General features: G+C 40.2%; 3 protein-coding genes across 3 annotated transcripts in view; 2 read left to right on the forward strand and 1 right to left on the reverse strand.

The window, feature by feature from the left end:
• Positions 1-70,368: 70,368 nt before the first annotated feature.
• Positions 70,369-211,576, reverse strand: LOC109419875 (protein vestigial). Its single transcript, XM_029852997.2, has 8 exons — positions 210,702-211,576; positions 199,363-200,287; positions 149,669-149,924; positions 141,704-141,994; positions 97,182-97,273; positions 96,932-97,110; positions 96,780-96,853; positions 70,369-71,323 (listed from the first exon to the last, which is right to left on the reverse strand). Exons 2-8 carry the CDS (start codon positions 199,456-199,458, stop codon positions 71,274-71,276), a joined length of 1,038 nt encoding a protein of 345 aa, XP_029708857.1. The 5' UTR covers positions 199,459-200,287; positions 210,702-211,576; the 3' UTR covers positions 70,369-71,273.
• A 45,674-nt stretch (positions 211,577-257,250) lies between these two features.
• On the forward strand, positions 257,251-264,793 carry LOC134287705 (uncharacterized). The gene is made up of 2 exons (XM_062850266.1): positions 257,251-258,100; positions 262,720-264,793. Exon 2 carries the CDS (start codon positions 262,727-262,729, stop codon positions 264,332-264,334), a length of 1,608 nt encoding a protein of 535 aa, XP_062706250.1. The 5' UTR covers positions 257,251-258,100; positions 262,720-262,726; the 3' UTR covers positions 264,335-264,793.
• A 19,434-nt stretch (positions 264,794-284,227) lies between these two features.
• The window catches only part of LOC134289033 (uncharacterized), a 5,049-nt gene continuing 918 nt past the window's right edge, over positions 284,228-288,358 (forward strand). Inside the window, exon 1 of the mRNA XM_062855024.1 lies at positions 284,228-284,445. The gene's annotated coding sequence lies outside the window, so the exon portion shown is untranslated. The remainder of the gene's footprint in view (positions 284,446-288,358) is intronic.

Here is a 288,358-nt window from a genome sequence, read left to right on the forward strand (position 1 = left end):
AAATCAGACGGAACATTGATTCCTTCCTTAGATTACTAAAACAAATGAGTTTGGAAATCATCGTGGCGCTCTTGCACAATTTTCAAAAATGTACTATTTTTACGGATGTTTCGGACAACTCGAAGGTCCATCCAGTGGCCACTTTGATTTCCAAAATTCTCAAATTTTTCTTGAATTGACCACTTCTTCGAATGTTTCAGATACCCCACGGGTCCATCAAATGCGTCCTCTGATTTACAAAGTAATCATCCTTAGGGCTTTCATACAGAAAAAGCGTTACGGAGGGGGTAGGACGTCTTCAAAACCAGCAAAAACCGTGCCACTCTAGCATATTTTTAATGAATTGACCACTTTTACGAATTTCCTGGATAAACCGAAGGTTCATCCAATGGTCTTTCCGATTTATAAATCAGTCGCAACATTGATTTCAATCTTAAATTGCTGAAATAAATGAGTTCGATAAAAAAAAAATCGCGCAATCTAGCACAATTTTCAAGAATCGTCTACTTTTACGGATGTTTCGGATACCCAAAAGGCCCATCCAGTGGTCACTCTGAGTTACAAATTAATCGCAATAGTGGTTTCATTCTTAGATTGCTGGAACAAATGAGTTTGGAAAAAACTGAACGACCTAGCACATTTTTTATGAGTTGACCCTTTTACGGATGTTCCAGATAACCCGAAGGTCCATCCAGCGGCCACTCCGTATTTTGAATCAGTCATAATATAGATTTTAACTTTTGATTGCTAAAACAAACAAGCTTGGAAAAAAACTGCGACACTGTAGCACAATTTTAATGGTTTGGCCATTTTTACGGATGTTCCGGGTATCCCGAAGGCCAATTCAGTGTCTACACAGGCTTACAAACCAGTCGCAAACATGATTTCATCCTTAGGCTATTGAAATAAATCAGTTTAGAAAAAAATCGCGACGCTCTAGTACATTTTTTATGAATTGACCGCTTTTACGGATGTTCCGGATCTTCCAGCGGGTATCATATTGGCCATGTTACTGACCATGCTGGTCCATGGTGTATTCTTGCACTGTGCTAGCTAATTAGCAACGAAAGTAAATTGTTTTGGCTTTTTTACACTTAACAATTGAGTATAATCACTGCTGTTTGACCGAAAACACGTTAGGTACTATTTGGGGGCTCCTGGAATCGGTTCCAGGTACCAGAACCATTGCGGCAGTGGCCATTTATGATTTTTTCTATACATCCCACATTCAATATGCATCGCTTCCTGCAGTTAATATTTTGAATCAGTTTAAGTATTTTGCTCAGTCAATTTAATTAACGAAAACTTTCCAAAACTGATAAAATCGGATTATTGAGAACATACTGCAAAAAAACTTTCAACTACACCAGATAAAATTGAAGCACATCTGATGCCAATATAAATTACGTTTAGTTTGAATCATAATGTTATTTCGTCTTTCTGTTATGACAGGTTATAGAAAATTGCCTTATTCTGCTTGTAGTCGATTCCCGGTGGTCACTCCAGATTGACCTGGACCACTTCCGCCAAAAATCAAAATAGACTAGAATAGCTTTCATTTAAAACCAGTTGCAAAAGATTTGATCAAGGATTCGATTTTTAACAATCAAAACAAAACAGGTGTCACCTAGAGGTGACACTGCGCGTTGGAGAGTTAATTCTTAGCTCATAGTTCTTAGTTCTTAGTTCTTAGTTCTTAGTTCTTAGTTCTTAGTTCTTAGTTCTTAGTTCTTAGTTCTTAGTTCTTAGTTCTTAGTTCTTAGTTCTTAGTTCTTAGTTCTTAGTTCTTAGTTCTTAGTTCTTAGTTCTTAGTTCTTAGTTCTTAGTTCTTAGTTCTTAGTTCTTAGTTCTTAGTTCTTAGTTCTTAGTTCTTAGTTCTTAGTTCTTAGTTCTTAGTTCTTAGTTCTTAGTTCTTAGTTCTTAGTTCTTAGTTCTTAATTCTTACGGTCTGTTGCAATTGGGGAATTGAAATTAATTTTAAGTGACAGCTCGATAATTATTTCCTTAAAAGAATTGTCAAGTTTAAGTGTCAAACTGTCAAATTTAAAAAAATATTAGGGGTACTCACTAAAGAGATTAAATTGCAGCGTAAGCCATGGTTTTCTGCTTATTTGAAATGTTTCATGAATTTGCGAATGAAATAATCAAAGTTTGCCTTGGTGATCGCGACGTTTAATCAGTTTAATCAGTTTACGCTGTTAAGTGAATCCCCTTATTAATTTTAATTCGCCAATTGGAACAGACCCTTAGTTGTTAATTCTTATATAAAGGAATCCCCAGAGGAATTTCTTAAAGAATCATTGAAAGATGTTATGAAGAAATCTCTGTAGAAATGACAGTCTAAAGGAATTAATTAAGCAAACTTGAAAATAAATTCATTGTATGGTTTGCTTAAAAAAGGGTCAAATTTCTGAAAAAAGTTTGAAGATTGTTTTTTGAAGGAATATTTGATAGATCCTTGAAAGATATCCTTAGGGACTGTTAGTAGATTTTTTGAAGGAAACTTTGGAGAAATTACTGGCAAAAAAAGTTTGTATTTCTGATTTTTAGGAGAAATTGCTAGCGATTTTACAAATATTATCGGAGCAATTTTGGGAGGAAAATCCTGGGGACACTTCGGTGGAAGTTTTTGAAATGTTTTCTAGATGACAGTTCTGGAGGAATCCATGCAAGATTTCCATAAAGAATTCCTGGAAATCTTTGAAGGAATTTGTGGAAGATTTTAAGAAAGGTATTCATAAGCAATTCATGCGGCAGTTTCGGAAGAAGGAACATTTTCCAAAGGAATTCTTGGAGAAATAACTGTGTGAGTCTTTGGAGTAATTTGTGGAGGAAAGAAGCAGCTTATTTCTGAAGCAATGTTTGCAAGATTCCCTAATAGAATTTTCATAAAATTTCTTGAGAATTTCTAGTGAAATTCATGAAGAAATTCGTTGAAAAATTTCAGAATCATACTCTGAAGAACAGTTCCGAATAAATTCTTCAAAGTTTATTTGATAGAATCCGTGATAAAAGTTCTCGTTATATTGTTGAAGGAATCCAATATGTACTTAATACATTTTCGAAGAATACTCTGGAGGAAAATCGAAACGACATTTTGGAAGATTTCTAATAAAAACTGGAAGCTCGAGAGCAATCGAAGTAATGACGAAAATTTCAGCATAAACTCTTTGGAATAAAGTTTTGAAAAACCATGGGAGAAATTTCCGAAACGAACCCCAAAAATTTCCGTTACCAAACGAAGTGGTTACTCAGTTAGTAACTTGGAGTAACTTTAATAGTATCACTGCAGAAAGCTCCGTTGAAGCTGAGATAAAATTTTCTCAATACGTCTATTCATTTGAATGATTGAATTGATCAACAATTCCTACAACATATACCGTTATGATGATCTCCACTGCCTCGTCAGTAAATGGCAAATACCAAACGGATGAAGCTCATCTGCTCGATGGAAAATTTATTTTCCCTTTGATCGAAGAAACTATTCATTTGATGTTCGGCTGAAGATTCATCGGCTAGCGAAGGTTTTCCTTCGGACAGGCTACATCTTAGCCTATGGGAGCGCATTATATTCCACAAAGATTCCACATCATCAGATATGTTGAACTCTTGTTTGAGTCAATAAATTAAAATATTCTCTCCATACATCCTTGTGTCGATGAACGACTGACTGTTTGCCCTCCACTGCACTGTGATGCACAATCTCCAGAAAGCGGTAAGCATGAAAGCTAGATTTCGTTGCCACCGGTATACTACTGAGAAGCCAGGAGCGAAGAATGGATGTACCCACTTCTTTGAATTTGCGAACGTAATCGTACTCAAGAAAGCAGCACACACCACAACTACTGTCTTGTTCGGGGAGCGAAGAAATAATTTACACACAATTTCAATAAAGATTTCTTCGACGCGTTTTCCTTGGCGAGGTCGTTCGGCTTCGGACTTGGTTCTTATGGATGGTTGGTGCGGGTTGAGGGGGCACTACTGGTAACCATATTAAATGTAAAGGCATTCTCTTTGTCAATATCGAATATCTTCTGGGTTGGGTTCGTTTGGAACGAGGGTTCCCAGAATCGTTACTGACTTGCGTTTTGAGTTTCATTTGCACTTCAGAAATCTGGATGCACTTTCTCGAATCATCAAGGAAAGCCAACACTCAAATTGTTCTCTGTTGTTTTTCAGGCAGCAGCCTTCAATTAGAAGTTATTAGAGTCAAAGACATTCTAACTTTCAATTGAAAAAAGTTGTCTTTACCTGTACTGACAAGGTTTCTAGCACCATATATAGTTTTAGCTGAAGTGGCAAACGCGCGGGTATTTAGCTGAGAGTATTTGGGTACGATTCCCGACCAGTCCTCAGATCTTATCATGATAGAAATAGTCATGACTTGCTTGAACATATAGAGTATATTCATGCCTTCTACATGATAAGCAAACATATTTTTCATAGGTTTGTAAGTTATTGAAAAATAGGTATCTAGACCTACCTTGAAAGCTGGCTGAAACTAGTGCCCAGCTCCTGTCCTATTAAATGTTCATCGATACATCGTACAAGTACAATGCAAGGGTATCGGGATCTCCTTCAGCTTTTACATTGTAGAATGTAGGTAGTAGATATACTACCGCAGCCGCCATTTCTGTGTGCTGCACTCACCATCCGATAATAACTTTATAATCTTTTGTTTTGTCTTCTGTTCCTTGAGTCGAGTTATGGCTCGTACTGGGGCTAGGAAAGCAAAGATTTTCAACTGAATTACATCGGGCGTACACATGAAACCCACACGTAAGCTACATACGGAGAAGATAGAGACCCCAACCGAACCGCACATCTGCCCTTCTTCAAGAAAAGGCTCCCAGCCCATGCGAAGAAGTAAGATGGTCCAGTCCAATAGGTATAGGGCGCTGTTGGTTAGCCTTTGCTTGCAACTGGAAGGAAAATAGTTGGAGATAATTACAGTGCAATATCCGTGCAGTTGGGACTGCTGGCTGCCGCCGCCTCTGCGCACTGATGGGAGAATAAGGGTCGGAAAATAACTGTGTGCTTATTAAAATATTTTTCGAATCGGTCGCCTTTTCGCTTTCTCTGTGCTGGGCAGCGCGCACTGATGACGATGGGTTGTTGGCTGTTCGGTCGTCGGTCCCGCCGGTTGCCTTTGTACCGAGAGATCTTGAAGCGCATATCGAGGTGAACCGGTGTAATTATCTTGTTTTTGGTGTCTTGCGGTGTGCAAAATCCGGAATCTTGCTCCGGATTGGATGGCAAGTGCGAGCGAGATAGAGAGAGAGAGAATGGGATGAAACAATGAGGATACCTTCTTGTTGGCCATATGAGGAGACCGAGACTGCGGTGGCGAGCCGAACCCATCGAACAATTCACGGTCGCGCAGATTACGAGACACCGATAGGAGCGATTTGTATTTTTCTGCAACAGGCGAGATGCGTTCGGGAGAAATTCGAGGTGAAGGGCAATATTTCAGATCTAACACGATCGGTGCTCTTATCTGATGCTATTGTTCTCGGGATGAGGATGACAATGAACGGTGTTAATCTGGATGGAAAATGGTATTAAGTTGTTTCACGCGTTTATATATTTAATTAGAAACATTTTGAATTCTTTCAACAATATTGACGTAAGGCCGAGCCCTTCTAGCTTTGCAAATTTTAACGACAATAAGAAGTGGATTCGGAAGAACGAAGGCGCAAATAGGGTTTCATAGGTTCTAATGAAGTATCAAGGGTTTTCATAGGGGTTTCAAAGGCCTTCTTTGGGACTCGGCGGAATTTCAGTGAGCTTGAAGTGATTTTTAAGAGGTTTCAGAAACATCCATGTGAATTTTTATATAACGTCCTAATTACAGATGATTTTTGAAGCACTTCTAGGGATTTCAGGAGATTTTCAGGAAATTTCAAAGGAGTTCCAGGGACATTCGAGAGGGTTTCAAGAGATTTCAAAGAAGCTTCAGAGGGGTTCCGTGGTGATTTCAAAGAGATCTCCGGGAGTTACAGGGGCGTTTCAAGTGGTTTCATTAAGCTTCAAGAGAACAAGAGAATTTCAGAGTTTTTGGAAGATTCAGCGACCTTAAGGTAGTTTCTTGGAGTTTCGAGTGGTTTCAGGGCCATGTCAGGGAGATTCGGAAGGTTTTAAATGTCTTTTCATGAGCGTTTCCAGGCGGTTTTAAGGGGTGGGCGGTCTTCATTGAACTTTCATTCAACCCCCAAAAACTCATAAAGCACCCTTCAAATGCTCCTCCTGAAGCTGCTCTAAAACGGTGTTTGGTCATTTGGCCGTACGCCATGTATCCGAATGCCTTCTGGCCGAATGGGCCATTTGGCCGAACGCCGTTTGGCCGAATTATGATCAAAATAATTTAGAGGTATGGACAAACACTATATAACATTCTAGATGCCAATTTGATCATCAGAAATATTTTATTTCTTTTAATCATAGGCTATTCTTCCTATTATGGGGTTAGTTTGCGTTGAAATAGCGAATATTTTTGTCAGATTTTTCCTTTTTTGAATCATGTTCTTTCGAGCTATACTGATATATATAGGAAACAGTGACATGATCACTGAAGTTCCTTTTTCGGCCAAATGGCCATTGGCTATTGCCAACCATTGCCGACATATGACCAACTTTTCTGGGCCTATCTCGGTGAGCTCAACTACGATATCATTTATATCAGCAAGTCTTCCCAACCGAACATTGAACTCGCTAAGTACTCCTGTATTTTAACTCCGTCTTGGTGTATACACCGCAACATACAAATCTATACCCAAACGTGTCCTTAAGTACGAACATATCGACATTGATTATTCATTAGAGCTTAACTGACATTAACAATTTCTGTTTATAAATGCTCTCTTTGTGCTATTACAGAATGAATATTGAATTTTCAGAACATGCTTTAGCTCCACAAGGCACGGCTATATCTTGCTGTAGGAACAAAAAGAATGATGATTTAGTTTATTTTGATCAAGTTATGAGCATGAGCATGAGAAGTTGATCAAGTTATTAGCGAAAAATAGAATCCATGAAAAAAAATCGATCAAGTCAAGTAGGCCATAATGATCCTAGTAGATCAATCGACGCTGTTTCTTGAGAGGGATAATGGGTTGGGGTGCCCGAGATGCCCAGACGTCTCACAGAGAGGGTTCGAGAATGATGTTTACGGCTTGGGTCCGAGCACTATGTACACTCTCCGGTTTGGCCGAATCTAACACGTGAATCTCGACGGAGGCTTCGTCTTGGAAGGCTGAATCTAGAGATTTTTTTTTCCGGAAATGATTATTCTCAATAGAGCGAGCCTTCCTTCTGGTCACCCCTTATTTACCAATGCCCACGTCATCTTCCAGCGAAATTCACGTTCAACTTTTTCATACACTTTCCTTAACGGGTTTGTTTGCTTGGCTCCATCATAGTTCTCAGGAGAACAGAACTGACGTCCCAGCCTCTGCAAAGTGGTTCGGAGGGAAAATGTTGAAGAGGAATCTCAAGTAACCAAAAGCTTGGATAAGAGGATAACTTATGAGCTAACACTTCAGCCTTCTAAGTAGCTTTATTTTTAAGTAATTTCGGAACTTGAAAGTTTACATAAGGAAGCTGCCTTCCAGCTTCTGATGGAACTTTCTCAAAATAAATGCACTTTTCAGATTCACCATTGTACTAAGGGCCAGGATCGCAATCTAGCGGAACAAAATTAATTACTCTAAAACGAAGCATTTCAGAAACATGGTGTCTTCGACAAAGTTGTTTGACATCAGCAGGGGCATCTATTGCTAAGAACGTAGTAGTTCGCAGCTCGTCCTACTGTTTTCGAATTATTGTATATAAACTAGATTTTATTGGTAACAATTGACAATAAAACCCATTTTGAAGCAATACTATGAACTATTTTTTATTGTTTCTACTTTTACGTAGGTCCAGAAAATTTCCTTTATACATCTATATCGTTTTCAAAATGATTCTAAGCTTAACCTATGTTGTCAATCATTTTAAATTTTAGAGCGCAAAATATCTTGTCAAGAGCTCGTGGATCTGTTCCTGGATGGGAAGGACGTTGATCAATCTCTACACGGAACCGCCAAACTACCCAAAATTGAGTTCTTTTGACGCAATTCCATAGTTCGGCCCAATAAGCCAAAATTTGAGTAAATCGATTAAACTCACGCTAGGTAGATTGCCTTTACCCCAGCTAAAAATGTACCTCCCTTATTCAACTCAATTTTGAGTAAACCGACATTTACCCAGAATTGGCTTATTGGGGTCAAGGACCCTCTTTGGGTAGATGCACCTCTGTTTGTTTTTGACAACATCGGTGAGCCAGAGAGGGAAAACAACCTAATTTTGGGTAGCGAGTTTATTCGATATACTCAACTTTGAGTAAAATCGACCCAAATATTAGGTAGTTTGGATTTTCCCTGTAGAGATTGTGAAAGTGAAGCTCCACTAAACTGACATTTTCAAGACATACTAGGGTAATTTTCCAATTGTTGCACAGCTAAAAATTCGCCAATTGTTGCACACCTCATAAGAATAACATGGAGTGTGCAACAATAGGCGAGTTTTTAGCTGTGCAACAAGAAAATTACCCTATGTATCGTAAAAATAAAAATGATAAAAAAGTGCATACTATTGCATCGAAATTTGCTTCACAAACACTTTTGGAACCTTTGGATCTTTTAGTAGAACATTTATACTTTTTCACTTTTGCAAAAAAAGAAAAACTAAAAATGACTTTTAAATAAAAACTAGAAAACAACCAGCAAATTTTGCAAGCTTTTGAATACGTTTTAAAGCTAAACGAGGAGAATCAGGTATGGCAAAGTTCAGTGAGGAATTGAAAGATTTTTAGAAATCTAAGGTGTCATATTTTTGGTGTTAGGACTTAGGAGTTCCCTGACGTGCTGAGGTCACTCGTAGAGCTCGGTCGACATACCGTAGGGCTCGTGGAGAGTCCTGCCACTGTGAAGCTCCAGAACGAAAGGTTTTGTGGACATAACCTCATTCTGTCCCTACGCCGAGAATAATTCCGAGTTAAGTGCGAATTCGGCCCCCAAGGAGTTCTTCTGGAAACCCTCCTACGCCAGGCAACCGTCGTTGGCGCTGGTCCAACCCCCAGAGCGAGACCAGTACCCTCCAAGCGTTCTCACCAATTCTCCAGGAATTTTCCAGGAGAATAACACGTTTATACACAACACACATACACAAACCTACACAGATCTGTCATTGTTATGACAACAGATTGTATAAATTAAAAATCACCAGTTTTTCTGACATTACACCCACATATCCGAGATCTGATTAGCCAACTGAATTCCACTCCAGCCGACCTTGAGACCAGAGAGGTGCTCCAGATCGCGCTAGCCAGGATTAAGGGACGAATGACCTTCGGGTTAAAGTCCCTCGAACCCAACAAAAGAAGAAAAAAGCAAAGCGCTAGCCAGGAGAAGAGGTTGTTGTAGAACCTGGCCTAACTAGGCGAGCTGTTGCTCTGCCAAGCTTGCCGAGGTCTTTTGCCCTAGTAGCACGTGTGCTACCCAATCTACCAGTAACAAAATTAAAAAAAAAAATGCTTAAGATTTATTATCAAATAAACATCACCAAATCACTGAATTCTTTCAAGAACTTTTTTCATCGCAAAACTCCAACAAAAATAAAACAAAAATCAATCAATCAGTATATTTTTTTGCCTTCTTTTGGAGCATAGCTTTGATATTTCCACCAAAAATTTCTTTTAAAATGGAATGACATCCAAACACTCTTAAAATCAGGAAAAACATTCAGGAGTCCAATAATAAGTAAACCCACAGACCATATTATCTGTGACGCTTATCAGTTTATTTTGATGGTCTTCTCCAGTGCTCCTAGTTCTCCATCCATAGGTTCTTTACGTATTTGCTTCAAAGATTTTTCCGGCTTTCTGTCAGTATTTCTGTTAGTTGTTGAAGGAATTTCTGCTAGAGTTTCTCCCTGAATGTCTGCAGACATTTTTCAAGGGTCTCAGCATCTCTGCTGGGGTACCTTCTAGGATTTCTTTCAGAATTTTTTCCGACATGCTTCCAGAGTTTCTCGCTGAATTTCTTTCGGAGACCCTTTCACAATTTCTCCAAAGTTCCTTCAGAAATTTGTCTTTGTGCTTTTCGGGGATATCTTTCCAACAGTTTCTTTTGGGATTTTCGTAAGATTTTTGCAGAAGCTCTTCCAGGAATTTCTTCCGGAGGGTTTACCCTCATTTCTCTTGGATTATTCAGCGGGCTCCTCTCAAAAGTTTTCAGAGTTATCTCTTAAATTTCCCTAATACTTCTTACCGGGATTTCTCATCGAAATGTTTCCAAGATGTCTCAGGTTTTCTCAGGATTTTCATCAGAAATTCTTCTCAAAATTTTGGAAAATGCTGGTAGGAATCCGGAACAATACCCGGGAAAAATACCAATAAAACAGGTATGAAATAATACGAAAGAAATCTAGGGAGGCATTCCAAGAGGAATTTCTATTCAAGATAAGTTCCAAAGCAGAAACCCTGACAGAATTTCTGGAAGAAATATTGTAGCGGAGTTACTAGATAGATTTTATTTACCAAACTCAGCCACGTTTACATGGAATTTGCAGCATTGTATCTGAATCAGCATTACGTAAAAAATATTTGTTTTTACAGCTCTGACTACAAACATGATGGTAAAAAAAATCATGTTCGAAAGAAGAAACCCCTACATATTCGAACACATTTTTATTCAAATCAACAATGTTGTAAACTCTGAGGACTCTACTACTGAGTGAATCCACAAGTAGTAACGATTTTTTATTCATACAACTCAATTTTTTTCATCGGTGCAAAATTTCCACGAGTATTCACGATATTCCCTGAGAATTCCAGGTTTTTCCCTGTTGAATCGAATTTCCTAAGGATTCCAGGTTTTTCCAGGCAGTAGATATCCTGGCTTATACTGGTGTGACCAAATTCCCAACAATGGAAGCATAACATCGAAGACGGATACGCGTCCGACAACGTGACCAATGGAAATCGATGTGCATTATTTTTGTTTTCACTTTGCCTAGGGTATAACTTTTTTAACAGACGTCCAGAACAACTGATTCAGGAGGTAAGGCTTGGAATTTTTCAAAATATTTGTTTTTCATATAAGTGTGGGCCACCCTAGCCGGCATTCGGAGGTATAGCAGTGGTCCTGCAGTGCCTTCCGGGTCCTTAAAGGTCAGATATTCAGCGCCGGTATATTCATCGTTAATCCAATTCGACGGTCATCCAACTTCTCTTGGATCCCCTGGGTCCCATATGAGGGGTGAGAAGTAGCCCGACAGCGCCATGCTCGTTGAACGAATGCTTACAGAAGATTCAGGTTCAACTACGTTGAAAAAAAACTGTTTGCTAAAATCCGAAAAGTTTCAAAGTAGATCAATTATTTTATCAATCCACCTAGTTTTTAGAAAGCTTGCTTCACTATTTTACCAAGTAGATGCATTGGATGCTATTTTGATAATGATGATACTAATTGATAAACATTGATTTGAAATTATGAGTTGTTTTGGTCACAAATCGCATTTTCAACTTCGATATAAATATTTTTTTGGAAACTACACGGTTGAAACAGGATTGGTTATCGGCTTTTTCCTGAGGTTGCCCTTAGCTCGGTTGATTCCACGTGAAGGTAGGGATAGGATTGTTGGAAAAGAGGCTGAGGACCATAAATGGGTTTATTTCATTCCTTCAGGCATGCGTAGTCTTTAACAAATGAGACCTAAATGGGACGCTGAAGGTAGATGGGAGCAAAGATTCAACTTTTGCCTCGTCCTCATGGGCGAAACTACGATTTTTTTCCAGGGGGTGCACTACAAACAAATATTCATTAGTTCATCCATTCGTCATTCATCGCCCCATATCTCACCAGCAATGCATTCAAATTCTAGGGGGTGCCTGGCAACCCCGGCACCCCCGATAGTTTCGCCTATGCTCGTCCTATTATAAAGAAACAATCATTACTGTACGGGAATCAAACAATTACACTGTCAGGTGACATCCGCCGGATCCGGATGCTACTTGTAGTAATTACGTGCATCCACCGACTGTCTGAGGACGGCACTAACCACTCACACACTTCATCAATCATTTTCATCAACTTTGACAAAAAGTGTACAAACACAAACGCGGCTTCAAATTAATTAGTTAATAAGGGAATGCTAGTTAATGAAAAATAATCCTCGGAAGTCTCGTGATAGGACAGAAGAAGCAAAAAAATCAAAACATCAATTTATCAGTGCGTGTCTGGTAGCCCAACAACCACCGACTTCTATTTACTATAGGTTGAAGCCCTGCCAGCGAAAATGAAGCATACTTCCCACCATACAGGCTCACAGTTGCACACTAGTTGCGAGCAGATGTGACATTCCAAGGGTGTACACGGGTACATAGTTTTCATCATTTTCCATTTGTTCGATTATCCCTCAACCAGCAACAGCAGCCAGCAGCGTTCGTAGATTTTCTTTGGTTGCTCTCTTTGCCTAGTCACTGACTGTGGTGCTGTGGATGGGCTCAGGCAACTTCAAAGAAATCCGTGCCCGCACTTTTTCTGTCCTTTCGCGATCGGCCGGCGCAGAGGATTCGATTGATGATCGCCGCCGGCTGGCCGTGCATTGCCAATTCCAGGAACTTCGGAATGGCTGATACAGCGGTCAATAGGACCGATTATTTTACTCTTATCATACCGATATCGATTTATATACTTTCATGCGAGTTTCGGAATTATCAACGCAGGAATGGAAGCGTATCGAAGACTCGAAGTGGCCTCCGTAGTAAACACCAATAAAGCAATTAGCCGTCAAGCGACATGTTGCAATGTTGCAGAAATGATTGAAATTACAGCTAGATTGAAGCTAACTGTAGTGCGGCATTTAACCGTAACGATTGAAGTATCGGAAATACTACAAAGTATGCTTCGTCACAGAAGCTCGAAAGATCACGTGGAGAAAATCGCCGAAGAATTCGATGACTAATATATCGGTCAAACTTTCCCAAGAAATCAATCGGTCGGTCCTATAAAGTCCCCGCCTCCGAACTCAACAATTGATCCCCACGAAAGACAAAGTGTTTCGCACATAACTTATCTCTTGCAGCACCGATGTCTTGTCTCGTTTAAATCCCTGAGAACCGACCAGGAATCCCAAAAAACAGCCCGGATGGCCTTTCCGTAACAATCGGTCGTGAACCGTTCCATTCTTCTATGTGATGGGATGATCGCACATCTGACGACGCGAACACGACAACTACTGGGAAGTCACCGGCGGCGATGCCAGGGTGTGCAGCATTTGGCTTTCAAGGATATAACACACCAGAGAGAACCGACGACGACAACGACGAACAACGATATCCCCAATTGATTTTGCGGTTCGCGAAAAATTTAAATCTCAAAGAAGTTAAAATTGTGGGAAAGTGCTTCGCAAATATTTCGGATGCCCTCTCGAAATGATCGCGTAGTCGGCGGCGGAAGAGGAGAGGTTCAGTTCGTCGTCGTCGCTCGTAAGGTACGATGCATCCCATCAAGCAGCAACAGCAGCAGCTTGTTCGCATTCCGTGTGATGCCACTCTTTTATTGTTTCGACAGTTTGTTGAATGCTTGGTCGTTGTTTAGGTTTTAATTTATTGATTTGTTGCTGATTGTGGATGCTGCACCGCTTAGCAAAATATTGATTCTAATTACACAAGTTTACAAAATAAAACGAAAGTCGTGAACTTCTGTCAACGACCAAAGTTTTTGAAGCACAATTTAGTGCTGATTTCGAAACCGACCCTTAAAAAATTTTAAGTAGAACAGTTTTTGAGTTTTAGCTCAATATCGAGTTTTGCAACTTTTCAAAATATGTAATTTAATAAAATTCAAATATATTGCGTTTTATTTAACTAATGTTAAATCTTTTTCCATAAATTAAAAGCTGAATACAATACCATTCGAACATCTGAATACAGGTTTTGTATCAGATTGATGAAATTCAAGATATTGGCGTGTTTTAGGGATGATCTTCTTAAATTTTAGCAAAATTTCCAAAAATTTTTAAGAAAATGTATTTTTTTCAAAAAGAAAAAAACAACTTAAAAATTCTTTCTCGACGTTCATTTGACATATCATATGTAGGCGAGTTACAGTAAAAATTTCAGCTCAATCGGAGCATTGATTACGGAGAATGAGATGTTTGAAGTGAGCGACTTTGCTTAAAAATAGAACAAAAATCGATTTCAAATCATCAACCTTGTATGGAAAGTCGAAAAAGTTTCCTCTCTACTGTAATTTTTTTCCTTCGCGTTTTCGAACTCAGGGCATGATTCTACACCAAAAACGATCATCAGCTTACCGAGTTCAAAAATGCTGTAAACTAGTGTTAACGGTTTTTATTGGATATTAAGAACTTATAGATTGAATAACAAATTCATAGATAATTGGTTTACAGTCAATTTCGTTCTCCTTCTTGACTGATTTTCAGCTTAAGAAAGTTAAGAAAATTTCCTATGCGAAAAGCTCCTGGACTAACCGAAAATCGTAACCGAAGCTGCGACAGTGCATTCTTAAAAAAAAAACCAGATTAATCCACCTAGTGGTGATAGTGCCTTTCTCGTCGATCTTATGATCTTTCCTTAGCTAGGATACGACTGGGATGATTTTGCTTCAGAAGGTTGGTTTTGCAGTCTTTTGAGGGAATCGAAAACACTAGTTTATGATTTTTTCTGACGTTTCGGTCCGTATGGGGCCTTTTCAAGGGTTCAATCGGTCAAGATTTCCTAGTCAAGATAGATTTGCTAAACTCATAAATGTCATACGGAAGTTTTGGTATATGTCGAGTCCGTTCGGTTTGAAACCGTCGTGATGCGGACATTCTCCTACCTTTCGGGCGGTCTAGAATTCGGTCCCTGTTTTTGAAATCTTCCACTATTGCTTTGTTTAGCAAGTTTCTGTGCATGGGCCATCATTCCGACGCATGATCTTTCCGTCGACGCAATCCGAACTGTTCCTGAATCCTGAGAATACTTTATTTAGAAAAGCAATAATTTTAATAAAATTGGGAAACTTATGAAAGGAACATATTCCAGCGTTATGTTTAACGTATAGACAGAGCTGAAAAATACACTGGAACCTCTTTTATGCACATAGCTGGGACTGCATAAATTAAAAATGTGTACAAATTAAAAAAATGCATAAAAAGAGGGAAATTTATGCATAAATTAAGTTCGGACTTTAATTAGAGAATCTAGTTCGCAAGAACAGGTCTTGCTCCTGGGCAGTTGAGGTGGGGCTAAGGGGGTTTCCAGGAAGAGAGCCCAAAAACGGGGTTCCAAGGGGCTTCAGGGGCGTTTTAAGGGGTTGTCCTGAAATGCCTCAAATATCCCCCTTAAACCCCCCGGGGACCCCATGTAACGCACCTGAGAGGCTTCGAAAACCCTGAGAACTCCTCCGTAACGCTTCTGTAACGCCTCTGAATCCCACCGAAGAGACTCAGAAACGTCCTGAAATACCTCCAAAATCCTCCTTAGACCCCCTCGAACCCCATGTAACGTACCTGAGAAGCTCCGAACACCTCAAAAACTCCTCCGTAACGCTTCCGTAACGCCTCTGAATAACACTAAAAATGGTCTGAAACATCCTGATATGCCTAAAAAAATCCTCCTAAACCAAAACCCCTAAAAACGCCTCCATAACGTCTTTGAAACCAGCCTAAAATGCTCTGAAACTTTCTGAAATGACTCCGAAACCCCATTAAGACCCACTCGGACCCCATGTAACGCACATGAGACCTTCGCAAACACCCAAAAACGAACCTGTAACCTTCCTTTGCTCTCCTCTGTAAACACCCCTTGGCCGTCGTTGCAATAGCTCCCATCATTATTAAATATTCTTATGCACAATATTGGTTCTGAGTAGCTTTCCCTCTTTTTATGCAGGGCATAAAAAAGGTGGCTAAATTGAATGTGCATAAAAATAACATGCATAAAAAGAGGTTTTAGTGTAACAGAATTTTCAGTTACCTGCTTGAGCACCTTCACTATCACTGAAGGCCGATCAACATCAAGACGATAATTACAAGCTAGGATATAACCAAGGGGGAAGACAGCTTTTGCTCTGAAGCCTACTCTGGAGCTAGATTTTGAGCAGCTCCGAGCAACTCGTGTAACTCGATTTTGGAATGTGCTTAGCAACCTGCTGTTACCCTGAGACGGCAGCTGTCAATAAACAACTTTGAATGAGAAAATAAATCTGCCAGAAGAGAGAATATTGACCTTCCTTTGACATCACGTCGGTGCAAGCTCGCTGGCGTAGTGTAAGGTTTGGGTAAAAAATTACCCCAATGCCAAAGGAAGGTTAATCAAATGTGTTTCACGTCACTGGAACAAGTTGAGCCCGGCCTCGGATTATATAGCAAAATTATTGCGACGTTGTAGGTGTGCTTTTCTTCTTCAGGCTTGTCTGGATCCGGCACGACTTAGTGGGAAGAGTGAGATCTAACGGATTCATGTGCGTACTCTAAAACACGGGGTTACTGGTACTTGTCCCGTGTTGTTTCCGTCAAGATATAGAGCGAAAATTTCATTAAGCTGTTCCTGGTCTTAGAGTAATCGTCTCCAAAAGAATATAGTTGATCTATTCCGTAAAGTAGATTGTAGATTAAGCAATAGCGGTGTCTTCACATCATGAAACGATTTTCTTAGGTGGTGGAAAAGTGGCACAGACCTTGTAAATCCATATTTGAAAATGTAGCCAAATTTTGACTACAAAAATTCAAACGTTGCTTATAAGTAGTTAAAAGTTGAACAAAAACTGCAAATCCATTGTTTACCTATTTATTAAAAATATTCTTAAAATATAATTACAATAAATAATTAATAGAAAATTTTGTCAGTGGCCAGCGCTGTTCATGAATTTTTCGTTTCCTGGATATCGCTATTTGGTATCATCTGAAGGCGTATCAAAGATTCTTCCTACGGTTTCGGTTCCTTCTGACTGGACCCTGGAAATGTTTCAGTCGAATTATATTTGTTGAGTATTCAAAATTGGTAATTAAATGTAAGTCATTTCACTTCCCGCAAATCTCAGCTTGGCTTCAGATTTCACGATGCCACCGCAACACGGAGCTTGCATTCTTGCATTCGTTTCGACTGGGTCGTTGCGGGAATCCTCATACTCGGTAGTACCGATCCTTGTTCCGATCGGTGATGACTGCTGCTATCTAGAGGACTATACTCGTCTCGATCGTTCGCATATTCTGGCCATTTTTCGAGGCAACGGTGTTCTTGCCGAAATAACAGTTATTAATTTAATAACTCCCGGTCAGCGAGAAGCGTTCAATTTTTGCTCTTTTTTTGCTGCTTTGCCTTAGCTTTTACGGCTAGAGACACCGCGGTATAAGGCGGTGGTGGCACAGTTATTGCGATGTTCCGGCGGTGCTGCTATCCGAGTGATGGTTGTCCCTTCTTCACTGTAGTAGAACTGCTCCGCAAAGGCGTTTCCGGAACCACCATTGATTTGCACAAATCATGATTTCAAGCCGACCAAACATGGGGAACCAGACTCATATTTGATCGCATCTTCACCACAACTCAAGTGAAAATGTCATTCTTGTCCCTGTGGTTCAACAAGTTTAGATCGAAGTAGCCATATACATCGAGCTTTTCAGAGCAAAATGTGAGTAACTCAAAGTTGCTCGAGCTACAAAGTGTTGCTCTGTGTCGAGCTGTCTTCCCCCTTGGATATAACTTCTTTCAAAATCACAGATGACTTTACGGTCCTCGACAAAGTTGTTTTCTTCACACTTTACGCTATATTTTATTATCATAGGTTAAAGGATTCATGTAAAATTTGAGAAAAAATGCAAGCAAGTGAAATTGCCCACACTAAATCCAATAAAAAAAATTCCCAGTAGTTTTAGACGCACAAGAGGATTCAAAAAACTTTGTCCTGGGTTGATGCGATAATTATCATCTTCCCATATAACGTTGACTCATGGCTATACTACTGTATATTTTTACACCTCAGGAATCTGAAATGGTGTGATTTGATGAGATTGCTTTAGTATAGACAAACAGACACATCATTTGGAACATATTGCTATTATATTCATCGTCACGAAAAAATGATCGCAAAATGCTAATCAGGTTAGGTTGCGTTTCACAAGCCGCTGCTGGCTTGATGGCGGTAGTGAGTAAACGTCAAACGGGCAAAAACGATTTATATTTAACCCGGGAGCAGTCGCGTCGTGTACTGAGTACACGCACCATGAAAAAAATCACGCATTTGGTACACCGCGTGAGCGCGGCGTCACTGCAGGTAGTCAAAGACGCGACTGCTCGAGGGTTATTCAACCGTTGAAAACAAGCACGATGAGTAGTGCGTAGAGTAAAGTGACCAGACGTCCCGCGTTTCGCGGGACAGTCCCGTATTTTGACCAAATGTCCCGCGACAAATTCTGTCCTGCGAAATGTCCCGCGTTCGTCTCAAATCGTAAAAATGTCCCGCAACAGGCATAAAAAATATGGTTTTGTACAAAGCACAAATCACATCATACATATTAATGCATATTTCCGTACTTTCAACATTTCAGAGTTCAAAACCTGAAAGATTTTTGCTAGAAAGTACATTAAGATTCTGGGTTACAGCAAGATAGGTGGCTAGCCTTGATGCCTACTATAGAACGACTATTGAAATGTTAAGACACGGACTTGTTATATGTTCAATGCTTCCAGTGAGCTGAAGGAAGCACGACACTAGACAACGGACCAGCATGCAACGCCCAGTGGCACAACCGAAAACTATTCCTGACGGCTGTGGCGGGAATCCAACCCGTGCTTCTCAGCACGATGAGCTTGGTGACACTAGCCGCACGACCACGGAGCCGCACAAATGTTTGAACCAGTGAAACCAAATTCATCCATCGCGCAACAATAACGACAATGTCGCAACTTGAATTTGTTGTGATCGAATTTTGAATCACCTTAATTTTAATTTGAAGGCAATTGAGTGTTGAGATATTGGAAACCTTTTTGCTAGTTAGATTTAATTATCAGAAAGACTGTAGAAAAAGATTTATGAATATGTCCCACTTCTGCGGAAAGTTCACAGCGCAGAAAAACATGCTTGGTAGCAAAAACGAGTGTTTCGTATTCTACAAACTTTTTCTTAACCAAAAATAAATGAAATAAAAAAAAAGTGTGCGGGTTCATGATTTCACCTTACTATGCATCATTCCAAATTGATGTCCCGCGTTGGAATTCCGATCATCTGGTCACTTTAGCGTAGAGTGAGACGTCTGTATGTATGGGGCCAAGATTTTGTTCTCTTACACATATTTATCGCTTACATTGACTTTGTTCACTTTTGTAGTTCCTGCGAAGCATTTAAAGCTGGTTTTGCATCACTATCGGTAGCCTCTAATGTGGTCTTAGTCTATTTTCTTGCCAATCGCTCCTCAGGTTATTAAAAAAGCCGCGGTTTGATGTGTCACATGCATGGGTTTGTTTCACTTTTGTATTTGGAGATTTTCGGTAGGATTCCCGAGAAACCGAATCCGGAACAGTAGCGGTAGTTTTATATGCAGTCTGGGTAATTTTTCTTGCTAACCATTTTTCGGTTTATCGAAAAAGTCAAGATTAGATGTTTAACATGCATGGGTTAGCATCACTTTTTCATTTGGCCACTTCCGGCGGGACACCCGGAACCGATTCCGGGACAATACCGATTATCCCTTATATGGTTTGAGCTAAGTTTCTTGCTAACTGTTTTACAGATTTCCTAAAAAGCTACGAATTGATGCGTCTAATGGATGGGTTTGGTTTATTTTTGCATTTGACCCGACGTAACAACCGACGGTTCTGGAACACTACCGATATTGTTTAATGGGGTCTGAGTCTATTTTCTTGCTAAGCGTTCATCACGTTATTTAAAAAGCCGCTGTTTAATGTGCCACAGGTAAGGGTTTGGCTCTCTTCTACATTTGACCACTTCCGGCGGGACACCCGGAACCGGCTCCGGAACACTATCGGTTGTTACAAAAACTGTCTGAAACTATTTTCTTGCTAATCGTGTATCAGATTGCCTGAAGAGCCGTGATTTGATGCGCCGCATGTAAGGGTTTGATTAACTTTTATACTTGGCTACTTCCAGCGGGGCAACTGGAACCGATTCTGTAACACTACCGGTTCCGGTAAGTTCTGAGTATGTTTTCCTGCCTACTGTTCATCAGGTTATCGAAAAAGCCGCTGTTTCATGTGTCGCATGAATGGGTTTGGTTAACTTTCATATACATATAGCTATCTCCGGCGGGACATCCGGAACCAGTTCCGGAACACTACCGATTTAGATATGGTCTGAGAATGTTTTCGTGCCTACTGATCATCAGGTTATCGAAAAAGCCGCTGTTTCATGTTTCGCATGCATGGGTTTGGTTAACTTTCATATTAGGTCACTTCCGGTGGGACACCCGGAACCCTACATATAGAGCCCTTCGGTACACCTTGGTGACAAGGCAAAAAAATAACATTTTCGAATCAAAAGAAAAATCGAATGTAAAAAATCGATTCGATCGATTTCGTGAAGTTTCAACATCGATTCAAAAAATCGATTAATCGGAACAAAAAGATCGATGTTTCGAACATCGAATCAAAATTACCCAACGCTTTGAATGAAGCATCACGGTTCTGGGCCAATCGTTTTCAGTCGCCCTAAACGTTTAGAGTCTGTAGGTCCTCCACAACTGTGTGCGACCTACCATGAAGTCAACGATCTCTTCATGGTTCTCTGCTGAATATGGTTTTAGCTAGTTGTTTCTCCGGCATACGAGTTTCGTGCTCAGCCCAACGTAGCCTGTCGTGTTTCATGCGCTTTACTACATTTATCTCTCCAGTTTACCGCGGACTACTTATTGTTCGCAGCAATTTTCATTCAAAAGCTTTTTTCAACTGCAAGAATCATTTGTTCGCAGCCTACGGGTCTTCAATTGGTGTTGCAGACCGAAAAAGGCCCGACCGAAAAAGTTTCAGCCGCAATCCGTCTTTTCATCTCGCAGGTTGCATCTTTATCGCACGTCACTAGAGTACCAAGATATATAAATTTGTCCACAACATTAAACTTTTCACCACCTAGCTCCACTTGGCCACCACTACCACGGCCGGACCGACGTTGACCACCAGCAATCATGTACCGTGAACTAAGGTGTAGTTGATCAATGGGGTGAACCTGATCACTCAATTACTCGCGGATATCGACTTTCAAGGAAACAACAATTATATTTTAACCATTCGCAACCCAATGACGTAACATTAAAATGGAATGGTAACTTCATTGAAAGTCGATATCCGTGGGTAATTGAGTGGTCAGGTTCACCCCACTGATCAATTACACCCCAGTTTACGGTACTTGGTCTTTGTGTTGTTAATCATTAGTCCCATCCTCGCAGTCTCCCTATTAAAAGGAAGGGACGCCTTTTCCACGGCCCGACGGTCGATCCCGATGATGCCGATATCGTTCGAGAAGCCCAAGAGCATATGCGACCGCGTGAGTATAATTCCGCTGCTTTGCACGCCAGCTCTCCTTATCGCTCCTTCCAGTACTATGTTGAACAGTAAGTTCGAAAGAGCATCGCCCTGCTTCAGTTCACATAAGGTTACGAACAATGACGAAACTTCATCTGCAACACACACACGCACACACTTCATTTCAATCCGTCAAGCGTCGGACGAATCAGTCTAATCAGCTTCGCCGGAAAACCATGTTCTTCTTCTTCTTCTTCTTCTTTATGGCTCGATGTTCGCATTGAAATTTGACCTGCCTCTCTTCAATTTAGTGTTCTTGGAGCACTTCCACAGTTGTTAATTGAAGGGCTCTCTTTGCCTTCCATTGCATGAATTTATATATTGTGAGGCAAGTACAATGATACACTATGCCCAGGGAATCGAGAAAATTTTCCCGACCGGAACGGGAATAGAACCCGCCGTCTCCGGATTGTAATCCATAGCCTTAACCACTAGGCTATCTGAAGACCCTAGGAGGCTATATGTTCGCTCATAATCTGCTATAACTCGTTGAATCGTACGCCGCCTAAAAATCAATATACGGATGATGGGTTTGTAAGTTGTACTCCTGAAATTGATCGAGAATCTGCCACAGGATAAACATCTGATCCATCGTTGTTAGCCCTCACGAAAACTTGTCTGATTTTCGACGACGAAGGACTCCTCAATCAGCCTGCCTGTCAAACAGAGTTCCGGACAAGATCTAGTACGCTGAGATAAAAAGTGGTATTCTTCTGTAATTCGCGAACTTCTTCGCTGTACTTTCTTATATAGAGATCAAATGAGACCATCAAACCAAGTGATTCTTCCTCTTTCCATATCATCAATATTATACAATGCACTGTATTACACAGCGTTGTAAGCGATGATACAGCTGCTTTCTACCATGCTTGAGTTGCTCGACCGGGAGTTCGTCCTTCTCAGCAGTCTCGTTGTTCTTCATCCCTTCTAATGGCTGCCTTGATCTCGTCTAGTGTTGGAAGTTCTACAGCCTGTCCGTCATCGTCGATTTCAATTGTGTCCGCCACTCTTCCATTCCCACCGTTCAACAATTCCTCGAAGTGCTCTCTGCACCTGGCAGCCACGATTGTTTTGTCTGTCAGCAAGTTTCCATTATGGTCGTTGAACATGACAGGAACAGCACGCCATTGATGCCATTTCTCCGCACGCCATTGACAGTAACATGAAATCTCCGCATATCATTTTGTTTCATACTCTCTTGCGCCTCTTTGCGGCGGATTCGTTCTTCGGCTACCCTTGCTTACCTATACATCGCTCCCTGCACAATCTCTGTACAAGAAATAACGCGTTTTAAATGGGTCTATAAGTGTTTTGAGCGACTTTGGTAGGAAAATGAAATTGAATACCGTAATCCGGGGTAACATTCAGGCCCGGATTAAGGATTGTGGGGGCCCGGGGCCAGAGCGGATGTGGAGGCCCCTCGGAAGTACAAATGCCATGAGCAAATTAGTTTTTCTTTGTTTTTGTTAATGTTTAGCAAGCAAAATGATTTTTGTGGGGGGCCCTAAAATGTGGGGACCCGGGGCCCTGGCCCCCCGGCCCCCCCTTAGATCCGGCCCTGGTAACATTGATCAGAATTTTCGATCTTTCTTGAATAATTATCTTGTTTAAGCAAACGTTACATGTTTTATATTTTTAAAACAAGTATTGGCCCCCTGAGTATGTGTTAAGCTACTTGAAAAAGTATTGCAAAACTTTAAAACATGTTTAAATAGGCTTTTTAATCTATTTTTGATTTTGTTGATTTGGGGTAACATTGATCATGTCAGTGATCGATGTTCGTTGGTGTTGAAAATACCCTTTCTTACTAAATTCGGGGTCGCAGATTTCGAATATGTTGGCAAATTCTTACAAGTAATGTACTTTATGAGTTATTTTAGGATTAAAATACACCAAATTGCGAATTACGCCTAGAAGTAGGCAATGGGTTAAGGAATTGAAAGGTTACTTTTAATAAATCGTATATTTACTTGAAAAGTAGCATTTTCATAGAAGTTTCGGTTATTAAATCCAACTCTAGGATATCATATTGAAGTAATACAGTGATTTAGAAGCTCATATTGTATCTAGTATTCATGCAATGCATAAATGTTTGTCAATGTATCTCATTGCGTTACGAAACACAGTTATGGAAAAATCGATTTATTTTAATGTTTATGAAATTCAATTTTTTATAAATTACATGCCATTTAATAGCTAAATAATAGCAGATAGCGATATACCATTCTATAGCGTAAACTGATTCAATATAAAATGCTTGTTTGAACATTTCATGAGGTCGGACAAGCCGATCAATGATACCCCGCTGATCAATGATACCTCGTTTTACGGTACTTACAGCCTGTTCTCTGTTTATTTATTTATTTATAGACACATCACATCAACAGGCAAACAACAGTCCCAATGATGTTTAACCTAATTCTAGACTCATTTCTAATGTCTATTTTTAACAATAACTTTGTCATATTTAAAGGTAGAATTACACGAGTCAAGAGTACATAAAACTCAATACAAAAAATACACAGCAATTAAACACATCTAGCGGGAACAGCTAAAATATCTGGAAAAAGTTCGGTGGAGAATGTGGCGAGGGGTATTAAAGTCAAAATAGGAGGCTACCCGGTTAAAGACCCTTTGGATGCCAACTACGGCTCCATACATGCTATAGTTTGACCGTCTAAGTGGCAAGTGAAGCAGGACGTTGTTGCGTAGTGCTGTAGGAGCAGCGTACAAATTAATTTGTTCCAAAATAGTTGGGCAGTCAATACGACCTTGCAGAGCGTCCGCTATGAATAGGGCTCTGGCTGTATTGCGTCTTACATGTAAGGGTTCTAGGTCAATATGTTGGCAACGCTTTTCATAGCTAGGGAGACGGAAGGGATTTCTCCACGGTAGCCTTCGGAGCGCAAAACGTAAAAACCGTCTTTGCACGGACTCAATCCTCTCGACACCGTTATTGTAGGATGGACTCCAAACTTCGGAGCAGTATTCCAAAATAGAACGCGACAGGGAACAGTATAATGCTTTGAGACAGTATACGTCAGTGAAATTTTTAGCTGTCCTAAAGATGAATCCGAGAATTCGTGAAGCCTTGCTTACAACATATGAGACATGGTGTTCGAATGTTAAGCTTGTATCTAATATCACTCCCAGATCCTTCACGTGATCTACTCGTCCTATTTCGGAACCAGAAAGATAATAGTTGAATCGTATCGGTCTTTTCTTCCTCGAGAAAGTTATTATCGAGCACTTTGCAGGGTTAACAATCATTCGGTTGACAGAGCACCAATCCGTAAAACATTGAACCTGTTGCTGGAGAAGATTGCAATCATCGAAAGATCGAATTTCTAGGAAGAGCTTGAGGTCATCTGCATACGACAAACGAGGAACCTTGATTGCCTGATGCACATCGTTGAAATAAAGCAGAAAAATTAGAGGTCCCAAATGACTGCCTTGTGGAATCCCTGACGTAGACAAAAACGAAGGTGATACACAATCTCCGATGACTACTTTCAATTTTCGATTTGTCAAATAAGACTGAAACCATTGCAATAAATTTCCGCTGATTCCTAATCTGTCCAGTTTTGCGATTGCTATTCGGTGGTTTATCAAATCAAAAGCGGCTGTTAAATCGGTGTAAATCACATCAGTTTGAGTGTGGCGAACCATACTGTCCGTAATGTAGGTTGTAAGACACAGCAGATTAGACGTAGTCGACCGTCCCGGTGTGAAACCATGTTGATCTCCGCTGAGTAGCTGCTTGCAGTGGGCCCTAAGGGGTTCCATGATCACCAGCTCAAACAATTTTGAGACCGCACTTAAAGATGTGATGCCGCGATAATTGTCGATATCTCTTCTGTCGCCCTTCTTGTACACCGGGAACATATGCGCACACTTCCAGCAGGATGGGAAAACGCCATTGCGCAGTGAGGATCGAAAAATTAAAAGAAGTGGAGTAACCAACAAGTCTATATGCCTCTTCAAAAGCACTGATGGAAATCCGTCAGGTCCAGGGTTATAAGATGTCTTCAGCTGAGATGAGGCCCTGATAATCATAGCTACATCGATATCAATTACTCCTAATGATTGACTCGACTGAGAGACGTTGCTAGCTGCGAGTTCGATTTGATCCGCCGTTAACTCTTCGTTTGCAAATACGTTTGCAAATTTTTCGGAAAACAGTGAGCAGATTTCACGAGGCGTCGTACCGGCGATTCCATTGAACGTCATAGAAGATGGCAGTCCGGATTCTTTGCGCTGCTCATTTACATACTTCCAGAAACGTTTAGGATTAGACTTTAAATCACGCTGGACATTCTGCTGGTATATAGTAAAGCATTGCTGGTTGACTCGTTTATACTCATGATTGAGTCTGTAATAAAAGTTTCTAAGCGGAAGTGTGCGATACTTAACGAACCGTCGCAGGGCAGCTCTTTTAATTGTCTTCAGTCGACGCAGTGAAGCCGTGTGCCAAGATGGTCCAGGTTGTCGATCAATAGTTTTCTTCGGGATGTGTCTGTCGATCACGTACGACAAGACGTTAGAAAACGTTTGAGCTGCGGTATCGGCATCGTTGAGATCCAGAATATTATCCCATTCGAGCGAGGATAACAAGTTGGCAATACTGCGGTGGTCAGCTCTACGGAAATCGTACGATAAGGTTCGTTCCGAACTGGTGAAGTCGTGATCGGTAACGCGCATAATCGAAAGAAGTAACGGAGGATGATGGGCTATCATTTTTACGAGCGGTGAAGGAGCTAACATTACAGGAGCAGTTGAATTCAAATCGCTGACAAAACATAGGTCAAGGTGGCGGTTGTTCTCGTTAGCAACAGCATTGATTTGCAATAACGTTGCTGAGTTGTAGCTGTCGAGAAGCTTGACTGCTCCGGCGTGGAAAGTAGAGAGACTGGTATCGGGGTAGAGGAAGCCTTTGTTGGATGATATCCACGAGACATTTGGCAGGTTAAAATCACCAAACACGATAATTTCATCCACCGCACTGGTAGTTTCAAGAACATCTTGTACTGATTTACAGTGAGCCTCAATATAGTCTAATTCACGTGTGCGATCCGGTGGAATATACAATGCACACAAAAACAACTTGCAATCTTCGAGTTGAATTATCGTCCAAACCTGCTCAAGACATTCCCAAGCACTATTTTCTAAGGCTTTAGATTTCAACTCACTATTAACGGCAACCAGAACACCACCCCCAGTGAACTTACTGAAAACCGGTTTTTCTTTGAACACCCTTAGCTAATTCAGAAAATTGAAGTATTTTTCGCGTTCACAGTCACAACGACCCATTAACAACGTTCTGCAAACACACATTCATTGCCACGAAGAGGTTTCTAGCCGAACACAAGGACATCTATGTACTGGAATCGGACAAGGGAAGACGGATGGTTATAATGTATCAACAGGACTACGAACGCAAAATGCTATCCTTGCTGGAGGATGATACATACAAGGTGGTAGCCAGGGACCCGACAACAGGAATACAGAAAAGCACGAATGCTCTGGTCGAACGGCTCTACAATCTCCAGCTGATCGACACACGAACAAAATATCGCCTACAGTCTACGACAGCCGTCTGTCCGAGAATATACGGCCAACCGAAGGCTCATAAACCTGACCTTCCCCTTCGACCGGTGGTGCCAAATGTTACAGCACCCACCTACCAGCTGTCGAAGTTCTTGGCCGATGTCCTCCAAAGATCCACCCACAGTGAGTACAATATCAAAGACAGTTTCGAGTTCGCGGAATACATACGCAACATAACGCTACCAACCGGGTACGTGCTCGTCTCCTTCGACGTCATCTCCCTGTTTACCAACATAACCCAACAGTTGGTGACACACGACCTGATCATGGGTTGGGACAAGGTCAGAGATTCGACGAATATCAGTCTGTGTATATTCATAGAAATGATCGAATTCTGTCTCAAAAACAGCTACTTTCGCTACAGAGACAAGTTCTACGTCCAGCTGTTCGGTACAGCGATGGGCAGCCCTCTGTCGCCCATCCTGGCGGATATAGTGATGAATACTCTCCTCGACAACATGAGAAGGCAGATTCCGTTTGAAATGCCTGTCCTCAAAAAAATTGTTGATGATCTGATCTTAGCGCTTCCTGCAGACCAGATCGACATTGTTCTAGATATGTTTAACGCCTACAACCCACATATCCAGTTTACAAAAGAGGAAGAAATTGATGGCAAGCTCCCATTCATGGATATGGTCGTTACTCGAAACCCTGACCAAACACTGTCCACTCAATGGTATGCAAAGCCAATTGCATCTGGCCGTTTGCTCAACTATTGGTCGTTCCATCCCATGAGCATGAAAATCAACGTCGCGGAAAACCTAATATTGAGAGTCAACCGCCTCACCAACAACCAAACACTTCAACAACAGAAGCAGATAATCTTCAAAATACTCCGAATGAACGATTATCCGGCAAAGCTCATCAACAGGCTGACCAATAAGCTGACAAACTCCCAACCGCATCAAAACGAAATCGCCACGGCCGAAAATCCGCCAGAAAACAGCCAAACCGTGAACACAAACAACAACAATGATCATGGGGCGCCCACCGAAAACGTCCTATACCGCTCGCTACCGTATGTTCCTGTCCTCTCATCCCAAATCAGCAGAATCCTGAAAAATGAAATTCCGAATGTTAAAATTGCACCCAAAGCAATAAACACCACGGCGAAGATTATCGGCAACAACAAAGATCCAGTGGAACCGCCGCTTCAGTCAAACGTCGTATATCGAATACCATGCAACGACTGTCCAATGGTATACATCGGTATGACTAGGAACTACCTACGCCAACGAATGTACGGGCATCAAACGGATATCAACAAATACAACACCATGATAGCAAACGGCATCAACGATACACAGCAGCAGATGGATACAGTAGGTGGACACACAGCTCTAATAGAACACATAATCAAACACAAACACATGTTTGACACAAATAGGGTTAAAATCATTGACAAAACACACAAAACTAGCAATCTCCCCATACTAGAAATGTGCCATATAAGCAATACGGCCAATACAGTGAACCGGAGAACCGATGTAGAAGGTCTCAGTATCATCTATGTAGGGATACTTCACACATACAAAACACGTCTAGAACTCGGCTAGAAATGACAACACAAACACTAATGTAACACAACAAGTTGACCTGTAATGGTCTAAAAAAGCGCCATAGCGAAAGCTCACCATTTTGAACGGGCAGTTAAACAGTGTCCGTGATCAGTGGTGAAAACGTAGAAAATTAGTAGCAAACTAAAACCACCCACAACTGTAAGCCAACATAATTCTACACCCAACAGACGTTCCCAACACACCACTCTATCTCCCACAGATTCACGCTAAAAATGTACGACAAGCCAACACACGATATATGTTCACAAACGTAAACGATAGATCTAAGTATGTACAATTTTGATCAGATGTCGAGCATAAAATTGAATAAAAGACCCCTTTTCAGTTTCCCCTAGAAGAAGGCTGCCAAGAACAGCCGAAACGTCGGGCAGTTAACAAACTACCGTTTGAAATCATAAGACTGAATAGCCGAAAACTCCGAGTAACAGAATCTACCAGTCGAAAACCACTGTAAAATTTCGGTAATATGGCCACTTACTGCTAACCACAAACATTTTCCTTAGAAAATTACCAACTAATTTGAATGTGATTCTAATAGGTAATTGTGTTAATTTTATGGTCCCCTGGGGTCATACGTTTCCGGCTAATGTGTCGCCTGCGGAACCGTCGTCATCATAATTTACCGCACTAAAGTGATCTCTTGCTTGCTTTATTCCATCGCTGGTTCGCCCCATTGAAACGTGCGATCCAAAACCACTAGTCCAAAGTAAACATATTATGTTGCGACAAGGCACACGATGACGGCGGCAGCCCTCCTCAATGTCTAACGGCCCGAACCGTGATTGTCGTCTAGCTTCTGCGCCACACGCACGTTCACAGTGTAATTCAGCCTGGTAGGTATAGGTAGGTACCCAGCAGTAGTCCGATCTTCCTTCCGCCCGACGGACCGGATCGCATATCTCGTAGGTAAAGACGAAGCCTGTGGCTTGAGAGATGCATTCCCAGTAGTGCATTAGACGCGCACGCTGCGGCACTAAGTGATCGCGATCTTGTTGGTTCGTTCAACATAAATCGCATCTCGATGCAATGTGATGTTATTTCGGGCCACGCAAAGACACCACCTATTGTTTGTTTTTCTTTCCTACTTCTGTTACCTACTGGCTTTCTGTTTTGGGCAAACGCTATTTTTGAATGGAATTTCGTTCGATTTAATGTATAAATAGAATCGGTAATGAATATTATACCGTAAACTTAAGTATGCCACAACAATGAATGGTCACGCGTGATGCACAAGAGCTTTCTTTTAGAATTTTATGAGTATTATAAATTACGTGGGTTTCGGCTTCTCAGTCATGAATTTTGCGTCGACTACTTGATTATCTTCGCCTACGTTTCGACCCGGGATGGGGCCTTCTTCAGGGCCTATAATTTATTTCAATTAATTACACATTTTTGTTTTTTGGACAATTACAAACTTACTCGATATTAAGACGACAAGTTAAAATAATTTTTACAAAATATAAAAAGTCGGTAGCTAAAGGGTTGATTTCTCTCCACAACGGGCATCGCTAAATGGGAGATACATTAGTCACATCACATTCATTTTTATGCGTTTCATAGCTTTCTGGCGAAGATAATCAAGTAGTCGACGCAAAATTCATGACTGAGAAGCCGAAATCCACGTAATACCAAATTCCAGTCGAACTCCCCTTCGTTATGAGTATTAAAAGTAGTCATTATTTTGGTGATAAGGATCCTCGGCTGTTAGCGGAATGTTGCGAAAATTAATTCAATGCGTCCAGTAAGCTGAGCTTTTGTGGCATCAAATTAAATACTGTTCCTTTTATCTAATCTATCGAACTAAGCGTTTACATCCTATGACAGTTACATATTTCGACTCCAAATGATGCAAACACTTAGTTGGAATAAAAGGTCCATTGTTTAATTTTCTTTTACTAACACTGATTTGAGTTTGAGTAAAACCATTCTAAGTTTTAACGCTCCATGAACCTTTAACAGGTTAATTTTCCGAAAAGTTTTTTGATGTGTTTTAAATTACTGTAGCCTAGATATTAGTGGCAGCCTATTTATTGCACACATAAACAAATAGAAACGCTCCATACAAAATCAAAAAGCGCTCCATAAAGAATGAACATATGTTCCATGAAAATGTGCAATGTTATCCATAAATAATTGAAAACGTTCCACACTTTATAAAAAATGTACCGGTAAAACATAAACTTTTCTCATTAAAAGTGAAATTTTGCACCAATAAATAATACTGAAATGCTCCATAATTAAATACAAATGCTTCATAGAAAAATGCAAATGCTCCATAGAAAAATTAAATTGCACCATAAAAAATTGAAATTGCACCATAGAAAATATGAATTGCTCCATGAAAAATTGAAAATCCTCCATAGATAGTATATTCTCATAATTGAATTTGACAGGGCTGAATTGCTTTACATTGCACTGCTGTAGTGGTGCAAATGTTTAAAGCTATGGAGACTTTTCAATTTTTTATGGATCAAATTGTATTTTATGTGGTTCAGTTTGATAATACTTATGAAGCATTTGTCCATTTTCTATGGTGCAATTTCACTTTTTTTATGGTGCAATTTAATTTTTCTATTGAGCAATATTCAATTTTCAATAGGTACAATTTTATTTTTTTATGGAGCGTTAGCATTTTTCTATGGAGCATTTGTATTTTATTATGGAGCATTTCAGTATTATTTATTGCTGCAAAATTTCACTTTTAATGAGAAAATATTATGTTTTACCGGTACATTTTTCATAAAGTATGGAACGTTTTCAATTATTTGTGGATAACATTGCACATTTTTATGGAACATATGTTCATTCTTTATGGAGTGCTTTTTATTTTCTATGGAGCATTTGCAATTTGTTATGGTTGCAATAACCTTTTGCCGATATTAGCCATGTAGGCTTATAATAATTGGGAGCTAGCGTGCGCAACTTTTTCATTTTGCCTTTCTCGTACACCATAGTGTACTGAAAGGCTATATGTTCACTCAAAAATATAATTTCGATAGAAGACTCAGAGGGTCAAGTCACATCTACCAATCGACTCAGTTCGACGAATTAAGGTTATGTCTGTATGTGTGCTTTGTAATATGTGAGTATGTATGTATGTCTGTGCACAAAAAAAAAGTTCACTCACTTTTGAGGCACTTCCCATTTGGCGGATTATAGCACGAATCGAACCGGAATTTCACCGCGTTGTTTGCTATAGAAAATGCTCCGGATCGGTCAAGGCGTTCCGGAGTTATGACCATTTCAGTGATCCGGACCAACACCGGTAGAACTGGCCGTATATAAAACTGAACCAAGCCCCATCACGCGACATATCAAACTTCGGCGATTTTTGTACCCGTGCAATATAGGAAAAAAATGGTATGGGGAAGATGTCTGGAGTCTTAAAATGGCGATCAGAATATCCAAGGTGGTGGTCTAAATTCCAAGGTGGCGGCTCCAAATTCAATATGGCGTTTATTTACTGGTGTTTTAGGTTCTAAAACCATGCAATATGCTTTTATTTCGTATGAGAAAGATGTCTGAAGTCCAAAAATTACGACCAAAATATCCTAGGTGGTGATTTAAAATCCAAGATGGCGGTACAAACTCCAAGATGGCGGCTTTAAATTCAAGATGGCGGCTGTTTAATGGAGTTTTAGGCCCTAAATCCTTGCAATATGAGTATATTTCGTATGGGGAAGATGTCTAGAGTCCAAAAAATAGCGATCAAAATATATAAGATGGCAGCCAAACATCCAATATGGCGGCTCAAAATTCAAGATGGCGGCTGTTTGATAGTGTTTAGGCTCTAAAACTATGCAATATGGGTATATTTTGTATGGGGAAGATGTCCAGAGTCCAAAAAATGGCAATATCCAAGATGGTCGGCCAAAATTCCAAAACAGTGGCTCAAAATTCAAGATGGCGATTGTTTAATAGGCTGCGGCTTATTTTTCAAAAGTTGTTGAAACCTGGAATTCGTAAGCTCTTCTGGATTGAAATGACATAAAAAGGGAAACCTCTGAATTTGAGCCAAAAATGTTTCTTTGAGAAAATGCTTAAGCAATCTTTAGAGGAACTTCTAAAGAATTAGTTGAAGGAATTCCTAAAAAAAATGTTGAGGATTTTTCTACACAGCTTTAAAAAAAAATCTTACGCTCATTGATGTAACTCCGGGATGTATCCTTGCCGAAATCCCTAGAGAAATTCATAAAGGAATACTTGGAAATATTCCGGGCGAAATGCTTGGTATTTTAATATGGTGCATTTTTATGGTGCTGAGTCAAGGGCCAGACAGAGGGTTGTTTCAATGTAGGGATTTATCATCGTAAAATATGGATATCTGTTATTTTCAGGGGGCCTACAGATTTGGTTCAGCACCGAGCCCTCAAATTTCTAGTTACGCCACTGCTGCCTCTTACTGTCTCCGCTCTCATTAAAGGAGACCTAGCTAACCCACTTCTTGCGAATGGGTTATCCTCACCAAATTAATTATCTTTTTCGGTTGAGCCCTCAACCATTTCTGTTTGTTACTCCATCCCTGAAATATGAGTGATTTTGTCCGTTCTGATTCGAAATGGCCAATGCGCTAATTGTTGACCAATTCTTATGTATATAAGTATATTGAACCCAATAAGCAAAGTTAATTAATTATTCCGTACTTGTTCTCTTCGGCCTTCAAAAGGATAAAGGAACAAATAACAAGAATAATTCATTTCCTCTCAATTCATCAACTCGTCACCAAAATAGGTATACAATTGCCTTAAGTAGCTACGAACCAATATCCCATCTGCGGCTTTCCATCTCGTGACCAGGCCGAATATAAATATCCTCCAAAACATGATGTATTTGGAAGCCACAGATTAAACAAACATCAACACGTCTTAGCACCCGGCTCAAATTTTCCCCAAACAATAAAATAATGATACATCGAATGATGGAAATACACAAGGCGTCGAGTCCGTCGTTTGTCACCCACCGTTAAAGATCGAGAAGTCGCTTTTTGCTTAGCCTGAATGGCTAGGTAATAAACGGTGCAGAACTGGTAGAATTTTTTTTAACAAAAAACTTGTAAGTTTGTCTTATTATTTAATATTTTTTCAATATCTTCATTTGATTTAATGACTTATTAGTATCAAAAATAAAAACAAAATGGGTCATTCACTTAGCAACTGTCATCATTGAAAAAATCATCAGATTTAACGACCGTATAACTTAAACTTTATACATACTTAAATCCCAAGGCGACAAAAGTCAACGAGGTGTGAGAGATTAAATGGTGTCGATAGAGCGCCACACGACAGCCGAAAGCCATAATCGTTGTTGGGGGAACGACGGAACGTGCTCGTGAGAGTTCTCCCAAAGACAAGATACGGAACCGCGGAACATAATACCTACTGCTGTAAACTGTGGTGGGGAGGGAGTGAAACAAAATCCCGTACACTAAAATCACAGTTTGTTGGAAACACGCTGACGAAAGGTAAATACAGAAGCCGAAAAGCCATCAAAGCCGCATGCGGCAGTGTCATTCTTTACATGGCGATTATCAGTTGGGATAAGCTAAGCACACAGCTCGTTTGACTAAGTGGCGTACATCAATTCCGATTAAAATTAACAAGATCGACTGAACTGGATCGCTTGAAAATGAGGCTCATTTGTAGCTGCTGGCAGATGCGTGGAACTCTTAATACTCAAATATAGTCCAACGATGGTGATGTAGGATGACCTCAGTATTCAACATATCAGTTCATCTGCTGCTTAGGATGATATATTAATTGTTGAGTCGTAGAATGGAACTAACTTGGGAACTAACGATAACTATTTGCTTCAGGGATATTCACCTTTCTTTGATAATAAGATTGTTGTCCGCCCCGTTCTAGGTTTTACCATTATTTTTCAAAGATTTCAAGTATTCTCATATATACAAGATATTTTCTTCTACAGAATTCTGAAAAGCTACGAAATTAACATTACGGGGATAAATATTCTTCCGAAACGAATTATTACCTATAAGCGTCCCATCTGAATTCCTAAACCAGCAACAGTTTATTGACTGCAGCATATTGCAACTGTCATAATATAGTGACAGCCCGTACCCCATTTACCGATGACTCCAACATGTGTACCCCAGTTCGACCATAATTTATTTGCATTTTTATTTACACGAATGCGTTCATAAATAATTGATTGTCTACACACGTGCTCCTGTTAGAAGAGAGCCCCCAGTGCCGACAAACGGAACTTGCGTCGTCGTCGTCCCGGAACCCACTTTCTGTTTTTGTGGATCGGGACTTTCCAAACGGATCTTCAAGTGGTAAGTTTTGTATGGCAAAAAAATAAAACACAGAAACAAGACGTATACCGTAAAGATGTTCAATGTTACGATGTTCGATTCTACTGATAGCCGGGTGGTGACATCCGCGTGTAAGTGCAGCTTTCTTACCCATGGTATGGGGCGGCTGTTGATAGCTTGGGCTATTGATGCGCGTGGCCAAATGGTTCCACATTTGTAATTCCAATTGTTTTATTGTGTGCTGGGATGGATTGGACTTTTTGTCGGTTGCAGTTTCTCAGCGCAACAGGTGGAAAAGTGTATTAGGTCGTCTGCTTCTACACAGTTGCAATGACAATGGAATGGGGAAATCCAACACAACACAATGCATTACAAGGTTAACTTGTCTGCCAATATGGGTTGTAAAAATAGAATATTAACGGTTTTCTGTAATGTACTCGTTAAACCCAAGCAACAAACATGTCATGCAATGGCGTAGGGTATCGCGCCACTTGGGCGGTGGCTTCTATATTCGTCTGTTTTCCACCATAACTCAGTCAATTTTTAACCAATTGACATGGAATGTTGTACACAGGTAGATACTATACCTATCTCACCACATTACATAAGTTGTGTCAACTGGTTCAAATTTGACTGAGTTATAGTGGAAAACAGACGAATATAGAAGCCGTTGCCCAAGTGGCGCGATTCCCTAGTTAGAATATTTTCTGAAGAATGCCTTGCATGGACATCATATTTGAAGAAATTATGACCAAGGGTTATTTCGGTAGGTTTGTTCTCTTTGTCATGAGGAATTTTATTGGCTAAATTGCTTGAAACTTGGTCATATAATTCGCAGTTTGTTTGGGAAAGATGTGAGGCCACAATGGAGGCCACTTTAAGTTCAATAGGTTTCATAAAACCTCCCATCACGTAGAGAATAAAGAGCCACACATCAACATCCTCGTGCTCATCATTCTACCATGGACTGGGTAGAAAAGTGACAGCAGCGCAAAAGGCAATTAGTTCGATATAGTAGAATTAAAATAGAATACATTAGGGTGTTGTACAAAGTGTAAGTGCAGCCGCCAATTGGAATCACTCACGCAGTGCCCTAGTGAAGAATGAAAAAAATGGTTCACTAATAAATTTACTATATATATATTTAGCAAAAATACATCTCATATCATTTCTCTTAAAATCTTCTTTAAAGAATTCCATCAGAAAATGTTATTTAGAATTTCATTTCAAATATGTACTTCAATCCTGTATTTTTTTTACGAATACTTCCTAATGACGTGTAAAAAGAAATCAAAGAAATTTTAAAGATACCTAATTACTAGGATTCTATAAAAACTCACACATCCAACAGCTTAGCGGGCAATTTTGTTATGTTTTATATAACAGATTTTTCAAAAATATGCTGCAAATATACTAACAAAATTCCATAGACAGATTAATTTAGGACATTTAGCTAATCTAATCATTTAAGCACTATTAAAAATAATTTCATTAAAATTATTCCTTACTGTATTGAATTATTAAAAAAACTTTTTAGCAGCATTTGTTGCTGCAGATATCGTCCCCTTAGACCAAGCCCACCCGTGGGCTTAATACTACACACGCAACAGCACGTCGTTAACGATTTTTAATTTCGTTATCAACCCATTTTCGCACCGGTCGTTCGTTTCCATGTGAGTAAAATAATGATCGGTCGCCTTTGCGCACCGGTGTGGTCTCTATTCTCTCCGTACCATCGGTTTTTTGCACTTATGTAAATCATCGCAATATTTTGTGTATTTCTATGGGATTATTGCAAATCTTATTCAGTATAATAATTTGTGCTCATATTATGAAAGATGGGGTTTTGGATAAGACTGAAAACTGTTAGTAAAAATGGAATTCAAATAAATAATTCCCTTGGAGATTTGTACCAGTTTAGGTGCGTTTAAAGATATCATTTTCTCAATAATTTATGATTGTATTTAATCCCGGAATTCAAGCAATCTTTTTTTAAATTATATGTTTGTTGCTTACTGTATGACTTGTAGGTTGAATTTTTATCTAAAATAATATCCATCTCTTCAATATTCATGTTGCCTTTCTCGCAAGAAATTTATCTGAATTTGAGATTATGAGCATCTTTTTTAATAATTAGGTTTATTGAATAATTACATCCCTTGCATTTCCAACACATTTATAACGTAGTTGTCTCCTTTACAACTTCGCGTAGGTCAAGATTCTTGAATACTGGTCATAGTAGAAGCTGTCTTCTAACAGTCTGCGATAAGTTTGCGCAACCTTTTTTCATTAACGTGTATTTTAACATCAGCTAATTCTATACTCAGTCACAACCTTTTAGTTACAAAGCATCACTCGCAAATCTTAATATATATTGCGATCTTTTGGATGCTGGTATATGAATATTTTGTTGGAAGCAGATTCTATGCGCTTGAAGTAGACTGCGTATTTGTCAAAGTACATAATGAGCCCACTCTCCTTTTTGGCACTTCATACAACAATTGTTGTATTTTAACATCCAACGCCTTGCTTTTTCTATAACGAGGAACCTACAATATGGTAGTCCTGCACACCGCCTATTTTAATTGGTGAAACTTGGCAGCTCGACTACATTTTTTTAAGATTTTTATCGGTATGATTTAGTTTTTATAAAAAGAAATAACTGTAGTGTTTCTATGATATCTGAGTTGAGTTAGGTACAGTCAATGCATCTTTGAAAAATCGTAACTACTCTTATCTAATCTCATACATACGCGGAATCACCCTGGAAAGCAATCGTGTTACTTTTCTTGTCAATACTGATGCTTGCAGCATATCAAAGATATGGCACATGCATCAAAGCGGCTTGGTCTACTGCGTTGTATTTACGCGTAAAGATAATTCTTCGAAATACTTGGAGTACAGAACATTTTATTTCGGCAAGGTACTTCTCGAATTTACAGGGGAGGAAGGATGCGTGGACGATGAAGTTACCCATTTCGCACACTTTCTTCCTAATGTCTCGTTTATTTAATTTATAATTTTAAATTTATATTTAATAAACCACTTATTGACGGCCACCATTTTCAAAAACAGCAATCAAACCAAAACTCTTTTGCCTTTTTGAAATATACACGACAAAACGAAACGCGAGGCACAGCTCTTTCAAAGCGGAGGATCTCAGCCCGGAAAGTGAAGAAAGAAAACCTTGTGGTCACTTATTACCGTCAAATAGTTTCTTTTCGGGTTAGAAAATACGCACATCTTTTCACCGGAATCTGCGTCGGATGGCGATAACTTTGAAACTTGTCGGAACGAACTTCGCGAGTTATTTATTTGGACATTTTTCTAAATGTGCGAAACTAAGCTATACTTGCTGCGTAGAAAACCCGGCTCAAACATGTACGTATTAAAACAGCAAAACTCACTGAATCACTATACATTTCTTCAAATATTAGTTTCGAAACGATCGGCCGAATCAAAAACTAAAGGTGCGATTATGAGCAATCGTAACTATTTTTAAGAGAAAATCAATACATTTTCGATATGCATGATCCTAAAATTGGCGAAGAAGCGAAAACTTTATTCATAACATACTTAAGGGCGGACGGGACGGTCGGGGAAATATCCGCCATTGCTCTGTTGCTACTAAGATGGTAATCTCAGATTCTACTTCATATTTTGCAACAAAAACCTATCACTGTGTATGCTCACTTGCAGTGCATATGCTGATTGTTTTTCAGCATCTTCAGTGCGATAGAACTCGAGATTACCATCTTCAAAATCGCGAGGCAAATTGTTAGAAAGAGAGGCAAGATAGGAAAAATAACACGGCGTCCCGTTTCACCTTAAGCAAAGCTTGTCAATTTAAACCTATTATTTTTCTGCGTTTGCATTGTCACTCTATCACAATTGTATGTCAGACAATTTGTTGTGTTATTCGTGTAACGATCTATGATATTGATTTGTTGAAAATTTCAAATATTTGATGCAAACTAAAATAAATTCCTACCTATACAAAACAAGAAAATCATTCTCTAGAAACTATGTACCTGGCAACAAATCCATACTCATGTTCTTTCGTCTCCTCTTTACGCTACCCAGAGAGCTAAACGCGAGAGAGCGCACGAGCCTACGGATAGAGACCGTACTTTGCGTGTCTCTATATTCTAAGCCCTGCTAAGAACCGTACGTAAGCTTTTCGCTTTCGAACCCTACTTAGCAGCGACCGGTGCGGTTCGCTTCTTTGTTCGGGGCTCTACTTAACGTTAAAACGCTTGATTGAGCCCATGAGTGGGCTTGGTCTTAGTGCTAGAACTAGGTAACTCGTTTTAGGAAGTACGGGTAAAAATGGCTGGTAAAACATATCCTGCTATAGAACTACCACTTTGTTGGTCATACGGCTCGTTGGAGAAATTCCTCAATGGTTTTGTGAAAGAAATCTGTTAGAATCCTTGGTGCTAAAGGAACCTCTGAAGAAATCCTGGAAAAAATGGAATGATTTTTTGAAGGAATTCCAGAAGATTTTCATGAAGGAATATCTGTGGAAATTTTTGAAAGAATTTCTGTATAATTTTATATGACTTGCTGAAGTATATAATAATACTTGAGGGAATTTTTGGAGGAATCCTTAAAGAAGATTTACTTTTGTGCTCCTGAAGCCCAGCAAGTGTTTTTAGAGAATGGAAAATTTCCACAGAAGAACCGTACTACAGTATTACTGCATAGTATCTAATGTAAGAGCCATTTCAATTTTCGACGTATTTTAGGATAAATCTGGTAAAATAACAACACTGTCATATACCTACTCTATTAGTATGCATGGTGTAGTCATAATCTAGCAAACTTAAAAAATTACCAAGACTTCGATGTATAATAATTTAAAATGTATCAAAATAATCAATATCACTTACGTTACATTGCAGAATCATGGCAGCGTAGAAGCAACTTAATTACGTTTAAATATTTTCCTGCTTGGACTAAAAATAAATTTCCTGTGTGGGTATTGAACAATTTTGTTTACATGTAGTGCCGGGAATAGGGTCAAAAACCCTATAGGACAGTACTTTAAAAAGACAAAATCACAATATTTTAACGTTAAGTGTGTTTCAGTATGAAGATACCATTTAATTTGGATTTGTAATTATTATTAGGGGCTTCATTTGGAAAACATTTTTGTTACTTGTTTGCATTATTAGATGGATTTCTAGCTCGCTGCTGTTTCATCTATAAGCAGTTCATGTTAAAACTACTGGACCTATAAAATCGATTGAGCAGACAATAATTGTCTCGATAATAGATCTCTTGGTGTACCCGACTATGTTGGCGTTGTTTCTCAATATGATCATCGATCCGTAACTCTCTCCTCGTCCCCACCCGTTCAACATTGCAGAGGTCCGAAACCTAACGTAACCGTGTGGAAATATTCGAAAAATGCCATCCTGCTGTGCTTCTCCGCACTCATTGTCGTGTCTCGATTATTGATATTTACAAGCGGAGATTCCTTCTCCGCTTGTCTTCTCAACTTTGCGTCTTTTGTTTTTATCCCACCAGAACAAGCCTTTCGGTTCGGAACGAGGTACCGCAGTACCTACAGAGCAAACAGATCTCATTTCGGGAGACGTGAGCATAATCAATCAATATCTCGCTCGATACGGACCAGGGCACGCTGGCTGGTGCTGCCTGGCCTGCGATTAATCTCCGAACGCGCCGTGCCGCCAGGATGTCATGGACAATCTGAAGGCTCATTTTTCCACCCAGCAAGAAATCGGGCTTCGTTTCTGATGTGCCCCTCGCTCAGCCCTAATCGCCCGTGTTAAAACCAAATCCGATCGATGTTGTTTCAATTATTAACATGGATTGATAAACGGAGTCTCATGCCGGCCGGCGCGACGACGCGGAGACCAAGGGAACGAGCCGATCCGGCTCTTTAAATTGATGCAATCAATATGATACAATTGGTAATTGGTTCAAAAACTCCCATAAAACTAATGGTGAACGATTAGCGCCGGAAACCTGTTTGTCTCATCGCACCTTACTAATTGAATTCTTCGGCACCTGGGTTGGCTTTGGTTGTTCTTGTGTGCCGTTGAGATGCACTGAGGGAAGTAAAAATGGAACTAGCATTTTGATTGAAATATTGAGTAAGTTATTCTTAGTTTTCCTAAATCAGATGAATATTACATATTTCCGTTTGCTGTAACACTTCACACCTTTATGCGCAACTGGGGGCCAGAATTCATCAGGCTGCCACAGATTGCGGGCCTCTGAACTATCTGCTAGTTGGGGTCAGATCCGGTTGTCGCTGCCACTTAGTCCCGTTGTCCACCACGTTAAGTTTGGAAGGAACCCAGCTCCATTCATAGTCTTCCGTAGATTCCAAAACCTCGCTGACTCGTACTGCTACAAATGGGCAATACCTACGATGATCAGACTGCAACCAGCCTAGAACATTTCTCGAGTCCGATCAGAAGAAACGGTTGGATATCGGCAATGACAACTCTGGCACCACAGAGAAACAGACGTAAAACTTACTTACCTTACCGATCAGGCTAAGGCCGAGGTGGCCTCTGCTGTACATAGTAGCCGTCTCCATTCCACTTGGTCCATTGCGGTTTGTCTCCAGTTCCGCACTCTGCGTAGGGTCCGCAGATCGTAATCCACTTGGTCGACCCACCCAGCTCGCTGCGCTCCACGTCTTCTTGTACCGGTCGAATGACTCTCGAGAACCATTTTAGTCGGTTTGCTATCCGACATCCTGATGACGTGACCTGCCCACCGTAGCCTCCAGATTTTCGCGATGTGAACGATGGTTGATTTGCGAGCTATAAAATCTATATCATCAGAGAAACCAAGCAACTCTCCTTACTATACCCTCTAGAGCAATGCTGCACAACAAGCACGAATGACCATATCCTTGCCGTAACCCTCTGCGAGATTTGAAGGGGCTCGAGAGTGTCCCTGATACTCGGACTACGCATATCACTCGATCCATCGCCGCCTTGATCAATCGTATCGGTTTTTCCGGGAATCTGTAATCGTGCATGATCTGCCATAGCTGGTCTCGGTCGATTGTATCGTACGCCAAATTAAAATCAATCAACAAATGATGTGTGGGCACGTTGTATTCGCGGCATTTCTGCAACACCTGGCGGATGGCGAACATCTAGTCCGTTGTAGCGCGTTCACCCATAAATCCAGCTTGATATCGCCCCACGAACTCTCTTGCAATTGGTGATAGACGGCGGCATAAAATTTGAGAGAGTACCTTGTAGGCAGCGCTCAATAGTATGATCGCGTGATAGTTCCCGCAATCCAACTTGTCGCCCTTTTTGTAGATGGGACACACGATACCTTCCATCCACTCCACCGGTAATACTTACTCCTCTCAAATCTTGGTAAAGTCCCAGTGTAGTGCTCTCACCAGTGCTTCTCCACCGTATTTTAGTAGCTCGCTTGGTAGTTGATCTGCTCCAGCGGCTTTCTTGTTATTCAAACGACCAACCTCCTCCTCAAATCTTGGAGGTTAGGGGTTGGAAATCTTTCATCCTGTGCACGTATTCCTAGATCTGTTGCCACGCCACCATCGGTGCTTGCAACGTCGCCATTGAAGTGCTCATCGTACCTAATGCTGCCGCCATCTCTCGACCACCTCACGCTCGCTCGTGAGAATACTCCCGTGATTGTCTCAGCACATGTCGGCTTGTGGCATAAAGCCTCTGCGCGAGCGGTTTAGCTTCTCGTAGAACTTCCGTGTGTCCTTAGCGCGGTACAGCTCTTACATCGCCGCGCGGTCTCGTTCTTCCTGCTGGTGCTTCTTTCTCCGGAAGACTGAGTTCTGCCTGTTCCGCGCCTGTCAATAACGTGCCTCATTCGCTCTCGTACGGTGTTGCAGCATTCTCGCCCATGCTGCATTCTTCTCGTTTTTCAACTGTTCACATTCGCCGTCGTACCAGTCGTATCTGTGATTCGCAGTCGCGAAGCCTAGTGCTGTAGCCGAGGTACTACCTATGGCGGATCGGATGTCCCTCCAGCCATCTTTAACCCTTTATAAGGCAGTGGCAACTATATTGCCACCTACTGTTTGTATTTTTTTCTGTTTTATAACAATTAATTTCGAACTTTTTTTTTGGTTTACGCAAAATTGGGACTACTAACAACGCCTGGTATTTTTTTGGTACTAAACAAAGCTTTAACAATAATTCAGGAGCCATTTGTAGTCTCAAAAATGGCTAATTTTGACCGCGTGAAGAAAATTAGCTCAAACTTAAGGTAAAATTATAGATTTGGTAAATATTTTAAGATATAATCAAATTCTGGGTTGATATGAGCTGAACTACACAGTTTATATTATGGGTTAAGCCCCAATCCAGTCCAAAATCTCTTTTCCGGCTTTTTGTCGAAGTCAAAAGAAGAAAAGTACCCTAAACGGGCAGTGGCAAGAATATTGCCACCAGCGCTGGTGGCCTAAACGGGCAGTGGCAACTATATTGCCACCTCAGAAGCTCGTTTTTGGGGTTAACGGGCAGTGGCAACTATATTGCCACCAGCGTTTTTGGCCTAAACGGGCAGTGGCAACTATATTGCCACCTAAATTTTTGAGAGTTTCTTTTAAACAAAAATTGATTTGTACATGTAATCATGTATATAATCATTTGCATAATAGTATGCGATGATAACTCTTCTAGTTTTCTCGGCCTTATAAAGGGTTAAGTGTAGCTGCGCCAAGCTGCTCTTCCGTTGGTAGGGCCACTGCTAACTGCTGCGCGTAGTCTTGAGCCACTTCTACGTTACGAAGTTGCTCGATGTTGAGCCGCAGCGTTCGACTTCGACGCGTGGTGATAACTGTCGAAAGTTTTGAGCGCATGCATACAGCGACTAAGTAGTGATCCGAATCTATATTCGCACTGCGGTATGTGCGGACGTTGGTTATATCCGAGAAGAATTTACCGTCGATTAGAACGTGGTCGATTTGGTTTTCTGTTCGATGGTCGGGTGTTGAAAACAGGGCCTACGGGACACCGCTCTTTCAGCAAGGCAAGTAAAACACTAAGTTGAACTTTGCTCCATGCTATAAAGCTATGCAAAAAATCATTTTATTAAAATAACATTAATTAGAACATAAAATCACTTATATCTACGGTGCTTTCTCCCGTTCGGTCTCTTGTTTTCACTTGTATTCAGTGACATGTATGACGGAACGGGAATGACAGAAAACACAAAGTATAAAACAATACACATGTATACACGCAAACTATATTCTTACGTAACAGTCGTTTGATCTCCACTATCAAACCACGGGAGGTTGCATAGTTTACGCATCGCTCTAACTGCGCGTAGAACGCTTCTTTCTCGTCATCAGGTCTCCCTTCGTGTGGGCTGTGCACGTTGATGATGCTGTAGTTGAAGAAACGGTCCTTAACTCTCAACATGCACATCCTTGTGTTGATCGGCTGCCATCCGATCACACGTTGTCGCATCTTACTCAACACTATAAATCCTGTTCCCTGTTCATTGGTGGTGCCACAGGTTTGGTAGAAGGTAGCCACTCGATGCCCCCTTTTCCACACTTTCTGACCAACCCAACAAAGTTCCTGCAACGCCACGATGTTGAAGTTGCGGGGATGAAGTTCGTCGTAGATAATCCTGTCACATCCTGCGAAACCAAGTGACTTGAAATTCCATGTTCCAAGTTTCCAATCGTAGTCCTTATTTCGTCGCGTGGGTCTTTGCCGATTGTATCGAGTCGTATTTTCTCCTATGTTATTCGCAATGGGGATTTTTACGGGTGGCTTATTGGGCCTACGCCAACACTCCTGTCTCACCGGAGGGCCTTCGTGCCAGTTTTGTTTAACGTCCTAACCAACACTGGGACGACCACGCTGATGGGGCTACCACCTTGGATCTAGCTGGGCGTGATGCAGTGTTTCTTTCTCAGTCGCTGGATGCCAGAACAGACGCTGTTTGAGCCGCACCTCCTTGGTGAACAGACGCTCGGGTCGTACCTCCTCAATCTAGCTGAAGTCAGAAGGACAACAGTGCCCAGGCTGCACTACCAGCTAAGCACACAACTCTGAGCTGGTGGTTTTTGTCATCGCTTGTCCTGTGGAAACATGAGGTAGGATCTTGTGAGGACCAGCGAATGCTCTCCTTATGAACTCACCGTTTTGGAGCCCTGTTTTGTTTCACGAACTAACTACAAATGATTTGAACATGAGATCAACGATGGGAAATGAAGAGTGAGACTTCTGTTTGTCTGTAATGCAGTGTTTGGCTGGGGAGCAAAAATTGTCCGAATTACTTGCAATGGGTCTGTTCTCATCTAACTCAGTATTGCGAACATTCAAATTTTCCCGTTCGTGATGATTAAACATGATTCATTATTTTTCTCTCACTCGTTGTAGAGCCGGCCAGACTCGCAGTTCTCTCTGATACAGCGGATTTATTCATATCGACTGAGCCTCACCTTCGGTTGTTGGTTGGCCGGCCAGACATCATCGGATCAGCAATGTCACGTTCTCCGGACGCGCATTTCAAGCCTCGGCCGCGGCCAACCGATGCGATGTGGAATGGTCGGCATCTTTTGGTTCCTCCGCCGACCCGCGTGACGGGAACGGTGATCTTTTATCGCGCTCCTCAAAGGCCACAATCCCACTGGCTGGCTGCCTCCAGCCAGCGCAGCAGTGTGGAATGGTATGGGCTTTAATCTTTGCGGTAAACGCGGCGAATAGTTTCTGGGTTATATTTATTTTTAATATCGCTCCAGCCACGTACGGCCCGCCGCCCTGAGGTCTTTTATCGTTGGGATTTTGTCAACGCTCGAAATCCATCGCTTGGGCGCGTTTATTTAATTAGATCCAATTAATGACTGAATTATTGCAGCGATTCTGAAAACTCGTGTTATGCCAAATGTTTATGTATTATAAAAATTTGATGGGGAATTTTTCTCACGGATCCATTTCGCTGCTCTTCGGCAGCGGGGTTCAAGGCGTGGAGGATGTCAGCCGTAGGTGAGTGATTTGCGTGAATATCTATTTGAATAGTGAACAACATTGATGGAATTCTGCAAATTCTATCAACATCTGATCGCGAGAGAGAAGAGTTATGTACAAATTCTGTTTGAGTGTGAATGATCGCTCGTATAACATAAATTTTAGGAAAAGAAATGTGAAATCTTTCGAGCAATAATTTCCGAACCCAAGAAGCAGTAAAAACAGTGTTTCTGTTGGAATACCCTTAGTACTATGTTTAGTTATTTCACCAGAAGCCGTTCATAAATCCTTTTAAATCATAACAAATGAAATTGCTCGGGGCAATGTTTTGAAGATCGTTTAGTTAGATTGTTTAGTTTGGTGATTTAGGTTTGTAAATTTCTGCTGAAGGAGCTTTTTACTCGAAAGCTATCAGCTTCGGTTAAAATTTATCCAGATCAGATTCTGGGGAATACTTTTTTCACAACGATTCCTTCATATGTAGCTGTAAGTCGCAAATTTGCGGCAAATTGGTTGCAGCCCCTTGAAGAACATTATCTCACATTTTCTGGGCCTCTAAAGGCCGATTTTTGACCCTTGGCTTAAGCGTTAAATCAGGTTTAACTATATGGGTAAACCTGGCTTACCGGTTAAGCCGTGGTGAAAAAATCGACCCTAAGTAATAAACCTGGCAGCGACCATTCGTCAGACCCCAAAGAGCCAGCAGGTTGAACTCAGGTCACCGCTTTAGATTTATCTCTCTATCGCGACGGAGATTTATGAATTCCAATTTTTTAAAAACACTGCTACTCACCACCCAACACATAAATATCAATTAATAACCGATCGGGAAGCCAAACGGCAATCCCCGAGGGCATCGATTATTTGTTTTTCCTATTCAATATCGTCTACCTATTCGGTTCGGTGGGCTTCTTTCAGGTTCGATTCGAATCGATTTTGGATTAGATTCGATGGCTACCAGCTATCTAGGACCCCTGAGTCTGATTCAATAAACAGCACGAGGCTACCCCGTCTCACAGAAGGAGCCACCAAAAGAATAGATAATAGAAAGATTTATGACGTTCGCACTGGGCGATTCTTGTCGTCGTTTAAGCTTTACGGCTTTCGAATGAGGCTCTCGTAGCGCTTACAGCCCAGGTCATTGCTTAGAGCACCAGCGGACGGCAGCAGCTCTTCCCTGGCAATTGGATGATTTATGATACCTTGACCGAAACCCGTGTTCTGCTGCTTAACTTTGGCTCTAGATTGCAGGCTCATTTTCTCTCGATAGCGCCTTCCTCGTTTCCACGGTTGTGCCTGATTAGCATTGAGCTTTTGTCAGCAGCCTCTTATGATAATGAAAACGAAACTTATTGGGGACATGCGCCTGTAAATTAAACGGTCATTGGGAACTAATAAATTGGATTCGGGTGCGCGAGTTATAGGGTGGCTAGCTCTGTGGTGCCTTTCGACGTCGTTCGGAGACAAGGCGTGTTGTGAATGATCGTACACCGTAGATTTGGGTAATATTGATCAGAATGGTTCACTCCGAATCACAGAAACAACTGGTACGACGGCGAATGTAAACAGTTGAAAAACGAAAAGAATGCAGCATGGGCGAGAATGTTGCAACACCGCACGGTGTCAAAATTTCGATTATTATCGAACATTCATGTACCTCGGATTTTTCTTCGAAAATGATTAGGATTTGAGCTATATATTCATAATCGGAAAACTAGAAAATATTTCATCGGCGAAAATTTTTCCATACATTTTGTATGGGACGTTTTTTGGGCTAAAATAGTAATTATTGATTTTTAGTATGGAAAATAGCCAAAAACTCAGCTAACTCAAATTTTCCCCGACAGAATATTTTCAAATTTTGAATTTATACATTATAGCCGAAATTCTAACATTCTAAGAAGAAAAATCCGAGGTACATGAAAGTTCGATAATAATCAAAATTTTGACACCGTGCACCGTACGAGGGCGAATGAGGCACGCTATAGACAGGCGCGGAACAAGCAGAACCAAGTATTCCGGAGCAAAAAGCGCCAGCAGGAAGACCGAGATCGCGAAGCGATAGAAGAGCTGTACCACGCTAAGTCGAGAAGCTGAACCGCTCGCACAGAGACTTCGTACCACTAGCCGACATGTGTGAAACAATCACGGGAATCACGGGAGCGAGCGAGCAATGATGGAAGATTAAAAAAAAAACAGGAACCGAATTCTGGACCGCCCCATAGATAGGGGATTGTCTGCATCACGACGGTTCAAAACCAAACGGACTCAATCTATATTAAAACTTCCGCATGACATTTTTGAGCTTAGCAAAACCATCTTGACTAGGAATCCTTGACCGATTGAATCCTTGAAAAAGGTCCAATACGGACCGAAACGTCGGGAAAATCATTAACTACTGTTTTCGATTCCCCCAAAAGACTACTAAGCCAACGTTTCGAAGTAAGGTGGTGGAGAAGTGGCGGCAGCACCTCAATGGCGACGTTGCAAGCACCAAAGGTGACGTGGTAACGGATCTAGGACTATGTGCGCAGGATAGGTATCAGTAGGTCGGCTCTAGAGGCACGTTCTCCTCCATTCGGGAAATTTGTGCGCAGGATAGGTGGTTGGTCGGTTGAATAACAAGAATACTGCTGGAGTAGATCAACTACCAAGCGAGCTTCTAAAATACGTATAGAAGCACTGGCGAGAGCACTACACTACTGGGTCATTACCAAGATTTGGGAGGAGGAAGTATTACCGGAGGAATGGATGGAAGGTATCGTGTGTCCCATCTACAAAAAGGGTGACAAGTAGGATTGCGGGAACTATCGCGCGATCACACTACTGAGTGCTGCCTACAAGATACTCTCTCTAATTTTATGCCGCCGTCTATAACCGATTGCAAGAAAGTTCGTGGGGCAATATCAGGCTGGATTAATGGGTGAATGCGCTACAACGGACCATCGCCATCCGCCAGCTGTTGCAGAAATGCCGCGAATACAACGTGCCCACACATCACTTGTTCATCGACTTTAAATCGGCGTATGATACAATCGATCGAGACCAGCTATGACAGGTCATGCACAAATACGTATTCCCGGAAAAACTGATACGATTGATCAAGGCGACGGGATCGAGTGATGTGCGTAGTTCGAGTATCAGGGTCACTCTCGACTCGAGTCCTTTCAAATCTCGCTCAGGGTGCCGGCATGGTGATGGTCTATCGTGTTTGCTGCTTAACATTGCTTTAGAGGATGTAATAAAGAGAGCGGGGATAAACACGAAAGGAATGATTTTCATGAAGTCCTTTCAGCTGCATGGTTTCGCTGATGATATTGATATTATAGCTCGCAAATTTGACGAGTGAGTGAGACAAATTTGACGATGGCAAAAACGTACATCCGACTGAAGAATGAAGCCAGGCGAATCGGATTAGTCATTGATGTGTCGAAGACAAAGTACATGATGGCAGAGGGCTCCAGAGAAGAATCACCGAGCCCACCACCCAGAATTTCTATCGACGGTGATGAAATGGACAGCAAATGGCAATGACAATGACAGGAAATGAAGCTTACTTTGGATTCCGCAGAACTCTACGATCGAGCAAAGTTCGCCCGTAGCTTCCAGGAATGAAAGCACACCCATAATGGAGACCAGAGCAAGAAGAAACCGAAGAATGCGATAGCCCGAGGAGGAAACTGGAGCTGGTCCTGGAACGGGGGGCAGAGCTAGCGGCCAGCGGATGGAAGAAGATGTGATGCAAGAGCGGCCTTCCAGTCAACGGGCACAGCCAGTACCACGAACGCAGAGCAGTAACGGCAGCAATAGCAGCCTCCAGGTCATGCTGCGACCGCCAATATTGCTGTGGCTGATCGACGTTAGTCACTCACGTTAGCAGGCGACCGACGGCAGCGGATCATGTGGACGAGGGAGATGAATATGTACGTGATTCGCTGCTATTTTATCTGGAGACGGACATGCCCGGCAGATCAGGGATGCTGGAAATGTTTAACGAGAGATTCCTTCGCTTGGCGAACCAGCTTGACTTGAACAAGCTGTACACACGACAGCGAACAATTATGTCTTATAATATGCTCACAGCTGCAGAAGTGGAGTGCATCAAGCTGGAAGCGCAGAGGGAATTGGGAGAGAAGCGGACAAGATCGAACGACACGTTGAGAAGGAGTTCTGTTGGGCTGGATGGATCGAACGCAAGTGAGAGTCGTGGTTCGACTGCACCCAATGAGAGACGAACCAGCCAAGGGCTGAAAGTCTTTCAAATAAAGATAAATCAATCAATCAATCAACTGCACCCAATGCTCCAGGACCAACAGCGGACAACGACAGCAACTACGAGGCGAACTAGCGCTCCTAATGGCCATAGCAGTCACGCAGTTTCGTGGGACAGACCCCATGTCCCCGACCGAATACCAAAATTGCGGAATTCCTATCGGTTAACAAATGCAGTAAGCATCCTAAGCCAGGATATTTTGCCACAGTACTTGGAGGCCGTACAGAACCTCGAGGATATGCTTTTTACTGTGTATTCAGCTGCGGTAGCCAGGGAGGGTGTAGGCACGTCAAACTCGAACAAACTACGCCTACCTAACATGCATCGAGCGGGCCTTCCCAAACAACACAATGCGATTTCGCGGGCCATACCCATCGGCAACACAAACCGGTTTCCAAGCAGGATTCGACTGTGAAGCCCGCAGAACTCCGAGATCTCGCAGAAGTCAACATTAACGGAGATCCTCGACACCCATGAAGAGAGAGAGAATGTTCGAAGCGGAAAGAACAAAACTGGATGTTCAACATCAACGAAAGGGAGTTCTACAACTGCATCCGAAACGACAAGCCTGATTATGGACAAGGCCTTCCTAAGCGCCCTGTACAGCACAGTGACGATAGGATGTGGTTAGCAGAAGAAGAGCGACAGTGTAATGGAGTTGGAGACATGACCGCGGTCGTAGTAACCGCCCAGGATATTCGTGAGGCTACGTGCACAATTTTTGGTATAAAAACTCGCGACAATTCACGGGCGGATGGCGGAATGCTTCAACATGATGCTAGAAGACCCCACGCATCTACTAGAGTTCATTACCAGGGGTATCATTTATCTGCTGCCGAAGGCAGATCCAGGAAAGTTCAGACCAATAAAGTGCCTTTCAAGTCTGTACAGATTGTTGTCGTCGGTAATAGCGAGGAGGATACAAGCCCACTGCGATGCCAATAACGTGATGGTGATGACCGAGGAACAAAAAGGGTGTCGCAAAAACACGCAAGGCTGCAAAGATCAGGTCATCATAGATGCAGTCATTGAGAGTCAAGCCACCGAACAGCAGAGGAACCTGAGCATGGCGTACATCGACTACAAGAAAGCGGACGACTCAGTACCGCACTCGTATCTTTTTAAGGTACTGCAATTGTACAAGGTAGATGGGAACGTCATCAGGCTGATGCAACTTGCTATGGGGATGTGGGTCACGTTTCTACAAATTACCGATGGAACAGCTGTGTTGCGGTCCAGAACGCTCAGCATCAGGAGGGGGATATTTCAAGGCGATACCTTCAGTAGACTATGGTTCTGCCATACGATGAACCCCATCAACAGAGCACTCAACCAATACAAGTATGGCTACCAACTGAAAAATAGGGGAAGGAGTGCAAAAAAAACTCACACCTTCTTTATGGACGACCTGCAGCTGTTTGCGGAATCAGTACAGAGGCTACACCAACTGTTGCAGCTTGTGACGGTGTTCAGCAACGACATCCGGAGTTTGGAATTGACAAATGTCGGTAAGTCTATCTGCGCCGGCTTCCTCGGCCAGATACCTCGGCTTCCTGCAACTGAGAGGTATTTGTCACACAGCTATCAAGAAGGAACTGCAGGACAAATTCTTGCATTGTGTCAACTGTGTTCTGAGGAGCTTTCTGTCAGCCGGCAACAAGTTGAAGGCGATCAACACGTTTGCTGTGCCCCTGTTGACCTATAGCTTTGGGGTGGTTAATTGGACTAAATCTGACCTCGAGGCGTTAGAACGAGCAGTACGAGTGTCGTTCACCAAGCACTGCATGCGCCATCCAAAGTCGTCCATTGAGAAAGTCACCCTTGCCACGCGCAGTAGGAGGAAGAGGCGTCATCAATATCCAGGCACTAAGTGTCTCCCAGATCCAGAGTTGCGAGCATATTTCATAGAAAGCCAGAACCGTCATGAAATGAATCGCACTGTATGTAAAGTTGACCACGGTTACAGCGCCCTGCATCTGGCGCAGAAGGATTACCAACTGAACTGCGACATCAAGACCGCTGACAAATTGATCGTAGCGTGGAAGCAGAAGGAGTTGCATGGGACGCACCCCCATCAACTGGAGCTCGAGCAGCGTTGAACGCGTGGCTGGTGCGGTGTGGCCTCTTTTCGGAAACAGAAGATTTCATGGTAGCCATCGAGGACCGGGTAATTGCGACGAAGAACTATCGGCCGTACATATTGCACGAAGACGTGGAGGACCGCTGCAGGAAGTGCAATTCAGTAGGAGAAACGATCGAGCATGTCGTTGCAGGCTGTTCAGTGTTAGCTGGATCTGCCTACCTCGATCGTCATAACGAAGTTGCCAAGATTGTGCACCAACAGCTTGCTTTAAAGCACAACTTGGCGACAGATATATATAATAACCCTACTACCGGCCGGACACGGTTCTGGAAAATAGTTGCATAAAGCTGTACTATGGTCGCGAGATCATTACGGACGTCCTCATTCGTGCCAACCGGCCCGACATTGTGGTTTACGACAAAAGGATGAAGCGGGTAACCCTCATCGACATCGCTGTACCGTTAGACCAAAATGTCCAATCAACGTTCTCCTGCAAGATAACCAAGTACCACGACCTAGCGGAGGAGTTGAAGCTGATGTGGCACCAGGAGGACGCCCGTCTAGTTCCAGTTGTCCTCTCGGCAACCGGAGTTGTCCCTAAATCCCTCCTATGGTCCCTAGACGAGCTGGAGTTGAAGAAGGGTCTGAACAGCATCCTAAAAACGGTGATTCTTGGAACCTGTAGTATAGTTAGGTGGTTCCTGAATCATCACAACTAACAGTACATCCGAAGCAGACTCATTAGTATATAAGCAAAACCGGCTAATGAGATCCACAGAGCCTAATCCCCTTTGGCATTCCGATTGCCCGGGGTAGGTTAAAGTTTCCAGCAATTTTTGCTGAGAAGTGCCAAAACTCTATAACAATAATAATAAAACGCTGATTAGCCCGGTAGTCCACTATGGGCACGAAGCATGGACTCTGTGTGCAGAGGACTAACGCGCCCTTGGAGTTTTCAAACGGAAGGTGTTGCGTACCATATACGACGGAGTGCAGATGGAAGACAGGAATTGGAGATCGCAATCTGATGCTGAGAGAACCAACCATCTTCCACACCACGAAAATCGGGAGGCTACGGTGGGCACGTCATCAGGATGTCCGACAGCAACCCTACTGAAATTGTTTTCGGAAGTCATCCGACAAGAAGACATGGTGCGCAGCGAGCTAGATGGATCGATCAAGTGGAGAACGATCTGCGGCCCCTTCGCCGAGTACGGAACTGGAGACATGCAGCCATGGACCGAGTAAAATAGCGACGAGCAGAGGACACTGAACCCTTAGTCTGACCGTCAAATTTGTACAATTGATTATTGCATTGGGCTTCACTATACTATCACCTCAAAAATACCGTGTTTTGGAGGAGGTGACCCCAATGATCAGGTGTGCGTGCACGGTATTTTTGTTCGCCCTGCTTCTGCAAAACGTTTCATGAAAATCTGAGGAGTGTGGCTCAAATCCACAACATCCCATCGACTTAGCAATTTCGAAACTTTGACGAAACGAAAGATCCACTAGTCGAACCAGTCGAACACACCCAAATCTACGGTTACTCTACTAGCTAGTTCTCACAGCCTGGCGATCGATTTTCCTGGTAAAGGTGGCGACATCATTTATTACTCTTCCACCATCCGTTCCGGCGAATGTCGTGGTCATCTGGGCTTTGTATCTATTTTCCAGATTAAATAGATCAGATAGTGTTCGCTGCTGGGGTGCCGTGGAATATAGCCGTATCGACGCGCCACAGACAGCCACGCACGGGCACGACGATCAGCCAGGATGGATGGCATTAGGTAGGGAGGTAGGTATGGTACAACCCCGTGGGGATTTCGGCGGAAAATTATACTGCCGAACAACGGAGAAATATTCAAATTATGTAATTAATGATGTTTATAAATTTATTGACAATTTGGTCAGTATTTATTAGGAAATCGATCAGAGCGCGGTACACGCGTTTATCGGTCTGGGTTCGTCGTGGTGGTAAGAGACAGTTAATGTGCAGAGATCTGCGCCGTCTCTGGAAGATTCCCATGGAACTTCAGCGTGGAGCTGTTCCTTGTAGAATGACAAAGCCCATCCAATTGCTCTCCCGTTTCATTTCGTTTGATTTATACCGGCTCTTTTGGACCCGCACACAGCCAAACCATTGTCACGAACTTGGTGGATCCGTTTGATATATAGGCTTGATAATTAAAAAGTATAAACAAAAACATATCTAATGCCCCGGATCCAACAAGGGCAAAACATATGTGAGGAGATTTATCTTGCAGCAGTGTGTTGCGCGGTTTTCTTCCTGTCTCTGGCGGCGATGAATCGAAGCGCTGCTGCTCGCTTTTCCCATCCCATTCCAAAATCTTCAGCGCGATCGCCCTGGCACATGCATATTGTGTGTACACTGAAGTTTTTTTTTACGCGGTTTTTTTTTACGCGGTTTTTTTACGCGGTTTTTTTTACGCGGTCCGTCCTAAAAAAAAACCGCGTTATTTCAAGACCCGTCGTAAAAAAAACCGCGTTATTTCAAAAACCGTCGTAAAAAAAATCCGCGTTTTTTCAAAAACACGCGTAAAATAGTCAGCACCACATCTAACGTGATTTGACTTTTTTTACGACGTTTTTTGAAATAACGCGGTTTTTTTTACGACGGGTCTTGAAATAACGCGGTTTTTTTTACGCGGTTTTTTTTTTACGCGGGACCATTACCGTCGTAAAAAAAAAAACTTCAGTGTACTAACTAACTAATAGGTTACCGAGACCGGAATGGCCGGGACGAAGGACAAAAATAGAAGCCCCCGAAAAACGTGCACCACTGCGCGTCTAATTTCCGTCTGGTCGATTCGGTGCTCTGGATGTTGGAGTTTTTTTTTCTCTTCCCATTTCGTTGATATCTCCTATTCCGAGAGGATAAGGTCTACGATTCGAACCACCTACAGCAATTCGTCATTCTGCTCGGTGGAATTGATTTATAGTTGCAAGCTACATTTACTGGTTTAATTGAAACGGCTCTGTGTCTCTCTGCCTCTGGGGTCGTCGACTTTGGAAAGTTATATGTTAACAGAGATGCCTAATGAAAGCCAAATGTGACACAACAATTTCCTTTTCATCTGCTCTAAACGCAGGAATTAAATAAATTTAAAACAGATTCGATGAAAAAGTAATGAGACACTAAAACTACTTATATTCATCAAGTTGGTGTAAGAAGAGCACTGATCGTTTTAGTATATACATGCTAGTATAACAACATTAGTTTTTGTCAAACATTATCGAGCTATTTGGAAATAGCATGCATATTTTCATTCAATAGTTTCAATTTAGATAATGCCATATAAATGTTATAAATGTTTTGCACATATGGAGGATAATTCTTTCTGAAAATGTTACTAGATATTAGTCTAATACAAAACACTGAAGACGACCTTACAGTTGGCCGGGGTCCTGCTTAACCGAACTAAGCGCCAAAAAGTTTATTCCGAGATAATTAAGTTTGAAGTTCAACCACTCAGAAATAAACAACAGCTAAGATTATTTGAAACTTTTTCGCACACATGTAACTTACAAGCCTTTATTAACCATCAGAGATGAAGAAAACATGGAAATTATTTAAAATCATTGATATAATTACATTTAATTTTTCAGTACTTCGCACTCAGTTCACTCTGGCTGAACAAAAACATTGGAATATGGTTTATAGTTCAGTGTGGCTGACTGTGTTTCTTTGTTTCAGAGAAAACCAGTCGGAATGTGATAAAAAAATCTCGATTTTTCAGTGTCTATGAAGTTGAAATCGATATCACTCACAATCCTTTACATGAATCAGAGAGGACGCGTAGTATGGTAGCACAGAGGTCTCAAAATAGTGTGAAATGTAATCGGCGGAAGCCCTCCCAGCTCAGCCCTTCCCACCCATATTTTTATTTTATAGGCGGTGCATGTGCATTGTGCAGGCACAGAGCAAGAGTGATTAAATATGCCAAATGATGTCCGTGCATGTTCTGAGATCCTGAGATGTGAAGGTGGAGCAATTTGTGTACTTCAAATTTATGCTAGTCGAAGAAAACCATGAAAATGTTCTACCAAAGTGGACTAAGTACAAAAAAAAAAAATTCCAAAATATGAAAGAGATTCGAACTTGGATCATTTAAGTGATTACCAAGCGCGTTACCTCTAGGTCATTTTAACTAGCTGGAGGTCAATCGTTACGTCTGAATCAAGTTTCAAACATTCTTCTCAAGGATGGTTTTCGTGAAAACGCCAATTTTCGATCAGCCAAAGTGTACTAAGTGTTTGGGTTTTTTCAAGCTTTATTTATTCTCATTGGCCTTGTTGTTCAATGACGGCTCCTGGGTTAAATAATCAGTATGAGGTGTATCGACATAACGCATGTATTCAAAACCAGTTCATTTTTGTATAGTTGAGAATAAATTGATTTTTAAGTGCAGTGGATTTGGTAACAGATCTAGGAGTATGTGCACAGGACGAAAGACTTCCGGCCCCTGACCTTCAAGAGATTGAGGAGGAGGTTGGCCGGTTGAAAAACAACAAAGCCGCTGGAGCAGATCAACTACCAAGCGAGCTTCTAAAATACGGTGGAGAAGCACTGGTGAGAGCACTACACTGGGTCATTACCAAGATTTGGGAGGAGGAAGTATTACCGGAGGAATGGATGGAAGGTATCGTGTGTCCCATCTACAAAAAGGGCGACAAGTTGGATTGCGGAAACTACCGCGCGATCACACTACTGAGCGCTGCCTACAAGATACTCTCCCAAATTTTATGCCGCCGTCTATCACCGATTGCAAGAGAGTTCGTGGGGCAATATCAGGCTGGATTCATGGGTGAACGCGCTACAACGGACCAGATGTTCGCCATCCGCCAGGTGTTGCAGAAATGCCGCGAATACAACGTGCCCACACATCACTTGTTCATCGATTTCAAATCGGCATATGATACAATCGATCGAGAACAGCTATGGCAGATTATGCACGAATACGGATTCCCGGATAAACTGATACGGTTGATCAAGGCGACGATGGATCGAGTGATGTGCGTAGTTCGAGTATCAGGGACACTCTCGAGTCCCTTCGAATCTCGCAGAGGGTTACGGCAAGGTGATGGTCTTTCGTGCTTGCTGTTCAACATTGCTTTGGAGGGTGTAATAAGAAGAGCGGGGATAAACACGAGTGGGACGATTTTCACGAAGTCTGTTCAGCTGCTTGGTTTCGCCGATGATATTGATATTGTTGCTCGTAAATTTGAGACGATGGCGGAAACGTACATCCGACTAAAGAGGGAAGCCAGGCGAATCGGATTAGTCATTAATGTGTCGAAGACAAACTACATGATGGCAAAGGGCTCCAGGGAGGAATCACCGCGCCCGCCACCCCGAATTCATATCGACGGTGATGAAATCGAGGCGGTTGAAGAATTCGTGTACTTGGGCTCACTGGTGACCGACGACAACGACACCAGCAGAGAAATTCAGAGGCGCATTGTGGCAGGAAATCGTGCCTACTTTGGACTCCGCAGAACTCTACGATCGAATAAAGTTCGCCGTAACACGAAGTTAACCATCTACAAAACGTTGATTAGACCGGTCGTCCTCTATGGGCACGAAACATGGACCCTACGTGCAGAGGACCAACGCGCCCTTGGAGTTTTCGAACGGAAGGTGTTGCGTACCATCTACGGCGGAGTGCAGATGGAAGACGGGACTTGGAGAAGGCGAATGAACCACGAGCTGCATCAGCTGCTGGGAGAACCAACCATCGTCCATACCGCGAAAATCGGGAGGCTACGGTGGGCGGGTCACGTCATCAGGATGTCGGATAGCAACCCGACTAAAATGGTTCTCGAGAGTCATCCGACCGGTACAAGAAGACGTGGAGCGCAGCGAGCTAGGTGGGTCGACCAAGTGGAGGACGATCTGCGGACCCTACGCAGAGTGCGGAACTGGAGACAAACAGCCATGGACCGAGTGGAATGGAGGCGGCTACTATGTACAGCAGAGGCCACCCCGGCCTTAGCCTGACCGGTAAGGTAAGTAAGGATTTGGTTCGGTCTAGCTGAATGTGATTTGGAAAAATGGCGATCAACGCCATCGAAACATAATTGGATCCTCCAACACCCGTATTTTTCTTTACGTGTTAAATTCTGTCACAGATTGTTACTATGAGTCGGTTAGAAGTTAGAAATCTGACGGCGATGAGGAAAACTTGAAATGTTCATCATTTGGACCAAAACTAAAATATTTCACTGATTCTATGGAATGGTTTACAGTTCACTCTGGTTGGATGCAATTTTATTTTTTGTATGTTCTGCCAAACAGAAATTTTGAATTTACTCCACGAAGAGCTGTCAAAATTGCTGGATTTTTACACGGAAAGAAGATCATCATATTTTTCATCTAATGGGTAGGAAAACTCATTTTTTCAAAAAATGGTCTTTGGTTCGGTTTAGCAGAACCCCGACCAGTTGAGATCGAAATACGTATCTGTCAAATGATGCAAATTCTTAGCGGAATTAAATGAAACAGTGTTTAACCCGATTTTATTTTTATTTACAGGTATTCCACTAACACGCCCAGGTTTATCATCGTCATCAAAAATAATTATTAATTCATGAATTGCTTAAAATGTTACACAAAAAATCCTTTAGGAGTCCATCTAATAATTCCTTCAATAATTCGTCCAGAAATTACTGCAGACATGGATTCCTTCAGATTTTTTAATTCTTCCAGGAATTCGCTAAGGAAGCTCTCCTGAGATTCCCTGAGGAATTGCTTCCGGGATTTCTCATGGGGTTTCTTCAGAAATTCCTCCAAGAATTCCTCCAAAGAATTTCTTCTATGATTCTTTCAGGAACAACTTCAGGGATTATTTTACAAGTTCCTCCAAGAACTCATCTTGGGATTCCCTCAGGAATTCATACTGAACTTTTACAGAAACTCCTCCAGGAATTAATCCAAAAAACTGTTTAGAGATTCCCTTAGGAATTTCACTTGGGGTTTCTTCAGGAACTCCTCCAGGGATTTCTTCAGGAACTGCTAGAGGAATTCCTCCAAGAGTTACTCTACGTACCCTTTTAATGATTCCTTCAGGATTTCCTAAGGAATTTCAGCGATTTCAGCACATTCAGTAAGTCCTTCTGGAATTTCCTCAGGAATTGCTCCTTGGACTCCTTCAGGAATTCTTCCTGGGATTCCTCCAGGAGTTCCTCGAGGGATTTCTTCAGAAATTCTTCCAGGAATTCGTCTAGGATTCCTCTGGGAAGTCCTCTTGGGTTTCTTTAAAAATGCCTACAGGAATTCGTCCAGGAAGTCCCCCAGGAATTCATCTAAAAATTCCTCTAGGAATTTCTCCAGAGATTCCTCCATAGAGATCCTCAAAAAATTGCTCTAGAGGTTCCTCCAGGAATTCCTCCTTTGATTCCTCCTGGAATTTCTCCGGAGATTCCTCCAGGGATTCCTCTGAAAGTCCTCCAGTGATTTTTCAAAGAAATTCTCCAGCAATTCTTGCAGGACTTCCTCCCGGAATTTATACAGCAATTATTCCAGGTATTCCTCCAGGACTTCATCCAGGCATTTATTCAGGGACTTCTCCTGGAATTCCACCAAGAATTCCTCTAGGAATTCCTCCAAGAGCTTCTCCAGGAATTCCTTCGGAAATTCCTACGGCAATTTTTCTAGGTAATCTTCCAGGGATTGCTTCAGAAATTCTTTCATGAATCTCTTCAAGAATTCCTCCAGGAATTTTTCAGGGATTCTTTCGGAATTTTTTTAGGATTCCTCCAGAATTTCTCCTCAAGTGATTCTTCCAGAGGTTCCTCCAGAAATTCTACCAGGAACTTTAGAAATTAATCCAAAAATTCCTCTTGGAATTCCTCCTGATATTCCTCTGGGAATTCTTCTAAGAATTTCTCTAAGATTTTTTTCAGAAATTTCTCCAGGCATTCCTACCAAAATTCCTCTAGTGATTCTTCTAGAAATTCGTTCAGAGTTTCCACCAGTAATTCTTCCAAGGATAGTTCTAAGGAATTATTCCAAGAATTCCTCTGGGAGTTTCTCCAGAAATTCCTCCAGGCATTCGTTCTGAGATTTCTCCAGAAATTGCTTCAGGATATCCTTCCGAAATTTCTCCAGGGATTTTACCAAGAATTTCCCTAAAGATTATTCCTTGAATTTCTCCAGAAATTTGCCTAAGAATTTCTCCACAAATTCCTCAAGTATTTTCTTCAGAAATTTTTCCAGGGATTCCTCCCAGAAATTCTCTAGGGAATCCTCCAGGAACTCATCCAAGAATTCCTTCAGGACTTTGCTCCAGGGATTCATTCAGGAAATTCTCCAGGTAGTAATCTAGGAAATTCTCCTGGAATTCCTCCAGGGATTCCTCCAGGCATACGTATACCTGCAGGAATTTATTTGGAAATTCCTCCACGAATTCATCCAGGAATTCTTCAGGGGAATGATTAGATCTATTGTGGTATATCCCGTGTCCATTGTATAGTGCATGACGTATTGCTTTATAACTATTGAGAAGTTATAAAGTATTCGGTTTTGTTACAGTAGTCATTTTCAACTTAATCACAAGGAAGGATTCTGAATGATAGGTTTCGCTTTAAACACGCTCCTTTCTTATTCAAAATCGTTTATCTCAATGAAATAGTCAAGAAATTATACCGATAGTAACCATGCATCGGAACCCTAGTCCTTACTGTTTCAAGCCAGTGAACACCGAATAAAAAATTAGGAATACTAGGTACTAACCCATTTTTCCTTGTTTCAAGATCCATCTCGGAGAGAATCAAACCGAAACTTTTCACATTTACCAATGTATGAAATGTAATAAGGACCAACATTTTTTTTTAATCACTAAGATATGCTGTTCCATAGTTGGAAGCAAATAGAAATAGTGTTCGGTTTGATAGATCTTTCGCCGAAACGCAACCCAAAAAGGTGATCTACCTACGCTAAGGGCTTAAAGATCGAGCATCTTTTAAACCCTCTCAACCATTCATCCATCAGCACGGGTCACCTGACACCTTGGATTGGCGTTACCTGTTTGGTGGACTTTTACCCCCGGAAGAGGTGGTCCGCAGTCTAGGGGTTGGTTCAGGCATTCGTCTAGGATTTTCTCCAGGGATGCCTCCAGAAAATCCTCGAGTTATTTCTTCAGAAATCCCTACAGGGATTTCTCTAAGACTTCCTCGAGGTGTATGTTCCCCCAGATATCTCTCCAATTCCGCCAGGAATTTGTCCAGAAGTTTCTTCAGAGATTTCTCTAGGAATTGATAAAAGGATTTCTCCAGGAATTCCTCCAGGGATTTCTCTAAGAATTCCTCAAGGGATTATTCCAGGAATTCCTCAAGGGATTATTTCAGAAAATTCTCTAGGAACTCCTTCAGGAATTCCATGGAATGAAGAGATTGCTTCAGAAATTACTCCAGGGATTCCTACAGGGTTTACTCCAGGCATACCTGCAGGAATTCCTGTAGTGATTTTTTTTAAGAAATCCTCCATGGAGTTCTTTTAGGGATTTCTCCAGAAATTCCTGTAGTGATTTTCAAAAACTTATTCAGGGTTTCGGTGACAAATTTCAGAAATCCATCCACCTTCTTTTCCTGGGATTCACCCAAGAATTTGTCCAGGATTACCTGAAGTTTTTTTTTGAATTACTCTAAGGATTGCTAGAGTTTCTCTAGCGATTTGTATTGGAATTGTGGAGCCTCGTAGCCGTGCGGTTAGGGTCACCAAGCTTCTAATCGCACCATGCTATGGGGTGAGGGTTCGATTCCCGCTCCGGGCGATGAAAGTTTTCGTGAGAATAGTTTCTTCTCCGTATCCACTGGTGCATGCTCCGTGTGTCCCTTGCCTAGTGTTTAGTTTCATTCAGTCTGTACAGCCTCTGGCTGAAGACGGTGTCCGCGTCTTTTTTTTTTAATTCCTCAAGATAATTTTAGAGGGATATGGAAGCCAGGAAATTCTCCAAGAAGTCATCCAGGAATTCTTTCACGTTTTTCTTCGAGAAATCTATCTATGAATTCTTTCAAGAATACCCCTTGCAGCTCCTCAGTTTCTTCAGAAACCGTCCTGCGTTTCTTTCAGGTATATATTTTGTGATTCTTTCACAGTCGTTTTGACTGACTTTAAACGATATAAGTACCCACTTGCTAGAAGCACTTTTGAACATTTCTCCAGGAAATCCTTCAGGAATTCATCCAGAGAAGAACTCTTTCGGAATACTCTCAGGGTTTCCTCCCGGAATTTATCTGGAAATACACCACGAAACCCTCTAGAAATTTATTTTCAAAATTCCTCCAGACATTTATTTTTGAATACATTCCAGCTATTCTTCCACGAATACCTTCAGGTGAATTCCAGGATTTTTCCGAGAATTCCATCATTTGAGAGTTCTCCGAAAATACCTCCAAGAAATTCTTTAAGAATTTCTCCAGGGATTCCCTTCAAGAAATTCTTACAGGGACACCTCGAGGGTTTCCTCCAGTGATAGTTTCAAAGCTTTTACGAGAATACGTTCAAAAATCTCCAAGAGTCCTTCCGGGAATACGTCAATTGAAATTTCTGTAAGATTATTTTCTGAGATGAGTATCTGTAGTATAGGAGTATATAAACTGTTTTAAGGGATGACCCCCTACCCGAGCAAAGGCGGATATCAAAATGATGACAAGTTCTGTTACCTGGTTATCATTAATTTGATAATTGAGTTTGTTATCATTTAGGTTGAATTAAGAGCCAACATAACAAAAATGATAACTCAAATTTACTCCACCAATACCAAAATGATAAGAAGTTGAGTTATCATTGAGTTCAAGTTGATAACTAATTGGGTTGGTGGTAGCCATTCGCCTTGACGGAGGCTCTCTGAGAGAATTGCGCTGTGCGTGAAAACAATTTTTTTTAACATGGGAAAGGATAGGAGCTGCATTTTCAAATGCTTCTAGTTCTTTATAGAAATTTTTTTAAGCAAAACGTTCTTAATGTTATCGAATGAGATTTTGATACGCTATATTATAGACATAACATTGTGATTTAAAAACATTTTGTCTAAAACCAGTTATAGTGTAGCTAATTGAAAGTATATTGCAAAACATTAACTCTTTTTTCAATCTGAAGTCCCTAAAATATTTTAGAAGCATTTGAAAATGCAGCTCCTATCCTTTTCCATGTTAAAAAAAATTGTTTTCACGCACAGCGCAATTCTCTCAAAGAGTTCCGTCAAGGCGAATGGCTACCAGCTACCACCAACCCGGCTGGCAAGCGAGCGAAAGTGTACGACGACGACGGCGACGACGAGAGAGCGCGTGTACCGAGAGAGATCTCACGATGAGTGTGAGTGACCCTACCAACGAACCGAGGCAACACGGAGAGAGAGAGAGCGACCGCGGTGTGCGTGGCCCGCACTGTCATCAAACGAAGCAACCGAATACCGTCATCATCATCATCACCACTCGATACGCCTAGAATGTTCCACGTGATTCTAGAGCGCATCGGAGCCAGCTATAAATATGCGCGTGTTGCGCAGTTTCGAGAACAGTATTTTTCGAACCGGCCAACGTTCGACAAGTAGAGAATAAATAGTTAAGTTATTCAGAAATTCTCCGTGGCTTTATTTCTCCCTTTCCCTTCCCTTGGGATTGAGATAGTAGGACTCTGACCAGAGTTCTATCCGCCGTTGGAGTAGAGGTGCTGGCAGTCGAGGCTGCTCCAGTTCATCACCATCCAAGTGGAGTCACGGGGACTTTGCACCCTGCGGGCATCCCTGGGAAGGAGCTCCCTACCGCTCTTGCTCCCAACTGGCTCCGTCTCTGCGGGGACGCGAGCATATCCACTTAAGAAGTTGAGGTGCTGACAGCCGATCGAGGCTGTTCCAGTCCACCAGTTTCGATGTGAAGTCACAGGACCTTCACAGCCTGAGGGCATCTCGGGAAGGAGTACCCAATACTCCTGCTCCCACCTGTCTCCGTCTCTGCGGGGACGTGAGCACATCCGGTGAGGCCTAACCGGCCAATAGCCAGCCACATCCCCAAACACCCAACATACAGTCCACTGCGGTAAGTAATACAACAATATCAACAAATCACTTTTCCATGTTTTACGATAGTGACCCCAAACTTTTGGCCGATACATCATTTTGAGGGGTGACCCCAAACTTTTGGTCGATGACATCAAGGATTAATTTACTTAATAACTTTTTTTTTCTAGATTTTTTACCTAAGTTCTGTAAAAAGCAGTTGAAAGCTAATACAAAATGGGTTATACTACCGCTCTCATCTTAAAATTTGGTCGACCCAATTTCCAGCGACACTGCCGTAAGTTTATATGATTTATTTTTAGAAAATTTGGCAATTTTGGGTTGAGTTTACATACAAATTTTTTTGAAAAAGTTTCTTTTAAATCATGTTCAAAGTTTCTTTAGCTTATTATCTTTTGAATGAGACCTAGGGTTTTGAAATCGGACGCCAATTGGCGAAGATATGGGCCTAAAAAAAATGACATGTTTTTGAGGGGGTGACCCCAAACTTTTGAACGGGAGTGTATATCTCCGCAATGGGCAATATGCGAAGACAATTGATTCTCCGTTGTACATATATGCGGTATGTAATTAATTAGTTAAATTAAATAATTAATCAACGAAATTTGTCAGAGTGCAAGAATCAACAATCATCCAGTCGAATCATGCGGTAGTAACTTAAAATAGTACGCGGACATCCTAAACCGACTCCTGGTTTTCTGGACAGGAAGCAAATTATGTAAAAACAATGATTGGATTATTGTACATTGGAACGAGAGAACTTTCAATGAGTCCGCAAGCGTTAAGCTCTTGGCTCTTAAACTGCAGAATGTCGCTTTTTCAATTGCCTAAAACTAACTTCCTTAATAGAGTCACGATACGAATGTACATGCCCAACTATGCTCGAAGTTCCCACATGAACTAATTGATAAAACCCTGGTGCGCTGTCGGATGTCGCTAGGAGTTGATTTATTACCCAAAACATTTTAATTATTAGATCTCTCTTTCCAACCGTTCTTCCTTTCTTCATCCTGCTGCACTTGCCGGCATCAAGGCAATCAACAGTCACATGTGCCCATCTTACTTAGGTCGATCAGTGCAGCTACCCAATAAGAACCCGGAAAGATGTTGAATCCCACTTTACAAGTGTTGTATGTGGTGTCCAATTGCATAACGTTAATGATTTTGTCATTTGCAAGACATTTTTCTTTTAAAGAATAACATATGCAAATGCAGTCTAGATATTCCTTCTTTTTCTTTCAGTATTCGAACTCCTGCAAAGAACGAAAAAAAAAATCACAAAAGTGGAATCACTCAATTGATGTAAATTTAAGAAACGTCAGTGCACCACAACACATCGTCCCTAATAAACTCATAAGCATAATCGTGATATTGAATGTGTCCCGTAGGTACAACAACCAGCGTCCCAAACGTCCCAAAGGACGACTGATGTTTCCAGCCTTGAGAGCACAGGTTACAAAAGGAAGTTAACTGCACGCTTGAAAAAAATATTAACGCAGCAAAAGGAAAGGAAACGAATGCAAGAATCAACCAAACGAAAAAAAAAAACTGACAGATAAGAATGCATCGCTTTTAGCGGGTCTGTTCTGTTGCGTCGTGGGTCCGTCATCCATCCGCTTACCATCATAATCAGGGACGTTTTGCATACATCATTTGGTGGGCGCGCCGAAGGATTCCACCATTCTCCGCAACACTTGAGATGGCAGGGAACATGTGTTTCGGGGCGTGACTGCTATTAATCAGCTTGCTAATGAAGTTTTAATAAATTAACGATGACACATTGGTGGAATACTCAACCCGATGCGATGCGATGGAGGTGTTTTTGTCACCATTTGCATATACGCAAAGGACGTAGATGGTGAGACCGATTTTCGCAATTTTAGGAATGATGTTTACAATAACAGTTAGTTGTGGTGATGGCTTTCCCACGGTTGACAGATATTTTGGTAATATACACAACACATTTATGAATAAATATGCGTGATCAATGGTAGTGATCTTGAAGTACTATGTATTTTTTTCTCTTGAAAGAGGCGAGTCTGTTGTTTCCGCATCTGCTTGTATCGTTCGACGTTCTACCGAGTTCCATGCTGCAGCAAAACCACCCATATTGCGTTGTTCTATATCAGAATTGCTCTGCATTGCTTGTTAAACCATTCGTTCCGTTGATTGCTTGCCACGGACGCGAAAATGCATCGTTGATGGTTGCTATTACTGTGCTACAACAGTCCTCTAGAACATCGTTTCCCAACCTTCGCTTCGCGACCCCCAACAGCTTTCAGGCGCGCTGCGATTGTTCTACGATCTACGAAAAGCGGGGTGACAACAGACTGGGGGGTTGCGAGAGCCAAGGTTAGGAAGCGATGCTCTAGAGGGGACACATCGGGCTCGCCCTCGTCTGCCAAAGTTACCTCCAGATTCTGAGCATATGCTGAGAATACATCCTGTTGAAAGTCACCACAGATTTACTGTGGCGGGCGCCGGTTCCGTACATTTTTGACGGCGGAGAGATGTGGGTACAGTAACAGTTTGACCGTCACCAGGTAGTGGTCAGAGCCGATTTTAGTGCTGTTCGTCAATCAGAACGTGGCCGATTGTTTGATTCCGTCTGCTGTGATGATCTCCAGGTGTAACAATAAGGGAGGCTGTGTTGAGAAGATTCTGTGTATTTGACCATATTCTAGGGCGATAAAACGATGAGTCTTAAGGACTCTGTTCGAAGAATGCATCCTTATCAAAAGCATTTGTAGGAGCTGTTAATTATTTTATATCCCTTTCGTGACGAACCAGCACAATTGTGCACAATATCAATTTATAAAACAATATCGACGAAAATGTGTCAAAGACTAAGATCGCTAACAAGACTTGTCTAAGGTGCGTTGCATGAGGTCCGAGGAGGTTGTAGGGTGGGATTTTCTGAGATCCCATCACAATATCTTTTGAAACGCCCCTGAAAGGTGTTCATGAAACCCTCTAATACGGCCCTGGCCTGAAATGCCTCGGAACGTCCCTGAACTCTCCGTAATCCTTTTGAAACGCTCTTGAAATAATCATAAATCGGTTTGAAATGCTCCTAAAACCCCTTTGAACGCCTTAATTAGGCTCCAGACACCCCATGAAACGCACCTGAAACCCCATCAAGCGCCCCTGAAATGCTATCTAACGCCCCTAAAATGTTCCTAAACACTCTGACACTCTCTGAAATGACACTGAAACCCCTTGCCCCTTTGAAGGCTCCTGAGATCCCCTGAATTTCCCTTTGAGCCCCTTGAAAAGTCCCTAAAACCCCCTCAATACTATTGGAATGTCCCTGAATTCCCCGTAATCACATTTAAACACCAACAAAACCTGTCAAAATGTCTTTGAAAGGCTCCTAAAATCCCTGAAACAACCCTCTGGAACGACCTTGAAATACCTCGGAACCACCTTTTTGGGCACTCTGGGATCTTTCTGGAAACCCCCTTAGTACTGAAAAAACTTGTAATTAGAAGGCACGAAATGTTGCTTATTGACAAATTGAGATAATCCACGACTCCGTATTAGCTAGACCAGCGCATTGATCAACTAAGCCACAGAGCAGGTAATGATTCTGCGGAATAGAAAGCCAAACTGATTCCGAAGTCACACCGTGAACACAACCCAGCTCTCTTTCGGCTTAGCTGCCAATCCACAATACACTCGCATTTGTGCCCACTAGCTACAAATGAGAGCGAATTGTTTTTATGAAGCCGAGACTTACTCTCGCACTCCACATACCTAGCAATCAAGCAGTTTGTTTTGCTGGTGTCTACTACATAGTTCTTGGTTTAGTTTCATCGTGATTCCTTCAAAGAGAAGAAACAGACAGTGGAAGCATTCAACATGCTTGATCCGGAAGATTCTTTGTTGGAAGATAAGTTAACACTGAAAAGTTAACATTGAGTGTGTTTTTGCCTAGATTCTGCAAATTTCTTGCGGGAGTACGTTACATGCGTAACATCACATTTGAAATAAGAAAGACATAATCAACAATAGTACGCCACAATACTCGATTCGTGGCTAGTGCTAGAACGCGGGCGCTGAAGCCCAATGCTCGCCAGAACTCGTTCCACCTGGTCCGCTCATCGTATTTACTTTCAGTGCTCCACGCCTTCTTGTGCCAACTGGATCGGTAGCGAACATCAGCTTTGCAAGGTTGTTATCCTGCATCTTGCAACATGTCCTGTCCACCATATCCTTTCGGTTTTGGTCACCTTCTGGGTGCTGGGATCCACTGAGTGGATATGGATAACTGACACTGAGGAAGATTACAAGTGGAAGTTGAAATACGCGTATCTGTCAAAGGATAAGCAATATAGGACGGAATTAAAAGGTACAAAACTGATTACACTCATTCGAAGAGGGTATTCTGCTTAGAGGATTCGAAAAGTCGGTATAAGACCGTTTTGCACTTGATGCATTTGGAGCGAAAGTGATTCTTTTTAGACCACAGCTTTTTCTAGAGCCCGTAGTAGGCACGACTTTCCCTGTTAGTAAAGATCTAAGGTAAACGAATTCTTCCACCACCTCGAAGGTATCCCCGTCTATCGTGACAGTACTACCTAGACGGATCCGGTCGTGTTCGGTTTCACCTATCAGCATGTACTTTGTTTCTTGACGTATTCACCACCAGTCCGACCTTTGCTGCTTCGCGTTTAAGGCGGATGTATGGCTTTGCCACCGTTTTGGTGATAAATAATGTCCATCTCGTCCGGGACCGGCTTTTGTGAAAAACGTGCCTCGGCTGTTGAGCCGGGATCGTTGCACAACACCTACCAGAACGATGTTGAAAAGTATGCAGTCATCTTGTCGCAGTCCCCGGCGAGATTCGAAGGAGCACCATTCTTCGTTGTTTTGAGTAGTCTTGTCAGGTTTCCAGGAAAGCCGTTTTCGTCCATGGTTTTCCATAGCTCTGTGCGGTCGATACTGTCGTATATCGCCTTGAGTTCGGTGAACAGGTGTTGCGTTGGGACCTGGTATTCATGGATTTTTTGGAGGATTTGCCTTACGGTGAAGATCTGCTTCGTTGTCGACCGGCCGTCGATCAAGCTGGCTTGATAATTTCCCACGAACTCATTTGTTTCAGGTGACAGGCGACAGTGGATGTTATGAGATAGCACTTTGAGGGAAGAATAGTGATCACATTCCAAATGTTAAAAGTAAAAAGTGCTCGATGTTAAAAGTAAAATATGAGCGGGTTTTTGCTCTTTTGGAAGGTTACACGGAAAGATCGATGTACACAGAGCAAGGAGTAACTTTCACGCAGCGATCGGAAAGACAAAAGATTTCATGCAAACTTGTGTGAAATTTCACGCAAATTTGTGTAAGAACGGATCAGCACATTTTTTGTGCTGATCCAGTCGTACGCAAATATGAGTGAAAAATCCTTTGTCTTTTCGCAAGTTACTCATTCGCTGTGTACTTTCGTTTTAGGGTGTACTTACCAGGAAAACGTTGCTCGAGCCAGTTGAAAAGTATGTTTTTCGGTGTGAAAAGTAAACAGTGCGCGTGTATGCGACTAGATTTTGAAGATTCTTTGCCAGGAGTTTGTAGTTTGGTATGATAACTAAACAGTGAACATGTTCTTGGCAATATTCTAAAGATTCCTTGCCGGAAGTCCGCTATACGGGTCGAGAAGTAAGTATTGAGTGTGTTCTTGGCTAGATTAGGAAGATTCCTTGGCGGGAGTACGTTGTCCGGGGAGAAAAGTTAAAAGATTTCTTACCGAGAGTGTGTGCGCGTCCAGTTGCGAGAACGAATGGGTTCATCCGGAAAGTTGTTGCTACCTTTCTAAGAATAAGCTTTCGGATCGAGTAAAATAGACGTGTTTCAGGAATTTTTGCTTTACAGGATTTTTTTTATTGTACACCACTCAGGAGGTGGCTCAATGTATAAGGGCTTGTTTTGTTGCATATAATGCTCATCCGCAAAAACTCTGGTGTGATCCTCCATTTATATCCATCACACCGGAAGAGATATACATATTATGTGTAGGTTGTAGTAATCATATATTGCAGTAAAATAACTATTCATATAAGAACTGTACGCAGCACAGCGTTACTTGTCGGTTGTCTGTTTTTCTTTTCTAGTATTAAATTGTGTATGATTTTTCGTTTGTTTTGGAAATTATACCTTACTCTCGCGAGTCCTGTGTGTAAGTTATACTCAAAATGTATTCGAAAGATCCTATTGAATATGTGCACAAACTTGTTGCCCTACTCTCTTGAACAGGGAACACACTTATTTAACGTCTCTGGGGTTGCTATTGTGTATGGATGATTTCGTGTATGCGTTGGATTGGGAGGTTGACTATAACGTAATTTTGTGTTCTCTGCAAAGTTCTGATCTATCGATTTCCGTCACACAACTTTCTTACTAGATATATGATACATATTATAGCGTTGTTGAGAGAGATAGGTTCGGAACTAAAAAATTGTTTGGTTCAACAAGTTCACATTCGATAGCCAAAAGCATCTAAATTTAAACCATGATCGTGCTTTCGAATAAAAGATCAGCTGTGAGTGCCTTGCTTAAACTAGATTTGAACAAAGAGTACGATTAGATAAATTAGATTACAATATCACTAAAATCACTTTAGAGTGCTTTTTTCATTTGTTTAGTTTTGTTTGTCTTTTGATTTTTGCAATTTCACTTATTTCAAAATTGCATTGCTCCGTTGATTTGGGGTGCAGTGTGGATCGTCCGTAGTGCTGTTACTGGTTCTTCGAGTTACCGAGAGGGAAGGTATGCACGGTTTCGATCAATTTTCTCCATCAATTTCGTTCGATGTGATTGTGATCCTCGTTCACTCCATTAACGCGTATTCTAAACAAATTTGGCTAACTATCTAAAACCAGTACAGATCCTTGGATGATTCTTGAACTTGGGCTTCGAGACCTGTAGAAAAAGAAAAGGAAAGAAAAAAGTATAGTAAGTTTAGCGAACCGACAAATTAAACTAATCTTATATCAGCTTTTACAACTCAATACAGGACTTCTTGAAAAGGGGCATAACATACGGGGCTATTGATTCTCGAGAATTGTAGTCATTTGATCAGATGTTTATCATTTTTTATCTGTACTAACGAGACTTTTAGCCCGGGGCTTGTTTATCTCAGGACTGACGGATTTGTTTCCCTTCCGAAGGAAGGACACACATTTTGTGCGTTTGTCGGGAGTGGGATTCGATCACAGGTCCCTGGCATGGTAGTCACGTGCTAAAATCATCACACCCGGTCCGCTCCAGTGTTAATAATTTATCTTTGTTAGATTATATTTTGTATAGATTGTTATTTCTTCAGCTATGTCTGACGTTCTGGATAATACAATAAAAAATCCACAAAATACAAGTTTAAATTCAACGCTTTATTCGAGATCTCTATTTTTAATTAAATAAACTTGAATTGCCATCGGAAAGATTATTTTTTTCTAATAAATTTTTGAGTTACTGTTTAATACAGAAAATGTTATCGAAACGCTTTAATTTTTTACTGGAATACTACATTTGTAGTATTAGATGCCTTGTATGGCGTGATGGCTTCTGAAACGGTCTCACTTTAAAGTTAAACGAATTCAGATCCTTCACATCCTTTAGAAAATTAAACGAACAGGGATCAGAGGCCATGTATGCAATTTATTTCCACCCTGTCGTTTAGAGCTGTTGGATTGGGGTGACAATATGTCTCAAAGGCGGTGACACTCTGCAACACACACTCCCATATAATAACAAAAAACGTGGCCAGCAATAATGGCAGCAAGAATTCAAGGACTCAAGTGTAGTCCAGACAGGAGACGATGGCGAATGAAATATATCCTCACTCGGGGTTGAACATTGCTGTTGTCCTGAACTCTGTTGGTGTTTAGAAGCTTGAAGGGTTCCCCAACTCCAACCAATGTCGTCGTCGTCGTCGTCGACATGGAAGACGACTGCGAACGGTGGTGCTTCTTGTGTGATGCTTGCATGAGATTAAAAAGGGTCCAATATGGTTTGTCGCATATTCATACGCCTGGGCTATAGAGTGAAAGAACGGTCGAGCAAGTTGAGTTACGCCCGGACTGGGTGAAAAGTTGCCCCTTTGAGGACGAATACAATAAAGGATCTCCCCTTCTGGGCAGGGTTTTGTCGTATACAGGATAAGGCAAAGTTTTATTTCATATGTCACATGAATTTAGCAAACGCTCTTTCGGTAGCTGCTTTGATATTAGTTTTTGTTGTGAACGTCCTTTTCTCAAAACGGAGACGGACTGGGTTGTGCACTGAGTTGCTAGCGTGAGTTGTCGAGGTAGGTTCGTTTCTCTAGAAGTGGACAAAGTTTCATCAAAGAGAAAATGCAATTATTTATGGCGATCTGCATCGAACGAACTGACAAAAGTGGCTGGTAAGGTCTTTAATCTAAGCATATGCGAGCAAGCTTCTTGTCTGAGTAAGTGTTTTCTATTTCACGAAATATGATTTATAAGTACCATTTTCGCAAATTTTAACCAAGAAGTAGGAAAACCGGTATTATTGAGTTGCCTCAATAGCGTATCTGCTACGTGATTACACAAAAGTGGTGACAAGACTCCCCCTTGGGGGCATCCACAAACACTCAATTTCCTAATCGTTGCTTGACGCAGTGTCAAGAAAAGACGTCGGTTTTTTAGCATTTGGTGAATCCAATTGGGAATCATTGGAGATATACCATGACTCCGCGTGGTTTCCAGTATGGCATCGAAAGGCACGTTGTTAAAAGCACCCTCGATATCTAAAAAACACACAAGCAATATTACTTTTCAGTGAATGCTTTCTTGGATTCTATGACATTTCCCGGAAAATCATTTTCCGGAAAGACATTTCCCGGAAAACATTTCCCGGAAACCCATTTTCCGGAATGGAACAATTCCCGGAAAGCTGTTATTTTATGCAGGGCTTTCAGCGTTATTTCCAAATCTTCGACAAAACATTAAAAAAATATTAGCAGTTATGATGCCAACAGTTTGAATGAACAGCCATTGTGTAATAAAGGAAAATTTTCAATGACAATTCTGGCAGCTGTATATCCAAAAGATAACATTCGAAAGAAAACAAAAGAAAGGAATAATATCAAAAAAAAATGGTAGCGGTTGCATTTTGCGTATAGTTTGTAACCAGTATACTCTTGGTCTAAACCCAGACAACCAGGAGTCGCATAAGAAACCACGTTGTACATCGTATAAAGTACTATTTTAAGTCACTATCGCATATATGTACGGCTGACTGACAAATTTCTTCGCATATGATGTTATTTTTTGAACTTATTACGATGTATCAGGTTAAGTCATATAAGAATACAAATAAACTTTTATAAGGTAGGAGCACATCGTAGTAGATGATATTCTGATGTTTTATTGCGATGAGCCTTACTTCGTAACTTCGTAAAAGCGTGCGAGCGAACTCGCAAAGTATCAAATGAATTCGCATAATTGCGTACTGCGATGATTATACGACTTCGCTCGGTACTTTTCTTGTTGTATCAGTTTACCTCGCATTGGTGTATGGATGAAATCGTATAAAAATACAAATAAACTCGTTGAAGTGTGCATTCAAACTCGCATAAGCTAGAAGCGTTTATGTTGGCATTACGCGATTTGACATGTGATAACAATTAAAGAGTTTTTGTTGCACTGTGGATGCCGTGCCAAAAAGCTACAAGAAAGTGAACGAACAGCCATAATTATGGTTGCAAAGTTATCATTATTTGTTTAGTTGGCTTGATAATCAACAATGGGAGGCGCTAGCCAGAGAGGGGCAGTAAAAACTGTACGGGAAATCGTTTTTAGCCTGCCAAACACGCACAGCGCAAGTGAAACAAGTGCATTCCAACAAACACTGAGGCAAGTTAGAATATCATGATAATTAATCAGCTTGTTTCATAAGTAGCGTTTGGTGTTGAGTGTGAAGTGTGGCTCGACAATCAAGAGATCATTAGTTATCGAGCTGACAGAATTGTTTTTTTTAATATTATCAAATCGCATAAGATGCTAAATTGCGTCGCAATAGTGCACGTGGTGCATCGCACAAGATATCGCTTCAAGTCATATAGCGTTTTTATTGTTCCGTCAATGCACGTATAGCGCCACCACTTTTGTACGCATAAGGCACTTTTTCTGCATCTGTTTCGGTTCTTGACTCGTGCTCAGAAAAGGACCCACTGCGAACTTTTGCCCCGTGCGAACTTTTGCCCCGCATTACTCCATTAACTTCTTTTCCCGATCAGCCTAGATAGCAGAGTAGTGTCGGTAGCGGTTAGTTCAACTGGCTAAACATAGCACTACGGACCGCCTGTTCCAGTGGTAGGAGTCCACTAATCAGGTGACCCCTAAATCAAGGTGGTATGCGGCTTTACGCTAACCGTGCCTACGAATGAATGGTTAGGGGGGGGGGGGTCTTTTTTTTCCTTGTTGGGGACATAATAATAGTGCGGTGGACCTAGTGCAGTGGTTTTCAGACCGTGCACCGCGGTGCACTTGGTGCACCGCGAAGCCATGACAAGTGCACCGCATAGTCTTGCATATTCAAGATTAAATTTAAATTCATTTCCTATTTCATGAAAAATAATTCGACTTAATTAGAACAATTGAACTAAGGTGTTCCAAGGGATTGAGAATAATATTTCCATTATACCAATCGACGAGTAAACCTTGAATCCAGCAAAAACCTTTCAGATATTCGCGAAGAATCATGGAACAAGTCTGCCAAAACTCTCCTAATAAATATCATATTTTTCCAAGAACTCGTAATGGATGTCCACAAGTACCTACCCTACAAGGCATCTGCAATGTATCTTCAATGAATGCGAAAAAAAAAAATCTCAGAAGAAATCTTAATCATATTTCTGTGGCTTTGCTTAATACCAGAGAAGGAATCTATCACTGATCTCGAAATCAGGTGAACACACAACTCCTTCCGAATTGACTAGAGGAATTTATCAAGAATATTGTCAATATATGCCAAAGTTCTGAAAATAAAGCTGCCAAGAGCCTTGCTATAAATTTTTCAGAAATCCAGTAAAAGTTTTGGAAAAACGTATCTAAAAAAAATTCTAGGTAAAAAGTGAGGTTACTAGACGCTACTGATGGAAACAATTCAGTAGTCTTGGAAGGTCACCACCGAGGATCTTAAAAAACAAAACACCATTACTTCGGCTCAAGATTTCATTCAGCATTCATAAAGATCTTGTCTGTTAGTTTCCAGAAACATTCTAAGCAAGAAATATTCCATGTCGAATAATTGTGTTACTTCACTATGCTCCGATAAGTGATGAAAAAACGTAAGACAGTGTCATAAGTCTGATAAAAATTTAATTTTCACTTTTTGTCTCCTCCCCCTTCCAAAATTTTTCCCTGGATTTAGCATTTTTAGGGGGCAGATACAAAATTGTTTATCAAAATATTGGGTCTTGCTGAAAATTCTTTAACAAATCCGATGAGTTTTTAATATTTTTTTTGATTAAATGCTTTATTAGTTTTATCCCACCCCCACCCCTCGACAAGCCATACAGTGGTGGGACAAAAAGTGAAATAAATATTTGTAACGGCCTTAGGCATGGAAATATATTTTTTAAGCAATCAATAGGTAAAACTGTCAATTAACATCTAAATTAACGACTCATGCAAAATATTTCATTTTACCACATCAAATCTGATAGATTTAAGCATTTTATGTTAGTAAGTAAACTTGCATGCAACTTTTGGATGGCGACTTGTATGGGAAATATTGTACCTAACATAAATCACTTAAAACTATGAAATTTGATGTGGTAAAACGAAATATTTTGCATAAGTCGTTAATTTAGATGGTAATTGACCATTTTACCTTTTTTTTTATTCTTAATCACTTAACCTAATTTACAGCTCTATTGTCCACTGGGGCACTACGTGAGCAATTACAATTGACAGCTGCACTTACATTTTGTACAGCGCCTAGATTCTATTCTACTTTATCGAACTGGTTGCCTTTCTGCTGCTTTCACTTTTTCTACTTTATACCTAGTAGAATGATGAGCACAAGGATGATGATGGATGGCCGTTGTTCTTTTCCAGTCCGATTGGGGGTCCATTATGAGTAGCAGTTCGCCGATGTCCAGGTATCCGGGTCCGTTTGAGCCATGGGGCTCAGAAGAGGGTCAGTGTCAGTTGCTCTCGGGGGAAAAGCAACTGACGAAAAATTGCAAGTGCCGGGGCTGGGAATCAAACCCATGACCATCCGCATATGAAGCGAACGTGTGACCAACTACGCCACGGGCCCCGGCATTTTACCTTTTAATTGCCTAAAAAATATATTTCCATGTCTAACGGCATGCAATCAAAACAGCCCAAAATCGCATATTTGCCCTATAAATTGAGGTATAGCTCAAAATTGTGATGTGCTGGAGCAAATCTGAGCCCGGATTCGGATTCAGCGGCCCAAAATCTGTCGAAGACACATATGCTAATGAGACAAAAAAATGTTGCGCTGTGTATTTGAAACGGACTAAGGCTGACACAAATTTCGATTTTCTCTAATGTCACCCCCCCCCCCCCCTCGGTCGGAATTCGAAATTTTAAACTGAAATTAGAGTTGTCGAGAAAATTTCTTAACAAATCCGATGAGTTTTACAAGTTTGCCTTATTGTTTGGGTAATTTTTCAGCAAGTACATTTATTATTTTTTATCCACCCCCTTGACGAGTCAACGAGCAAAGTGACAAAAGAAGGAAATGAGACTTGTTCCGGCCTAATTGGTGGGGAAAAAACTACAGACGAGTGTATGCACCTTGGAATTGTTATAAAAATTCGACAGTTTTTTTACGGATATGGAATTGTTATTTTTTAACAATAAATGAACATGTGCACCGCGGAGCGATTTGTTTCCAAAAAGTGCACCGCGAGCCGAAATGTCTGAAAACCCCTGACCTAGTGTTTCCCCGAGACAATCAGCTGCCCTTCTTCAATCTCATACTTGAGGCTGAATAAGGGCGGGATTATGAAGATGTTATTAATTAGTTTAAATTTTCACCTATATGGTTTCGCATTATGCGTTTTACACAGTGTATTCTGTGCATCCTCGGCTTTGGTGCACTCAAACCGATACCGATCTGGCTTTATTGTTGCTGTTCTTTTTTGTGCTGTGATTGTTAAGCGTTTATTCTTGGCTAGTTTGGGTAGTGGCTACGGTTAGGATAGCTCAGATCAATCTTCAGCACAAAAGAACAGCAACGATCAATTTTTGCAGATTTATGCAAAATGGTACAGCCCAAGTGGCGTTAGTACAAGAAACTTACTTTCGTAAGGGGAATTTCTATCTAGGAAACCTTGTGAAACGGTGTTTGCTACTTTCAGTAAAAATGACATGGCAAACTCGCGTGTCATGTCTCGAGCATGTGTGCTTGTCTACAACGTAATCGTTGCTACACTCATTTCTGAACTAACCACCAGAGATGTATGTGCTATCACAATTGATGTATCTGTTGAAAACCTCAACAGGAAATACGTTTATTGTTCGGTTTATTTACCACATGATGAACCATCCCCTACGGATGCTTTCAAGCAATTCATAGCATACTGCACTTCAAAAGGCCTTCCAAATGCTTACCATATAATCTGGGGCAGTTCATTTTGAGAGGCTCCAGTTTGATGGAATACTAAAGTAGTACAGATCTTGGATTACTTAACATAGGCAACCGCCCAACCTTCATGGTATCTGCTAGAGAGGAAGTGTTAGACATAACGCTTTGCTCTAGTAGAATTAGTCACGAGCTGGCATGTGTCAGATGAAGAATCTTTATCTGACCATCGCTACATCTTTTTTGAACATGTGAATGTTACTTCGCAAACTTTGCGTTTCAGGAATCCAACTTCAGGTCGACTAACTGGGATCCCTTTACCGATTTGGTTGCAGCCAAATTTCACTCCAAGTGATTTAGATGATGCCGTTGATACTACAACGGCCTTCATCATGGAACCTTTTGAAGAAGCTTGCCCTCTGCGGTCTGTGAAGACCACAAGAGGAACCCCTTGGTGGAACTCTGATCTGGCGAAGCTCATCATGGAACAATGTCGAAAGAGTTGGAACAGACGACGTTCGGCTGGATCGGAGGCTTTCAGGTCGGCTCGCAAGGCCTACCAGAAAGCTCTTCGATCTGCTGAACGATCCGACTGGAAAGACCTTTGTACAAATGTTTCCAGTTTGAGTGAAGCCAGTCGGTTGAACAAAATCCTTGCAAAATCTAAAGATTTTCAAGTGAACGAACTTCGTTTGCCAAATGGTGATTTCACTTCCTCTGATGAGGAAGTTTTGGAATGTTTATTCAGTACACACTTCCCCGGATGTGTGGATATTACATCTTCGGATGAATCTGATGTCTTTTCTTGTAGTTATGATTCTTAAGTTTCGGCTCGGAGTATCACAACTTTAGAATCGATTGAATTGGCACTAAATAGCTTTGCTTCTTTTAAATCTCCTGGGGCAGATGGGATTTATCCCATTTTGCTTCAGAGAAATTTGAATGTTTCAAACATGTTTTGAAAAAACTACTTGTTTGCAGTTTGCTACTCCCAAATCCTGGTAAGATATTACTGTAAAGTTTGTTCTGAAAGAAGGTCGTTCGTCGTATGAAGAAGCAAAGGGTTTCAGACCTATCAGTTTGACCTCTTTCCTTCTGAAATACTTAGAACGCAATGCCGATCATCACATCCGCGATGTTCATCTGGCCAATGTGCCTTTTCATGTGAACCAACATGCTTACCAATCTGGAAAGTCCACTGTGACTCTTTTACACAAAGTTGTTTACGACATCGAGAAGGCATTTGCTCGAAAACAATCCTGCTTGGGTGTTTTCTTATATATCGAGGGTGCCTTTGACAACGTGCCTTTCGATGCCATATTGGAAGCCGCACGAGGTCATAGTTTATCTCCAATGATTTCCAACTGGATTCATCAAATGCGGAAAACCGACATCTCTTCTCGACATTGCGTCAAGCGGCGATTACGAAAGTGAGTGTTTGTGGATGCTTCCAAGAGGGAGTCTTATCACCACTTTTGCGGAATCTCGTAGCAGATACGCTATTGCGGAGATTCCACCTGTTTAGACTCCTGCGCGAAAATTAGTTGCGTGGATTTTTCTTGCGTGGGCCCACAGATATAAAACCAGACCGCGTCCTGGTGAATATTTTACGCTGTGTTGTTAGGTACACATTTGGTGATAGTTTTGCATTGTAGACAAATATTTTATAGTGCACATACGCTGAAAATGAGCCTAATCATTTATTTGCGTCGGAATCTATAAATCTTCACAACGGGCAATATTGAGGCAACTCAATAATAGCGGTTTCCTACTTATGGTTGTACATCAGCACTAGACATGTTCACATTTAAGAAAATGTCTCGAATCCCACTGGTCAAGTAATTATCTCATGCCAAAATGAACTTCTGGTCAAATTTTCAGCTAGATTGATAAAGATTTCGATGTGCTTCAAGTCGATTTGGTAATTTCAGGCTTTTCTACACTTTAAAAAATCATAACTATTGAATGGAAAGACATACACCGTGTCCAATAAGTTCTCATACAAAATCAAATTCAATTCATTTCACATCTGTAATTAGGATTTTCAAAGTAAATTTATTTATTGAAAGGCCAACTAACATACATCAAATACAGCATATGTTTCGGAAATAACTGTCCTTTATCCTTCTCTGTTGATCGCTTATGTGTCGTAAGTCCATTTCAGCTGGCACGCACGCCATTTCATTGGTATTTCGTCGTATTTTAACGAGTAATGGGTTTAAGTTGAAACAAATTAGATTCCTGTCCTCCCCATCGCTAGTAGCAACTATGACCAGAAGAGAAAAAAATATAAGATCCTGTATTGGTTAAGTACGGAGCCGTTTTATTTTGTACAAAATAAAACGTAAATTAAAAAAGAATGTCCATTTATCTGTTTCAATGAGATTTGTTGTGTTAAAGAAGCATGAGTGCATCTTATCTGGTAGATTCACACCATTCTCACTTATAAAACAGGCTTGTATTCCTATTGTGGTAAATTTTGTCCAAAATTTACGTTTTATGATGTTTATCTTTGATATAACGGTAATTTTCATGAAAGTCAGCCCAAGTTGAGCTAAGTTGCAAATTTCTTACCATATCATCACTAAAACTGTATTGTTTAAGCCTGAGTATATCCATTAGGTACATAACTTGGGATACAAACTCAAAATTTATTCTTATGGACTCTATTTCGCTACCGTAAAATTAAAAACTTTTCGGATATTTTTCTTGCGTGCCGGAGAAACCGGATTTCAGAAAACGGAAGTGTACTGCTAGGCTCATAAAAACAAATAGAAAATAAAGCTATTCTTAACCGTATGCTTTATTTAATCAGTATTATGTGACCTTTCAATACATGTATTCATTTTGGAAATATGAATCACATATGTGAAATAAAATGGTAGTTTCTAAATTTGTATTTTGTATGAGAACTTATTGGACACGGTGTACAGTTAGGATTATAGCTCGAAATCAAAGCTTATTATGTTCCACAAAAGTCGTCCATACTTACTTGTACAATTCTTGCAAGTTTTGTCAGTAATAAATTGAGTTTTGTTCTAAGTGGTAACGAAAAATCGGTTATCTTGTAGTCAAAATGGCCTGGGAAGAATGGAGTGATGAAATTCTAGGAGTTGAAATACCCAGGAGATAGTCATGTCATATCTCTCAGGACGAACCCCGTTCGAGAGAGTTCAGCAGTTTTTTGGAATAAATTATTAAAAGTGCTGGATGCCGTGCCACACGCCATCATCATCGTGGGGGACAAAAAAGCTTCAAGTGACATCAAAATTAACACAAAATGAGCACATTAGCCTTGATTTTTTCTGCCAAACGATGATTGTTTTGGTCACATTTCATTGATGAATCAGAACGATTTGAAAACAGTCATCGTCATCAGCAATGAAAAACCAATGCTAACGTGCTCATTTTTTCCATTCGATAGGCGCTTTGTGGTGATTTTTTGCCCCCCTCGGTGGGTGATGGCGTTACACAAACAGACAAAAATATCACAAAATTAAATTTCTGTTACATATCGAATGAACAATACACAACGACAGCAGAAGAGTTTGATGAACTATTCAAAAAAGCAAAAACTATATCTGGCAAACAAAAATTTCATTCCTTTGTACCAATCGCTCATAATAAAATCATGGCCGAAACATATTCCAACTCCAATGAAGAACCAAAGATTTTCAAATTGTTCGATTAAATTAATAAAAATATATGAACATTCAACTAGAAATAAGAACAAAGTGTAATGCCACATAAAATTAAAGAAAAAAATAAAAAAATAAAATTTCAAAAAAAAAAAGTTTTTTTAATATGCGTTTATCCGAAATCCCCACACTGAAATTATGCGCTTACCATTGAGCGTCAACAAAAATCAGTTCGATCATTCAAAATTCGTATTCAAAAACAAGTCCTGCTTTTTTGCAATATAAATATAATCTTTATATAGATTAACTGTTTATCGCTTCCGACAATTCTACAACACTCCACAATATATCACATATATATTATAATTTTGAGTTACATTAATATAAACGTTAGAGAAAATATACGTCCTTTTCAAATGTTAGTCCAGATAAATGTTAGATTTATCAAAGTTGATACATTCATAAAGTTTCATTGGTTGACGAGAGGCTTCCGAGGCTATATATGGCTATGTTGGAACGAAACACACTGAAAAATATTCACTCAATGTAGACACAAAAAAAAGTTTTTGTTAGAAAAACTTTTTTTCCTTAAATATGTCACAGCAACATTGTTCGGAGAAAATGTAGGTAATTAAAATACCTTTCTCCAGAAAAAAAATCAATGATTTTAAAACATAGGGTTTTTTGCAATATTGATTTTAATTTTTAAAACCTTTTTTTTTCAGTGTAGAAAGTAGTTTTATATTTTTTGATATTTTTATAAAAAAACTTCATGGAATTTCACGATACTCCGCCATACAACACTTTTTTGTAGCTCTTGTCATTTTTGAGTTACTTCGACTTTAAAAAAGTCAATGAGAAAAATAGGCCCTATTCAAAAGTTACTCTTGAAAAATTTCGAAAAACAAAGTATGCAAAGTTGCTTAGAAACACGTATTGTTTGTGTCCACCAAGTTTCATTCGATTCTGAGAGGGTGCTGCCAACCGTTGGTCGAGTTGGCGCGAAATTTTGTCTATTGTGTCGTCATTAGTCATCTTTACAAACCAACTTAAAAATGCATTAGATTTGTGAATATTTCTGCTGAAGTATCAAACAAATATGGTTTGGTTGCTGTTACCACTTAGAATGCCTATCAAATGAGGCTATTTATCATTGAAAGCTATGAAAGTTTGAAAATCGGCATCGATCTTACCCCACCTTACCATACTGCAGTAACCCGGAAGAAGAACTGAATTCAGCATTGCAGTCTCTCAGATCATCGTCAACAACATGGTTTTGCTTCTCGCAACCGCATTGAATGTTGCAATTCTCGTTCGACAGATGAAAAAACTGCTCACTCTCATCTCAACTCAACCTAAAGAACCGCCACCTTCCTCCGACCCAAGCTGCATCTATCTGTATAAGTATCGATGCTGAACAGCAGCGAATGTGTGCGAATGCGTGCCGGCGGCGGCGTGCCACAGTGGTGCGGTGGTGGTAATAAAAAGGCGTGTCTTGGGCGAACCCTCAGAGCGCGCTGGCCGGGCCGTGTGCGATTGGCCGAGAACGATGGCTACCGATGCCATAAATTATTTTTAATTATAATATTATACATGTGCTGACGACGACGACGGCTTTGTGGACGTTCTCGCGCCCGTCCATCAACACTGACGAAGTGGTCTGGTTTGCGTGGAGTTCGGGGGGAATTTGGTGTGAAATGCATCGAAAGGGTCAAACTACTCACGCCGGTTTTAGTTAAGTATTGACAATTTCTTTGGAAGGGTTCTGCATTTTTTTTTTTTGGAAAATCGAGAATTCTTAAAGGATTTTCTGATGGAATTTGCAAAGGTTCCACAGAAGGAATACTGCTGAGGGAATTTCAAAACAAAATGTTAAATGAACTTTTAATTTTTTTTTGTCTGTATTAACGAGATTTTTAACCCTAGGCTAGTTCATCTCGGGACCCACGTTTTACTTCCCTTCCGAAAGAAGAACCCACATATTGTGAGTATGTCGGGAGTGGGATTCGATCCCAGGTCCTCGGCGTGATAGTCAAGTGTTCTAACCACCACATCAGGTCCGCTGCACACCAACTTTTAAAGAAATTTTCGCATTAATTTCTTAACCGATTGCCAAATAAATTTTTATAATAATTGAGGGAGTTAGAAGCAAAGGGGTGTAAGTGACAAAAACACACTTTCGAATAAATGAGGTTTAAAGTTTTTCCCCAATGTTTCATCTTATACAAAATGTATGGAGTTTCAAAATCGACCCAATTTTCTACGATTTATTGTAATTTTTCTAATCATCGAAAAAAATCTTAAAAAAGTTCCTGAAATCTTAAAATCTGAAGAATTTGGTCACTTACACCCCTTTGATTCTGGGCCACTCAATTGGCAAAAGAAATTCCATAGAAATTGCCGAAAGCAATCCCAAAGAAATTGTCCAAATCAATTTCCAAAACATAAAGTTTCCAAGAAAACAATCAAAACTTTATATATAAAATTTCTTGGGAAATCAACTAAGGTTTTTTTTTTAAAGAAATTGCCAAAATAACTCCAGAGAAATACTAAGACATTTTAAAAGAAATGGCCCAATAAATTCTGAAAACAAGAATGGCCTAAAACATTTTTTAAAGAAGTTTTGGAATAAAGTCCAAATAAGAATGCCGATAGAGTTGTTAAAAAGTTTGTAATGATTTTGTCCAACCAATTTTTTCAATATTATCTGAACAATCTTAAAAGAAGTTGGTTGAAGGATTTTCTAAAATTGCTGATTGAATTTCAAAGGGATTTCCGAAGAAGTTTCCAAAGATTTAAGAAACTGTCCAAGGAATTCTCATAGGAATTCCTGGGCATTTCTTCTCATGGGAACTTGACACAAATACACACTAATGTGTATAGTGTCGAAAATAAATTAACTAACTAACTCATGGTTACACTTGAATACAGAGATAAATTTTCACGGGAATTGATGAAAGGTTTCTTACAGAAATTTCTGAAGAAATTTATAATGGAATTGTTAAATGAATTACCAAAGGAATACCAAAGAATTTCCTTGATCCGAATAAATTCCAAATTCATTTCCATAGAAGCTCCCGCAGAAATTCCCAAATTCATTACTCACTTCAGTCGATCCGCCAAGAGATTACTCACTTAGTTTCCAAAAGGCATTACCGAACATATTTCCTTAGGAAATGCAACAGCAATTGCACAAGTTTACAAAATAAAACGAAAGTCGTAAACTTCTGTCAACGACCAAAATTTTTGAAGCACAATTTCGTACTGATTTCGAAACCGTGCCTCAAAAAAGTTTAAGAAGAACAGTTTTTGAGTTTTAGTTCAATATCGAGTTTTACAACTTTTTAAAATATGGAATATACTAAAATTCAAATATCTTGCGTTTTGTCCAACTAATTTTAAATCTTTTTCCGTAAATTAAAAGGTGAATATAATACCATTCGATCATCGGAATGCAGGTTTTGTGTCAGATTGATGAAATTTAAGATATTTGCGAGTTTGTTCCTTAAACTCCTCAAATTTTAGCAAAATTTCCAAAAATATATGAAGACATTTTTTTTTTCAATTAGAAAACAATAGCATTAAGCGAGTCGCACAAATTCGTAGGTGGTACAGTCCTAGACCGCTGTTATGAGGGTTGCCTCCTTCCCGTCCGAACCAAAGCACAAAGATTTGGGACTAATCTCTGACTCTTAGACAAGACTGACGCAATCCTCCAATGGTCGAGCACTGTCCTGGCCACGTCCTTGCGACTGCTGAGGAATGGGAAAGGATTGTTAGTTTTGGACACCTATGAAAAATGTAGACAACTCTACGATCTCTCAGGCCTAGGTGTCACGGGAATTTGGGTGTTGTTAGTGGAAGGGTAAACTCCAGATGATACGCTTGGTCAACGTTCAGGCACACCATTGTTAGTCTTCTTCGAATCCGTTGTCTGCCCGATTCATCCTGGATTCCTCGTCGTCTTGATGGCATTTGGTTGAATTACCAGATTCTTCGGTTGATAATCTGAACTGAAATATAAAATAATATTAACATCATACATCAAATAAGCTACATATTAGTGATACGCTCGCCACAGATGCATATTTTAGTTTTTTTTTTCAATTAGAAAACAATAATTTAAAAATTCTTCCTCAAAGTTTATTTGACATGTCATATGTAGGCAAGTTACAGTAAAAAAATCAGCTCAATCGCAGCATTGATTACGGAGAATGAGATGTGTGAAGTGAGCAACTTTGCTTAAAAATACTACAAAAGTCGATTTCAAATCATCAATCTTCTATGGTCTCAGATTTGCTCAGATTACTGCATATTGCATGCGATTAACAAAACGAATTTAGTCTTACTACATATGACTCACCCATTACAACAATTTCTTTGAATTTTCGGGATCATTTTGAAAGTTTTTCCCAGCTGGGCCATTTTATCGCGTTCTTCCCTTATCAGAACACAAACTGAGGTAAGGTACACCGGGGCAAGTTGAAACGGGTGGGGCAAGATGAAACAGCGGGTTAACATAATGTTTTCTAATGATGATAAACAGTTCGATCGCCATAACACATAGATTTTGATTCAAACAATCTTTTAGAGAAGGACAAATTCCCAAATTGTATTGAAATCTATTTCAAAACATCGTGTTTCATCTTGCCCCACCCGTTTCAACTTGCCCCGGTGTACCTTAGCTAAAAGGTCCACCAAGGAGGGGAAAGCTGAAATGCTCATTTAGTAAATTAATTGCACATTGGCGTGCGGTTCTTGTAATCTATGCTTGCACTGCTGGGTGCGCCATAAGTGGTGGGCACCCGGCGGCCACGGTAGCAGCAGTAGCGCCGAAAACGCCGAGACCCATGTAACAACGTTCGTCCATCCAGAGGGCTGGTAATTGCGGTAATTTTAGCTTTTCTTCTTGGTGGATGCGAAAATAAGGGCGAGAGGGCGGCTCCGACTTCGACAGGAAGCATTTTTATGTTTTCCAATACGGGCCCGGCGGAGGAAAGGGGAGGTTGCTGTTTTATTTCAGTTCAGTTTTTTTTTCGCTGGACTTTAATTAGATTCAGTCTAAGCATTTATGTTTCGTATCAATTATATGCTGCACACTGGCGGCGTTAGATCAAAGAGAAGCGGTTCGAGTGGTGGCAATAGGGGGCAGTTAGGTTGTTTCCCAACCGAAACGTCAGTCCAGTTTGGTTTGGTTGGAGTTGGTCGTCACCGAAGAAAAATGGCGATTCATGCTCAGTGGAATTAATTTTATTTAATTGCTTGTAATTATTTTGACGGATTGGTGACGATATATTCTGGGAAAACTTTAATTTCGTTGCATTCCATTGACAACTTTTGCTTCTCTAAGTTTTATTGGAATGGTGGATTTGAATTCAGAATAGCCTGCACTTTATATTTGAAGATAGGGGATATGATATGCATATTTCACAAATACCAATTATTTTAAAGTAGCATAGAAATTTTAGTAGGATTGCCAAAGGGTGATGTTATGGTTTGTAAGAGTTTCAAATGAAACTGCAGATAAAAATCCTAATCTCTTATTTTGTTTTGTGTGTATTAAAGTTAAAGTTAAAAATATACCCCAGTTTTGTAAATGATTTCTTAAGTCAGTTGTTCCGTTGCGACTATTTCAAGACATTTTTAAGAATTTGAGCATTTTCTACATACCGAAATATGTGTTTCCTCTAAACATAGTGACAAGCATTTTTTAATTACTTTGACATGTATGCTTATAGTTGACCTAAATCCAGTCCTTCTCCAAAAATAGTCACTCATGCGCTGTCGCGTTCACAAAAAAAGGCGACAAGAGGAGGGTTTTTTTTTCTAATTTATGAATCATCAGCAATGGGGGGATTAAACCTCCAAAGCCGGAATTGCTCATGCGATTAGTAGAGAGTTAATTCTCTCATTTTACAATAAGCATGATAACGTCTTCAAAAAAGTTGTAGAAAATATTATTACAGGAAAACTTGTCGAACCAGCTTTGTTTCTGTTTGCTCATTATTTAGAGTCATGCTCTAGTAATCAGTTTTGTCGTTGAAACTTTTTCTATATAGAGGGTGACGATGGGTATTATCGGCAGGTTTGTTATCTCCGTCATGGGGGTTTTGTCAGTCAAATTTCCTGAAACTTGGTCATGTAATTCAGGTTGGTTGGGAAGGATTTGAGGCCAACTCTTAGTTCAATAGCTTTCAAAAAACCCTCATGACGAAGAGACACAACTGCCACAAATACGCAATTTCCCCAATTTTAGAATTTTCAAATGTTTCATAAAACCAGGATGATCTGAAAATATTCAGAAACTAATCCAAAAAACTTTTCTAAAGAATTCTAAAATAAAAATGTTATTTGGACATCCATGCAGGATACTAATCCAGGGTTCCAAACGAATCTCAACACGTAAATTGAACATGAGGTTTGAACGAAACCTCAACCTGGAATTCTTACAGATTCTCAATTAAGGATATGAGAGTGATTCAGATCGGGGATGTGAGAAAAATCTGAAACAATATTTCAACAGAATCTCATCTGTAATTAGATTTTTTCCTTTGCCATTCAGAAGAGTCAACTCTATTCAGCCCGTCGAACCGCATCATCACTTTGAAAAATGACACAGGTTATCAATCTGACGCAAATCATCACTCATCATTTTTCGGATTGATATCAAAGTGGTGCTACCTGTGTTTGCAAAGTTTCAGCACATCACACCGCTACTTGACATTCCATTCCAAAATCCAAGCCCTGGATGGACGTCCAACCAGCAGCAGCAGCGCGGACAAGGCCAAACGCTCCAACGTCAGGAATTCGCATTCTGTCCACCGCGCACCACTGGCCAGGCCATGTATCTCGTAGCAACATGTGATCTGAAGCGACATTTTTTCCACTGTTATCATCATTCATGTTTCCACACAGTTGTTTCGGCTGCTGTTCTGCCGGTCCACGTTAGAGAGCGCAGCGCTGGGGCTTCTTGTTCTTCCCGGAGTCGCGATTGTCGCGCGCGCTTCAAAATCAAATTCCTCACATTCCTTAGCTCTGCGCTGAATTTTTCCCGCTCAAAGGATGAATTCACGCGTTGTTCTAACCTACTAATATGGTGTTTAGGAGGACCGATTTGAAGCAAATTGACGAATAAAAAATCCACTTCGAACCAACGCAACGCGCTGTGATTTCCGATGTGCTTATAAGTCACTTCAGACAGGCCAACATCTTCCTAGTTGGCGAAAGAACGTGGAGCTGCCTTTCGGAGCCAGTAGACGGCCCCAGAGCGACGACAGTATGATGAATTTGATGAGACGAAAACAAACCGGCCGCATGATGAATCAGTCGCCCCGCGCAGCTCAGGCAACTCCACAGCAGCAGACAGAACGGAGAAACACGTTCTGTGAATCTTCAAAAATATGTATTGTCAAATCTACATTCCACCGATCGGCGGGATCACGGCGCGCGGCGTCATAATCATCGTCGATCTTTGTCTTAGGAGAGAAAGAAGAATCATATGCCGACGCCGATCCAACAACGGCGATGACTGTGTCGGACGATACCATGGCAGTCTCTGTGGAATGTACGACGCGCCAGGAACGGTTCGATTGTAGAAAACCGACAAATCATCAAACATATCACAAAAATGATGCGAGATATTAGTGCGGAAGAACGCCATAGGTTAGCTCCTAAGACCTATGTCCAGTCCATGTCATAAGGCCATGTATTAAACTCAATAGTGCGGTGTTTGTTTTTTTGGCCATCCCAACTAATTTGTTATTGATAAAGTACAATTTTCACTAGATTTTAATTAAGGAAATGTCATGTTTTGTCATAGCCACAATGACATACATGTGTTCCGAATCTTTTCCGAGCAATCTACCAATTTTGATGGAAAGATATATGTAGTCCTTATCTTTCCGATATTGGGAATGGAATGCATAGGAGTAATACGGCAAACATCTTCATAAGAAGTTACTGTCTTCGAACGTATTTATGCCTTATTGAAATGTCGGTTTTAAGTGATGGATGTCTAAAATAATGGTTATTACTGTTATTGTCATGATTTTTCCATAACAGTTTATCAAAAATGCCCAAAGCCACAGCTTCCCAAACTTAGTTACACGACTCCCCAACCCCTTGGAGGTACGTTCGAGTTGTTCTTTACGAAGCGAGATGACAAGCCTACCAACTGGGCGTTCGAGAAAGCCAGGTATGGAAAACGATGCCCTACGCAGCATTTTAAAAAATGAACTGTCTCGTTACAATTGTAAAGGTAATAATTTGATCTATATTTATTATTAAATATCTTGTGTAAAGATCAAGAATTCAACTTTTTTTTGTGCTATATTGTAGAGAGATTATGTTTATTAGATTTAATCCCCGCATGATTTTACCATAATTAATTTCAAGTGGCTTTTTTCGGTGATATGAATACTACTCAAAGTAAGAGGGAGTAAAGAAAGTAATGAAATAATACGGTGGATAGATACGCAAGCGAGCGATAAGAGAAATTGAACCGACATTTAAATTAACAGTGCGTGGGTGGTGCGCCTAGCGTAATATCTTAAGATGGTTGAAGAATGTTATACTATTTCCTGGAAGAATTTCAGACAATTTTTTATTGAATACTCTGGCAGAATCCCTGAGAGCATCTAGGAAAGGAACTCCGAAGGAATTCTATAACAATCCCTAAAGAAAGTTCAGGAGAAAAAGCGAGCGAAATTCCGGAAGGAGTATCTAAAGATGTCCCAGGAGAAATCTATAAAAACCTCTGGGAGGAGTCTCGGGAGGAATCTTGAATGAATACTATTATAAATTCCTGAAGGAATCCCAGTAGGCATCCTTATGAGAAGCCCATGGATATCCCCAGAGAAATCTCAGCAGAAAAACTGATGCTATCTCGGGAATAGTCCGTGAAAGAAACTTAGAAAGAATGCCAAATAAAATCCCTAAAGGAATTCCGAGAGGAATTATCGAAGGATTTCCGGGATAAATCTCTGATAGAACGTTAAAAAGTATCCCTGAAGGAAGCCCGGGATAAATTCTGAAAGGAATCCCAGGAGAACATTCAGGATGAATCCCTGATGTAATCTGGGAAAAAAAAAATCGTGAACGAATCCCAAAAGAAATCCCTAAAAGAATTTTGACAGGAATTATAGAAGGATTCCCGAAATAAATACGTGATGGAATACCGGAAAATTTACCTCACAGGATCCCTGAAAGAATGAAATCCTAGGAGAAATCAATGAAGGAACTGCGGGAGAAATTCCCAACGGAATCCTTGATGGAGAAATCCCTAAAAAATATCAGGAAGAATAACACTAGTTTACAGCATTTTTGAACTCGGTGAGCTGATGATCATTTTTGGTGTAGAATCATGCCCTGAGTTCGAAAACGCGAAAGAAAAAAATTACAGTAGAGCGGAAATTTTTCGACTTTCCATACAAGGTTGATGATTTGAAATCGATTTTTGTTCTATTTTTAAGCAAAGTCGCTTACTTCAAACATCTCATTCTCCGTAATCAATGCTCCGATTGAGCTGAAATTTTTACTGTAACTCGCCTACATATGATATGTCAAATAAACGTCGAGAAAGAATTTTTGAGTTGTTTTTTTCTTATTGAAAAAATACACTTCTTCAAAAAATTTTGGGATTTTTGCTAAAATTTAAGAAGATCGTCCCTAAAACCCGCCAATATCTTGAATTTCATCAATCTGAGGCAAAACCTGTTTTCATATGATCGAATGGTATTGTATTCAGCTTTTAATTTATGGAAAAAGATTTAAAATTGGTTGAACAAAACGTAATATATTTGAATTTTAGTAAATTACATATTTTGAAAAGTTGCAAAACTCGATATTGAGCCAAAACTTAAAAACTGTTCTACTTAAAAATTTTTGAAGGTCGGTTTCGAAATCAGCACTAAATTGTGCTTCAAAAATGTTGATCGTTGACAGAAGTTCACGACTTTCGTTTTATTTTGTAAACTTGTGTAATTGAAGGAAGTTTCGCTAAAGCAATTCAGGAAAGATGTCAGAAGAAATCCATATAATCTCGGGAGAACCCAATAGAAGAGTCTCGGAAGAAATATCAGAAAGAATCCCCAATAAAATTCGTGAAGGAACTCAGGAATAACCGGGAAATACATCTCAGAAGTAATCAATTAAGGAATGCCAGAAGGAATCCCGGGAGAAATTCCAGAAGCATCCTGTAGTAATACCTGATGGAACCTCGGGAACATTCAGTGGAAGAATGTGAAGGAATTCCGGAACAAATCCCTTCAGAGAATCCCGGGAGGAAATAATAGAGGATTCCCGGGAGAAAATCCTAATGGGATCTCGGAAGAAATTAATGAATGCTGGAAAAATCTCCAAAGTTATCCTAGCGGAATCAATTTCGGGTGAAGTTTCAAACGGAGTTCCACAAAAAGTTCCTAAAGAAACAGAAATCTGAAAATCTAAAATGAAATCTAAGAGAATCTCAGAATATATCCTTAAGATGTTTGGGGATCGACTGTGATTGTGGTTATGTTACGGGGATTTTCCGGCTTCCAGTCTTCGCGTAATCATAAACGCGAAAAAACGTCAGGTGTAGAGCATAATGATTACGCGAAGACTGGAAGCCGAAAAATCCCCGTAATATATCCTTAAGGAAAACATGGTCAGAATCGATAGGGGAGAAAATTGAGAAAGAACTCAGAAAGTAATCCCAGGGACTCCTTGTGGTATTCTGGAAAAATGAAGCCGTCTCGAGAAGAATCCCTGAAGGAATCCCGCGAGGTATCTCTGAAACAGGGATAAGGTGCATTTCAAAACTCTTTGCGTGTCGCACACACGCTAAAACCGCTCAGCACAAAAGTATTATGCATTTCCATGATAGAACCAAAAAATGTGTAACACTTACACATTCACAAAATCAGCTCCTGCGTTCGCAAAATCGTGAAATTCGCAAAAGTTTTTGTGCGGCAATCTAGCTAGGTTAACTAGTGACTTTGACAAACAAAGAAAAATCGACATTTCGCATCTACAGGGGATGGCCAAACTGTTTGGGATAGGCAACTTTTTTTTCTCTCACAAAAATGTTCAACATGCTGTAATTTTTCATAGAGCGCATCGAAAATTCTAAAATTTTTACTGTTTGTTTACCTATTATATGTGCATGATTGGTACAAATTTGAGCTCGATTGGTTAATCTTTCGCGAAGTTAGAATCGTTCTTGTAAAACACTAATTTTTTGACTACTAATTTTTGAACTGTCATATCTCGGAAACCAGTGAACTGAATTAGTAGTACGCATTTTAGGTGCTGAGCGGTTTTAGCGTGCACGCCGCTACAAGACAGCACAACCAACTAGAATGAAGTTGGTATGTGAGCTGGAGGTCTCGTGTTATTCGTGCTCTGTCGTATGCGCTCTCTCTCTGTGCTTGGCATTTTTTTACTTAATCATTTATTTGAAGGCTCATGCGCCATTAGACATAACGGAGCCAAGTTCATTTGAAATTCTTATTTTTACAATTTCGTGTTGTTTTCTTATACATTATGTTAGTTTTAGGGAACCGTAAAACTCGCGGTTTGGTCGAGGTTAGGGGTAACAAAAATTGTTTTGGAAGGGATGGGATTATGGGTAATTTCGTTGATATTCAGCAGCGTAGAGTTTAGGCGTTCGCTGCTGGTCAAAGGAAGAGTGGACAAACGACCTGTAACGATACAAACAAACGGGTTTCGAGGGGGGAACAAGGTGGACAACCAAAGCGATGACAAGGGATCAAACAACTACATCAATTTTCCTTAAATACTCGTAAACGAGCTTCATGTATTCTAGGTCCAGCTTACCCAAAAAATCTCTAATGTCTTCCTTTTCTGGTTTCCCTTGGGCCCTTAGGGATGCATATAAATCGGATCTGGCAATACCGTATTCGGGACATTCCCACACAACATGGTTAATATCCTGATAGCCTGCACCACAGCTACAACGATTGCTATCTGTGAACCCTATTCGATAGAAATGCGAGCCAAGAGAGTAGTGGTTGGATATAAGCCGACACATTACCTTGATAAAATCTCGACCTATGTCCAAACCCTTAAACCACGGTTTCTTCGACACCTGCGGGAGAATGGAATGTAACCACCTGCCCAAATCTCCACCATCCCATTTTTGTTGCCAACTGATCAAGGCTTGTTGACGAGCAATAGAGAAAAATTCTTCAAAGGCGATTTGTCGGTCATAAATATCGCCTTCCATAGCGCCCACCTTGGCAAGCGAGTCCGCCTTCTCATTGCCCGGAATCGAGCAATGCGAAAGGACCCAAACCAAGGTGATATTATATGATTGATTCGATAAAGCACTCAGAATTGATCGTATTTCATTTAGGAAATACGGGGAGTGCTTCACCGGCCTCATTGAACGAATAGCCTCTATAGAGCTGAGGCCATCCGTAAAAATGAAGTATTGAGCAGAGGGAAGAGAGGCAATTCGCTCTAATGCATAGTGTATAGCCGCCAATTCTGCGACATATACTGAGCAAGGACTTTGAAGTTTATGGGCGGCGCAATGAAACTCATTAAATACACCAAATCCAGTGGAGTCATTTGTTTTTGACCCGTCCGTGAAAAACCTTTTGTCGCAACTGACCTGGCCAAATTTGCTTGCAAAAATTTTTGGAATGTGCTCTGATCGGAGCTGATCTGGGATTCCACAGATTTCGTGCTTCATGGACAGATCAAAAACTATAGTGGAATTGGAGAAGTCGTGGAAGCAGCTATGATTGGGAATATTCAAAGAAGGGTTAATTTTTCGCGAAGTTAGAATCGTTCTTGTAAAACACTAATTTTTTTACTACTAATTTTTGAACTGTCATATCTCGGAAACCAGTGAACTGAATTAGTAGTACGCATTTTAGGTGCTGAGCGGTTTTAGCGTGCACGCCGCTACAAGACAGCACAACCAACTAGAATGAAGTGGGTATGTGAGCTGGAGGTCTCGTGTCATTCGTGCTCTGTCGTATGCGCTCTCTCTCTGTGCTTGGCATTGTGCTTGACTCTACGCAAGATTGGTGAAATTTTGAATCAAACGATCAAACACTGGTAAGCCCTTGACAAGCCTGGAAACTTTGCCAAAACACAAACTTTCTAATTTAATGTGTGTTTCTTCTGTTTGTTGAAAGAACCTAACGAAAGCACAGTCCCTCTCTCTGAGTCGTGAAGTGTAGAGCTAGTGATGCGATTTGACTCTCGACTAAACAGCTTACACAAATTGTCCATTAGTAGTGTTGTTAGAAGTGCGAACCGAATTCGGCAAAAACATAACTGGTGTTCAAAAAGTCGATTCCAACGTTTATCGGACGGATTATGCTTCCTCAAAGCCTTCCAGAATGAAAGCGATTAACACTTCTAATTCCCTGAAGAAGATGTAATACACATCGACACGTCGGATGAATGAGATTATCTTATGCTTGATTGCAATTGCGACTGCCATGTCGTCCCAGGACGAAAACGACATTCCTGGGAAGCTAACTACACTGATTAAAGCAGCGATGGACGGTGTGCAAAACTGCGTAAGGGTTTTGGGTGAACTATCCAGTTCATTCGAATCCCGCCGGGGACTGCAACAAGGTGATGGACTCTCATACGTACTATTCAACAACGCTCTGGAAGGTGTGATGAGAAGAGCAGGGCTTAACAGCCAGGAAACCATTTTCACAAAATCCGGTCAATTTGTGTGCTTTGCGGACGACATGGACATTATTGCCAGACCATTTGGAACGGTGGAAGAGTTGTACACCCGCCTGAAATGCGAAGCAGCAAAGGTCGGAGTTGGTGAATGCCTCAAAAACAAAGTAGAGTAATGCGGGGCAAAAGCTCGCACCTAACAGACTTCACAAAATAACTATTAAACAAAAAGAAAATGTTACCGTTTTTCTTCGTTAAACGGGTCCTTATCATGTTGCCTTCAAAAATTACTACTAGATATTTTCGCATTCCTTTTGTAGTTTTAGTAATACAATTTTCAATACAAGTACTCCAATGCGAACTTTTGCTCCAAAGATTCTGTAATTATATTGATGTACTAGATTCAGAAATCTAGTGCGAACTTTTACTCCACAACTACTGCAAACTTTTGCCGAGGTTTTTGCAATGTCCCTTTCTACAAGAAGCACTAGTAGTTTATAGTTTATTCGAGTGCCCCTCGCGAACTACTATGGAATAACGATTCTCCGACATCAAGGGGTTATGAGATTCTTCTTCTTCCTGTTACCACAAATTATTATTCCAAAAGGTCCAAAAATTTTAACAAAACACCTAGAAACACATTTTTTTGCATAACTCTACCAAACCATAACGAAATCGCTCCAATTTTTATTGACGAGTAACTGACCTGATTATGTGTCGAACCCATACAAATTTGTTAGGATTCTTAATTCGTGCTCAGAAAAAGACCTCCGGCGAACTTTTGCCCCGTGAGAACTTTTGCCCCGCATTACTCTACATGCTGGTAGGCGGAACCGAACACGACCGGCTCCGCCTGGGTAGTAATGTTACGATAGACGGGGATACTTTCGAGGTGGTGGAGGAATTTGTCTACCTCGGATCCTAACTGACGGCTGACAACAACGTGAGCCGTGAAATTCGGAAGCACATCATCAGTGGAAATCGGGCCTGCACGAGGACCATGCTCGAGGAGGACCTGCAAGCACTCGGAGTTTTCGAGCGACGCATGTTACGGACGATCTTCGGCGGTGTGCAGGAGAACGGTGTGTGGCGGAGAAGAATGAACGACGAGCTCGCTGCACTTTACGGCGAACCCAGCATCCAGAAGGTGGCCAAAGCCGGAAGGATACGGTGGGCAGGGCATGTTACAAGAATGCTGGACAACAACCCTGCAAAGCTGGCGTTTGCTACTGATCCGGTTGGCACAAGAAGGCGTGGAGCGCAGAGAGCGATGGGCGGACCAGGTGGAGCGTGACCTGGCGAGCATTGGGCGCGACCGAGGATGGTGAGCGGCAGCCACAAACCGAGTATAGTGGCGTATTGTTGATCATGTTTTGTCTCAAATGTGATGTTGAACAAATAAATGTATGTATGTATGTATGTCGTCCCAGGTATCCAGATACCTCAGTCGAAAGCTGCCTCCAAATGGGCATTCATGGTGAAAACGAGTTATCGACACTTACCTGCCATCGTGGGATAACTAGAATACGCTGCTGCACTTTCCAGAGCATGTGCTGCCTGCTGCTCGTGATGTAACCTGTTGAAGAAATTGTTTCAAATTTAAGCAATGGGACACTTCATAGGTATCAAGCCTTCCGGCATCCCCGGCCATTACCTCGACGTGTGCCCGTACTGCTGCGGTAACCTCAGTAAGCTGCCGTACTGCGCCATGTTGTGGTGGTAGGCGTGCGCATGGGCTGCATGGGCGTGGGCCGCGTGGGCGTACGAACCGTAGTGGGCCGCATGCCACGGGTCCGTCGAGTAGCCTCCGTCGGTCGAGTAGAGATCGGAAACCTGTAGCGGGTGGGGAAAATGGGAAAATGTGAGTTGTTGTTTTCCACTTTGTGTGATTGATCTGAACATACCTGATGGTGTGTAGGCGCGGGTGTAGGATGCACGTAGTTGCTATTCCAGAAGGAGGGAGGGAAGTTTCTACTCGACATGGAACTGTAACCTTCTGGAACATTGAAAAAGAAAGAAAAGGAGAAATGTTGATGTTTGCTTGGTTTGTGGTGTGACAACTTATCAACTTTTCTGAGCAGCAGCAACGGCAACAACATCAGTGTGTGACATTTTCAAGAAATCTTATACCCAAACTCGTGTAATCTTTTCCACTGACGAAAATTCGACATAAGTCACGAAATGAAGACAGTAAAATGTTAAAAACCAGCAATCCAATCGCGATCTGTGGAATCGGTTTTCCTTCGAAACAGACAGTTTCTTGTAAGGTTCAGCAAAACGCAGAAGGTAATAACAATAACATTTAATCGATTTCGGTGAAGCTGAAAGTGTTCTGCGCAACCGACGACGGGTACAATCGGGAGCGACTTCAGGTCTGCTGAATAGGTACCATGTGGCCGGCTCCCAACCCGCAGCCCAATAAAACCCACCGAAACGATCGGTGCTGCTGGGTTTCGGTGGAAAAAATGGCCTCCACCATACAGCTAAAGGCTGCGTACAAGCCGAAGACGAAAGTAAAACAAAATTCCGATGAAAACAGAGAATCACAGAAGTTGAGCAAAATTGTAGGAACTGTGGCGGGAAAATCCATGGAGGGTGGTTGTTTATTTGTGGGAAAGAAGAGGTATGGTTTGGAATGGGAGGAGGAAACATGCCCGCCCGATCATCGCGGTGGTTGTTTTGGTTGTGTTCTGGTCCCCCCGCGATAGGTACGAACTAAATTCACGGGAAGCGATTCCACAGTTTGGCAAGAAAAAGGTAAAGTTCACCATCGAGAGGGCTCGGTATAGATCAAAGGCGGGAGTTATGCTGCAATTTGGGTGAAATCATGGCGGCTGATGTCGTGAAAAAGAGGACGGTGACCATTTGGTGTGTGAAAGCGATAGAGCAGAAAGATTGGGTTTGTTCAGTTGTGTTCAATCAAATGGCCGTTTGGATCATAAATCAGATGCAAACGTTTGTTTTAATGGATATATTATTAAAAACTCTGGTCATACCTATCGGTTTTGAAACTCACATCAGAACTATAAGCATTGGCGTATCTAGGATTTTTTTTTCTAGGGGGTGCCAAAGGGGTGCCAGTTTCAGTGGCTTCTAGGTTATTTGTAAAAGGAAATACCGATCCACCCTCAATTTGTTAGTATAATGATATACTGCGTGGCGAAAAAAAAAGAACGGAAATTCAAACGCGCTATATTTTAAAGAACACTTTCTTTTTTTTGGAAAACCCAAACCGTTGTAATGATGTGAGGTTTGGAAACTTGATAACTTGATTGCGTATAATACGTGGAATTTGTCTTTTGAAAATTGTTTTGCAATTTATTTCAAATATGACTTCTGTTGCAAATCTCTCAGTAATTCCTTTAGATTTGGCAAACTTCTTCGGTAATATCTTTGGATCCCCTTAGGCAATTTCTTTAAGAAATTATTTGGTAATATGTTTAGAAAATGATACTGCACACCTTTCACGCATTTTTTGAAAATTTTATCGGCAATTCCATTACAAGTTTATTTGGCTTTGATTTTATTGGCAAATCCTCTGAAATGTTTTCTCGGGAGTTCCTTCGCAAATTATTTTTAGTAGTCTTTCAAGAATTGTTTTGTTAATGTCAGCAATTCTATTTATATTTTCTTTTTAAAATTCTTTCAATAAAGCCTTTGGTAATTCATTCGACAAAGACTCTGGGAAATTCCTCACAATTTTTTTTGGAAATGTCTTCGGAAAATCATTCTACCTTTTTTGTGATTTTCGTCGATTTTTTTGGACTTTCATTATCTATGCTATTCGATATTCCTTCGCCAATTCCTTCGAAAACTTCTTCGCAAATTCTTTTATAAATCGCTTCTATAATTTTAATGAAAATTCTTTAGAAATTTTTTTTTTGGTATTTGCAGTAATTATTTAAGGAATTCCTGCAGCAGATAGCTTTGGAATACCTTCGGCAATTCCGATATTACTTGCATTGAATTTGTTTTTGGGAATTTTATCAGCAATTTCCTTGGGAATTTTGGAAACTTCGATTATTACTTTGGGAACTTCTTTGGTAATTCCTTTGGAAATTGATTCGGCAAATTTCTTAAAGATTTTCATCGAGAATTTATTTAAAAAAAATCTTCGGTGGTTCTTTTAAAATTCTGTCACGGTGATACTACGACAATTACTTTTGGAATTCTTTCAAAATTTTATTCGGGAATTTCAGAAAATTCTTTGAGAATTTATTCGAATTTTTGTTTGTTGATTGGATTTAGCCAATTTAAAAAAAATAGCTTGAATATTTTCTTCAGGAATTCCACTGGTATCTTTGTAACTTTTTGATAAAATTTTTTCATCAATTTCTTCGGGAATTTGTCGGAAAAATTTCTGTGAATTTCATAGGAATTTCTTCAAGCAAGCCCAGTTTAATATTTCTGAATTTCCAATTCAGCAATTTTCGGAAGCAATAGATATAAAAAGAAATAAGTCATAAACAAAAGCAAGAGTAATCACAATAAAATTGCCTGAGAAACTTGAAAAACCAACTGAAAAAAATGCTAAAATAATTTGAGAAGAATAGCCATTGAAATTATAACCCCAAATCCAATCCAAAAAAAATAAATTCCAATGAAACAACCGCAGAAATTAAAACAAAAACATGCTGAAGGAACTCGCAAAGAAATGGCCATACTGCGGTCTAACGAACACGGAATCGTGGGATCGAATCCCACCCATCTCTCAATTTGTCAATTAGCAATACTCTGTGACTTCTAATTAATTACAAGTTTTACCCGTACATCCCTATGGGATTTTACTAGAGATTTTTCTAGTGATACCTCCTAGGACTTCTCTGGAAATTTCAACTATTCTCGAAATTCGTTTAGGGAATTATATTGGAATTTCTTCAGCTGGAATTCATTGAAGAAGGCGAAGAGGAGTTCCAGGAGTAATATCATGATTAACTTCTAGAGTAATCCATCATTAAAAACTCTAGAGGATCTCCTGGATCAGTCTTAAGAAAAATCCCTGGAAGAATCAAGGGCCTTTCTGAAAGTATCCCAGAATCTGAAAGTAATGCCAGAAGAAATTCCTTGAGGGATTCCTGCATGTATCACAATAAGAATTTCTGGAGAAGACCTAGGAGGCATTGCTGAAACATTAGAGGCAGCAGGAATCGTTTATGGAATCCCAGGAGGAGTTCCTGCGTTAAAGTCAAGAGGGGTTCCAGGAGGAATCCAATGATAAATATTTAGAGAAATCCCAGGAAAAACATCCTTTAGGATTCCCAGGAGAAAACTCTGAAGGCAAGGTTCCTATGAAGAGTGCCTTGAATAATCCCAGCAAGTTTTTGGAGGAATCCCAGAAGAAATTCTTAGGAGAATTAATAAAGGAATTCCGGGAGGTATTTCAGTAAGTATTTCTGGACGAGTCTTAGGAGGAATTGCTGGATAAACCACAGCAGAAATAGCTTGAGAAATCCAGCTGAAATTCCTGGAGGAGGTTCATGAGAAGCTTATGAGAGAATTCTTGGATAAAATATCTTGGATAAAAATTCCTGAAGGAATCACCGGAGAACTTCTGAAGAAATCACAGGAAAAATCTCAGAAGGTATTATTGGAAGGATTCTGGGATGTATCATTGTAGAAATCCCAGCATAAATCCTAGGAGGAATTGCGGAAGGAATCTATACAGGAAATGCCTGGGATAATCCAGAGAAAAAATCCTTGGAATACCTGGAGAAGCCCCTGAAAAAACCGGTAAAGGTATTTTGGAAAAATTTATAACGAAGGCCCTGATGGAATCGTAGGAGGAATTTCTAGAATACAGCTGGAATTCATGGAGGAACGTCAATAGAAGCTCTTGGAGAAATCCTCTGTGGAATTTCTGGAAGAAACTCTGGAGGAAGTACTGGATAAATCCTTGAAGAAATCTCTGGAAGAATCACTGAAGGGATTTTTAGAAAAATCCCATGGAGATTTTACGGAAGAATTTCTGGAACTTCCCTAGTAGAATTGCTGCAAGAATCGCAGCAGGAGTTGCTTGAGGAATCCTACACTCAGAAATAAAAGTATACACGGAATTACTATTATTTATGCATTTTGTATCCGCATCTCTCTCACTCTCTTTCTGTTTTCATGCTATCTGGTGCTTCGTCTGGGTTAACGAAACACTTCTCTTCAACCCAGGCTAAACGGCGGATAGCATGAAAACAGAAAGAGAGTGAGAGAGATGCGGATACAAAATGCATAAATAATAGTAATTCCGTGTATACTTCCTGTATACGTGTATAATTCCTTGAGAAATTTCTGGAAGAATCTCTGAATAAAATCTCTGAAGAAATTCCTGAAAGAATCGCCGGAGAAACTTCTGAAAGGATCCGAGGAAGATTGTCTTGAATAATCCCGCCAGGAATTCCCTATAGAAATTTTTAAAAGCATCCCTAGAAGAATTCCGAGAAGTATCAAAGTAAATCCTAGGAGAAATTGCTGGACCAATCTCTGCAGAAATTTCTAGTATGTACAACCCAATCAGTACTGCCTGAAGAATCCTAAGGGCAGCTTATTGAAAAAGAAATCGGTAGGAATCCAAAAGGAAGCCTAGAGAAATCACTGTATGAATACATAGAGGTATTTCTGGAGAAATTCATAAAGAAGTCTGTTGATTGTTCTTACCAATGTCCTAAACGCCAAAACAAGTATACAAGTAATTCTGGGTGTGTTTAAGATTTATTGAAATGTGCCATACATAAATATTAGAATTATTAAATTTTAGGTGTCTGTCAAGAAAAAAATCTAGGGGGTGCCAAATTTGTTCTAGGGGGTGCCAGGCAACCCTAGAATCCCCCTCTAGCTACGCCAATGACTATAAGGGCTGGAAAAAGCGCCCAACATAGCTGGGATCCACAAAAGTTCTTACCTACTGATTTCACGGGTGCGTCGCGTCGATGACATTGCACCACACTACCTGATATGAGTTGAGTGCTTAGCTTATGGACACTATACCTATTGTCTTTTTGATCGATCAGTTGGATTGAGGAAGTGCGTCCTAAGCATCTGTGTACCATAAGGACAGCACCTAATACTGCATCAAGCGATTGAGTATGGAAGTGTCGCGACAGCTATACTATTCCGAAGAATCATTATCTGTTCTGTGGCTTAGTTGTTAGCTTAGTTGTGGCTTAGGTCTAGAGAATAAGGAGTCGTGCATTCGAATCCTACCAGAACGCGATTTTTTTTGACAAATTCATTTCTCAATTTGTCAATCAGAAACATGCTGTGCCTTCTAATTACAAGTTTTACCGAATGGCATTCAACATCTCTATGGGAACTTGTCAAAAGCTCATTTACGCAGTTGTTAATCGAAATCATGTTATCTACAGTATTTGTTTTTGTTTCGAACATTAACTGCTTCACCAAAACAAATAAAAATACAAAAGACGACTCAACGTAATTGCCAATGTTAGTTCTTACTATTGCTGTTATATTTATATCCGCCTCATGTAGCCATCTAAATGCAAACAAGAGCGCTCTTGAAGCAGCGATGACAAGACGACAGCCCGAGCGAAAGTGAATGAGCCGTATCGAAAAATGCAGAAAATGGCTGTCATTTCAGCACCTACCGCGCGCCGTCCGGTCCAAAGAGGCTTAACAAACATCACAACAGTGCATTTCGGCCGAGAGGAAAACTCACACGCGTCATTCGATCACAGCTAAGCTATGCATGCGTTTCAGCATGCACTCAACTGGGTTGTGTGCTTGTGCGGTGAACTGTTTGTCGCTAGAGTTTTCTGGTTGGAATGTGTTGTTCTGAGTGCGCCCCGAAAAATCCCAAAACCGTTACATTTATTCAGTGAATTTATTCGCTAAATTTAATGTCACTCTCGGAAGGATCAATTACGAAAGTCGAAAATCTGCGTGAGAAAAAAAAGTAGTCAACCAGACTCATCATGGTGGTCATCTCGTCCGGATGTTGTTTGAATTGGAAGCTGCGAAACCGCAAAACGATAATGTTTCTGTTATTTGAAATATTTGCACCGCTGAGATGCATGAAATAGTCAAAATATCTGGGTCCGATTTTTTCGACTACTTGTTCTGTTCAGCTTTATCGACCTCTCGCGGGATAGGTATGAGAGGCACGATAGGATTGAGCGGATTTTGATGCCAGTTAATTTCATGAATGGACTAGCGTTGTTTAAATTGTCCGTGTAAACTATTTCAGGCATTTACTACACAAATATAGCGTCTTTAAGTATAGCCGTCTTTATACATAGGTATAGCCTCAACTCACCTACTCGAAGTCAATCAACGAGAGCGGCCATGATAGCCTGCCGGATGATCATCGAATGGTAGAGAGGTTCGCAAAAGAATGTCGCTGGGATCCTATAGATATCTACAGACACCGGCGGCGGCGGTAGTTAACTTCGTCGTGGTCGAAAGGAGATGTCATCATAACCATTATCACGACGTATATTATGGCTTGTTAGGTGTTTTGAGGTAATTTCACGACGTTGTTGTGGTCACGCCAGGAAATAAGATAGTGGCTTGAGTTAGGAGTAATTTTAACAGTAGAGTGATTATAGGGCTGTGACATTGTTATTGTTTTGTTCAGTGATACCATATGCTTCTAGTTCTCTGTCTGTGGATAATAGATAGACCATCTATGTGGAGTAAGGTGAAGCAAAGTTAAAACAATATCTGAAGCAGATGAAACAAACGAATGCCGTGTAATAGACTTACTATCCATGAACATTTTTTTTGCTAATTCAAGACCAATAATTGAAAAGGCCGCAGCAACATTTTATAAACAAACATGTTTCTGTCGATTTAGGCCCTCCGTGCTCCACCCACACACCTCACCAGCTGTATCAGAAAGCGCAAACATCAAGCTTTCTGTTAATGGTGGTGGGATGCGTGGATGGATTTCAGAAGGCCCTAAATCGACAGAAACGTGTTTGTTTACGCATTCTTTATGCGGCCTTTTCAATTGTTGGTCTTGAATTAAGATTACGGTATAGTAGTTTACGCAACAAGGTGCAGAATGAAGATTTTTACAGTACGAGTCGTACAACGAGGCTTGCCGAGTTGGATAAGTACGACGAGTGCTGTAAAAATCGAGTTCTGCACCGAGATGCGTACAATGTTTTTTGCAACTTCATAAATTACCACTTGAAGATAGTTTTAAACAAAACTGTTTTACCAGACTGCACACTGATGTTCATAGCCATGATTAAGGAAGTCTGATCATAGCAGATTATACTGTGCAGTTGTCACAATTTTTCAAACGTGCATCCAGAAAGCATCAATAAGTTGATCAAAACTGAAAAAAGTGCTGTAATGGTTCATTACGCAACGCAAATCAGTGCTGTAATGAACCATTACAGCACTGCTAATTTGGTGTGGGAAAGTAGGCCTTTTCGTGAGGTAAAATGGCCTATTACGATGAGAAGTTGCAAAAAATTTATTTTCCTCTGTCAGTTATAGACACATTCTACGGTAACGTTACAACGTTTCGACTAATTCTCAGTCAGATTTTCCGCTATAGCTCACAAAAACGATTGTGAACCTCAAAATATTTTTTTCATATTTGGATTCCTTGTAAAACTTCCGATATATTTGACCAATTGAACATTTTGTTTTCATTGGAAAATCATTTTTGACCCAAATCATACACTATATCAGCGAGCTGTTCCCCACGTGATGCAATAGGAATAAAATGCGATTAGCAGCGTGCCGTTACAGGGCGTTTTTTCTATTATCGCCCGGGTTTGGACCGAAGGGTCTCCGATTTTCATGATTTTTTTTCCACAGGTAGGGCACATGGATATATGAACAAAAAAAAAATCAAAATTGAAAAAAATCATTTTTCCGGAAAACTCACGTGGAAATTGTTTGTTTTCCCCTGATACTACTTACTTTGAAAAATCATAACTCAAGAACGAATCATCGTAGAGACAAAGTTTTTTTTTTAGAAAACAAAAGCAAATTTTCTCAGAAATCAATAAAAAATATAACCCGGAAAAAGTTTTCCACGAAATTTTCCACAATTGAGAAAATTCGTAAAGAAAAGGCCGGAAAAACTATGCCCGAACTCGTGGAGAATTTTCAAAAGAAAAAAAAATCGGAAGGTTATTTTATATACTTAAATCGTTGAAATCTCTGGAATGACTTTTTTTTTTTAGTTTTTGAGTTATGGTCAATTTTGTTGAAAAATGTCCAAATGTACCATATAAGCCTTTTTTTTTAAATCATAACTCAAGAACGAAGCATCGTAGAAGCAAAGTTTTTAAATTAAAATGAAAGCAAATTTTCTCAGAAATAAAAAAAAATAATATTAGGCGGAAAACAATTTCCACGAAGTTTTCCACTATTGAGAAATTTCATTAGGAAAAGCCGGAAAAACTATGCCCAAACTCGCGAAAAATTTTCTATAAAATATTTCATAAACATTGACCGCTGAAAATTTTGGAATGCACTTTTTCCGTTCCTGAGTTATGGCCAATTTTGTGAAAATGACCATATAATATAGACTTACATACACGGTAATTTGTCACAAAATTGGCCATAACTCAGGAATGAAAAAAAAGTGCATTTCAAAAATTTCAGCGATCAAAGCTTATGAAATTACCTTCTCATAAATATTTTTTTGAAAATTTACTGCGAGTTCGTGCATAGTTTTTCAGGCTTTTCTTTATGAATTTTATCAACGGTGGAAAATTTTGCGCAAAACTTTTTCCACCTAATATTTGTTTTGGATTTCTGAGAAACTTTGTTTTCATTTTTATTAAAAAACTTTGTTTCTACGATGCTTCGTTCTTGAGTTATGATTTTCAAAAAAAGGCTTATATGGCACATTTAGACATTTTTCAACAAAACTGGCCATTACTCAAAAACGAAAAAAGTGCATTCCAAAAATTGCAGCAAATTAAGCATACAAAATAACCTCCTAGCCGGGGCCCGTAGCGTAGTGGCTACACGTTCACTTTATAAGTGGATGGTCATGGGTTCGATCCCAGCCCCGGTACATGCCATTTTTCGTCAGTTGCTCTTCCCCCCGAGAGCAGCTGACACCTGACCCTCTTCTGAGCATATGCTCTAACGGACCCGGAAACATGGATATCGGCTAACGGCAACTCGTAATGGACCCCCAATCGGACTGGAAATGGAACAAAATCCACACAGCAACATCGTGCTCATCATTCTACCATGGATAGGGTAGAAAAAGTGACAGCAGCGCAAAAGGCTACCAGCTCGAATTAGAATTAGTGGAATTAGAATAGAATACATTTAGGCGCTGTACAAAGTGTAAGTACAGCCGCCAATTGGAATCGCTCACGCAGTGCCCTAGTGGACAAAAGAGCTGTAAATTAGGTTAAGTGATTGAAGAATAAAAAAAATAACCTCCTCAAAAAAATTTTTCGAAAATTTTCCACGAGTTCGGGCATAGTTTTTCCGGCTTTTCTTTGTGTTTTTTTTTCAACTGTGGAGAATTCAGTGGAAAACTTTTCAGTTCATATTTTTTTTGGATTTCTGAGAAAATTTGCTTTTATTTTCATTAAAAAAAACTTTGTCTCTACGATGCTTCGTTTTTGAGTTATGATTTATCAAATATCTATCGACGGGCTTGGTGGTCTAGTGGCTACCGCTTCTGATTCGTATGCAGAAGGTCATGGGTTCAATCCCTGGCCCGTCCCTTTCATCCTACTTTATATCTTTCTCACTCTCTTCTCTACATAAAAAAAAACTCATGTATATTCATATGTTCATAGCCATCGCTAGAACCAGAAACGAATTGAAAAAAAAGTCGTTTCCCTCCCTTCCAACTTCCACTCACAGCACAGTGTATATAACATAACGCCTACAAGTTATGCAACCAAAGCGTGCTGTGCCGCTTGACCATATTCACCTTATTCACCACACAATCTATCACCTTACGAACACTATAAATAACCCCCTATCCATGGATCGCATCACCGACCCAACGGTGACTCCCAGATCTCCCATCCTTTCCGTCTAACAAATACCCCAGTCCGTGCTGGTTGTGGGGATGCAGAGGTGATCTCGGTCTTTAGTAGCAACAACCAGCACACTCTAACATTCCTTTCCCTTCCCAACTGACTATAAGGACGTGGCCGGCGCCGTTATTGATCCAAAATGTATGAGCTGCTAAAATTGCACTTTGAGAATAAGTGGAGTGTCCCAGCCCTTATTCATTTGGATCTCAGTGCAATTGGTACCAGCTCAGATCAATCACGGAGGAGCAACCATTGACATGTATAGTCAGATTTGATCGTTGATTTGATCGTTGATCGTATGATTTATCAAAGTAAGTATCAGGGGTGTCGGAGCCCTGTACCAGAGATTACCTTCGATAGTGGACATTCCTTAAGCTCCAACACGTAGAGATGATGGTGAATGCCAAATGAACTGAATAGCGCATTGGTGGGATTTCTTTGGAATCAATTGTAGATTGGGTTACTTTTCCGGGTATCCAACATCCAAATATCCAGTAATTCCGATTTATTGGTTTTACGCACAAAACATATATATTGCTTCATATTAACACATAACATTGATTTATTTTACACTATTTACATTTACTTTAGTTATACAAATCTTGACATTAAAACTTATACGCCAGTCCATCTGGACGTTGCCGTGGCTTCCGAAGCACTAAACGTAACTCGTATCCCGTATAGTATTGCAGCTTCAGCTATTTTTTAACTTCGGCTTACTTCGGAGAGAATGCTCTTGCCTTACGATGGAGATTATGGGGTGGTATGGGCAAGGATAATTTTCACCTAAATTCTTGGATGTCTTACTCCCAAACAGGGAAAAAAATACGGAAAATAGGCGACCCTCATTTTTTCATTTTTTTTTTTGTTCATATATTTATGCGCCCTGCCTTGTGGAAAAAGTTTCATGGAAATCGGAGACCCTTCGGCTCAAACCCGTACGGTAATAAAAAAAAATCCCCTCCTTTGGGAATTTTCACAAAAAAACATTTTCTTTGGAAATTTCTTTGATATTTTCTTTAGCCATTCTTCCGTAAATTCCTGTGAAAATTACTAGGAAATTTATTTAGATTTTTTCTTTGGCGAAATCCAACGGTGATGCCTTTGCAAACATTTTTGTGAATTCATCCTGTGATTCATATGAGAATTCTTGAGACAATTGTCTTTCGTGATATTTTTAGCATTCCCTTAGAAGTCCTTTCCAAAGTCTCTTTGGCAATATCTTCAGAAAATCATTGTAAACTTCTACAATTATATTACTCAGAGAGTTTCTCTGGACATTTTGCCGGCAATTTATCTGAAAATCTAGAAATTCCTTCCGTATTATTTGATTATTCTATTGAGAATTCCTGTAGCAAATTTCATGGAAATTTTCTTCGGTATTTTTTTTTTTAGAAATTCCTTCATTGTTTAATTTTCTTAAAACAATTTCTTCAGCAATTTCCTAAATTGACGAAGCGATTACGAAATTCTAATGGAATTTTTTCCATTTACTTCGGGTATATTCTTTGAAAATTCTTTCGGAAATTTTTTTATCAACGTCTGCAGTGAGCCATTTGAAAAATTCTTCTGCAACTCTTTGAAATCCTTTTTTGGGATTTTCTTGGAGAACTAATTTGGCCATTCTCTTCGGAATTTCTGCTGCAGTTAAAAGAAAAATCAGCAATTTCATTTAAATTTTGTCATCTTCTTTGGTAACTACGGCAGTTTTTTTGAAAACTGATTTAACAATTTATCTGGAAATTCATTCAACATTTTTTTGAAGTCCTTCTGTTATTCCATTGCAAATTCCTTCAGCAATTTCGATCAAGAAGTTATCAACTTCCATAGAAATTGTCTAAAAAATTCCCAAAAGAATGACAGAAGAAACTTTTAGAGAGATTTCCGAGGAACATACCGAAGGAGCTGTAGAAGAAGTTCCTAAAAGAACTGCCTGATGAATTTTTAAACTTATGTCCCAAGGAATTTCAAATGGAGTTGCCAAAAATGATTCCTTAGACATTCTTGAACAAATTAAGCATTACCAAACACCACCGTAGGGTCTGGAACCATTTGGGCAGGAGCACCTGTTTTGGGCACGTGCTGCTATAACTTGGCCAATTTCAAACCGATTGACTTGAATTTTTGAACATTGCTAGATACTGTGCGTATCTGATCGTGTCTCAAAAATCAAGTCAATCGGTCCAAAATTGACTGAGTCATAGACACAAGTGCACAAAATAGGCGCTTCTGCCCAAATGGTCCCAGACCCTATGTAACATAATCCATGACGATAGAACACCGTTATTGGAGTTCACTGTTCCTATGGCAACTCGTACATTGAGCATTTTATAGAAAATCATGGTATTTTTGCACAAATAAAGGGTGTAATATGCAGCACATGATGCGAAACACACGTTTGGATTTGTAACATATGGTTAACTTCCTTTAGCATAGAGTGTATAACAATACATCGTACGGATGCAAAAATAGCGAATTTGACAAAGAAAGCTTGCTGTCGATAACTGTAAAAGTGCTCATAAAACAACACATGCAGAAGTTGACACTGTTCCAGCGGGAATGCAACGCCAAGAAGATGAAACCAATATTGGATCACTCTGCAGTAAACCAATCCCAGCTTTGAATGATTCCCCATTTGTACAAGTTTGACTAGCTACAAGTATCGTGCTGAGTGTTAACAAACGACGGCTGTCTAACCGTGTCACCTTTCAAGAAGTCATCATAACATGGAAACATCTTCACTGGTGTCATACTGGTGTCGCCCTGATTTTGACGGAGATCAACACACAAGCTCATCAGGTGTCACCGACTCCGACGGAGGGGAGCTCACCTATTAGACATCATATGCGCTTAGTAAGCAATTACCATCATCGGCTTGCCGCAAAACGCTGGCTGACGTGGGGTGTCACTGTAAATTATGCTTATGCTAATTAATATTTTAATTATCATTCTCCCATTCAGATTCAGCAGAGATGAGCCGGCTCCTTTGGCATCGCCGCCGACCGACGCTGCCGTAAGTCTGTCCGGCAAATGCAATTTTGCGCCGTATGAATTGCACTTTCGCTTTAATTAAATGCGATTATAATGACGCTAATGATGTATATATTTCACAACGCTGATGTGCACCCAGCTGAAAATAGTGGGGCGTTTAATTGAAGATGAAGGCGGATCTTGTAAACGCGCACATAACACTAATGACGGCTTCTACCCTTCCGTGTTGCGGTGATTCATGGCAGGCGTCCAGACTTTAAGTTGCTCCTCCAGCCCAGAGCAATGCATCTTCAATGAAATTTGTTTGATCAGTGTGAAATCCCTCATCCACACGGATTCTATACTCAGGAGCTGGCGTGCCCATAGACGGGACGGTGAGCGACAATGTGGGAAGTCATCATAAATTACCAACCACACGTCGTCCCTCCGGCTCGACTAGCTACCACAAGCCGTTTCTGGTTCCATAATAGCGATCCTCCAGCTGTACCACAACTCAACGCTCCGCTGCGAAGCGATTTAATGTCAGACGGGAACGACAGCGACGAAGCGGCGACATCCCAAAAGATGTTACTTCTCCACACGGATCCAAAACAAGTCGTACATGAGAAAAGGGACCGTGTTCAGAAGCAGTCGGAAGACAGCATGATTCCCGTCACACATAAACGGGTTAATGAAAATGCGTACAAAAATAATAAATTATAGCACGTTTTAACCGAAAATGACAATGACATGCCGTCTAGCATGAATAGAGGAACATTAGTGAACGTGAGTATGAGACCAGTGGAATTATGTGTTTCACGATCGGTTCACAGACGTATTTGCTAGTGCTATTCGACAGTTCACTATCTGAAAGTATTGGCACGATACTTATTAGCTATACGGGGCTCATATGGGCACAGCTGTAAAGGCCTGGTATTCAGCATAACTATGCTGAGGGTTCGATTCCCGGTCTACCCAAGAGCTTTGCGTAAGGGAAAAGGGAAATTTTCTTGACTTCCGTGTGTATAGAGGGGCATCCACACGATACACGTATACATATAACATGGTCATTGCAGGAGGAAGCTCTTAGTTAATAACTGTGAAAGAGCTCATAGAACACTGAGCTGTAGCTGTGAAAAAGTCATAAATGCATTACGTCAAAACCACACTAAAATATTCTCAAGTCAATGAACCACATAACTTTCACAATTTTATGAACCATTTGACCCAATTAGTGGTTCCTCCGAAAAAGTGATCCCATAACTTGAAGAAACAAAGAAAGTGAAAATCCACTCAAAAATTTGTCTCTCAAGTATTTCGTCTGGTCAAGTACACCCTGGGGTCGGAGCACGAGCGCATCGGTTTTGCCCCAAAAATCATAAATCGAGCCAAAGTTCATAAATCTTGGGCGGTGGATTTGCCGTAACACTTGGGCCAAACAAATTTAAATTCATTTCATTGCTATCTTATTGTTATTTCTGTTTTAAAATATGCGTCAAAAATGCGCACACGCGAGTTCGGACCGTAGCTCGGACCGACAGCGACGGGACCCATGGGGATGATGCGGACCTCTCGCGAGACGAAGCGAAATATCTCCCGTCATCGAGCTGTGAAACCGAAAAATAAACACTTTTATTACCGTGAGTAATTCGAATAGTTGGAGTGCTACTCCTGTCTGCTATACCAACAACACGCCGTGCAGCCTTGAACAAGAAATTTCAATCAAAGAATCATCAGATCCACGCAAACAACACCGGCCATTCAAGGCACATGTGTTTGTTTTACAAAACATAAAAATACTTTACAAGCAGATGCTATTTCGCTATAAATTAAAATTAAATTGTTCGTTGAACATGGCGCGCCGAAAATTTTCTATTTCAATGCAAAGAATTCACCTCGGTGAGGCAACCGATGCCAGATCCGAGCCGATGCTGATGAGTCGAGAGGAAGATGAAGAATACGCCAACAACCCCAACATCGACTGTTACCCGTCCAACCAACCGGAAAGGACTCATCTGTTTCGTTGAATACCACAGGGTTTACCGATTTCAATCTGGCTTTTGAATGTGGAGCATCTCCGTAGCAGATCGCGATAAATGCTCAAATCACTGGACCAAACGTGCATTCATATCTGAGTTTTGCTTTCCTCGATCTCAATCATTTTCAACACACTGTCAAAGTTCATCGCTATGATGAAGTGCTGGAGTCTTACTGGAAAACCTCCAAACCTTGGATCGCCACGTATAACATAATAAATTTAATCAGCTAGCAATTTTACGCTCCAAGTGGTTTGTCGAGCGACTCGACCATGCATTCATCTTCGAAGGAACAAAACAGTTCAGTGAAAGAATCAACTGCATAAGAAAATTCCAATCTTTCGCTAGCTGGGAAAATCTTACGGTTTACGGTGGAACACCAAGCAGAAGAAAACAGGAAGAAAGAAGACTGTTGCTACACGTGTGGGATATTTTAACTTTGAAATTTCTTACGATACGGGTTTTTGCCACCCAGCAATGTGGAAAATCAACTAACTCTTTTCGTTCTGTTAATTACTCTTGAAAGATGTGCGGAAGATAAGTTGTAATATAAGTATATGGACGAAGTTGGTGATAAGTCGGTGTAATCATATTCTTGAGCACTTTACCTTTGCGTCCCAGGATCTTTTTCAGCTATGTACAATGCCAAGGTTATTAGACCGAATGGTCATTAGATCGAATTGCAATTCAGCTGTTATGGAACTGGAATCGGAACGGTTTTCAAATGAAATTCCAACGCCACTACTTCAAGAATAATAGTATCGTTTAATGGTTCCGGACGAAGCTTCTAGTTATCGTTATCTATCTAGTTACTGTTATCTATCAGTAAACTTTTTCAAAAACATATTTTAAATAGAATGATGATTTACATTGATGAAAATTCTATTTTTGCCAATGAGCAGTTCGGACTCCACCAAGGACATTCGACTACTCGTCAGCTTTTACGGGTAACGATTTCTTTTACGTTTCAATAAATTTGAAGGTTACCCCAGTAAAATCTATTTGACGTAGTAAAAGCATTCGATAGTGTTTGGCACGAAAATTATGGCTAATAATAGAATATTATTGAACTTAAAAGCAGTTTCTTGAACGAGGATCAGCAAATTAAGGAATATTTAATAATGTCATTTCGTTCCATACATTTATTTATGTACATATGTACGTACTCATGTTTTCATTTGGAACTGTAATTAGAACCATTTTTCTTATAGAATAAAGAGGACAGAGAGTTAAAATATTTTATTTTGATCTAGAAGAAGTATTACTTTCATCAAAATTACATCTGGCGTGCAATTATATAACTAGAGTTTACCATTTCATTTATAATACATTTAAATAATAATTTTTCAGCATGCTAACTTTTTGTTTGTTTTGTGATAATCATTACAACGCCAAAATAACTATATTATAGCTAGTTGGTTGATCTGTCAGTGTCAACATAAAATCAATAGTAATGGCGAACTATTCTGCTGATGGAGGCTCATAGTTGTCTAGAATTATCGGTAAAATTTAATGTGCACAGTGTACAGTTCACGATGATACCCGACTAGCTCATTTTGGGGGGAGATGACAACCCGTAACTGGATGGTTCCTGAGCAAAGATGCCAGATCATTTTTTCCAAATTTGTATGAATACAGATTTTTCTGTATCACCGAATTTGAGCTTACAGTAACAGTAGAAACCGAGAGTCCTAGATTTCGAAAGAAACTAATAAAATTTAGTACTGTAAAATATTACTGGTATTTATTTTTCTAAAACATGTGTGGAAAATGCACATATTTTTATAAATTACTCTAAGTTCAAGCAGCAATTTATAACGTTTTCATTAAATTTATTGAACAAAAACTTCAATTTTCAAACATTTTATGCTTTCTGGAGAAATCTGTATCACATTTTAAAAATCTGTATTTTTTCTGTACTCTGTATCTTATCTGTATAGAAGGTAAAAAATCCGTATAATACAGAAAAATCTGGCACGTGCGGAGTCTTTCGCTACCAAGCAGCAGGCTTGATAATTCTCCTCGAAATCAAAAGAGTTTTGCAACATGCTCTAGAGCGGTGTTTTCTTTTGCCTCGTTGCGAGGGAGCGAACGAACCTCAAACAGAGAGGCAATAAAAACTGAGCGAGGAAGAGGGGAACGAAAAAAGAGCCGATGATTATTTCGGGTTTTTGAGTGCGATTTTCGCCTCGAGAGTCTTTCTTTGTATGGGAGTGGAACTCGCGAGAGCTTTTTGAGTGTGAGTGGACGTGAGAAACACAACAAGCAATAATGAGTGTTGGACGAACTCCTCGCTGCGCGGCAAGCTCGCTCTCGGTGCTGTTGAGGATTTGCGTTGTAATTTCTGAGTTTTATTTTCACTCCTCAGAAAATCGCCAAAATCGCTTCCTCGTTTTCTCGCGAGGGAGTTTCTGTCAAGCCTGCCAAGCAGTCATGAGTCAGTGAGATGACTATAGGTTCAACCCGGCATCGTGGTCATCTAGAAAAAGGTCGTGAGTACTCACTCTGTCCATGCGCATGTGACTTATTTCCACGCCGCAACATAGTTTATATGCGTTGCAAGGCGTACACGGCATTTCTATGCTCGCCGTAAAGTGAATTTCTAGCACAAAACCCCATTGCGTTTGCATGGCAAACGAGAGATTGCATTAAAATCACCACCACCAGGGATGCCAGATGATTTTTTGAAAAATCTGTATAACAATTCTCAAAAATCTGTATTTCATACAAAATTTCGGTGGAAAATTTGTATCTCATACAAAAATAAAATGGCCCCTCTAGCTCAAAAATCTGTATTTCTTTTAAAACGAAATCTGTACGGATGCTCAAAAACCTGTATAATACAGATAAATCTGTATATATGGCATCCCTGCACACCACAGCCAAGCACACACGATACCCGAGCAAAGGCGAATAACAAAATGATAACAAGTTCTCTGGTTATCATTCACTTGATAATTGAGTTTGTCATCATTTAGGTAGAATTAAGGACAGACTTGTTAGAATCCCAAAATGGCCGCCACAATGGCCGACTTTGGGACCTACTCACGATTTCGAGGGCACAAATCTCTTCATAAACAAAACCAGCGTACCTGATCTTTTTATGTTAAGCTTATTACAAGTGAGCAAGAACAGAATAATGATATTCATTGTTGTTTGAAGCTTGCTTCTTGAGATTTGTGCGTCTAAATTTTTGATGCACTTTTGAAGTGGGATTTAAAGACGTTTGTCCTTAAGAGCCAACATAACAATTACCATTTTTGATCAAATCTGCTTCTTGAATAGCAACATGATAAGAAGTTAAGTTATCATTGAGTTCAAGTTGACAACTGATTGTGTTATTCAATATTTTGTTCAATATTGCATTTAGTTATCAACATGAAAAAATACTGCTGATTGGTTACTAGTTTTGTTATCAATTAGTTATCATTCAGAGCTATTTTATCGATGAGAATAACAAAAATCTACTTTAGCAACATCGTCAGCAACTGAAAAAAGTTTCTTATAATTCACTACCCATGTTTCAACTATTGCGCCCAGCGAGTCTTAAACCCTGATCGAGTGCTTGTCGATCGCAGCCGATAGCCCCTATACCAACGGGATTCAGTTAGAGTGAGAGTAATTGAAAGCTACGCTTTCGTACTACAGTCGCATTGATGGTGGAATGCACTATTTTTAGATTCGAGGTTCATCAGGCTCTCAGTTTTGGGAATGCTTTGAAATATACATTTGGAAACTGATAACACATTTTGTTATCATTAGGTATTTTATGTTATCGTGATAGATCAAAATTATCGATAACTAAATTTGTTATCATCTGGTTAACATCAATTGGAAAAGATGATAACAAAAATAACAAAATGATAACACAGTTTATTATCAAAGTGAAATCACTTTGTTATCCGCCTTTGCTCGGATAGGTAGTCAGTGAGGGACCAGATAGTATGGGAAAGCCAGAAAGAGCGAAGAGAAGAATGAACCTTATTGTATGGAAGTTTGGTTAGAATAAATAAGTTGATGGAAGATTCTTGTTTATGGCATAATTGGGTGGAAAGGTTTCAAAAAACACTATAGGAAATAATAATTGGAACCAGTGCTTTATTTGAGGTCCCGATGTAGTGAAATTGGTCGGAGGTTTTTCATGTCACACGTGTTTCGTTTGTAGTTTTTCCAGTTCTTTGTTTTACTGGGCACTATGGGGGATTCCCATACAAGCAGACGGACAAAAATATTTTCGTCATATTTTCGAGGATTTATTAGTATTCTGTAGTTGGTTCGACTAAAATATATTGTTTATGAACATTTTTAAACATCACGACCAAGTTTTGAAAAGGGCGTATTTTCGATATGGTCAAATAACAGATAACACTAGTTTACAGCATTTTTGAACTCGGTAAGCTGATGATCATTTTTAGTGTAGAATCATGCCCTGAGTTCGAAAACGCGAAGGAAAAAAATTACAGTAGAGCGGAAAATTTCTCGACTTTCCATACAAGGCTGATGATTTGAAATCGATTTTTGCTCTATTTTTAAGCAACGTCGCTCACTTCTCACATCTCATTCTCCGTAATCAATGCTCCGCTTGAGCTGAATTTTTTACTGTAACTCGCCCCCATATAGTATGTCAAATAAACGTCGAGAAAGAATTTTTAGATTGTTTTTTTCTTATTGAAAAAAATACATGTCTTCATATATTTTTGGAAATTAGGCTGAAATTTAAGGAGATCGTCCCTAAAACTCGCCAATATCTTGAATTTCATCAATCTGACGCAAAACCTGCGTTTAGATGATCGAATGCTATTGTATTAAGCTTTCAATTTATGGAAAAAGATTTGACATTTGTTGAACAAAACGCAAGATATTTGAATTTTAGTAAATTCCATATTTGTAAAAATTGTAAAACTCGATATTGAGCTTAAACTCAAAAACTGCTCTACTTTAAATTTTTTGAAGCACGATTTCGAAATCAGTACTAAATTGTGCTTCAAAAATTTTGGTCGTTGACAGAAGTTCACGACTTTCGTTTTATTTTGTAAACTAGTGTAATATATAAAAAGTTTGAATTTGTTTTTTTTTTAATTTTTATTTTGTTATTTTTTGTGCTTAGAATGATCACCTGTATTGTGTAGTTACTTTCAAAAATGAATTCCAAGGGAATTTGCTTAGAATGTTTGAGAATCGTCGTTTAATCTCAAGGGGTGCGCCCGGGCGGTCTCGTGCGTAAAAAAAGCTGAATCTCCCAAGACCGCAATTTACCGCAGCATTTCGCATACAAAATCATTAGGGTAGACCTAAAGCTTGATCATAAACTGATTTTGAGCCTGGGAATGTTTGGGAAAAAAAAGATGCCGATTATCAAATTTTGAATCTCAAGCCTTTAACAACTTCTTCTTCTTCTTGTACCTTTTTTTCATACAATGGTTCAATTATTTCTCAAAACCACGTGTTTGTTGGAAAGCTTGCTTCATTATCTTACCAATGATGTATTGAAACCAATAGATAATGATGATAATAATTAGAAAATATCGATTTGAAATTATGTGTTGTTTTTTTGCGAAAATTACATTTTTTAGCATTACTCAACTTTGATACTCAATATCTTTGTAACTACATCAGCTAGAAACTTGAAATTCTAGATTTCTCTTAGTTTATATGTTTATTATCGATAGAAAATTTCAGAACAAGCATTAGTGGAAGTCACTTTTGTGATTTTTATCCGCCTGATATCCTATAGTGCTGAGGAGGTTGGCTCCGAAACCAACCGAGCAACTCTTCATTCGGACACATTTTTAAACCCCATCATTCCTTTTACGTCATCGACCGAGGGTTGTAATCACGTTTCTGGCGGTCATATTATTAAGTCGTCATTAGTAGCAGAAGTTTGCGTTTAGCTTTGGTCAACCACCTTACTTCCCGTCCAAATTTAGATAACTGAGCCTTAATCTCCTGAAAGGTCTCAACGGTCGGGCAACCCTACACCCGGTTGATGGTCTCCCTCGGGAGTGGCGCTTAAGACATTTTACTTTATAAAAGGGAAGTAAGCGAGGCTGACGGTAACAACATTTTAAAAATCTGTATTTTTCTGTACTCTGTATCTTGTCTGTATAGAAGTTGAAAAATCTGTATAATACAGGAACATCTATATATCTGGCATCTCTGCTTCTGAGGAAAAAAATAAAAAAATCTACAGATTCTTGAAGAAATTTTTACGGGAGTTCAATTAGAAATATCTCAAGAATTAAGAAATTCACAATTTCTTTTTACTAAAAATGCCATTTAAGAAGATCTTCCTCTAGAAGTTCATGCAAGTATACTTCCTGAAATTCTACAAAGATTCTACTGAATATTTGTACAGAAATTCCGTCAGATTTTCTTTCGGAAATTCCTTCAAAAATCTATCTACAGAAAATTCTTTAGAATTTGAGGGATTTCTTCAATTTTTTCTAATATTCGAAAAAAGATTTCTTCGGAAGTTCTTCGAATGCTTTCAGAGATTCCTGCTGGAATTATTTCAGATATTACTCCAAATTTTTGTCAAGAAATTTTCCAGAAATCACATAAAAATATTCGGAAGTATTCTTGAAAGAATCTCTGGAGGATTGTCTGAAGAAATACCTGAAGGAATCACTGAAAAACCTTCTCATGATACCTTTAGAAATTCCTAGAAGAAATTCTTGGGGATTCCTGGGCAAAACTCGTGAAATTAAAACTATTTCTGAAATTATTTCTGGAGCATTTCCTGGATGAATGTCTGAGAGAATACATTAAAAATTCTTTCAGATACCTTATGAAGTCCTAGAAAAAAGAAAACGGAAAAATAATATTTCAGATAATAATGGTACTGTAGGAGTTCTTGAAGGAATTTTTCAACATATTTCTGATGAATCCCTGGAGTAACTTCTGAAGGAACCCATAGAAGAACTTCTGGAGATATTTTTGGAGGAATTTATAGAAAAATATCTTACACAATGTTCAAAAGGGCACAAGATTTCTGAAAAAAAAAAATCCTGCACGAAAAAAATCTGGAGGACTCATTAGAGAACTACAAGAAAATGAACTTTTTGAAGAAAGCATTGCAAGCATACTGGGGAGAACTGGATAACCCTTTGCAGGTATGAATGGAAGAGTTTCTTGAAAAATCCTTTGAAAAATAATAAGAAATAGGATAATTTTCGCAGGAATTCATTTTTCAGAATCATGAAAGAAGTGCTTGAAATACACCAAAAAAATTCTGTAACAAAACTCTAAAAAAAGGTCTTCATACATTCTAAGTAATCTCTAGTGGACTACCTGAAGGAAACGTAGAGGAATTTCTGAACGAGTCTACTGACGAATTTCTAGAAGAATTTCTGCAGAAATGCTAAAGAAAACTTCTGGAACAATTCCTTCAGAAATATTAAAAAAAATACATGCATGAGCTTGTGCCGCAATCTTTGAAGGAATTTCCTAAAACTACCTAATGGAATCCCAGGAGGATTTATCGTAGGAGTTTCTTAAGAAACTCCTCGTGAAAACTTTCACTATCAATGTTTTGAGAAATTTCCTCAAAAATCCAGAGGAAGACCCAAGGAAAATTTATGGAGAAAATTCTTCAAGAATCCCTCGAGTAATCTCAGAAAATTTCCAAAGAAATACATGGACAGGACTGCAAACTAAAGGGACACTTGAGGAGGAAGCTTTGAAGGAATTCTTGCTGCAACTATTCTTAAAAATCCTGCAAGAAACTTCTTTTTATAAACATTTTTAAAAAATATTGATGAATCTAGAAAGAATCCCTATAGGAATTGACAGATACGCGTATTTCGACTATAACTTGTGTCAGTTATCCACTGAGTCAGTTAGGCCAGAACAAATCTCATTTTCTTCTTTTGTCACTTTGCTCGTTGACTCGTCAAGGGGGGGAGGGGATGATAAATAATAAATGTATTTGATGAAGAATTACCCAAACAATTCGGCAAAATCGTAAATTTTTAAATTTCTTAAATAATTTATTTGTGTCCCCCTTTCAAAATGTCGAAATCCGACAAAAAATTTCCGAGGGGGGGGGGGGGTGACATAAGAGAAAATCAAAATTTGTGTCAGCCTTAGTAAATAACTGACACTGAGGAAGATTACAAGTTGTAGTCGAAATACGCGTATCTGTCAAAGGATAGGCAACACAGGGCGGAATTAAAAGGTACAAAACTGATTACACTCATTCGAAGAGGGAATTCTGATAAGAGGGTTCGAAAAGTCGTTACGAGATATGGCAGTACTGTTTATTCGACAAAGACTAACCGGTACGAATTGTAGGCTATTGATTATCAAGTAAGTGCCTGCTTGTATTGAACTATTATTGACAGACAACTGCGTTTATTTCAATCACCTTACATACTATATCCACACACAAACAGACGTAACACCTTGAACGATTTTCATGGAAATCCATCGCCCAGTTCACACTAACATCACCTGGTGGAAAAGTTGCACGAATTACTGTGGTGTGCAAAATCGTCAACAGAAGGCGCTAGTGTGAAACGTCAAACGCATAGAAAAACGATGCGCGCGCCTCTGGTTGTGAAAGCCACAACTATGAAAATTTAAAATGATCGTTAAAAGCGTAATCGATGGAAATTTCGCAAGTGTTACGTCTGTTTGTCTGTGCTATATCTTTACAGAACCAGTACCCGTTCCAGGTGCCACATTTGCCACGGTCAACCAGGCAACCGCGCCACAAAAATATCACAAAAGAAACCCCCACTAACGACCTTGCAAAAATCTTCATTTTCCTTCCCCACGTTTGGCAAAGGACTAAAACAAAAAAAGAAGTCATCTTCTTTCTCACACCGTATCGATCGGATCCATCTCGAACCGTTTATCCCGCGGGAAGATGCGTTCGAAGACGGATGCGCGGGACAACAAATTATTTTCCAACACTAAACGGGACAACGCGCTTCAACGATAGAGGATCTCCGCCGCGTCGTCGCGTCGCGCCGCAAGTCCGAAGCAGACCGGCAAAACCATAACAACAGCATCCAGCCAGCGTTAATCCTTCAACAAATTCCGACTCACCGCGGACGGACGGACGGCTGAACTTTTTAAGCCCCCATATCCATGGGAATCGTTCCTCCACACTTCTACACAGTTTTGGAACTGCGGACTCTGTTGAACAGTTGACAACGACTTTTCTTGTTCACGCAGTAATCTCGATTTGTGATTTACTACGTCCCAATCGGTCCATCTTGCTAGTAGTGAGTTTGGAAGATCTGCTTATTGGTCGGGGGTGGAAGGGCTGGCTGTTGAGGCCGGCACCCATCGAAGATTGGTCAAAAGGAGCCGCCGCCATTACAGAGCGTTATTGGCCGGCAGTTGCGCAGGGCAAAAAGAGGCAATCGAAGCATGGTGATGAAAAAAGTTAGTTGTGGGGGGATGGGTGTAAAATGTGCTGATGTGTAATTTGAATGATTGTTTTTTTTTGCGATAGATTCATAGATGCTTAGTTAAAAAATGATTTTCATCGTTGGTGTATTAAGTTTGAATTTTCTAAATATGCTCATTAAAGAATTAGAGCTCGGTGAGATCCATTGCATGCAATTGTTTTCATTCAAATCAAGGAGACACTTAAGTTAACCTTTAGCAAAAGCATTTCACCTCACTCTCCTTTTTTTCACGCTGAAGCTCGCCTTAGTGGAACCGATTCCTTCGAGAGATTTCCCTTGCAAAATGATTGCTCGAGATGCAAAGGAAAGCGAGAAGGAAGAAAAAAGCAACGACATTATATTGGTAGTAATCGAACGATGGAATCCCGACCGAAGTGGATTCCTCCGCTCCGGTTCGAAAGAGGAGCAGCCCAGCAGTAGTAGAAACCCGTCGGAGATTTATATTGCCAATAAGGTGGCAGCCAATCGACAGGGAAATAAGTTGCGAGCGAGCGAAAAGGGCAGTTCCGAAAAAAGGAACATGGCAATTTTAAATGGCCCTGAAGGGCAGTTGAGAACGGACAGGTAGACAGACGGAGGCACTGACTCCGTCCGAAGCTTCTGGGAAGAGAGATGGAGCCCAGTGTTGCGACCATCAATAAAACGGAACATCGCGGCGGTGATTGCTTTGTCGATCTGTGGGATTGGAGATATGGACCGGCCATGGGAACATTCTTGACCAATCGTAACCGACAATGTTTCATGGTGATAACTATTGATTAGCTACCGGATTGGAATCTTGTTGTTTTTCTCAATCAAAATGCAATCCGTTTCACTGAACAGCTGATTTGTACGTTACAAGCTGATATGGCGGATACGGCAAACGCGCAGCTGTTGAACAAGACTATCCATGAGTTCGATTCCCGATACGGTCCAGGATCATTTTTAATGTTTTTTAGAGCTATCCACCAACTATTCACACGTTATACTTGTGTAAGATTGGTTAATTCCTGAGTATAACTCTCACGTAATAACTACAGATATTCCTATAGAATACTTAGCTGAGAAGCAGGTTCTCTCCCAGTTGAGACATCAAGCTAGAAATAAAATCTGCGAACCTGCGATGAAATATCATCTGGAATGATCAAAAGTGACAGGCGCCAGCTTTGTTCCTGTCAAAATTTTCATGCATGAAATTTTTCCTAAAGCCTAGACACGAGGTAGACAGGATTTCAGCTTCGAAGCATATGGATGCCGAAAAAAGAATCATCTTCCCTTCAAAGGCAAAAATGCAGACTTATGTTTGCCGTCTCACCGAAAGTGATACATTAATTTGCCGCTTAACGAGTTCATTGCCGCAAATGAAACAATTTTAAATGGAAATAAAAATCTGCGTCTGACTCGTACTGGTAAAGAAAAAAAAAAAGACTGGAGATTTGCTGATCCTACAAATTTGGAAGATGCTGATTCATTGTTGTGAGTTGGTTGAACTGATGCGAGAAAAAAAAATCAACCAAAAAAAATGATTCAGAGGATTTCTTTCAAATGCAAGACCGTGCACCTGGGGTCAAATAGTTCAACAAAATGATATTTGAACACATTTTGACTTTAGTGCAATAACAAATATATCCAAGCTAATAGAACCTATTCAATGGTAACGTGCATATTCTGGTAATTAGTGATGGTAGTTTTATCTAATTCTTCCCAAACTATTACTAAAATGGTAGATATTGGACACAAACAAGATGATCCACAGCAACGTTCACCTAACCCCATGGGACGGTCGACGTGTGAGTCGCGCCAAAACACATGCTCCTCATGATTTGTGTCGTAAATCATAGCGCACTTAATGCTGTCATATATCTCTCCTCTGGCCAAACCAACCGCCACAAACTAGATAGGCACCAAGCAAAGATTCGACGACATTCATCATCTTAATTTAAATTTAAATGACGCTATTTAATCCAGTGTTTGAGGTTGTGTCGGAAAACGGAAGCCGCGGCGGTGCGGTGGCAGTGTTGACATCTTGTGAGCCTCAAACGATGTAATGTGTTGCCATCTGCCGTATTGGAAAAGTTATTGTATGTGTGACAAATATTGTTTAATGATTGTTATTATTTATACGGTTACATTTACAACATTTGCAAAGCAGGTCAAAATAGTTCCATTAAACTAACAGTGCACTTTTTGAACACGTGACTATCCGAAGAATTTTGATTTTATTACGAATATTAATGCGATTAATGCTAATGGGTCATTAAAATATCTAAGACGCTGTCTATAAACTAAGTAGACTCAATTTTGGTTATGTCAACGCTTTCATCATCACCGACGAGAATAATTTGGGTGGGCTACGCACCCAGAAAAAGCAGTGGATCACAGATATGGAGGAGCGAGCGAGGGAATACCAAAGCCGCGATAGAGCGAGCGGAAACACGAGGAGCCAAAGCCGTAGCCCGTCAGCGCTATTCAGCTTTCGAGAAGGAAATGATGCGCTCATAGAGGTGGGACAAAGTGGCGTGGGCGGACTCCATAGTCGACGAAGGTGAGAAAGCCCCAAGTACCGGCGACATTCGTCTCCTCTACGATGTCTCACGTCGTCTTTTTCCTTTATTGTTGAGGAAATTAAACCAATGTATCTAATAAGTTTAACTTTTGTGGCACGTCGCCTTAGTGGGACTGCCAATGACAAATCTGGACAACCTTTCTGGACAAGTGTCGGCCATGCTGCAAACACCCGCAAATACTCGTGTCAACACCGAAGTTCCATCATTTGTAGGAGATAGAAACAGCCAGCCGTAGCATGCAATCGAACATGGCCCGGGGGTCGATCCCGTATATTCCGGGCCATTTGGCCGAACGCCATTTGGCCGAATGCAGTTTGGCCGAATGCCATTTGGCCGAAAGGGTCATTTGGCCGAATGCCGTTTGGCCGAAAAAGGATGATGATCTTAAGTAATCTTGCCATTCTTTCCTATATCAGTATAACTCGAAAGAACAGCCTTTGATTCAATGAAGGAAAAATCTCTGACATAAATATTCTCAGTTTCTACGCCAACTAATCCCTTGATGGTAAAACTTGAAAGAATAGCCGGTTATATACCATTTCACCGAAAACCACATCGCGGAATTTTTTTTCGCGGTGTAACATTTCGCGGAATGCACCATTTCGCCGAATACCATTTTGCGGAACGACTTTTCGCGGAATGTACTGTTTCGCGGAATACCATTTCGCGGAATGTAATACTTTGCAAATAATAATGGAATAACACATCATTTTCTCTGCTAAACTTTACTAGCTCCATCACCGATTCATGCGCAATCATAATCACCTCAGCTCTAGGATTGTACTAATTGATCACAGACAAATGGACGTCTCACTCCACTCATTTCTCATCGTTACCATTTTACTGTTAGTTCAAATATTTGGTAGTTCGCAAATCGCTCGGTCACGGCGCTCGCATCGTTTTTGCTCCTGTTTGACGTTTGCTCACTACTGCCACCGATTATGGCGATTATGTTTTCGTGACGATAATTTTTATCGCAATTTGTTCCAAGTGATACGTCTGTTAAATCTGTTACATTTTTGGACAAAAATTTACCTTCTTTGATTTGTAGGCTGTTCTTGAGAGTTCTGAACGTCAGGCCAAAAGCCATTCGGCCGAATGTTTTTAGATCGAATGGAAATGCGGCCAAATAGACATTAGGCGCAATGACCAACAAGCCATCGTTGTCACATAAGTTGTACTTTCAAGCGCTTATATTGCTACTAGCTCTTTCATAGTTTTTGATTTCCTTAAAACAAGTCTGTTCTTTCCAGTAACGTTGTTGTTTGGCGACTGAATTGTTAAATTTTTCATCATTTACCTTCTTCTCTTCAAAGGCTGTTGTTCATGTGGTGTGTAATTTTGAATGATCAAATTGATATCTCTATAGGAGATTTGACCTTCTTTTGATAATAGGCTGTTCTTTCAAGTTTACTGTTAAAAATGTTGGCTAGAGACCAAGCTGAGATTTTTCATTCTGTCAAAAATGGGTCGATCTTCAGAGTAACACCACAGACAACAGACGTATCACTTGGAATAAAATGCGATAAAAATCATCGTCACGAAAACATAATCGCCCAATGCTAATTACGCTGTGGTTCGCAAACCCACTAAGTAGATGGCGGTAGTGAGCAAACGTCAAATAGGAGTAAACACGATGCAAGCGCCATGAGCAAGCGATTTGCGAACTACAGAATATTTGAATAATCCGTTAAAAATGGAAACGATGGGAAGTGAGTAGAGTGAGATGCCTGTTTGTCTGTGGTAACACTGCTGGTGAGTTTTTTAGTGGCCAGGCTGCTGACGTTAGAGATTTATCCTTCTTTAACACAAGGGCTGTTCATTCAAGTTGCACTGGAGTTATCTATTGGCGGTCTTATTGCTAACTCTGTGGGAGATATGTTCTGTAGATCTTTCGAAGCCTATTATCTTATTGATCTAACATCTATTCAGCCCAATGATTGTTCGGCCCAACGTCCATTCAGTGTAATCTCCTTCGGTCTAATGACCCAGAATCATAATTCAGGAACTGAATCTGCTTATCAACTTCAACACTTTCACCTTGATCGATTGTAAGCGTTGTAAATATGCCAAAATGATGCTATTTATAAACAGTGTGACCGCGCAATCTTTAAGCCAAGTAACACTACTTAGTGATAACTTTACCAGATTTCTCATTTATTTATTGTTTGTATGTTCTAACTAACTCAAACTGTTGTAATAGATATTAGAAAAAATCTTATTTTTGTATTATATATGGTTTTTCCATCTTTCAAACAAACGCTGTTTTAACAAATATGCTGTTATGTTCAATACGAAACTTTTCCTTCATCTGGTCAAAACTGTTCTTTCAAAAATTGTATACATTATACTTGTTTTGGCATACCTGCTGAATTAATATTATCAGAAAATTTCCCTTCTTTCATACATAGGCTGTTCTTTCAAAGTATACTGCTACAAAAATGAATTTTTGATATGAAGTATTCAATTTTTTATGTGCTGATTTGAATTTTGAATCTCATCATGATGTTGTCTCTCGATAAATTAAATTGTTTGCTCTTATTAACGATTTTCCGCGAAACGGTACATTCCGTCAAATGGTTTTCGGCGAAACGGTGCATTCCGCGAAATGGTTCATTCCGCCAAATGTCGTTCCGCGAAATGTTACACCGCGAAAAGGAATTCCGCGAAATGGTTTTCGGCGAAATGTTATACAATCGAACACACTCAGCGAGGTGACGAAACTGAGGCCTTGAAGGTATCTCGTTTAGGGTTAAAAGAAGGAAATATTTCTGATGATCATATTGGCAGCTAGAATGTTATTCAGAGTTTGCCCACGCCTCCAAATTCTTTTGATAGTAATTCGGCCAAACGACCCTTTCGGCCAAATGGCGTTCGGACAAAAGGCGTTCGGTCAAACGGCATTCGGCCAAATGGCCGGACACCGATCGCGTATAAGCCGAGATGAAACTGTAAAAGGTTATAATTAGGCTTGCTACTGACCAAAGCTAAGTTTTGAATACGAACGCGACATGCAAGGCTGTCATGGTAAAATCAGAGCTGATTATTCGAGGTTTCAAATTTCAGCACCCTCTTGCACCTAGTTAAGAACTATTTCGGGAACTCTCCATTAGGGCAGTTCAGACTTTAAACATGTCCAAAATTCAAAGCTCCCATATGTTCATTACAATCCTTGGTGCAAAACTAGAGTCCCGTAAAATTTTCAGCCATTTCGGTGGTGATTTAATGGTGGCCCAAAAGCAAAATAGGTTTATATGGGAATTACTATGGAGAATTTTTGAAAAAGGTTCTCCTCGTTGTAGAGCATTACCACATGGATGAAGTCATAGGGTCAAAGCCGAATTGAATTCTGCAGACCTCAATGATGAATGTTGCCGAAGACCGGAACTCATTTCGACAATCGGGTAAAAAGTTATTAAACAAATTCTCACTCGCATGCGCATCTTCATACACGATTCCCTTCAATGTGTGCAAGAAGGTATCACGCATACTATGATTGCGTGTCAAGCGTGTCGATCGAGCTGTGATCTTCTGTTCATGCATGCATGGATGAATATCGGTTAATAACTTCTGTCTCGTTTGTCAAAACGAGTTGCGGTCTTCGGCAACATTCATCATTGAGGTCTGCAGAATTCAATTCGGCCTTGACCCTATGACTTCATCCATGTGGTAATGCTCTACAACGAGGAGAACCTTTTTCGAAAATTCTCCATAGTAATTCCCATATAAACCTATTTTGCTTCTGGGCCACCATTAAATCACCACCGAAATGGCTGAAAATTTGACAGGACTCTAGTTTTGCACCAAGGATTGTAATGAACATATGGGAGAATTGAATTTTTGACATGTTTAAAGTCTGAACTGCCCTACTCTCCATGTAACCATTAACACTATATTTCACCTTTTTGGCTTTATAGGGATGTTATGAATGGGTGACAAAACGTCGAATGCCAAAACGTCAAATGCCAAATCGTCGAAAGGACAAAACGTCGAAGGGACAAAACGTCGAAAGGACAAAACGTCGAAAAGTGTGTATGTGTTCACAGTTCAGCGTGGATTTTTTTTTTGAAATTTTGTGTGAATTTAAATCGATCCTGTTGGTAGCCTGAGAGGGGTGGTGATACGGTAGATCCACCAAGGGGCTGTTCATAAACCACATAGACCAAAATTTGGCAGTCTCAGAATCCCCCTCCCCCCTCGTAGACTTTTGTCCATACAAAAATTTTGAAATTTGTATGGAGCAAAGTCTACGCTCCAGACCCCCCCCCCTCCCCCCAAAAAGTCTACGTGGTTTATGAACGGTCCCCAAGATGGCAGGTTGACGAACTGATTAACGGGGACACACGAACATTGTCTCGTTATCTGGGGTCACTGCCCGAACGCTGAAGGTCAGTGACTCATTTTGCACTCTATAATGCTTCAGTTGAAACCACTAGCTGAGTATAGATTATTGCAAGGATACTTAGCATTCTTGTACTAGTACCATATTCTGTGAATACCGGATGAATTGCGGAGAAGGGCAGCTAGTCAAAACCCCGCTATTTCAAGTAGAACTCCGGTTCTGAATGAGGAAGACATTCCCTCCCACCCCTTACGTTGGGATGGAAAGTACCGGCAAGTCGTGCCGTAAACCAAACCAGACGCCCCTGAAGGAACAATGCACCCGATGATCGCCATCGCCACCCTAAAGGTGCCAGAGATCCGGCAGACGATAGCTAGAGGCTAACATCGAAGCCACCCTGAAGGAAGCTGTGACGTAATGCTAAAAATTTGTGGAAGGAAATTTGTGTCAGTGTGCCGCTCGCAGTGTTGCATTTGAACGCGATCAATTTGCGTTGAAGTTTAAAAACGGCACGCTGCGATCAAACAAAATTGGACATTGTTCAGTTCAAAATTTGATCAAGAACTGCACCCGCAAAAACATGGCACCCTGGTACCTAGTAAACTTAAATCAGTGATCCTCAGCCTAACTGTCTTTGCGGGCCAAAATTGAATTTTGAATAGAGAATGCGGGCCGCAAGTCGTTAAAGAGTTTATTTTCAACTATTTTCAAGATTCAACACAAAAACCATTTGTCGATTTTTTGAAAATATTGTACAAGGAACAAGATCTAAGCAACATTTCTGAGTTTTTTTCTGCAGCTTAGGAATTTTCTGAAAAGTATATCGAATCCTTTATTAAAAACAATTTTGGAACTGTGAGGTTTTTTGAAACTTCGTGAATTTTGAGAAATTTCAGAATTATTTGTAGGAATTTCAGGGTTCTCGGAAGAAATTCACATAAACTGCCTGGAGATACTATTGTGGAAATCCTTGATGATTTTTTAAGTTTATCTTGTGTAATTTCTTAGAGAGCCAATGAAGAAAAACCTGCAAACATGATTTTCTGAACAATGTGTGTAAGTATTTGTAGCCTATATAGAATATATATATTTTAAGAAGAATTTCCAAAAGTATTGCTAGGCGAATGGAGAGAATCTTACCCAATCTTGCCCAGGCAAAAATTGTAAAATGGTTTTGAATAGTCTCTTGGTGAAAGTGTTGAAATTTTAAGTTATAACTATTACAAGAAATTTTTTAACCGATAAAAAACAAAATGGTCATTATTTTAATTTTATTTTCTTGAAATTAAACATATTACTACTGACAAGTTCTGCCACAACTCCAAAATCCATGGAAGAGAATCTGTAAAATTTATCCTAAACTCATTATTCAAGCGAAACATACAGTTTCGAATGTTTTTGGAACAAAATTCGAAAAATTAGTATTTTACTGTATGTAAAACTTTCAAAAATCTTATTTCTTTTGAAAAACTCTCCATGATCAGTAGTTAATATTCACTCTCATGAAAGTTTTAAAATATATTGAAATTTCAGATTTTCATTATGGAATCTATGAGTGGGCCACTTCCTAATACATTTCAAAATCAGCTTGCGGGCCGCACAAAACCTGGTCGAGGGCCGCATGCGGCCCGCGGGCCGCAATTTGGTGACCACTGACTTAAATGGTCATGAAGTCACCCTCTATTGAGAGGGGGAACCAGTTCGGTCACCGTGGATTACCGGAAAATCCGGATTTCGGTGCAGAATCTTAATGCCCGATGCCAAAATGTCCCATTTCATTGTGGCGCATATATTCGCGCAACAACGCATGTATGCAGATTAGGGCAGTTCAGACTTCAAACATGTTAAAAATGCAAAGCTCCCATATGTCCATTACAATCCTTGGTGCAAAACTAGAGTCCTGTCAAATTTTCAGCCATTATGAAAAAAATGAGATTTGTATCCGTCTTACTACAGAAATTCCTTAATATTTTTCGAGGAATTTATCAAAAAAAAAATCTACGATTAGCAGTACACCCTAAAACCGATGCATAATTTCCAGACTACACCAAAAATGTGTAACCCTTGCACATTCACAAAATCAGCTCCTGCGTCCACAAAATCGTGAAATTCGCAAAAAAAAAATTGTACGGCGATCTAGCTAGGTTTACTCGTGACCTTGGTAAACAAAAAAAAATCGAAATTTCGCATCTAGAAGAGTGTACAAGCTGTTTTTTTAGAATGTGTAACTGCTACACAGTTTTGTGTGGTCTGGAATTATGCATTTATGAGTAGGTCTTACACATTTTAGTGCTGAGCGGTTTTACTGTGTAGGTTTTTCAGTGGTTCTCTATAGAATTCTTCCAGGATTTTTTTTTGTGGTTTTTGCAGGATTTTCTTCAGAAACTACTTAGAATCTATAGGGATTTTTGTGTACTAATCCCCAGAATTGAATAAGAAATTCGCTATGAACTCTATCTCTAAGAGTTCCTCCAAGGATTCCTCCAGAAAATGCTCCACAGAATCCACAGAATTTTTTTAAGAAGTTAAGTTTAAGAACCTTTGTCTACAATGTCAGCAGGGATTTAAGACAGTTGAACGAGATTTCTTTTTATCTTTCGAAGTACTCCACGAATTCCTCCAGGAGTTTCTTATGATTTTTTTTTAAGAATTAGGGAGGTATTTTAAGGAGTTTCTTCAGGTATTCTCCCAGGCATTCAATACTTTAGAAATTGCTTCTGGAATTTTTATTTAGGAATCTCTCCATTATGGAAAGATGTCTTCTAGGAGTTTTCAAAGGTATTCATCAGGAGTTTTTGAGGGATACCTTCAGGCAATCCCCCAAGTATTTCTTAACAAATTCGTTTTAAGAATTCTTCTAGTAATTTTCAATGCAATTCCTGGAAGAACTTTAGGAGAAACAATTCCTGCAGAAATCTTTGAAGAAATCCCAGGAAATATTACAGACGGAATCGCAGGGGTCAATTTAAAGAATATCTTTGAAGGAATTTTCCAGGAATTTTTTGAAGGAACCTTTATAATAAATTTGCGAAATTGGCTTATGGTTGCGGCATTTAAGAAATCTCGCAAAATTTAACAAAATACCTTAAAAATTTATATAAATTTCAAATATCAAAGGATGAATTGGTCGATAACTTTTGATAGTGGTTAGTCACTAACATTCCGTATCGGATTCATATTGTCCGAATGATAAAAGTTTCACCAATTTGCTTACTTTTTCGATGAATTTATGATAACGTTCACACAATCTAAGTATATCATGTCTTTGGCAACAAGTTGGAACCACGTAATTGCCGTGTTAATCATATTGGTAGCCCCTGAAGGAAATTTTGTCGCGGAATTCCATTGTCCCTAGCTGGGACTGTGGACTTTGCGACTCATTTTCGCATAGAAACCGCTCACGCTTGCTCTTTCACTGAAGAGCATGCCATCCCTGATCCTTATTATTAATGCAAAAATCTCTACAGACATTCCTGCAGTATTTTGTGAACAAATCCATGAAGAAACTAATGGACACATGCATCCGAAAATGTTCAATGGAATTTCTAGAGAGCACCCTGTACAAATCTCTGGTAGACTTCTTGAAGAAATACCTGTTTGGAATCTGTGGAAGATTTTTTTTTGAACTAACAACTGAAAGCATCAATGAAAGAATCTTTGAAAAAAAATCTTAAAAGGGATTCCTTTAGGGGACACTGAAAGAATCCCTGGAGACAATTCTTACTCTAGATAGCTTTAGAAGTCTTTAGAGGAGTTTCAGAAGTAACCAATGGAAATCTATACATAAGAGAATTCTTGAAGAAGTTTAGCTGAGAAATTCTTGACTGAATATCTGGAAAAAGCTCTGGACAAGTTTATTAAGAAATACCTCAAAGTATTTCTGAAGAAACCGTTGGAGGAGTTTCTGAAAGAAATATAGATTTTACAACTGAATTTATGAAGTGATTTCTGAACAAATCCATTGGATGATTTGGGATAGCATCCATAGAATATTTCTAAAAGGCATCCCTTGTACAAATATATAGAGGAATCTCATAAAGAATTTCTGTAGAATTTTTTCAGAGGAATTTCTTAAGAAATCCGTGAAAGAATTTCTGATGGAAATTTCGTAAGAACTTCAAAAGGAATATGTGGATGGTTTTCAGAAGAAATTGCTGGAGAAAATTCTGGAGAAACTTTGCACTTTTGGTTTCCTGATGGAATCACTGCAAATATGTCTAAAGGAATCCGTGGATGAAATTTCATGAAATTTCTTGCATTTCTGAGGAAGCTTTTCCTGGAGGATTTTTTGAAGACTCCATAAAGCAACTGTTAAATTAGTTTCTAAAGCTATGTCTTCAGAGAAATTGTAAACGACATTTAAAAAATCCCTGGAAGAATTCCTGAAGGAATTCTCAGTGGAATCTCCGATTAGACGTGTGCACCGAGCTAGATTTCACTGGCATGTTTAATCGGCGTGAGCTTGGTTTTTGTTATATTTATTTTAGTAGATCGCTACTTATAGTCTTAAAAAAAACGTCAATACAGAATGATGTGTTCCTGTACCCTGTGGTTCCTTCAAGTATACTTCCATCTGATTTAAACTTGCTCCGGAAGTTCCTGTAGGTAAATTGTTGTAGGGATTTTTATCCACTAATATCTTCTAGACATTTTGCAAGAAATTCTTCAGTGAATTTCTTTAGAAGCATCTCCATCAGTTTTCTCAGGGTTGGTTCCAATTCATCTTTCAGAAATCCCTTCAGAAATTTATCAGGGATTCCTGCAGCTCCTCCAACGGTTTTGTTTTCTAACATTCCTATGGAATTTCCTTCAGCTAACCTTCTTCAGCCAACTGAAGGATTATTTCAGCATTTTTATGTATAAAAATATTCATAAAATACTTTTGTATACTGAAGGGATATGTCAAAATTCTTGGAGAAATCTCTAATGGAATCCCAGGAGATATTACTGAAAGAACCATAGGAGGAATTCCAAAAAGACATTTAACGAAATCTTCAAGGGATTCCTATAGGACCCTTGGAGACCCTTGGAAGAATTTCCGAAGGAATCGCTGATTTTTTTTTTTGAGAATTTTGAACATTAAAAAAACAATGGAAAATTTATGGTGCTAATCACTTACAGACGACATGCATGGAAAATCCTTAAATTACTGAAGGAGTTTTCAGTGATATTTCTAAAGAAATTCCTGAGTAAGTTTTAGATGGAACTATGAAGAAATTTGTGAAAGAATTCTTGAAGGATTTTTGGATAAATTATTAATCCGATTCCTGTAGAAATCCCTGAAGATATTTTCAAACGAATCGCTGGAGGATTACCGCCAGCACCACGCTAATGCTGAATACAAAAAGCGATGCTGTACAAAACACAACAGCGCGATTGCTCGAGGTTTAAAATTCTGTAAAAGTTCCTAGGTAAAGCCCATGAGAAATTTCAAAGGAATTTATGTATACCTTTCTAGGAATTATTTATGAAGAAATGTCTGTGTTTCTTAAAGAATTCGTGTAAGGTATACTTGAATGAAATTCAGGAGGAATTTCTGGTGAAATACATGGAGGAACACCTCATACCTCATAACTCATGAAGGAATCTTTATATAAATTTCTGCAGAAATCACTGAAAGAATATCTACTGAAATTCCTAAACAAAATCATGAAAGAACTTGTGGAAAATATGCCGGAGACACTCCATGAATAAACTTATAGAAGAAGCCCTGAATGGAGTTTTAAAGCAACCAATGGAGAATTTTTTGCACACTCAGTTGAGCTCGGCTAATTTTCATTCTTTGGCCGAGATTTGCACAGCCGAGCGCTCGGTAATCGCAATTTAACTGAGATATCAGCAAAATTTCAATTTTATTCATAGCAGCACCCATGGGTACCGCTGGCAATAAATATCAAACGTCAAGCGTTTAGCCGAGATTTCAGCAAATGAACTTTAACCGAGATTTGCACAGAAGATCTCGGCATTCTGTTTTAAGTGTGTGAAAGAACCCTGGGATTACTACGTAAATAAAATACATTAAACCAAACATATATTTCAGGGGAGGTTCCATACAAAAAGTGTGCCATTAAAAGTGTTTTTTTTGCGTGATCTTATTTATGGAATTTCTAAGTAATCAATGGAGTCATTTCAGGAGGTGCTTTATAGAATTCTTTGGAAAATGTATTAATTTTTGAAGCAATCCTTGTAGAAATATATGAAAGAATTCTGGATTCTCTATCTTCTGAAAATAAAAAAAAAACTGTTAAAGCATCTGTAACCCGTGGTTGTTTTTTTGAGAGAAACGTCGATAAAATAATCTGAAATAATCCATGGATGTATTTCTTAAACATGGAAGGTTATCTATAAAAATTCTTTGTGAAATGTCTGTAGAATATTGCATGGAATATATTCGTAAATTACCATAAAACTTTTCCAAGAGTTTTTTTTTACTTATTCGTTTATAACTGAGCCGAAATCATTTGTTCATCAATGTAAATAATTGATTTAACGTTTAACATTTCAACACATTTTTGCAGCTTTCAATACTATGTTAGTTTGGGAAGCCGAAGTGCTCGCGGCTGTTTCGAGGTTAGGGATTACAAAAAATTAAAATAAGGAAGGAGGGAGTGGGTACTTAAACTAAATTAACTTCCAAGAGTTATACAAAGAATATGTAGAGGAGAAGTTTGAAGGAGTTTGTGGACGTCATGAGTGTTCGGATGGGTCACTGATTTTCGTAGCAGCTCTTTTGATGTTCAGCAGCTCGAAACTATAAATAATGTTTTATTTAACGATTAAACATAACGAAATATAAGTCACAAAACTTACATGAATAGTTTCCTTCGAGTGAACAAATTCTCTTCTTCTTTCTTCTGAACCTTGCCTCACTCTTAGCGAAATTTCCTTCCTTTCAGCATCAATGATGTATATGGTAAATCTTATATTTAGTAATTATTTTCTGATTACTTATTTCTACTTACTGACTGATGTAGTGGAATTTATTAGAAAACTGTAACTGTAAGTTCCCGGCAGCTAGCGGCGAAATAAAGATACTTCTAGAAATGAAATCAATTAATTTGCTTGTCTGTTAACGACAATTCTTCACTTACGTCCAAATCACTCAACTAATAGAAGAAAAAGGAATATATTTAAAGGAATATCCGACGTTAACTAATTTATAATTTTACCACGTGATAATAGAAGATTATGCAATTCACTCTCGTTCTGATTAGATTTTGTTTTGGTTCTTTTCATTCGTTGACGTATAACATTTAATCTTAAGGTTGCCCCAACTTAGCTTCGCTGCTGTGGTCGTGTGCAATACCCGTGTTGCCAGTGGGCAGTGCCTCAACAATGAGAATAACGCCAAGAATGTTGTTAATCATCCGTTCAGGTATACAAAAAAAGTCTAGCTTAGTACTTAAAAATGAATAAGTGAGTCTACTCATCAGCGTGGGAAATTTTGTTCAGCGGCGTGAAAAAAATATGAATAGCGAAGCGCCGGGTCAATTTAACTGGCGGCAGCGGCGTGGCAAAAACGTCGGCGACGACAACGCGGCGAGGTGGCGCACACGTCTTTCTCCGATAGCATTCATGGTAGAATCTCTTGAAAATTCCCAGGAAGTTATTCTGGAGGATTCGCTGGAAAAATGTCTGCAGAAACCTTGGGGATTTGTTTGCAAGAATCTATGTAAGAATTTCTGAAGATTTCCATGGATGGTTATCTAAGTTAATTTTTTTTGAGAAAATCAATAAAAAAAGTCCTGGAGAAATTTTCGAAGCAATTCATGCAAGGTTTTCTTAAATTATTATTTGAGATATGTCGGAGGAACAGCAAGCAACGTATCTGAATCAAACCATGCAAGAAACTGACGAAATTTGTGGAGAAAATTGTTTTTTTTAAGAGCCTGATTAAGAATTTTTGAGAAAATTTGTGGGGAAATCGCGAAAAATTTTCTGAAGAAATTCGACGAAAAAAAATTTGGGAATAAATCCATGAAATTTTTCTTTTATTTGGAGAGATTTCTGAAGGAATCCTTGGAAAAAATCTTTTCCAGTTTTTTTTTTTCAAAAATATCGATATTACTATCGGCAAACAAATCGTTTTTGACTAAACTTCCAAATCAGTAATAAAATATTAACCTCACTGAATTCCCCCACAATGACAACGTGACTCCCGTTCCTTCTAATTTTCCACCGCCACTAATTTGTAGCTCAATAAATCATTTCCCGCGGCGGCTGTGTCGACATCATAAATAATAATACACAATTTTATAAACCTTTTATCTCTCTGGATCATCATCATCAACATCATTGTCGCGGAGTCCCCGTCCTCTACCAACAAGCGCATGAACCGTATCGTGTCGCCGACGTTTTGTATTTTTACCTCTTTTGCTACCTTTTTCCCGGTTTTTGTGGAGTCCCGTCCCAGGGTTTATTTTAACTTAAACTGCGGGGACACACAATCCCAATCAATAAATAAATAAATAATTGACTGTGGCACCCGGTCGTGGCTTGGTCGATTGTCTCCCGCGGGACACACATACCAGGGGATAAACGAAGATCAGAAGGAATCATTGCACATTGGTTCAAAATGTGGGACGCATGTATACCTCTTTGTTATCCTTCTATCAATACATGCGTTAACATTTTAACAATTTTTCATACAGAAAGAGTAGCTTTTGATAGCTAAGTATTTGTAAATTTTCCTAGTAGGTATGTCTAAATTGATATTTTTAAATTTTCCTCAGCAATTCTCTTTCTGAACCACTGTGCACTAGTTGCAAACACTCGTCCAGAACGAGGTAGGAAAAAAGTGAGTAATCGTTGAACCGATCAATTTATGAAGCTGTTCAGCCGCCGCCACTCTGCTGCAGTCAAGGCATTGTTGAATGCAGCCAACAGCCCTTTTGGTTGGCCCTCTAACCTTTTGTTTTGTCAGCAGAGCAGAGCATAAATGTAACCATTGCCACCACTGCACCGCTAATACATATTTATACAGCGGCGTGGCGCGGGTTACGTGTGTTTTCGAGAGTGAAGTTGGTACAGCCGCGGGGAAACACCTTTGGGTAGGTATTAATAGAATTTCCGAAAATAAAGGTTATAAAGATGTCACATAAAACATGGAATGCGGTTTTGGATGCATGTACGAGAGCGGTGGAATAGTCTCCTGGATCTCCGGTATTGAGACGTCGGGATAAGGTAATCAGTTTGGGTAATGTTAATCAAATGTTCATTAGAAGTGATCCATCTGCTCAAGGTGTGTAAGCTTTACAAAATATTCTCAGTACGATTTGATGAATATTTGATTTTTTTTTTACTTACAGTAAAGGCAATCTATAGCAATACCAGGCGATATGCATTCTAATTTCTTTCTACAAATAGGTAGGTCACATTTTCATTCTAGATTTTTGCATATACAGAAATGTCGACCAATTTTAGTCATATAAGAGCCGTAAAAACTAATGTAGAACATGTATACGAAGCTACAAATAAAGACTTTTGTCCATAGTTTGCAACACATACGTCATAGTATGTATATGTCGAATTTCGCACCAACTCGTCTTCGGGGTTGGCAGCACCCCCTCAGAATGTTATGAAATTTTGTAGGTCTCAAGACTTTACCTTTTCAAGCAACTTTGCGTATTTTGTTTTTTCAAAATTAACCTAGGCTAACATTTAAAAAGAGTCAAAGTTCTTTAACCGTTTTTTTTTCACAAAAAAAAAACTCGAATATGATAAGATGTACAAAAAAGTGATGTATGGGTGACATTTAGAAAATTGTCCAAGCTTTCATGAAAAAATATTTTAAAAATTCTAAATACATTTTTTCACGCTAAAAAATATATTTTTAAAATTAAAAGTCAATTTACAGAAAATGCCCACTTTTTTATGTTTTGAAATTTTTTTCCAAGAAAGTCAATATTGTTGCCTAACTTTCCTCCATACATCACAAGATGGGCACTTTTAAGGAAAAAAAGTTTTTCTAACAAAAACTTTTTCATGTTATTTTTTTAGCGTGTTGCGCATTAGCCGTTTTTTTCACAAAAAATATAACTCGAATATGAGAAGTTGTACAAAAAAGTGATGTATGGGGGACTTTTAGGGAATTGTCCAAGCTTTCAAGAAAACATATTTAAAAAATATAAAAAAATGTTTTACACGCTAAAAAATATCTTTTCAAAATTAAAAGTCAATTTACAGAAAAAGTCCACTTTTTTATGTTTTGAATTTTTTTTCCCAAGAAAGACAATATAGTTGCCTAACTTTCTTCCATACATCACAAGATGGGCACTTTTAAGGAAAAAAAAATTTTTCTAAAAAAAAACTTTTTCATTTTATTTTTTTTTTTGCGTGTTGTGCATTAACTCGTACAGTAATGTATCCAGAATCCTTATGACAATCCATTAAAACTTAATGGGCTCAACTACTTTTTTAATATCTTAACGTGCTTGACATTGAAAACGTGCTTGATATTGGAAAGGGCTCACGACAAATTTACTTTTAGGGTTTTATATCAATGAAAACGCTTGTGTATTGATGAAATATGTACATATGTATATGTGTATTCAATTATTGTCTTTTCTACAATATATACATCCTTCTTTTATACATTCTATTGTAACGTTTTTTGAATATTAGATCTTTAGTCTATCTGAAACAAAGTAAACTTTTTTGGAATATCTTTTGAATTCGAAAAGAGAGACGAACCAGCCAAGGGCTGAAAGTCTCTCTAATAATGACAAATCAATCAATCAATTGAATTCGAAAACTTCTTCGCTTCAATTTGATTTTCAGAAATTGGCACAAATGAATGAAATTTTTGTGTATCAGGTATTGTTTTTACGTGACTGTATGTGTATAGTTCTTCAAGTTCATCCGTCATTTTTGCATATTGTTCATTTGAAATAAAGCAGAAATTCAATTTTGTTATATGTATATCTGACTGTTTAACTGCCCAGTCATACAGTTCTCGAGGAGTTGTGATTGTGTTTCCATAATCTCGAGCAAGACTTGCTCGTTTTGCCATTCGCTTGAGAGTACCTCCAATAGCGTCACATGGACCTTTGCCATGTGAAGTTGCGAAGAAGTGCCATTCTGTTTCCAATCCATAATTGGACCGAAAACTGCACAAACTGGCAATTTTTTTTTTGTTCTTATAATGAGCTGCTGCTCCATCTGACATGAAAGTAATTTTTGAGAAATCAATCGATTGTTTAATGAAATCCAGCAGTTTTGATATAAATAACTGAACTGCTGTTGTATCGTGTGTAAGTACTTCAGATATTATTATAAAGCTCAAGTTTTCCAACTTATTTTCTTTTCTGTAGTACACTTCAAAGGGGTGAATGGTAGCTTGAGAATTATTCCAATGGTAACCTTGAGCTGAATTTTGAATGATAAATGAATAATTTTCTGAAAAGTCACAAATTGTTAATACTTCACCCTGTTTAAGAGATTCTTTTTTATCCCGCAAAAATGAGGATTGTTCTTTATAAATGAAATCATGAGTTATAAGCTTATCAACTTTTTCTACAAAATACGGAACAAACTCGTCTATAGTCTTAGTAATAGTTTCCAAATTGCATCGATCAGTGGTTAGCCATTGTTGAAATAAAACCGATTCTTTATCATTCGCTTCTAATAATGATGTTAGTCCACTGGTTCTAGGCACACAATAATACAATTTCAGCAAACAGAATGCTGTTTTAAGCATTCAGATATCAAAACAAGCTGAGAAACAGGTTCTATTCCAGTTGGGATGTAACGCCAAGAAAAAGAAGGCACCCAATCAAACAAAGTTGTAATGCCCATTGAGTGTTATTAAATGGGTATAAGGATTCTTGATACATCATGTACGAGTTAATGCGCAACACGCTAAAAAAATAACATGAAAAAGGTTTTGTTAGAAAAACTTTTTTTCCTTAAGAGTGCCCATCTTGTGATGTATGGAGGAAAGTTAGGCAACAATATTGACTTTCTTGGAAAAAAATTTCAAAACATAAAAAAGTGGGCATTTTCTGTAAATTGACTTTTAATTTTAAAAATATATTTTTTAGCGTGTAAAAATGTATTTAGAATTTTTAAAATATTTTTTCATGAAAGCTTGGACAATTTTCTAAAAGTCCCCCATACAACACTTTTCTATAGGTCTTGTCATTTTTGAGTTACATCGATTTTTAAAAATTTTTCGAAAAAAAGATAGGCCCTCTTCAAATGTTACTCTTGAAAATTTTCGAAAATTTAAGTATGCAAAGTTGCTTATAAAAACCTAGTCTTTATGCCCACCAAGTTTCATTCGATTCTGAGAGGGTGTTGCCAACCACTGGTCGAGTTGGCGCGAAATTCGTCATATGTGAAGTATTCAATTTTCGAAACATCAAAATAGCATGAAACGAGCTCATCAGTTTGCCGGTAGAGAGCTGTAAGCTTCCGGAAAAAGAAAATAAACGGATGTTTGCCAAAGCCGGAAATTGTCTACAAAATAAAAAATCAAAGCAACTCCAATTAACGCTGAAATTTTCTAAATTGGTTAAAAAAATGACTGAATTTAAAAAATATGCTGTCCGATATACATTGGTTGTAACTGAAAAAAAAAAACCACGAGTATCTGTTGGAGAACTTCAAAAGTAATGAATATCATCGCACCTAAGAAACACCGAAGAATATTTGGAAATAGTCACCCACATCAATCCTGATAACTTTATAACGAATTGTCGTCTTGTACAAACATGAAAGTGAACCACTGTAACCATTTGCTTCTTCATCTCCTAGTTCTCAATCAGATCTCCTAGGACAGAACAGCAGGGGCGAGGTTTTATGCCTTTTGTGATTTATTTTTATGGCTTTCGGGTTAAGAAGGCATAAACAGCTAATTACCATGGTTAAGCATTATGAGCGTCCCTCTCGGTGGTGGCTTTTAGATGCAGCTCCCGGAACGAATAAACGGGTGTAAACGTCTCTCTTTACGCACTTCTGCGCCTAACACTACATCATCATCAACGCGTTTGCTTCTTCGTGTTGCTATCACTGCTGTTGCCGTCGCTGCCCCAATTGTGGTAAAATTCCCCGACCGTTTTACGATGTGATTTTACAACAGCCACCTATTGGCACAACCGATCCCGTAAATAAATCCATTCCGACTTACCTTTATTATTTTTATCGCTAAAATTTAACGCCCTAGAAAAGTGCTCGTCCACCACGCTGGCCGCATCGCCGGAATAATGGGTAAACACTACACACGTGGCGGACACGTACTGGGCTCGGCCTCCGCCACCGCCACCACCACCACCGGAGGTCTCGCCACTACTGCTGCCACCCGTCGCTCCACTGGCACCGCCTGCCGCACCACCCCCGCTACCGTCCGGGTGGTGCAGATTGTTGGGCGATTCGGGACCGGACGAACAGGAACTGTCGTTGTGCGCTCCTGGGATGGTTCCTGGAAGAGAAGAATTGGTAGATAAGTTTTAAAGAGTACCATTAAGAAAGGTACAGCAGTATAGACCCTTAGTGTCGATTTCTTCACTTCAGCTTAACCGGTTAGCCAGGCTTACTCATATATTTAAACCTGGTTTAACGCTTAAGCCAGGGTGAAGAAATCAGCCCTTAGTAAACGCACGAGAGGATTTGAGGGGGATAGAAGCAAAGGGGTGTAAGTGACAAAAACCTATTTTCGAGTAAGTTTTTCATCAATTTTTCATCCCATGCAAATAGTATGGAGTTTCAAAATCGACACAAATTTCCCCGATTTATTGTAATTTTTCTGATCATCGTAAAAATAATCTTAAAAAAGTTCCTGAAAGCTTGGAAACTGAAGAATTTTTTGATATGCTTAGCTCAAAATCGAAAAAATGGTCACTTACATCCCTTTGCATCTAGGCCCTTCATTTACGATTTATACAGAATCGGGATCTTTCTTGAGCTCCTTGAAGTTTGAACAATTTCTTTCTTGTTTCGCGATGCCTGAATGTGAAATAAAATCTAATAATAATAATTCTAAGATTATTTTTTTACAGACCGCACTTCTTTCGGATGAATTAGATGTCCATCCACCCTACGCATCTGTTGAGAATGTTAAACCTAGAGTCGTGACTCCGAGTCTAATCGACAGGACGAGTAACTTATTCGCAAATTGCACCTCAATTTGTCCATTTCTTAATTTGTCTTATTTTTAAAGAAGGTGATTTCATAAACTTTGATCGCTGAAATTATTGGAATGATTTTTTTTTTCTTTCTTGAGTTATGGCCAATTTTGTGAAAAATTAACATGTAAGCCTTTATTATATGGTCATTTTTAACAAAATTGGCCATAACTCAGGAACGAAAAAAAGTGCATTTTTAAAATTTCAGCGATCAAAGCTTATGAAATTACCTTCTCAAAAATATTTTTTTTGAAAATTTTCCGCGAGTTCGGGCATAGTTTTTCCCGCTTTTCTTTATGAATTTTGTTATCGGTGGAATATTTTGTGGAGAACTTTTTCCAATTCATATTTTTTTTTAATTCCTGAGAAAATTTGCTTTCATTTTCTTTAAAAAACTTTTGTTTCTACGATGCTTTGTTCTTAAGTTATGATTTTTCAAAAAAGGCTTACATGGCACATTTGGACATTTTTCAACAAAATTGGCCATAACTCAAAAACGAAAAAAAAGTGCATTGCAAATATTTCAGCGATTAAAGTTTATAAAATAACCTTCTCAAAAATATTTTTTCTTTACGAATTTTCTTAACTTTGTTTCTACCATGCTTCGTTCTTGAGTTATGATTTTTCAAAGTAGGTAGTATCAGTGGAAAAGAAAATTTTGATCAATTTTTTTTGTTCATATAACCATAAGCCCTGCCTGTGGAAAAAGTTTCATGAAAATCTGAGACCCTTGGGCCCAAACCCGAACGGTAATAAAAAAAATCCCCAATTACCAAAAGAATCTCTGGAAAATATGTAGGCAATTCCATAAAGAAATTCTGGAGAAATTTCCTCAGAAATCCCAGAAGAAAGAGGAATCCAAGGATAAACCCTAAAACAATCGTTGGAGAAAACCCCCGAAGCATTTCCGGAGGAATCCTTGAAGGCAGGCTTGTCCGCACTGAGCGCATGAAAATTCTGCTCTTTGGATTTACACCATCAAGCCCATCATAAATTAGAAATCTTTTCATCTTACCAGATAGAAGGATGTTGAAATATTGTAAATGTCATTTCGAACTGTCAATAAACCGCACCGCAGAGCCACACGGAGCGCGCAAAGAGATTTTCACCCGGGTGAAAACACTCTAGTGAATTTCACTTTGAACGGCCCGTGCGGCGCTGCGGTGAGGTTTTTTGACAGTTCGAAATGACATTTACAATATTTCAACATCCTTCTATCTGATAAGATGAAAATATTTCTAATTTATGATGTGCTTGATGGTGTAAATCCAAAGAGCAGAATTTCCATGCGCTCAGTGCGGACAAGCCTGCTTGAAGGAAACCCTTGACAACTTTGCAGAAGAATTTCTGACGAAAATTTCATAGGAACCCCCTCAGTACATCCCTTGAAAAATTCGTAGAGGAATCTCTGGAAATTTTCCCGACGAAAACCATGGAGGAAAAAAATCTGATGATGAATTCCTACAAGAATCGTAGGGTGTTTCTGAAGGAATTCATAGGTATAGGACATTCTTGAAAAAAATGGTGAATAAACTAGTAAAGAATTTCTAGGAGAAAGTTGTGAAAGAAGTCCTTGATGAATTCTTGGAGGATGCACTGGCTTCTGAATGCATCCCTGTAGAAAAACCTGAAAAAAATCCAAGACAAATTGCTGAAGGAAGCCTCTACAAATCCTTGATGTAATCTGAAAAAAAAATCTTTGGGTGATTCTGAAGGCATTCCTGGAGAAATGCTTGGGTGCATTTCTAGAAAAACTAATGGAAGGATGTTGAAAACTTCTAAAATTATTCCAAACAAAATTTCTGAAGTAATCCAGGAATAATTTCTGGAAAATCCCTGAGGGAATTCCTGGAGGTATCCCTGGAGTTTTTTTTTTAACTTTTATTGTTGTATATTTTAACTATTGCTAATTTTACACTTAATCCCTGGAGGAATTCTTGAAGGAATCCCTCGAAAATATTTCCAGAGAAATCTTTGGACAAGGAAGAGAAACTCCCGGTGGGAATCCATGGAGGAATAACTAAGGGAATCCTTGAAGGAATCTATGGCAGAATCTCTGGAGGAATTCCCTAGAGGAATTTTTGGAAGAGTTTCCTTGACAAATTACTAGACGAATTCCCTGTCGGAATTCTTGGAAGAATTCTTGGAGGAATCCCTGGAGGAAGTATCTCTGGAGGAATTTTTGAAGGAATTTCTCCAGTTCTTCCTTGGAGGAACTCCTGGAGTAATCCTTGGAGGGATTCCCACAGGAATCCCTGGAGGAATTCCTGGAGGAATTCCTGAAGGAATTCATGCAGCAGTCCCGGGAGAAATTCCTGGAGAAATCTCTGGAGGAATTTCTGGAGGAATTCCTGGAGATATTTCTGGAGGAATTCCTGGAGCAATCCCTGGAGAAATCCCTGGAGAAATCTCTGGAGGAATATCTGGAGGTATACCTAGAGAAATCTCTGGAGGAATTCTTGGAGAAATCCCTGGAGAAATTCCTGGAGGAATCCCTGGAGGAATCCCTGGAGGAATTCCTGGAGGAATTCCTGGAACAATCTCTGGAGGAATTCTTGGAGAAATCCCTGGAGGAATTCCTGGAGAAATCCCTTGAGGAATTTCTGGAGAAATCCCTGGGGTTATATCTGGAGAAATCCATGAAGGAATCCCTGGAGGAATTCCCGGAGGAGTCCCTGGAGGAATCCCTGGAGGAATTCTTGAAGGAAATCCTGGAAGAATTCCTGGAGGAATTCATAGAGCAATCCCTGGAGGAATTACTAGAGGAATCCCTGGAGGAATTTCCTGAAGGCACAATTCTCACAATTTTCTGAGGAATTCCCTAGCGGAGCATTTGAGACGCAGCTAACTGGGATCCATACCCTCACTGTGACGATTTTCATAGATTTCAATTATAACTTTTTCACAACCATGTCGCTTATGACGAACATAAGTTTTAGGTATGGAACGCGTGCACAACATTTATGAAATCAATAAGCGTGTTTTGAAACAGAAAAATCATCCATTCATAAGTTGCGACTTTTGAAATTCAGTGTAGTGCAAAGAACATCGGTAATGGGAGGGGTTTAAACCCCAAAAAACTTCCCTTCTTAGGAAGGGTAATGTGATCCCCTGTCAACTAAATAAACTTATATTTTTACGTGTGTCAATACAGCACAGTTATTCCCAAGTAACAATTCCTTTGCTGATTGGTTTGTTTGATTTTATTACAGCAATAATTAAAACTCACAGTTTTATGACTACTTTTATGAAAACCATGGATGAAATATTTTATAGTATACTTCAAGATATCAATAAAGCCAAATTTTAAGAGTAAACAAAACTCTCCGATATGTAAACCTTCTGGCAATCATTATTACCACAACAAAACTGTTAAAACTCTCAACAGATGGCGTACCGTTCGATTAGTAACGACATCTGTTGGTGGAAAAGCAGAAACTACAACATCGCTATAGGTTTATTGCGGTCATCATAAAAGTAAACTTGCTTTCGTTTTATTTTCGCTATTTATGGACGTCGCCATATTGAATAATTAGCTAACGTGAATGGAAAATAGTTAATTTTGCTCAAATTAGCAATAAATTGAGTTTGTGGCTATCCCCATAACACGCTTACATAAATAAACTCTCTCAGCTGAGCTTTCTTGTGATTCAAGATAGTTTTACCAAATAAACAAATTGATTTATTTCATTCCAAGGCGATAATATTTACCATTTTCGAAGCGCATTAATTTTATGTTTCTGTAACCCCAATATTCACGGTAAAACTGAATGCGCATAAGCCTACAAGTAGAATAACTGCTCAAATATTACTTTGAATTGATCGCTTTGTACTTACGAATGAAGTGTTCTCCTGAACTTTACGTGCCATCGAAGAAAGCTCCTCTGCATCTTGAGCTGTCATAGCTTTTGTTGAAAAAAAAACAACAACAATCATCATAACCTCTTTTCGAGAATGAAAAATTTTTACAACTAGGTTTTAAAACGACTTTAATGCTACTCTTTATGCGGTTTGCAAACCCTCTCCGAGAGTGGTCCACTTAGCCAGAAGGTGCTCTTAAAGAGGTTATCAAGAGGTTTTGATGTATAAATCAGTTTTATTGCAAGTTTTATGAAATTGGTCATGAAGATCTTTTATAGAGCCGAACAAAACTTAAAATGTTACTTGGGTTTTTAAGTGTATTTGATGACCTAAGTGAATTCATGCCTTGATTTCAGAGAGCTATAGAAGGAATACAACTAGAGTTATATGAATTCTGTCCAGAAGTCCATGGAAATGTTTAAACGGTATATTTTCAAAACCAGAGTATTGTGCGAAGTTGTGTTCAAAATTTGGAGAAATTCTGTCTAGAAATGAACTGTTGGCTATTTTTTTAAATTTTTGTTTTCCACCTGGGTAGACGGGACAAAAGAGCGTGGGCGGACTCCCTAGCCGACGAAGGCGAGAAAGCCGCAAACACAGGCGACATCCGTCTCCTCTACGACGTCTCACGCCGCCTTAGTGGGACCAAGACCGACCGGCTGACCAGTTGAAACGCTGGTTCGAGCACTTTGGAAACCTTTTTCAAGTGTCGGTCATGCCATCAACACCTCAGCATGATCCGCCAAGGGTTCGACGCATTTCCTGTGTCAACACCGAAGCTCCATCAGTGCAGGAGATAGAAGCAGCCGTCCGTAGCATGAAATCGAACAGAGCCCCAGGGGTCGATCGCATATCAGCAGAGATGCTCAAAGCTGACCCCGTAGTATCCGCACAACTACTGCATCAATTATTCTGCAACATATGGGAAACCGCGACATTTCCGGCTGACTGGATACACGACGTCTTAGTAAAGGTACCCAAAAGGATGATCTGAATGTTTGCGATAATTGGCGGGGCATCATGTTACTGTGTATCATTCTGAAAGTCTCCTGCAAAGTGATCCTTAACCGGATACATGAGAAGATTGACGCAACTCTCCTACGGCAGCAAGCTGAATTCCGTGCTAGACGATCCTGTGTGGACCATATTGTCACGCTCCGTATCATTCTGGATCAACTCAATGAATTCCAAGAGTCTCTCTACCTGGTGTTCATTGATTACGAAAAAGCTTTAGACCGTCTCAATCACGGAAAAACGTGGGAAGCCCTCAGGTGCAAGGGTGTCCCTGAGAAAATCATCGGCCTCATTGAAGCACAGTACAGAGCATTTTCGTGCAGAGTACTGCACAACGGTGTTTTGTCCGATCCCATCCGGGTCTTTGCTGGAGTGAGGCAAGGATGTATACTATCACCGCTACTGTTCCTTATCGTAATCGACGAGATCCTGGTAGGTGCGATTGACCGTGAACTAAATCGTGGATTGCTGTGGCAGCCCATTACTATGGAGCACCTAAATGACTTCGAACGTTGCTCTCCTAGCTCAACGGCGCTCTGATAGACAGAGCAAGCTCGACGATCTTGCCAATCGCTCCTCAGCGGCAGGTCTTACCATCAACGTCAACAATACCAAATCGTTGGATGTAAACACGGTCAACCCTTCCAGCTTTACGGTAGCTGGGCAATCAGTGGAGAATGTTAAAAGCTTCCAATAACTTGGTAGCCAAATGGCGGCCGATGGCGGCACCAAGATCGACATAGATGCACGGATCAAGAAGGCGAGGGCTGCTTTTGCGAGTTTAAGAAAGGTATGGAAAAGCAACCAGATTAGTCGACGCATCAAAATCCGAATTTTCAACTCGAACGTGAAATCTGTGCTGCTATACGCCAGTGAAACCTGGTGTGTATCAGTGGAGAACACTCAACGGTTGCAGGTCTTCATCAATAGATGCCTGCGGTATATAATTCGTGCATGGTGGCCTCACAATTGGATCTCCAACGTGGAGCTCCATCATCGATGTCATCAAAAGCCGATAGCGACAGAAATTCGGGAGCGAAAGTGGAGGTGGGTCGGCCACACTCTACGCAGGGGAGGAAACGAAATCTGCAAACAGGCGTTAGACTGGAACCCAACAGGACATCGCAGCAGAGGCAGACCCAGCGAAATCATGCAAGTCGACAGAAATTTGACCTGGCCAAGGCGATGGCTAGCAATCGCCCAGGATGGAAATCTTTCAATTTGGCCCTCTGCCACCGTGGGTGCCCAGGACTGAAAGTAAGTAGGTTTCCACCTGGGCTAAAACGGTTCAATATCTCGGTAATGCATGCGCACTAGCATACAGGTCTTCATGAAATGTGAAGCCCGTTGATAAGAGAGAAAATGGACACTTGCAGTGTCCATGCATTATTGCATTCGAATAATATTAACATCCCAAGCCTCATTTCCCATTCTAACAATACAATAATTGATAATTAAATTAAGCATCATAATTCCAATTCAACCGTAAAACACCATGTTTTACGATCGCATCAAGAAGAAGGCTACCGGAATTACCACCGATAAGCGCTTGGTGGTGCCCATAATTTATGTTCGCTGTCATCTTTATCTGCGGTCGTTTGTTTTGCGCCCTCTGCAGCCAGCGCCAGCGTTTGGCCGTCAAAACAAATGTGCATCGACAACATCGCGCGTCATCACCCGTTCGAAAGGTTTTGTTACAAATGACTCCGGCTGCTTGCTTACTACAGATGTTTTAACGATGATGACCCTCGGAACTAACTGGACGCGGATGGGGGTTAATATTTTAAACATTTATGAGCTTCCGTGTTGTCCTTCCCGAGTTTTTAAGCAGGCAGACCGATGAAAGGGTTTTTGTTGGTTTTTATTGAGTTGCTCGGGGGAAAACGGACGGACGAACGGACGGAGAAAGGATCCACCTGCAGCACGTCAGAACACCCAGCCCAGTGACATCCAGTGACAGTTTGAAATCGAAACAAAAAGCTCGAAGGTAATAAATAAATTGTCCTGAAGGTGGAATCAATCATCGTTCGATCGATTGAACGAACGAACTTTGCGCGTTGGTGGAAAGAAACAAAATTTGGAGGTCCGTTGCCTACCTTCGGTATCACTTCGTGCCGCGCTGATGTCTTCCTCTTTGGTTATGTGCCTCTGGAGTGCGCCCAGTGGTATCGTTGGTATCGTTGTGTTCGAGGTGGAAGAGGACAGGGCGGAGGTCTGGGCAGCGGCCGCTGCCGCTACGTTCGATGATAACGACGGCGGTAGCAGAGGGCTGCAGGGTGAGTGGGATCCGGCTGAGGTGCTAGAGGACGCCGCCAGCGGGACGCCCGTTGAGGGGTATAGGTCCTGGTTGAACTGCAATGAGGAGAGAGAAGGTTGGTTTTAGAAAAAATAGAAATCACTGTTAAATTATGATTGAAGGCTGTCCCCAAAAACAATAATTTTCAATTTTTATATTTTTGTATTTTTAGAGAAAAACTAATTTAGATTCAAATAAGAAATTAAAAATAGGATTAAACAGGAATGTAGAATCTGATAGCTAGAAACTAAAAGCTTGACACAAAAACAAGAATTCGAAAGATGGCGATTATTAAGATGATAGATGATTGAAAAAAAAAAGACAAGGGTAAAAAAAGTTATATGTAATAAAAAAAAAACAAAATAAAATAAATGCATCAAAGTATAAAATTTACAAGGAATAAAAATCATTTGGCCAACAATTTGCAAGTATGAACAAAAGAACACTGATGTTTGTAATGCAGCTACCCATTCCATAATCCTCCATTTAGGCATCAATCTTCTTCCAACGATTCAAACGACAGAATAATGAGGCTCAATAGCTCAATGCTTCAACCAACACCCATATTGCAAGAAAACTGCTCATTATTTTACCCGGGTCCCGCGTTTCTCTTCCCAAACTATTTCACACCTCGTACAAAACAGCAAACCCAGAGTTACTCATGTTGAGAATGCAAACTTCCATAGGTTCCGACCATCATCGGTGTGCAGAATAAATGGTTAAAACGTATTAAAATAATTTAACTTATTTCTAAAGACTACCCCAGGCATCTTATGAATCGCATTCCACGACACATACTTGATACCCTTCCTCGTCGCGTTGTCGTTCAGGGTCGCTTCACTAGCACGCCGCGCCGCCAGCAGCTCATCGTCGCAACGAAGGCGATGAAGGTGGACGACTTGGTGACGACGCGACGCAACTCGGCGGGACATTGACTGATGCTTTGCTCTCGTTGTTTAGTCACACGTTGCTGAGGTGTGCGCGTTGTGGTTGTCTAGTAGCGTGAGATAAAGAGGTTATGCAGCAAAACCGTGACAGACAAAGTGTCCCTTTTTAAAATCTTTTACAATAAAAAAATGATCAAATTTTGACCGACAGCTGTTTAACAAATTGACAAGAATTGAACAAATTTGAAACAGTTTGGGTTATTCTAATCTACTAGTGATTCTAGAGAAATGACTATTTATGTAATATTGAAATATTAGTTTTGGGTCACTGAGGATCTGAGGATCTGAGGACTTTTAGGACACATTTCACCATGCAAAATCAAGCCATTTGAATTTTCATTTTCCTAGAACGTGCTGGGACAATTCCATTGGTGTTCTTTCTGGGGTTTCTTTTATCAATTTTATCTATGGGCTACTCAAAGAATTATTTCTGGGAATTTCTTCTTTAGGGATTTCTACAATAATTAAGTCTAAAACTTCTCCAATAAGTTTTTCGGGAAGTTAATTCAGAAATTCGCTTTTCTCAGGAACTTCTGGAGCAATTTAAGACGAACGTCTTGAAAGATACCAATAAGGAAATCCCGCAGGTTTAAAAAAAAGATTTCCCAGAGGTTTTCGTGGAAGAACTCATGGAAGTTTCCCAAAAGATACATCTGGAAGATTGCCAGAAAGAGTTTCAGAAAGATTTGCTGAATGAATTTTCAGAAGGATCTCCAAGAGGATTTCCGAAAGAAACTCCTTGAAAGCTCTAAGAAGTAATCACTGAAAAACTCCCTTAACCTTCCGTAACTCGCCCGGTTGGCCACCACCTCCATCACCACGCTAATGCTTAGTACAAAGAGCGAGGTTTTTAAAACGTGTTGCACAAAATACAACAGCGCGATTGCTCGAGGGTTAAAGAAGTGCTAAAAGATACCCAGAAGGAAGCCATGGAGGATTCCTAATAGAAACTCCAAGAGGGTTCTCACACACCTTATTAACCACAGCCGAGGTTGACTGAGTGTGCAGAATGCATTCCAGGATTCTTTGGATCATCTCTTGGAGAATGCCCAGTAAGATATTCCTGGAGATTTTCAAAATATTATTCTGAAAGAATCTTGCAGAAGCTCTTGGAGGAATCTGTGACCAATCGTTTTACTCAGTTCACTAGCCGTGTTAGATTGGAGCCCATAAGGTGGTAAAATCGCCGTTTATTTTAAAAGAAAGAGCTACTAATAGATAGCTTAGCTAGCAGTGACATACATTAAGATCTAAAATCACGTGCTACATGTACTGTACCTTTTAATTCCACTAAGAATTTGCATCCTTTGACAGATACGTATTTCGACCTCAACCGTAAGGAATTAAAGCAACAGCACTTAACCCGATTTTCTTTTTACTTACAGGCATTCCACTGGTTCATCATCATCCATTACCTGTTATTTATATTTATTGTATTTATTGTAACATGATGATTGGTTTGCGAATGATGTTCTTCGTATGCAGCAGCAAAAAAGCAGATTTTATTTCAATCACTGTGGTATATATTTCAATCCAAAGACGAACAAAAGGCGACCGTATACTGCGCGGTTCAAACCTACACTGAGCGTACCAAATGATCGTTCGGTTAATCACAAACTATGTCGACGTCCCGAGCGCTCGTTACATTATTTATTTGTATTTATATTCATTTTTCTAAAAACTTCTTCTGCGATATTTGAAGATTGTTTTCGTTTCTCAAAGGTATTGTGTTTGAGAAACCATCGAAGAAATTTCTGAAAGAATTGCCAAAGGTTTCTGTTAAAAAAAATTCTCAAAGTAAATACCTTAAAAGTTTGTTGGAATTTTCAAAAGGAATTTGCGAAAATATTCCTTAAAATATTAATATTTCTGATGAAGTCCCCAAAAGATTTTCCAGAGAAATTTTAAAAGGAATTGCTGATGAAATTCCTAAAATAAAAATTCGCAGCAAATTACATCGGAATTTTCTGGGGCATTTCGAAGAAACAGTCTCAGGAATTCAATATACGAGCGTCCATAAGGACGAAGCTTTTTAGAGGAGGATGGGAGCTCTGGGGTAGTGGCATATTTTGGCCGATTTTTTACGCTTCCTCCCCCGTCGTAGCATATTTTCCCATATTTAATACATGGCTCGTCACACAATCCCAGACCCCCCTCTCCTCCCTTAAATGCTACGTCATTTCCAAAGTTTCCAAAGTTATCACAGATGAAATTTTCAAAGGATTTTTAAAGTTTCTGAAAGATATTCCAAGTTTATACCGAAGAAATTGAAAAACCAATGCCGAACAATTTTGAAAATTTCAAAGGAATTACCGTCGTGCTGCTATTTTGGGGTGCGAGGGGCTATTTTGGGCACTTTAGTATTTCATTGTTCACACACATCAATATTGGAGAAATATTTTGTTGTGTTCATTATTGTTGAAAAGCATTATTGCCTGCAGAATTTAGCTATGCGAATAAAAAAAATGCGATAATTGCTTGTCAGTACGAGAAAAACCTTAACCATTAATTGAAAATATCATCTGGCCTTAACACAATCGCATTTCAAAATATGTTTCCACTGGTCCTGTTTTAGCAAAGTTTCATAAGAATCGATTTATCATATTCAATGGATCGTTATTTCCATTTTACGTTGTTGTAAGTGTGTTCTATTTGAATCAGAGATCGATGATCTCATTTGATTCCTCTCTCTCTCTCTTCTTGGCGTAACGTCCTCATTGGGACGAAGCCTGCTTCTCAGCTTAGTGTTCTATGAGCACTTCCACAGTTATTAACTGAGAGCTTCCTCTGCCAATGACTATTTTGCATGCGTATATCGTGTGGCAGGCACGAAGATACTCTATGCCCAAGGAAGTCAAAGGAAATTTCCTTTACGAAAAGATCCTGGACCGACCGGGAATCGAACCCGTCGCCCTCAGCATGGTCATGCTGAATACCCGTGCGTTCACCGCCTCGGCTATATGGGCCCAGGATTTGATTCCTGGGAGTGTCTAAAGTAGACGCCACACCGGTTAAAGGCAGTTGTTTTGATTTCAAGAGAAACAACTGCTAATCCCCCAGATGAAACTTCCTAAGAAATTCTAGATGATTTTCATGCAGTGGCAGGCAAAGAGAGCTCTTCAATCAATGACTGTGGAAACTTGGAATTCGTAAGTTCTTCTGGATTCAAATCATATAAAAAGATAAACCTCTAAGTTTGAGCCAAAAATATTGAGTTTAGAGGTGACGCAAATGCCACAAAGTTGAATTTTTTGAGAAATAAAAAGGTGTCTTACGTAAATTAAATTTCGAATAAACTTGTAGAAGACATTTTTTTTCAAAGTCACGTAAAAAATAAAGTTTTAAGGATTTAATTTATTTTTTCTTCTTTTTAACAAAAAAATAACTTTGGTGCCCACAGAGATCCAAAAGCTGGCAGCAACTTATTTTTTGAACATGTCTTTAATGAGATACAGTAAATCGAGCATTCATTTATAACACTAGGAGCAATGACTGGGCTTTAAAAATTTGGAAATAGTGCTTTTGTGTCTTGCTACAGCACTGAATAGCTGCTGATGGAATAAGTACTGTTTTTTTTTTTGATAAAAAACACAAACAAGTTCAACCACTACAAAAGTCTGGTTATATAAGTAATTCAATAGCTTCCACAAGTTTATTTGTAATTTCTTGTGTATAAAAAAGATTGAAAATTGGTTGAAAATTGAAAAAGTTATGACACTTGAAGTGAAAATACCATTTTATTACTCGAAAATTCAACTTTGAGACGATTGCGCCACCTCTAAAACTCAATATTTTTGACTCAAACTCGGAGGTTTCTCTTTTTATGTGATTTAAATTGAAAAGAGCTTACGAATTTCAAGTTTCAACAACTTTTAAAAATAAGCCGCTGCTTACTGTGGAGGTTCTGAAAGAACACTAAGTTGAAGAGTGTCAGGCCAAGTAACAGCGAGAATATAGAACCTTAATGAAGAAAATGGAAGAAATCATTTCGGTTGGCGTGGTTGATGTGATGGTTAAAGCCCGTGACTATTCCGCCGAGAACTTGGGATCGAATCCCACTCCTGACATACTTATAAAATGTGAGTTCTTCTTTCGCACGGGAAGTATAGCCGTTGTTCCCGAGTTGAACTAGCCCCGGGCAAAAAATCAAGTTTTAATACAGATAAAAAAAATAGATAGGCGAATAAATCGGCGCATAATCGATCGTCCCACAAATGTTAGTAAGTACAAATATTGAAGTACTTACTTTTTAGACACCAACAACACAAACTGCTCAGTGGCCAGGTATGTGGAGTGCGAGAATAAGTCTCGGCTTCACAAACGCGTTGTGAACTGGCATCTTAGTGGAAAAAGAGGGGAAGGTAACATAAGGCTGAATTTCAAAAGGCTGAATGCACATAAGGCTGAATACAAAAGGCTGAAACTATGGATATGTAACAAAAGGCTGAAATTACAAAAGGCTGAAATAACAAAAGGCTGAAAACATGGATTTAGGCCTGAAACGCACTTAGCCGAATGGGTTATAATGATTTTAATTCTAAGGAGGATTACTAGTTGTACAATATTACTAGTTACAATAATATTACAATATTACTAGTTGTCCCATGTACAGCCTAGTTGAACGGTTAAATTATGATCTATGCATATACCTCGAAAGAACCTCTAAAAAAGCGGGAAAAATCTCTGATGGGAGAGTAAGTATTGTTGCCGCAAATAGTACAGTGTAACGACTAAGTGGAAAGGTTTGATGATAATATCTCCATACTAATAACTACCATGATATTTTTTTTTCTTTTTATAAGCAGGCTGTTCTTTTGTGGTATATGCATATATTCAGTGCTGGCATTCTTACCAATGTGTAAAATGCAGTGAGCTTCTGTGTGCGCATATTCCTTAAAAACGATTTATCAGAGATTTCTCCTTCTTTTGAACATAGGCTGTTCTTACTGTGTTTGGATGTTATAGCTGCAGCATTTTTTTTTTCTCAAAGATGTTGCTTCTTTTAAAATGTTGAAAGAACAATAATTTAAGTTCAGGTGTTGAAGCTGCTTATTTTTTACCAGATGTTTCTCCTTCTTGTAAACATAGGCTATTCTTTCAAATAGTATTGTATTCGAACTGAACGCGAGCCAAAAATGAACTGAACACTTTAAATTTTTTGGACGACAAAGAATTGAACTTGCCTGTCAGAGCTTTTGCTTCTTAAGAACATCATTAAATCCTATGTGCCTTCTTTCCTAGGACTACAACCTTGTGCCGCATCTCCATGTTTGTACGTTATTATTTATGTTATGTCACGGGAAAATGCGTCCCCGGTATAGTCCCCGGAGTTCTGGAAAACCCGAAAATCTCCTACGTTAATACATTATTGGGCTGAGGAGGGATGAAGTATAAGAAAATTTTTATTTCCTGTCATGGTTCCTTGAGAAACTTAATCAGGAATGGCCAACTGATGGACTGACGACCAGACTCTATTCGTTTAGGCAATTTTACGATTTTCGATGGTTCATGCCGTTAACTCCGTTACTGTATTGTATTAAATTATATGATTGGAAATATGGATTTTCCAAAACCCATGTTGACCGGACTGGTACGCCCACACACTTAGAAAAATTCATGTAATTATAGGTGTCCTGACCTGACATATACGAGCATCTTCAATGACACAAATTTACAGGTCCAAACATGTAAATTTACGCCTTCCAGGACTTTTCCTAAGCGTCTTGCAATCGCTAGAACTGATCTGATAGATAAAACATTTGAAAGCAAAATATTGATATGCCTGGATTCGAACTCTGGATCTGTTTATTGTAAGCTACATCTCTTACCTCTCGACTATTTCACCGAGTTAAAAGGTGGCTGATGAATATGATACTGATTCTACGTTTCTGGTGAAGTGGATTTTGTTGGCATCTAACGCAACCAACCAGTACTTACATGATGCGCGTAAAATTAAGTCTAATTTGTGATTCAGTCTTGAAAATCTTTACGTTCTTTGAGGTTCTGTCTCGTGCAAATTTCAGAATGTTTAAGTCAGATATGATTCCAATAGCAGAAAAGTTTCTGAATCTAATGAGCTCCAAATGTTTGAAATCTGTGGAAACATGGTGGAGGTATAGCCATTTCAGTTTCGCGGATCCCACGGTACCCTGCTGGCGTTCAATTTGGAGCTCGTACGCGTTAGAAATTTTGAACTGAGCAAAGTTCAAACATTCTTGAGCAATAGTTACAATTGTTTGCATATAAGACTCATTCTACCTAGTTTTCGTGTTATACAAAATACTTTAAACGAGTGGAAATGAAATATTGGCGAATTTTTTCGTCAATTTGAGTTTAGTATTTGTGGAGTATTAGCCGATATGATACTGAATACAGTACATTAACATAGACATTATGATAATGAAATCCATAATATTATGATCCACTCGAATGTCTTTTCATCAGTTAGAGCCTTAGCTCACGTGACCAGATGTCCATTCGATGAATAGTCCAATCGACTAAATGTCATATACTTCCTCTTCCGTAAAATGGGTTTTGACCGAATGTTCATTTGACCAAATGTCCGTTCGACCAAATTTCCAAAGATTTTTTTATTTCCTATGATCATTTCAAGTCGAGTCGAATGTTTTTCAATGATCAATAGATTAGCCATTAATGTTCAAAATGTCATTTCATTCGATTATCTACAGCTTTCAAAACTTTTCAGCCTTTTGATACCTTTCAGCCTTTTGATGCTTTCAGCCTTATGTGATTCAGCCTTTTGTACGTAACCCCAATAAATGATTCGCTACTACAAACGATTGGATAAAATTTCCTATTTTCAATATGTTTTCAATGGTCAAACTGAGATCTTTGAAAATATTTCAGTGCAAGAGATACTTGTCAAAACTATCCAAAAATCTATGATTTTCCAATACTGAACTTGCTTTAGTAAAAAAGTTAGATCACTTTGAATATAATATTCACGATAATTTTTATCCTGCGGCCCGGGGGTCAGACGCAAAATATAAATTTGGCCTGCGGAATACATCACCCTGAACACCACTAGTCTATCGAAACAAAAAGCAATCCCTACTGTACAGACGCAACGCTCCGTTTGACTTGAAGAACATCATCTGAACTCATTGTTATTTTTTCTTCGCATACAAAAAGCGACAACCTGGGCGAGGGGAGATGGGGGTTTAGCTCGGAAATATGTCAGTATCGATACTGTTATCAACTACATACTGCTTGAGGGCGCGAACTGGAATCTACAAAGAAGGACACTTGCTTTCATAAACGGAAAATTAGCCAACGGAATCTCGGATACAAATTCGTGTTGGAAACGCGAAAAAATGATGGCAAGTATTGAATCGTTTTCAAAAAAAAACCCAAATTAATCCACCTAGTGGTGATAGTGCCTTTCTCGTCGAACATGTTCTCACAATCTTTCCGACAACGTAAGTCAAAGTGTTTCTGAATCCGAATATTTTTATATAAAATCAAGCATTTTATCAAAGACATCTTTGAATTGACTTAAAACTTATTGATTGCACATAGTCCGACGTTATGTTCAACGTATAAGCAGGGCTGAAAAATATCAGACTTCTCACTTTGTTGAGCACCTTCACTAACACTGGAGGCTGATCAATATCAAGACGATACCAACAAGCTAAGCTATAACTCTACACAATCACAGATCACAAATTTTTTTTCTGAACATTTGGGCTATATCTTATTGACCGTTGAAAACAAGAGCGATAGGTAGTGAGTATAGTGGAGCCTCATAGCCGTGCGGTTAAGGTCACCAAGCTTCTAATCGCATCATGCTATGGGGTGAGGGTTCGATTCCCGCTCCGGACGAAGAAACTTTTCGTGAGAATAGTTTCTTCTCCGTATCCACCGGTGCATGCTCCGTTTGTCCCTTGTCTAGTGTTAAGTTCCATGCAGCCTGTACAGCTTCTGGCTGAAGACGGTGTCCGCGTCTTTTTATAGTGCGACGTCTGCTTGTATGTGGGTTTAATTTGTAAGATTTTGTTCTCTTACACATATGTATTTATCGCTTGCATTGATTTTATTTACTTTCGTAGTTCCGGCGAAGCACCAAACGCTGGTTGTGCAACCCTACCGGTAATCTGTAATGTGGTGTGAGCCTATTTTCTAGTTAACCGTTCCTCGGGTTATTCAAAAAGCCATGATGTAATATGTTGCATGGTACATTTGGTTACTTTTGATGCGGTACCGGAACAGGTTCCGGAGCACACCGGGTCTCACAAATATAGTCTGAGTCTATTTCATTGCTAACGTTCATTAGGTTACCCAAAAAAAACACGATTTGATTTATCTCATGCATGGGTAGGTATACATCACTTTTATATTTGACCACTTCCAGTGGGACACCCAGAACTGGTGGTTCCGGAGAGACGTAGGGTTTGGCAACCATAGGAATGTGTTTAGTGGGTCGAGGAGAGAGTAGTCCTGGCTTCTACTATTGTAGTAGAAGACGGCCTCAGCCCCACACTATCCTAACCTTCCTGTTAGGGTGTCTGTTTGCAGATTATCCCCCTATGGTTTAGAAGGAAAAAAACCAGAACTGGTTTCGGGATACTACCGGTTGTCTAAAATATGGTCTGAGGCTATGTTCTTACGAATCGATCATTGTGTATTCAAAAAAGCTGCCATTTGATGTACTGTCAAACACTTATTTGTGCATTTCGCCAGTACCGGCGAGGCACTCGAAAGTGGTTCCAGTACACTACCGGTAGTCTTAAAGTGGCCTGAGACTTTTCTTGCTGACCGTTCTGCGCGTCATCGAAAAAGCCGATATTTAATGCGCGGTGTACATGCGTTTGGTTCCGTTCTACATTTGACCAATTCCGGCGGAGCACCTGGAACCGGTTTCGGGACAGTATTGGTTTTCCAAAGTGTGGTCTATGGTTGTTTCTCTTGTTAACCGTTCATCAGGTTACCAAAACAGCTATTTATGGGGTTGGTTCTCCTTTACATTTGATCACTTCCGATGGGGCACCCTTAATCGGTGAGGAATACTACCGGTTGTTCCAAATATGGCCGGAAACTTTTTTTTTGCCAATCAAGAAACCTAAAAATCCGCGATTTGATTTGTCGCATGGGTTTGGTTCACTTTTTTGTTTGGCCATTTCCGGCGGGACACCCGGAACCGGTTCCGGATCACTACCGGTTCAGATACATATGGTCTGAGAATATTTTCCTGCTGACTGTTCATCAGGATATCAAAAAAGCCACTATTTGATATGTCGCATGTATGGGTTTGGTTAACTTTTAAACTTGGCCACCTCTGGCGGGACATCTGGAGCCGGTTCCGGAACACTACTGGTTCCGATATGTTCTGAGAATGCTTTCCTGCATACTGTTCATCAGGTTATCGAAAAAGCCGCGGTTTGATATGTCGCATGCATGGTTTTAGTTCAATTTCATATTTGGCCACTTCCGGCGGGACACCCGGAACCGATTCCGGAACACAACCGGTTCAAATATGGTCTGAGAATATTTTCCTGCTTACCTTTCATCAGGATGAAAGCCACTATTTGATATGTCGCATGCATGGGTTTGGTTAGCTTTTATACTTGGCCACCTCCAGCGGGACATCTGGAACCGGTTCCGGAATACTACCGGTTCCAATATGGTCTGAGAATGTATTCCTTCTTACTGTTCATCAGGGTATCGAAAAAGCTGCGGTTTGATATGCTGCATGCATGGGTTTAGTGCACTTTTATGTTTGGCCACTTCCGACGGGCACCCGGAACCGGTTCCAAGACACTGCCGGTTCAGATATTGTCTGAGACCATTTTTCTGCTTACCGTTCATCAAGTTATCGAAAATGCCGTAGTTTGATGTGTCGCATGGATGGGTTTGTAGCGTTTTCACATCTGGCCCCTTCCTGGGGTACCGATCCGGAACACCTAAATGGCCATAACTCCGGAACGGCTGGACCGATCCAAACCATTTTCAATAGGAAACAATAGGACCAGATTCCCCGTCGAATGAACCGTCGGTCATTAAAATCGGTTCAGGTTTACTGCCAAAAAGTGATGTGAGTTTTTTTGTACACACACATACACACATACACACACACATACATACACACACACATACATACACACAGACATCACCTCAATTCGTCGAGCTGAGTTGATTGGTATATGTGACTTGACCCTTCGGGCCTTCTATCGAAAAGTCATTTTTGGAGTGAACATATAGCCTTTCCAGTACACTTAGTGTACGAGAAAGGCAAAAACATCGTTTTCAAAAAAAAAAACATCGTTTTCAAAAATACCAACGAGAATGACGATTGAAGAAGCTAAATATGTTGTAAAATTCAGAATGGTTTAAAACGAAAATGTTCCAGTGATTTGTCTACTTAGGCAATTATAAAAAAAAAAACCTATTGGTAAAGTATCGGTGGTGCGCATACTCGACGGGAGTTTATCCATTCCAAATGTTATGAGGGGTTGGTTACACATATTGCCGTATGAGCGCGGGTAAGCAGCATCCATCACACATCGCATCGGAGGGGGCATCCAAAAGGCATCTGATCTAGCATCAGGTAGTGTGGGCACGAGCTACTTCGAACAACTTAGGCCGCGTATATATGTAGAGCATTTCAACTCGCAAATACTCTAGCATTCCGATCGTTCTCCCAGCTTGCCCGTCCGCGTCCGTCCACGTCTCCGGTGAATTCCACGCAGCTAGCGTCTGCCCGCCCTTATGTGGGTTGGAGGCAGTCAGTCGTTGCAATTGGACTTCATCGATCGATATCAATCACACACATCGCAGCGCGCGGTAGCGTAGCCCAGTGGATGGCCAACTAGCTCGCAGCATCCGACCGTTAACAATCTATTATTCACCCTCCTGAACTATTATAGCCAGAGCGATTCGGTCCGAGAGACGGTATGATTCTAGGAATCCTAATCAGTTATTGGGGCTACCGAGGTGAACCGTATTACGCTCAAACTTCTCTGCGTGTGTGCAATCTTGACCGCGGCTGTGGGTTGAAGCACGCGTATAGGCACAGTGACGGTCAGAAAAGTAAGAGGTTCTGTACTTAACGGGTATCGTCGTGCAGGGTTTCGTTTGACATTTTATATGTATACCATTTGCCAACTTGAGAGGACAACTTTTACAACTCTCGCAAACATTTCGAAAACATGTTAGAGAAGAATATGTATTGTTTTTCATTTATATTGTAACTTGCCTGAAACGCCCTGAAATTCTTTGAGACCGCCAAGACTTCCTGGAACACCGTGACAATGTTATAATAACATCCCAATGACAATTGGATGTATTCGAGTAGAGTCTGGTATTGATGTGGTATTCGTTGATTTATATAGCAGTGAAATAACTTAATAACATTTTTGCTATAAAATCTTGAAGCTATCGCACAAATGCAAAATTCAATAATAAGAAATATGTATTATTATTTTGTCTTCAAACACCTTCAGGATAACAAACTCTGCACTTCATTATTGAAATAACAAGGCTTGATATTTTCGAGGTGTTATTTTGTCTCTTCTTCTTTTTCTTCTTCATGGCTCTACGTCCCCACTGGGACTTGGCCTGCCTTGCTTGAACTAAGTGTTCTTTCGAGCATTCCATTGAAGGGCTCTCTTTTCCTGCCATGCATGAATTTGTATATTGTGAGGAAAGTACAATGATACACTACCCAAGTAACATTTCAAGCTTTGTTCGGCTCTATAAAAGATCTACATGATTATTTTAAAAAAGTTGCAATAAAACTTCGAATGAGTGTTATCAGCTTCGTACCTTTCAATTCCGCCCTATGTTGCTTATTCTTTGCCACTGAGTGGATAACTGACACTGAGGAAGATTACAAGTGGTAGTCGAAATACACGTATCTGTCAAAGGATAAGCAACATAGGGTGGAATTAAAAGGTACGAAACTGATCACACTCATTCGAAGAGGGTATTCTGCTTAGAGGGTTCGAAAGGTCGGTACAAGATTTCAATAAAACTGATTTATACATCAAAACCTCTTGATAACCTCTTTAAGAGCATCTTCCGGTTAAGTGGATCACTCTCAGAGAGGTTTTGTAAACCACATTAAGAGTAGCAATAAAACTGTTTTAAAACCTAGTTGAAAAAAATCCATTCTCAAAAAAAGGTTATGATGATTGTTGTTGTTTTTTTTTGACAAAAACTATGACAGCTCAAGATGCAGAAAAGCTTCTTCGATGGCACGTAAAGTTCAGGAGGATACATCATTCGTAAATAGAATGCGATCATTTCAAAGTAATAATTTAGTAGTAATTGTGTTTGCAGACTTATGTGCATTCAACTTTAGTGTGAATATTGGAGTTGCAGAAATATACAATGAATGGGCTTTGAAAATGGTGAATATTATCGTCTTGTAATTAAATAAACCAATTTGTAAATCTAGTTAAATTATCTCGAATCACAAGAAAACTCAGCTGAAAGAGTTTATATGTGAGCATGTTATGGAAATGGCGGCAAACTATCAATTCATTGCATATTTGAGCAAAATTAACTATTTTCTTTTTATGCCAGCTAATTATTCAATATGGCGACGTCCATAACACAGCGCAACATTTTTTTGTCTCAAGCGCAAACTTATGTGTCTCTGACAGATTTTGGGTCGCTGAATCCGAATCCGGGGTCAGATTTGTTCCAGCACGTCACAATTTTGAGCTATACGCTAATTTATAGGGCAAAATATGCGATTATGGGCTTTTTTGATTGCAAGCCATGCAAGACTCATGCAAAATATTTCGTTTTACCAAATCAAATTTGATAGATTTATCGTACTAACATAAAATGCTTAAATCTATCAATTTTGATTCGGTAAAACGAAATAGTTTGCATGAGTCGTTAATTTAGATGTTAATTTACCAATTTATCCTTTGATTGCTTTAAAAAAATATTTCCATGCTTAATGCAATCAAAAAAGCCCAAAATCGCATATTTTGCCCTATAATTTAGGGTATAGCTCAAAATTGTGACGTGCTGGAGCAAATGTGAGCCCGAATTCGGATTCAACAGGCCAAAGACTGCCGGAGACACATAAGTTTGCTCTTGAGACAGACCAAAAGTTAATTTTTGTTACGCTGTGTAATTAGCGAAAATAATACGAAAGCAAGTTTACTTTTATGATGACCGCAATAAACCTAGCAGTGTCGTAGTTTCTGCTTTTCCACCAACAGATGTCGTTACTAATCGAACGGATCGCCATCTGTGGAGAGTTTGAACATTTTAATTGTGGTAATAATGAATGCCAGAAGGTTTACATATCGGAGAGTTTTGTTTACTTCTAAAATCTGGCTTTATGGATACCTTCAAATATACTTAAAGACTTTCATAAAAGTTGTGATAAAACTGTCAGTTTTAATTATTGCTGTAATAAAAGCCTAATAAAAGTCAAACAAAACCAATCAGCAATGGAATTGTTACTTGGGTATGCCCAGGGAGTCGAGAAAATTTACCCGATTGGAACGGGAATCGAACCCGCCGTCTCCGGATTGGCGATCCAAAGCCTTAACCACTAGGCTAACTGGGGACCCCGATGTTGTCCCTTATTACCACCTAATATAGCATAGCACAGCGAGATATGATAGTATGTAAGGTTAATACCATGAAATGTTATTCAATCGCTATCCTTTACTGCAGCTTCTTGAAACACCCATGAAAGCGTTGGCGTTTCTTAGTGAAAATACTCAGTTATACCTCCTAAAACGCCCCTAAAACAGTCCTGAAAGCCCTAGGTAACCCCAGTGCAGCCCTTGAATTTTAATGGATCACCCTGAAACACCGCAAAAAGCCTCTGAATCTCCCCGAGACTCTGAAAGTAAGTGCATTTCGGTAGTTGTTGATTCGAATACTCTGAGTATCTTGAAAAGATTATATCTGGCTGTAATTTGTTACAATTTATAGCGAGCCAACTACTGTAAATAACTGCCGATTCAGTTAACATAGATAACTTTGTGATGTTAATTAAATAGCGGAAATGTATTTTTTCACAAGCGTAGACCAACTAAATAGATCTGGAGTACTCCAAATATGCACAGTCATGAGATTGTTTTACCTAAATGGAATCAATTTATTGCCTAGATGGATTGGGTTAGGAGATTTTAAGGTGACATCATCCGGTGTTCTCAGAGGTTTTGCAGCAAGTTTCATATGAGGTTTTAGTTCTTGTACCAACTTTTCGAACCTTTCTAAGCAGAATACCCTCTTCGAATGAGTGTAATCAGTTTCGTACCTTTTCATTCCGCCCTATTTTGCTTATCCTGTGACAGATACGCGTATTTCGACTACAACTTGTAATCTTCCTCAGTGTCAGTTATCCACTGACACTGAGGAAGATTACAAGTGGTAGTCGAAATACGCGTATCTGTCAAAGGATAAGCCAAATAGGGTGAAATTAAAAGGTATGAAACTGATTACACTCATTCGAAGGATTTAGTTTCATAGCATTTCAGGGCTTTTCAGGAGGTTTCAGTGGAGTTTAAGGGGGCTGCACAAATTTTCAGATGAACTCCAGAAGAGTTTCAGGGGCGTTCCAAGATGTTTCATGGCGTATCAAGGCGTTCAAAGGAGCGTTAGGCGTTTAAGAGCGTTTCAGGCTTTTTTAGAAGGTCTCAAAGGGTTTCAACGGGGCTTCGCAGGCTCTCAGGTGAGTTTCCGAGGGGTTTCAGAGCCAATTTCAAGGCGTTTTAAGCATTTCATATTCGTTTCAGAAGGGCTTCAAGAGGGCTCTATAGGCACTTCGGTGACCTACAGGGAGGCTCCGAGGTGGAGGAGTTCAGATGCGTTTCATATGTTTTCGAAGCTTCTCAAGCGGTTTCAGAGAAGTACCACAAGTGAGCTCCGGAGGAGTTTAAGGGGGTTTCAGAGGAAATTCTGTGCGTTTCATATAAGTTTTAGGGGGCTGCATATGCTCTCAGATGAGCTTCAGGAGGGTACATGAGAAATTTTGCAGGCGTTTCAAGGCGTTTTAGGGCGTTTCAGAAGGTTCAAGGGTAGCCTTCAAAACCACTCAGATTAGATTAGCTTCAGAGAGGTTTCAGGAGGGTTATAGATTATCGACTATCTCCGTCGACAGTAGGCCTAGAACTGAACTCGATTTCACAGTCGCTCATGATTATCTTCTTTTCACAATCCAAACCTTTTTCGGATGGGATTAGATGAACATCTAACGACGGAGATAGTCGAGTGACTCCGTAGCTTGAAGGAATAGAAGCGCCCGTCTAGCGAATTGGGAGTCGTGAGTTCGAGTCTCACCGGAGTACGTGGATTTCTTTTCATAATTCAAATCTCAATTTGTTCATCGAGAACATGGATGTCAAAGCATTTTCAACAGTGTAATTTCCCACATGGCTTGGTCAGCCAAAGCAAAATCAAGAAATTTACCTCCTAGGATGTCAAGTATTCCACACCATGATAGTGTAGTGCATATTCAGCGTGCCTGTCTGGGTCATATAAGCCCCGACATTTTACTAGGGTTAAAGGAGTTTCATGGTTTTTAGGAGTTACTCAAGTGATTTCAAAGGAGTTCTAGTGAGCTCAAGAGGGGTGTAAGAGAGTTTCAGAGGCAAATCAGATGGGTTTTAGGGAGCTGTATTGGTTCTTAGACGAGTTTCGGTGCAATTTCAGAGGCGTTTCAAGGCGTTTCAGTGTATTTCAGAAGTGCTTCAGGGGGGCTACATAGGTTCTCAGGTATGCTCCAGAGAAGTTTCTGGGGGGTTTCATAGGAGTTTTGAGGAGGTGTTATAGTATTCTTTAGGAGCTCTCAGATTAGGGCACTTTCAATGAAGTTTCAGAAGCGTTTCATGAGGTTTCAGAGGGAGTTTAGTGGACTTCAAATGTTTCCATCTAAGAGTCAGAGTATTTCTGGCTGCTTCAGAAGGACTTCAAGACATTTCAGATTGATTACGTATGATCTGATGGCCCCTACGTCAGGGAGCTCTCGGAGATAATCCATTAATTCATAACCAAATAAATTTGGATGTATGAGTATAAAAGCTACGAACAGTTGTCTTTAACCTTTACCTTCTTCTAGAGACAAGCCGTCGCGTCGCTAGCCTTCTTCTTGAAAGTCAGTTTTGGGTACCACCTTGAGTGAAAAATTGAATGAACAAATGAGTTGGAGTTCGAGAAGTGAACTCCTCGATGGTTCTATAGATTCATTGAATATGAATTTTCCGTTTGTAGCTTCATTTTTTTACCACCACTGTACAATGTACAATGTACATGGCAGAAGGGCTTCAAATCAAAACAGTTGACTGGAAGTTGAGCTTGCTTATTACCTATCTAGCTACCTATCAATAGCGCAACGGCGAACTTTGCGTCCAGATGCGACGGTTCTAATTGATGCAGGAATTTTGATGAATTTTATGAAGCCTTGTTCCGAGGAGCTAATGAGAGCAGCGAACGGCGGCATTTGAATTTATTAACTACGACTAAATTGAAATGTCGTGACAAGTTGAGTGAATTTTGTTCTGCAATCAGATAATTGAAATGGAATTGTTCAAATGTGCGTGTGAAAAGAGGTTAAACCTTCTTATTTATACTTTTGCAAAACAAGTCTACAAAATTACGTTACGCAGAACAAAGTTGACTGTTCCCAAATGGAAACCTACCTGAGACTCCGATTCCTTTTGCGAGCAGCGATTTAGCAGTAAACAACGTCTGACCAAACAATTACACTGTTATTTAATTTACGCCACTTTAGCCGTCAAAGGAAATCTCACACAGAGAGTCACCCATAGTTGAGCTTGCTTGTTGGCAGACCAAAAGCTCAAGCCTACCTCAAACCACAGCTAGCACGGCAATCATCCCATCATGTCGCGTAGTTTTATAATTTTTATTAATTTAATAAGCTACTGACAATTTGTTTTTCTGCCGACCAGCCGATCGCCAACCGCACGACGACGCGACGTGAGGACCCCATGCGACGTTCGTTATAACAGACACCAGTAGGTAACCCCCGAGTGCGCGACCGCCAGTCTTGGTGACTGATTTTCCCAAATGGACACATTGGATCTTGCGATGCAGCGACGGCGATGGTTCGGACCCCAAGATTCTGAGAAGTGTTTTCTCAATGGATATCAGCTGCGCTCTCAGTCACTTCCTCCATAACCCACACACGCATTACGGGGCTTGATTTCGCTGGAAACGCGACGAACCTGTTTGCTGTTTAGAGTGCTTCTGTTTTTTCTTCTCTGCTTGAGGAGCGTAACTATGCGCAACTTTACAATGAACAACCTTCAGCCAGCGCGAGGTCCGACCACGAGCGAACAACCGGACGAAAGTCGTTGCACTGCATCGCACGTAGAATCGCACACTCATCAGCGATGTCCCGGGCAGCTGGCTGGCCCAGTCTACCCCATTCGTACGCGATAAGACCTGTTTCCGATGTAAATAACTTACGAGGAATTAATCCTCAATGAACGGACAGAAAACCGCAGGTACTGCACGTTCGTACGAACGTACGCACGCACGCACATAGAAAGAGAGTTTGATATTGATTAGCCAAGACGTGTAGTATCAACAACTGTTCGCGATAGATAGCGGAACTCAAATGTGGAACAAAACAACAACCTGCTGTGAGCTACATGAAGTACCTAACTACACATGAATCGATATTTAATAATTCACGGCTGCTGTAGGTCGATCGTCGGCAGAGAGATGTTATCGCGCGATGTGTGTTGTAAAGCAACTTTGCCTCATTGGCAATTGAGATTTCGCTGCACGTAATGCAGTTTAAATTGATTTGTGTTGAGAGACTGATTGTGAAATAGCTTAATTTCGCTAGGGACTGCACCTGTATAGTTTCGACGAACTGTCAACTAATACTTGTTCGAGGGGTCTTGGCAGTTTCCATCCATTCCTTTATGGTGCAGGTAGTCTTATCAAAGATTTCTGCTTAGAAGTACATTAAATCAGCTGTTAGTTCAACCATTTTTCATTGAAGTGAGGCAACCTTTTGTCGAACAACTCTCTCCATGGGAAACAAAATGCTTAAAGTTTTATAAACATTTGTAGAAATTGTCTATCATTTTATGAGCCCTGTATCATAAATACTTAGTTTTCAAAGATGATTTTTGGCATATTTCACATTGTTATAACATTCTATGTATGTTACTCCTGTCGTCCAAAAATGGATTCAACATGATATTAATGTAACAATAAATATTTATTGAAGGACGATTAAGATTAACAATAAAATCGTGATTTTAAAGCATTTAGGTACACCTTTCATCAAAGCTGCCGTATTTTAAACGCCAACGCATTGATTTTAAAAGTCTTCCATCATTAACTGATAAATGTATGTAGATTTTTTATTGGGTTTCTCATCAATGTTTAGACTACTGAGATAATTTGAGAATCCACTGAATCATCATTTCCCCGCGAAATTTCTCAGTAATCAAACATATTTTGTTTACCTGTCGTGCATCCGACGCCACTATCACGAACTCAACCGAACTTGTGCATGCCAGCCGCTGCGAAGTCGTGTGCGAAATTCGACTGTGATGATAATGAATTTCGGCCGAGTCTAAATGGGTGCAAATGTCGCAATAGCATACAAAGAATTTTATTTGTAATACTTCACAACTGGTCACTGGTCAAAGTATAGATTTTTGAAGAGTTTTAACTTCACAAAAATGAAATTTATTCAAATACGGAGCAAGTTGCAAATATGAAATTTTGTAAGGTCTTTACTCCAGAATATCTTTCAAATGAGACTATAAGAAAGTAAATCGGTTCACTGACGCATGAATTTCACATGGTTGAAGTTTGCGTTGTAAGGTCAGTGGACAAACGTAGTTCTATATTCATAACGATTTCCTTCTCGTTGTATATGAGCTCCTTTTTAAGGTATCATTAATAAATTGCGTACCATTAGTGCCCGTTCATAAACTACATAGACTGTTGAGGGCCGGGGGAGGTGATGTTCTACGCTCTATACAAATTCCAAAAATTGTGTAAATTGTAATTTTACTGCGATCTTGTAAACATTTTTAATCGTAATCAAGTGCCACTGAAACCGACAGTTACTATGATATCAGAGACAAACAGACGAAACACTGACCAAATTACCATCTCATATACACTAAAATCTCAATTTAAGCACATGGCTGGGGGTGCATACATTAAAAAATAAAATGAGGGAAATTTGTGCATAAATTTAGTTTGGGCTTTAATGAGGGAATCTAGTTCGTGAAAACAGGTTTTGCTCCTGGGCATTTGAGGTGGAGCTAAGGGGGTTTCCATAAAGTTCCCAGAGTGCCCAGGGGACTCCAAGGAGCTTCAGGGGTGTTTCAGGGGATTTGGGGTGCCTTTTAAGGGCGTTCTGTCAGGTTTTGATGGCGTTTTCATGGGATTACGGAAAATTCAGAGGCATTTCAATAGAATTTAGGGGGTTTCAGGGACGCTTCAAAGTGCTTTAAGAACAATTCAGGGGATCTTAGGAGCCTTTAAAAGGCGTTACAAGGAGTTTGTGGGTCATTTCATGGCATTTCAGAGTAATTTCAAAGAATTTCAGGGATTTCAGGGGTATCTCACCGGAGTACGTGGATTTCTTTTCATAATTCAAATCTCAATTTGTTCATCGAGCACATGTTCTGTTGTGCACATGGATATCAAAGCATTTTCAACAGTGTAATTTCCCACATGGCTTGGTCAGCCAAAGCAAAATCAAGAAATTGACATTTGTATGATAGCATTTTAGGGGCGTTTTGAGGTATTTCAGATCAGGGTCGTATCAGGGGGTTTCAAGAACATCTTTAACCCCTTCGGTACGACTTTTTTCACCAACCTCGCCGCTGCAGAACACGTTAGCGAGGTGCAAATGACCCAACCGTCCTGAAAGGGTTAAATCAATTGGCATTTCAGGGGCGTTTCAAAGGACTTTTGGATGGGGTCCCCGAAACGCCTGAAAGTCCCCCTCGAACCCTATGTAACGCAACTGAGACGCTCCGAAACCCCCAAAAACTCCTCCGTAACGCTTCCATAACGCCTTTGGATCCCACCGGAAATGCTCTGAAACATCCTGAAATGCCTCCAAAATTCCCCTTAAGCCCCCTCGGACCCCATATAAAACCCGTGAGACACTCCGAAACCCCTAAAAACTCCCCCGTAACGCCTCTGAATCCCGCCGAAAATGATCTGAAACTGCCAAATTCCTCTAAAATTCCCCTTAATCCCCCTCGGACCCCATGTAACACACTTGGGACCCTCCGAAACGCCCGAACCCCCGAAAACGCTTCCGTAAGGCCTTTGAATCCCACCAAAAATGATCTGAAATTTGCTGAAATGCTTCCAAAATCCCCTCGGACCCAATGTAACACATCTGAACCCCCAAAAACGTCTGCCTAACACCTCCGAATCCCTGTAAGACCCACTTGGACCTCATGTAACGCTCGTGAGACCCTCAGAAACCCCCGGAAACGTACCTGTAACGCCTCCAAAACCCACCAAAAACATTCAACATGATTGAATGTACAATCAAATCGTCGGGGCGTAGAAAATATGATTTAGTTCTGACAGCTGAAGCCGAAAAAGTATCCCGGTACAAACTCCCAGTAGTCGAAGGCATCTAAGTAAAGTAGTGCCCAAGTGGACAATAGAGCTGTAAATTAGGTTAAGCGTTTAAGAATAAAAAAAACCCAAATTAATCCACCTAGTGGTGATAGTGCCTTTCTCGTCGAACATGTTCTCACAATCTTTCCGACAACGTAAGTCAAAGTGTTTCTGAATCCGAATATTTTTATATAAAATCAAGCATTTTATCAAAGACATCTTTGAATTGACTTAAAACTTATTGATTGCACATAGTCCGACGTTATGTTCAACGTATAAGCAGGGCTGAAAAATATCAGACTTCTCACTTTGTTGAGCACCTTCACTAACACTGGAGGCTGATCAATATCAAGACGATACCAACAAGCTAAGCTATAACTCTACACAATCACAGATCACAAATTTTTTTTCTGAACATTTGGGCTATATCTTATTGACCGTTGAAAACAAGAGCGATAGGTAGTGAGTATAGTGGAGCCTCATAGCCGTGCGGTTAAGGTCACCAAGCTTCTAATCGCATCATGCTATGGGGTGAGGGTTCGATTCCCGCTCCGGACGAAGAAACTTTTCGTGAGAATAGTTTCTTCTCCGTATCCACCGGTGCATGCTCCGTTTGTCCCTTGTCTAGTGTTAAGTTCCATGCAGTCTGTACAGCTTCTGGCTGAAGACGGTGTCCGCGTCTTTTTATAGTGCGACGTCTGCTTGTATGTGGGTTTAATTTGTAAGATTTTGTTCTCTTACACATATGTATTTATCGCTTGCATTGATTTTATTTACTTTCGTAGTTCCGGCGAAGCACCAAACGCTGGTTGTGCAACCCTACCGGTAATCTGTAATGTGGTGTGAGCCTATTTTCTAGTTAACCGTTCCTCGGGTTATTCAAAAAGCCATGATGTAATATGTTGCATGGTACATTTGGTTACTTTTGATGCGGTACCGGAACAGGTTCCGGAGCACACCGGGTCTCACAAATATAGTCTGAGTCTATTTCATTGCTAACGTTCATTAGGTTACCCAAAAAAAACACGATTTGATTTATCTCATGCATGGGTAGGTATACATCACTTTTATATTTGACCACTTCCAGTGGGACACCCAGAACTGGTGGTTCCGGAGAGACGTAGGGTTTGGCAACCATAGGAATGTGTTTAGTGGGTCGAGGAGAGAGTAGTCCTGGCTTCTACTATTGTAGTAGAAGACGGCCTCAGCCCCACACTATCCTAACCTTCCTGTTAGGGTGTCTGTTTGCAGATTATCCCCCTATGGTTTAGAAGGAAAAAAACCAGAACTGGTTTCGGGATACTACCGGTTGTCTAAAATATGGTCTGAGGCTATGTTCTTACGAATCGATCATTGTGTATTCAAAAAAGCTGCCATTTGATGTACTGTCAAACACTTATTTGTGCATTTCGCCAGTACCGGCGAGGCACTCGAAAGTGGTTCCAGTACACTACCGGTAGTCTTAAAGTGGCCTGAGACTTTTCTTGCTGACCGTTCTGCGCGTCATCGAAAAAGCCGATATTTAATGCGCGGTGTACATGCGTTTGGTTCCGTTCTACATTTGACCAATTCCGGCGGAGCACCTGGAACCGGTTTCGGGACAGTATTGGTTTTCCAAAGTGTGGTCTATGGTTGTTTCTCTTGTTAACCGTTCATCAGGTTACCAAAACAGCTATTTATGGGGTTGGTTCTCCTTTACATTTGATCACTTCCGATGGGGCACCCTTAATCGGTGAGGAATACTACCGGTTGTTCCAAATATGGCCGGAAACTTTTTTTTTGCCAATCAAGAAACCTAAAAATCCGCGATTTGATTTGTCGCATGGGTTTGGTTCACTTTTTTGTTTGGCCATTTCCGGCGGGACACCCGGAACCGGTTCCGGATCACTACCGGTTCAGATACATATGGTCTGAGAATATTTTCCTGCTGACTGTTCATCAGGATATCAAAAAAGCCACTATTTGATATGTCGCATGTATGGGTTTGGTTAACTTTTAAACTTGGCCACCTCTGGCGGGACATCTGGAGCCGGTTCCGGAACACTACTGGTTCCGATATGTTCTGAGAATGCTTTCCTGCATACTGTTCATCAGGTTATCGAAAAAGCCGCGGTTTGATATGTCGCATGCATGGTTTTAGTTCAATTTCATATTTGGCCACTTCCGGCGGGACACCCGGAACCGATTCCGGAACACAACCGGTTCAAATATGGTCTGAGAATATTTTCCTGCTTACCTTTCATCAGGATGAAAGCCACTATTTGATATGTCGCATGCATGGGTTTGGTTAGCTTTTATACTTGGCCACCTCCAGCGGGACATCTGGAACCGGTTCCGGAATACTACCGGTTCCAATATGGTCTGAGAATGTATTCCTTCTTACTGTTCATCAGGGTATCGAAAAAGCTGCGGTTTGATATGCTGCATGCATGGGTTTAGTGCACTTTTATGTTTGGCCACTTCCGACGGGCACCCGGAACCGGTTCCAAGACACTGCCGGTTCAGATATTGTCTGAGACCATTTTTCTGCTTACCGTTCATCAAGTTATCGAAAATGCCGTAGTTTGATGTGTCGCATGGATGGGTTTGTAGCGTTTTCACATCTGGCCCCTTCCTGGGGTACCGATCCGGAACACCTAAATGGCCATAACTCCGGAACGGCTGGACCGATCCAAACCATTTTCAATAGGAAACAATAGGACCAGATTCCCCGTCGAATGAACCGTCGGTCATTAAAATCGGTTCAGGTTTACTGCCAAAAAGTGATGTGAGTTTTTTTGTACACACACATACACACATACACACACACATACATACACACACACATACATACACACAGACATCACCTCAATTCGTCGAGCTGAGTTGATTGGTATATGTGACTTGACCCTCCGGGCCTTCTATCGAAAAGTCATTTTTGGAGTGAACATATAGCCTTTCCAGTACACTTAGTGTACGAGAAAGGCAAAAATATTGTAACGTATGCATAAAAAAAAGACTTTTTTCGAAGTGAGTTTGAAAAATGTCTAAGCAAAATATTAACATTTGGTTATTTTTGTTTACAAACAGCATCTATTGTTTACGCTAGAAGTGTAGAATTAGCTTAAGACGAATTTCGCGCCAACTCGACCAGTGGTTGGCAACACCCTCTCAGAATCGAATGAAACTTGGTGGGCATAAAGACTAGGTTTTTATAAGCAACTTTGCATACTTAAATTTTCGAAAATTTTCAAGAGTAACATTTGAAGAGGGCCTATCTTTTTTTCGAAAAATTTTTAAAAATCGATGTAACTCAAAAATGACAAGACCTATAGAAAAGTGTTGTATGGGGGACTTTTAGAAAATTGTCCAAGCTTTCATGAAAAAATATTTTAAAAATTCTAAATACATTTTTACACGCTAAAAAATATATTTTTAAAATTAAAAGTCAATTTACAGAAAATGCCCACTTTTTTATGTTTTGAAATTTTTTTCCAAGAAAGTCAATATTGTTGCCTAACTTTCCTCCATACATCACAAGATGGGCACTCTTAAGGAAAAAAAGTTTTTCTAACAAAAACTTTTTCATGTTATTTTTTTAGCGTGTTGCGCATTAACTCGTACATGATGTATCAAGAATCCTTATACCCATTTAATAACACTCAATGGGCATTACAACTTTGTTTGATTGGGTGCCTTCTTTTTCTTGGCGTTACATCCCAACTGGAATAGAACCTGTTTCTCAGCTTGTTTTGATATCTGAATGCTTAAAACAGCATTCTGTTTGCTGAAATTGTATTATTGTGTGCCTAGAACCAGTGGACTAACATCATTATTAGAAGCGAATGATAAAGAATCGGTTTTATTTCAACAATGGCTAACCACTGATCGATGCAATTTGGAAACTATTACTAAGACTATAGACGAGTTTGTTCCGTATTTTGTAGAAAAAGTTGATAAGCTTATAACTCATGATTTCATTTATAAAGAACAATCCTCATTTTTGCGGGATAAAAAAGAATCTCTTAAACAGGGTGAAGTATTAACAATTTGTGACTTTTCAGAAAATTATTCATTTATCATTCAAAATTCAGCTCAAGGTTACCATTGGAATAATTCTCAAGCTACCATTCACCCCTTTGAAGTGTACTACAGAAAAGAAAATAAGTTGGAAAACTTGAGCTTTATAATAATATCTGAAGTACTTACACACGATACAACAGCAGTTCAGTTATTTATATCAAAACTGCTGGATTTCATTAAACAATCGATTGATTTCTCAAAAATTACTTTCATGTCAGATGGAGCAGCAGCTCATTATAAGAACAAAAAAAAAATTGCCAGTTTGTGCAGTTTTCGGTCCAATTATGGATTGGAAACAGAATGGCACTTCTTCGCAACTTCACATGGCAAAGGTCCATGTGACGCTATTGGAGGTACTCTCAAGCGAATGGCAAAACGAGCAAGTCTTGCTCGAGATTATGGAAACACAATCACAACTCCTCGAGAACTGTATGACTGGGCAGTTAAACAGTCAGATATACATATAACAAAATTGAATTTCTGCTTTATTTCAAATGAACAATATGCAAAAATGACGGATGAACTTGAAGAACTATACACATACAGTCACGTAAAAACAATACCTGATACACAAAAATTTCATTCATTTGTGCCAATTTCTGAAAATCAAATTGAAGCGAAGAAGTTTTCGAATTCAATTGATTGATTGATTTGTCATTATTAGAGAGACTTTCAGCCCTTGGCTGGTTCGTCTCTCTTTTCGAATTCAAAAGATATTCCAAAAAAGTTTACTTTGTTTCAGATAGACTAAAGATCTAATATTCAAAAAACGTTACAATAGAATGTATAAAAGAAGGATGTATATATTGTAGAAAAGACAATAATTGAATACACATATACATATGTACATATTTCATCAATACACAAGCGTTTTCATTGATATAAAACCCTAAAAGTAAATTTGTCGTGAGCCCTTTCCAATATCAAGCACGTTTTCAATGTCAAGCACGTTAAGATATTAAAAAAGTAGTTGAGCCCATTAAGTTTTAATGGATTGTCATAAGGATTCTGGATACATTACTGTACGAGTTAATGCACAACACGCAAAAAAAAAAATAAAATGAAAAAGTTTTTTTTTAGAAAATTTTTTTTTTCCTTAAAAGTGCCCATCTTGTGATGTATGGAAGAAAGTTAGGCAACTATATTGTCTTTCTTGGGAAAAAAAATTCAAAACATAAAAAAGTGGACTTTTTCTGTAAATTGACTTTTAATTTTGAAAAGATATTTTTTAGCGTGTAAAACATTTTTTTATATTTTTTAAATATGTTTTCTTGAAAGCTTGGACAATTCCCTAAAAGTCCCCCATACATCACTTTTTTGTACAACTTCTCATATTCGAGTTATATTTTTTGTGAAAAAAACGGCTAATGCGCAACACGCTAAAAAAATAACATGAAAAAGTTTTTGTTAGAAAAACTTTTTTTCCTTAAAAGTGCCCATCTTGTGATGTATGGAGGAAAGTTAGGCAACAATATTGACTTTCTTGGAAAAAAATTTCAAAACATAAAAAAGTGGGCATTTTCTGTAAATTGACTTTTAATTTTAAAAATATATTTTTTAGCGTGAAAAAATGTATTTAGAATTTTTAAAATATTTTTTCATGAAAGCTTGGACAATTTTCTAAATGTCACCCATACATCACTTTTTTGTACATCTTATCATATTCGAGTTTTTTTTTGTGAAAAAAAAACGGTTAAAGAACTTTGACTCTTTTTAAATGTTAGCCTAGGTTAATTTTGAAAAAACAAAATACGCAAAGTTGCTTGAAAAGGTAAAGTCTTGAGACCTACAAAATTTCATAACATTCTGAGGGGGTGCTGCCAACCCCGAAGACGAGTTGGTGCGAAATTCGACTTAAGTTAAAATACACAATAATAAAAAAAAAAAAGTTTACGCTAGAAAAAATACAGGTCCTTGAAGGCAGCTTTATTGAAGTGAGTAAGGATTTTAGCCACAATAGTCAAAAACAAATTTATTCACATGATTCACGATATTTTTATCACTTTACAGATTGTTTTTCTATAAAAAAAAACTGTTGCATATTAGGTTACGTACAATCTTATTTTCACTATTTCTTGTAAATGCACACTTTGAAATCATTAAGAAACTTGTGAGAAAAAAGAATCCCATTATATCCGATTTTCGAAAACAGCGAATTTCGAACTTATAATTATGTCATCGAAGAATAAGAATATAAAAAATGTCCACTTTGCTGATGCTCGGGGGGACACTACCGCAGTACTATCTGCGGATGAATGACAATCTTCATGCGGTAGTGTGCGTTACTGATTGTATGCGAGTCCTAAAACATTCACATCACCTTCTCTTATGACAAATCACGAACACTGTTACAGAAAGCTTCCACCTTGATACGCCTAGGGAGCGCCACTTGTCGCTTGACGTTTACACAGAAACAGCCAGGAGATGACATTCTTTCTGTTTTTATTCTTTTATGAACATTTGGTGCCATTGATGTAAAAGTTGACGAATGTTTTGAAGATAAACTAGTTTCCGTAAGAGAACTAGGGAAGTGGAACCATCTCGGCAGGGGTCCTATTTTGGGCACTTTTCTGCTATAACTCAGAGAATTCTGAACCAATTAACACAATTTTTGGAACGCGATGAGATACGTATAGTATCTAGCCGTGTACAAAATTTCAAGTCGATTGGTTTGGAATTGACTGAGTTATTGCGAAGAGTGAACAAATTACCGGCCGCTGCCCAAGTGGTTCGCTACCCTATGATTTTATCGATTTTTCTACGAAGTTTCGCCCAACTTCAAAGTCCCATTATATTGGACACGATCAAAATCTCTTAAGTTTTCTGTAGATTTGTATCAACCATGCAAAGTTATACTCTTATGAATTTTTTGAACAATCTTATCTCCGCGGAGTAACTAGGCAGGCATATCACAACGTATTCTATCACCTCAGTGGAAAATCTTAGAAAAAACATTGTACTTTTCAACACTATTTCACATTTATTTGCATAACTTTTCAATGAATGCGCATATCGCTGTGAAAAATGGAGTGCAAATAGTAAGCATGTTGTAGAATCAGGCAAAATTGTAAAATATGACACATTATAATGACATATTATATTCTGGTTGATGAATTTCGTACATTTTTCTACAACAATGCTGAAAGTTACAGAAATCGACGCGATTTCATGTGTCACACGATGGAGTATGGTGCAGTTTTATAAATGACTATGTGCTGGTATGGATCACCAAAATTACCATAACAGGAACGTCTGTCTCGACCAATCCGGACCATTTTCAATAGCAAACAATGCAATGTGGTAAAATTCCATTTCGATTTGTACTTAAATCGTTAAAAAGATCAATGGCAACTTTTTGATTTTAAATTCACAATTTTGTGTTTTTTTTCAACTTTATTTGAAACACTATGAAACGATTTACTCAGAGTACCGCTCTCGAACTGCCCAGATGCGCAATCTTCCTCGGGGTAGCAGCAATGACATACAGTTTAATCGCTCTCTTATTTCTTTCCTTCTGCTCCAACATCTAAAGTTAGCCTTATGGTACTCGCCGCAACGCAAACTGATGCCGACTCGCTGATCGCATCGGATTACCTATACACACCGCGCAAAGACCCCGGATGGGAACGGTCGTCCGTTTGGTGTTGGGAAGCCGAAGCGATTTAAGCTCTGTAATCCGCCCTCTTCACCTTCACCGCGCCAAATTGCAGCCATCTTATTCAAGAAGCGGGCGAGGAATCACCACGCAAGACCGGCTGGCTGCGCAGCTAGCGCAGCCTCGGTTCGCGGAGGATGGTGGCGGAGGCTTCGTGAACTCCGCGCGGTGACCAACGAACTGGACCCGTATATCGCCTCCCCGTCAGCAAGCCGCAAACGCGCTGGATAATTGGGCGTTAAGACAATTGGAATTCCTTTATAAATGACCGCGCGCGCGTTTAAGATAAATCATCAGTCGATTATTAGTTTATTTTATTCTCGGTCATTAATTTTGCGCCTTTCAACGCGTTTCGCGTTCGGCACCAGGATTTGTTTGTGAAGTGGGGTGGGGGAAGAAGCAGGTGTTATGGAGGTGGGAGCTCTCCTTTTCGGCCATTCTTCCGAACAGTGATATCCGCTAGCTGTCTGATGGGCGACCGATTAGCCGGGTACAGTGTGTCTCCCCGGTGTGCACTTACGCCTTGATACCGTTCAGGAGTTGGATCTTTCAGGAGTTGGGTTCCGTTCAGGAGTTGGGTGTTAATGAAGTGCAATAGAAGATTTATGGGTCTATTTTATGGTGGCTGAAGTCTGACACTTGTCTATGGAGGTATTATTGTGTGCCACTTGCATCGTTGAGAAAATCAATTCATAATGATCGTATGATTGGAAAGGCTATTCTATTAGGAAGGCTTAAAAGTAACTGCAACTATTTCGCAGATAACCTGCTGGTTGCACGGAGCAGGGCATGTGAGAAACCAGAATTTTGTACTTGCAACTTAAAAATGGTTGATTTATTTAGGGTCTAAGCTTCCCATCTGCATTATCAATACAGGCTATGGATGCTATGTACGTTAGATGTGGTCTGGTATGTCCAGAAAATTAATTTATGCATACAGGGCTTAGTACAGGGTTTAGACAAAATGACCGGGATAAACATTTTTCACTTCACACACCCTGCACACCGTATCCCTACGGCCATCTAGATGCTGGTTCGAGCGCAGCGAGCAGGTCCTCCTAGAGCATGGTCCATGTCTCGTGTCCGTAGAAGACTACCGGTGTTATTAACGTTTTATACGTGTTGCTTTTGCTACGGGGGTGAATCTCTCTAAACCGCAGCTTTTTTTTCCTCGAACCCATAGTAGTCCCGACTTCAACTGATGATGCATCTTCAAATTTCACGACTCTCATTATTGTAAACCATCAGTAAGGATCCGAGGCAGACGAATTCTTCCACCACATCGAAAGTATTCCCGTCTATCGTGACATTTGTGAGCGCCAACTTAAAGGTGGCATGCATTGTTTACCCCCCCCCCCCCCCCCTTTTTCCCAAGAGCAATGTTGAAGATCAGGCATGATAGTCCGCCACCTTGTCTCACATTCCAAATGGTCGCTTTTCTTGTGACTAGGGCAGATTGCCCCTTCCGTGCACTCCTCCGGTAGCTGTTCGGTTTCCCCGGTGTAGGTAGATAGGTGGCCAAATTTGCTGGGCCCATCTTAATGATCTGCGATACCATCCTTACCAGCTGCTTTGTTGATTTTGAGTTGGTGAATGCTATTCTTAGCATCCCTCAGCGTTGGATATGGATCATTTCCATCCCCTAATGCACTGCCATGCCTACGTTGTCCACGTCATTGAGGTGTTCATCGAAGTGCTGCTTCCACCTTTCGAACACCTCACGTCCATCCGTCTAGAGCCCCCGTCCATGCCCTGCATATTTCGGCTCGCTGCACGAAGCCGTTGCGGGATGCATTGAGCTCGTGTTAGCGCGATAGCTGACGTTTCCACTTTTGTTTGTAACCTTTTACGTTCTGCCGGGTTCCTTGTTGCAGCATAATTGGTCACACTGCGTTCTTCTCCTTCAAAATCTTTCTGCGCTCTTCATCGAACCATTTGTTCCATCGACTCCTTCCCAAGTAACAAAATTAATTTTATAATGCTTTTGAAGTATTCTTCAACACCTGTTCTTTAAAACCATGCATAAAACAAATTGCTCTGCAAAACGACATCAACTCATCCATGAACCCGCCATAAGACGAAAGGGGTCCATCCTAAGATGCTCTTGGAGATCTGTTTTTAAATTTCTCTTAAAACTTGTTGTACTTTCCAAGTTGTCCTCAAGGCGAATGGCTCTCTCCTTGTAGAATTCTTCAAGTGCACGATAAAACGATAATAAATTTGTCAGTGCTGTTGCTGATGCAGCTTTTATGTCGACAGAAAAGTTTGTGGAAATGAATTAAAAAATAAAACACAATGAAAATGACATTATTGTAATCAGGATTAATTTATTACACAAATTGGAAATATTTCCGTGGTGTAACAAGGATGCCAAATGCCAAGCAAAATTCATCGTATATACTTATGTTGCAAGATACTTCTAAAAATTGCAACGCGCTTCCATAATAAGGCACTAATAAAATATTCAAAAAAATTATTCCTGGTCATGAGAACATTGTTCATGAGTATTCTCAACATGGCTTCCATTGAAATCTAGGCCGGTGGACGGTCCATTATCGATGGTTTTAATCAACATCACCATGAGATCGTCTTAAATTTCTTTCAACTCATGCCAGAGCTAAAAGCATAACTCAAGAATACTCAGATTTATAACGTTCTCAATGCAGCCTGGTTGGCTTTGATCAAGAACGTCTTAAATTTATTTCATCTTAGGCAAGAGTAAGAAGTATTACTCAAGAGTACTCAGGTTTATAACATTCTTGATGTAGGTTTATGCAAACTCCGCCGAGAACGTCATAAATCATGTACGCCAAACAAATAATAAATTGTCGCACCGCGGTGGATTTTGTAAATCTCGCCCGATGAATTTAATCATCAGCCCGGTACCGTTGCCAACCAGGCAGACCTTTTTCGATAACCGGCCTTGATGCGGTGCAGTGCCTCATTCCTCCGGTCAGCATTTCCAACAGGTAAGCAGTTGTTGATTTTGAAGATCGATGATTGGAACCCCGATGCACGGGAATCGATTTCCTGGATGACCAAACCCACCTCATTTCTGATGCTGCAACCGGAGGAACTTGGCACTGCATCGCGTCGTGGTTGGGTTTCTGGGTAGGTGTTCTTGGTTGGCAGCAATAATGGAACGATGAGAATCAAAATCTGATGCTTGAATTCTTTCTTGTATTTTTCATGTACCAAACTGTTCTTATGCGAGAACAGTTGCTCTTGATCAAGAACGGATGATTGAAGATAACTACTAGAGCCTTATAAAACTAAAAATAAATTCAACAGTTCTTGTTGTGTTAATTGTTTTATGAACTGAACCTCAAGTATTCTTGGAGGTGTTTTTAAAACCACATATTGACGAAGAATAGTTGTGCTCAGCTGAAACTCCGATAAGATCAACTAGAATATGCAATGTTCCGATAAAACTATCATAAAAACAAATAAAACCAAATAGAATCAAAATTGTTACTTCACAGAAAAAAAAATGTTGATATTTAAACGGCATGTAAACCATGAACGTTGTGAATTTTCATGACTTGAAAACAAAATTTGATTGAAAATTGAGTTATTTTCAATGCAAACAGTTATTGCATGAAAAAAATATACAATTTTGAGCTTTTATTTATACAATTTCACACCATCATGCAATTTTCAACGCCAACAGAATATTATAGCGTCTAGCACTTATTATTCTATCGAAAGAGCTCGAAATTTCAACGAACGTGTAAAATTACAGTGACTTCGTTGAAAACAAAAACACAGCCGACGCGCTCAAGTTCGCATCATATCTTTAGATCGAAATAACTGATGCGCAATAATATTTAGATGTTTCTGAAGATTGAAACATACGCGAGTGTCAAAGTGCATACCCGTTGAGGTGTTCCTACAGGTGAGACAATTTCAATTCCTTAGAAGTTCTGATTGCAACAAAGCTGAATATATTATTACAGATACCAGTGACTCAGCCATCAAGTGCAGCTGGCACCGGAGTTCTACCGTCTCCCAACCAACCCAACCAATGAAATTTAGTTATTTGCAATAGACAGCGCACAGTGAATTTACCAGCATACAAAAATGTGAATTCGTATCCAAAACATCGTTGAATAAAATACGCATAACACCAAGGGGCTGTCCATAAACCGCGTGGTCATTATTCCACACAGCAAAAACTGTTGAAATTTCAATGGCATGTAAATCACGAAGCATTGGAATTTACATTGATTGAAACACGAAAACAATTTAAAATTGAGTTAAAATAACTGCACATATTTGGAACACGAAAATGCATGCAAAATTCATCATCTTCCTTAAGAATACATTTATTTGCATTTAATTTTCAATGAATGAAACCACAAATTTCAATCAACGTGTAAAATCAAATTCACCACCGCTAGTAGTAAAAAATGGCCGGCGCGTAGAAATCGTGTGAAAAAAGCTGGTCCAAGATTTGACTATTCTTCGTTTAAGTGCTACTATTATATAGATTCAACGACCGCAGATCTGCAGGTAAGTTCAATTTGATAAGTTGGTAACGAATGTGATACGTGAACTTAGCTACTGTGGTTGAAAATTAACAAACAGCCTGTGTTATTCCAGCTACCCGCAACGCAGCAGAGTGCCATCGTCGTCATCCTCGATAATCACCACCTCGGCGTGAAACTACGCGGTTATGCTGACTTGCTAACTTCCAGATTTCATAAATAAGATAATAGTTTTGTTAGAATGGAAAAAGTATTTCAATTCAATAAACTACTTTCGATGATTTTCGACATGATCTAGTATGTGTTTATGTTTCTGCTGCCTCCGATCGCCGGGAGAAGGAAAAACTTCTGAATCATAGGAACGATTGGGAATGGAGCAAAGCACAACACAAGTGGCGCGTGATATGGTTTATGTAAAAATAAACGTCATTTAAATTTACACGACCATCCTTTGGTTTGAGTTCATTTTAATTTTCAACGCGATGTATTTTTGAGTTTATTTTCATGCTCCAAATATGTGCATGAAAATAAACTTAAATTTACATTTTAATTCTAACTGTGCATACAAAAAATTTTATTTGTCCATACAAAATACTAATTGGCCGAACCTAATATATTAAGCGCATGAAAGGCGACGCGCTCGTCATCAAGGCCGAACAGTCTAAGTACTCGGACGTCTTGAGGGCGATGCGAAACGATGTCAAGATCGTGGATCTGGGAGTCGACGTGTGCAGTATTAGACGTACTCTTATGGGTAAAATGATCCTAGAGCACAAGCGCGACAATTAACGCAAGAGTGCCGCCTACAGAATCTGGCGGAAAAGGTCCTTGGCGAAGGGGTCGAGGTGAGGGCTCTACAGCAGAGGCGACTCTGAAGGTGAAGAATCTAGACGAGGTCACTGAAGCGGAAGACCCCGTCACGCCACTGCGGCAACAGTGTATGTATTGTGCAGGTGGCCGGTAGGGACACGGGTAGCCTTGGTTCAGCTATCTTTGGCGGACGTAAATAAATCTGTTAAAGTAGGGAATATCAAGGTGGGCTGGTCAGTATGCCATCTGAACTTTTATGAGTCACCGGAGGTTTGCCTCAGGTGTCTGGAATCAAGACGCAAGTCATGGGACTGCAAAGGTCCTGACAGAAGTAAACTATGCAGGAGATGCGGCGTCGAAGGCCATAAGGCACAAGGCTGCACGAATCCACCCATTTGTCTGGTTTGTACCGGGAAATCCGTGAACAACAGGTGATCCAAGGTGCCCGGCCTTCAAGAAAGCCGTAGTGAACAAATCACAGTGCAGATAATGCAGCTGAACCTGATACACTGTGACGTAGCTCAGCAACTGCTTTGTCAGGCGGCTTCTGAGTGGGGGACGGATACTGCCGGCTCCAGAGACACGTTCTCCTCCACCCATATGGAGTACCCACCGGCAACGGTAATTGGGTCTACTACCTAGTTTGGTGTCAACTACCTATGAGGGCTTCGAGGTCGCCAAAGTAAACTGGGCCTTCTTCTGAAGTGGTTTTGTACCTCAGCGGTTGTCGATTGAGCACGCAGCGGTGGTCGATTGAGTCACGCAGAGGCTGCACTGTATGACGACCGTGCTGACAGGGCCGGTGGTAATAGAGGGTGACTTCAATGGGGAAGCCGTTTCACGAACCAGCGGGATCAGATCCTGCTAGAGATACTGGCTTTCCCAGTCAACACACGGTCGCATATGCTGTTGAATAGAATGCTAAAGTTGAGGCGATATACGTACACTTTACACACGGTAAAATGGAAGCATGTACGCATATGGCCTGCACTTAAGCATCATATTCTACACCATATAAGACTTCGTAGTTGCTGGGTTGTCGACCTGACTAATGTCGGTAACAAGGGTACATGTAATCGGAATGGTGCGGAGTCGATTATTGGCGTTACTTTTTGTAGTCCTGGTCTAACAAGTAGTTCGAACTGGAGAGTATACGATAGCTACATTCACAGCGATCACCCGGCGGTTCGTTACACACGCAAATAAATCCGTTCCGAAAACTATCCACATCTAGTCACGAATTCCAGAACAAGCGAGAACTTCATTTACAAATATACACCGTGATTTAAAATCACGATATCTTGAATTCTGTGCCACTCAATATACGTAAGGTCTGAGTAACACATCGCCAACAACAGTTGCGGAATGAAAATCACAACAACGAGATCTGTGTTCCAGATCAAAATTCACGGCTCCGAGAACATAGTTCATGGTCCACAACAAACTGACAGGCTCAGATGAACAAAAATCATGAGAACAGGAACTGTGATCTTAAAACCGTGATTCCTATCACGGCACTGAGAACTTAGTTCACGGTCTGCAGCAGAACGCTATGCGCTGCCAGAACAAAAATCTTGTGATTAGGAATTCGTTCTAGTTGTGATCAGTGTTTGTTCATGTGACAACCATGAGAAGTGCTAAAAATGTACGATTTCGGAGATATTTTTATAGAAACTTTTATTTTTGCGGTGAATATTATTGTTCTATTGAATGTGTCATTTTTTACCCTGTGATTATTTTGGAGGAAGGTGAATTATTCTCGTAGCAGCAAAGTTCAGAATCTGTTCACAAAAGGTTGTTTATCCCACGTTCGCCCAAATTAAGCCCCAGCTGCATCTGGATGATGATGTGCAAAGCTGCCAGGTTCCATCCCTCTGCAGCAGTCGTGATAGCTGGTGGAAAAGCACCTCCTCCGAATTCTTGACTGTTTTTTTTATTTCCTCAATGAAACCAAGGTCGCTGAACGCTGGTGCACACCCACGCTAGAACATTTCAGTTTTCAGCATATTAATCGCATGATCCCGATCACTAGTAACGAACAATCACTTTTGAACTTTACGGAAAAAAAATAACACTAAACAGGATGCTTATAATGTGATGGTTGTTTAAAACGGATTTCAGCCCAGAAATCATTCGACCCTTCTGTGATCTGAAGGGTTTCCATAAACATTTTGCCAAAGAAGTACATTGTAACCAGAATTATGTGCTTGAATGATTGATGAAGGTTTTCAAATCTGGGAAAAGTAATTTTAAGTTATTTTTGTCGAAAATGCTGTGAATTATTTGTATGCTGCAATTCAAAATACAAAAATACGCTTACCACTGTTGTCGATCCGTTTTGATTTTATTTTTTCCTTATCGATGCGTTACAGAAAGTGACAGCTACATATACTCGTGATTTTGATTCGCGATATCGAGCACAAAATCACGCGCATGGAATTCCAATATCACGAAACCAGGAACTCTGTTCTTGCTTTATGGGTCGTAACGAGTTTGTTGATAATAAGAAACAATAATGAACCTTTGTCCCAAGAATCACGAAGAAGTTCACAGAAATGATTTGCAACAAATCACGGATAAGTAGCAGAACTGTATCACGAAATCAAGCTTAAGAGGTGTTCCAGTTGTCATGATTTTTCGTTCCCGAAAATCAGAACGGATTTTTAAGCGTGCAGTATAGACTACAACAACAGCAGGCAACGAGTAGAGGAAGAGGCGGCTAGGCCAAGACCAAGCCCTCGCAGGTGGAAGACATCATATTTCGATGAAGCGGTATTTAGGGAGGTGCTCCGCCGTGAGCGAAAGTCCACCCTAGAAATGGGAGACCACCGGCTTACTGGTGGACTCAAGCGATTACGGACCAGCGCCACACCTGCCTACGGGCCTGGTGGTGGACGCAGCGAGCACGATCTGAGGAAGAGCGAAACGAACGGCAGGTGGTGGTCGCCACTGCAAAAGCCACGCTGAAGATCGAAGATAAGGGCAAGCCTGCTTCGAATCTCTGTCAGAGTGCCAATGCGAATCCGTGGGGTGATGTCTACAGGATTGTGATTGCCCAGACGATGTGTGTATTGGCTTCTTCACAGTAATCTCCAGAGATGTTGGAGGGGATCATCGAGGGGTTTTTTTTTCGCGTCATGATCCTAGTCTTTGGTCTCCTTTCGTAGGACAGCCGGGTACTGAGGTTGGCGATGAGGAGAGGGTCACCGATGTGGAACTTGCGGGGATAGCAAAGTCCCTTAGCGTAGGTAAGGCCCCAGGTCCGGATGGAGTTCCGAACCTGGCCTTAAAATTAGCTATTGCAGAGGCTCCCGACATGTTCAGATCTGCTAAGCAGAAATGCCTGGACGAGGGAGTTTTCTCAGAGGTTTGGAAGTGGCAGAGCCTGGTTCTATTGCCAAAGGCGGGAAACCATCCGGAGACCCGTCGGCATATAGACCAATACGCTTGATCGACACGGCTGGGAAGGTACTCGAAAAGATCATCCTCAATAGCAGATTGAGGCACACCGAGGGCGTAAATGGTCTCTCGCGCAGGCGCAGCCAGTTCGGCTTCCGGAAAGGGGAGGTCGAACGTAGATGGTATCCTGTCGGTTACAAAAACCGTCGAGATAGTGCTCCAGCGTAAAATAAGGGGGATTCGCTACTGTGCAGTAGTGATTCCGGATGTAAGGAACGCGTTCAAAAACGTCAGTCGGCCGGCTATTGCCGATGCGCTCCTGCGTCTGGGGATACCCGGATACCTGTACAAGATTCTCGGAAGTTACTTCCCGAATCGAGTACTAGTTTACGACTCAGAGGAAAGGTGGAGGCCCAACTGTTAGCAACCATCTGGTGCAGCTGATAGGGCTTGAAGGGTAGTGATCAGGGTTGTGCAGTATCACGATGGTTAATGTCGATCGACACTCGCTTTAACCATCACTTCATACGACAAACGCAGTCCATCAAAACATAATCGATTCACGCAAAAGCCACTCAAGCCAACCCTCGTTCAATGCAGAGTCAACCACATCCAGCAGCAGCGATCGTCTCTTGTTTTCGAACCACACGATGAAACACCGAAGCGAGTTTTTGTTCTACGCCTTGCATTCTATTCATAGGGCGTGCTATGTTTGTGTTTGAAACGCCATGCAATACTACTAAACAAATTGACCTTCATCCTGGCCCTTTTAGATGAGAGTCACCCAGCAGTGAGTGACATAACTCTGCGTCGAAACGACGGTTAACAAGCGTTCGGCTGCTCAGGAGATGTGTAGAGAAAGAGCGGGGCGGCGGCAGCCACCGTATCAATGCGTTCGTCTCGAATGTGTTCGTTTGCAACATAGAGACGGTCGGCTGTAGCGTTGATGGAGGAAGAAGGGCAATGTTGATGTTGCGGCTTTTTTGTGTTATGATGGTGATAATGCACAAGACTGGGTGATACCCTTGCCTTCAGATCGTGTTGCACGTAAGCATCAGTTCTTGATTCCGAGGACAAGGACGGGTGAGAACCACTCGGGAAACTGGCTAAGCGCCAGCATGCTATCGTGGTGGACCCTCCAAAGCGAGTCATCGATGATGTTCGTTGCTGCAGGCTATGAAGCTAACCTTGAGGGTGCGATGTGCACTAGCCCCTCGTTGAAGCAATGCCTTCTTGGTTTCGGAGAGACGAGCTAAGCTGTCCATAAACCACGTGGTCATTTTTTGGGGACTTTTCAAACCCCCCCCCCCCCCCCCGCGTGGTCATTAGTCCATACAAATTTTTTTATTTGTCCATACAAAATGGTCATTGGCAGACCCCCCCCCCTCATGACCACGTGGTTTATGGACAGCCCCTTAGTTGATTATTCAAATCGGTTGAACTTGGCAGCGTGATCGTTATTGATCCTAATGAACTCAAGGTATTAATTCTCTGAGGTGTTTAAACTCCATTTACATAAAGTCTCATATCTTTATAAGGCATAAGGATGTGCTTTTTCTTTATTTCCCACAAATCTACATGTTAGGCAAAAAATACCATGCGTTTGTTGAAAGTTGAAGGTCTCGATCCAACTTGCCAGCGTCGAGCATTGCAAACCCGTGTACAGCAGGAAAGCTACATGGAAAATTCTTCGTTTTTGCTTCTGCCAGTAACAACAACCACCGCAACAACTGCAAGCTTTCCACTGTAACACGATTCCTGGAAAAACTAAACACCTCATTCAGGCTCGCTTGTAATTTTCCAGCCGAGTACACTCCGCTACCGCAACGCCCAGTAATGGACAAATTAGCAAACAATATACCCATTGTAAGCGAGAGGTTTAGGTTTTATGATGCATTGCATTGCTGCATGGCTTGATTCGGTGAGGCTCTTCTTCGACGCTCATTATTACCAACAATTATGCTGTTCAGAGGAGCGGTGCGGTGCAGCACTACCTGAAGGCCCCTTCTCGTGTTCATCGCCGCCGCCACTACTGCTTTCAGTGCTGTGTAGCCGTTTATCGACGTAATGAGAGCATAATTAATCTCAATTGTGCGCAGGTAAAAATGGTTTCCATCAGTCAAAATGGCGATTCCAAGCTGGCAGTCGTCGCTTTTCTTCAGTTCAGCGCGGTTGTTTCTGATGGGCTGGAGTAATATTAATATTTAATGTGCTCATTAATTATTAATTACGGGGGGCGATGATGGGCTGGTAGGTGCTGTCGACAAACCCACAGACTATGGGCTTAGACCTACGGAAGGTGAGAAATGCAAAGCCGTACGCCTTCTTCTGACTGGCGACTGACTCTGACGTCGTCTAGGATAATGATTACCGTTTGAATAAGTCTACTTGACTTCCATTTTTAATCGCATTAATTCAACCTGGCTGCATAAAATTATGAACTACCGCACCAGAATTAATTGAACTCGTTCAATTTCCCATCTAGAGGGTCTGGGAGCAAAATTAATTAAACTTAATGAACAGCTCTCAACGAAAGCGTCGGCTGTGCCGTGTGGTTCGGAAGCTCTCCCCTTTTGAAACCGCAGATTGAACTGGAAATTCGATGGTTGAAAATGGTGGAAAATGCACTAGCTCTACCAATGATCGGACAGTTTCCCCTTCTAGATGGATGAGTAATTCGCACCTCGCTGAAGTGTTCTAGAGCAGCGTGAGATTGGCAAAAATACTCGTTTTTAACGAGTCCTGGGTAAAACTTCCCTTAAACTCGAGTGACGCACTGCTGTCAGTGCATTCGATTGACGTTCATAGATGAAATAATTATTGCGTGCATCTGTTTCAACTTCGGGGCAAGGAACGTGCTGAGGATGATGGAGAGCTACCCGCCGGTGCCTGGCATCCGATGATGTTCGCTAGGCCACACTCAGTGAAACAACATTTATGAAATATTTCGTTTCGATATAGGAGGTATTCCAATAAAAATACCTTCCACGGTGGCTGCAAATAGAGTATGGCCGACCGTCGGATGCACGGTTGTTGTAACTTATGAGCGGTGCACTGCAGTGCATATTACTGTATTGCACCACCACCACCACCACCACCGCCACAAAAGGATTGCACTGCATCAGCGTTGATCGAAATCCAAAACAAGTGCATGGTAGGAATAAAACTCATGGTTGGCTCTACGTACTTGCTTAAATGTTTTAAAAATAATAGTTTTACATTAGCATAGGAAAAGTCAATAGATGTTAATTCTAAATTATCACTGGAATTAACAATGATTCAAAGGATATTTCGAATCTTCTCTAAGAGTTAACCTACGTTGCTACACAAATTTTCATTTTATATTTTTAAAGCTTTGCCACCAAACGCTGCACTCGCGTAAGTAAACCACCAACAAACAAGGGTTAGGCACTTATTAGTTAAATGCTCAAGCTCGGCTTTACATTCAAGTATAAATACAAGTCATGGAGCCCCTGCTGTACTCCCGCGAGGTATCCAACTCAGCCCCAGTTCACCAGCACCAACAGCTTTACCATGCGTGTGCGAGCTTGGTGTTTCTCTAGCCTAAGTATGGAAGCAAAAAAAAAACGGAGCGAATAATTTATGGGGCTATTTTACGAATGCCATTAGATATCACCCAAGACACGAACGGAGGGGGCTGACGGAAGGAGAAGGGGAAAATTAATTTTATTCGTAATTTTTTATTCCTTATGGATGTTTTTGCCACTCGGAGCTACTGGCTTGCCATAACCATGTCAAGACAGCGTGTCTACTGCAGCGAACTTATTAATTTATGTTCAATTTATCACCACCTCAACGGCAGAAGAATTACTGCAGCACTCGATGAAAATGGGTTCAAATGGGACTAGGTGGATATTGTTTCTAATCACTCTTGTATCAGTTGTATTGGTCGTCAAAACACACGTCAAAATAAACGATTGCCACTTCACGTTCATCATTATTTATTTGTTGTCTTCTGGTGGCCTAAAGGCTTAATGTTCATCTAAAAACGGTTTTTCGATTAAGGACTCGGAGTTCAACTCAGTCCTACGAATTGAGATGAGGTATGTGTGATGTGTATGTATGTGTGCCTACAGTGTATCAAACAATTGTCCGTACAGAAATTTTTTGGTCAACATAATTTTTCATTCAAATGATCACAACTTTTGTATACATCAATCAAATACGCCGAAATTTTGATCAATCATAAACCATATATTAAAGATCCATTGGAAAATTTTTGAGCGAGATCGTATAAATTTTCTGAAAGTTATAGAACTTTTAGTAAAACTTATAAGATTTTTGAACACATTTTTAAACATATCTCAATATGTACACGATGAACCTTTTTACATTTTTTTGTGATACAGCTTATAGCTAAGGCTTTCAGATGCAGCTTCGATTGAGGTTTTATATTCACTGCAAAAAATATGAAAAATCTGTATATGTTCAGAGTGTCACTTGGAAATTTATCATATTTTGATCAATAAAAGTGCCAAGTGTTTTCAACGTTTTTAAACTCTCCTAATGTAATATTTTTATACAGGACCTACTAAACTTCATATGAAGAGTAGGTCCCATGTAATTTTTGTTCAGTTAATGCACTTTTATGCAGATTAAATGTGCAAAATAAGGTAATTTTTTAAACATCGTCAACTATATAAGCACATTATTCATATTTTTTGTAGTGAATATAAAACCTCAAAAGTAGCTGCATATGGAAACCTTAGGTATCAGCTGTAACACACACAAAATTGAAAAAGTTTCATCGAGTACATACTGAGATATAATGTTTTGAAAATGTGTTCAAAAATCTTATAAGTTTTTCTAAAAGTTCTATAACTTTCAGGAAACTTATTCGATATCGCTCAAAATTTTACCAATGGAGCTTTAATATATGATTCATGATTGATCAGAATTTCAGCGTTTATGATTGGTGTATAAAAAAGTTATGAACATTTGAATGAAAAATTATTTTGACCCAAAAATTGCTGTACGGACAATTTTTTAATACACTGTAAGTATATGTACAGAAAAAGGTCACTCACTTTTAAGGCTTTTCCCATTGACCGATTTGGAAAATTTTTAATCGATTTGAACTGCAGTTTTTCATTCGGATTGGTCCAGGCGTTCTGGGGTTATGGCCATTTTAGCGTTCCAAACTAGCACTGGCGAAAGCGATCCATAATTCATTATAGCAGATTAAAACGAAATATGGAAAATTTTCATGGAGTTTTGAGCTCAACAAATATGCAATATGGGTATATTTGGTGCGGCAAAATGTTCGGAGTTCAAAGAGACGACCTGTAATGCCAAGATGGCGGTTCGAATTCTAAGAAGTGCTGTCATCTCAGACCCCCTCCCCCCTTTGTAGACTTGCAGATACAAAATTTTCAAAATTTGTATGGAGCGTAGACTGCCCAGCCTGCACACCCTTGTACTGAAGCTCTTGGGGAAGTTGATCATTTTCCTCTGTTATTTTTAATTCAATTCAATTACAATGCGCATGATACCCAACAAATATTTTTAAAACTTGTAAGGTACTCCGGGGCAAGTGAGACCTACAGCTATATTTTTATTATTATTCGTGGAAAACGGTCGTTTCGTTGTGAATTTAGGTAATGCACAATTGTGTTTACCTGTGATGCCGGAAATGGGGTCAAAAACTCATACCTACGGATACTTTGAATACATAAATAGTTATTGTTTCAACCAAGGAATTGGCATCCCTATCCCACCAATGCAATGTTTTCGTAGCCAGCATAACAGCGGCTCAAGCGTAGGGCTCAAGCTGACAACCTATCTTTCAACACAGCAGCATAATTTTAATGCGGTGTAAGAAAACAAGAAGACCATAACAGTTCCCTGGTTTCAACCATAAAGAGACCATTTATGTTATTGTTGTTAATATTTAATTTTCAATTCACTAGGTGAGATTGAAGTGCTCTACTGCATTCGTTGTTTAAATATAGATTTATCATTCTACAAATACTTTTTCGGTATCAGGATTATATTTGTAGTTTTTGCAAATGATTTTAAGCGAAAAAGCTGTATATGATTTTTATTTACTACCTTTAGTTTACTGCTCTCACTTGCTCCAATGCATTTCGCTATCTGGGGTATGTGTGACTTATGAGAAAAAATAAACATTGAAGTGTAGAATTAGGGTGATGTCAAGGGTGATGTTAAAATACACATAATAAAAAAATAAATAAACAAACACAATTTCATAGGTTGATTTCGGCTTGTCCAGCCTAAGACAAAATTAGCACGAAAGTCAATAAAAATTGGTGACTAAAGTAATCTGCTATTGAATAACACCTCTTTTTAGATGATGAAGTTCTTGTTTAAAATGATTAAGGTAATTCGCCAATTGTTGAACACTACCCAAATGTTGAACAGTTTTTGAAAATGTTATTATAAATTAAACTTAAGTAATTTTCCATCAACGTAAACGTATGATGTGGATGCGTATACATGTGTGTCATGATATTGCTCTAATAAAGTTACAAAATTATACATATTTTACGTCAAAAATATCGATTGCAAATTTTGTACCGCTGATGACACGAAAACTGCACAATTCTTAAGATTAATTTTAAGAAATTGCTGTTACGAAATAAGCTTTGATGGCAAATCGACCACAAATATCAAAGTCACGCCATAGTTACAAGAACGGGAAGGATGTCCTTAACAGTTTAACATTGTTTAAAATCACATTTTCATTGTAATTCCGTTTGAAAAAAATATTTTTCTTATCACACTATCATTATGCATCTAGGATCCAATTGTTGAACATACGATGTTAGCATATCTGCCAGGTCACTTTACCTTTTTCAGGAGCGATCCACAGGTTTCAAAGCATTTCAGGGTTGCACCAGAGGTGTTCTAGGGGGTTTAGTGTGTCCCATGGGTTTCCAGGAGTGTTTCAGGAGCTTTCAAAAGCGTTCTTTTCTTCAGTCGTTTTCGCTTCTAGTCAAATATTTTAAGCAATTTTTTGCATTTAGTTATGTTTAAAACGATTTCAAGCGGAGAGGACGGGGGGTTCAGCAAAGTGTGACGACCCATACAAAAATTTCAAAGGTCTCATATAAAAAGTGTGACCTAGGGGAAGGAGGGTTTAAAATGGACAATTTTTGCATGAGGTAATTTATGGACGCTCCATCATTTGAATGGATTGTCACTCAAATGACTAACTAGGCAAAAAACACGAAAAACCCGGAAAAATTCCGCCAGAGTGAGAAATTATCGGATGTCGGATCAAAGTCGGGTCAAATTTTATCAAATGTTGGGCCACTGTTGGACTCACATCGGATAACTGTTGGGTCTGTGTTGGGTTTGGTGGCGAAAATGAAAACAGGTCAATGATAGGTTTATGTCGGGATATACGTCATCAATTACGAGCAAAGCTTGAACCGTTCAACAATTGGCGAGAATCGTCCAACATTAGGATGAGCTAGCTTATGGAAGCGTTCAACATTTGGGTTAGAGACTTCCCATACAAATGTTCTATTTTCTCTTAGAAAATGGAGTTTAAGGGAATATAAATTAAATGGGAAGTATAAGGAATGAGTGGATCTAGACGTTCACTGGATGTTTTTCAACTAAAGTGGAATCATGTACGGAAAAACAAACGAAAACAAAAATGCCAGTACTAACCGTTCAACAATTGGCGAATTACCCTAAATCTTGGATAAAACTTTTTTTAAAGCATGCATTTTTCATGTTTCTCTATCAATATCTTCCATTTTTTTTACAGAAACGCCCATAAAAAATAAAAATACGAAAACGGTCCTTTTAAAATTGATGGTTTAAAAAAACATTATTCAATTATTGTAAGATTATGTAAGAAAGAAGATGTTACAGAAAATCTCGAAACCCCAAATTTCCTATTGGCGAGATTCATCAACAATATGCTTTTTGTATGAAAAAAAATGAATTTATTTTGCACGAGCTGCTAGAGTTGAATCAAGTATTTCCCAGCGATTTGTTATTTTATGTGTAAAGTAATTTATGCACGATACCACAAAAATCTTATAATTGTAAACTCTTAACATTGCTATTCGTATAAGATATTTATTATTTAAAAATATCTCTTGGCAGCATTCAAAAGAAGTAGTATTATTCAAAAACATATTAAACAATATACAGGTGTCATCTTGTAACTCAAGAAAATATTGATTGAAAATCGCCTATTTATTTAACAGGATATTATCAATATATTTTTTAACAAAATTACATAGCAACAACTTCTTCAAATGGAAAACTGCGATTCTTGTATTTCGACGTCTTTGAAGAAAAAAATGAATCAAATAACATAATTGAACAACAATTTGTGGAGCGGATCTGGTGTGATGGTTAGAACACTTGACTATAACGCCGAGGACCTGGGATCGAATCCCACTCCCGACAAACTCGCAAAATGTGAGTTCTTCCTTCGGAAAGGAAGTAAAGCGTGGGTCCCAAGATGAACTAGCCTAGGGCTAAAAATCTCGGTAATACAGATAATAATAATAATAAAAATTGAACAACATAATCACAACGACGACCCCTTTGCCTAACGTCCTGGTTTTGAACGGTTAGGTACTAGTAGTTTGATGATGACTACTAACCCTAGACAGCCAAAAAGATCGTGGTTGTGATCTGTTCAATGTTGTTCGGCTTTGCTTTCGGTTCTATCGATCGGTGACACTTGTTTAGATAGAGATACATATCGAGCGAACGTTGCTTATTTGATTTTTTGCGCTTTCATCTCTTATGCTCCTATTGTGACCAAATGAACTTATTCGAACCGAGTTTCATTCTTTCTTGCCAACTGGATTTTACTTTCTAGGTTTAATCATCGCATGACTTTATGATAATTGAATTTTATTGGCTTTTCTCGGTGAGCGTAATACTACTCAAAAAAGGAGTTACACCCTCGTTCTTTGAGTAGTATTACGTTCACCCAGAAAAGCCAATAAAATTCAATTATCATAAAGTCATGCGGTGAATAAACCCAGAAAGTCAACCTGAAATCATCGAATACTTATCGAAATTCTTGATATGGGCTTATTTAGATGAACATTTCAAAATGAGTAAATTCATCATCTTGACGTCTTAAGTCGGATATCCCTTGATGTCCCGATTAACTTTGACGAAGACGACATTCTTCTATGTAGTCTTATTTTCGAGAAAAAAAAAATTTTAAACCATGGAATAATATTTTCATTATCGGATAGGGTCTGGGACTATTTGGGCAGGTGGACCTACTCTGAGCACTTGCTACTGTAACTCAGTCAATTTGAACCAATTGACTTCAATTTTTGTACATGGTTAGATACTGTACGTATCTCACCGTGTCCCGAAAATGAAGTCAATCGGTTTAAAGTTGCCTGAGTAATAGCAGCAAGTGCGCAAAATAGGCCCCCCAGCCCAAATGGTTCCAGACCCTAGTTCTTGGTCCTGATCAACTTTGCCGAAAATAAAATTTTTCTGTGTGGTCTGATTCTCTTTTTCTGTGGCGTTTGGGGTCTCCAGTTAGCTTAGTGGTTAAGGCTATTGATCGCCAATCCGGAGATGGCAGGTTCGATTCCCGCTACAGTCGGGAAAATTTTCTCGACTCCCTGGGCATAGTGTAAAATAGTACTTGCCACACAATGTACAAATTCATGCAATGACAGGCAAAGAAAGTCCTTTAATTATTAACTGTGGAAGTGCTCAAAGAACACTAACTTGAAGAGATGCAGGCCAAGTTCCAGTGCGAGCCATAAAGAAGAAATAGAACAAGAAGAAAAAGAAGAAGAAGAATAATATTCTCGAGCTTCAGTAGTTTGGATTCTCTAGAGGATATATTCAGAATCAGCTGATCCAGCTGATTCAGAAGTTTGAAATTTGTAAAATTCACTAGCGCCTTCTGGAGAAAAAAATCAGAATCAACAAGTTCATTATCAAATAGCTTTCGATGCCCTGTACAACTTTGCCGAAGGCGAAATTCTTGTGTGTGGTATCCCAGCCAACACATGGTCGCATATGATGCTGAATAGGATGCTAAAGTGGAGGCGATATGCGTACACTTTACACGCGGTCAAATGGAGGCATGTACGCATATGGCCTCCACGTTAGCATCTTATTCTACATCATATGCGACTTCGTGTTGGCTGGGATGTTTCTAGAGATAAAGGTAGAATTTAAATTTCTAATGCTTACTAGCACCTCCTAGCGAATATACCTAGAATCAAAAATTGTGATTCGATAGTACGTACGTTTCGATAGTACGTACACTAAACGAAGCGATGGTGTACGTACTATCGAGGTATGCCTGTAGTCCATTATCCGGAAGTTCTTGATGATCTGAACTCAACTTTGCCGACGACAAAATTCTCCTATGTAGTTAAAATTTATGAGGTTCATTAGCACCTCCTAGCGGATAAACCTTCAAAGTAAAATTTTTAGTCAAACATTCTAGAAGAGGTTCTTAGAACCATCATAAACGCAAAATAAATGGTATTAGGTTTTATGACGGTTCACAAAACCTCTTGAGGGCTTATTGGTCATCGAAATGTTACTTGGCCTAGAATTAAATAGTTCATTATCGGATAGTTCTTAATGTCCTGATTAACTTTTCCACAAGCAAAAACTTCTATGTGGTGTGATTTATGAGAAGCAGAAATTGAAATTTTCTAAGATTGACTAGCGCCTCCTCGCGGATAGAATCAAATTGTTCATTATCGAATGGATCTTGATGTCCTGATCAATTTTGTCAAAAACGAAATTCTTCTATGTTTTTTATTCTCTAGGTACAGAAGTTAACCAATTCATTGGTTCACTAGTGCCATCTAGCAGATAAAGCTGGAACCAACTTTACAATACATGATACAATACAAATACAATAGACTCCGCATCTATTGGCAAGAATAAAAGTTCAATAAAAAGAGTGACTCCGTCAAAAAGTGCCATGGCGCAGCATATGATAGAGCAGAATATAGGTTAATTTTGTAGACAAAATATGAAACAAGCCGGGTCCCGTGGCGTAGTGGCTACATGTTTGCTTCATAAGCAGATGGTATGGGTTCGATCCCAGCCCCGGCACTTCCGTCAGTTGCTCTTTCCCCCTGAGAGCAGCTGACACCTGACCCTCTTCTGAGCCAATGGCTCAAATGGACCCGGATACTTGGACATCGGCGAACGGCAACTCATAATGGACCCCCAATCGGACTGGAAACAGGAACAACCAACAGCCACACATCAGCTTCCTCGTGCTCATCATTCTACCATGATAGGGTAGAAAGTGAAAGCAGCACAACGGCAACCAGTTAGATATAGTAGAGTTATACAGTAGAATTAATACATTTAGGCGCTGTACAAATTGTAAGTACAGCTTCCAATTGGAATCGCTCACACATTGCCCTAGTGGACAAAAGAGCTGTAAATTAGGTTAAGTGAAAAATAACCCTCGGACTAGAAATCACTCCTAACAAAACACAGTATCGCTTGAGTCCTTTGTGTGTACTATCACGAAAATAGGAGCACTGTTCCCAAAATAGGAATACCCTATAACAAAGAATTCTTCGGCACTTACCCGCTCATACTGGTAGAATGGTCGACTGGGTCCGGCGCGGCCGTACAGGTAGGGATAGTATGCTCCGTACATAACTTCCGGGCAGGACACTGCCATTGTCGCGATCCGAACGGAACCGAGCAACCGAACTGAGCCTGCTAAGCTTCAGTTGGTTGCAGGGGGCGGTCGATGACACACCCGTTCACACTCGTGGATTATGGGTATCTATGCACTTCACTCAAATCGACCCGCAGCGCACTGGTCGCACTTTTTCGTTCCCACCAAGGCCAACCGAGCAGCTGTGTCACCGGCTTGGGGTCTCTTCAAATCACTCAAATCACGCCTCTTCAACCGGCTTCCGATGCGCTGATATTGGCAGTTTTATTTATTCACACTTTTCTGCACACTAGGCTCATAAAGAGGCTGCCAAGCGGCCGGCAAGACACCGCCGACGATCCATAAAGCAAATATTGTACCAGAGAGTTTGAAAAACGAGTTCTGATTTTAAATTTCAAATCGCTTCTTCATGTTCTCCCATCATCACACACACGGCCGAGAGTTGCTGCTTCTGGTCTGCGGGCTGGCGGCGGTGGTGGTGGTTGTTCGGCGTCGGTTCGTTAATTTCTGGTCGTTTTTCTTGACGCTCGCCTTCTGCTGGCTTGTCTGCACGGCTGACGGACTGACGGGTTCACTAAATGCAGCGAGCGAATCACGCGTGTTCTCACAACTTTATATTATTTCACTTTTCTTGATTAATGAAGCACACTGTGGTAGGACTTTTTGTTTCGCCTAATAAGAAATGATTAATTTAAACACTTTTTTTTTTAGGATGACGGTATCCTGGCTTCCAGATCTGTGCTCAGTGACAGGCAGAAGCGTTTCGCTAAACTGATTCACTGTTCGTATACGCGGTTCCCCGGATGTTCTGAGCAGAATCCACATAAATCTGCAAAAAAAAGTATAAAGTGATATGATAATTGTTATTTGGATTATAATCGCTGGGAATGATCACACTTGTTTCCACCTGCAAGAATGGATCACCGTAGGCAAATGGTTTTTACGATAGTTGACAACCATATCGATCTGTTATAAGCCAGAGTCAGTGTTAAAGTAGATAAACTTTGAGGTTGGAAAAGAGCAAGCAAGACATGGATTGGAACAATATGCTGAGATTTTATGCAACTTTAGATGGTACCGTCGACTCCTTTCCACGTACCAGATGGTGCTCTCGGCTGCGTTGTTGATGGCAGCCACTATTGTAATCCAGCAGTCCTTTAGAATGGGAAAATGGAGCTCGCCCTCGTCAGAGGGCGTACCAGATACCCGTCAAAGTCAATGTTAGCGTCACGATAGGTGTCAGAGAAGTGCCATCCATCAGTTAGAACGTGGACGATTGATTCCATACATGATGTGCATTCTATGGGCTTATGAAATATAGCGTGCTCTTCCTATGCACTCACACTAATTAGCCAGACAGTTGAAGATCGACAAGCCTTAACATAACTCATTCATTCTCATAAATAGAACAATTAAAATCACCTCAAAACCTCGTACATATGCTAATTAGTGCGGGATCCGCAATCATGTTTTTTCCCTGCCATCGCATGGCTTTCTTAATGGCAGCCCGAGTCCAAGTGGAATCTCGGTGAAAGAAATTGTTTAATTTTCATTCGGATTTGCGACGTAAAGAAAAAAAAAAGATGCCTTCAACACACAGTTAGCAGAGAACAAAAACGCGCGACACAGCGAGCGAAAAACAGTTTCCAGACAAACAAGACATAGGAAGAGGCGCATATTACACAGCAATTACAAGAGTCCGGGGGCCAACGAGCGTGGATCTCTTCACAGAGTGTCTTGTTTCGAACGGAAATCGGAAGGCGACTGGAGGTGAATACTAATTAGCAGTAATCGTCATTATCGGCGAAAGACTCTCCGTTCCGTTGTTGGATAGGTAGGTACCTACTTTGTGAGCAGTTTGTGGAGACCCAAGTGAAATCTGTCGACGGCATTTAGTGGCGTTTGTAACATTTTAAATGTCTTGATACGTATTTGGATAATTGGTGTTAGATAAAATCCTATTACTGGGGAAGGTAACTGCATATTGAACATTTCCAGCCCAAAACATAAAAAAAACATTTTTGATATTTTCCAAATTCTATAAGATTTTGTTCATGTACTGGATCGTGAATCATTTATTATTGCATCTACACATAACCATTTTTTCTTCTCCAGAACGTATAACAAATACCTGATTTTCTTCTTAAACCCACGATGTTAGGATTATCGTACCACGACGGCGTAGTGCACGTTCAGTGTGCCTTTCTGGGTCATATTGACCTCGACATCCTACTAGGGTTAAAAAAAAATATAACTCGAAAACGGCTTGTTGGATTGAAGTGATTCCACTCGTGTTTATCCCCGCTCTCCTAATTACACCCTCTAAAGCAATGTTAACAGCAAGCACGAGAGTGTCCCTGATACTCAAACTACGCACATCACTCGATCCATCGTCGCCTTGATAAATCGTATCAGTTTATCCGGGAATCCGTATTCGTGCATAATCTGCCGTAGCTGTTCCCGATCGATTGTATCATACGCCGATTTGAAATCGATGAACAAGTGATGTGTGGGCACGTTGTATACGCGGCATTTCTGCAACACCTGGCGGATGGCGAACATCTGGTCCGTTGTAGCGTGTGCACCCATAAATCCAGCATGATTTTGCCCCACGAACTTTCTTGCAATCGGAGATTGACGGCGGCATAAAATTTGAGAGAGTATCTTGTAGGCAGCGCTCAGTAGTGTGATCGCGCGGTAGTTCTCGCAATCCAACTTGTCGCCCTTTTTGTAGATGGGACACACGATACCTTCCATCCATTCCTCCGGTAATACTTCCACCTCCCAAATCTTGGTAATGACCCAGTGTAGTGCTCTCACCAGTGCTTCTCCACCGTATTTTAGAAGCTCGCTTGGTAGTTGATCTGCTCCAGCGGCTTTGTTGTTTTTTAACCGGTCAACCTCCTCCTCAATCTCTTGGAGGTCAGGGGCCGGAAGTCTTTCGTCCTGTGCACATACTCCTAGATCTGTTAGCACGCCACCTTTGGTACTTGCAACGTCACCATTGAGGTGCTCGCTCATCGTAATGTTGCCGCCACCTGTCGACCACCTCACGCTCGATCGTGAGAATATTCCCGTAATATCTCGGCACATGTCGACTTGTGGCACGAAGCCTATGCGCGAGCGGTTCATCTTCTCGTAGAACTTTCGTGTGTCCTTAGCGCGATACAGCTCTTCCTAATCACCGATTTAGTCTAGAAATGTTATGTTTGAAAATGAAATTTGAAATGTTTTTTTTTTGATGGTTTGCTCTAGCAAAAATTTCACTTAAACCCTTTGCGCCACCCCTAAATATCAACCGAAATCGCTCATTTTTGTACAGCTCACTTATTTCGACTAGTAGATCATTTTCCACTTGAGAAATCATATCCTGGAGAGATTTTTAAAAAATAGCTCCACCCTAATGCACATCCTTGCGTTGATCGGCTGCCACCCGATCACACGTTGTCGAATCTTGCTCAACACTATACATCCTGTTCCCAGTTCATTGATGGTACTTGGTAGAAGAGCCGCTCGATGCCCGCTTTTCCGAACGTTCTGTCCAGTTCAAAAAGTTCCTGCAACACCACGATGTCGAAATTGCGGGGATGTAGTTCGTCGTAAATTATCCTGTCACATCCTGCGAAACCTAGTGACTTGCAATTCCATGTTCCAAGTTTCCAATCGTAATCCTTATTTCGTCGCGTGGGTCTTTGCCGATTGTATCGAGCCGTATTTTCTCCTATGTTATTCGCAATGGGGATTTTTACGGGTGGCTTATTGGGCTTACGCCAACACTCCTGTCTCACCGGAGGGCCATCGTGCCAGTTCTGTTTAACCTCCCAATCAACACTGGGGCGATCACGCTGATGGGACTACCACCTTGGATCTAGCTGGGCGTGATGCAGCATTTATTACTCATCCGCTGGATGCCAGAACAGACGCTGTTTGAGCCGCACCTCCTTGGTGAACAGACGCTCGTGTCGTACCTCCTCAATCTAGCTGAAGTCAGAACAACAGTGCCCAGGCTGCACTACCAGCAAAGCACACAACTCTTAGCTGGCAGTCTTTGTCATTGTTTGACCCGTGGAAGCATGAGGTAGGAACTTGTAAGGACCAGAGCTATGTTGGACGCTCTCCTTATAGACTCACCGTTTTGCAGCCCACACTACAAGCAAACTACAGCAAAATTTCATTTGAATGGATCATTGAAGCCATCTTTTCTGGCAGTTGCCGCATCAAAACAAAGGCTTTAACATTGTGACAGCAGTCGAGTTACGCCATGATCTATTAAAAAGGTCGCGTCTACGCGATTCGTGCGGTGAGCTGAAACTGCTCTATTCAGCGTTTCTCAAACTGTGAGTCGCGACCCACTGGCACTGGTGGGTCGTGGGCTGATGTTTGGTGGGTCGCGAAGGCTAGGGCGATATTGTAATAAAACTCTCAATTAGCTTATGTTGAACTGTTTGTTTGTTTTCTTATCGATCCTTTTATCAGTAATGCTCATTCGGGTCGGAATATAAATGCATAACACATAAAAAAAATTCAAATGAAATTGTCAGACATTTTGTTGTGACGGGAATTCATCCCGCCGCAGATGTTTTTCGGACGCTGTAACAGAAACCAGTTCCACAGTATTGTTTTGCAACAGATACTCGAAACTACAATTTATTTTCATTAAATAAGACATAAAATAACATATAAATTAACTTACACTTTAAGTTTCGTCCAGACGTCAACAAAGTACGGATATAATGACAATAATAATCTACATACACCATACAATTTGGCGTTTCACTTCAGCTTGCACATACAACTTGAACAACAACTTGTATGCAAGCTATACAACAAATTTAGTTTGAATTCTGAAACTATGAGCTTTCAGTCAGAAGGTTGGAGATTATGTTAAAATTTTAGATTTTACTTGTGTTCTAAAAAAAATGAGTACAAGTTGGTGCCTGAAGTTAACATTCTCAGTTAGATTTCCAGGCCCAGTTCAACAGTTAAAATATTTTAAAAAAATGCCAAAAATTACCAAACTTCGACAAGAAACACTACAACACTACCGTTACTGAGCTTTAGTAAAGCTGAACTTGAGTAAAATTATGCTGAATGTCGATAATCTGGAATTTTACGGAAATCAGAACAATAAAAACTGATTTCAATAAAAATAGAAATAAAATAAATGTGTATGAAGAACATTACCAAAAATTTGAAGAGTACTATAACTCCAAAAAATCTACTTAATTTAACCCACTCGCTGTAAATATTTTCAAACCTGTTACACTAGTTTACAAAATAAAACGAAAGTCGTGAACTTCTGTCAACGACCAAAGTTTTTGAAGTACAGTTTAGCAATGATTTCGAAACCGTGCTTCAAAAAATTTTAAGTAGAGCGGTTTTTGAGTTTTAGCTCAATATCAAGTTTTACAACTTTTAAAAATATGGAATTTACTAAAATTCAAATATCTTGAGTTTTGTTCAACCAATTACAAATCTTTTTCCATAAATTAAAAGCTGAATACAATACCATTCGATCATCTGAATGCAGGTTTTGCGTCAGATTGATGAAATTCAAGATATTGGCGAGTTTTAGGGACGATCTCCTTAAATTTTAGCCTTATTTCCAAAAATATATGAAGAAATGAGAAATGAGAATAAGAAAATAATAATATAAATATTCTTTCTCAACGTTCATTTGACATATCATATGTAGGCGAGTTACATTAAAAAATCAGCTCAATCGGAGCATTGATTACGGAGAATGAGATGTGTGAAGTGAGTGTCGTTGCTTAAAAATAGAACAAAAAACGATTTCAAGTCATCAACCTTGTATGGAAAGTCGAAAAAATTTCGGCTCTACTGTAATTTTTTTCATTTGCGTTTTCGAACTCAGGGCATGATTCTACACCAAAAACGATCACCAGCTTACCGAGTTCAAAAATGCTGTAAACTAGTGTTATCTACTGTTACATGGAATCAGACTAGTTAAATATTTTAGAAAATTAGAAACTTATTTCCAATTCTTTGGACTAAGAGTTTGCTAAAGCTGAACACTTGGGCTGAGGTGCCTTATATACATTTAAAAAAAATTAACTATACATTGAAAATACTTTTTTTAAAGTTTGAGTACTGCGCATGGTACTGCGTAATGTAAGTTAATCAAAACCTTTTAAACATAGTGTCTAAAATCTCATGTATACATGAATAAGGTAGTGTTCTATGCGCTTGTTTAAAATGGAATCTGTGAGTTTTGAGATCATAGTACGCGCATGAAAAATGTTGTGTATGTACCTCAATGAGACGTCGTCTCATTGTGATCTTTGTGTGTAGAAATCAAGACTTGCCCTTGCAGTTCTTTTAGGTTTTTATGCATTGAAATTTTTCGTTAGAGAATAATATAGTTCTTTTTTTGCGCTGTAAAACAGGGATGGGAACACTCACTTTCAAAGAGGTACACTCACTTGCTATTTTCTCAGCTCAGAAGCGTGCAATCAAGAAACGATGTATGGACGACTTTTACAATGTGGTTTTGTCTAAAACTTTGCTGAATAGAGTAGGGGTCGCACACGCATACTAAAGTCGTGACAGAATTTTAAAAGCGACTCTCCACGAGGTGAGTGAAATTTACATTCACCTCGTGGAGAGTTGCTTTCGCATCTCCCTCACGACTTCGGTATGCGTGTGCGACCCGTACTCTATTCAGCAAAGTTTTAGACAAAACCACAAAAGTCGTCCATACATCGTTTCTTGATTACACGCTTCTGAGCTGAGAAAATAGCAAGTGAGTGTAACTTTTTGCAAGTGAGTGTTCCCATCTTTGCTGTAAAATCCATTGAATTAAATTGAAGTTGTTCAAGAGGTCTGTATACCTGATCTCTCCCCAAGAAGCTGTATAAAATCATACAATAGGGTGTTCTATAAGACTATAAACATCGGGTTTTCGATCACAAAACTGAAAATTTCGCGATTCTTTCACCTAAAACAGTTAATTAGATTAAAGAGGGAACAATTACATGTATCACATCAAGTGCTTAAAAAGTAATATTGAGTAGGTGTGTTGTGTTCGTCAAAAAAAAAAGTGAGGTCCCAGCTACAGATTTGCACAAAGTTGTAAATTGATTGGATGAAAATACTTCGCAACGTACATAAAATATAGTTACAAACCATGAGTACTAACCTCGGTAGGATTTAAGCAGGAAAGATATCATAATTTAAAGATTTTTTGCATCAACCTCCGTTCTCAGCGAGCACTGGGGTGGGGAGAGGGAGAAGTAAGGAGGCGAGTGACGGCCATGTTGACTGCCATTTTTGTACTCCTGCAACTATGTCCTTAAAAGAAGTTGATCGGAAAGCCTTTAGAGTTTTCGAACGATAATTGCTGCAAACAATACTCGGCGGTACAATGCAGGATTGTATTCGACGGCGTCGCATGAACTAAGAATAGTACCAAGTATATAAAGAGATGGATATAGTAAAGCGAATTAAATACGGCAAGCTACGATGGGCTGGGCAGGTGGCTCGTATGCCGGAGGAACGACAAACTAAAATCATATTCAGCAGAGATCCAGAGAACCATCGGCTTCGTGGAAGGCCGCGCACACATTAGCTTTTTGCAGTTGAGGAAGACCTAATATGTAACTCTTAACGTTCAGGACGACTGGAAGCGATTGGCACAGGACCAAGACCGGTGGATTTATCACAATAGATCAGAGAAATGGTTGCAGTGATAAGTTACCCTACAAAAAAAAGACCAGTGGAGGGGCACCAGACAACCAGTGATCGTATACGATGTTGCATAAGATGATAAAGTGGAGGTCATATGCGTGCATGCATCCATTAAGGCGCATGTAAAATGTACGCATACTGCCTCCACTTTTACCCTGTTTTTCAACATTTTATATGATCACTGGTTGACTGGGATAGACTAGGTTCATTTGACGTAGACTCACCGCTACGAGTTGTAGCCCATCAAGTATCAAGTAAGTAAGTATTTCTCGCGCTTAGTATCATACGGGCGTATCTACAATGATCGATTTCTCTTCATCGACTCTCTCTTTGGTCTATAACTTGGTCGATTATTATTTTTCCGTTATTTTCATTATTCTAGATGCTAGTCCTAGTCGTCCTGTACCGAAAAACATCAAGAGATCATCCAAACACTGATCGTATTTCCCGGAAAACCCCAAAGAGAAAATCGATGAAGAGAAATCGATTATTGTAGATACGCCTGTATGATACTAAACGCGAATTTTTTTCTCTTTGTACGTTATATCGAAGCAAAAAAAATGCTGGTGTAGATACATTCAACGTGAAATTATCCCCAAATAGTGATTTCGATGAAATTCACAAAACCAATAATGAAAAACATGAGTATTCACGAAAAAGTCATTTTGTTTTTTTGTGCTTTGATATACATAACGTATATTTTGCGGCGTTACTTGTTTACGAATTTGCGCTAATTCTGGGTAGCAAGCCTAATGAAAAATGCCAAGTGTTACCGGTTGTTTTGGACTCCCAGAAGCTAGGTGGCGCTGTAAGCGTTTGATGATAAAACCCTTTGATATTATGTATTGTAGGTGACTATATACTAGAGTGGGTCAACGTTGTATGGGAAACATTAAAATTTGATCGCATCAACCTGGAACAAAGCTTATATAATCTAGAATAGCGCTCAAAACAACTGTGTAAAATTTGGAAACGATTGGTTGCGTCCCCGTATTCCGCATTGTGATTGCAATTTGTATGAAATTTAGTATGGGAAAACGTACTTTTGGCATTTTTCTCATAAGTTCAAATTTTTTGTCTACAACTAAGTAATCGATAACGTAGAAGTAAAGTCTGGGATATGCTAAAAAACTTTGCCAAAGACCGCAAAGTGATCCCACGCTTGTGAAAAAAAGGTAAACGCTTGGTAAGTTGGGCCATAAATTGAGATTTTATTATTGATGTTATTCCTTTATATGTTATATGACCATCAGACGATCTGCATGTAATAACTTTTGTCATAGCTGTCGGATCACTTTACGGTCTTTGACAAAGTTCTTCCGCATATTCTAGGCTTCAACGGCATTAGTTAGATCATTTTAGACAAAAAAAAACAATTTATGAGGAAAATTCAAAAAAGCACGTTTTTCCATACTAAATTTCATACAAATTTCAATTGCAATGCGGAATACGGGGACGCAACCAATCGCTCCCAAATTTTGCACAGTTTTTTTGGATGCTAAAAAGAATCGGAAAAGCTTTGTTCCAAAAAATCGACTTTGTTGACCCAGTCTACTATATACCAAACAACTTGTTCGAACACCGCAAAGTGATCCGACGCCAGCCAAAAAAGGTATACCCTAGGCAAAGTGAGGCGAAGTTTTGAGATTTCATTAGGCCGTTACAAATATTTATTTCGATATGGACCAGTAGGTCTGTGCCAAGAAGGGAGATAAAAATATTTATTTCACTTTTTGTCCCACCAATCTTTGGCTGGTGGAGGGGGGGGGGATAAAAATAATAAATAATAATGTTGGCTATTTGACTAATACCGAAATAAGAGCGCCCATTACTAATCGTTGACACTAAAGTCAAAATATGCAGATTCCATCTCCAATGTCGTTGAATAAGAGAGAGGCAAAAAGTCGACGAAATTATGGAAAAACGACGCGCAGCTCGTGCGCCAAAAATTTTTGAAGTAATGGGGGGGGGGGGGGGGGGTTGGATACAAAAAGTCAAAAATAAATTTGTATCGGCTTTATTGATATTATTCCTTTACATGTAGGGTCTTGTAACATTTGGGCAGGTGTTCCTATTTTGGGCACTTGCCGCTATAACTAAGTCAATTTCAAACCGATTGATTTGAGTTTTTGTACAGAGTTAGATACTGTACGTGCCTAACTCTGTACAAAAATTCAAATCAATCTGTTTGAAATTGACTTAGTTATAGCGGCAAGTGCGCAAAATACCAGACCCTACTGGAAAAACAACCATAATATCTCGCCTCACTTTACCTAGGGTATAACTTTTTTTTAATAGGCGTCGTATTACTTTGTGGTCTTCGGCGAAGTTGTTTGGTATATAGTCATCTACAATAATACCAAAGGGTTTTATCATTGAACGCTTACAGCGCCATCTAGCGGCAAAAATGGAAAAGTTAAGATTTCTGACCACCAATTTTGAACATAGCTTCTGGGAGTCCAAAACAAACGATTCAGGAGGTAAGACTTGGCATTTTTCAAAATTTTTGTTTTTCATATAAGTATGGGCCACCCTACTGTATAGCTGCCACCCTTATTTCTTTTTTTAGTTGAAAACCATGACTTTTAATGTATTATTGATAATTTAGGCTATTTTCAACAGTTTCACCAATTTTTGAAATGGTTCGATAATACGATAATACTTTTCAATAATTATTAAACAGCATTTCACGTGTCATATATTCAATCGAACCTATAGTTGATCGTTTTGAGTGCCTGTACTGATTACATATCCATTATTCACTGGGGTTACCGAAAGGAATCCTCACATCGCCTTCACCTCACATGCCAATACCATTAAAAATGTTTGCCATTTTAATCCCCGTTGACTTATGCGGGGGTTACACTGCGGCGGCCACCTTGTTGACATTTTTGCTTCAACTGTCACAACACCGAACACCGTTGTTGGCTAGTCCACACCGCCTGCTCACTAGAATCCAATTATCTTAATTGAGTTATGATCCGTCGTCGTCGTCTACCCATCCAAATCGTTCACATCGTTCGAGTATTTTGAATTGCATTGCTGTGCACTGTACACACGCGGCTACAGAATCCGTAGAATATTTCACCGAACACTCACGAAAATTGGATCACGAGACAGAAATACGCAACATTGCTGAGGAACTCACTAGCTATGTGGCGTCGTTGATCCCCCCACACCACCTCTTCCTCAAGCCTTTGAAGCATCTCCCAAATGCAACCGCCTCTTGCCTATGCAATGTACATTATGCAATCCCATTCGATCACGTCTATGTCGCCGCGATCGATGACTGACGATCGACAGCTACTACGTGCATCGCACAGACTGGCCCGGTTGTTCTAAATATAATCGTCAATTGCCGTCTACAGTCGGATGCACTCAATCCCTCCGCGATGGAAAGTGTTTGACTTTGCCAAGATCACTTGTAACTATTTTGTTGAAGCCATATTTATAGGCACATTGCTGAGAGGCTTATGAGTCGTCAACTCCGTTGCAGATCCATTTTGCAGGTGGAAACAGCTATTCAAACAACTGACCATAAATCACCGGTTTTACGTTCCGACGTACGTTGAAGTCACTTCGGAGGAGCGCTCGCGCTAACGTTAGCTGGAAAATTTCTAGACCATGTACTTTATCACCTGAGGCAGCCCAATGTGGCTCAATGTCAAACACACTATCAATCACTCAACCTGACCCAACCCGCGGGCGGAAGTTTTGTTTTATGGTCGAATTTTCCACGAGTTTCTTCTGCACAGCAAGTCTTCCTCGTACCGTTGAACTACTCCGCTTCCAATGTCACTAGTTTCTACAGAGACGTCCAAAGCACGTGTCTCCGACGCCCACCAACTTATTCTGCGATCCACTATTCCCAGCTCATGTTGTCCATTGAACACAAACCGTCGCGAATAAAGTTCGCATCAGTCCCGCAACACCGACGCTCTGACGCAATAGCCACAATAACAAAAACAACAACCGCAACAACGGCCCAACGACTTGCAGTGGATATCTACGCACCTTCACGTAGGGAGCAATACAGTACGCGCAATACAGAGCGCGCAAGCTAGTGCAGCTAGTCCAACACAACAGCAGCGTGCTTGGCGAACGCGCGCGTATCAAAACCGAAAAATCAACTGAAACAGAAGAATTTCGAGCTGTTTGCTTTAGGTTGGAAATTCTCGCTAAACCAGTTCGTCGTCCCAAAGCTGCCGCGACAACGACAACTCACACCGATGCGGCGTGGCGGCGGGGTGGACAGTCGACCAATCATCGGCAGTTTGGGCACGGCGGCGTTGTTGGTGCGCTGAGGATATTCGAACGAACGAACGAACGTGTGGGGAACACGACTACGACGGCGAGAGAATCGTCTGTCTGTATGTGCTCGTACGATGGGAACCGGTTTTAGCAGTGTGCTGCGGTGGGCGTGGCTTCGGCAAAGGAATATGCAGCAGTGCACGGTGGATTAGCTCCGCCCATCACAACCGAAACGCGATAAAGATAATTGTGATGATGTGTGTTGGCAGCGTTAATCCGGTGAGAGCAGTAGAACACGGTAAGTGGAAGATAAAGATAAAAGTGCTGTTTATTCAAACAGCAGCAGCTACTGAATTTCACCAATACAGATCAGACGAGCGGTGTTCGATGGAGTCCATAGTGCACTTCAACTACATGCGGAGTAAGTTGATTGAAAAGTGCATTTGCGGAACTTTATGAGAGTGAGATAGGGTGGATGTGATATGTATTGATATTCCGTGTTTTTTTTTTTAATTTTATGTTATAAAAATGCTTTGTTATTAAGTTAATCTGAATGCTTACTTACAACTTACTCACGATGGCACAAATTTCCCCAATGGAGGAGAACGTGCCTCTGGAGCCGACCTACTGATACTTACATGGTGGGCTGAATTGAAAGATCTACATCCTGGGCATTTGCCCGCCATCGGGTTGCCCTCAGTGCTCTTTATCGGAAAACCGGAGATGGTTACTCAAGGTTTCCAAATTTCTGCGTTCCCTGTACTGGTACACCTTCATGGAAACAACTTGAATATTGTGCCTTAATAAAAAATATTCAGAGGAAACCTCTCCATGAATTATGTTTTCATTTTTTTTTTTTTTGTAATTATCACGGAAGTCGCATTCTTGCAGGATTTCTTTTCATAAGTTAGGCATGAATTGCTCTGAAGATTCCTCAGACAACTGTCTTTGAAAGTATATATTTCCGTGTACTTCTTTGTAATCCCTGCAATTTTTAAAGAAATTCTTTGATAGAGACCAGGGATGGCATGTCACGCAGAAACTGTGCCCATTTACGCTCATCTTTCACTGAACTTCTCAGTTTCATTTTTCTTACAAAAGAGAAAGAGCAAAAACGCACAATAAAATGTACACAATTTCTCTCACGCAGAGTTTTTGTGCGGGTGATTAGAATGCTGCGTGAGAGCAATGAGAGCCCGCAGATCATAATCCCAGTGCGCAATTTCTGCGCGCACGCAGAAAAAAACAGAACTCAGTGCACACGCAGTGTGTTCAAAGGGATCAGTGTTGTTTGAGCATTTGGTGAACCGAAAGCATGCCAGTGAGTCCAAAACCCGCTAAGCGGTATCAAATCCTGTGATATCAGAGACAAGCAGACGTCTTAAGCTGGTCCAGAACTTACAGTTGATGGATATTTTGGTTCCAAATTCAACCAAAAGGCTGTGCTAGTCAGCTAACAAATTTTGTTTTTCAAATATATCAGGAAAATTTGCAAAAAAATGCAACGAAATTTCAATTTCATATATCTCATGATCCTGATTACTTAGAGAGTTGGTGTCTTCGGCAAAGTTGTTTGGCTGATCAAGGACTAACCGATAATAAAACTTGAGATTCAAAATTGCACCGCTAGGCGGTGCTAGTGAGTTAGCAAATTTTGTTTTTCATATATATCAGGAAAGATGGCAAAAAATTGCAACTAGCGCCGCCTAGCTGCAGAAACTTGAACCAAACGGTAATTATTCTGAAAGCCCTTGATCTACCAAACAATTTTGCCGAAGACACCATCTTTCTAAAGAATCAGAATGCTGAGATATGTGAAATGTAAAATTTGTACGCTCTCTTGCGCCGCCTAGCGGAGAAATCACGAATCATACGGCCCATATTCTGAAAGCCCTTGACCAGCTGAACTACTTTGCCGAAGAAACCAACTCTCTAAGTAATCAGGATCCTGAGATATATGGGATGGAAATTTTGTCATTGTTGCATCTGCTTGTCTAAGATATCATATAAATCACAGACAAATAGATATGTGACACTAACGAAATTTCAATCTCATATATCTCATGATCCTGATTACTTAGAGAGTTGGTGTCTTCGGCAAAGTTGTTTGACTGGTCAAGGACTAACCGATAATAAGGCTTGAGATTCAAAATTCCACCGCAAGGCGGCGCTAGAGAGCAAACAAATTTTAAATTTCGAATATCTCAGCATCCTGATTTTGTAGAAAGATGGTGTCTTCGGCAATATTGTTTGGTAGATCATGGGCTTTCAGAATAATTACCGTTTGGTTGAAGTTTCTGCAGCTAGGCGGCGCTAGTTGCAGTTTTTTGCAAATTTTCCTGATATATATGAAAAACAAAATTTGTTAACTCACTAGCACCGCCTAGCGGTGGAATTTTGAATCTTAAGTTTTATTATCGGTTAGTCCTTGACCAGCAACAACTTTGCCGAAGACACCAACTCTCTAAGTAATCAGAATCATGAGATATATGAGATTGAAATTTCGTTAGTGTCACATCTATTTGTCTGTGATTTATGTGATATCTTTGACAAGCAGATGCATTTGCTACTACACCCTTAAATGAAACAACACAGCGCACGAGTAACTTTCACGCAGCGAGCAAAAAGACAAAAGAATTTTCACGCAGATTTGTGTAACACTGGATCAGCACATTTTTTGTGTTGATCCGGTGTTACACAAATCTGCGTGAAAATTCTTTTGTCTTTTCGGTCACTGCGTGAAAGTTACTCGTTGCGCTGTGTACATCGAGTTCTGCGTGTAGACGGCGTAATAGTACTTTCATACTCTTTGTGGTACACACAGTATTGCACTGGAAGCACGACTGAGTGCGCACTCAACGAATTTTTGTGTGCACATTTTCTGTGCGCACAAAATGTGCACGCAGAAACTGAAAAACATGCTTGTTCTATCATTTGTTTGAGCACTAATTTTGAGTGTGCCGCTGATTGATGCCAGAGAGTGAGCGGCTGGTTTGTGTGTGAAAAAAGTTGCGTAGTTCACCCTCGCTCTCGTTGAAAGTCGTGTGTAGAGTGTATGTTTTCTCTTCTCACGTTTCGCACTGAGGAGCATGCCATCTCTGATAGAGACAAACCATCCAAGGGCTGAAAGTCTCTTATATAAAGACAAATCAATCAAGGAATGCTTTTAGAACATATCAAGTTTTTTCTTAAATTTTCATAAAATGAAGATTCTTGCAGGATTCCCTATAATGATTTTGGCAAGAATTCCTCCTGGGATTATCGGAGTTTTCCATTTAGAATTCATTCCTGTCCATGTATGTCTTTGGATTTTTTTCAGGCATTCCTCCAAAGATTATTTGAGGAATTCCTCCTTGATTTTTCCTTGGGGTTACGTCAGGAGTTTCGGTAGAAATTTTTCCGTTCATATATTGCTTCGAACATTCATGAAGAAATTCCTCCATGAATATGATCAGAATTTCTCGCAGGAATTTTTCTTTGGCATATATCCAGTAATGTTTCGGAAATCCTTTCGAAGAATTCTAGGATATTCTCTTGAATATTCCGATTTTTTCCAGGAACTTTCTAATATTCGTCTCAGCAACTCCTGCAGAAATTACTTCAGAATCTATTCCTTGTCATCGTTTTCATGATTTTTTTAGAAATTCGCCTGCAGAGGGGTTTCCAGTTATTCCAGGGATTATTTCAATGAATCCTTAAAAAATATAAATAAACTTCTACAGTGTTTCATAAAGAACTCCTACCGGATTTTTAAATCTAAAGGTTTTCCTTTAGAAATTACTAGTACCTTAAGGATTTTTTTGCACTTAAGTCAGGAATTGCATAAAAAAAACTTCAAAGTATTCCTGAAGAGGAATCAAACATTTGTTCGGAAAATTCTGCAAAGATCCCTTAGAAACGTATTGAGGGATTTTTTCAAGAAATTCACCAGCATCTTTGTCTACCATTTCTGCAGACATTTTTAAGGGATTTGTTCAGAAAATACTCTATAGATTTACCCAGGAATCATTCCGCAAATTTATCAAGTAGTTTCTGCAGAAGTTCTCATGATTTTTAGGAATTAGGTCGATATCCTTAGGAATTTCATTATATATTCTCCCAGGCACTCGACCAGTAATTCCTCCAAAGATAACTTCAGAAATTGCTTTAGGAATTGCAATCCAGGAATCCCTCCAGACATTTTTTTTTAATACTTTCTACTAGAAATCTACAAAGGTATCAACAGTTTTTTTTAGATAATCCTCCAGGCTTTTTTTAGAATACTTTTAAAAATAAATTCTTGGAGAAATATTTTTAACAATTTTGGCAGGAATCTGTTAAGGGAGTTAACTCTAAAAAAAACCTTGTAGGAATGTCTGCAGGAATCTCTGAAGAAATTTCTCAGAGAGTTCTTGGAAAAAAAATTCAAAGGAATCTTTGAAGGATTGTTAACACTTATGTGGCCAGCAGGGTACCCGGGTACCTTTTTCAATCTCAAATCTCGACATTTTAATGGTTGTTGAAACTAGGATGTTGGAACTCTGTTAGATCTTAGAACTCGTAAATATACATCTATTAATGGGGTTGACCGAATTTTAAAGTAAGGAGGGGCAGGGGGAGGGGCTCCTGCATTTTTTTATTACGTGGAAGGCCGGCAGGGTACCCGGGTACCCACGAAATTGAAATGATGATATCTCCGTCAATTTTCCATAGATTTTGGAAATTTTTAGCTCATTCAACTCAGAAACTCATCATCTATCGGGAAAATATTTGGTTAGACCGATCTAATCACCGTGGTTTTCGGAAAATCCATATTTTTGGGAGCATGTCCTTATACCATATTGAAACCCACATTGTTAAGACTAGGATATCTTAAAGTGTTTATGGTCAACCATGGCCCCACGAGAAGCGTGTTCCGAAATCACAGTTTCAAAGTCAACACGTTTTATGATTCCAGGCCAGTCAGATACAATATGCCAAAGCAATTTTACGATGCTTGGTACCGAAATTGCTACTAACGTACCGAAAATCCCGTATATTGTATTGTATAAAAACATGGATCCGTAAATCCGGATTTTCCGGTACCCATGATGATCGGACCGGTCCAACCAAATACGATCTCGATAGATAATGAGTTTCTGAGTTGAATGAGGCAAAAACTTTTAAAATCGGTGGAAAAATCGCTGAGATATGATCATTTCCATTTCGTGGGTACCCGGGTACCCTGCCGGCCTTCTACGGGTGTTTTTTTTGCTGGCCACACTACGGTTAAAGAGTTTTAGAGGAATTTCCGAAAAGCTACATGGAAGAGCTTTGGATGAAATGCCCTTCTGAAATTCCTCAAATGATCCTTATAATTCTGAATAAGTCTAGAGAGACATTTTCAAAAAGAAATCCCTGAATAAATTTCAGAAACAACCGGAGCAGAAATTTAAGATGAAATTCTAATTTCTGGAAAAACTATTTGAAAAATTCCAGGCATATATTTGAAGGAATCCCAAGGAAAACTTTTTAAGAACTTCCTGGATATGTAAGAATTTCTCAGAGAGTTCTTAGAAAAACTCTTGGAAAAAGTTCCAAAGGAATCTCTGAAGGATTGTTAAAGATTTTCTAGAGGAATTTCCGAGAAGCTACATGGAAGAGCTTTTGAAGAAATCCCCTTCTGAAATTCCTGAAATGATCCTTATAATTCTGAATAAGTCTTGGGAGATATTTTCAAAAAGAAATCCCTGAATAAATTTCAGAAGCAACCGGAACAGAATTTTTTAGAAGAAATCCTAGTCTCTGGAAGAACTATTTGAAAAAATCCGGGCAAATTTTTGAAGGAATCCCAAGAAAAACTTCTTGAGAACTTCCTGGATATGTACCTGAAGAATCCCTTCGGGAAGCCTTTGGGAAGTGGTATTGCTAGAAACGTTTATTGAGGATTATTTGGGAAAATTCCTGGAGAAATCTTTAATTAAAATTATCGGAGGATTTTTCTCAAAGTGTTCCTGGAGCAAACATTGGACGTATTTCAGAAGGATTTCCTGTATGAATACCAAGAGAAATGCCTAAATGAACTTTTGTGAAGGTCCTTAGAAAAAGTTCCTTAAGATATTCCTGGAGGAGTTCCTGTAAAAAATCCTAGGAAATATTTATCAACGCACTACCAACGGATGTTAAAACCAAGCCTTCGATGGAAACATTCAAAATAGCCCTAAGAAATATGAACCGATAAAGAATCAAATTCAATTTTTAAATTCACAATCGAAATTAGTATTACTTAACAATTTTGTAACTAGATTAGCTTTTCCAATGTACTTTTAATTGTTTGTTTTTCCTTGACCCGATGTAAAGCTTAAGCTAATAGGTTATCGTATTGCTAATAAATTACAATTACAATTACAATTACAATTTTAACTGGCTGTCGCAGTCTAGGGGATCAAAACGGATAGTTTTGTTCTGCCCGACGTTTCGGCACTTTGTATTTGGCCTTTTTCAAGGGTGGAACTGTCTACCGTTTTTCGTTTTTAGTTTTTGCCGTTTTGTGCATTTGGAGCTTCTTGTATGCAGTGTTAAACATTTATATAATTATTGGTAGAAATTGGGGCACTAACTATTTCTAACGACTTACACTACACTGTTCTCAGAGATGTTGTTTAACCAATAATTGTATAAATGTTTAAAATTGCATACAAGAAGCTCCAAATGCACAAAACGGCAAAAACTAAAAACGAAAAACGGTAGACAGTTCCACCCTTGAAAAAGGCCAAATACAAAGTGCCGAAACGTCGGGCAGAACAAAACTATCCGTTTTGATCCCCTAGACTGCGAAAGCCAGTTAAAATTGAGAAATCATCCAGTCAAATAATTAAGCGAAGGAAATATTTATGAAAAGATTTCTTAAAGATTCCAGAAAGAAATTCATAGGTTCAACCTTAGAGAAGATGCTGGAGAAATATCTCGGGAAATACATGGATTGATTGATTGATTTGTCTTTATTTCAGAGACTTTCAGCCCTTCTTGGCTGGTTCGTCTCTCGAATACATGGAGGAATATTTGGAGGTTATCCTGAAGGAATCTCTGTATGAACTCCTGCAGGAATCGCTGTAGGAAGTAATAATGTAAGAATCTCTCGAGAAATTCTGGAAGACTTGACAATTTTATAAAAGAATCCTTAAAAATCATTAAAATATTTTTTACAGTCACTGTTGAACAATCTGAAGGAATCCCTGAAGAAATTTCGGAAGGATTTCTCTAACGAGTCTTTAGAATAATTTCTAAAGAATTTATAAAAATTTACCTTGAAGAATTATTATAGAAATTTCTGGAAACGCTCTTGAAGGGATATCTGAAAGAAGCGTTGAAGAAGTTTCTTTACGAACCCCTTGAAGAGTTTCTAAACAAACCACTGGAGGAGTTTCTGAAAGATACCTTAGTAGATATTGAAACAAAATTTCTGGAGTTATCTGTGAAAGAAATTTATGGTGAAATCTCTGCAAGAATTCCTATAGGAGTCTCCCGGAAAATTTGTGATGGAATCTCTGCAAGAATTTCTGAAGGAGTCTGTGACAGGTTTTATAAAAAAAGAAATTCTGAATTTTTGATTCTTGGAAGAAATCACTGAAAACATTTCAGAAGGAATCCTTGGATGATTTCTTGAAAGCATTCATGTACGAAGTTCTGTTAAAAATCTTTGGATGAGTTTCTGATGAAACTTCAGCAAGGTTTTCAAGAGAAATTCTTGGAGAAATTACCAAGGGTTTCTCAAGTGGAAACTCTGAAAGAAAATCTAGAGAATATGGAAATTTTGCAGATTTCCTAAAGAAACCCACTTTAGAGTTTTGTAGAGCATTCGAGAAAGGTTTAAATTGATTTCTAGCTAATCTCTAGAAAACATTAGAGAATATCTATGAGTCTGCTAAACTCAGATTCTATGAATTTGCTAAACAAATTCCTGGCAGAGTACTTAAAGGAATACTTCGAAGGCATGTCTGACAGAGTTTCTTTAAAATTTCCTGGAGGATTTTTCATAATTATTCGATATTTTTTTGGAATCTCTCAAAGAATTCTCATTTAGGAGTTTTTTTTACACCAATAGGGGCGCATAAACTACCTATTCATAAGGGTATTTTTTTTCAAAATTTCACATACGAGGAAGGTCGGGAAAATATATCTAATATCAGAGTGTTTTTAACACACAACAACATAATATACGCTAATATCACGGATTAGGACCCTTAATTTGGGGGTGCGAAAGAGTGATTTCCAATATCTTAAATGAAACTTTTTTTACATACCTATAAAGGGTGAGTCGTTAATTATTGTGCCACTCTACCTTCAACTGATTCGCAAATTGTCTACAGTTAACGAAATGAAACCAAATTTTTACAGTAGTTTAGTATGTGTATGTATTTCAACTTTTTGGTATAGGTTCAAATTTAGGATGCGTTTCAATGAAATTTAAGACATTTTCAATTAACGCCCTCCATGTGGACATGTTCAGGCTCCACTTGAAACAAATAATTAAAGCTCTCAGGCTTTTTATGCGCATCGTGCCTGGTTTTCACCCAGCTCTAAGCTTATGTTTCACTGAAAACCGTTCCTGAAACCTATTGACGAACATTAAGATGATCCGATAATGTATAATCATTATTTTTTTTCAAAGCGCGATACCATGATTTTTGATTTTAGCATGTGATTGTACAACATCTTTTTTTAGAACTGTTAACAAAATTTATTCTTTATCGATCGGAATCTCACTGATAACTGCTTAATTCATTATTTGTAAACAATAGACTATAAGGATAAACTGTGCAAAATTTGGTTGATTTTGGTGAAGTAGGAAAAAAGTTATGTTAGTTTGAAAATGGCACAATAATTATCGACTCACCCTTTAGGCTTGAAGGTTTAGAATGTTTACACATATAATTTTCCTGATTTTCATGAACGATACTACGAATTTTGCCAGAAGTCAAACTACAAAAACATTTTCTTATATTTATTATTATATTTATTATAGTTATTATTTTACCGTAAACCGGGGTCAAATTGATCAGCGGGGTGAAATGGATCATTCGGGTACTAGATTGTAATTCCATATTAGGAACTCTTAAGCGTCATAATAATCTTAAACTTTTTACGTCACCTGGTTCATAGCTGTCTGGGGATGAGCGTAGACTTCTAATTTTTTAGAATAAAGTTAGTTTTGCCTTATTTTTTCAAGGAATTTGCAATGTAGGGTATGTGTGCCATCAGTAATCTCACGCTCCCATATCCATCCTATTCGAAAACAAGCGATTACGGCGCCGATTGATTCCGTTCTTTCTGTTTCCATGGGTGCTCACTTCTAACAAAAAATACAAAAATAAGAAACAAAACAAACAGCGCTTCAATCCTTTGTTTTGCGTAGGATGAAAATGGGAGCCACATGCTTAATAAGGGAACCAATACCCTTTTTCTCATTTAGCTGAAATCATTGCTACTAAACAATCGATTGCTAATAGGACTTCCCGTAAATTCTCTGTTTTAACATTTTTGTGCAGCCTTGGTTGGGAAGTTATGTAGCTAACCAGAACATGAAAAAGTTATAAAAAAGTTCATTTTATGATAAAATAGTCATTTAGTGTGATAGAAAACACTTATTTCCAATGAAATTGCCTACCTTTAGGCGTTTAATAGGAAATTTTAAAATTTGATTTTGCTTTTTCGGTATTAAATCCACTAGTTATAAGATTTTAAACACTTTATTCGGGTTTAGAAGAGAATAATTGAGCGGAGAAGGAAATTTTCCTTTCCAACCGATGCTTAATTGTGTACTGATCAATTTCGCCCCAAAGTGGCTTTTCTAATTTATTGATATTTGGAGTTATTTAACTTAAAGTTTAAATTTGTTGAACAAAATTCTGTCACATGGTTCCATGGAGATCCACAGGGTACTGGTTTTACAGAAATTCTTTTGGCAATATTTGAATTGGCACTGATGTTATCCGCAAAAGTTGTTTTAAAGTGATCAATTTGACCCCGGATTACGGTACTATAGTTTTTTTTATTATCACAAGATCTGGTTACTGGATGAGTAACTTGGAGAAATTTTGATGACACGACACTACTGATTGACTTGCTACACCTTCACATTCACTTCCAAATTTCTGTCACTATCGGATTTTGATGACGATTAAGATCCACGTTGGATGAATACCGTAGACATCTATTGATGAAGACCAGCAGCCGTTGAGTGTTGCGTCCTGATACACACCTGATTAGACCTGTTCACTTTTTTTGACCTACCCGTGTCACATCAAATTACACTAGTTTACAGCATTTTTGAACTCGGTAAGCTGATGATCATTTTTGGTGTAGAATCATGCCCTGAGTTCGAAAACGCGAAAGAAAAAAAATACAGTAGAGCGGAAATTTTTTCGACTTTCCATACAAGGTTGATGATTTGAAATCGATTTTTGTTCTATTTTTAAGCAAAGTCGCTCTCTTCAAACATCTCATTCTCTGTAATCAATGCTCCGATTGAGCTGAAATTTTTACTGTAACTCGCCTACATATGATATGTCAAATAAACGTCGAGAGAGAATTTTTAAGTTGGTTTTTCCTTATTAAAAAAAAAACATTTCTTCATAAAATTTTGGGAATTTTGCTAAAATTTAAGGAGATCGTCCCTAAAGCTCGCCAATATCTTGAATTTCATCAATCTGACGCAAAACCTGTATTCAGATGATCGAATGGTATTGTATTCAGCTTTTAATTTATGGAAAAAGATTTAAAATTGGTTGAACAAAACGCAATATATTTGAATTTTAGTAAATTATATATTTTGAAAAGTTGCAAAACTCGATATTGAGCTAAAACTCAAAAACTGTTCTACTTAAAAATTTTTGAAGGTCGGTTTCGAAATCAGCACTGAATTGTACTTCAAAAATTTTGGTCGTTGACAGAAGTTCACGACTTTCGTTTTATTTTGTAAACTTGTGTTATCAATCCACATGCAAAAACAAGTCTTCAGTCCAAAAATGAGCCAAATTGATAAAGGTTTAGAGGTGTATCAAATCGATTTTGTGTTTTTTCGAGCATTTTCACGAAAACGTACTCCAATATCCAAAAAATTGCACCGAAAAGGTACCAAAAACACCGTTAAAATATAGTAGGAACAATACTCTACAACTTTGCCGAAGAAACTACCGTGTTTAAATTGCTTATTTCAAAGTTATTCAACAACTTTCGTTAAAAAATCGCAAAAAAACACAATATTTTTACGGTTTTTCATGTAAAAGTCATGTAAATTTACAAAGCAAGCAAGCAAAGCAAAGCAAAGATAACCGTACACATCGTAGTTGCTACTCCGTGATTGACCAGAACAATCAAAGTTGCACAGAGAGCCAATGAATGTGAAAGCTTGGGACTAGCTAACCATTCTCAATGTGCACAATTCGAGAGTTCAGCTATTTAAAGTCAATAACGGCGCTGGCCACGTCCTTACGGTCATCAGGAAAGGGAAGGAATGTTAGTTCGACAACCGTTGCTACTAGAAACCGTGGAATCCACAGCATCCCCACAGTTGTCACGGGAAGGAATGGTGGTTAGTAGGGTAGGGTAAGGTGTGGATCTAGGAGCCACCTCTGTTAGGTGATATGATCCACTAGTTATATGGAAATACACGTCGCGTGTAAAAGTCATGTAAATTTACATTGTTTTAAGTGACTAATTTAATTAGCTATTCCTCCTATGTGTTACGAACATTTCGTCCATACATCATTTTAGTGTAGGAATTCGTTTTCATTGACTAATTATCAAAAGTATGTCACGTTGATACTAAAAGTCGCATAGAGTTGCCAGCCCAAAATTACACAAAGTTACCCATGATTAAAACGTCATTACATTTCTTTGTCGCATCTGCATCAGTTTCAATTTGGTGTAGAAGGTTGAGCATGAGACTGCCGATTCGAAGATTCAAGGTTCGAGTCCTGGAATAGGATTTTTTGCGTCTCGATCCAGCTATAAGTTAATGAGACTACGCTCTGCAACTCATTGCAATTTGGCATCGTAGCCTTGTTTCGAAACCGTAGAGTGCATAGTAAGAATGAAGTTTTCCTTTATCGTGTAGTTGTGTTGCTTGTGGCTAGATAGATGGAAGTAATCTCCACAGTGGTCCAATGCACGAATTTATGCTGGCCTGCTTACTCTCACGCGAAATTTGACGTTTGAGCGGTGCCGACACCGCTCAAACGTCATATTTCGCGTGAGAGTAAGCAGGCCAGAATAAATTCGTGCAGTGGACCGTTGTATGACAAATTTTGCATCCAGAAGCAGTTCCATCACCGTATTGAATTGTTTTAGCTAAATTAATCGGTACCAAACAGATGTCCAATATTTCGTCCAGCTGATCTCGTCGACACGATTTCTTGTCAACAAGTAAACTAAATATCGAGCTAGTCCTGGAATGGGCTTAAATGGCAGATTGCGTGTAAGTCATGGGCCATGGCTCATGACAGATTCATCATCCGAACTGCTACAAAGAAAGAAAAAAAGTTTAATATGTATTTGAGCTTGAACCTGGGACCTTCTGATCCGCAGGCTCGAGCTTTATCATCTGCGCCATTTCTGATACTTGAAACAAAAGACATTAGAATACGATGGCATGACGTCTTAATCATGGGTAGCTTTGTTTTAATTCGTGCTGGCAACTCTACGCGTTTTTTAGTATCAACGGGACATGCTTTTGATAATTAGTCATTGAAAATGAATTCCTACACAAAAACAATGTATGGACGAAATGTTCGTTACACAAAGGAGAAATAGCTAATTAATTTAGTCACTTAAAATAATGTAAAATTACATGACTTTTATATGTAAAATCGTAAAAATATCGCGTTTTTTCGTGATTTCTCAACTAAAATTATTTAATAGCTTCGAAATAAGCAATTTAAACACCGTAGTGTCTTCGGCAAAGTTGTAGAGTATTGTTCTAACTATATCCTAACGGTATTTTCGGCACCCTTTCGGAGTAATTTTCTGGATTTATGAGTAAATTTCTGTGAAAACGGTTAAAAAAACACAAAATCGATTTGATACACCTTTAAATCTTTATCAATTTGGCTCAATTTTGGACTGAAGACTTATTTTTGCATGTGGATTGATAATTTGATGTGTCACGGAGAATCGGAGAAAAAAAGTTTCAAAGTGAACAGGTCTACACCTGATACACACCAGGTTTCACTGGCGTACAGCAGCACAGATTTCATATTTGGGTTGAAAATTTGGATCTTGGAGCGTCGACTAATCTGATTTTTTTCTCCATACATTTCTTTAACTTGCAAAGGCAAGCCTCGCCTTCTTGATCAGTGCAACTATGTCGATATAAGTGCCACCATCGGCCTCTATTTGGCTATCAAGATATTGGAAGCTTTCATTATTCTCTACTGATTGCCCAGCTACCGTAAAGCTGGAAAGGTTGACCGTGTTCACATCTAACGATTTGGTCTTGTTGAAGTTGATGGTAAGACCTGCCGCCGAGGAGTGATTTGCAAGATCATAGAGCTTACTCTACATATCAGAGCATCGTTGCGCTAAGAAAGAAACGTCATCAGCCAGTTCAAAGTCATTTAGGTTCTCCATGGTAAAGGGCTGCCACAACAATTTGGTTCAATATCAATCGCACCTACCAGGATCTCGTCGATTATGATGAGGGACAGTAGCGGTGGTAGTATACGTCCTTGCCTCATTACAGCAACGCCCCGGATGGGATCGGACAAAGCACCGTTCTATAGTACTCTGCCCGAAAATGCCTTCTACTGTGCTTCAAAGAGGCCAATTAGGAGATGATGGTCGGACGCAATGTCGGCGCTTCGTTTGTTCTACACATCAAGAAGGCTTAGTCTCCATTTTCTGCCGATGCAGATGTTGTCGATTTAATTTTCCGTCTCGCCATCACGGGAAACCCATGTCACTTCGTGCACTGGTCGATGAAAAAAGAGCGATCACTCATCATATCATTGTTGCCACAAAACTCTACAAACAGCTCTACGTTCCTGGTTCATTTCTTCGAGACCATGGCGTCCCATGACGTGCTCATAGTCCGAGTTGATTTTGATATCACTTTTCGGAATCTTGTCCAAGACAGAATTCAGTTGCCTGTAAAAGTTCTCTTTGTCTTTCTACGGCAGCATCGGTTGGCGCGTAACTTTGGATCATGGTCAGGTTTCAAACCTGTGTTCTTAGTTTGGCTACAATTATCCTCTCATTAATAGGTTTTGACTTCATGAGCGCAGCCTGGGCCTGAGCGCTGAACAGGAAACCAACTCCTCGGTGGTGAGGAGCGTGTTCATCTCGTACCAGAGTTTGACCAAAGTTCGGCCAACGGACTTCGCTCAGCCCTAGGATTTCAAGCTTAATACAGTAACCTCATTGGCTACATTTGCCAGTTTACCCTGCTGGTCTAGGATTAGTGCATACCAAGTTCCAAATCTTATCCGTTGTTTCGCACTAAAAGCAAAAGCTGTTGCCGTTGCATCAGTTCGTAATCATTCTCTTTCGGTAACGGTTTATCAGTTTCGAGAACAGTAGGTTGTTGGCCTGAGGTCCCCTATCCACTGTGATGAGGCTGTCACCTTAGGTATAGCTTCCGGCCGAGAAGCATACCATACATGGCCGCAGAATGTCAGAACAGATGCTGTTTGAGCCGCACCTTCTTAGTGAGCAGAAGCTCGGGACGTACCTCTTCAATCTAACTGAAGTCAGAAGGAGAACAGTGCCCAGGCTGCACTACCAACCAGCTAAGCACACAACTATTAGCTGGCGGTCTTTGGCATCAATTGACTCATGGAAGCATGAGGTAGGGACTTGTGAGGACCAGAGCTATGTTGGGATCTTCTTGTCGACTCACCATTTTGCAGCCTTGTTGTACATCGTGATCGAGGCTAGCTGACCCAAAGCTTACGAAAAAAAATCAATGAGAAACGTTTGGAAATTTATTGCAGTTAATTAAAAATGTTGAATCCACAGAACAGCACCACCCTATGATATGTTTCGTATGATTCAATGGTTCCAACCAAGTCTCCGTTTCGTGCACATTTTCGCACATGCGCTTTCCATTCAATTTTCCTCACCAATACCAACGCATCCCACCGCCCGTTGGAGAACTCCACGTTGCAACTCGAAATCGAAGTCCTGCTGCAGCGAGCTCGAGCTGTGGATGATTGAGCCGTCGCGGCGTCGTCGTGAACTAAGCAAGTTTATCTGCGCCCAAGTATGCGTTCAGTCCGAACTGGATGCTGCTGTTTGGTAATCCCTGCGATAAATATGTTGCTTTTGCTACTACACTGCAGCACGGAAACCAGCATCAGGTCATCATCAGCTTCGCTGAGAGTAACCTCTTTTGTTTTTTTTATCCCTCCAATAACATGACTCTATGCAGGTAATGATGCTGCTGCTGCTGCCCGTTTGCACCCTCGCGAGTGGGATGGTGTTTTTCATGTTTTGCTACTAGCACAGATGTGGGAGCGGGTTAGCCGGTTCGATGAAAAAACGTAGAAGAGATTATTTTCGGTTCATGTACTTTCGCTGATTGCTTGTGCACATCCTTGCCTTCCTGGCAGCTCTTCGACTTCACGGCAATTTTCAAACTCTATTAAAACCGATTTTGTGCAGAATGCCTGTGATTTTTCGCCATCGTCGTTGTTGTCTTCCTACCCGGTAGTGACGCAGAGCTCTAAGGTCGGCGGATTTTTTCCCTCATTTTTTCCGCATCGGGTTCCGGAATGGTGAAGGGCTCCGGCTCTGGGTCTGGTATGTGAAACTTGTGGGAGCGTGGGTGGCGCCGACAGCAGCGAGCAGGACTACGCGTGCAATGATGGCGCTCGACAAACATGAAGGGTGATTTGTGGAATTCTAGAAAGTCAATAAAAACAAAGTGCTGGAAAATCGATAAAAATTGTTGGGAATTTTCCTGATTCTATACCTTTCCCGACCGGGAGGCGATCGATTTTTCTTCTCTTGACCTGCTTCAGTAGACTAGACTAGTTAGGTTCTTTAAACTTTTTCAGTGCGGAACTTAAAGTGGATACTACGAAGTTGTCGCTGAAGGGATTTTTTTTTTATTTATTTATTTACGACACTTTACACTTAAAGTGCATTCGTGTCGGATATACGTTTAATCAAGGGATGGTTCACTTGAAACGGCTGTATAATGATTTTTTTTTCATACATAGCTTAAAAACTCCATATGCTTTCTTTGGAAGAGGTTCCATATGATGCCATTTTACTCTCTTAATCCTCCATAGTCGCGATGTTGTATTTTGTACAACACGTTGAAAAAAGCTCGCTTTTTGTACACAGCACAAGCTTTTTTGTGCAAACCTAATTATAATTATTAATTGGTTCTCCGACAGCTTCGTTTGTTCTTGTCAATGACGGAGTAGCAACTACGATATGTACGATGTTTGCTTTTGCTTTGCAATCCGTTATCTGATTCTCTAGATATATGTTCTTGAAAACTCAAGCTTTGGCTTTGTTATACTGTATCCAATTTGGCATGAATAATTTTTTGTCACTTCTGGTCAACATCAATCCTGGGTTTCCACAATTCTATTTGTTTTAAGGAAGTGTTCGGGTTGTTTACCAATTTTCTCAAATACAATCTATGCTGGTTTGCTATCCACCCGGTGTTCTTGTAACATGCCCTGGCCTGCCAGCGCAGCGTTCTAGTAACATGACCCCGTGGTTCATCTTTTGCCGACCTACACAGTTCTTCTACACCTCACCAAAGATCGTCCTCATACACTCTAAATGCTTACAATCCCTTTAAAACATGGTCCAAGTTCAAGTTTCGTATCCATATAGGAGCACCTGTTGAATTAGCGTCCATGCATGGCAAATTTGCATTCAGCGAAACAAACAAGTTGACTGGATCGGTTGAAAATCGCACCCCAGCTGGTACACGAAAGTCCCATTCGTTGTTCTTGTCAAGTTTCGGCCAAAATCTTTATGCAGCTCAGCTTCTCGGGAGAGCCTTTCTCGTTGATAATTTTCCATTATTCTGTACGGTGGCCACTATTATATGCTGCTTATGCCCGTGTAGCTGCCGGCTTAGAATAGCACTACGGACCACCTGTTCCGGGGGTAAAAGTCCACCAAACAGGTAGCCCCAATCCAAGGTGTCAGACGACCCGTGCTGAGGGATGAATGGTTGAGGGGGTTTAAAAGATGCTCGATCTTTAACGGAGCCCGTAGCAAGGGTAGATCGCCTTTTTGGGTTGCGTTGGAGTGATAGATCTACCAAACCGAAATCTAGTGTCGTCCTATTTTTCAATTTTGGAATATATGTTCTGGTAATTTAAGGATTTATAGTATTTAGTCCTTACTACTGGTGTTTTGGTGACTTCCAGTTTTTGAATAAAACTGAGTTTACCAACTTTACTTTGCATATAGTTAAAAACCTCACCATCTGAGGCTAAACTCAATGCAAAGGAAATCTTAATATTAACTACAATCTAAAAGCCCTTCAAACAAGCATGGGTCTGGGCTGAGATAGAAGCAAGTGAGTATAACTTTTAGCAAGTGAGTATTCCCAACACTGTGCAACAGTGCACACCTTGAAAATATCATGTAATTTTAAGTGTCCTGAACCTGACATACACGAGCATCTTAAAAAACACAAATTTGGAGGTTGAAACATGTAAATTTACGATTTTAGGGGTTTTCGGCCTTTTCAGTCGGTAAAATCAGCGAAAACTATTTTACCTCTACATCCGTAAAGATCTTTCTTGTAAATTTACGTCTATGAAGTCACGCCAAAATAAAACTTATTTTTTCTTAGCGTCTAGCAATCGCTAGAATGGATTTGACAGATAAAACATAGGAAAGAAAACTAATCTCATGCATGAATTCGAACACCGGATCTGCTGATCGTGAGCCACATCCCTTACCTCTCGGCTATTTCACCGAGTTAGAAGGTGGCTAATGAACGTGATACTGATTCTACGTTTCTGGTGAAACGAATTTGTTGACATCTAACGCAACCAACCAACACTTACATGATGCGCGTAAAATTGAGTCCAATTTGTGATTCAGTCTTGGCAACGTTTACGTTCTTTGGTGATTCTGTTTCGTGCAAATTTCAGAATGTCTAAGTGTGTGGATACGGAGAAGAAACTATAGAGCACTGCACTGTTTAGATCATGTATGGGATTTTGACGTTTATTGGCCTTTTTTTTATTCTTCAACCACTTAGCAGCTGCACTTATACGTTGTATAGCGCCTAATGTCGAATTCGTTTTTGAACCTGGGTTGGAACTGGATTGGCGGAAAATGTGTAAACAAACAAACGTCAAACAAACACAAACAAACTTTAGTACAAGCGAAACCGAAGTCGGGTTGGGGTTGAAACTGTGATCTCATCCAGTTCCAACCCAGGTTGGAACTGAATCAAAAACGAATTCGACATAAGTGTCTTCTTCTTCTTGGCGTAACGTCCTCACTGGGACAAAGCCTGCTTCTCAGCTTAGTGTTCTATGAGCACTTCCACAGTTATTAACTAAGAGCTTCCTCTGCCTATGACCATTTTGCATGTGTATATCGTGTGGCAGGCACGAAGATACTCTATGCCCAAGGAAGTCAAGGAAATTTCCTTTACGAAAAGATCCTGGACCGACCGAGAATCGAACCCGTCACCCTCAGCATGGTCATGCTGAATACCCGTGCGTTTACCGCCTCGGCTATATGGGCCCTGTATTCTCTTAATAGTATTATTTCCAAAAAATACGAACCGTTTTGGATAATCTTATGGTAATCTGCTAGAGAATGGTTTCGACTAGCGACTAACTTCAAAAATAACTGAAAATGAATAATCGATTTTCTCTTTCGCTAATGATCGTATTAAATTTACAGATGAGAAAATCGATGATGAGAAATCAATTATTGCAGTCAAACTTTTATGATAGTGTTCGTGAGAATGTTTTATCTTAACTTAACTTTATGTAAACTTAATTTTGTTCGTGTGCTGAATATATACCGGCGCGAAAAAAAGTCGGTGGCGTGACAAACAGCGGCGTATGGCACGCCGCCGATACCTCGGTCGACGCCGGCGTGAGACAAAAAGTTTCGGCAGCGGCGGCGTGGCATTTTTGCAGGAATCTTTAAATCAATTTCTGCTGATATCTCCCGTAGAATCTTTGTGGAAATCCCAGGAAAAGCTCTTGAATGAGTTTCTAAAAAAATATCTGAAGAAATCTCATGGAAATAGTGACAAAAAAAATACCAGGAATAATTTGCGACGAACTTCTTTAAGAAACAATTGAGGAAACCCTAGGTGGAATTCTTAGAAAAGTTTTAAAAAACACGAACACGTTTAGTACTTCCAGTGAGCTGTTCGCTCTTTGAAGGAAGCACGACACTAGACAACGGACTAGCATTCAACGCCCAGTGGCACAGCCGAAAACTTTTCCTGTCAGCGGAGGCAGGAATCAAACCCGCGCTCCTTAGCACGATGCGACTAAGTGCTTGGTGGCACTAGCCGCACGACCACGAAGCCACACTTGTTGTAGGAATATTTGGAGAAACGCCTTGATAAACTGTTAAAAAGATCCATTTAAAACTCTTGAGTTATTTCTAAAGGAATTTTAAAAGACACTACGCCGTCGTCAGCCAGAGGCTGCACAGACTGAATATTACTAACACGAGACAACGGACAACACACATAACACCCAGTGGCCCAATGGAGAATTTTCCGTTTGACGAAAAGTTTTCCCCGACTGGAGCGGGAATCGAACACGCACTCCGAGGCTTACGAAACGCCTAGACGACTGACGCCGCTATCCGCACGGCCACGAAGCCCACTTTTTAATTATTTTCTCAAAGAATTCGTGGAGAAATTATTGAAGATATGCTTGGAAAGAATTCCGGAGAAAACTAGGGAACACATGGAGGAATATCTGGAGAAAATCCTTATTCTTTGAAAGGATTTCTGTCTTAATTACTGAAAATAATAATTTCTACTAGATTTTCTGAAAAAAGTTCTGGAAAAATTACTGCAATAATTTTCAATGGAATAACTAGAACAATTATTGATCAAATCTCTGATGGACTTCTTTAAGGACAAACGTCTTGAAATCCCGCTTCAACAGTGCATCAGAACTTCAGACACACAAATCTCAAGAAGCAAGCTTCAAACAACAGTGCATTTTATTATTCTGTTCTTGCTCACTTGTAATTAGCTTAAAATAAGAAGATCAGATGCGCTGGTTTTGTTTACGTTTTGTTTTGTGCTCTTGAAATTGTGAGTAGGTGCCAAAGTCGGCCATTGTGGCGGCCATTTTGGGATTCTAACAAGTCTGTCCTTAAGAACTACATCTACGAATTTCTGAAAGAATCTCTCTAGATTTCTTAATTATTCTATGGATAATTTTCATAACAAACTCATAGAAATCTTCTCAAAAAAAACTATGAGAAATTTCTAGAAACATTCTTGTAGAAATTTGGTAGATTTTGAAATTGTTTGAAAAGTTATTTCAGAAGAAGTTCGTGAAGCAATTTCGAAACAAAAACCCACAGAAGACTTTTTGAAGGAAATTCCTTGAGTGAATTCTCGCATTGAATTCCAATAAAAGAAATGGACCCATAAAAAAACGCAGAAGTTGAAAAAATGCATGGGCGCTCATATAGGTTCTTTGATCTTAAGACCTGGTTACTCAATAAGTAACTTGGAGTAACGTCGATGACACCACTGCTAGACTGGCAACACGTGAATAAGGGTCACAGGTGCGTTACATGGGGCCCGAGGGGGTTTTAGGGAGATTTCGAAGGCATTTCAGATTGCTTCAGATGATTTTTGGCGAGTTTCAGAGGCATTACTCAGGCGTTACGTAGGCATTTTGGGGGGTATCAGGTGCGTTACCTGGTGCACACTAAGAATAAATCGCCGAATTCTGTGAAATTTCACCGAAATCTCAACAGCAGAATTTTCGGTAAACTGTTCGGTGATTTTTTGATTCACCGAACAAACTGTAAAGATTGAAAATGTTCATCTGTCAAATTCACCGAACCTTTCGGTGATTTGCTTTACAGATTTTCTGTGGATTCGTTGTTTGTTTTTGTAGATTTCACAGAACGTTATGCGAATTTTCTACAAATTTACGGTGATTTTGCAAATAAATTATTTGCGATTAATAGAACTATTCTCAAATCAAAAGTCAGAATCAAAATAGGTGTTTTTCATTTACTTAAAATGGTTTTATTTATTTTCATGCTCAAATGCCAAACACTGCGAGGCACACAAATTAACGGCACGAAAGTGGCTGTTCATGGGATGTTCCAATGCACCGCACTACCGCATCTGATCGAACACTTCAACCCAGCAGAATCAACAGTTTACAGGCCTGCATGACAAAAAAAAGAAATAATAATAATGTACAATTACTACTTACGGAAAATACCAACCAGTCTCTTGTAACGCTGTTGGAAATCGTCCAATCTTCCAATTTTCACTTTAGTATAGCAATGAATGACATACTCTCACGCAAACAATAATCACGTATCAATTTTCGGCAAGTTTCGCTTGGCAATATGGCCGACAACTGATTTTACAGAAATTCGGTAAAAATCACAGCGCACGGTGAAAAAGTTGAGGTTCACCGAACTGTAATTTAAAAGTTTCACAGATTTTGGTGATTTGTTTGCGTTTACCGAATTTACTGTGAAATTGTGACAGCTGGATTGGAAAACATTGAATTTCACAGAAAGATTTGTAAAAACATATTTCACAGTTTTAATTCGGTGAAATTTTTCACCGAATTCTGCGATTTATTCTTAGTGTGTGTCCAAGGGGCTTTTAGGGGGATTTCGAGGGCGTTTTAGGAAGCTTTAGAGGATTTTTGATGAGTTTCAGATTCGTTACAAAGACGTTTTCGGGGAGTTTCGGAGGGTCTCAAGGGTGTTGCAGAGGATGATTGCAAATGAATGATCCCATCCTTGCTTACCATAGTGAATCCAGAACTTGTGATCTTTCGCCCTCCCCGCTGACAAAAACTACTTCCCGTGACAGTCATGGAAAAGATAGGGTGATCTCGATCTCTAGTAGCAACGAACGTCATACTAATATTCCTTTCCTTCATCGATGACTGTAAGGACGTGGCCGGCACCGTTATTGAGTTAGGAGCTGTACATTTATTACGTCAAGGAATTTTCAGGATTTTCGACACCCCCTCCCCCTCTTGTAAGATTTTTTTGTTTGAGAATCTAAATATTTTTGTATGGCACGTATGATTTCTTAAGCCTCCCCTCCCCCTATAAAACCTTACATACCGTGGAGGGCCCATGTTCTGCGCACCTAAGACCTTTTCAATTTCAATCAGTTGTAATAAATTCCAAATTGAACCGATTTGGTTGAATTTTTGACCACACATAGTCATTAGCTTTGTAAATAGGGGAAAAACATAATTCTTATACAAACAAATAAGTAAAATCATGGAAATTGTAAAGTGTGTTTTTGTTCCCAATTCTGCACCCTTTATTGGAATGTTCCTTATTCTGCGCACATGGGAAAAACTCTTAAAATATAACATATTGTAATGCGAACATGATTCATAGATCAAATTCAATTGAATTCTTCATTTTCAACTTTTATACGACATTACGACCATATTGGAACTTTGTATGTCCCCAACATTGATACTAACTACATTGCTAAGCAAAGGGAATTTTAATCATGATACACAAATGGATTTTGTAGCATTATCGAATACTACTATGTAAAGCCTTTTAGTTATCCGCATATGTAGGAAAGTGGAACCATCTTGGCAGGGGTCCTGTTTTGGGCACTTTTCTGCTATAACTCAACCAATTCTGAACCAATTGATACAATTTATGGAACGCAATGAGATACGTATAGTATCTAGCCGTGTACAAAATTTTAAGTCAATTGATTTGGACTTGATTGAGTTATAGCGAAGAGTGCCCAAAATACCGGCCGCTTCCCGAGTGGTTCGCTACCCTATTAGTAAAATTTACTTTCATTTCTAAAGGCAATATAAACTTTTTCGCCATGACAAGGTGGCACAATCTTTGTTTGCAAACTGAGACTTCTTTCTTGTCCAACTTTAGGGTTTCCTCTGTTTAAGAAAATTCCATGTGAACTCACATCGTATGTCGCATTTGACGAATGCTTGCATGAATACATACAATTTCCCTCGAGGTTGATAGCAAATGTTTAAAACAAGTGGTTAGTCCGGTCGAATTATCAGATAAAAAAATGCAAGAATCGTAAATTAGCCTTTAAAGTTTCTAAACTAACTTGTTGAAACGTAATTCCTTTCACCGGATTGCTAGAAACATAGAATATCCTACTTATAACTATGGTGGCATTTTTAAGATGTTTGTTTATTAATTATATGTTCAAAAGTTAGTATTGAAATGCCTGCGCAGAATTAGGACCACCATTTAATACCGGTTCCTAATTCTGCACACCTAAGAAGAACAAGAAGATTAAAAAAAGAGGAAGGAAACTCAATTGTTCTTTGCCGATTCTGATTCTTCAAAGACAGCAGTACAGGCTGCGCATGGAAAAGTAGACATTCTCTTCATTATTTATGTCGCGAAATGCTTGAGCTCATGAGGCAACTTTTTAGCAGCTTCGCTTCATTCATTTATTTAGTTCAAATCAAATTCATGATAATACTGAATCAACAATTTGCCGCCATAGAGTAAGGTGGGGCAAAAGTTCGACCCTAGTTGAAAATTGCATTTTTTTGAAAAAGTCGAAGCAAATAAAAATAAATGAATACCGTGTGGTGATTCTATTATCCATGGCCTAAAATTTTGCTGAACAAAGTTACGCCAAATGTCTTTTCAATTTTGAGTTACAACACCTTTTGTATGTGTGCGTCTTTTTCGAACTCTTGCCCCACCACTGGGGCAAAAGTTCGAATCTAGTGTTGTGGGATTTCGCTAACCGTAGCACACTATTTTGACACTTTGGTAATAGAAATAATTGAAACCAATTAATATTTGGTGTTGGAACTGGAATACACTTTAAAGTTCGATCTGGATTTTACCCAAATCAGGGTTAAATTTATTACACCAAAAATTAGTAGTTTTCCGCCAAATTTAGATAAAACAACATTTTTTTTCAACTTTGATCGCATTTTCTCACTAATTCCATCATTCATAGAGATAATGGCCCGTATGAATAAAAAGTAGTAATCCACAGTTTACTACATTTTTGTAGTAAATACTACAATTTTTGATATGAATAAAAGTAAACAGTGCATTTACTACACTACAAGTTTCGAACTTACTACTTTTGTGGAACATGTTCCACAATCTGTATGAATAAAAGTAGTATTTACTACAAGAAATTTGTAGTCTGCTCCTGAGGTTGCTACAAAGTTTGTGATGCGTGTATCTGAAATCACAACTTGTGTTAGCAATTCTTTTTTGGCGGTAATGATTTTTTGTTTATCAAAAAGAGTCATCTTTGAGAATGTTTAGATGCAAGTTTCGACAGACATTAACTTCCGGAAACCGATACAAGCACCATCAAGTTCCCAGCAAAACACGCTGCATTACCACCGCGGTCTTGTGGGGATGATTTTAAAGCAATCTTGCCCAGATGGGGTGGCATGATGATGTTGCACTTGTAATGTATTTTATTGGAAAATAGTGCCTTTTGCTGCGGTTTTTTATGATCGTTGATGCTACTGACGGAGTATTCTGGATGTGAGGCCTGGGACGCAGCGGCGACCGTGAGTGCATGCCGATACGCATGGCGCATTTGAGATAAATTTCTACCCTGCTGAGGTGCCCTCACGATCACCGCGGCGTCGTGTACAACGAATGTGGAGTACTCTTTTAGTACTGTTATCTTAAATGAGGAAGCTGCTGCGAAAATCACTATTTTTCAACCATATTTTGTCCTGGATTGCCTAATGGTGGTGGAAGAGCAATCGAGAGCCCACAACCAAAACAAAAACAAATAATGTAGTAAATACTACATCGAAATTTTCGAAAGTAGTATCTACTACAATGTTCGAAAAATGGTTTTATTCATACCAAAGCTACTACTTTGGGGTGGATCATATTTCAAAGTAGTAACTACAAAGCACGAGTAGTTACTACTTTTTATTCATACGGGCCAATATGTACATTTTACACAATTTTAGGTTTTTACCTGAAGTTGCCACATGAATCGAACTTTTGCCCCACAATTCGAACTTTTGCCCCACTATGGGTAAAATATGATTTCCAAATCTTTTTTGCAAAAAGTTATACATGCTAAAGCATCTTCAAAATATACCTAGTTACGCCCCAAAATAAAAGACCGAGTTTGATTTCATTACAATTCCAATCCATGCGTTGGAAGGAGCATCGCAAATTACATATTTTTGATCAAAAATCAACATTTTGTCATAACTTTTCGAAACATTGATCAATTTTCATAATTTTTGGAGTGAAAGACTCTTTTTCAAAAAGGTTTCGAACAATCTTGACACCCGAAAGAAATAATTTGAATTGCGATCAAATACTTCAAAAGAAACTCTTGCCCCACTCGAACTTTTGCCCCACTTTACTCTAATACTCGATTTGCAGCTGCAGCTCTCCATCCTCGGTCACGCCCAACACTCGCCAGATAACGCTCCACCTGGTCCGCCCATCGTGCTCTCTGCGCTCCACGCCTTCTTGCACCAACCGGATGTTTAGCAAACACCAACTTTGCAGGGTTGTTGTCCGGCATTCTTGCAACATGCCCTGCCCACCGTATCCTTCCAGCCTTGGCTACTTTCTGGATACTGTGTTCGCCGTAAAGTGCAGCGAGCTCGTGGTTCATCCTTCTCCGCCACACACCGTTCTCCTGCACACCGCCGAAGATCGTCCTTAGCACCCGTCGCTCGAAAACTCCGAGTGCTTGCAGGTCCTCCTCGAGCATCGTCCATGTCTCGTGTCCGTAGAGAACCACCGGTCTTATTAACGTCTTGTACATGGTACATTTGGTGCGGGGGTGAATCTTTTTTGACCGCAGTTTCTTCTGGAGCCCATAGTAGGCACGACTTCCACTGATGATGCGCCTTCGTATTTCACGGCTCACGTTATTGTCAGCCGTTAGCAAGGAACCGAGGTAGACGAATTCTTCTACCACCTCGAAAGTATCCCCGTCTATCGTAACATTGCTGCCAAGGCTTGTCCTGTCTCGCTCAGTCCCACCTACCAGCATGTACTTTGTCTTAGCCGCATTCACCACCAGTCCGACCTTTGCTGCTTCGCGTTTCAGGCGGGAGTACTGTTCTGCCACCGTTCCAAATGTTCTAGCAATAATATCCATGTCATCCGCAAAACAGACAAATTGGCTGGATTTCGTGAAGATCGTACCCCGGCTGTTAAGCCCGGCTCGTCGCATGACACCTTCCAGGGCGATGTTGAATAGTAGGCAGGAAAGTCCATCACCTTGTCGTAGTCCCCGTCGAGATTCAAATGAACTGGATAGTTCACCCGAAATCCTTACGCTGTTCTGCACACCGTCCATCGTTGCTCTTATCAGTCTAGTCAGCTTCCCGGGAAAGCTGTTCTCGTCCATAATTTTCCATAGCTCTGTGCGGTCGATACTGTCGTATGCCGCTTTGAAGTCGATGAACAGGTGATGCGTTGGGACCTGGTATTCACGGCATTTCTGGAGGATTTGCCGTACGGTGAAGATCTGGTCCGTTGTCGACCGGCCGTCGATGAAACCGGCTTGGTAACTTCCCACGAACTCATTGACTTTAGGTGAAAGACGACGGAAGATGATCTGGGATAGCACTTTGTAGGCGGCATTCAAAATGGTGATCGCTCGAAAGTTCTCACACATTAACTTGTCGCCTTTCTTGTGGATGGGACAGATTATCCCTTCCTTCCACTCCTCCGGTAGCTGTTCGGTTTCCCAGATCTTGACTACTAACTGATGCAGACAAGTGGCCAACTTTCCCGGGCCCATCTTGATGAGTTCTGCTGCGATACCGTCCTTACCAGCCGCTTTGTTGTTTTTGAGCTGGTGGATGGCATCCTTAACTTCCCTCAGCGTGGGGGTTGGTTCGTTCCCGTCCTCTGCTGCACCAACATAGTCATTTCCTCCGCTGCCTTGGTCCTCCGTGCCTACATTCTCTCGCCATTCAGGTGTTCGTCGAAGTGCTGCTTCCACCTTTCGATCACCTCACGTTTGTCCGTCAGGAGGCTCCCTTCCTTATCCCTGCATATTTCGGCTTGCGGCACGTAGCCTTTGCGGGATGCGTTGAGCTTCTGGTAGAACTTGCGTGTTTCCTGTGAACGGCACAGCAGTTCCATTTCCTCGCACTCCGCTTCTTCCAGGCGGCGCTTTTTCTCCCGGAAGAGACGGGTCTGCTGCTTCCGCTTCTGTCTGTATCGCTCCACATTCTGTCGGGTTCCATGCTGCAGCATTACCGCCCGCGCTGCATCCTTCTCCTCCAGAACCGCTATGCACTCCTCGTCGAACCAATCGTTTCGTCGACTCCGTTCTACGTACCCGATAGTGCTCTCGGCTGCGTTGTTGATGGCTGCTTTGACTGTACTCCAGCAGTCCTCTAGAGGGGCCACATCGAGCACACCCTCGTCCGGCAACGCTGCCTCAAGATTCTGCGCGTATGCGGTGGAGACATCAGGTTGCTTCAGTCGCTCTAGATCGTACCGGGGCGGTACTGTACATTGTTAATAACGGAGTGTTTTGGGCGCAGTTTAACCATCACCAGGTAGTGATCAGAGTCGATATTAGCGCCACGATAGGTCCTGACGTCGATAATGTCGGAGAAGTGCCGTCCATCAATCAGAACGTGGTCGATTTGCGATTCCGTTTGTTGTGGTGATCTCCAGGTGTAACGATACGGGAGGCTGTGCTGGAAGAAGGTGCTACGAATGACCATGTTCTTTGAGGCGGCGAAATCGATGAGGCGTAGGCCATTTTCGTTCGTCAGCTGGTGGGCGCTGAACTTTCCAATCGTCGGTCGGCAGCTTCGCCAACAGACACAGATTTCAGGCAATTTCCAGTACTTGCAACACCATATTATTTTTTTACAAAATAATAATCGTTAGTTTGAAATTTTTTTCTTCACAAACTTTTTCATTACTATTGAAACAATATTCGAAAAATATATTTGAAGCTAATTTCGAACTAGCGTCCATGATTTTGTGGTATATTCGAGAAAGTGCGCTGAATTAGGGCCGGTCACGGTAATTAATGGATAGTCGTTTAATAATGTTCTGAATTCTCGAAGATGCACATTGAGAACGGTAAGCTGCTCCCAATCTCAAGCTCCGTTTGTTGGTTCCCTGTGCAATTTCGATTGTTTTGGTCAATCATGGAGTAGCAACTACGAATTGTAGGTCATCTATGCTCATGCTCAACAACTACGAGAGCCTATCAAAAGTGACATTAGGTTCAATAGTTCTGGTTGTGTTTATGGTTTTATACACTGAATCTAAAGCATTCTTAGAAATAAAAAAAAACTATAGAAATTCAATGGATCAGTTGCGTTCTACGGCGCTCATATTTTATACTTGGCAATCTTACTTGGCGTTACAATCCCATGGCGTTTTAGTATTATGCACCCTTGGTCCTCATTTTTTTTTCACAAATCATGCTTTAAAGTCAGTTATAAACTTCAATTGATAATATTTCATTCGCTCAATTATTTTAATTATCGCATTAAAAGCCATCTCTCGGATATTCATCTGGTTCATTTGCACAAAGTGCATTTGCAGCATCGCATATTAATTAAAACTGAAAACACTAACTCATCCATATGAAGCTGCAGTTCAGAAAAAAGGGGCCATAAAATGCCTGGTCGGTCACAGTCTGTGTCGCCATATTGTCCCCGTCCTTATTGCTCCGTTCAACACCAGCGCCATTGCACAAGCCAGGCATAAGAGACGGCATCCACTTTACCGCTCGAATAAAACAATTAAATGCAAATTGAGCGGTTAGTATTGTTCTGTGAAAAAGTTATCGATTTTTAAACACACTCATCTATCATCCGAACACGGTGAAAATTCCTTCCCGGCCACTACTGGCCATCGCGTCGGCAGCGCAGCGGTGTACCAGAGACCGGGAAAGGCGGAGGATCTTTTAATGGCCTCCCGAATGAGAACGGTTCGGTCTTCGGGGGCCCTTTGGTACGCTGCCTGCTGCAGGTAAGGTCACCACAGTGCAGGAAAAGACCAAAAGGGAGGAAGCAATCAAAAGAATATGCCGAGAAATCGACGGCCAGGCAAAAAGTGAATATAAAAATGCCCCAAACAACTTCTCATAAATTTTTTCGCTTCGCTCCTCGCTTCCAATATTGCGCGCCCGTTCGTTCTCGGCAGTTGTAGCTGGCTGTGTTAACATTTCCCGGTAGTAGTTTTGAATTGGGCGACGGAAATTTTATCGGACGTAATCGAAAAGATAATTTGTCGTCTTCCAGCAAAATTATTGATTGCCTTTGTCTTGACGAAAAAAAAACGTCGTCTTGATGAGATTAGAACTTACTGCTTTCAGCAGTCTGTACAAATACGTCACCATTAATACTACGGTAGATCCAAGCCCGAGCACCAGGGAGGGGTTTTGGGGGTTTAACTCCTCCCATTGCCGATGTTCCATACACTAGGCGCCCCTCCGCCCTTTGCCAAAATCAGAAAAAAACCCTCCCTTGTCACCTTTTCTGTGCACGGCCCTGGGTAGGTCATTTCGAAAATTAGGTTTTTGGGTTTGCTATTGATTAATAATTCAATTGTATCACCAAACAACAATGCAAACTTATCAACTCATCATGAAGGATTAATAACATTGTTTAAAAATCTACCTTTTAGACACCCGTTTTCCAATCACGTGGCGGTAGCGATTCTGGAGATGTTCTCCAAGGGCTCGATGGGAAAACGACAACACTATTCCACGACGGCATGGGAAAGGGCTTCCGAACCGAACGAACCTGCAGAGCGGCAAACTGTAGAAGGCTTTTTTTCGGAGCAACGCAGAACCGAGAAAAAAAGTTGCTGATGCTGTTGGCCTGCGGGTTGCGGAAACTTCTTTACAAACGAAACCAGGTTTCGGCTTTGCGATGCTGACCAAAAGATGAACCCAAAGGAGAACCGGGAAGAAGGCCGAACCTTTGCCAACTGCACTGCCGAACGATTGTATGCTGCAGATATTGGCGCGGCGGGCAGTTCTTTGATTGTGCCGCAAAATGGCGTCCATAAATAAGTATTACATTTGCAATTGGCATTCCGGAGAAGTTCAATTTCTTGTTTTGGGTCGGTTTCCATGCTGTTCTGGTTCTGGAGCAGAGTCTGCCATATTGGATATGGGGACATTTTGAGCAGTGGACTTGATGCTTTACATAGAAATATGAGCTAGATTTAGTATGTTGATAAGTTAGTTCTCATGGAATAGACTTAACTAATCTTTGAAAAGGATAATGCATTTGATAAGTGATAGGGTAATTCGCTGTTGAACACTACCCAAATGTTGAACAGTTTCTGAATATTTTATTATAAATCTCACTTAAGTAATTTTCATCAAACGTAAACGTATGATGTACATAGATGCATATACATGTGTGTCACGATATTGCTTTAATTAAGTTACAAAATTATACATATTTTACGTCAAAAAAATGATTGAAAATTTTGTACCGCTGATTACACAAAACTGCACAATTATTAAGATTAATTTTAAGAAATTGCTGTTACGAAATAAGCATTGAGGGAAAATCAATCACAAATATCAAAGGCACACCAGTGTTACAAGAACTGGAAGGATGTCATTAACAGTTTAACATTGTTTAAAATCACATTTTCATTGTAATTTAATTTGAAAAAATATTTTCCTTATCACACTATCATCATGCATCCATGATCCGATTGTTGAACACTGGCATAACCTACGGCATAACCTACGGCCCATATAGCCGAGACGGTAAACGCACGGGTATTCAGCATGCCCATGCTGAGGGTGACGGGTTCGATTCCCGGTCGGTCCAGGATCTTTTCGTAAAGGAAATTTCCTTGACTTCCTTGGGCATAGAGTATCTTCGTGCCTGCCACACGATATACGCATGCAAAATGGTCATTGGCAGAGGAAGCTCTCAGTTAATAACTGTGGAAGTGCTCATAGAACACTAAGCTGAGAAGCAGGCTTTGTCCCAGTGAGGACGTTACGCCAAGAAGAGAGAGAGAGAACCTACGATGTTAGCATGACTGCTAGAATTTTTTTTCACCTTACCTAACCGTGCATTTTATGGGGTTCCAATGGCGTTCCAGGAATGTTCTAGGGATGTTCCAGTGGGCTTCAGAAAGATTCCAGTGGTTTTGTTTTGTGGGTTTCAATGGGTTTCAAGGGCGTTCCAGAGGTGTTTAAGAGAAATTCAGAGTGTTACGGGGGTCCCAGGAGTATTTCAAGGCGTTCCAGAAGGCTCAGGTAGGTTGTCCCAAAATTGCACATGGTCAAAAAGCTTGGGGGCTCACCCTGCAAATGATAGCTAAGGGTGTTAGAAACACACTTTTGTATGACGGCAACTTTCAGAAATGACGCTTAGAGGTCGCCCCGGCGAGATTTTTGAAAAATGGCCATTTTTCGTAATAAATTTCATACAAATATTTTTTACCGTACAAAAATTGGCAATACCCATTATTTTTATATTTTTTACAGCTTGATATGGATCCAAGCTTCTTGGAAAAAATGATTAACGACATGTTTTGCAGGTAACTTTTTGATACTAAATTTTTGAATTTACTAAAATTTGTCATTTTTTGATATACTGTGCATTTTACCCATCATAAAAACTATCTGAACCTAATGCTAATTTTAAACAATTTCCATAAAAAGATAGGAAATTTTATGAGGAAAAACTTTGCCGAAGACAGCATTGCGTTTTTTCTATCCGTTTTAGAGTTATTCACGATTTACTATTTGATGAAATTTGAATTTTTAGGTATTTTTATAAAAATGTCACATAATAACTTCTTAAAAAGACATACAAAGTAAAAAATCACGTATGCTCAACAAGTTTTTGTCTTGATTGTATTCAATTAGCTAATTGAATCAACCCAGCTTCAACCCAATCTACAAATTGCCGGTCACAAAATCAAAGTCAACGAATTCAGCGTCGTTTGTGTTGTCGGGTATCAAATTTTGAAATTTTGACTTATTCATGAAGTTCTAGTTGATGATTGATTCTCGGCACACGAGAAGTAGTAGGTAAGGTTACTGTCACATCATGATTTTTCTCCTTAGTTTGCGGACTAAGGACTGCCACAGAAAGTATGGACGTACCTAGTTGTCAGATGTCTAGACCTGATAGACGATTCTTGTTTCGGGCTTTGTTTTGACTGTTTCTGCTTACTAGTGCATCGAATATTCAAACGTTCTTTGCCACGACGATCATTAGAATTCGAAATGGTAACTTTTAACTATTTTGGTCATATGCCGCTCTGTGCAAGTTAGAAGGTTTTTTCTTGTGCTCAAATATCTTCATTATAAACGAGGAAGGATATTTATTTTGACCCAATTTTTGCATAAGCTTAAACGTGTTTTTCCCACCGTGTTTGATGATGGCTGCTTGCACGGATTTCGCTCTTACTCTCTCCGTACTTTGCTCATTTCCTAAGTGTCCTTTCAAGCTCTGTACATCATTTCAGTAACAAATTTTGAAAACGACGTTTAATCAATGCTACACCATTGATTATACGTCGTTTTCAAAATTTGTTACAGATTTGATAAAATTTTTACGATGATGTTCCGCTGAAAGTTCATGTATTTTGAAACAAATTGCTGGAATTGCATAAACCGCTATACAAATTCTGAGAGAATAGGTTGACCAACAGGATATGGCCTTAAAAAGAAACAAGTCATCAATAATTTTGAAATGCCAGTATTTTCTTACTGCGTCCATACTTTCTAAGACGGTCTTTATTAGCGATCCGTTTGCTAGTGCGCTGAGCCGATCCCGTTTTCTGAGTTCTGGATATTAGAGATCGTCAACAAGTTGACCATGCTCTGTCCTGACGCATGTTTCTCGAGATTCGCTGAAGCTGTTGCAGGCTGCGAAGCAGAAACCATCTATATGGCTTCATCACCGCTCGAGGCTAGGAGTTCAAGAAGTTCATTTTTCAAAATGTGATATCATAACTCAGAATATGTCATGTCTAACAATTTTATATTTTGACCAGAGATTGTAAATTGACAATCTTGACAATAATGATAAAGTGGTGGGATTTACAGCTAAAAATATTGGTAATTGCAAAAAAATACAAAATATTGAAAATAACGGATTTTGGGAGAACAATTCGGTTCAGTTTGGTTTACTTTCGACGGTTATTACCACGCATCGAAGTCGAACGCCGCCGCGGCTCAACATCGAGCAGCTGCGTAACGTAGAAGTGACTCAGGATTACGCGCAGCAGCTAGCAGTGGCCCTACCAAAGGAAGAGCCGCTTGGCGCAGCTACACTTGAAGATGGCTGGAGGGACGTCCGATCCGCCATAGGTAGTACCTCGGCTGCAGCACTAGGCTTCACGACTCCGAATCACAGAAAATACTGGTACGACGGCGAATGAGAACAGTTAAAAAACGAGGCATGTTATAGACAGGCGCGGAACAGGCAGAACGCAGTCTTCCGGATGAAGAAGCGCCAGCAGGAAGAACGAGATCGCGAAGCGATGGAAGAGCTGTACCGCGCTAAGGACACAGGAAAGTTCTACTAGAAGCTGGACCGCTCGTGCAAAGGCTATGTGCCACCTCACAAGCCGACATGTGCCGAGATAATCACGGGAATATTCTCACGAGCGAGCGTAAGGTGGTCGATGAACATCTCAATGCACAGTGTTTTATTTCGCCGATTTCGCGATCAAAATTGAATATCTTCAAAACTAATGATTTTAGGTACATGTTGTCTTCGGAGAAGTTTTTTGATGAAAAAGGGCGCATATTTTGCCAAAATCAGTTTGATGATTAATCCACCTAAAAGTGAGTTAGAAAATTTATTTTTTTCTAAACTCACTTTTAGAGCCAAGGTGTCTTCGGCAAAGTTGTAGAGAATCAAAATACAAAAAACTTTGCCAAAAAAACCAATGTCCTATGTCTTCAAAATTTTGAGATACAAAGAATTTAGTATAAAACCCCTTAAAACCTGTTTTTTTAGTATAACTCTTGACTGGTATTTTATTAATTTTTCAAACCTTCTACAAAGTTATCACAAATGACAAAATACATGTTTTTGTAGAAGGAATCAAGATTCTATCTCTTAGAGGAAAAAAGTTATTACAGATTTTCTCCTTATTTTAGGTCAACTTTAACCTTAAAAATCTCCATTCTACGCAAAATTACGCAGCTGAAATTTTGACAGCTGATTCTTCTATGTTTTTACTATCACGTAACGGTAATAACTTTTGTACACTTCAGGAAACACAGCCTTTTTTAACTAAACAAATGTCTGATATTTTTCATTTTTTCAACTAAAGAACCTTGTTTTTTCTTCTCCCACTGTGATTTTCATCAAATCTGTGCATGCGACATCAATGAGCGGCAAAACTACTACAATATTATTGATTAACCATTCATATGCAAGATAAAAACAGGCACATCTCCTGCACCTGTCCTACCAGTCCTATTGTATGACAAATGAGAAATAAAAAAAAAGACACTCGCGATTGTATCTCACACCTAGACCTTTTCAGTCAGTACATTATCACATAAAGGTATCTGACGTTTGATCACCTTTCTCTTTTTGGCTCACTGGGAGAACGTGTTTGTTTTCATAGGGAAACGTTTCTCTATGAAACCATTAAACAAAAAACGCGTAAGTGTTTTTCAACTTCAAACCTCATTTTCGTCCATTTGACATTAACCAATCTATGTTTCAACGTTCCATGATCTATAATAGGCTAATTTTCTGAAAAGTTTATGAAAAAATTTCCCATTTTGGTCACTAACCTTTACAGGACGGCGCCTGAAGATGAAGACCACCAGAATTTTCAAACCGCAAAAAATCGCACAGGTCGCTAAATTTCACATCTGATAAAACAAAATTTTTGATTTTCTCTACAATATCATCAAATATACGTACTTCTTCCATCTGGTATGTGAAACTACATGGATCTGGATTAGTGTGGTCTGGTTGTTCATCGAATTTGAGCTAATTTTGATACTGTTATAGTCATTTTGTTTAATGACCATTGGGCGCGCAGTTTATTGATATCCGCTTATTAGGCCTACATTATCACATGTTAAACATCAAATATGTTCATTTTTATTTTTCAGTGCTAGAATATAGACATTGACTGATACACTGTCATGAATACTCATATATATCCTATATTTAGCGTGTAATAGTGCCTTGAACTTTTCGCATTTTTTCCTGCCGCACCCTGTACACATCGGGGAAAATCAAAATTGTTCACCAGAGTGTATGGCGCTTTCTGAAAGTGCGGATCAACGCGTTGCAACGTATTGAGTTGAGTATAGAATATCATTGACTATTATTTGACAAAGGTTGAGGGAAATGGAAAAAGTTTTAAGCTGAAAATTGAAAAATATCAGACATTTGTTTAGTTAAAAAAGGCTGTGTTTCCTGAAGTGTACAAAAGTTATTACCGTTACGTGATAGTAAAAACATAGAAGAATCAGCTGTCAAAATTTCAGCTGCGTAAATTTTCGTAGAATGGAGATTTTTAAGGTTGAAGTTGACCTAAAATAAGGAGAAAATCTGTAATAACTTTTTTCCTATAAGAGATAGAATCTTGATTCCTTCTACAAAAACAAGTATTTTGTCATTTGTGATAACTTTGTAGAAGGTTTGAAAAATTAATAAAATACCAGTCAAGAGTTATACTGAAAAAACAGGTTTTAAGGGGTTTTTATACTAAATTCTTTGTATCTCAAAATTTTGAAGACATAGGACATTAGTGTCTTTGGCAAAGTTTTTTGTATTTTGATTCTCTAGAACTTTGCCGAAGACACCTTGGCTCTAAAAGTGAGTTTAGAAAAAATAAATTTTCTAACTCACTTTTAGGTGGATTAATCATCAAAATGATTTTGGCAAAATATGCGCCCTTTTTCATCAAAAAACTTCTCCAAAGACAACATGTACCTAAAATCATTAGTTTTGAATATATTCAATTTTGATCGCGAAATCGGCGAAATAAAACACTGTGAATGGCGACGTTGCAAGTACCGAAGATGGCGTGGTAACAGATCTAGGAGTATGTGCACAGGACGAAAGACTTCCGGCCCCTGACCTTCAAGAGATTGAGGAGGAGGTTGGCCGGTTGAAGGAAAACAACAAAGCCGCTGGAGCAGATCAACTACCATGCGAGCTAAAAAAACAGTGGAGAAGCACTGGTGAGAGCACTACACTAGGTCTTTACCAAGATTTGAGAGGAGGAAGTATTAGCGGAGGAATGGATGGAAGGTATCGTGTGTCCCATCTACAAAAAGGGCGACAAGTTGGATTGGGGGAACTACTGCGCGATCACACTACTGAGCGCTGCCTACATAATACTCTCTCAAATTTTATGCCACCGTCTATCACCGATTGCAAAAAAAATAGTTGGACAACATCAGGCTGAATTTGGGTGAACGCACTACAATGGACATGATGTTCGCCATCCGCCAGGTGTTGCAGAAATGCCACGAATACAACGTGCCCACACATCACTTGTTCATCGATTTCAAATCGGCGAACGATACAATTAATCGAGAACAGCTATGGCAGATTATGCACGAATACGGATTCCCGGATAAACTGATACGATTAATCAAACCGACGATGGATCGAGTGATGTGCGTAGTTCGAGTATCAAGGACACTCTCGAGTCCCTTCGAATCTCTCAGAGGGTTACGGCAAGGTATGGTCTTTCGTGCTTGCTGTTCAATATTGCTTTAGAGGGTGTAATTAGAAGAGCTAGGATAAACACAAGTGGAACGATTTTCACGAAGTCCGTTCAGCTGCTTGGTTTTGCTGATGATATTGATATTATTGCTCGTAAATTTGAGACGAGGGCGGAAACGTACATCCGACTAAAGGGTGAAGCCAGGCGAATCGGATTAATCAATAATGTGTCGAAGACAAAGTGCAAAGTACGAATTTATATCGACGGCGATGAAATCGAGGCGGTTGAAGAATTCATGTACTTGAGCTCAGTGGTGACCGCTGACAACGATACCAGCAGAGATATTCAGAGGCGCATTGTGGCTAGAAATCATGGTTACTCCGCAGAACTCTACGATCGAAAAAAGTTCGCCGTAACATGAAGTTGACTAGAAAACTCTGATTAGACCGGTAGTCCTCTATGAGCACGAAACATGGACCCTACGTTCAGAGGACCAACGCACCCTTGGAATTTTCGAACGGAATGTGTTGCGTACCGTCTACGGCGGAGTGCAGATGGAAGACGGGACTTGGAGAAGGCGAACGAATCACGAGCTGCTTCAGCTGCTGGGAGAACCAACCATCGTTCAGACCACGAAGATCGGGAGGCTACGGTGGGCGGGTCACGTCATCAGGATGTTGGATAGCAACCCGACTTAAATGGTTCTCGAGAGTCATCCGACCGGTACAAGAAGACGTGGTGTATAGCTAGGTGGGTCTATTTGCGGACCCTTCGCAGAGTGTGGAACTGGAGACACACAGCCATGAATCGAATAGAATGGAGACGACTACTGAGCAGCGGTCACTCAGACCGTAAAGTAAGTTTTAAATCCTTCTGCAAGTTACTGGTAAGAATTTTGTTAACAAAACTCGCCTGGGACTGATGTTTTTTTTTTCTGGGAAAATCTGCTAGGGAAACACTCAAAAAAATATTTGACATAATTTTCAGCACCCGGACTAGTTAAATCGATTACTTGAATTGTTCACAATTCTTGAGAACTTATCTATATCATGATCATTTTAAATAAATCTTCATTTCTTTTTCTTTCCAGCTTCATAATCCCTCCAGAAAAATAAACTCCAATGCTCTAGACTACAATACTACGAAAAAGATTCCGAAATAATTTGATAATAGAAACCAACGGCACGCATCACTCGGTTCTCTTAAAGTAAGTGAACAAAAGCATTCACTAAATCGAATCGCGCTCTTGTCGACAGGACGCCCAACTTTCCACCGCCAAACAACTCTTCAGCTTCATCATCTCCATTATGATCGTTTACCTATTGCAACGAACCAAATCGCGGAAAATACTTTCCCTCTTCCTCCTTTGCCGAGGGCGTCCTCATGCTTCGGCTATCTCGCAATCGAAACTCAATGAAAGATAAATTTCTTCTTCTTTCTCTGCCAGCGCAGCATCTTTCCATCCGAGCGAATCCTTTTGATTCCGCTTATCGGCCGCATCGCTGGCACTGACTACCGACTGACTCAGTGAAAGAAAGATGGGAGTTCCCCGCTCTGCCGAAAGAAAATGGCTTTTCTTGGTGGAGTCGAGTTACCACGAAACAGAAGCAAAGTTTAATACTTGCCCCTTTTATTGTTGACGTCTCCCGTTCGAGAAGGCCGGTGCGTGGAGATGAACGAATTCAATGGTTGGTCTATTGTTGAAGGGAAATTATGCGTATAAAGAGGGGCCTTTGAATAGGAGAACTCTTTCGCGACCCGCGAGCAATTTCCCTCGGATCAATGCACGAAGGAGTTTTCACCGGGGTGGAATTTCAAACATTTCTGCTTTTTTGGATGCGGAGATAATTTGGATGAAGATAGAGGTTTATAAATTTCCTAAGCGTTTCATTGTTGCGCTCGGCGAGGTAGTACTGTTTTTGGTAGTGGTGTGATGAATGATTTGAAACCAACAGATTTCCTTTTACAATTCATCTTTATGTATGTTAAAACAAACCGTTGCAATTTCACAACTTATATTTCAACGTTTTTGTAGGATAAGAGATAGGATATTGGATAATAAAAAAATAACGGTATTGAAATGTATAAGAATTGTAGGGTTTAAATATTGGCACGGAAGAGAAAAATATACATCGATAAAAAAAATACATTAACACCCCTATTACGTAGGTACTAGCGAGATCGCCCATTGTTTCATAGTCTGAGCGACTGTCAGAATCGAGAAAAACGTGGCAACGTGTGTGCGTTCTTCACCCAAACTGTGCGCCGAGCTGTGCGCGAGTCAGTTGATAGACTAACGCAGTAGACGACGGACGAAATCAGGAGCAGCAGGATAAATTGGTTTGGTTGGTTCGGCGCTCTGCCAGTCGCAGCGTCGAAAGTAAGTAAATGGAGCAGCTGATCGGTAATGAGGGAATTTGTAGATTCCTCACTACCGAAACCTAAAGCTGCAGGCAAGTGACAGAGTTGGTAGCTCTGGTCACGACAGTTTTGTGTTTACATTAAGATGAACTTCATAAGGAAATTGAAGTTCACAAAAAAAATATTTATGCAACAAGTTGCAAAATTATGATTTTTTCAGCATGAGTCGTACCTTTATCCAACGAAACATGCCGAGTTGGATAAATACGACGGGGGCTAAAAAACCGAGTTTTGCAACAAGTTGCATACACAATGCAGGATGTGTTACCATATACTAATTCCAAGACCTCGATATTGCGAAGAAAACCATTTGAAATTGTATGATCAATCGGGTTAACAATTATATTCATTACCTTGATTTTTTGCGTGTAATTTTTCTTTTGTGTAGTTATAATACTAAAACTGCAGAATTGTATGATTATTGGAATAGCACTTGTAGCAATACCAGCAGGGTACTCACTAACAGCTCTCTAAAGGACTAAATTCACGATTTGTAATACAACTTTTGATTTATGCATTGAGCATCGACTTTTTTTAAATGAATCCGAAGTATATTCAGAGGTATGTGTGTTTATTCAAGAGTCTATCAAGAAATTCATCTTAAAGTTTTTTTTATTTATGAATTGCTCCAAGAGTTCCTCCAACAGATACTCCTGTAATACCTGTAGGAGTTTCTTCAAGAATTCATCCAAGCGTTCCTTCAGGATTTATTTTTCGAATCTACTTCGGGGATTTCTTAAAGAATTTGAGAATTCCCTTGGAAGTTTCTTCATTGATTTTTTTCGAAGTATTCATGGAAATCATTCAAAAGCATTTTTTTAATTACTCATAGAATTTTCAAAGATAATATTGGGTGATGTCTAAAAAAAATCCTGTTCTTGGAGGAATTTGTGGAATAATTGCTAGACGAAGAGATTTTCAAAGATCTCCTGGAACAGAAAGACCTTCTAGAAGAGTCCCTGATGAAAATCCTGCAGGAGTTCCAGCAGAAATTATTGGAGGATTTTGTTTAAAAAAAAACTGTGGTTCCAGGAACTTATCAAGCAACTTCTATTTTAGCTTTTGAATGAATGAAAACACTCTGAGGGATTCGTGGAGGAAGACAACAAAAATGAATGAAAATTTCCATATAAAGTTTGCAGGGAATCTGTTGAGGTGTACTGATCAGCATTAACCTGTTGACTTATTTACGAGAAATTGGAATTGCTGGAAATTGATTAAGGACAAACTTGTTAGAATACCAAAATGGTCGCCACAATGGCTGGTTTTGGTACCTACGAATACGAGGGTACAAATTCCTTCGTTAACAAAACCAGCGCACCTGAGCTTCTTATTTTGAGCTTATTACAAGTGAACAAGAACAGAATAATATAATGCACTGTTGTTTGAAACTTGCTTCTTGAGATTTGTACGTTTGAAGTTCTTATGCACTGTTGAAGCGTGACTTCAAGACGTTAGTCCTTAAGAGTAGACGTGTGTGCCGAAGCAGTTTTCACCGGAGGCGGCGTGTATAGTAATTTGAGGCAGCGGCGGCGGCGGTGTAATCGGCGTGACCTTATTTTTTTGTGTGAAATGCTAGAAAACTTTAATACAGAATAATTTGTACTTAAGTACAATTTTCATCTACTTTGTGTGAAAGGTAAACGTATGTAAATCATAGATTTCAATAAAAACTATCCTTGCAAGAATTATGCTATAGACTTGAGAGAGAATTCTTGAAGACGTTTACCAGGAGATTTATAAAGGATTCCTCTCAAGTGAAATTCACAACGTCGCACGTCTCTACTTAGGATATTCTTGATTGATTTCTTCTTGAGATATTCTAAAACTCATTTTAGACCAGTGCTGTCATGGTAAAATCTGATTTTCTTTGGAGTTCTGTTATGGTTCTTTTCAGGAATGCCTAGAAGGGTTCTAAGAATTCTTTCATACGTTTCTTCAGAAATTCCTCCAGAAAATTCTCAATAGATTCTTCTGGAAGTTCCTCCTGGGGGCTTCCTGGAAGATCCTCAGATTTTCCTCCACGGGTGGGATCGCAAACTTCTCTAGAGGTTTATAGAAACCTTCCTTTATGAATTCTTCCAGATTTTTATTCCGGCAACCCTTGAAAAATCCCTCCAAAGATTCTTTCAGGAGTTCCTTTAGAAATCACAGGATTTGTTTCTTGACGTTTCTCCAGAAATATCTCAAGAAAATCTCTTCTTGGAATTACTGCACAGCAATCTCCAGTTTTCCAGGTTATTTCTTTTAGCGATTCCTCATAAGTTCTTCTAGGGAAATTGTATCAGGGAGTTTTATCCACTGATACTGTGCAGACATTGTGCAAGAAATTCATTCAAGAATCCAGAAGAATGTCCAGGAGTTTTTTCCAGGGTTTGTTCCAAATCATCCTTCAACAATTCATTAGGGGTATTGTTCATAAATTCTTTTGATACCTTTTTCTGCAAAGGGGCACGTTCGGTGTAGTACTAGATTAGTAGTAATGAGCTGAATTTTTGTATGGTGAGAAGGTCAATTCTCCGTTTCTGCAATGAAATGGTGCAAAATGCGTGGGTATTATGATTCCTTGCCTAATTTGATGCTGTTTGAGCAAAACTTTGGATAACTATGTTGTTTAAGTTGCAAGAAATGGAAAAAAAACAACAACACTGCTGCCCAAAGTTTTGCTCAAACAGCATAAAATAAGGCGAGGAATCATAATACCCACGCTTTTTGCACCATTTCATTGCAGGAACGGAGAATTGGCCTTCTCACCATACTAAAATTCAGCTCATTACTACAAATCTAGTACTACACCGAACGTGCCCCATTCCCGATGAATTGTTCTCAAGGATTCCTTCAGAAACTTCTTCATGATTTAATTCAGAAATTCCTCAAGGATGTTCTTAAAAAATTCCTTCAGCGATTTTATCAGAAACTAATCCATTTTTCCTTAATTTTTTTTCCAAAAAATTCTCATAAAATTGTTCTGGCAATTCCTCCAAAACCATCTCAGGAGTTTTTTTTTACCCTGTTGGGGAAATTAAATCACTAAGTCCTATTAACTGAACTTTTGTGGTGAATCTCAGGAGCTCCCCCAAGGACTTTCCCAAGAGCTCTTCCAACGATTATTTCTGAAATTGTCTCAATGAGATTAAATCTTATCAGAAATTTTTTAAACATTTCTCGCGCTCAATACCATGCGGGCGTATCTACAATGATTGATTTCTCTTCATCGATTTTCTCTTTGGTTAATAACTTGGCCGACAAATCATTTTTGGTTGTTTTAGATGCTAGTCCTAGTCGTCCCTCACCGAAATACACCGATAGATCATCCGCCAATTGGTCGTATTTACCGGAATAATCCGAAGAGAAAATCGATGAAGAGAAATCGATCATTGTAGATACGCCTGTATGATACTAAACGCGAGATTTCTATAGTAATTGTTTCAGATAACCCCACTACCCCCACCCCCCCCCCCCAGGAATAACTCCTACATGTTTTATGTAATTTCATAAAATACTTCTTTAAATATCTGTGGAATAGTTTCTCCAAAAAATTCATGGAGGAATCTCCAACGGAATCCATGGAAATTGTTTGATGGATGATTAACATTTACTAATAACTTTGAATTTGTGTTTAATCTTGAATTTGCCTAAAATAAATTGAAAGTGTATGAATTAGAAGTAGTAGAAAAGAGCGATAATTTGACAGATCTACAGGAAGTAGATGTTTTTTGTGCAGGAAAATTTTCATTGTTACACATACTAACGCATTAGGATAGTCAGTAGAAGAGTCAGTCAAATTATAGAAGTCGAACGAGAACGAACAAATTTCTGTCGCGTAGGCCAATTGTGGGCCGAAAAATCCGAAGTTCTTGCAGTCCGGTCTTCCACAGTTAGACGCGACCGTCGTGGTCGTTCACCGTCGTGGTCGTGGGAGTGAAATTCCCGTTAGTTCGGTCGTGAGTTCGTCGTTGCTCCCAGCCGCTGCATTTGTCGAAAACAAATGGTGCCGAAACCCGGGAGGAAGATCCCAAAGTGAAAGAGTGTAACTTTGAACCCATATTTCCTCGTGTTCCGGAGTGATTCTTCCTATCTGCCGCGCCGTAGCGCAATCATACTGTCGCCGAGCCGCTCCGGATCACCATATCGCTGAGAGGATTACGCTCGAGAAAGTTCCTGTCCAGAAACCGATTGGATCAAATATTACGATCGACCAGCCGAGTGAGAGGTTAGGAACACCGCGTGGCGTAAGTCAGACAGCATCTGCAGGTGGGTACGTTTCCCTTGTGACGCCGTAGACATGAAAAGAGCAGTTTTACGGAAGAATGTGCTACACCACAAAACACTTTTGCGACGAAGAGACAACATTGTCGGCTCGGCAAAGTTGATCAAGACTTTCGACGAGCAGTACGAAATCGCACAGGTGAACCAAATTCCTTTAAGAATTGAGCGTCTTGATGAACTATGGCGAACCTTCGAAACCGTACAGGATGAAATTGAGGTTATTGAAGATAGCCAAGAAGAGTTTGCTGAGCTTCGTCAGCAGTTTCACGATATGTATTTCTCGTTAAAGGCTTCGTTGATAGCAAAACTACCTCGCAACGAAGCCCCTCGACCTAACCAAGCTGCACCTGTTGTTCCGGTGCCCCCTCCACATGTGTTGTCCGTTAAACTGCCGGAGCTCAAGATACCGGATTTTGATGGACAGCCAGACCAGTGGATAGAGTTTCGTGACCTCTTTAAGTCGGTCATACATTCCAACGTACAGCTGTCAGCTGTGCAGAAGATACATTACCTTCGAAGTTCTCTAAAGGGCGAAGCATCGCGTCTCATTTCGTCCATCCCGATCACAGCCGACAGCTATCCAATTGCGTGGAAAACAATATGCGACCGCTACGAGAACACGAATTATTTGGTGAAACAGCACATGTCTGCTCTGTTTCGCATTCCTTCAATCAAGAAGGGATCTGCTACGGCATTGGCTGAACTAGCAGACGAATTCAATCGCCATGTCGGGATTTTAGACAAAATCGAAAATCCCGACCAACACTGGAATTCGTTTCTTGTAGAACGGTTGAGTAGTTTGCTAGACGAGAAATCGCTTTTAGAATGGGAAACCCAGTGTAAAGAAGATGAACAAGCTGAATACACAGGGTTGCTCGAATTCATCCACAAGCGGGCCCGTACTCTTCAGAAATGTGCCGCTTCAAGTATCGCCCCCGCGAGTTCCCATGTTAAAACTGTGAAGAACAAGTCTTCCACTTCTCACGTCGCTTCGGACAATGTGCAAAAATGCCCAAACTGTAAGCAGGCACATCCAGTAACACAGTGTGATGCATTCTCGAAACTAACACCGCAAATTCGATTGGATTTTGCCCGTAAACATCGTCTGTGCATCAACTGTTTGAGAGGTGGCCATATGGCAAAGGATTGCCGTAGTAGCTTGTGCAGGACCTGTGGAAAGAAACACCACAGTCTGCTGCACCTTCCACCGCTGACCTCTGCTTCTTCGATTGTTGAAACACCAGATGAAGGTGAACCACCAGCTACATCTCAAGCATGTACAGTGATCTGCACGACTCCCTCAACGATCACCTCGCGTTCGGTCGTAATTGCACCACCGGTGGTGCACGTGGCTTCGTTACCCCAGGCAGTGCCGTCGGTAGCCAATCGTACTACGTCGGTCGTTCGCGTATGCCCCCCTTCTTCGCCGCCGGTTGTCCCGTCCGACATTCTTGAGCACGTACCACTTCCACATTGCCCTCAACAGCCGGCCACTTCGTTGACAGAGTCAAATAGTACCCGTGACAGTACCGTCTTTTTATCAACAGCCGTTATCAGAGTTAAGGACGTAAATGATGTATATCACTTTGCGAGGGCTTTGCTAGACAGCGGCTCACAGTCAAATTTTATTTCGGAGGCTCTGTGTCAGAAGTTGAACCTTAAGCGCGTTCGTCACAATCTTCCTGTTAGTGGAATTGGGCAAGCTACTGTAAATGTCCGTTACAAAGTACAGATGGCATTTGCTTCACGATTCGGTGGACTCGATCAGCTTCTCGAGTGCCTGGTGTTGCCAAAACTAACTGTTAATCTCCCATGTCGCAGCGTTGATGTATCTCGATGGAATATTCCAAACAATCTACCGTTAGCCGACCCCAGATTCAATATATGCCACGGTATCGACATAATAATTGGAGCGGAATTATTCTATACACTACTCGAAACGCAACGTATAACTTTAGCTGATGAGTTCCCTCTTTTGCAGAAAACAACACTAGGATATATCATATCTGGAAAGGCGACTGCAAATTCCACAGAGTCAGTGGTATGTCACGTTGTCACCGACCAAGAACTGAACTCCCAATTAGAAAGGATGTGGGAAATTGAGGATTTCGATCATGGAAGAGCCCTCTCGCAGGAAGATCAGCAAGTCGAGGCCCATTTCATACGCACCGTCACTCGCGATGAAAGTGGTCGCTATATTCTACGCCTTCCACTGCGAGAGTCCTGTATTCCGCTGCTTGGGGACTCATATAAGGCAGCAGAAACCCGCTTTTCGCTAATGGAGCGCCGTTTCGCCAAGGATCATGAGTTGTACAGCGATTATAGCGAGTTCATGGAGGAATATAGTTATGGACATCCCTAGGCTCTACCCACGATGTTCAGGTATCCGCCTATCGTGGACTAGATGCTGACAAAGCAGTATCACCCTTGGAGACACTGAGCATAACCCCCATACCAGAATACCCTTTGGACTCCGAGCATATTGATGACACGATAAATCGATACCGGCGCACAGTAACACCGACCATCCAACGCAACCCAGAACAACCAGGCCAGTTGCCATCCGGTGAACTTTTGCTGACATCGAGAAAGCATCGAACTCAATCGGAGGACACAGGTGTGCCCTCGGTCTGGTCTGGCTCGATCAGTCAGTTGGAAGTGAACGTTTGAATCGATAGGTCTAATAGTCAGTTGAAAGCCCTTCTGGCCCAGTATAAGTGTTAGAAAGTGTGAAATGTAAAATTATAAAACAAGAACATAATAAAAGTGATGGGATTAGGGTAAATTTGAAACAAGTAGTTTTTTAAAAACCCTAATGTGAAGTCCCGTCCATTTTTGGCGCAGTCGTACGGAACACTCTACGTGCAGTGCTAGTTTTTGGAAGACAATCTAGTGACAAAACCCGATCCGTGGTAATTGGACAGTAGTGCGAAAACCGAAAATTAGTGTCGAATTGACGACATCGGACGTGCCGGTAACCAAGGACTAAAAGTGTAACTGACTTGTGCAGGATTCAGCATTAAGTAGACGCTTAGCCCAACCCGTGGCGAAGCAAGAAACTAGTGACTATCTCCAGCGATCATCAGGAACCAGGCTCTTGGAAACCATCCCTCAACCCGTAGGTGATTTGCGCCGCCCGACACGAAAACTGCATCGGTGGGTTTCAACCCTTTAAGAGTGTCGAACCGTGAGTAAACAACTTTTCTTTTCCCAACCTCTCTATCATTTTGTATGCGTAGATTTAATCCCGTTCCTAAAGTTAAGCCTCTCAGGTACCACGAAAGAAACATGGAACAAGTTAATTTACAGGCAATTTTTGACCAAATTCAAAACTTGGAGCACAGACTTGGTGCTCTTCAAGTCGAAAACAATAATTTACAGCAGCAACAGCAACAGTTGCAACAACAGCGGCAAGCCCCCGTCGTGGAGGACCGTCGCACGGACTTCTTTCGAATTCCAGACCCCATAAGAATGATCCCATCATTCGACGGGAATAAAAGACAGCTCAGTCATTGGCTTGATACAGCAAGACGAGCTTTGAATTTATGCCGACCACACGTCGCACCGGATTTATTTGCCGTGTACGAACAAGCGGTGATCAACAAAATCGAGGGCAAAGCTCGCGATATGATATGTGTAAACGGAAACCCCACTACCTTCGACGAAGTAGCGGAAATCCTACAAAGTGTCTACGGTGATCGCAATAATATTGCTACATACCAGACACAATTATGGTCACTTAAAATGACCGAATCATTACATATTTACTATAAGAAAACAAAGGAAATAATGGTTAATATGAAGTCTTTGGCAAAGCAGAATCCAACTTATGCAAACCATTGGGACGCTATTAATCATTTCCTTGAACAAGAATGTTTAGCAGCATTTATTAACGGCCTTAGTAAACCCTACTTTGGGTATGCTCAAACAGCACAACCCAGTGATTTGGAGAATGCATACGCATTCCTGTGTCGGTTCCAAAACGCTGAGAAGACGAAGTCCCACACACAAGCTGCATTCGACCAACAGCCCCATGGTAGCAAAAATTTCAAATCTTCCAATAAACCATTTAGCAAGCAATCAGACACCCCATCTACACGACACAAACCGCTATCCGACAGACAGAAAATGACACCCATGGAAGTAGACCCGTCGTTACGTTCCAGAGTTTACAATCATGACGCTGAACAGAAAAACGACGACGATACACATGACACACATAGCGAAGACGATAGTGAAGACGAAGTCAGTGAACAAAGTGTAAATTTTCAGATAGGCCTCGATCCGAGATCGTTGACTTAAATGCAATCAACGGACTTCCCTACGTAATAATGAACATTTGTGGTAAGGACGCAAAAATACTTGTGGATAGTGGATCAAACAAAAATTTCATTTCGCCCAGCCTGATTCCAAAATCAAAACAGCTAAAATGCAAAACCCTCAAAATTTCTAATAGCTCAGGACGGCATGCGGCCGATCAAAAATTCATCACGACAATTTTTGGCCTCAAGCAAAAAGTTACCTTCTACCTTTTAAATTTCCACAATTTTTTTGACGGAATCCTTGGATACGAAACCCTCTCCGACATCGAAGCACTGATCGACGTGAACAACCACAAAATAATCCTTCCCCACAAAACAATCCCGATGCAAATTAGGAAATTAGGCCCTTCGCAGATTACGCTGACAGAGAACTCTACGCGAATGATCAAACTACCCGTTTTACAGAATAATGGCAACGTTTACCTCCCTAACGACATACAAATTGCCAACGCTGTAATCCCTCCTGGGTTGTACCAAGCAGAAAATGGTTTTGTAAACGCTCCAATAAGAAACTTTGGCAAATCTGTCACCTTCCATTGGACAAAGCCAGCAAAAACTATTCAAGTAGCAGAAGTTAACAATATGAATTCACATCATTCTTATCAAGCGTCTCACATACCTCCTTCTGAATTGGAAACAATGATTAGAACCAAACATCTCAACAACGAAGAAAAATCTGCATTACTGAAAATCCTTTCTAAAAATTCCAAAATTTTTCATAATGATTCAGAAAAGTTGTCTTGCACTTCTGCAATTCAACATCGAATAAAAACTACGGATGATATTCCAGTACATACCAAAACGTACCGATACCCTCATGTCCATAAAGCTGAAGTGGAGAAGCAAATCAACGAAATGTTGGAGGACGGTATTATTCAAAATTCTATTTCCCCCTGGACATCTCCAATCTGGATTGTTCCAAAAAAACTGGATGCAAGCGGAAAAAAGAAATGGCGTGTCGTCATAGACTACCGCTAATTAAATGAAAAGACTGTCGATGATAAATTCCCCATCCCGCGAATTGAAGAAATCCTTGACAGGCTCGGCCGTAGTACCTATTTTACTACACTGGATCTTAAATCTGGATTCCACCAGATTGAGGTACATCCAAAAGACAGGCCGAAAACTGCTTTCAGTACAGAGAAAGGGCACTTCGAATTCATTCGCATGCCCTTTGGATTAAAAAACGCGCCAGCAACTTTTCAGCGCGTAATGAACCACATTCTCGGAAATCTCATTGGAAATTGTTGCCTAGTTTACCTAGACGACATTATTATTTTTGGTAGCTCGTTACAGCACCACATCGATAACCTTAACAAAGTGCTTCAACGGCTTGCTCAAGCCAACCTTAAAATTCAATTTGACAAATGTGAATTTCTTCAGAAACAATGTGAATTTTTGGGGCACATAGTAACCCAAGATGGCATTAAACCCAATCCAAATAAAATTGAAAAAATCCTTAATTGGCCAATCCCAAAAACAACTACTCAAATCAAAGGCTTCCTAGGACTTCTTGGATACTACAGAAAATTTATTCGAGATTTTGCAAAATTAACGAAACCTTTAACCAGGTGCTTGAAAAAAGATACAAAAATTGTCCACAACGAAGAACTTATTAGTTGTTTTAATGATTGCAAACAGTTACTAACGAGCGACCCTATTCTAAAATACCCCGACTTCAATGGAAAATTCATTCTTGAAACTGACGCAAGCGACTTTGCTTTAGGAGCCGTTTTGTCTCAGAAATTCGAAGATGGCAAAGAGCATCCTGTTGCATATGCCTCTAGAACGCTGAATCAAGCAGAATGCAACTATTCTGCCACGGAAAAAGAATTGTTGGCCATTGTATGGGCAACGAAACATTTTAGACCATATATTTACGGAACCTCTTTCGAAATTCGAACCGACCACAAACCACTTGTGTGGCTCCGGCAGAAAAATGATCTGAACAGGAGACTTTTACACTGGAAACTAGCTCTCGAAGAGCTCGAATTTGAAATCAAGTATAAGAAAGGTACTCTAAACGCTAATGCAGATGCACTGTCTCGTATTAACCCTGAGGATAAAACAGAAGTAAACGCCAACTCTACCTCCAGCGATGACATGACACAACACTCCGCGGACACTGACGATAACGACTTCATCCCGTCAACGGAAAGACCCCTTAACGGATTTGGAAATCAGATTGTACTTTTAGAGACAGATGAAGATAGTCGTGAATCCTTGACCCCATTTAAAAACTTCCACAGAATAACTATAAAGAAGGTACATTTTGGTCCAGCAGCCCTGATCAATATTCTTAAGGAATACGCTTCGACGAAATGCGCTACCGGTCTTTATTGTAGCGAAAGTATCCTTAATAGGCTGCAAACTATTTATAAAACTTACTTTTCAAGAGCAAAATCATTAAAAATTTTCTGGACACAAAGATTGTTAGAAGACGTAACAGATGAGCTGGAACAGGACCTGATCATCGAACGGCAACACAACGCGAACCACAGAGGTATCATTGAGACAAAGGCACACATCTCAAGAAGGTACTTTTTCCCAGGAATGAAGAGCAAAATTTCAAAGTTTATCAACTTCTGCAAACTTTGTCAAAAGGCTAAGTATGAAAGGCGACCATATAAACAAAAATTCCAATTAACAGCAACACCATCCAGGCCGTTGCAAATTGTTCATATGGATATATTCATAATCAGAAATAGAAATTATCTAACACTTTGTGATAAGTTCTCCAGACTAACAATGGCTATCCCAATTAAAACACGGAATACTATACACATTCTAAGAGCACTAACCCACTTCTTCGCTAACGTTGGAAAACCTTCCTTTCTCGTCATGGATCAGGAAGCATCATTTACCTCAACAACAGTTAAAGAATTCCTTGAGGAAAACGATGTAGAGTACCATTATACGAGTGTTGGACAATCCTCTTCGAATGGTACTGTGGAAATCGTCCATAGGACTATTAGAGAATTGCACAACATCTTAAGTATGAAGGATTCAACTAAAGATTTGTCCGAAACGGCAAAAATTAATCTTGCAGTTTCCATATATAATGACTCAATACACTCTCAAACAAAGTTAACTCCAAAAGAGTTATTTTTTGGCTTCAGAAACGAGGACCCTGTCCCCGAAGATCTCGATGAAAGAATAAGACTGAAGGAGGAATTTTACAGGATTTTGTCTCAAAAACAATTAGAGAAAAAACGTTCAGACTTAGAAAAACTGAACATAAACAGAGAAGATCCTGAAAACTTCCTTCCAAATGAAACGGTCTTCGAAAGAAAAAGGAATAACTTGAAGCACCAAGAGAGGTATAGAGAAATACAAGTCAAAGATAATTTAGAGTCAAATATAATCGACGAGAATGGGAGAAAAGTCCACAAAACAAAATTAAAACGTAAACGTAAAACTTAATTTCGACGTAGAACTAATTGCACCTTTTTGTCTTCTTTCCCTTCTTCTCCTGTCATTTCAGCTCGAAGATGACACACAAACACCCGATACTTTTTTGTCTTACAATTATGATGTTTTTCAATCCTATTTACTCTGCTTACTTGGAAATCCTTGAACTTAATGAAAATCCCGGTATAGTTGCGTTCAAGACTAATTCAGTCTTTATAAAAGAAGGATCTCACACACTATTCCATAGATTTAATTTATTTTCCTTTACCGTCGTTCTCAAGCAGTATGAATCCATTATTTTGAACATTGAAGAAAACCCAAAGATAGCAGAACTAGTTAAAATTCTTAAACAAAAGCAGAGTCAGGCTTATTTTATCCTTGAAAATTTAACCGCTAGAAGTAGAAAAACAAAACGATCTCTTAATTTTCTTGGGTCCACCTTAAAAATGATTACAGGGAATCTCGATAATGAAGATTTGTTAAAAATAGAAAACCAACTTGAAATTCTTAAACATTCAAATAACCTTTTAGTAACAGAGAATAATGAACAAATTCAAATTAATAAATTGTTTGAGGAAAGGATTAACAATATTACTAAACAAGCTTATAGACAGTCTAGGGAAATAGATAGCATCATTAAACAGACAAGACTGAGCTTAGACAGACCTGTCGAATGGGAACATCTCCTGCACCTACACAACATCATCTTCAACATCGACATGATCAACCAGCAGCTGTCTACAATTTTCGAGGCCATTCAGTTGTCCAAGTTGGGTTTAATTTCAAAGGCTTTCTTACAACCATCAGAGCTAGAATTTGCAACGAATCTGTTGGAGTCACAAGGCGTGGTGATTAACAGCTATGACCAAGTTTATGAGTTTTTGGAACCCATAGCATTCCACAATAACTCAGACATAATCCTACTCATAAAAATTCCTAAATTCAGGCAAGGAGAATTTGTGCAACTCCAAATAGAAGCCATTCCACGACAGTTTAAAATCATACCGATAAATGCAACAAAAGCCATTGTTGGTAACAATGAGTCTTACCTAATTTCCCATCCATGCATGAACATCGAGCGTAGCATCATCTGCGACGTCCAGATCTTGTTTAACACTTCAAATGACGGATGCTTACATGAGTTACTAAGAGGAAATACGGGTAACTGTACCTTCATTAGATCTCCAATGAAACCTGACACAAAGGAAATCGAGAATCTCGGACTGTTAGTTAAAAACTCTGTTGATCCGACTTCGATGCAAAACAGTTGTGGATATGGTCCGAGGAATTTAACAGGAACGTTTCTCATATCATTTAGAGATTGTTCCATCACCCTCAACGGAAAAACCTTTACCAGCAAAACATTCAGAGGAGAATCCAGACCTGTCATCTTACCCCTACATTCAGTTAGCGTAGATGAGTCACAGACAGAACCAGAATCCATTGACTATATGGAACAACTGCACATTAGGAATCGTCATAAGCTGGAGCACTTAGAAACAGCAAACAAAAGGACTAAAGTGCTCAACATAGTAGGAATAGTTCTCATCACATGCTTCGTAGCAGTAATTTTCGCTTTTCTTACGAGAGAAGTTCGTAAACTCAAAATGAAGCTGACAATACGGATCCCTGCAAACAATGCGTTGGAAAGCTCTCAAACAATATTGAACCGAGACGGTTCAAACTAAGGCGGGGGAAGTTATGGACATCCCTAGGCTCTACCCACGATGTTCAGGTATCCGCCTATCGTGGACTAGATGCTGACAAAGCAGTATCACCCTTGGAGACACTGAGCATAACCCCCATACCAGAATACCCTTTGGACTCCGAGCATATTGATGACACGATAAATCGATACCGGCGCACAGTAACACCGACCATCCAACGCAACCCAGAACAACCAGGCCAGTTGCCATCCGGTGAACTTTTGCTGACATCGAGAAAGCATCGAACTCAATCGGAGGACACAGGTGTGCCCTCGGTCTGGTCTGGCTCGATCAGTCAGTTGGAAGTGAACGTTTGAATCGATAGGTCTAATAGTCAGTTGAAAGCCCTTCTGGCCCAGTATAAGTGTTAGAAAGTGTGAAATGTAAAATTATAAAACAAGAACATAATAAAAGTGATGGGATTAGGGTAAATTTGAAACAAGTAGTTTTTTAAAAACCCTAATGTGAAGTCCCGTCCATTTTTATATATCCGGCTGGGGCATATGGAAGAATGCTCTCGCGTCGCGGGCCCGCAGTTCTTTCTACCACACCACGCAGTACGACGACCCGACAGCAGCACCACCAAAATCAGGGTCGTTTTCGATGCCAGTAGCAAGAGCCACAATCAACTGTCGCTAAATGAGGCGCTTTTCACTGGCCCCACCGTACAATCCAGCTTGCTTGCCATCGTACTCAATTTTCGAATTCCCAAATACGCAATCTTAGCCGACATCGAAAAAATGTTCCGGCAGGTGTGGATACATCCTGACGACAGAAGGTTTCTGAAAGTTGTTTGGCGTCCAGATCCCGCATCACCGCTAAAAACATACCAATTGAAAACCGTAACATACGGACTAGCTAGTTCCCCGTACCAAGCAGCGCGTGTGCTCAATAAGCTCGCTGAAGATGAAGGTCACAAATACCCACTCGCTGCACCTATCGTAACCAAGTGCTTTTATGTTGACGACGTTCTTGGCGGAGGGGACGATTTGGACGAAACCGCTGAGTCATGCGGTCAGCTTCAAGATCTTCTCGCACAGGGAGGCTTCACGTTGAGGAAATGGTGTACAAATCATCCGAAGGTATTACAGAAAATTCCTTGCGATCTGTGGGGTACCTCTTCACAGACAGAGATTGGGCGCAGCGAAACAACAAAGGCGCTTGGGTTATTGTGGAATCACAGAACCGATCGATTTGGATTTCAAGTACCAGTATTGCACTCAGTGGACGTTTTAACGAAGCGTTTGGTGGTGTCCGAAATGTCACAGCTTTTCGACCCGCTGGGGCTCCTTGGTCCTGTAGTAATCAGCGCCAGGATATTCGTCCAATGGCTTTGGGCAAAACGATTGACTTGGGACAAATCTCTGCCAGAGGAAGAATCTAGGTGGTGGCATGAGTTCCGCTCGGAACTGGGACAATTGAGCGCTGTTTCGGTGCCGAGATGTGTACGCCCAAGCTGTCACGAAAACTACCAGTTATGTACATTGTTTTTGTGACGCGTCGTCGAAAGCATATGGTTGCTGCGTTTTTGTCGTCGGACCGAATGATCGAGGAGATGTTGAACGAAGGCTTCTTATAGCGAAATCAAGAGTGGCCCCGCTACGAGGATTGTCTATTCCCAGGTTGGAATTGTGTGCTGCAGTGCTCGGCAGTGAATTGGTGCACAACTTACTGGCGACCACAAACTTTTCGTGTCCGGTTACGTTTTGGTCGGATAGCACGGTCGTGCTACAGTGGATACGGTCACCACCTAACGATTGGAAGGTGTTTGTTTCAAACAGGATAGCAGAAGTACAGCGGCTTTCACAAACGTGCCGGTGGAGGTACGTCCCTGTAGGTATTAAGTGAGATAAATTAAAAAAAAACTGCAATACTAATTTTGAATGTTGATATTTGTTGAGTGTAGTTTTCTAGTACTGCATGACAGCATGAACTAGTCTAAAAATAAAGTTGGTCTAAAATCGTGTAAACAGGGCAAGACAGGAAGTTGGAAGGCAGAGAGTGTGCGAGAAGTTTTGAAGATGTGTGTGTAAGAGATGTATAAAGAACAAAGTGCTGCGGAAACGGTGATCGGAAAGGAGAATTCAGTTTTGAGTTCGATGTGCTTCGAAGAAGTTCTGTGCAGCGGAGCTCCTGTGAAAAGTTGAAAAAAGTGAAGAAGTGTGTTCGGCCGGTGTGAAGTAAGTTCGGATGGTGGATAAAGAGTTTGGCTTGTGCTTCGGAAATAATAATGGATTCCTACAATGGCGCAATCAGCGATGCGACCAACGCTCCCGGAAAGAAGTAAGTGAAACTAATTATCCAAAATTGTATTATTGTGCAAAGGAGATTTTAATTGACCAAAATTTCAAAAATCCATACCGATGATGATTAGAGATACTTCAGCGGCCATGTTTGTTGAATTGAGACGGTGAAAATCTGCGTGACGACAGTGAAGATTCAATAAATTGAGTTGCAAAGTTCCTGTGCTTAATGAAAGTCATATCTTGATAGTTAAAGTATATCAATTAAATTTCTGGCCTGCTTTGTTGGTCATATTAATGCTGCAGAATATGAGGTTAATGTCGTTTAGTGTTTGAACGTTGTCGGCCATCTTGAGAAGCCTACTAAATTTGTTTTTTTTCCAAAATTCTTTTACCGATTTCTACAGACACGACATAGAAGACTCTTAACCATTTAAATACAAAATTCACTGTAATTAACTATCCACCGGTTTTCAAAATATGCGGATGCAACAAAATAATTGTTAACATTAATTTCTAATGGTAATGCGGCGGAGTCTGAATCTTGATTTGAGATTGGCGGTCATGTAAAAAAAAAAAAGTCATGCCGAGAGTCATGCCTTGGTTTTAAAGTGTATTAATTGTACGATTGTTAAGAGGTGTTGGTAATTTGAATTTCTGGCCTGCTTTGTCGGTCACGTTAATGCGGCAGAATCTGAGGCTAATGTCGTTTTCGTATTTGAGCTTTGGCGGCCATCTTGATAAACCTACTAATTTTATTTTTTCATCCTAAAATTCTTTCACCGATTTCCACAGTGACGACAAAGAACACTCTCAACAATTTCAAATACAAAATTCACTGTAATTAATGGATTAATTTAGTGATCCATTGAGTCAAAAAAAAAAAAACCCGGGCCGAAGACAATTTGAACCACTCAAGCATGTTTCAGCCGCCATGTTAGATAGCAACGATGAGAATCTGCGTGGCAGTAGCAACAATTATGAATAATAAATTAACTCACTGTTGAATAGGTTAAATTTTAAATGGCTCGTAATGCGAATGTTATTGAGGCTGATAACTTCAATAATTCGTTCTAGGAGATGGTTATATATATTCAATCTGCATGAATGGGTAAAAAAAAACAAATAAATAAATAAAAATAAATAAATGGTATATGGCAGCATCCATTTATTACGTAACGCTAAAATTGACATTCCCTCCTCCCTCCGTAAAGTTTTTGTATGATAATCCTAAAATTTTTGTATGAACCGTTACGCTTGGTCATACTTCCCCTTCCCTTAGAGCGTTACGTAATTTGTGGACGGCGCCCATGTAACTGGGATTCCAAGCGAACATTTTGAGGCTGGTAACTTCAATAATTCGTTTAGGAGAAGGTTATATATATCCAGCTTTCCACGCTCGCCATAATGGCGGATGCTATAAAATAATTTGACAGTATCTGTGCCCCAGATAACGCAACGACTTATTTCATCCATAGCAACCTTTGATAAACATTTTTTCCTTGCCAACGGAAAATAAACAGGCCAGAATCCGGAACTGCATTATTCTAGCAAGAAAAAAAAAGCTTTTTAATATACGGTAAAGCTAAAACAAGTTTGTTGATTTCTTATATTCTTTATTCTTCTTCTAGCCTGAAAACTTGCAATAATATTATATGTCCTGATCATCATATTATTTATGCTTCCGTCCAGAAATTTCAGTGGGAGACCGGTTAGTAGTGGCTAGAGGCATCGACGATCGCGGCCGGACGATAATTGAAAGACAGCGACGACAATGGTTTGAAATAATCTGGATGCTGGAATAGTGGCTCTATATGTGGTATTTGGAGCTGCGGTCAGTCCTGTCGGCACGTCGAGATACAATTAGCTTTCTACAGGGGCGTCTTTTGCGGGAAACCGATCGGCTCGGTTTCGAAGGAAACCCGGCCCAAATCCCCAGGCCGCTGGTCTAAGCCGACGGCAGTCTACGGTGGGTGCTCACGGCCTCTTCTGGATCCGGGTCTCAGAGCGAACGGATGAAAGGGGAGCTTTCGGAGTGCTGATTCCTAACTACTCGCAATACTCACGGTTGAACGGTTTATTGAAGATATCCGTACAGATCCGTACTTATAAGTACCTAACCTGAGTAGACACGCGTCTTCACGGGCCATGCTGGTGGCTTCAGTGGCGGGGTGGAATCTTCGGTGGCGAGCGGTGAGGCAACGACGGTGGCAGCTGGGAGCATTCCAAGCTCGAGAAAATGCAGCCGGGCGGCCGACATCGGGAAGACAGGCCTACCTGACGGGGCTTCGGGCGAGTGGATGCGCCCTTGCTTCAGTCCAAACGAACCGACTTTGGACGGCCGGGCGTGAAACGTTTAGCCGAGATTGTGATGGCTTCGCCCGGAGGAAATGTAATCGTGATAACCGGATGCGGGTGACCAGGCCAACCCGATGTGGATACGGACGCGTGGACTTGCCCCTGCTTTGGTCCAAAATTGCCGGCTTTCGACGGCCGAGCGCTGAACGAATGTCCGAGATGGTGATGGCTTCGGGCTGAAGAGATGTGCACGGAGTGGAATTGGTCGGGCTTCGATCCGAGACGGACGAGGTGGTGGCGAGGACTAGCCGGAAAATAACCTGCGGAGGCCGGGCGCCTGAGGTGTGACGATTGCTTGGGACTTTGTCCCGATCGGCCGTCAGTGTACTCTGACCACTGGTGTAGTCGGTCGTGATCACGGGTCACGAGGTTTGGGATTGGGCCGAAATACGACGCTTGGAAAAATCCTGAATACGTTGTTGGTCGTGGTACATGGGTTCTCGATTGGGTTGTCACGGGTATCCAGTCGATTGGCAGTCAACTGTCGGGTAACTAACTGGCTTTGGCTGGTCAAACAAACGTCTTGCGCTCAAAACGTGGAGCATTTACATAGGACAACAGTATCCAATATGTGTCACCTCTTCTCTTTACGACTATCTTTCAACTGTCTCGATGATTTTCTCGCCGAGCCTAACTCCCCTTCGAAGAGACGCTCACTTTCTCGGGTCATCCTTTTCCGCCCAACTGGGTTCAGTGGATGAATGCTGCCACCGCACTCAGGTGATGTATATCTATGAGTATGCTCTTCACCGCCCAGGCGCGGTAAAAACAAATTGATCATTGCGAGCTAGCGCCAACTTCACACTTCCCGCATTCCACAAAATAATACGTTACGTAAATATTACCCGCCAGTAACAGAGTTCTTCACGAGGTTCATCGTAGCCCGCGGCGACAGTGAGAATTTGACTGTCCAACAATAGCATGATTCGGCAGATTCGTAGATTGTAGGCTATGAGCACTTGCCCGTCGTAGCAGTTGTCCGGTATCCCAATAGCGGTAGCGGGTGTGTCATGGTGGTGATTACGTAGTGCCCACGAGTGGCCAGAAGGCGGTCTGCGTTGGCGATCAATGGAAAGTTACGAGCACCGAAGTTTTCCCGAAGCTAGGGCAACTGTCCTCAGATAAGCTACCAGTAACAATGTATCAGTCAATGTTTTTATTCAAATTTAATTAAATAAAATATGATTTTGAATCACTTCAAAGTTTTTACAATGTTTGACGAAGAAATACTAATACATAAATTTAACAATGTTCTACAGACATTCGTTCAGCGCGGGCCGTCATTTTGGACCAAAGCACGGACAAGTCCACGTGTCCGTAGCCACATCGGGTCAGTTATCACGATAACATTTCCTGTGGGTGAAGCCATCACCGTCTCGGCTAAACGTTTCACGCTCGGCCGTCAAAAGTCGGTCTGTTTGTACTGAAGCAAGGGCCCATCCACGCGCCCGAAACCCCACCAGTTAGGCCTGTTTTCCCGACTCCGGCCTCCCCGGCTGCATTTCCTTGAGCTTGGACTGCTCCCCGCCGCTGTCACCGAAGATTCCTCCCCGCCACTGAAGTCACCAGCCACCACCGAAATTACTGGAAGGACGCATAATATGATAATCAGGACATATAATATTATTGCAAGTTTTCAGGCTAGAAGAAGAATATTAATTATAAAAATAAAAGAAATCAATAAATTTGTTTTTGCATTACCAATTATTGAAAAGCTTAATTTTTGTCTTGCTAGAATAATGAAGTTCCGAATTCTGGCCTGTTTATTTTCCGTTGGCAAGGAAAAACATGTTTATCAAAGGTTGCTATGGATGGAATAAGTCGTTGCGTTATCTAGGGCACAGATACTGTCAAATTATTTTATAGTATCCGCCATTATGGCGAGCGTGGAAAGCTGGATTCAATCCGAATAAATGGGTAAAAAAAATGATAATTCTGAACCAAAAAAAAAAAAACCTTTTAGATTGATAACGTAGTAGTTGAGGCTGAAAACTTCAATAACTCGTTCAATCAGAATGTTTGGTTGAATTATTGTTTTTCTTAGATCCATTAGTATGAGAGATACAGACATTTGACTCGGGTGAGTCAGCAGATCAGATTGAGGTTCAACCAAGTACAGTTGACCAAGGAAACTCTGATCGAGGAGACCGAACGACCGACATATGACTGGAATACTCAAATGTACGGAACAAAATCCAATCCTTGAGAGGGTTGGTGTGTCCAAAGAGACATTTGACTCGGGTGAGTCAGCAGATCAGATTAAGGTTCAACCAAGTACAGTTGACCAAGGAAACTCTGATCGAGGAGGAGACCGAACGACCGACATATGACTGGAATAGTCAAATGTGCGGAGCAAAATCCAATCCTTGAGAGGGTTGGAGTGTCCAAAGAGACATTTGACTCGGGTGAGTCAGCAGATCAGAATCAGGTCCAACCTGAACGGATTGAATAAATGGTATATGTAACTGGGATTCCAAAGCGAACATTTTGAGGCTGGTAACTTCAATAATTCGTTTTAGGAGAAGGTTATATATATTCAATCCGAATAAATGGGTAAAAAAAAAAAAATGATAATTCTAAACTAAAAAAACCTTTTAGATTGATAACGTAGTAGTTGAGGCTGATAACTTCAATAATTCGTTCAATCCGAATGTTTGGTTGAATTATTATTTTTCTTAGATCCATTAGTATGATAGATACAGACATTTGACTCAGGTGAGTCAACGGATCAGATTGAGATTCAACCAAGTAGAGTTGACCAAGGAAACTCTGATCGAGGAGGAGACCGAATGACCGACATATGACTGGAATAGTCAAATGTGCGGAGCAAAATCCAATCCTTGAGAGGGTTGGAGTGTCCAAAGAGACATTTGACTCGGGTGAGTCAGCAGATCAGAATCAGGTCCAACCTGAACGGATTGAATAAATGGTATATGTAACTGGGATTCCAAAGCGAACATTTTGAGGCTGGTAACTTCAATAATTCGTTTTAGGAGAAGGTTATATATATTCAATCCGAATAAATGGGTAAAAAAAAAATGATAATTCTAAACTAAAAAAACCTTTTAGATTGATAACGTAGTAGTTGAGGCTGATAACTTCAATAATTCGTTCAATCCGAATGTTTGGTTGAATTATTATTTTTCTTAGATCCATTAGTATGATAGATACAGACATTTGACTCAGGTGAGTCAACGGATCAGATTGAGATTCAACCAAGTAGAGTTGACCAAGGAAACTCTGATCGAGGAGGAGACCGAATGACCGACATATGACTGGAATAGTCAAATGTGCGGAGCAAAATCCAATCCTTGAGAGGGTTGGAGTGTCCAAAGAGACATTTGACTCGGGTGAGTCAGCAGATCAGATTGAGGTTCAACCAAGTACAGTTGACCAAGGAAACTCTGATCGAGGAGACCGAACGACCGACATATGACTGGAATAGTCAAATGTGTGAAATAAAATCCAATCCTTGAGAGGGTTGGTGTGTCCAAAGAGACATTTGACTCGGGTGAGTCAGCAGATCAGATTAAGGTTCAACCAAGTACAGTTGACCAAGGAAACTCTGATCGAGGAGGAGACCGAACGACCGACATATGACTGGAATAGTCAAATGTGCGGAGCAAAATCCAATCCTTGAGAGGGTTGGAGTTCCCAAAGAGACATTTGACTCGGGTGAGTCAGCAGATCAGATTGAGATCCAACCAAGTAGAGTTGACCAAGGAAACTCTGATCGAGGAGGAGACCGAACGACCGACATATGACTGGAATAGTCAAATGTGCGGAGCAAAATCCAATCCTTGAGAGGGTTGGAGTGCCCAAAGAGACATTTGACTCGGGTGAGTCAGCAGATCAGAATCAGGTTCAACCTGAACGGATTGAATAAATGGTATATGTAACTGGGATTCCAACGCGAACATTTTGAGGCTGGTAACTTCAATAATTCGTTTTAGGAGAAGGTTATTTATATTCAATCCGAATAAATGGGTAAAAAAAAAATGATAATTCTAAACTAAAAAAAAAAACCTTTTAGATTGATAACGTAGTAGTTGAGGCTGATAACTTCAATAATTCGTTCAATCCGAATGTTTGGTTGAATTATTATTTTTCTTAGATCCATTAGTATGATAGATACAGACATTTGACTCAGGTGAGTCAACGGATCAGATTGAGATTCAACCAAGTAGAGTTGACCAAGGAAACTCTGATCGAGGAGGAGACCGAATGACCGACATATGACTGGAATAGTCAAATGTGCGGAGCAAAATCCAATCCTTGAGAGGGTTGGAGTGTCCAAAGAGACATTTGACTCGGGTGAGTCAGCAGATCAGATTGAGGTTCAACCAAGTACAGTTGACCAAGGAAACTCTGATCGAGGAGACCGAACGACCGACATATGACTGGAATAGTCAAATGTGTGAAATAAAATCCAATCCTTGAGAGGGTTGGTGTGTCCAAAGAGACATTTGACTCGGGTGAGTCAGCAGATCAGATTAAGGTTCAACCAAGTACAGTTGACCAAGGAAACTCTGATCGAGGAGGAGACCGAACGACCGACATATGACTGGAATAGTCAAATGTGCGGAGCAAAATCCAATCCTTGAGAGGGTTGGAGTTCCCAAAGAGACATTTGACTCGGGTGAGTCAGCAGATCAGATTGAGATCCAACCAAGTAGAGTTGACCAAGGAAACTCTGATCGAGGAGGAGACCGAACGACCGACATATGACTGGAATAGTCAAATGTGCGGAGCAAAATCCAATCCTTGAGAGGGTTGGAGTGCCCAAAGAGACATTTGACTCGGGTGAGTCAGCAGATCAGAATCAGGTTCAACCTGAACGGATTGAATAAATGGTATATGTAACTGGGATTCCAACGCGAACATTTTGAGGCTGGTAACTTCAATAATTCGTTTTAGGAGAAGGTTATTTATATTCAATCCGAATAAATGGGTAAAAAAAAAATGATAATTCTAAACTAAAAAAAAAAACCTTTTAGATTGATAACGTAGTAGTTGAGGCTGATAACTTCAATAACTCGTTCAATCCGAATGTTTGGTTGAATTATTATTTTCTTAGATCCATTAGTATGATAGATACAGACATTTGACTCGGGTGAGTCAACGGATCAGATTGAGGTTCAACCAAGTAGAGTTGACCAAGGAAACTCTGATCGAGGAGGAGACCGAACGACCGACATATGACTGGAATAGTCAAATGTGCGGAGCAAAATCCAATCCTTGAGAGGGTTGGAGTGTCCAAAGAGACATTTGACTCGGGTGAGTCGGCAGATCAGATTAAGGTTCAACCAAGTACAGTTGACCAAGGAAACTCTGATCGAGGAGGAGACCGAACGACCGACATATGACTGGAATAGTCAAATGTGCGGAGCAAAATCCAATCCTTGAGAGGGTTGGAGTGCCCAAAGAGACATTTGACTCGGGTGAGTCAGCAGATCAGAATCAGGTTCAACCTGAACGGATTGAATAAATGGTATATGTAACTGGGATTCCAACGCGAACATTTTGAGGCTGGTAACTTCAATAATTCGTTTTAGGAGAAGGTTATTTATATTCAATCCGAATAAATGGGTAAAAAAAAAATGATAATTCTAAACTAAAAAAAAAAACCTTTTAGATTGATAACGTAGTAGTTGAGGCTGATAACTTCAATAACTCGTTCAATCCGAATGTTTGGTTGAATTATTATTTTCTTAGATCCATTAGTATGATAGATACAGACATTTGACTCGGGTGAGTCAACGGATCAGATTGAGGTTCAACCAAGTAGAGTTGACCAAGGAAACTCTGATCGAGGAGGAGACCGAACGACCGACATATGACTGGAATAGTCAAATGTGCGGAGCAAAATCCAATCCTTGAGAGGGTTGGAGTTCCCAAAGAGACATTTGACTCGGGTGAGTCAGCAGATCAGATTGAGATCCAACCAAGTAGAGTTGACCAAGGAAACTCTGATCGAGGAGGAGACCGAACGACCGACATATGACTGGAATAGTCAAATGTGTGAAATAAAATCCAATCCTTGAGAGGGTTGGAGTGCCCAAAGAGACATTTGACTCGGGTGAGTCAGCAGATCAGATTGAGGTTCAACCAAGTACAGTTGACCAAGGAAACTCTGATCGAGGAGGAGACCGAACGACCGACATATGACTGGAATAGTCAGATGTGTGAAATAAAATCCAAGCCGTTGGTGATTTCTTGTCTCTATAATGGAACACTTGACTCGGAGGAGTCAATGAATTGAATAGATGGTTTAGGTAATTGGGATTCCAAACGAATATTTGAGGCTGATAACTTCAACAACTCGTTGAATCCGAATGTTTGGTTGAATTATTAGAATAAAACATACCTGTTAGTACACCATTGACATGTGCAGTCAGTCTTGAGTTTTAGTTGAGTAATTGATGTAGGAATTGAGTTGGAGATCTAACAAAAAAAAAATATATAGAATACATATTTTTAATTCATGCATCACTTTGATCTAACGTCTGACGCATGTCTGGACAATCAAATCCAATTCCAATCCTTGAGAGGGTTGGTGTGTCCAAAAAAAAGGACATTGGACTCGGGTGAGCCAGCGAATGAGATTGAAGTTCAACCAAGAAAAGTTGACCAGCAAGACTCTAATCGAGATGATCGAACAACTGGCACATCGACACATGAATAGTGGAATTAAAATGTGTGTCATGAAATCCAATCCTTGAGAGGGTTGGTGTGTCTAAAGAAAGTAGGGTAGATTAGGGTTCAATGAAGTAATGATGCCACATGGCTTGAGAAGCCAATGTTCGGGAATAAGAAGCTGTCAGTGAGTTAGACCCTGGACTCGGATGAGTCAACGGATAGAATAGGTAATGAGCACGATGAATTATACGATTATTTGAAAGACTTATACAAATATCAAATCAATGAGCTGAATTGCTCGATGACAAACTTATATGAAACCTTGTTCTTGACACATTCAACCGACATATGACTTGAAAAGTCAAATCCGTAGAATAAAATTCAATCCTTGAGAGGGTTGGTGTGTCTAAAAGAGATATTTAACTCGAGTGAGACAGTTTATTAAATAAAGGTTTTATGGAATTGAGTACGATGAATTATACATTGATGTTAAAAGACTGATATAAGCATTAAATCAATGAGCAGACCTGCTTGAAGCCAATATAAACTCGTTGTTTTTTCTGTTTCCCCAATAACAGGAAGATCACAAGATTAGCGGCTAAGGATCCATCTGTATTGGCAAAAGAATTGGAAGAAGAACGAAAGCGCAACGCCTCCTTAGTCGCCAAACTTAAGAAAGCCAAATCCAGCAATAGGAGAATGGAGAATACGATGGGAGAAGGAAGCTTTGTCCGCCTGCACTCGACCACAAGATGTGAGAACTCTGCAGAGGAGCAAAATTCTGCTCTAATGGCTTCCATGAGCAACTTGTCGTTTGCATCATTGCAAGTACCGGAGTGCAAACCCATGGATGGAGAAGATGACATCGATCGTAAGTCGTACGAACAGTGGAAGCACATCTTGGAGGCTTCAATGCAGCTAGCGGGCGTAGTTGACGAGGCCACAAAAATGAACATTTTCAGAATTAAGGCAGGCCCGAAACTATTGGATATTTTGGAGAGCACGTTGTCATACCCGGAATCTCCTAATGCCGTATTATTTCCATATGCCAATGCTGTTCACCGTTTGGGGGCATTTTACGGATCACGTGACTACATCTTTATGCAACGCCAAAGACTACGATCACTGGCCCAGAAGTCTGGAGAAACTGACGTTAAGTATGTGAAGCGTGTAATGGCAGTGGCGAAGCTGTGTGACTTCAACGAAGAAAACTTGGCGGAACACGTAGCTGACTCCATTCAGTCACATGCCCTCAACCAAAAGGTTCGCGAGACTGCCAGGAAGACTCTTCGCAAGAGAGGTTCACTGGTAGAGCTACTGGAAAGGGTACGTGCTTTGGAGATGGAACAACTTAACGAAGAGATGTTTGCCAAAAATCATCGGCGAACGGAACAACTCGAGGTAGCGGCGGTATCCTACGGTGGCCAAGCGAGCCGAGTGACAAACAGCGGTGTTGGTAGGGCAAACAGACGGGCAGGAGTTCAGCAACGGCTTCCTACCAATTGGAGATCCGGTAGAGGTGGGGGATACAGCCGTCGTGAATTTGTTAGAAATTCATCGGTAGCACGGGCCCCTTGTTGGAGATGCCTGAGCAAGCAGCATCAAGCCTCCGAATGCTACGCAATCGACAAGATCTGTCGTAAGTGTAACGTCAAGGGACATTTCGAGCGGGCCTGTCATAAACCAAGCATCCGAGCAAGCTCAGCAGGATCGATCAAACGCCGATACAGTGACGACACAAAGGATTCACCGGCCAGCGCGAAGAAGATCGCCGCCGTTAAGGATGAAGACTCAGCGCCGATGGACGATTCCGTAAGTGTTAAACCGTCTGTTTAATTTTGATGACAATGAAATCACTTTTTATCATTCTTTGAAAAACTGAAATAATGAATTCGTTTTGTAATAATTGATTTTTGAATTGAAATGAATCAACAAATAAACATGATATTCAATTAACAAAGACTAACGATAGATACATAATGTAACATTCCAAATTTATATCCTTCCCTTTAATTAAGGGCGAGCTGGTGACCGCCGATAGTACTACGACGGTGATCGATGTCACTAATGGTAGACGATTAGATCTCAAAGACGAAAGAAACTGCGACGGACATGATTCAAAATCGGATGTCATTTGTATCGGCAGACTTGGAGAATGTTCAAACCGTCGAGCTGCAAACAATGAAATCGTGGTTGGAATTGTTGCAGGGGTTGAAATACCATTCCTTATTGATTCTGGGGCTGATGTAAATACTGTCGGAGGAGAGGTGTTTGACATGCTTATGAGTAATGATTCATCAAAACTTGGGTTGTTTTGCGTCAAAGAAGGCAGTGACAAACCACTAAAAGCGTATGCGGCAAAGGAAGAGATTCAGGTGATTGCTACATTTGTGGCTGAATTAGTTATCAGCGACGACAGACCTCGTTTAATGGAAAAATTCTATGCCATCCGAAACGCACGATCATTACTTGGTAGGACTACCGCAATTCGTTACAGCGTGTTGCAACTAGGACTCGACGTTCCCATTCACCCTGAATGGTATTCCAGTTATCCAGGGGAAATTCGTTCGCTGTCTATGGTGAAGGAGTTTCCAAAGTTCAACGTGAACCCCGTGGTAATCAACTATGACAAGAGTATGCCTCCTTCCAGGAGGATTTTTACATGCATTCCCCCAGCGTTTAGAGCCGAAACTGATCGTCGCCTTAAAGAGTTATTGGAATCAGATATCATTGAACGAGTCACCAATGAGATGGACAGGTCGTATTGCTCTTCGCTCCTAGTCGTACCCAAAGGTAAACATGACATTCGACTAGTTGTAGATTTGAGAGGTCCCAACAAAGCTATCATACGCACTCCATTTAAAATGCCCACCTTGGAAGCTATTATGACCGATCTTCCCGGAAGTAAGTGGTTTTCGACTATCGATTTAACCAGTGCCTTCTTTCACGTGGTGTTGGATGAAGGGTCTCGCCATCTCACAATTTTTTTTGCTGGTGATGGAATGTACCGGTTTAAGAGGCTGCCCTTTGGGCTTACTAATGCGCCCGACATTTTCCAAGAGATTCTCCAAACGGTGGTGTTGGCTGGTTGTGAAGGCGTTCGCAACTACTTGGACGATATATTTGTGTTTGGATCTACAAAGGAGGAGCACGACCAAAATTTGAGGGCTGTCATGGAAAGGCTCAAAGACCATAACGTGTGCATTAATGAAGAAAAGAGCGTATTCGGTCAACAATCCGTTAAAATCCTCGGCTTCCAATTATCGGACGACGGTCTAAGCGTAGAAGAGGATAAACTCAAAGCTATTCGGGAATTCCGTCGACCAGAGACACAACTAGAGGTAAAAAGCTTTCTCGGTTTGATGAATTTTACCGAGAGATTCATAATGGGTAGAGCCGAGAAGACACAACACCTACGCGAATTGGCTAAATCTGAATGCTTCTATTGGAATGATGAACTGGAGGCAGAGTTCATATTCTTGAAGGAAGATGCGTTGAAGGAGATTTCAAAGTTGGCTTATTTTGATGTCCAAGCTGAGACCGAACTTTATGTCGATGCATCGCCCACTGGATTGGGAGCGGTGCTCATCCAATACCATGATGGAGTTCCTCGAATTATTTCATGTGCGTCAAAAGTGCTTACGGACACCGAAAAGAAGTACCCACATACGCAGAAGGAAGCGCTGGCCATCGTCTGGGGAGTCGAAAGGTTCACTTTCTACCTAACTGGCAAGTCATTCGTTGTTAGAACGGACTCGGAAGCCAATGAATTCATTTTCGGAGATGGCATCAAATCAAGCAAGCGTTCAGTTACCAGGGCAGAGGCCTGGGCATTGCGACTGCAAGCGTATGACTTCGCTGTGAAACGGATCCCTGGAAATAGGAACATTGCGGATGCGCTGTCTCGTTTAATATCAAGATCACAAGTCGATGAAGCTTTCGAAGAGGACGACGAAAAACACTTGCTGTATGCAGTAGACATCGGGGCAATGAACATTACGTGGGAGAATATAGAACTGGAGTCAGAGAGAGACAAACAACTGATCGACGTTAGAGAAGCTATTGAATCGGGTGATTGGCCTGAGAGATACATCCGATTTGCAACGCAATCAAAGGAACTTCGCGTTTTGGGATCTCTGGTTTTCAAAAACGACAAAGTCATTCTTCCGTCTGTGCTGCGTTCCACCGCAATGGCTGATGCACACCAAGGTCACATTGGAAGCCCCGCTATGAAAAGAATCCTAAGGGATTACTTTTGGTGGCCGGGTATCAGTACCGACGTCGAACATTTTGTTAAGAAATGTGAAACATGCATCGTTATGTCAAGAAAGAATCCACCTATTCCTCTTTCAAATCGTCACCTTCCAGAAGGACCATGGGAAATAATGCAGGTGGATTTTCTCAGTGTTCAAGGATGCGGGCACGGAGAATTCATGGTTCTAGTAGATACATATTCTCGTTACATTTCGGTGATTGAGATGAAGTCTATCGATGCCAGAAGCACAAACGAGGCATTGCAGAAGGTATTTTTCAATTGGGGTCTACCGCTGATAATACAGAGCGACAATGGTCCCCCGTTCCAAAGCTCTGAGTTCGTTGAGTTTTGGGAGAATAAAGGCGTAAAAGTAAGAAAGTCCATACCACTCTGTCCCCAAACTAATGGGGCAGTGGAGCGCCAAAATCAAGGCATAATTAAGGCATTGACTGCAGCAAAAATCGAAGGTGTAAGCTGGAGGAAAGCTCTTCAGGAGTATGTGCATATGCACAATACGTTGAAACCCCACGCCAGACTTGGAATTACCCCGTTCGAACTGTTGGCAGGGTGGAAGTATAGAGGGACGTTTCCGGCATTGTGGGATGCAAAGGTGGATAAACTTGATCGCGACGAAGTCCGAGAAAAAGATGCAACATCAAAAATGCAGGATAAACTGTACGCAGATGCCCGAAGAGGGGCGAAGGTTTCAGATATTGCGGTCGGTGATGTAGTGTTCATGGCATCTCATAAGAAAAACAAAACCGATCCAACGTTCTCCAAGGAGCGTTACACTGTTCTGTCGCGAGATGGAGCCAAAGTGATAGTACGAAGCGAACAAGGGGTTCAATATTCAAGAAACGTACAGGATCTTAAGCGAGCACCGGTAGTTAGCGACACGATTGATCCAGAACCAGTGCTAACAGATGGCGTTAGTGAACATCACCTTGCCTATGATGGAGAAACGATGGATTCCAATCCAGCAGAAAACGATATGAGACCGCGTCGTACTATCCGGAAGCCACAGAGGTTCAAGGACATGGTGGCATATCACATCTTTGAATAAGGAACAAGCTTCAGAGTCAAGTAAGTTTAGCGTGTTTTGCATATTCTAATTCACATGTTCAGAAAAATAGTACATAACTCATTGCATTCTATTTTTTCTCTAGGTGATCTGTTTACTTTCAGTTATATAATTTGAAATCCTTTTGGTACGAATACCAATGAATTTTAGTTGTTAAGTGACTGTTCAATGATTGATAAATTTGAAAAAGAACAAAATAAAAAAAGTTGATTTGTATCCTAGCATATCGTAAGCAAAATGATTCTCTAACTCTTGAAAATTGATCTTGTATGAAAGAATTTGTAATCAGTAGGCTAGTTCAATAAACCTTAATAAACCACTAAAGAGCAACTGTATCGTCGACATCTTTCTCCTCTTGCTACAGAGATAGAGCATCCATAAAATAAAATCAACCCCCTGGAAATCATAATTAAAAATCGAATGGCCGTATGATGGGATTGTTGTAGACATACCTATTGTCATCAAATGCCGATAAAGCCGATGGGAGCTTACACATGCCGTCAGCATTATTGTCCTTTTCCTTCTCTCTTTCAGTATCGGTAATCTTCGTCTATCATTATTGAAGAAATGGGGCTTAACCTAAAAAGACAAGCAAACAAATTGGGTTAACTTTAAATTATTTTATACTTACCTGCTGCCAGTTGATCCCTCGGCTGCAGCATGTGAGAACCCTCCTCTTAAAAGAGAATGGATCCCTCTCCGTGTATAGACAGTAGCCCTGCCGGGATTGTGCATCGTGCCGGCCTGCCATCGGAGGAAGTTGGTCACGCGGTGTTCCGTACAATGACGGAACTCGGTCCAGCCTTTTGAGGGAGGCAGCAGTTCTTCCGGAAATTTCTGCATTCATCATTCGTCTGGTGACATTCGGTGCGGGGAAGAGCTTTCCGGATTCCACAGGGTCCCCCGAGTCTTCTTTCACGGTGTAGATAACTTCCTTTGAACTCTGATGCTTCTCCGGTACTGCCGAACGTTTCCCGTTTTTTTTTTTTCAAATTCAGATTTAAAAAAATATACATAGTCCATTTTACGTGCCGATTTCATAATGGTTATTTGACAGAAGATGGTGTAGTAACACGTAAATACCAATATCAATACTATTGTCCTTTCGGAAAATGACCCCAATTTAAACGACATAAACAGACTCTATCTAATCTTTCGGTTGTCAAACTGTCATCGAGCAGATCACCCATCGCTCGCAGGCGACGGAGTGACATTCGAGAAGAAGGTATACCCAAAGGGTATACCACCCTTCGTTGAATGTGATATGAATGTATTTCTACACGGAAAAAGTACTTTTGCAAGAATTGGTCGTGTTCAGGGGACCCGCATGCGGCAAGGTAGGCCTACTGCTCATCTTTTGGGAGTGTGTTAGTGTGACTGGCAACGCGACCAGAAGCCTAGTCGAATCCTGCTTGGAAATCGGTTTGTTTTGTCGATGGGGGTGGCCCGCGAAATCGCATTGTGTTGTTTGGGAAGGCCCGCTCGATGCATGTTAGGTAGGCGTAGTTTGTTCGAGTTTGACGTACCTGCACCCTCCCTGGTCGTGTTGGTTCTTGAAAACGTAAGTATTATTTATGTATGTGTAATAATTTAAAATATTCACGGAATAATAAAGGTCCACCTAAGGTGCCATTAGAATGTTGTCATTATGCCAAATACTTGATTTAGGGCACCAGCGGCGTCATGGTCGCGATCTTTTCCGCAGTCAAATTCGCAGATTGTGAACAATCCTTGGTACTCACTTACGTAATTTATGTTTAGTGCCTTACTGTCAGAGCTGTCAGATCGGTGTAACACGCTAAATATAATTTACACAATAGGTAATTTACACGAAAAAATACACGGTAATGAATATTTATTGGGTACCGGACTGGATACAGAAAATTTAATGGTTTTCTTTGGTACATCGAGGTCTTGAAATTAGTCTATGAGGGCACTGCATGAAAATATATCCTTCCTTTGTAAACAACAAGGCCGAGAAACGTCAAAATCCCATATAAAATCAAAACAATTCAGTGCCCTATTGAAGTCCGACCTCGAGTCCGACATCAAGCTCGACATTCATCCAAGGTTGCTGATTCACGTTGTGTTAGTCATTTGTTGGGCTGGTTTGGTAATGCCTGATTGATGGCTGGAAAATCGTATTAACACCGATCTATATTAATTTCCGTGGAAGAGTTTTAATCTGTTTTAATCGCTCTTTCATAGTGAAAATAAATCCACGTAAGCATATTGTTAAACACAGCTATTATATAAGCTCCCAAGTTTTGTACAATTATACCATTATATTATAACGGTATTTTTATGTTGATATGGTATTATGGTGTTGGTATAGTTAAAAAATAAGAGTAGGAGTGGAGGTGGATGTAGGTATTAAGTGAGATAAATTAAAAAAAACTGCAATACTAATTTTGAATGTTGATATTTGTTGAGTGTAGTTTTCTAGTACTGCATGACAGCATGAACTAGTCTAAAAATAAAGTTGGTCTAAAATCGTGTAAACAGGGCAAGACAGGAAGTTGGAAGGCAGAGAGTGTGCGAGAAGTTTTGAAGATTTGTGTGTAAGAGATGTATAAAGAACAAAGTGCTGCGGAAACGGTGATCGGAAAGGAGAATTCAGTTTTGAGTTCGATGTGCTTCGAAGAAGTTCTGTGCAGCGGAGCTCCTGTGAAAAGTTGAAAAAAGTGAAGAAGTGTGTTCGGCCGGTGTGAAGTAAGTTCGGATGGTGGATAAAGAGTTTGGCTTGTGCTTCGGAAATAATAATGGATTCCTACAGTCCCTTCTGGAATTAATCCGGCTGATAGAATATCTCGAGGAATTCAGCCAAGCCAAATACACGGAGATCATTTGTGGTGGAACGGCCCACCGTTCTTATCTCTGCCGGAAGACAACTGGCCAGAATTTCCAAAAGGCGTACCCACTCCACAGACAAACAGACATACTACTTAGAAGAAAATTACTTCAAAAACATCGTTTGGCATCTCACTAGCACCCTCTATAATGCTCAATCCGAAGCATTCGTTTGCAGGTGCTGTTTCCCTCGGCTCGATGTAACAATTTTGCAGGTGACGACTCCCCCGTGGCGTTATCCATTCATAAAACATGAATGAAAGTTCATGATTGAGTCATTTTATGTAAACATTGATCGGCGTCGCGTTCATTTCTCTGCAAAATTGAGGCACAGCAACGCCACCATGACACATGCGAGCACAGTCCGAACCACACTTTATTTTCAAAATGACCGTTAAATCGTGCGATGATTTCGATTTGAGTAGTATGTCTGTTTGTCTGTGCCCACTCTTCATGATGTCGAGGGAGAAAAACGTTCTACAACCGTGCTAGCTGCAGTTGAGGTCGACCAGGTCGACGATGCCATTTTCGAGCGGTACTCCGAGCTGGGAAAACTCTTGAAGATCGTAGCACTTTGCCTTCGATTTGGAAGAAACTGTCTGCGTACTAAGGCCGATCCGTTGGCCACTTGACTCCGTCGGAGGTGGACGAGGCGCTGAAAAGATTGGTAAGAATATCACAATTGAATATTTTCTCTAAGGAAATTCACGTTCTCATGAACAAAACTGCAAACGGTCGAGGTTCAAATGAATTTGACAGTAAATCCCCCCTGAAAAATTTGAATGTGTTTATTGATGAGCAAGGCTTACTGCGCTTGGATGTAGAGGTGTGCGCCGCCGCGCCACGCCGACGCCGCCGCCGATTTTTGGTTCACGCCGCCGCCGCCGATTATTTTTCGGCGCGCCGCCGCTTACGCCGCCGAACTCCTTTTTTTTACGCCGATCTCAAAAACGTATTGAAAAATTATATTATTTATTGATTTATTTCATTACAATATTTCAAGCATTGGAGTCATCTGCATATATAGCATTTATAAGGTCGTTTTCAGCGGTTGTCAATTTTTATGGTCCAAGTTTATAACAGTTCTGAAAATTTGGAACGCGAAAAATAGATCAAATTACGCTCAGTTACACCGGCATTTGTTTTAAATCCTAGATACCGGGGTTCCTGAAGATAACTGATGGCTGTTGAAAGAATGTACGGATTCCGAAGATCGAAGAAAATGCTAGTGATTCTGAAAAAAACATGTTTTTGTCGTGTTCATCTACAGAAGAGATGAAATTTCTCCAGTAACTCTTTTGAGGATTCTTCCAGCAATTTCCCCAAGAATTTCGCTAAGAGTTCCTCCGGAAACTCTAAAAGGTTCTTCTGGAATTCCGAGAGTTTCCTCCGAGACATCCTCTAGGAGTTTCTCTGGGCATTGCTACAGAAGTTTAACTAAGACTTTCAATAGTACTTTCTCTAGAAATTTCTCTAAAAGTTACTCCGTGTATTCTTTTAGGAGATCCTGCGGCAATTCCTCTAGAAGTTCTTCCTGGGAATTCCTTTAGGAGTTCGTACGTCATTTCCTCAAGGAGCACCTCCGGAAATTCCTCCTCGAGTTCTTCAACGAGTTCATCCGGGAATTCCTTTATGAATTTCTATGTAAATTTCTTTAAGAGTTCATAGAAATTGCACTGGAAATACCAGAAGTTTATTCCGGTAATTCCTCTAGAAGTTCTACCGGGAATTCTTCTGGGAGTTCTTCCGGCAATTTCTGTAGCAGTTCCTCCTGGAAATCTTCCAGAAGTTTCTTTACGATTTCTTCCTGAAATTCTTCCAGAGACTTCTCTGGAATGCTCTAGAAGTTCCTGTGGGAATTACTCTAGGATTTCCTCAAGGAATTCCTCCGGAAATTCTTCAACGAGTTCCTTCGGGGATTCCTTACCGATTTTTTTTTCGGGAGTTACATTAAGAGTTTCACCGTGACTGTCTTTAGAAGTTCTTCCAGGAATTCATCTGGGACTACTTCTGGGAATTCCAACATCTTCGGGAACACGTTTACGAGTTTCACCGGGAAGAAGTTCCGAAGGCAAATTCACTACGAGTTGCTCTATAAGTTTTATCTAGAAGTTGCACTGGGTATGCCGGAGTTTCCCGGAAGTTCCTCTAGAAGTTCTTCCGGAAATTCTTGTAAAGTTCCTTCAGTAATTCCTTTAGGAGTCCCTCCGGGAATTCCTCTTAGGAGTTCCTTCATGATATCTTCCGGGAATACATCCAGTAGTTTCCCCAAACGCTCCTCTAGGAGTTCTCCCAGCAATTTCTCTTAAAGTATCTCGGGGAATTTCTCTAGAAGTTCTTCCGGGAATTCTTTTATGAGTCCTTCCACGTGTTCATCTACGAGTTCTTCCGGAAATTTCTTCATGAATTTCTTGGGAATTCTTCTTAGAGTACTATCGAGAATTTCTCTGCAACTTCTTTCAGGAATTTATGTGAGAGTTCATCCGGGAATTTTAGGAGTACCTCCGGGAACTCCTCTACGAGTTCCTCTACGACCTCCTCTACGAGTTCCTCAGGGAATTTCTTTACGTATTTCTTTGGAAATTCCTCAAGAAATTTTTCCGGAAATTCCTTTAAGAGTTCGTCCGGGAACTCATCTAGGAATACCTCTGGTAGTTCTCTACGAGTTCTTCCTTGAATTCCTGTCCGAATTTCTTCGGCAATTTCTCTAGGAGTACCTCCGAAAATTCCTCAGAAAGCTGTTCCGGCAATTTATTTATTAGTTGCTCTAAAAGTATTTCTGAGAGTTGCATAAAAAATTGACCAGAGTTTCCTCCGAAAATTCCTCTATGATTTGCTACGGTAATTCCTCTAAAAATTCCTCAGCAAATTCCTCTAGGAGTTCTTCCGTGAATTCCACTGAGAGTTTCTCCGGCAATTTCTCTTAGAGTTCTTCTGAAATTTGTTTCCGAAATTCTTCCAGGAGTTTTTCCAAACGTTCCTTATTAAGATGTTTTTGGAAATTCATTCAGAAGGTTCATCCGGGAATTCCTCTAGGTGTACCTACGGGAATGCCTGTACGAAGTCCTCCGGGAATTCTTTTAATAGTTTATTCGGAAAATCCTCTAGAAGTTCCACCGGGAATTCCTTTAGAATTTCTTCCGGGAATTCCTTTACGAGGCCATTCTGGATTAATTTTTGCGCAGCTCAGTGTCGAAAAAAATCAGCACAATGATGTTCAATTTGTGCGAAAACGAGCACAAATAAACAAACACAGTTTACCCATAGTCACGAGACCGAGAATGAACATGAAAAAGAAGAGACGAGACAATGAATGCGGCGTCTTGTGGTGTCATCCCCTGTAGTTGAAGTTCAGTTCAGCTGAACTTCAACTCGATGAATTTGAATATGAATATTTCAATTTGGAATTGATTTATTATGGTTTTATGCATGCAAATACTGATATGTTACCTTAACTCGATGCATTATAGTTACTTTTGACGAGTGAAGCAAAACAACTGCATTTTTGCTTCTGCATCGTTCTTAATTAAAACGAATCAGTTGAAATTGAAAATACTGACTTTGAGTATCAGTAGGTGGTTGAAGTTCAGCAGACAGCGGTCAAAAGAATTTCGAAAGCATACATTTCCGAAAATGCCGCTCGGGTTGTCAAGACGACTATCAAAACAAAAACAAATCAACGACGCTGGCGCTGCTGGTCGTCGGTACAGACGACCGTAATTTGACAATTGCCGTCACTGATTTCAATAAATAAAAAAAAAAACATGTGAGAATAAAAAAAAAATATAACAAAACCGTAACTATAAACATGTCATTGAATCTTCAACATGATGAGTTACTAAAAAATAAAACACTGATATTGATTAACGGAATTAGCAAAAAAATAAAATAAAAATTATGGCCACGCCGTTTCACGCCGCCGCCGCCGCCGCCGAAAATGCATTCGGCGTCACGCCGATCACGCCGCCGCCGCCGGCCAAAAAATTGCAAAACGCCGCCGCCGATCGATTTCAAATTGGCGCACACCTCTACTTGGATGGCCGATTGAAAAACAAAGCTGGGCCGTTTGATTCCAAATACCCTCTCATATTACCAGCAAAACACCGCTACAGTTTCATGATAGCCCGATCCTTGCATTTGAGGACGGCTCACGCTGGACCTTCTCTATTATTAGCCACCATGCGCCAACGATTTTGGCCGTTACGCGGCCGTGACCTTGTACGAAAGATAGTGCGTAGCTGCATTACATGCTTCCGTTGTCGTCCCACCGAATGCAATCAACAGATGGCACCAGTGCCTGCAGCTAGGGTGGTACCATCGCGAGTATTTTCAAGAACGGGTTTGGACTACTGCGGGCCATTCAGCGTGCGTCCACTGTATGGAAGGGGGGCAAACGTTAAAATGTACGTCGCGATTTTCGTGTGCTTGGCGGTAAAGGCGGTGCATTTTGAAATCGTGACCGATCTCACGACCGCCGCGTGCATAAATGCGATAAAACGGTTTGTAGCCAGACGCGGGCGGTTAACTGAGCTACATTGCGACAACGCTACAGCATTCGTCGGGGCTGATCGTGAATTGAA

The sequence above is a fragment of the Aedes albopictus genome, chromosome 2 (genome assembly GCF_035046485.1).
Source record: "Aedes albopictus strain Foshan chromosome 2, AalbF5, whole genome shotgun sequence".
Taxonomy (NCBI): Eukaryota; Metazoa; Arthropoda; class Insecta; order Diptera; family Culicidae; genus Aedes; species Aedes albopictus.

Excerpts from the sequence above, each read along its gene's own strand:
- LOC109419875 (XM_029852997.2), bottom strand. The coding sequence starts at position 199,458 with ATGGCAGTGTCCTGCCCGGAAGTTATGTACGGAGCATACTATCCCTAC. Across the intron at positions 97,111-97,181 it reads CCGCGCCTACACACCATCAG|GTTTCCGATCTCTACTCGAC; the intron begins GTATGTTCAGAT and ends CACCCGCTACAG. Across the intron at positions 71,324-96,779 it reads TAGTTATCCCACGATGGCAG|GTCTCGAAGCCCAAGTTCAA; the intron begins GTAAGTGTCGAT and ends CTTTTTCTACAG.
- LOC134287705 (XM_062850266.1), top strand. The coding sequence starts at position 262,727 with ATGACACACAAACACCCGATACTTTTTTGTCTTACAATTATGATGTTT.